Source organism: Saccopteryx bilineata, chromosome 2 (assembly GCF_036850765.1).
Source record: "Saccopteryx bilineata isolate mSacBil1 chromosome 2, mSacBil1_pri_phased_curated, whole genome shotgun sequence".
NCBI classification, from domain to species: domain Eukaryota; kingdom Metazoa; phylum Chordata; class Mammalia; order Chiroptera; family Emballonuridae; genus Saccopteryx; species Saccopteryx bilineata.
The window spans coordinates 218,505,102-218,751,053 of record NC_089491.1 but is presented as its reverse complement, the minus strand read 5'-3'; the positions used below and the strand labels follow the sequence as shown (position 1 = coordinate 218,751,053).

At 46.4% G+C, this 245,952-nt stretch overlaps 5 protein-coding genes, 1 non-coding gene and 1 pseudogene across 19 annotated transcripts; 3 read left to right on the top strand and 4 right to left on the bottom strand.

Moving 5' to 3' along the window:
* Positions 1 to 5,753: 5,753 nt before the first annotated feature.
* Positions 5,754 to 31,044, bottom strand: LSS (lanosterol synthase). 3 transcript variants are annotated; one of them, XM_066259144.1, is made up of 22 exons: positions 30,955 to 31,044; positions 30,452 to 30,620; positions 29,610 to 29,748; positions 27,761 to 27,869; positions 25,652 to 25,773; positions 23,552 to 23,648; positions 21,660 to 21,795; positions 21,278 to 21,386; positions 20,551 to 20,669; positions 19,339 to 19,436; positions 18,805 to 18,832; positions 17,276 to 17,332; positions 16,572 to 16,643; positions 16,270 to 16,320; positions 15,641 to 15,790; positions 14,474 to 14,570; positions 13,874 to 13,979; positions 10,268 to 10,333; positions 9,761 to 9,841; positions 9,197 to 9,367; positions 8,115 to 8,193; positions 5,754 to 7,573 (listed from the first exon to the last, which is right to left on the bottom strand). In XM_066259144.1, exons 1-22 carry the CDS (start codon positions 30,966 to 30,968, stop codon positions 7,442 to 7,444), a joined length of 2,202 nt encoding a protein of 733 aa, XP_066115241.1. In that variant the 5' UTR covers positions 30,969 to 31,044; the 3' UTR covers positions 5,754 to 7,441. The 3 variants fall into 3 exon arrangements, with proteins under 3 accessions (XP_066115241.1, XP_066115243.1, XP_066115242.1); XM_066259146.1 differs by having other exon boundaries at positions 30,885 to 30,981; XM_066259145.1 differs by lacking the exon at positions 9,761 to 9,841.
* Positions 31,045 to 35,099: 4,055 nt separating this feature from the next.
* MCM3AP (minichromosome maintenance complex component 3 associated protein) lies at positions 35,100 to 101,547 on the bottom strand. 2 transcript variants are annotated; one of them, XM_066259137.1, is made up of 29 exons: positions 101,409 to 101,547; positions 99,583 to 100,890; positions 99,117 to 99,340; positions 94,044 to 94,122; positions 93,646 to 93,790; positions 92,272 to 92,462; positions 88,173 to 88,312; positions 85,229 to 85,426; positions 84,599 to 84,867; positions 83,322 to 83,484; positions 80,945 to 81,105; positions 79,903 to 80,144; positions 79,413 to 79,627; positions 78,244 to 78,344; positions 70,817 to 70,948; positions 70,301 to 70,414; positions 68,866 to 69,018; positions 66,882 to 67,079; positions 64,517 to 64,585; positions 64,297 to 64,434; positions 60,782 to 60,932; positions 47,931 to 48,189; positions 47,620 to 47,717; positions 44,923 to 45,313; positions 43,170 to 43,427; positions 42,573 to 42,702; positions 39,721 to 39,924; positions 36,879 to 37,029; positions 35,100 to 35,389 (listed from the first exon to the last, which is right to left on the bottom strand). In XM_066259137.1, the coding sequence occupies exons 2-29, from the start codon at positions 100,787 to 100,789 to the stop codon at positions 35,231 to 35,233; spliced, it is 5,940 nt and encodes a 1,979-aa protein (XP_066115234.1). In that variant the 5' UTR covers positions 100,790 to 100,890; positions 101,409 to 101,547; the 3' UTR covers positions 35,100 to 35,230. The 2 variants fall into 2 exon arrangements, with proteins under 2 accessions (XP_066115234.1, XP_066115235.1); XM_066259138.1 differs by having other exon boundaries at positions 79,413 to 79,516.
* Positions 38,915 to 38,990, top strand: TRNAS-GGA (transfer RNA serine (anticodon GGA)). Its single transcript has one exon. It is a non-coding gene; the product is annotated as a tRNA-Ser (tRNA).
* On the bottom strand, positions 96,388 to 97,550 carry LOC136323124 (ligand-dependent nuclear receptor-interacting factor 1-like; annotated as a pseudogene).
* A 186-nt stretch (positions 101,548 to 101,733) lies between the features above and the next one.
* Positions 101,734 to 107,348, top strand: YBEY (ybeY metalloendoribonuclease). 4 transcript variants are annotated; one of them, XM_066259142.1, is made up of 6 exons: positions 101,734 to 101,868; positions 102,925 to 103,187; positions 104,118 to 104,246; positions 105,473 to 105,541; positions 106,723 to 106,829; positions 106,996 to 107,348. In XM_066259142.1, exons 2-5 carry the CDS (start codon positions 102,978 to 102,980, stop codon positions 106,798 to 106,800), a joined length of 486 nt encoding a protein of 161 aa, XP_066115239.1. In that variant the 5' UTR covers positions 101,734 to 101,868; positions 102,925 to 102,977; the 3' UTR covers positions 106,801 to 106,829; positions 106,996 to 107,348. The 4 variants fall into 4 exon arrangements, with proteins under 4 accessions (XP_066115239.1, XP_066115240.1, XP_066115238.1 ...); XM_066259139.1 differs by having other exon boundaries at positions 101,758 to 101,868; positions 106,671 to 106,829; XM_066259141.1 differs by lacking the exon at positions 106,723 to 106,829 and having other exon boundaries at positions 101,735 to 101,868.
* A 3,095-nt stretch (positions 107,349 to 110,443) lies between these two features.
* Positions 110,444 to 123,158, bottom strand: C2H21orf58 (chromosome 2 C21orf58 homolog). 2 transcript variants are annotated; one of them, XM_066254933.1, is made up of 9 exons: positions 122,979 to 123,158; positions 122,048 to 122,108; positions 121,543 to 121,616; positions 120,100 to 120,267; positions 117,533 to 117,644; positions 112,683 to 112,822; positions 112,046 to 112,269; positions 111,617 to 111,658; positions 110,444 to 110,635 (listed from the first exon to the last, which is right to left on the bottom strand). In XM_066254933.1, the coding sequence occupies exons 1-9, from the start codon at positions 123,036 to 123,038 to the stop codon at positions 110,614 to 110,616; spliced, it is 903 nt and encodes a 300-aa protein (XP_066111030.1). In that variant the 5' UTR covers positions 123,039 to 123,158; the 3' UTR covers positions 110,444 to 110,613. The 2 variants fall into 2 exon arrangements, with proteins under 2 accessions (XP_066111030.1, XP_066111031.1); XM_066254934.1 differs by lacking the exon at positions 121,543 to 121,616.
* Positions 123,159 to 125,193: 2,035 nt separating this feature from the next.
* Positions 125,194 to 237,888, top strand: PCNT (pericentrin). 7 transcript variants are annotated; one of them, XM_066259130.1, is made up of 46 exons: positions 125,196 to 126,738; positions 129,510 to 129,695; positions 144,531 to 144,620; positions 145,728 to 145,811; positions 146,308 to 146,563; positions 149,460 to 149,515; positions 151,201 to 151,375; positions 152,235 to 152,371; positions 153,721 to 153,832; positions 155,707 to 155,950; positions 156,756 to 156,843; positions 164,468 to 164,602; positions 166,717 to 166,868; positions 169,165 to 169,325; positions 169,540 to 169,778; positions 170,197 to 170,359; positions 172,032 to 172,244; positions 175,435 to 175,467; positions 176,945 to 177,174; positions 177,674 to 177,790; positions 177,899 to 177,919; positions 179,222 to 179,428; positions 181,627 to 181,797; positions 182,383 to 182,535; positions 183,989 to 184,081; positions 187,478 to 188,383; positions 189,651 to 189,842; positions 198,142 to 198,867; positions 199,696 to 199,798; positions 200,907 to 201,049; positions 201,934 to 202,128; positions 202,886 to 203,059; positions 204,013 to 204,208; positions 205,665 to 205,887; positions 206,245 to 206,395; positions 207,329 to 208,021; positions 210,002 to 210,210; positions 211,029 to 211,131; positions 212,486 to 212,659; positions 219,860 to 219,979; positions 221,646 to 221,878; positions 223,015 to 223,091; positions 224,472 to 224,637; positions 226,870 to 226,917; positions 227,535 to 227,662; positions 233,505 to 237,888. In XM_066259130.1, the coding sequence occupies exons 1-46, from the start codon at positions 126,682 to 126,684 to the stop codon at positions 233,537 to 233,539; spliced, it is 8,568 nt and encodes a 2,855-aa protein (XP_066115227.1). In that variant the 5' UTR covers positions 125,196 to 126,681; the 3' UTR covers positions 233,540 to 237,888. The 7 variants fall into 7 exon arrangements, 6 of the variants coding, with proteins under 6 accessions (XP_066115231.1, XP_066115227.1, XP_066115229.1 ...); XR_010729218.1 differs by lacking the exon at positions 233,505 to 237,888 and having other exon boundaries at positions 226,743 to 226,917; positions 227,535 to 227,635; XM_066259132.1 differs by lacking the exons at positions 175,435 to 175,467; positions 233,505 to 237,888 and adding an exon at positions 228,293 to 228,764.
* Positions 237,889 to 245,952: the final 8,064 nt, after the last annotated feature.

Here is a 245,952-nt window from a genome sequence, read left to right as displayed (position 1 = left end):
GTAGAGAAACAGCACTGGCATGTCTTTGCACAGCAAGCAGGGCAAGTAGGAACAGTGTGAAATAGAGAAGGGGGCAGGCTCAGTGGAACAGACTGGACAGTCAGATCAGAGGGTGACCAGACTGAAGCAGGCCCGGGGAATGACCATTCCAAGTCAGCAGACCTGGGGGTGACTAGACCAAGTCAGCAGACTTGGAGGGTGGGGTGACCAGGCCAGAGCAGCAGGCTTAGCAGAACAGCTGCTTGATTATCTGCAGGGTCTGTAGTGATGTATCTTTCTTACTCCTGATATAGGTTGTTTTCTTTCTTAATCAGACTAGAGGCTTGTGAAGTTTTTTAAAGTATCAACTTTCTGTTTCATTGGTCTTCTCTACTATGATTTATATATAATTTGACTTCCACTGTTTTATCTAGTATTTCCTTCCTTCTAATACTATAGTAAGATCTCTAAGATGGACCCTTAAATCATTGATTTTAACCTTTATTTACAACACTAATATGTAAGCCTTTAAGCATTCCTCTCAGCCAGGGGTCGGGAACCTTTTTGGCTGAGAGAGCCATGAACGCCACATATTTTAAAATGTAATTCTGTGAGAGCCATACAACGACCCGTGTACGTTACACATTATCCAATAAAAATTTGGTGTTGTCCCGGAGGACAGCTGTGATGGGCTTCAGCCACCTGCAACCATGAACATGAGCGGTAGGAAATGAATGGATTGTAATACATGAGAATATTTTTATTTTTAACATTATTTTTTTATTAAAGATTTGTCTGCGAGCCAGATGCAGCCATCAAAAGAGCCACATCTGGCTCGCGAGCCAGAGGTTCCCGACCCCTGCTCTAAGCATTGCTTTAACTACGTCCCACGAACTTTGATGTCGTTTCTCATTCAGCTCAAAATATTTCCTAATTTTCCTTGTGCTTTCATTATTGACCAGTTATTTAGAATATTGTTTGATTTCCAAATATTTAGAATTTTTCTAAATCTCTTTTTGTAGTTTAATATCACTGTGGTCACAGAATACACTTGGTATGGTTTGGTCCATTTGAATTCCTTGAGACTCATAACCCAGCACCTAGCCAATCTTAGTGAATGGTCCATGAGCACTCGAAAAGTGTTCAGTGAAGTGTTCTGCAAATGCTAATTATTTCAAGTTGAAGATTTTGCATCTACAATTCCTGAGACAAGTGATAAAATCTCCAACATTGTGTATTTGTCTAATTCTTTCTTCAGTTTCACCAGTTTTTGCCTCGTGTATTCTGAAGCTGTTATTAGGTGCATATACATTCAGCATTGCTGTATCTTCACGATGAATTGATGCTCTTATCACTATTAAATGTCATTTCTCAGACTGTTCATTTTCCTGAAATCTTACTTTGGCATTAATATGGCATGTTTGCTTTCTTATTGGTTTTTGTTGTATATTTTCCTGAACTTTTATTTATACCCTGTATTTTATACCTAAAATTTCTCATGCACAAGATAGATGGGTCATGTTTTTCATTGTCAACGTGACTATCTCTTCCTTTTAAGTGGAGTGCTTAGCCCTTTACAGTAAATAACATTATTTAAATAGTATATTAATCTTCTAGTCCTGTCATAACAAAACCCCACAGACTGTGGGGCTTATACAACTTAAGTTTTCTCACGGTTTTGAGGGCTCCAAGAACTACACACCCAAGATTAAGATGTAGATAGGTAGGGTTTCTCCTGCAGCCTCTGTCCTTGACTTGCAGACAGCTAGCTGCCTTCACCCTGTCTTCACATGGTCTTTCCTGTGTGCCTCTCTATCTATAGACACCTGTCCTATCAGATTAGGACCTCTCCCTTACAGCATCATTTAATCTTAATTATCTCCTTAAAAGCCCTGGTTCTTAACTTAGTCACATACGAATTTGGGTGGGTGGGGGGGCATTATTCAGTCCATAAGAGTTGGGTTTAAGTCTTATGTCTTATTCATTTTCTATTTTGCCCCATGTACCTTTGTTCTTTTCCCTGCCTGCTTTTGGATTACTTTACTTCCTCTTTCTTGTTTTAGTGGTTTCCTCTAGAACTTACAATAGATGTCTTTTACTTATTGCAGTCTACCTTTAAATAACATGCCATTTGGTAAGAAGCCCACAGCAGTACACTTCCATCCTCCTCTAAAACCCTTCCTGACACCCTTGGTGTCATATCTTTTATTTCTCTACATCTGAAACATGCCATTATTACTTTCGCTTTTAGAAGTTAATTATAAAAGAAAAAAATTTAAATGACAGGGCAGAGGAAGCCTTCTATATTTAACCAGACTTACCATTTCTGGTGCTTTCTTTCTTTGGTGAGGACCTGTTACCACTTTTCTTCAGCCTGAACAACTTAACATCACTTACAGGGCAAGGCTGCTGGAGAAGTCCTTCAGCTCTGGCTTTTGTGTTCTCTGACTGCAATTTTAAGATGACCGGTTGTTGTTTTTTTTTCCTTCCAACATTTAATTTATTTTATTTAGTGAGAGGAGGGGAGGCAGAGACAGACTCCCACATGTGCCCTGACCAGGATCCATCTGGCAAGCCCACTAGGGGGTGATACTCTGCTCATCTTGGGCCTTTGCTCAGTTGCAACCAGAGCCATTTTTTTAGCACCTGAGGTGGAGGCCATGGAGCAATCCTCAGCACCAGGGGCCAACTTGCTCCATCGAGCCACGGCTGTGGTAGGGGAGGAGAAGAAAGATATTCAATAGTAAGAGAGAGAGAGAGAGAGAGAGAGAGAGAGAGAGAGAAGAGAGAGGAGGTGTGGAGAAACAGATGGGCACTTCTGTTTGATTCTCTGGCAGAGAATCAAACCCGGGACATCCACATGCCAGGTTGACACTTTACCACTGAGCCAACAGGCCAGGGTCTTCCTCCTAACACTTTTCAGATGTCAGTTCATTCTAGCTAGCATAGTTCCTAATGAGAAGCTGGCTACCACCCTTATCTCTTTGTTCACCTACATGCAATGTGTCTGTTTTTGTTTAAGACTTTTATTCATCATTGCCTTTTATTAATTTGGTTATGAAGTGCCTTCATAGTTTTATTTTAGGGGGCTATTCTGCTAAGTGTATTCTAAGCTTTATGGATCTCTGGGTTTATACATTTTACCACATTTGTAAAAATTTCAGCCATGATTACTTCAAAAGTTTTTCTGCTTCCCTCCTTCCCGTTTCCTAAGATTCCAAGTATACATGATAGACCATTCAATTGGGGGGGGGGGGCAAATGTCGGTTTACAGTTGTTTATATGAAAAATAGTACATTAATAAATAATAATACATGAATAAACTGTTTTGCATACTCACAACTGTAAACCTACCTTTGGCCCTACCTTGTATATCCAATAGGTCTCTGAGGTTGTTTTGTTTTTAAGTCTTCTGGCCATCACATGCCTTTCAGTGCTCACCTATTCCTGAATGGCCAGGGGCCTGCCCTGCTCTTCTACCTTCCCAAGAACTAGAGGGTACATCAGGAAACATGGGGTCTCACGATCACTGCATCTCACACACGTACAGGCCTGGCTGTGGGGTAAGCACCTGAGGCTGCCAGAAACCAAGCAAACTGGCTGTTCTCCACTGGTCGGCATGGGTCTCAGACATCCTCTAAGGCAGGGGTCGGAAACCTTTTTGGCTGAGAGCCATGAAAGCCACATATTTTTAAATGTAATTCTGTGAGAGCCATACAACGACCCGTGTATGTTACACATTATCCAATAAAAATTTGGTTTGTCCCAGAGGACAGCTGTGATTGGCTCCAGCCACCTACAACCATGAACATGAGCGGTAAGAAATGAATGAATTGTAATACATGAGAATGTTTTATATTTTTAACATTACTTTTCTTATTAAAGATTTGTCTGCGAGCCAGATGCAGCCATCAAAAGAGCCACATCTGGCTCGTGAGCCATAGGTTCCCGACCCCTGCTCTAAGGCATAACTGTCCTTTCATCATATGGAAATTAATGATTGATATATTGAATTATTTTCATTAAAAAAAAAAACCAGCCTGACCAGGCGGTGGCGCAGTGGATAGAGCGTCAAACTGGGATGCAGAGGACCCAGGTTCGAGACCCCGAGGTCGCCAGCTTGAGCAAGGGCTCATCTGGCTTGAGCAAAAAGCTCACCAGCTTGGACTCAAGGTCGCTGGCATGAGCAAGGGGTTACTCAGTCTGCTGAAGGCCCAGGGTCAAGGCACATATTTGAAAGCAATCAATGAACAACTAAGGAGTCGCAACGAAAAACTGATGATTGATGCTTCTCATCTCTCTCCGTTCTTGTCTGTCTGTCCCTATTTATCCCTCTCTCTGACTCACTATCTCTGTAAAAAAAAATAATAATAAAATAAAAATAATTTTAAAAAAACCAACAAACCCCAAGTGGATGTAACTCTGAAGTTATCCATATCATTAGCCTCCTGAGTAAAGGGCATCTTTGAATGGCATCAGAGATTCCAAATGAAAATGCCAAGCACGGCACCAAGATCCCATATCACTGAGAAGCCTAAATCAAGAACCTCTGCCCAGTGTGCCTAGTAAATCCCCCGGCTGTTCAGAGCTGCCCTTCTGGACACTGTGCTGGTGGGTTCTGTGTGACCAGGGGCACTGTGCTATGGTGCTGAAGAATGGCACAACCAGTGACGTGCACCTTCTCAGCCACAGAGGTTCTGTCTTAACACTGATCTTCCTCTCCGCTGCTTCCTAGAAAGTTAGCACTGAGTGGAGGCCGACGATAGCAAATTAATCCAATCCCTCGGCATGAATCTTGTGTGCTAATGTCCCTCCCCACCCAGCAGACTCTCTTGCCTTTATTTCCTTTTGCCTTGTGTTTCTAACCTTAATTTGTTTTTGAAACAAAGTGAATTACAAATAAGAATTTATACTGCAGGTGGAGATGAAAAATAAATGAAGCTGACCAGTTAACCTATGAATTTTTTTTATAAGCAAGAGAGATGGATAGGGACAGACAGGAAGGGAGAGAGGTGAGAAGCATCAATTCTTTGTGCAGCTCCTTAGTTGTTCACTGACTGCCTTCTCATGTGCCTTGACCAGGGAGCTCCAGCTGAGTCAGTGACCCCTTGCTCAAGCCAGCGACCTTGGGCTCATGCCAGTGACCATGGGATCAAGTCTATGATTCTACGCTTAAGCCGGTGACCCCGTACTCAAGCTGGTGAGTCCATGCTCAAGCCCGATAAGCCCATGCTCAAGCCGGTGACCTCGGGGTTTCAAATCTGGGTCCTCAGCATCCCAGGCCAATGCTCTATCCACTGCACCACTGTCTGGTCAGGCTATAATTCTTTTTTTTTTTTTTTTTTTTTCCACTTTTTTCTGAAACTGGAAACAGGGAGAGACAGTCAGACAGACTCCCGCATGCGCCCGACCGGGATCCACCCAGCTCGCCCACCAGGGGCGACGCTCTGCCCATCCTGGGCGTCGCCATGTTGCGACCAGAGCCACTCTAGCGCCTGAGGAAGAGGCCACAGAGCCATCCCCAGCGCCCGGGCCATCTTTGCTCCAATGAAGCCTTGGCTGCGGGAGGGGAAGAGAGAGACAGAGAGGAAAGCGCGGCGGAGGGGTGGAGAAGCAAATGGGCGCTTCTCCTGTGTGCCCTGGCCGGGAATCGAACCCGGGTCCTCCGCACGCTAGGCCGACGCTCTACCGCTGAGCCAACCGGCCAGGGTATAATTCTTATATAGTTGCTGGGAGATGAGAAGAACAAGGGAACAGAGTGACAATAAATAGCATTGAATCTTAACATATTTTATTGCCTAAATAAAATCTATGTAGCAATAGTGATTATGTTCAGTAAGGAAAAGTATTTTCCTAGAAGTTAAGTTTCCACTGTGAGTTCAACATTTCCTCAAAGGGTGTGACCTTTACATCATGGTGAACACAGGAAACCTAATATAATCCTAGAGAAAATTTTCCAGCATTGTATTCAAAATCCAATAAAGTAAAAATAAGCTAATTTGAATTCAAGATTCTTCAACGATTTACCTAGGATAGAGAACTAGATTGCTAACCAGCTTGAGGCAAAATTTCCCCCTGAAATAACTGGAGACACACCTGTTTATCTTTAAGTACCTACTCTTATCCCTGAAACCAAGAAGCTAGTGAGCCCTGACAGTCTGGGACAGGGCCCAGGGACCACAAAAGCTGCAGGAGGAAGGCCATGTATGCAAAGCCTCAGTGAGTGGGAAGGGCCCTGGTTGGTTCTAGGCAGGTACTGATGAGGGCACAGGGGTATCCAGATGTCTGTCTGCCATCTGAGGGAGAACAAGTGGCCAGGGGAGTGCAGCACAGGGCTGCCATCAGTCCAGGACATAGCACCGAGATACGTCAGGTGGAGGTAGCACTGCGGTGGGGCCTCTGGGGTGACCCAAGGCCTGGGTTTTATTCTCATCAAAGCTCTTGGTGACTCCTCACAGCTACACCCCTGAGGAGGCCATAAGCACATAAGCCACTCATCCTCACAGGCTAAAAGCAAACCGAGGTCCCAGAGTTTCCATCCTGAGCCTGAAGTACATGCACACTGAACCAGACAGGTTTAGGCTAGCCAGAGGGAACTGAGAGGTCTACCACCCAAGAATCATCACAGAGAAATCTGGCTACCACTTCAGCTCAGAGCAAACTAAGGAGGGCATGAGGGTCACAGCAGCCACAAAAGTGCCCTGGGTGTCACACCTGCCCAACCAACTTTGGTGGGTGGTGAATGACAGGTGGGGATGCTCTGCTGTCCCTGGCACGCAGTGGTGCCCCACGGTGGTAACCACCGAGCCACTAACATCCTTTCACCCTTTATTACACTTGCCCACTTATGCATTTCTGTCATTATGAGATGACTGTAATCTCTGGAGGTGGGACACTGGCACTCCACAAACTGGCTGCACAACAATGCAGCATGGACGAGTAAAATCTGGGGCAGGGTTGACATGTTTGGTCCCTGTCCTCACCGAGCCCTGAGTGGCCATGGTGAACAGGTAGGCCTAGCCTCTCTGCCCAAGGCTGTTCAGGGAAGCTGTCACCTCCCTCAGTCCAAAAGGCAGAAAACGCAGGAAGAGCCATCCTGGAGGTGAACCTAGCACCAGGCAGGAGGCAGATAAGGCACAACTGCTAAGAACTATTATTGGTCAAGAAAACCCTCCCAGCCCCATGCCCACTCAAGGTCAGGCACCACGCCTGGGTGCTGCAGACAGGCCACAATTTCTCTAGCATTGCAGGTCATCTTGTTCCTTTCCTCATCCAAGGAAAAGTGTGTAAACCACCAGCCCTGCCCCTGTGCAGGGCGGTCCCAGGATTTATTCCAGAAGTGAGGAGTGAAGGGCAGGGCTACAGGGGCTCCCGTGTCCAGTGAGGTGCCGCAACCTCGCTTAGCAGCCCCACTGGATGCCTGTGCCCACCACCCACCAGCCAGGTGCCCACAGGCCCCCTCTCAAGGATGGCCAGCAAGAGCACTTGCGGGATACAGGCGGGAGAAGCGGCCAAGGGTCCAGATGGGGAAGACGTTCCTGTAGCTTGTGTAGCTGATAGCACAGGACTTGTTGAAGACCCCAGCAATGTTTTCCTGAAAGAACACATGAACTCAAACTCAAAGGCCCTACCAGGTAGCCAAGGGGCTCCCTGAACCAAGACCCCCAGGTGGAAGGCTAGCCAGCTCATAGGGAGTCAGCACGCAGAGCCTCAGCCAGCAGTCCTCCCACCACATCCAGCTCTCAGACCCTTTCGTCTGCAGCCTCCTCCAGCCTGGTCACCAGCCCCACAGAGGCGTGTTGAGCTCAGATTCATCCAGGGGAGGGGCGTTAGCCCCATGCAACCTCATGAGCCAATGCCCGGTCCATAGAGAGAAGCCATCAGGCAGAGCTCAAGGGTTTCCTCCATCCAACATCTTCTGGCACCACCAGCCCCACACACCAAGCCTGCTCTTCATTTGTAAACAGCAAGATTCTTGACTATTGTCACAGATCTGCTTCATTACAGGCCTCTCATGTATGGTATTTCTGAATCTCAAATCCCCAAAGCTAAGTCCTGCCCATGAGCACCTTGTGAGGCACACTGGGCTGAAGGGGGTGTGAAGTTGGGGCCAGTGCTGAGCCCCCACAGCATACCTGGGGCCAGTCACCATTGGGGAGCTGTTTTCCAAGCAGACACCTGACTCCTCTCTCTAGGGCCTCTACGCCAGGATACCTGTGGAAAGAGGAGAAAATGAACACACCGTCACTACTCCATGGTGGGACCGCCATAGGCTGCAGCCACCACCTAGCTCTCACCCTCCAAAGCCCAGCACAAGACAAAGATGTGAAAAACCTTTGTGTCAGGTTACACAAAGATGTGTGTAGCCTGACACACATGAGGTGCACACTAGTGAGCACACCTCAGCCCACCGCTGCACAACGCCACCCTGAGAAGGGGAGGAGGCAGCGAGTGTGGGGGGGAGCAGACCAGGTGGGTAGCCCCAGGAATGCGGGCAATGAGGGGCCCTGTCTGCTCCAGATCCACTGTCTGGCCCCTGCCATGAGGTGCTGCTCTTCTACCCCTCTCCAGAGGGGAGGAGGAGGAGCCTGGTGCCCACCCTGCCCAGGGTGCTCAGGGCCCTCTGAGAGCCACAGAAGCCACATGAGCTAATCCTCGCAGGTTCAGGATCAAGCTCAGCAGTGGGAGGCAGACTGGGGGCCGGTCCCTGACCCTCTGTCACCAAGGTCCCACAGACTACGTCCTGGCTGCTCAAACTAGTCTGGTCTAGCTTGTATAGGGTTTTAGGAAGAGTCCTCAAATGGCCCCAAACCCAACAGGGCAGCACAGACTGGGATAATGTGCACATCATGTGTGCATCATGTGTTGCATGTGCATGCATTTGCATTTCTGCACACATCTGTATGTCTATATATGCACATCTCTGTGTGTACACCTGCCTGTGCACATATGTGGCTGAGCACTGCTGTCGACAGACAGGACCACAGAGTACAGTGCAGCTGTAGATGCTCCAAAACTCATGCTGTTTCCATGGGACTTCTCGCATCCCTTGTTGCCACTGTGGGTAGTGAGCTTCTGCAGAAACCCACTGGTTCAGACAGACCTAAAACTGCCCCAGGAACCATGCAACCTCACCTCCTCCCATCCCTGCACACAGCTCAGCTGCCCTCAATCGCCCAAGTTACCAGGTTCAGTGTCCTTCCTTCCCCTGCCCCACCTGACAGCCATCAGCCCCATGAGGGCCCAGCATGTGTTGTGGATCTGGGAGTGGGCGCTCTGCACATAACGCCGTTGCTCACAGGACTCAAAGTCCTCCCCCCAGCCTCCGTCCGCCATCTGCCAGGACAGCAGGAAGTCGCAAGCCTGGGAGACCTCTGCACAGGCAGCCCTGCAGGACACCAGACACAAGACACCGTCACAAAGTGGAGGTCTCAGGCCCCTGGGTTCTCACCCTGACCAGACCTCCTTAGGACTGTGGGAGGGGGACTGTATTTTGAGGCCAGTCCACCATGAATACAATAAAATGCTTTGTAGCTGCAGGCAGCCTCCTGACCAACCCACGAGCACCCACCCAGAAAAGCAGAACTGGGTAAAGCCACATGACAGTTTGGACTGAGGCCTCCATCCTTCCCTCCACCCAACCCAGTGAGTGTCCTGGCTCCCACTGTTTAAAAAATGTAAAAACACCCGAAAATCAAACATCAAAGACAATCCCAACCCCCTAGCAAAGCATTATGCTGAGAAGACCCCATCCCACCTGGGGGCAAATGATCACACTCACCCATTGTGGTAAATCTGTCCCATGCAGGCAAAAGCTTCCAGCCCAAACCAGGTGCCGTAAGTAAAGCAAACCCCCCAGGAGCTAAAGGGAGACAGGGGAAATGGAGCCTCAGCCACCCAGGCCTCATTCACAGCAGGTGTAAAAGGATGGTAACACCTTCCAGCACAGGAGGCTGTGGTTATTTAAAAAAAAACAAAAACATTCGCATGGCCTTCACAAGCCACATGAACCACAGGGCTTTAAGGCCAGTGACACAGACCTGCCTCTGGCCCTCAGGGCATGGCTCCATCTGCTGGACCCGTGAACAAGATAAGAGCTGAGCCAGGGGGAAGATGTGAATAATCAGATCCAACAAACAAGGCACAGGCCATCAAACATGTCCCAACTCGCCAAACACCACCAAGGTAAGGGCCAGGCATTTTTAAGGGACAAGGTCCACCAGAAATCTGTCGCTGGCAGCTTCCTGCCAGAGTCCTCTAGTGTCCGGGGCCCATACATCTCACTCACCCCTCCCAGGAGCCATCTGCCTTCTGCGTCCGCCGGCAGAACCGTAGGCCCTGCTCAAGGGTCTCCCTGAAACACAGGAGGACGGTCCAGTGACATCCCAGCAAAACAGCAATTTACTCAGTTCTCCCCATTCCACGGGGTCAAAAAGAAAGAGCATTGTCTCCCTTTAAAGAATATGTATAAATAAACGTTCCTTAGAGGAGATACGAGGTCAAAGCAGAAGCAACTATAGAACACAGGAGGGAGTGAAAGAAAGGCAAAAAAGAAAAGCAAACACCCAGGGAGCAACAAACATTAGAAGCAGCCGCAACAGAATAGCTATCCTTGAAAACAATGTCAATGGCACGGGCTTCACACAAGATGAATCTTCAAAAATAAATAAAAAATCAAAGAGAAAACAAAAGATTTAGAGGACAGAGAAGCTCCACTGCAAGTCTAAATGATACTTCTGAAGAAAATCCAGATCTCTGAGGTCAGAGAGGAGGTACAAGTATAGACTGAGGTGCCCGTGACCCTCACCTCTGGGGTTTACTCTGTGACACCGTCCCGAGTGTGGGTGGCACCTGAAACTTGTTTCTAACCAGTCAAACCCTGCAGAGTTGATGGGACATCACTCCTATGACTGCATTGCATGACACTCTGGCTTCCCCCTTGCCAGCAGAGTCCTCCACTGGCTTTCACAAAGCTGCACAGAGGCCCATGGAGCTGGAAATGGAGGGTGGCCTCCAACCAGTGGTCAGCAAGGAAATGGGCCCCGAAGCTGACACTGCAGAAGTAACAGACACCTGCCAACAACCACATGAGCTCAGAGCAGATCCTCCTCAGTCACTGCTCAGACGAGATCACAGTCAGCCGGTGACAGGACCTAGATAAGCCTGAACTCCCGACCCAGGAGCTGGGGGAGGGGGGGTGATCACTGCACATTGTTTTAAGCCAAGTCTATGGTGATACTACTGATCAGCAATAGGAAACTAATACACAGGGAGAGGTACAAATACATAATATCGGTAATAAGAAGAGGAATATGAAAACAGGTAGAGAGGAAATCAAGATAAAATAAGAAAAGGTGGCCCTGGCCGGTTGGCTCAGCGGTAGAGCGTCGGCCTGGCGTGCGGGGGACCCGGGTTCGATTCCCAGCCAGGGCACATAGGAGAAGCACCCATTTGCTTCTCCACCACCCCCCCTCCTTCCTCTCTGTCTCTCTCTTCCCCTCCCGCAGCCGAGGCTCCATTGGAGCAAAGATGGCCGGGGCGCTGGGGATGGCTCCTTGGCCTCTGCCCCAAGTGCTAGAGTGGCTCTGGTCGCGGTAGAGCGACGCCCCGGAGGGGCAGAGAATCGCCCCCTGGTGGGCGTGCCGGGTGGATCCCGGTCGGGCGCATGCGGGAGTCTGTCTGACTGTCTCTCCCCGTTTCCAGCTTCAGAAAAATACAAAAAAAAAAAAAAAAAGAAAAGAAAAGGTGGGCCCTGGCCAGTTGGCTCAGCAGTAGAGCGTCGGCCTGGCGTGCAGGAGTCCCGGGTTTGATTCCCGGCCAGGGCACACAGGAGAGGGCCTCTCCGCCCCTCCTCTTCTCCTTCCTCTCTGTCTCTCTCTTCCCCTCCCGCAGCCAAGGCTCCATTGGAGCAAAGATGGCCCGGGCACTGGGGATGGCTCTGTGGCCTCTGCCTCAGGCGCTAGAATGGCTCTGGATGCAACAGAGCGATGCCCCAGAGGGGCAGAGCATCGCCCCCTGGTGGGCATGCCGGGTGGATCCCGGTCGGGCACATGCGGGAGTCTGTCTGACTGCTGCTTCCCTGTTTCCAGCTTCAGAAAAATGAAAATAAAATAAAAATAAAAAATAAAAAATAAAAAAATAAAGAAAAGGTGGCCCTGGCTGGTTGGCTCAGCAGTAGAGTATTGGCCCAATGTGTAGAAGTCTCGGGTTAGATTCCTGGTAAGGGCACACAGGAGAAGCGCCCATCTGCTTCTCCACCCTTCCCCCTCTCCTTCTTCCCTGTCTCTCTCTTCCCCTCCCACAGCCAAGGCTTCATGGGAGCAAAGTTGGCCTGGGCGCTGAGGATGGCTCCATGGCCTCCACATCAGGCACTAGAATGGCTCTGACTGCAGTGGAGCAACGCCCCAGATTGGCCGAGCATCGCCCCCTGGTGGGTTTGCCAGGTGGATCCCTGTCGGGCACATGTGAGAGTCTGTCTGTCTGCCCCATCCGTCCACGCTTCTCACTTCGGAAAAATACAAAAGAAAAAAGGAAAGTTTAGGGAACATATTTGAAATTTAGGCAAAATATACAAATAACTAGGGAAATAAACTTTTCACAATGACTTTAAAAAACAGAGATCCTGAATAGTCCTATAACTACTAAACATGAGTCAAAAATGTAAAAATCATAAATAAAACGCTTCCCAAATTTAATCCAACAAATATAAGGACCAAGCTAAGGTTCCACCAGGTTCACCATGAAACACGCAACAAGAGAATCGTCCCAGTAAGGAACCTCTATGAAACCTGCAGCCTATATGACACAGTGCACAGTGTGTCACTCCTGAACATCCTCTGTGTTCAAAAGAAAAGCACGTGTTTACAACAGGATGATTCATAGCAAGTACGAACGGCCCCTATGAACCCATGACAAGCACATGGACACAGTGTGGCACTGGCACCCAGCAGACTTGCCAATGGCCAAAACAGTGTGAACTACTGATCCACTGGCTCAGCCCCGAGCACGAGGCTGAGTGAAGGAAGCCAGGCCTGCAAGTCCCCACCTTGGGTCCCCTGGGGTAGGAGTGCAGCAGCCACAGAACCAGGAGAGGACCTTCTGGTACACGTGTTCCCCTGAGATTACACACTCTGTCTACTTCACAACAGTTCCTTAGGCACCACACAGAGGGTCTGTGTGCTGCTGGCTGCATGCATCAGACTTCAACGGGAAATGTTTAAAAACGACCATCTATTTGGACACAGGTGGAACTGGGGGTATGGGTCACTTAAGAATATGGGAAAAAGCCTGAACAGGCGGTGATGCAGTGGATAGAGCGTTGGACTGGGATGTTCAGGACCCAAGTTTGAAACTCCAAAGTTGATGGCTTGAGCACAGGATGGGCTTGTGCTTGAGCACAGGGTCACAGGCTTGAGTGTGGGATCACAGACATAACCCCATGGTCGCTGGCTTGAGCCCAAAGGTCACTGGCTTGAGCAAGGGGTCACTCACTCTGCTGCAGCCCCCCAGTCAAGACACATATGAGAAAGCAATCAATGAACAACTATGGTACTGCAATGAAGAAGTGATGCTTCTCATCTCTCTCCCTTCCTGTCTGTCTGTCCCTCTCTCTGTCCCTGTAACAAAAAAAGAACAAAGATGTGAAAAACAACTTGTTTCTGTGTTATAATTATGCTCCTTGGAGTCTCCAGTACATTTATCTGATGCACTTCAGGGCAAAAAAACAGGTTTGGGAACATCAGAAACCCATCCATATCTAAATGAGCTACATTTCAGGGTCCCCTTATGTGAGGGGCTCTAGTTAGAGGACAATGGCTCTCAATGTCACATTGGTAACGTCTGAGCTCTTGGCTGAGCTGGTTGCAGCCATGCTGACTGGCCAGACCACCCTTACCTTATTTCCCCTGGCCTGTGCTGTGGGAACTGCTTGTGGAAATGTTTCAGCGCCTGCATCACAGCTGAGGTGCATTCCACATACAAGTAGTCGATCATGATGTCCCCTGAGAAAGTGAAAGATTGAGGCCAGTGAACTTCACCTTGGCAACTCATGCAAATTGTGAAAAACACAGTACTGTAAGGTGCTAGGCCTGCACAGCACATCAAGAGCCTAACCATCCCCTAAAGGAAACAGGGAAGGTGTTACCCCCGACTAGCCCAGAGGACACAAGCACCAGGTGGCAAGTGGTACCTACACAGGTGACCTGGAGGCCCATTTGCTGTGGGACAGCCAGGCCAGCAGGAGGGTGGAGGGAACACACAGCACAGAACTGAACCCCACCCTGAAAACCCTTCAATGGACCATGTTTCATAATTATGGAAGGGGTACAGGGGCACACAGAGGTGGACTAGAGTAAGGAACCAGCCCTCATTGACCAGAACCATGATGCGCAGCATAAGGACACAGGGAAAGGGTGTCCCACCAACACCTCCCCCGCAAGGAGCATTCAAGAGACAGGGCAGTCTCCATGGAGGACAGAGCAAGCCAGCCACTCACCAAAGACCTCCGAGGGGTTGAGCAGCTCTAGCAGGTACCCCCCACGCTTGGTCTCGTACGTGGCAAACCCCCCTTCAGGGTTCCTCATGTTCAACAACTAAAACCAGAGATCACACATCCTGAGAGCTGAGCGTGTGCAGGTGCCCCACTGGGTAGGCTTTCTGGAAGCACCCAGGGCTAAGCACCAACAGGCAGGGGTTGGAAGCAGGGAGCTAATTTTCACATCAGACCAAGACCCTTAGGTGCCCTGACAGTGGACTGGAATCTTCTATCGATCAGCTACATGGTAAGTACACCCTGACACACGCATGTATAGGTAAGTCACATGACCTCTAATATAAGACATGCACTGAAATGGACATGCTGAAGGGCTACTCCTCTTTCATCAAGAACCTGGAGGAGGCCCTGGCCAGTTGGCTCAGCGGTAGAGTGTCGGCCTGGCGTGCGGGGGACCCGGGTTCGATTCCCGGCCAGGGCACATAGGAGAAGTGCCCATTTGCTTCTCCACCCCCCACCCTTCCTCTCTGTCTCTCTCATCCCCTCCCGCAGCCAAGGCTCCATTGGAGCAAAGATGGCCCAGGCGCTGGGGATGGTTCCTTGGCCTCTGCCCCAGGCGCTAGAGTGGCTCTGGTCACAGCAGAGCGACACCCCAGAGGGGCAGAACATCGCCCCCTGGTGGGCGTGCCAGGTGGATCCCGGTCGGGCGCATGCGGGAGTCTGTCTGTCTCTCCCCGTTTCCAGCTTCAGAAAAATACAAAAAAAAAAAGCTTTCAAGAACCTGGAAGAGACAGCCAGCTCCCCCCAAGGAGCCTTGTACCTGGGGGCAGCAAGATCTGTGAGCCTCCTGAACCAGAGAGGAAACAGCTGCAGCAGCCAGCCTGCTCCCCCCCACTCTTGGTGCTGGGCCTGAGACACTGGCTCACACACCCATTGGGGAAGCACAGGATTCTGCACACACCCAGCCAGGGTCTCAGGCTGGCCCAGCACAGATGCCGTCAGAGGACATACCCCTCTGGCTCATGGTCTTGACCCTGAGTGTTGGGACAAACCCCTGGGAAGTACAGGCGAATGCACAGCTCATCTGTAACACTAACTGGACCCAAGGACCCCTGCGTGCACAGTGCCCTCAGTGCCTGGTGCCCAAAGTCCCATGCCCAGCAGCCTCACCACAGCAACTGCATCAAAGAGCTGCTCTCGTGGTGTGTGCGTGGTGACAAAAAGACACTTCTCCTGCACAAGAAGGATAGACTTCAAGGCCTCGGCTGTGCAGTCGGCAACGATCCAGCCACAGTCCAGAGTACTGAAAGGGAAGCCACCCTGAAAAGCACGGTGACTGTGAATGGGAGTGAAAGGCCAAGCCCATACCCTGTCTTTGGGACCCAAGGTTACCGCACCCTCCTGACCTGTGAGGACACAGCCACTGTCCTCACATGGCTGTGTTCACACTCTGACACACATTGAAAAAACTACCCTTTCCACCCTGTCCTCCCCACCCCCACCTCATGTCACTCTAATTCATATCCTGACAGTGTATTTCATGTCTGCACATGTGTCTATCTGGAAGAATCTCAGGACATAGATGTGCGTACAGCACGTGAAGAGGATTCCATGGCTCAGCTGCCCCAGCTGTGCACAATGCCTCAGTTAGGGTGTCTCAGAAGCATCACTGGAACTCACACATGAGTCCATTAAAGCAAGAAGCCCCAGGACGCCAAAGGAGGAGCCCTCCTCAACAGCTAGTCCAGCTAACAGGCAGCCTGTCCCAGGGCTTGAGGTAGCAGGCAGGACCACGGTACCTTGCTCATCTGGCGGTAGTACTTCTGGTAGTCAGGCGGGTTGTCTGGGACCTGGGCAGTATCCAAAGGGCACAAGTGGAAACACGTCACTGCCACACCAAAGCAGAGCTGGCATGGCAGGATATGAGGGCCCATGCTGCGGCCTCTCAACCCTCAGTGTGTGAGGAAACCCTCGAGGCATCACCCCCACAGCCCACAGCCCCAACCACTGCTGGGAAACACTCAGGCAGCCCTTGAGCTGGAGAGGGAAGGGTAGAAGGAGACCTCTGCAATGGAAGACCCCTCTAGCCCACAGTGTTCACCTGTGAGATCCTCAAGAACTCATGCGCCTTCTGCAGGCAGGATGAAAACTCAGGCCTTTGGTGTGCACCTGCCTGGAAGAGAGAAGAGGCTGAGCTGCTGGTTGCAGGAGCCCGTGAGGTAGGCTGGTCTCCAGCGACTGTGGTGATATCTTATCACCCTGGGAACTACGGACAAACCTACCCAGAGTCTTGGGTGTCTGCCAACAAGTCAGAAAGACATGATGGAGAAACGGAGTTAAGGAGGGAGGCACCCATACCACACCTGCTCACTGGCACCCACGGGGTCCTCACCCGTCTAAGGCAGGCTTCACACAGCCAGACCCACCCTTAGGGCTCCCCAGGATTCCGTGATGTCATTCTGTCAGAATAAAAACACGCTCCTGTTTCTCTCTAGTACATGCTCAGAAGCTCTTTTAAAAGTGTCCACGCAGAACAGTTTGAGTTTGAAAAGAGCCTGGAGCAGTGCCCACTGCCCTGTCTCCTGGGACAACCTCTCTAGCCTCCCTGCTCCAGACATTTCCAAGCCAGACCACCTCCCAGAGCTGCCACGCAAGACCCAGCCTCAGCCGGACCATTGCCAGAGGCCTCAGAGGCCAGAAAAGCCAGAGTTAGGGTCAGCAGGTGTCAGGTCCACACTGGGCCCAGGGGCCAAGACACAGGAATGTCAGCTGGAGGCTGGGAAACAAGGAGACAAAGCCACATACCTCCAGCAGAGCCTGGATGGCGAAAGCAGTATCCCAGACCTGCGAGCCGTTGGTTCCCTGTGCACACAAAGGACGAGCCATTGCAGGAGTCCTCTCATCTGCCCAGTGCCTCCAGGCATCCCACAGTCCCCGGAGGCTCCCACCAGCTCCCGCAAAGAGGAGGAAACCCAGCGTCTCCTGACCCTTGGTTCTGAGTTCTATGTACCCCTCAGAGTCTATGTGGGCCTGAGGAGGCTGGGACTGCAGGCAGCTTCACCTGACTTCATTTGGCCATCAGCCAGGACAGGACTGTATTAGGGCACTTTAGGATTTGGATAGCCACCCACCTCTGGCCTTCAGTGAACCCAATGACAGCCTCTGGCTCCATTCACACTGATGACCAGAAATAAGCCCCACTTCTGAGGTGGTGGGGCCTGGCTGAGGCCTCCAAGGGGTTCAGAATGGGAAAGCCACCCTCAAACCCAAGCTTGGGACCCCGGTTCACCGGTTACCACCAGAAAACCGATGATCAAACCCCGGTAAGACATGCAGATAACAGGGATGAGAGTGGAAACACCTGAGCCAGACACTTGAGCTTAGATCAATTGGCGGCACTAATAGGGGAGCAGGTTTTGAGGCCCAACGGGGTGTGTGTGGGAAGAACACACACCACCAGGAAAGCCACCTAGCTAAAAGAAACTGAATGAGATCAAGCCTTTTACAAGACTAGAGTCAAGAGCTGGGAGAGGGGCTCAGGGCATATCTGGCAAGGGCACCGAGGTGAGCTCTGCACAGCAGGTGCTGGCCCCATGCCCTATCTAAAAGGCCCAGTGGCCTGTGTGTCCCAAGAACCCTGCTGGAACCTCCGCATTCCCAGACTGAGCCAGACGAGTGCAGCGGACAGAACTCCTTCCGGGAGCCAACCTCCTTCCGGGAGCCAACGGTTCCCAGGTTTGCCTCTGCCTGGACTGCTGCAGCCAGAGGTCAGCCCAGGAAGCCCTATAAAGAAGCATCCCTCCCCAGAGCTACAAACAGAAAATATGCTAGGGGAAAAGGAAGCAGAGATGATCCCAGATCACCTACAACATCCAAATAGCACAAACAATGGGGAAAAAGTCCGTGGGAATGCATCTCAGGGCTGGGGAATGAGGCCACAAACTCTGAGCAGCGGGGGCAGCACAGCAGGAACTAGGCTGGGGGTATCAAGGGCAGGGCTCTCCTCCTATCTGACGCCTGAATTTCATTATTCAGGCCAGTATGTGGGCTCTGAGGTCACTGTCTCTTCCTGACCAGCATGGTGCCTGCAGACCCTCTGCACTCCCATGACCTTTGGGGGCTCTAATCTCAGTATTCCCACAACCCTAGGGCCACAGGCTCCTCTGCAGATGGCCCAGCCCAGGAGGCACCCCATATCCACTCAGAGACAGGACGGAGGGCCTACAGCCACTCAACACACTGCCAGGCCTTGTGAGGAGTGATTTTGAATCTCAACAAACCCACAGACAGAAATGGTTGCAAAGGAAGCCGGAAGCCGGCCCTGTAGCCCTCACCTGCATCTTCATGCCATCGAGGCCCAGCCTGTGAGGAGGAGAAAGCCAGGTCAGGGAGCAGAGGGTAAAGAGTTGGAAGTCAGGCAGCACCCAGAGCCCGCACTGTGCAGGAGACATGAGAACAGCTCCCCTCCCCCCAGCCATGTGAAGGGGCAGCAGAAGGCCTCCTCCAAGGTACAATTCATAACTGACCAGCTCTCCTTGTCACCAAAACCTTCCTGACATTCTCTTGAAGCTGCCCTCTCCACCCACATGCTTCCTGGTTCTACTTTCTGGAAGCACCCAGAGTTTGTGCTATGAGGTAGACCTTTTCACTCAAAGACAGTCCTCCCCAGCTTCCACTGACCCTGAAATGATTGGTTCTAGCATTATACCAGATGCCACTGCACCCTTGCTGGGACACAGAGATGGAGATATGGACAATGCTTGCCTCTGCAGCAACAGGGCCCATGGATATCTACACTGGGCTCTCAGCCACGTCAGTCAGAGACTAAGCATGACACAAACCAACCAGGCCCTTCCCACTGCACTCACCAGAGGTAATCGGGAATCCTGGAGACGTGCTCCTGGAAAACGGAGGAGGCTGGTCCATCCACATACCAGCGCACCAGCATGTTGATCGTTTTTGAGATCTGCAGGGGACAGGCCTGTCAGGGTTCTGCGCTGGACCTGCTGGGCATGAGGACACAGCCCAGCCCCACTGAGGCCCCAGCACAGTGCCCCACCAGGGTTGGGGTGGGCCTCTTGCTCTAACCCACATTTCCTGAGCATATGCTGCTTCCAGTCCCTGAGAGACAGAGATGCCATGGGGCCCCAGGAAACCAGGTTCTAAGGAAGCAGAAAGGGGCCTAAGGTATACAGAGAAGGGAGAGCAACCTGTAAGGGGTGTTGGCCCAGCCAGCTGGCAAGCAAGCAGAATCACCATGAGGATGCCAGAGACCAGACCTATAAATGGGGGCTGCCTGCTCAGAGTGGCATGTTCGAGGCCCAAACCTTCCACTTTGGCATTTCCTAGCCTACATCTAATTTAAGTCAGACATGCTTTACATGGCACTAAGTCAAAGCCTGAGAATCCCATTACTTCTAGAAGGAACACAACTGACTACTCTGTTGGGCATCATCATTTTCAATCCACTGGGATTCCATGAGGACCAGAAAATGCCTGGGAGCAGGGCTGGGAGTAGGGCTGAGGAACCGCATTTACTGGGTGTACTCTGAGAACCTGCAGTCATGGCCACCCAGGGGCTCAAAACCACGCTGCCTCCTACACCCACCGCCCATGGCCATGAGCTGGCCTCCCCCACCCCGCACTGGCTACTTGGTCCCACAGGTGTCCATACCTGGCCTCACAAGGCAAAGCTAGAACAGGACCCAGAGGCTCAGAACAGTAAGAATTTCACATCATGGAGCTCAACAGGATCTCTAAATGGAACCCAAGCACCTCTGGCACTCTAAAGCCCGTAAAGGCAGATAGGAGGGTTATCAGAGGTGGGGCTGGCCAGAAAGATCCTGAGACGGCCTCAAAGAGCAGCATTCAAACACACAAGATGGTAGGGTTACAAAGAGGGTGAAGCACACAGGTGGGGACAGAGTCCTATGGGATCAGAGGGCCATCTGCAGGGAAACCTCTACTCCCAGTTCCGCAAAAAGTGGCCTCTGGGCCTTCCACCCTGGGTTCTACCCACCCTGAGGTTGTACAGTCAGGTGCATACCCAAGGCCAACACCCAGTAGGTGGGGGCACTGACCGGGCCAATGCTGATGCACTTGGTGAAGCTGTCATCGGCTGCGATGTGTTCATACAGCTTCTGGATGGCCCGCTGCCGCAGGCTGGAGCTGTGGTGGCGCTCGTATAGGTTGAGGATTGCTGTGGGGATGAGGGCATCAGTGAGCACAGTAGAGAGGAGCTTCTGGCCACAGCCCGCAGGCACAGGGTGACACCTAGCTCTCCCAGCCCACCCTGCTCTGCCTTCCTTTCCTCCTGTCCACCATACACCTCCCTATCACAGCCTGCCCACCCCCACAGACCATGGTATGCTACCCTGCTGTGTTAGGAGGGCTCCCACGAGTAGAAATCAGCTGCTTCTCAGCATTAACAGGGCAGGGATCCAGCTACCACCAGAGCCCAGCACAGAGGGAGCAGGACTGCTTCCCCACTTAGCACCCTGTGCCTGCCTCCGAGGGTGGGTCCCACAGAAAGGAGAGCCTGGATCGGGCCTCGTGGGAAACTGCCCTTCTCTCCCTCAGGGAAGGAATGACTGCACCCTCCAAGGCCCTCAGCTCCCAGTTCCCTTGTCTAGAAGCCCAAGCCCCAGGCTTGCTCAAAGGGCAAGGACAGGGCAGGTCTGCTGGACACAAGGTACACACAGCCGGCCCATTACACAGGACCCAAACAATAGGAGAGAACAAACTCACTGTCACCCCAGGTGTGAGTTGACCCCAGGGAAGCCCAACAGCCCCAGGGGACGCACGCACCATACACCACGCGGAGCAGCCAGCTGTGTGGTGTGTACAGATCATCAGGGGCCACGTTGTACCTCTGTGCTGGCCAGTCGATGCTGGAGTAGTCCTCCACGTAGAGCTCCTGGGATGGCAGTGCCTCAGCACAGGGGTGCCACAGCTATCTCCTCCCTCTGCCCCTCAGGTCATGCCCTGATGAACATTCTGTACCCCAACTCTGCCTCAAGGCCTGCTTCCCAGGAATAGATGCCTGTATCCCACCCTACTGCAAGAGCCCCTCTGGGCAGTCTGAGGGGACAAGTGGGGGAGGCCTTACCCTAACCTTAGGGGCTCAGCTCTGCAGGACTAGGCATGCACAGCAGCTGGACTTGGGGATGACCCTGGCCCACGGCCTCACCTGGCGCAGGCTCTGGACCAGCAGATCTTCCTTGGCGCTCAGCCGGGTGGCATAGCAATAGCTCATGGGCAGGTAGACCTGCCGGCAGTGGCACCAGAGAGCGGAGGGGTGTGCAGGCACCCAAGCGGGAAACAGCCTGAGAGACAGTGCATCAGCAGGAGGCTGGGCCTTGCCATCCCCACCACCACAGGCCCAGGACTCCCAAGTATGGACTCAGGGTAAACAGAGGTCCAAGCCCAAGTTAGCAAGGCCAACCCTTGCAGCCATGCTCCGATGGGAAGCAGTCAAACCCCCTGGATGCCCCGGGGCACAGGCCACTTCTGGGTCAGCCAGCTGCATTCTAAAACCAGGAGACTCAGCTGTGACTGACAAACCACAGTAATGTGGAACATTACTAGTAAGAACTGGGTGAGGAGTCTGTAGGACGGCTCTGGACTATCTTTGCAACTTTTCTGGAAATTGAAAGAATTTAAATTTCTTTAAAACACAACTGAGCCTTTGATTGTGAACTCCTGTGTCTTCTAACATCAGCACAGCCAGACCAGCCTCTGGGGTATTTTCTCCACCTTCCTTTCAAGACCTATCCTCATCCACAGGGCATGGGAGGTGCAGAGCTGAATGCACCCTCCCTGCTTCCATGGGAGTTGTGCAGGTGCCCCCCAGTCTGGGGCTACTTCCCTCACTCTCCTCCTTAAAGGATGTTTTTTTACATTTGAGTTCAGGGTTTCTGGTCTCCCATCCTGCATACCTACCCTTTACTCTCTAACCCACACCCCTCTAAAACCTCCAGCAAAGACCAGCAGCAACTGCCGGGGCCCCACCTTGTGGAGGGCATGACCAACACAGATCCCCAACAGCAGCCTTGGACAACCACAGTTTCCTCATGCCTGCTTGGTAACCTTCCCTGCCCAATCCTTACACACTAGGGAGGTTCACAGTCCAGCTGGCAAGCAAGTCCGTGAGGAACACTGAACAGCCCTGGGACACCTCCTCGCCTCTTCCAGAGTGGCCAGCCTTGGGTAACAGTGCCCTGGCCCCACCAAAGGAGGCTTTGCTCCTCTCCCCACTTCACCTTGTTGTCCCTCTGCCACCTCCACACGCCTCATGGCCATGGAGGCTGGTTCTTGGCCCTTTCATCAGGACTCCACTGTCAGTCATCTCCCCAGTGGCCCCTTCATCTCACCCCCTTCTCTACCAAAGTCATCTATCACAATGGCCCCCATCCAACCTCCCTGAGGGTCCCTGGGGGACCCCAACCCTGCTGACAGGGCTCCTCCAGAGGGTGGCAGGGTTCCATGGGTGTCACAAGGCACAGTACAGTACTTATGGGTATATGACTGTTTTCTGGGGAGGTGTCACAGCTTTCATTAGATAATTTACAATATGTTACAAGACACTTCTTGTGTCAATCAATAGAGTTGATTCTGCTGAGTATATAAACAAACAATATTGTTGTTCTGTTTAAAAGAAAATTCTTATCTTTTAAAGACACATACTGACGTGTTCATGGATAAAGTCTGATGTCTGGGATTAGCTTTAACATTTACAATCAAACAAGTTAAGGGGACAGATAAAACAGTACAGCATACTCCAATGCTGGGGCTGGTGAGGAGTGCTGGGCTTTTACCTTCTTTCTCCACCTCTGCAGATGCTTACACTGTCTGTAACAACAAGATGCTATCATGCTTGTCTAGGCAACAAAGCCATAGCTCCCCTTTCCACACTGGGGCTCTGTAACAGCCCTGCAGAATGACACCTCCTGCCACATGGCCCTACCAAGGGCATATCCCTCTTTCTTTCCATCTGTCTGTAACAAGAGACCCAGGGCCCTGTTTTCCACTCAGTAAGGCAGCAGGAACCCAGCTGCCATGTCCCCACAGAGGCAAGCGTACCACATCTCTGGGAAGAGGGTGTTGACGCCTTCCCAGCTATAAACGTTCAGGACAGCCAGCCAGAACTTCCCCCAGGAGGGGATGGCCACAGCTCCACCTGGGGAGAGAATGGGCCCACATCATCTCCCTGTAACTGGACCCTCGGGAGTCATGCATGCCCTGCCTGCATGAACTGAAGGTAGGGGCCTGCAAGGGATCATCCAAGCCTCTTGAGAAGCAGGTCCAGAACTGCTCAGGACTACCCAATACCACAGCTGCAGGGTAGAACCAGCAGCTTCCCCAAAATGAGTGTGTCCAACCCTAGGGGAGGCATTCATAACCCAGCGTTCAGGAAGGAGATACTTAGGAAGGTGAGGGGCCCAGATGTAGAGAAACCTATACCATATGGGTCTAGACGAGAACGTGATTAGGGGCAGTGAGCTTGCACTCTCAGCCTTCTCCTCTTAGGGCAACTGCCCCTGACCTTGTGTCCCTACTTGGCAGGCAGATTGGGACTCCAACCTGGCTGTCAGTGACACTCTGGCCCAAGTTGGAGCCACCCCACAGCATGGGTCCTAGGCACAGAAATACCATCCTGGCTGTGCTTCACAAGGAGGCTCCGTCCAGACCACATGTTCAGAAGTCAAAAACCCAGGCCAGCCTGACCAGGCGGTGGCGCAGTGGATAGAGCGTCGGACTGGGATGCGGAAGTACCCAGGTTCGAGACTCCGAGGTCGCCCGCGGGCTCATCTGGCTTGAGCAAAGAGCTCGCCAGCTTGGACCCAAGGTCGCTGGCTCCAGCAAGGGGTTACTCGGTCTGCTGAAGGCCCACGGTCAAGGCACATGTGAGAAAGCAATCAATGAACAACTAAGAAGTCGCAATGCGCAACGAGAAACTGATGATTGATGCTTCTCATCTCTCTCTGTTCCTGTCTGTCTGTCCCTGTCTATCTCTGCCTCTGTAAAAAAAAAAGAAAAGAGAAAAACCCAGGCCACCAGGGAAGGAAGCATGGCCCAAACACATTCCCTCCCCAGGCAAGGAACCCGAAAGCAGTCAGTGAGACTAGAGGCCAATAAGGAACTCACTGCAAGAGCAACACATGAAAAGAATGTGGCATTTTGTTAGAATGCACAGGAAGCTTAATCTAGCTGGGCAGGTCAGAGGTGCCAGGTAAAGGATGAGGAGGAGCTCCCACAGGAGTGGGGTGGGGTGGGAGGCAGGATACCAGGCAAAGCAAGCAGCATGCAGAGCCCTGAGGTACAAAGGGACTTTGTGGAGCTGACAGGAGCACCAGAGCAGGAGGGCAGGTAGACAGAGAAATGGCTACAAGAAGCAGGTGGGTGAGATCTACCAGGCTCTGCAGAGCAGCAGGGAAGCTCTCAGAGTGGCAGGAGCCATGGAGCCTCCTTAGGGATGAAATGAACAGCCCACAGAGCACACAAGCAGGGAAGGGTGCCACCGACTAGAAGACCCACCGGCACACAGGAGGGTATACAGTTATATCAATTTACTTTTTAAAAAAATATGGTAAGGGGCCCTGGCCGGTTGGCTCAGCGGTAGAGCGTCGGCCTGGCATGCGGGGGACCCGGTTCGATTCCCAGCCAGGGCACATAGGAGAAGTGCCCATCTGCTTCTCCACCCCCCCCCTTCCTCTCTGTCTCTCTCTTCCCCTCTCGCAGCCAAGGCTCCATTGGAGCAAAGATGGCCCGGGCGCTGGGGATGGCTCCTTGGCCTCTGCCCCAGGCGCTAGAGTGGCTCTGGTCGCAGCAGAGCGAGGCCCTGGAGGGGCAGAGCATCGCCCCCTGGTGGGCAGAGCTTCGCCCCTGGTGGGCGTGCCAGGTGGATCCCGGTCGGGTGCATACGAGAGTCTGTCTGACTGTCTCTCCCCGTTTCCAGCTTCAGAAAAATACAAAAAAAAAAAAAAAAAAAAAAAAAAAAAAAAAAAATATATATATAGTAAGGTTAGATGGTTTCCACTTTTCTGCTTTGATGAATTCTTGGTTCATATGTTTCACCCAGTGATTCAGGTGAAGGTGCATCTTTCTATTTCTCATTTGTAAGAACTCATTAAGCCAAGGCAGCATGGATCCTTTACTTAGCATATGCTGTGCAGGGTGTACCTTTCTTATGAAGAATGTTCCGGGCTCGTACCAGGTCAGGATCTTCGGGCCCAACACCCAGGATTCTCAGGGATACATAGCTAAGCGCAGTCCCAAACACTGTAGACTTATCCTCAATGTGCCTGCAGGAGCAGGAGACAGGTTTACAAACTGACATCTTTTATGACTTCTAAGAAATTAAGCAATGCTTTCAGTTAAATTTCCTTAGAAAATCAGGGATGCTAAAACATCCCACACTGACATAACATAACATAAGAAATACCCTGAACAGCCCACTCCAGTGGTTCTCAAAGTGTGCGCCACGTGCCCTTTTTGGGGGACAGAGGTATGGGGAATTGGCTGTAAACTGACAGTCTGCCCAACCCCCCACCTCACTTGCCTGATTAGGTTGCAAAAGGCTGTTAAGCTGTGGTGCTGGATTGTTTACACTACCCCCTATGTTCCCCAGAAAGACTGGAGGCAAGTTTCTTCTACCCTTTGTTTGGTGTAAAGTTAGATGATATGTATGGTGGGGGTTTTCTGCACTCAACACAAGAGTAAAAAGAGAGAAATTCTTCAATGTATTGATGAGGAAATGAGAGTTTGCCTTTCAAATATATGCCCAAACATTGAAGAAATTGCTAGGACACATCAGGCTCATGTTTCTCATAAACACAAGAATAAAAAAACTTAACACATTTGCGTCGGGACCTGCTGAATTTACTAAATCTTACTAAGAATGTATCTATATATATAAAAAGATAACTGGCCCTGGCCGGTTGGCTCAGTAGTAGAGTGTCAGTCTGGCATGTGGGAGTCCCGGGTTCAATTCCCGACCAGGGCACACAGGAGAAGCGCCCATCTGCTTCTCCACCCCTCTCCCTCTCCTTCCTCTCTGTCTCTCTCTTCCCCTCCTGCAGCCAAGGCTCCATTGGAGCAAAGTTGGCCCAGGCGCTGAGGATGGCTCTGTGGCCTCTGCTTCAGGCGCTAGAATGGCTCTGGTTGCGACAGAGCAACGCCCCGGATGGGCAGAACATCGCCCCCTGGTGGGCGTGCCGGGTGGATCCCAGTCGGGCGCATGCGGGAGTCTGTCTGACTGCCTCCCCATTTCCAGCTTCAGAAAAATACCAAGAAAAAAAAAAGTAACTTTTTGGTTGTTTTTTTCTTTTTTAACCCCTTGTTTTTACAAATTCTAAAAAGCATAACTCAAAAATTATAACATAAAAGTTTTTTTTAATGTCAGAATAAATTTAATTTTGTCATATTTATTTTGTTTAATTACCATAAAAGCACGCTTGGACTTTATATTTTTTTCTTTAATATTTGACTTAATTATTATAATGTATTTCTCAGAAATTTGTATATAGTGCACTTACAATTACCTGTAGGATTTTAAATATGCCCTGACTTCAAAAAGTTTGAGAACCACTGGCCCACTCTCATGACAACCAAGCAGTTCCCAAACTGGCCCTATGGATCCTTACTTTCCACTCCTCAATCAACATGACCCAACTAAAGCCCATTCACCACTATGGCACACAGAACACACTGCAGGGCAGCGTGTTAGACCATGCTAACACCCTGTGCTGCAATAAGGTACTGATGAGATCTTGACTTCCGTCATGACATGCTGGGACCCACAAGGCAGAGCCAGGGCCTCACATTCAAGCAGCCCCTGACCCTATTTGGAGGAAAGCAGAGACTGAGCCACCCCCTACAGTTCTGTAACAGACGCTGCTGGTGTAGATTTGGCCCACCAGAGCCCAAACACGGTGGGCAGGCAGTTGACTACCTTGGGGGAGGGCCTTGATCCCTGAGCAGGCCCCACTACAGAAAGGCAGGCTGAGACCAGGGAGAGCTGACCAGCCCCAGCTGCACCTGTTGCTACCTTGGAGTCAGACACTTTCTTTCTGCCTTAATGATAACTGCCAGATGGTTTTCACTGTGGTGAGAGGGTCTTGAGTCTTTCAGCCAGTCACAAAACCAATTTACAACACAAGTTCTGACACTGAACTCTGCCCCTACCCAACCCCAGGGCCACAGTTACATCACTCCACCCCTTGACAGGTGCATGTCCTACACAAGTACATGCATGCACATATGGGCAGTAACAGGGCTGGGCAGACTCACAGGCCCCAACCACCATCCGGGAGCTGCACCGACCGCAGGAATCGCACCATTTCTTCTCTGTATCCAGCAGGCAGAGGGATGTGCGCCACATGGCATGTGATCAGGAGGCCTATGTGGCAGAAACAATGTCCATCACTGAAAGCAGGAACTCAGCACAAAGCCTGGCCCCTTTCCTTCTGAGGACCCTTCCCGACTACGAGCTATTCCTACAGTTCTCCTTCCCACAGAAACAAGCCTGGGAAGACTGTTCCTCCTAGCATAGTCAGGAACTCTGGGAACAGGCCCCAGGCACAGCAGCAACAGCATGCATGACACTCCCCACACAGGGTATATGAAGCTCATCCAGCCACTCCAGGACCTCATGATGTTGTGACACCTGCTGAGGCACCACTGAATAGAATAACATTTACTTGCTTATATGTTTCTGTTTTATAAGTTATTAAGTAGCATATGTCACTTTGCAAATGGGGAAAATAGACAACAATAAACAGCCACAAAGAACCTACCCTTCCCTGCCTGGCTTCCCTGAGCATTGTACTCACAGGTTGTCCCCCAACTCCGCCCCACCCACCCACCCCTGGCAGCCACATGCCTGTGACATTATATGGGGTCTCAGGGTGAACCTGGCCACAATGTGCCGTGGAACAGTGCCTGACTTTGGCTCAGAGGCCTGGTAGCTATACTGGCCCTGACAAGCCCCGGAAAGATAGCTAGATGTTGAGACACCACAGAGGCTCATAGAAAACAAGCCCATCTACTTTCAGAACAGTCATGATGTTGTCAAGACAAGAAACACACATTCAGGCAGGAAACAGAGCCAGTGTCTTCTCCCATTTTACTGGGAAGGAAACTGAGGCATAGCCCTTAAGTGGTGGGGTTGGGGCTGGAGCTCCAGGAGTTGGACCCCAGAACCAGTGCTAATTGGTATACATATACCAATTACATATGTGTACATATGTTCAAACCAGAGATATACATATGTGCACATATGTTCAAACCAGATTCTCTCATCATCCCCATGTTACAGGTGAGGTGGTCAAGGCACCTGAAGTCCTATGCCTTGCCCAAGGTCAAAGCAGACCATGGGAAGAGTCTCAGCAAGCTCCAGGTGGGTTGAAGGAAAGAGCCCTTGACTTGACCCCAAGGACAGGTCTGTGGGCCCCTAGACAGAAAGATACAAAGCTACGAAGTCCACGAGTCAGTGGGGCTTAGAGGCAAAGTGGAGATGGGAACCCAAGGGACCTGCAGTGCTCCTCCCAGCAGGAAAAAGGGTCCTTCTGCATACATTTATAGAAGAGAATTTCCCATACTATAAAACTATTTCTTCAGAGAAACACTCACAGGATGCAATAATCTTGTCTAGCCAAATTAATTCTGTACCAGGAGGGCCCAGCAGCAATCCTCCTGGCACTCACCAACCTGAACCTATAGCTCACTATGCTGAGCTTCTCAGCCACCCCTTCAAGGTGAGTTCACATGCCAGAGGTGCCCACAGAGGACTTAAAGATCGCCACCCCAGCCCCTGCCTGCCTTCAGCACCTTTGCACACATTCAGCCCTCTACCTGGAGTGCCCCACCCCCTCTGCACAGGGACTCAAGAGCTACCCTTCCACCAGCCCCAGAGCACCCATTTTTGCCTTGTCAGAACACTGGGTTTGTTGTGCCTTCACTGCCATCTCCCAGCACCAACAAGAAAATAACTGGGGTGCACATTAACTCCCCCCAGCTCTTTCCCATGTGAGCTACTTGTGCACCTGCTCGCACATGCACACCACAGACGTACACCAAGGGCTTGAACCAGGTCAAGCCAGTACCCCAATGCCCCAGGGTGGCCTTGCCCATATCCTACCTGGCAGGAGGAAGAGTGGGCCGCCATAATCACCTGCCCAGTGTCCATCCTCAGCCTGCAGTCCCATGTAAAATGTCATTCCATTCAGAGCCCCCTCATGGGCTGTATGAGCTCTGGGCAAGTCTTTAAAATAACTCCCCTGCAAAGGAGAAGAGATGAGACCTGAGGGGTATCTGTGGGCAGACTAAAGGAGTCCTCACCACTTACAGAATGAATCTGAATGATTTTAAACATTTCAGCTATTTCAATCAAAAAATCTGAAACCCTTAAATAATGGTATTACCATCTATGCAAAGTAGAGTTCCTCAATTCTCATGATTTTGCTTTCCAGTCAAACCTATTTACAAATTTCTGCGCAACTTCTCCAACATATCCTAAATAAATAAACCAATGATGCCCACCCAAACCTGGGACTCAGGCCTCTCACAGGAAGAAGCCAAGGAAGCACATAGCAACTAAGGCCAGGGCTCAACAGAGAGACCCCACTTACACTACATACTCTTGACTCACTGAATTTCTTATATGAAATTCATTGGATCAAAAACATTCTTTTCTGAATAAAAAAAAAAATTTCGAGCAAGCACGTGCTTACTCATGACTTAGTAATAGGGGAAATGAAGCAAAGAGGTCCACTCAACTCATGCCTTATCCCTAACTCAACTGATTCCTATAGGAACCAGCTTTAATGACATGTGGACCAGGCCCCACATTACACGTTCCTTCTTCTTTCACAAGGAAGAAAATTCACGTCACAGGCAGCTTTTGAAAGCTCCCTGTTGGTTCTTGGTGCTCCTGGCTAAGGAAAAGGGATGCACTGTGTGAGGAGCAGACTGAGCACCTACTGTGTCCAAACCCAAGGAGTGAGCTTCCAGCGCAGTCTGCCCTCGGGTGGGGTTGTCCTCTTCTGGAAAATATGTCCACACCTGCCTTCCCCTCTCATTGCTGAGTCGCCAGCGGCTGAGGTCAGTGGCGGGCTCTGTCTTATAGGGTCCCCCTCTACGACGCAGACACCTGAAAACGATCTCGAGTGGCCATCCTACTTCTTTAGGTCAGAGCCTAGAGGTTTCACTTCCAACAATCCACAAACGGGCCGTTACCCTCACCTCCCAAAATGGAAACACTCTCCGCACCACTTTTGCCTCTAGCTACCGCCCCATTATTTGTCGTGGCAAGTGGACGCCGGCCACCCGTATCCCCAGGACCCCCATCCCACCAGGCTCTCCTCAGCCCCGCTCCCCCTAGCACTCGCAGAACCTTGGCTGGAAGCCCCCTTACTGCCGCGACCCCTCCTCAGCGCCCCGACCGCGCTCTCCTTTCTAGTGGGGTCCGGAATTCTAGGACTCACGTGCCCTCTGTCATGACTGCAGCAGCGATCTCCGCGACCAACGAGCGCACAGATCAAGGATCCGCGACTGGCCCTCGTGCTACTCGGCAGACACGCTGAGCGCAGTGGGAAGATGCCCGAGCAGCCAATCAGAACGCCGCGAGGGTGGGCCCGAGGCTGGATTTAGCCACCGCAGTGGCGGAGCGCGAGACACCCCACCGCAGTGGAGGCGGGGCGGGGGCGGGATTAGGGCGGGGCAAGGAGGGTCCTGGTCTGGGTGGGTTAGGTCTGGGTGGATCGAATCCGACCCGACCAGGGAGGGACGAGGCCAGCCCTGTGGGCGGGGACGGGGCGAGGTGGGCGGGGTGAAAAGGCGAGTCGGCCCTGTGGGCCAGGTCTGCACCTGGGGGCGGGGCCGAGCGAGGCACCAGTCTCGCTGGGATGCGGCGTGCGCCTCCGAGCGAAGTGCGGGTCGAAGCTCCGCGAAGAAGGCTGAGGAGAGCTGACAAGGGCTGTGGCTCGGTGAGATGAGGAATGTTCTGCCTCGCAGGAGGCCGCAGGGCAGGCGGATGTGTGGGGCGAGGCCCAGGCTGAGGGAACAGCGTGGACCGATACCGGAGGCAGAGCTCATGCCCTCGAGGAAGAGCTGAGGCCACGACTGGAGGTGCGCGAGTGCGAGAGGGAATTTGTGAGGGAGGCTGGTGGGCGGCAGGTTTCCGGGCCGCGACGAGGTGGAAAGGCCTCCGGAAGAGAGGGGCTGTGAGAGAGGGCAGCCCGTTTTTCCCGAAGCTGCGCCCCAGGGTTCCCGTGGGGCGGGGCTGGTGAGGCCGAGGCCCCTGGAGCCTCCACGGCCCGCGGGAGGGCGAGGCCAAGCAAGGGCGTCAGCATGGAGCGGTCCCTGGAGTGTTGGGGTTCCTAGGGTGAGTGCCAGGGTAAATATATACAAGGCCTTAACAGTAGAGGGGAGAGAAGGATGAAAACAGTGGCCAAGCCTGACAGGGACAGCGGGACGGCGAGGGGCACTGGGTGGGCAGGGTGGCTGCAGGCCGCACAGAAGAAACCTGGGACTGAGAGGAGACTTGAGAACATCTATGACTGGAGGAAACAGTGCTGACGTGGAAAGGACTACAGCCAAAGGGCCCCAGAGAGCCCCAGCACTTCATCTGCCCCACTGAAGCACTGACATCAGATTATAACTACCCAGCTAGTGAGAGCTGTACCCATTCCTGAGTCTTACCCCCATGCCCAACAACAGCAGCAAGCTAGAGGGGAAAGTGGGGGGGGGGGATATAAATACACTGCTCCCCCCTAGTAGAATATGGGGATAGGGTTTAGATGACCAGTAAAGGACACTTGCCTCTTTCTATCCCAGATCACAAATAAGTGCAGACATAGTAATAAGAAGAATGGATATCAAAATACCGGCCTTGTCACAGATAAAAAACCATGTGGCCTGACCTGTGGTGGCGCAGTGGATAACGCCTCGACCTGGAAATGCTGAGGTCGCCGGTTCAAAACCCCGGGCTTGCCTGGTCAAGGCGCATATGGGAGTTGATGCTTCCTACTCCTCCCCCCTTCTCTCTCTCTGTCTCTCTCTCTCTCCCTCTCTCTCTCCTCTCTAAAAATGAATAAAGAAAAAAAGAAAAAAAAAAAACAGAATCACAAGATTGGAAGGGACCATGGAAATCTTTAAAAAAAAAAAAAACCATGTGACTTAGATCTGAAGTCAAGAGGCCTGGATACTGATCCATCTCTAAATTGAAGAAACACACCTCCCAGCCTCACGTGGAGCTGGACAACTACAGCTTCTGGGCCACAGAGCTGCCCACCAAGTACCACAGAGCCATGAGAGTAAGCTGTCTTGGACATCCAGCCTAGTCAAGCTTTTAGATGACTGCATGCCCGGATCAATACACAACTGTAACTGCATGAGAAATCCCAAGAGAGCTACCCAGCTGAACCTTTCTAAATTTAAGCTGCTATGTTTGGGGCAGTTTGTAATTACCAGGAGAAGGTACTACTAAGTGTTCAGCATAGTAAATTGGACAGGAAGTAGCGAAGATCAACACATCAAGCATGTGGTTGAGAAACTCATGAACAGATATAGAAATTATCTTAAAAACTTCCAACAATAGAAAACAAATACGGAGAAATGATTTGCCATCTAAAATTCTATTTCCATTCAAATGATAAATCTAAGAAACAAAGACACGGGGTATGTCTCTCATGTGATACAGCTAATTGCCTTTCATGCTTGGGAAGGGGCTTAGTTATGCTAATATGTATTGGGGGAGGGTTTTTGCACAGAAAGGTTTTAAAAGGAGAAGCTAGGGGGCCATTTTAGAGAGAGAGAGAGAGACATTTTAAATGTGCAAGGTCCAAAGTCTGCTAGCAGATGGTTCCATGAAAATGAGAAAGTGAACCAAAGATGAAGGTAAACTCGGAATTTAGGAAATGTCCACGTTGTGGCAGAAAGACAAGGTTCACTCAGAGGGTCATCTCCAAAAGAAAGAGGAGCTAGCATGTTACCTAGCTAGCATATGACAGTGATGAGAAGAGCTTTACACTTAGGGCAGAGAGTTATTTAAGGTGAGGGAGAGATAGGAACACAGAAAAACAAGCAAACGAAAAAAGGCAATTCACTCGAAGAAAAACTGAAAGTTGGACCTTAAGGAAATATAAACCAATACAGGGGTCAATAGCAAACAGCATTAATATAGTCATACCGAACTCAATACAAATTTCAGCCAACATATTGAACTTTTGGAAAATTAGTAGAAAAGGAAATGTAGGTTGCAGACAGGATAGTGTAAGAGAGGTAACTCCTTTTCCATTGTAGGAAATCAACAGATAATATCTAAAATCAAGATTAAGAAGTAGCATTATTTAAGTCATAAATGATAAAAACAAAGTTGATCACTGAAGAAATCCCTAAAAGAGCTGAATAGTGTTTGTTCTGGGGAAGTGGGTACTGGCTGGTGGATTTGGTGGTAGTGGGATGCGGAAGTTCTGTCCTTCTGTTTTCTCATTGAAATAAGCAGACTATATTTAAGATTGTTGGAGGTTTGAAGAGAATGAAAAGATATGAAATAGTTTTCTTGGAGAGTTAGGAGATGAAGGAGTATAATAGGGAGATGCTGAGTGCCAATTTAAGATTGGTAGCCATACCCAGCATCATTAAGTCTATTAATACCTCTTTCTGTATATGGCTCTAATTTATCCCTTCTCTCCACACCAACTGCGAGCAAACTCAGGCTTATACCCTTACTCTTTCACTTGGATGCCTGCATCACCCGTTTTAAGATTCCTGCCTTGTGTTGCTGACTTTCCCCATGTGCCTTTTTTTATTTTTATTTTTGTGACAGAGACAGAGAGGGGGACAGATAGGGACAGGCAGGCAGGGAGAGAGATAAGAAGCATCAATTCTTCGTTGTGGCACCTTAGTTGTTCATTGCTTTCTCTTATGTGCCTTGAGGGGGGAGGGCTACAGCAGAGCAAATGACACCTTGCTTAAGCTGGTGAGCTTTGCTCAAACTAGATGAGCCCACACTCAAGCTGGCAACCTCAGGGTCCTTTGCATCCCAGTCCAATGCCCTATCCACTGTGCCACCACCTGGTCAGGCCCCATGTGCCATTTTAAAAAGAAAATGTGACAAGTCACTTCTCTGCCAAATACCCTCCAACAGCTGATTCCCAAAGCATTCAGAATAAGGTAGTTAGGGTCTCTGTGGTCTGGACTATCCCCTCAGTTGGCAGCACTACCAAAATGGCATCTCCAGGTTTTCATCACATCCTTGGGTACTCTTCCCCAACTATGCCCATACAGTCCTCTCCAGGAATTCTGCCCTGGCCTCCAGCCAATTCCCTTGTCTCCCTGCTTCCAGTTCAGGCACATACCCCATGCATATCCTCCAAGTTATGTACATGAACTGTTGGTTCTTTCAGATATGATCTAAGTGGGCCTGCATTACTGATGTCTAGCACATCTGGGACTGCAACTTTGCTGAGACAATGAATGATGGTTTATTACACACGGAAATGTCAGCTGCAGACTCCCTCAGACCATGCTGGTGGGTGGCAGCCTGAGGAGATCATGAAAATAGGTAATATCAAAGATGTTACATAGGGGGAAATAGCCTATCATTTCAAAACGAGGGGAAACCTCCTTAGACTTTCAGTGTTTTATTTGCATGATTAATAATTACACTTCCAGCAGTACATCAAGCATCGAGACTAAGATTCTTTTAAGTAAAAGCAGAAAATTTTCTGGAGACCCTCCCACTCTCAAGTCTGCAGCTCAAATGTCCACCATGTCCACCACTGCAGAGAGATGGAGCTCAGAGGCAACTTCCTCTTCCCTTGAACTTCGGATCAGTCTTTCCAGGTGCTTCAGCCGTTCAGTCAGAGATGTGCCTGTTGCCTCTGACAACTGCAGTTGCTCGCGTATCTTTTCATTCTATATAAATAAAAGAGAAACTAAAAATAGTTTTGGGATATTCATAAACCAAGATAAATTCTCTTTAAAGGCACTAGATTTGGCTCATGTTAATGCATGCTGGGCTCAACAAACTGCTTTCTTGGCATCTATCATATCCTTCCAGCCTCTTCTAGCACATATATGTACAGCTGGTATCATCTGTATATGGAATGTTTCTCTGCTTATACTATCATGAACAACTTCCAGTGTCAGTCATTTTTATAAAATATCATATACAGGGCTATAAACTGTTCCATCTTGGCCCTGGCCAATTGGCTCAGTAGTAGAGCGTCGGCCTGGCGTGCAGAAGTCCCAGGTTCGATTCCCGGCCAGGGCACAGGAGAAGCGCCCATCTGCTTCTCTACCCCTCCCCCTCTCCTTCCTCTCTGTCTCTCTCTTCCCCTCCCGCAGCGAGAGCGAGGCTCCATTGGAGCAGAGATGGCCCGGGCGCTGGGGATGGCTCCTTGGCCTCTGCCCCAGGTGCTGGAGTGGCTCTGGTCGCAACAGAGCAAGGCCCCGGAGGGGCAGAGCATCACCCCCTGGTGGGCATGCCGGGTGGATCCTAGTCGGATCCCAGTCGGGCGCATGCGGGAATCTGTCTGTCTCTCCCAGTTTCCAGCTTCGGAAAAATACAAAAAAACAACAACAACAAAAAAAATTGTTCCATCTGAACTACTATAATTGCTTAACCAAATCCCCATCTTTGGATATTCAGTTTGCTTCCATTTTTATGCAGTATAATTAATGCTACAGTGAATAAAAATACATTAATTTTGTCATATATAGTCATTTCTTTAGGACAGAATTGTTAAGTCAAAGTTTACAAATATTTTTGTCTGCAAAATGGATAAATAGATGCCGTATGTCATCTTAATTTGCTTTTCTCCCCTATTGAAGGACTTCCTAAAAGCTCCTAACCCAGGAGCTTATTTTTACCTGTCCAGCATTAACTATGACTAAAACTCTGGTTTTGTTTCCTTTACCACTGATGGAAGGATGGTGAGGTAGAAAGAAGATGAGCTTTGAAGCAAGTCAGGTCTGGCCTTAAAAAGCAGCATTGCCACTGACCAGCTGAATAAACATGGATGAGATCCTTGACTTTTGTGACCTTAACCACCTCAGGGAAAGGTAATCCCAGAAAGGGAGGTCTGGGGGATGCCACAGCTTAAACAGTATGTGCTCCATAAACAGAAGACACCACCTATTACTCTCCTCAAGCCCTTACTGCAGGTCAGCACACAGTGATGCATTTTGTTCAGTTCTTAAGCATGTTTTAATTCCATTCTTTGTTTCATAAGCAGAAACTAAGAATTAGTTGGGCCTCTATAACTGACAGATTAAGAAAAGATCTAATTTAAACTAATAGTTTACTGGTCATCATAACATTGTACAGTGAATCAAGTATTACTTTTTTCCCAGCCATTTCATTTCTTTAATTCTAATATAAATGCCAAATGTCTCTTCTCACCTGTGGGCTAGTAGTTGTGGATGTTTTCATCATAGGTTCAACTATCTGAGGAAAAGACACCAGGGTCTGAGGAAGGTAGAGGGGAAGGGAAGTTGAATCTGTAAATGCTTCGGAGTCTTCAGACAACCACTGCTGAAGCTGATCTTCAAACCTGAAACATTTGAGCGTCCAGAAACAAAAATTTAACTACCACTCACTTTCTCTTTCTCTCTCTCTCTATAGACTTAAATTGTTTAAAGCTCTTCTTTTTACTAAGGATAGAGCTGTTATGACATTAATTGAGAAGCAGAAATGTACTTTTTTATATATATATTTTTTAGTGAGAGAGAGAGAGAGAGAGAGAGAGAGAGAGAGACACGGACAGACAGGAAGGGAGAGAGATAAGCATCAATTCTTCATTGCATCATCTTAGTTCATTGATTGCTTTCTCATATGTGCCTTGACTGGGGGGCTCCAGAAGAACGAGTGACCCCCTGCTCAAGCCAGCGACCTTTGGGCTGAAGCCAGAGACCATGGGGTCATGTCTGTGATCCCACACTCAAGCCAGTGACCCTGCGCTCAAGCCAGAGGGCCCACATTTAAGCTGGCAACCTTGGGGTTCAAACCTGGATCCTCAACGTCCCAGGTCAGTGTTCTATCTACTGCATCACCACCTGGTCAGGCCGGAAATGTACTTCTAAAAGATTAATACCTTCTCTTTAATTTATAAACCCAACTTATGCTTAATGAGAAAGGTAGCATTTACCTCCCCCCCAAAAAAAATTGTTTTATGTTATTTAACATGTAATTTCTCTCATTTGCTATATTTTCTCTGGCTTATTTTGGATTTTTGTGTCTATAATTCTTATCTCTTGCTGGATTATCCAAATATATGGATTGCTGCTTACAGTTTAAAATTAACTCAAGCGCTGGTCAGAAAGCTTGGTTGATTAGAGCATCATCTCAAAGCACAGAGGTTGCTGGTTCGATCCCAGTCGGCACATTCAGGAACATATCGATGTACCTGTCTCTCGTTTTCTCCCCCCTCTTCATAAATACATTTAAAAAAATAATAATAAAGTTAACCTAAAATATCCTACTGCCACCTAGCATTTTAGAGCTGTCCACGCCATACAATTGTCTTTTTAAAAAAAAAACCAATCTACTCCAACTGCTTAAATGATTCAGACCTAGGAAAATCTACATTTAGAAATCAAGATACATTCATTCACTCTTCCAGCACATATTTATCAAGCTTCTACCAAACACCAGGCACCAGAATACAGCACTGAAGCAAAACAGACAAGGCCCAGGTCTAAGCAGCGTATACTTTTAGTGAGGGGAAATAAGAGAAGGGACACATGGCAAGGAAAATGTGGTCTGAAGAGGTGAAAGACAAGGCAATATCATGGAGATGGAAAGCTGAGAGGATGGGCAAGGCGGATCTTGCTGAGAAGTAGATATTTAAGCAGAAGCTGGAAGTGGGTGCAAGCTGAGCTGTGGGGATCGGGTTGGCTGTGGAGTCTCGGGCAAAAGGAACACTGAACACAAAGTTATGGTTCAGCACTGCCTTGCACGTTGAAGGAAGGAGTAGAGGTCAGAAAGGAAATGGGAGGCAGAGCACAAAAAGCCTTGTCCACCTCATAAGGATTCTACCTTTAACTCAAGGTGAGAAAAGAAGCCCCTGGAAGGTTGTGAGCAAAGGAGTAAACATGACCTCTGCCTCACACTTGAAAGGTTCATGCTGGATTGGCCAAGACTAGGCTAAGGTCTACTACAAAAATGGTCTGATTCTGATATTTTGCATAAAGCCAATAGGATATGCAGATGAACTAGGTATGGAGGAATGATTCCAAGGCATTTGGACTGGGCAGCTGGAAGTATGGAGCTGCCTGTAACTGAGACCACTGTAGGAAGGGCTGGTAGGGGGGGAAATTGGATTTGGGAGGTTAGCCTTGAGATGGCTATCAAGGAAGCAGTAGGATATTAATCTGGAGTTCAGAAAAGAAAAACCAGGAGTGTCAGAATATTAGTGTTATTTAAAAATCTTGAAACTGGCCCTGGCCGGTTGGCTCAGTGGTAGAGCGTCAGCCTGGAGTGCAGGAGTCCTGGGTTCGATTCCCAGCCAGGGCACACAGGAGAAGCGCCCATCTGCTTCTCCACCCCTACCCCTCTCCTTCCTCTCTGTCTCTTCCCCTCCTGCAGCCGAGGCTCCACTGGAGCAAAGTTGGCCCAGGCACTGAGGATGGCTCCATGGCCTCTGCCTCAGGCACTAGAATGGCTCTGGTCGCAACAGAGCGAAGCCCTGGATGGGCAGAGCATCGCCCCCTGGTGGGAGTGCCGAGTGGATCCCGGTCGGGCGCATGTGGGAGTCTGACTGCCTCCCCATTTCCAACATCAGAAAAATACAAAAAAATAAATCTTGAAACTGGTTGAAATCACTGGGGATTAAGTATAGATGTCACAGATGCAAGGTCCAGAGAGTGAGTGAGGGGCAAATGGGGGGAGAAAAACCAGTAGGGTGGCCTAGAGAGTGCGGCCAGCATGACAGGAGAGGAACCGAGGGTGTTCTGGGAGCCAGGAAGGTGGGAACCAAGGTGTGGAAGGATACTGGGGACTGGGGTTGTCAGTTCAGTTTTGTGGGGAATGCAGTGATCCTAACGAAAGCAGACATGGGGGGCAGAAAGGGGATACAAGAAAGGCTAGAAAAGTGAGAATCACTATTTTTGAAGAGTTTACTGTAAAGGGAACAGAAACAGGAGAGTGATGAGAGGGAAATGGGGCCAAGATAAGGAGAAATGCCAGAAGACTGACTTGCAAGCATGAATGGCTTAAGGATACAATGAGAAGGGGCAGGCTTCACCTCTTGCTCTCCTCTTTCTCCAGTAGCAGACTGTTGGACAGACACTGGGCCAGGAGCTCCTGGGCAGAGGCTCCACGCATCAGATCCTCCGTGCTGGGAATCTTCCCCTCTGGGCCACACTCTGCATTCCTCTTTCCTTTTTGGTGCATGTGAAGTAACGGAGTGGGAAACTTGTTTGCAGAATATGAAGGCTTCATTCCCAAACTGTAAGTACACGTTTTGAAATGTTTATGGTCAGGAAAGGGAGAAAGGGTTCCTCAGGCAATAAGTAGATGTGGGTGTGGACAGAGCCTCAGATCTACCCCTTCCTCTCCTAGCTTCCCTAATGGTTAGGGATTCCCTTGGGTCAGGTGTAGGGCTCAGAGGGAGGGCAGCCTCTGCCTATGGGCAGCTGGGCTCTTGGAGCATCCCTACTCTGAGTTTTGCCTCCCATCCCTGAATTATTAACAGGTATCTACTGCCCTCTATTATTAGAAAAGTTATTATTTTTATATAGAGCTGTTAAATCCATCTGGAACTAATATCTACAAGCAATGGGAGATAGTGGAGCTAACAGTTTTTCTAAACAGATGCCAATCTGTGCTCTCCCCACTAATTTGGCATGGTAGTTTTGTCACATATGGTTCTACATCTGGACTTCCTATTCTGATTCATTCATTCACTTACTGTAATTTTACTATTATATTTTGATATCAGGCAGAGCAGGCTTTCCTTGTAATTCTTTTTTTTTTTTTAACAGAAACAGAGTCAGAGGGAGGGATAGACAGACAGGAATGGAGAGATGAGAAGCATCAATCATGTTTTTCGTTGTGCTTCACGACATCTTAGTTGTTCATTGATTGCTTTCTCATATGTGCCTTGACCGTGGGCCGTCAGCAGACCAAGTAACCCCTTCCTTGAGCCAGCAACCTTGGGTCCAAGCTGGTGAGCTTTTGCTCAAACCAGATGAGCCCGCGTTCAAGCTGGTGACCTCGGGGTCTCGAACCTGGGTCCTTCCGCATCCCAGTCCGACGCTCTCTTCACTGCGCCACTGCCTGGTCAGGCTTCCTTGTAATTCTTATTCAACATGTTCTCAGCAGTTGTGACACATTTTCTTTTTATTTTTTCTTATAATTTTTATTTATTTATTCATTTTGGGGGGGAGGGAGAGAGAAAGAAGGGGAGGAGCAGGAAGCATCAACTCCCATATGTGCCTTGACCAGGCAAGCCAGGGTTTTGAACCAGCAACCTCAGTGTTTCCAGGCTGACGCTTTATCCACTGCGCCACCACAGGTCAGGCCCAACATTTTCTCATCCTGATGAATTTTAGAATTAACTTGTCAAGATCAAGGGGAAAAACCTTTTTTTCTTTTCTTTTTTTAGAAATGCCCTGACTTTATAGTTTGAGAACTGACAACTTTATAGCAGTGCATCTTCCCATCAGCACAGAGAGCCTGTCCAATTTATTCAAGTTTTCTTTGCACCTTCAGGGCCCTCAGAGTTCCCTTGATTGGGGTTTAGTGCCTCTCCTGGTCAGTCTAGGTTCATGTTATTTATTTATTTATTTTGTATTTTTTTTCTGAAGCTGGAAACGGGGAGAGACAGTCAGACAGACTCCCGCATGCGCCCGACCGGGATCCACCCGGCACGCCCACCAGGGGCGTCGCTCTGCCGACCAGAGCCACTCTAGCGCCTGGGGCAGAGGCCAAGGAGCCATCCCTAGTGCCCGGGCCATCTTTGCTCCAATGGAGCCTTGGCTGTGAGAGGGGAAGAGAGAGACAGAGAGGAAGGAGAGGGGGAGGGGTGGAGAAGCAGATGGGCGCTTCTCCTATGTGCCCTGGCCGGGAATCGAACCCGGGTCCCCCGCACGCCAGGCTGACGCTCTACCGCTGAGCCAACCGGCCAGGGCCTAGGTTCATGTTATAGGTCTGTTGCTGCTGTGAATTATGCTTTTTGTACCTTTGTATGTCAATCTATATAATCACCTTCCTGAACTCTGAATGATTCTAAAGGTGTGACTGTTCATCATCTTGAACTGACAGTTTTACTGTCTGGAAATAGAAATGACAGTTTTTCTTTCCTTTTGATATTTATGCCATCTATAACCCTGCACTGGGCAGAATGCAACAGCAGTGACATCTAACCCAAGTTAGATAAGAAATTTTTATCAGGGGCCTGACCTGTGGTGGCACAGTGGATAAAGTGTCGACCTGGAAATACTGAGGTCGCCGGTTTGAAACCCTGGGCTTGCCTGGTCAAGGCACATATGGGAGTTGACGCTTCCAGCTCCTCCCCCCTACCTCTCTCTCCTCTCTCTCTCTCCCTCTCTCTCTCTCCCCCTCTCTCCTCTCTAAAATGAATAAATAAAAAATAAAATAAAATAAGAAATTTTTATCAGGGATAGGTATAAATTTTAGAGGCAGGAATGGATCAAAATTTTAGTAAAAGCATTTTAACAACTATTAAAATGACCACTTATTTTTCTGTTATGGCACCACATTACTTGAATAGATTTCTCCTGTTGATACTGTTTATCTTGGAATAAAGACTGCATATACTGACATTTTATTTAGTGTGTTTGAACCAGGTCTGTGAGATGTCAACTTTCTTTTATCTGCACTCTTTTGGTTATGTTAAGATTTCAGGGTCAGGTTCATCTGATAAATGACATGAGATGATTGCTCTTTTCTGCTCAAGAACAGTTTCTACTACATGGGAGTGAACCGTTCCTCACACATGTCAGAATCTAACACAGTGGGCTAGATTTTGTGTACAGGAAATGAATTTTTGTCTGTGTACTCAGAAGAGAACAACATAGTTTGCTCCACTGGGTGGAAAGACAATGGAAACACACACACTGAACATAGACTCACCACCCCTGACTCAGCTGGAGTTCCTTTTGTGTCTGCATTCTGGCTTGTTCCCATGACACAGGAACCTCATATGCTTTCAAATGGTTTTTAAAAATATATACACATATCTGACCATCTTCACTCAGTGCCTCTGAGAAAATAATATTAAAAAAAATAAGAATATCAGAAAAGCAATAGGTGACCACTTGACATTTGTCTAAATTAACTAATATAAAGACAAGTCCCTCTTATTAAAGTCACGTAATTATATGATTCCCACTTGAGCCAAACATGCTTCAAGTGTCCGTGGGTCATTCAAGGTTCAGACAGGCTTATGCCCAGACCATGGTATGGCCAGTATGACTACTCAGATCTACAAAATTGTCTTAAACTTAGAGCCAGCCTGGGGGGGGGGGGGGGTTCAGGAAGGTGAGTCCTGGCTGTCCTGGAACTGTCTTAGCTCCTCCCAATGTTTATAAGTCACCTGGAAGTCACTGGCTTAAAGGAGAAAATCCTAAGGAAAGAAGGTAGTGACCCACAGGAAAAGAAACAAACATCAAGTAAACTTTCTTTGCTGAAATTGGACCAGCTGGCCCCATAGCGCCAAGCACGAACTACCTGATGTGATAGGAAGCCTGGGGGGGATCCAGTCCCTCAGCCTGTGGTTGATGCACAAGGCAATGACATCATCCCATGGGATCTCGGCAACTGAGGGTCCTGTCCCCCAGCCAGGGGGCAGGCTCTTGCTCTTCCACCTGCAGTATGTTTTTCGTAGCAGATTCTCCACCTGGGACTGAAGGACGGGCTGTGTCTGGTGAGAGCTGGAGATCTGGGAGGCATACTGGATGACCATGGAGCACACGGGAAGCCAAGGAGCTGAAGAAAAATCACCTCATGAGTCACAAGGTTTGGCCAAAGTACAGGTGGAAATCTGTTAAATGTTCTTCACTCTGTATTAGCTTAGGAGAAGACAACTATGTAGTTGAGAACCCTGTTCCAGAATCTGAATGTAATAAACCATATAGCTGTTCAGTCTCCCTAGATAAAACTCACAACTAAGAGTATACCCTAGGGGCTCTTATTGTACATGCCCAGGAATCTGTTCTTTAACAAGGATCCGGGTGAGGCTGGTACATGAGGTCTTGACTTCTCTTAGGAAACCCTCAACTAGCTCAGAACACAGAAGCTCGCACTATGCACTTTGCTCCCCTATGGGTTCTGTCAGTAATGAGCATCTGTTAGGCCTTCTGAAGACCACAACCTGAAGTTCAGAAGGGTACCTGAGGCCTTTGTGCCATGCAGCCCAAAGGAAAGTGACCTTGGCCCTGGCCGGTTGGCTCAGCGGTAGAGCGTTGGCCTAGCGTGCGGAGGACCCGGGTTCGATTCCCGGCCAGGGCACACAGGAGAAGCGCCCATTTGCTTCTCCACCCCTCCGCCGCGCTTTCCTCTCTGTCTCTCTCTTCCCCTCCCGCAGCCAAGGCTCCATTGGAGCAAAAATGGCCCGGGCGCTGGGGATGGCTCTGTGGCCTCCGCCTCAGGCGCTAGAGTGGCTCTGGTCGCAACATGGCGACGCCCAGGATGGGCAGAGCATCGCCCCCTGGTGGGCAGAGTGTCGCCCCTGGTGGGCGTGCCAGGTGGATCCCGGTCGGGCGCATGCGGGAGTCTGTCTGACTGTCTCTCCCTGTTTCCAGCTTCAGAAAAAAAAAAAAATGGAAAGAAAAAAAAAAAAAAAAAAGGAAAGTGACCTTGCCAGGGCTGCATGCTGTGCCACATAAGCAGCAAACAGTCTCATTCCCACCTAACAGCATCAACAAGGGAAGGGGCAGCCTTGATGCCCAACCCAGGGGACTTGAAAAATGCATCAGAAAAGCCCACAGGCTTTAACTGGCACAGCCAGAGCCAGGGAACAGAGGCTTCTTTGACAAAGAAGGAACACTGGCTTTAAGTCAGTACTGAGCTAGCAGTGTGGGGACAGGACTACATGGTCCCTACATTCTTTGTCCTCATACTGCATGGTACAGGCAAGACAGGACCTGCTATCCATTCAGAAACTCCAGGCCTTGGGGTCAGTGCTCCCCCAGCTCCACAGGCCACCTTCCTCCCAGAGGTAAGCAGACACCACTGATTTCTGTTGGTGGTAAAGGGCCAACTGTTACTTCACAAAAACTCTGGATCATCCTGACTCCTAAACCCAAAGGCAGGTGCAAGCAGGTGCAAAATGGGGACAGGGAGCACAGAGTGGAAGACATAAGACTCTCACACCAGTGCCCAATACCGGCCAGATTGTCACTATTGTAAGAAAGAAAATGGGTGATCTCAGCTGCCCCTATACTCCATCCCCAGCAAGTACCCCCTCAGCATGAGCACATACCCCCCGGGGGTGGAAGGTCCATCTGCGGAAGCTGAAAGCCTAGCACAGCTTGTTTCAGCCAGGCCAGGTGCTCTGCGGAATTCCAGTCAAGGTGAGGAAGCAGCCAGCTGCCCCCTGCCTCAGCAAACTCAGTGACAGGCCAGGACAGGTCGCAGAGCTCCTTGGAGGATACCACAGAGGCCAGGAAGTGCAGCACGCTGTTGAACAACTCAATGATGGCACCAGGCTCCTGTGAGGCCAGGCCCCCCAGCCGCCTCTCTTTTCTGTCATGGAAAAACCGACTGCTAAACTCACGATCAACCCCATCTTCAATATATTGAATGAGGGTCTGGCAGCAAAGATCAAGGGCACAGGGGCAATGGGAGACCAGCCACTGCACGGCCTGTGAAACCTGAGAAGCAAAGACAGTTGGAAGAGACTTGGTTAAACAAGTTATGCTATTTTTCCAAAGGAGCTTCCTGAAGGTACCCCTCCCACAGCCTCCACAGCAGGTGCTGCCTGAGCACTGTCTTCTCAACCACACTGGAAAGGAGAGCAGAAGCTTCTAATGCAGTGGAGTTTGGCCTCCTACGGCCTTGGAGACCTACACGGCAGGGATCCTAGGAGAGGGGTTCTGAGTCCCACCCTGCCCGGGTGGCTCAGTAGTAGAGCATCGGCCTGGTGTGCAGGAATCCGGGTTCGATTCCTGGCCACAGCACACAGGAGAAGCGCCTATTTGCTTCTCCACCCCTCCCCTTCTCCTTCCTCTCTGTCTCTCTCTTCCCCTCCTGCAGCCGAGGCTCCATTGGAGCAAAGTTGGCCTGGGTGCTAAGGATGGCTCTGTGGCCTCTGCCTCAGGTGCTAGAATGGCTCTGGTTGCAACAGAGCAACACCCCAGATGGGCAGAGCATCGCCCCCTGGTGGGCGTGCCGGGTGGATCCCGGTTGGGCGCATGCAGGAGTCTGTCTGACTGCTTCCCCGGTTCCAACTTCAGGGAAAAAAAAAAAAAAAAAAAAGGTGGGGTGGCAGAACCACACACTGGAAGGGCTCAGGCCTGAAAGAAGCCAGCCCTGCACATCCTCTTCACTACACAGACAGGAAAACTATGTCTTCCAGTTCTTAGAAGGACTAAGAGCTTCATTACTTGCCCGGGTGCTTTCACATCCTGCAGTTATCTTTCTTCCTATAATTACTTTTATTTAGTTCCTGGCACTTCTTTCCCTAAACGTAATTGTCAGCACAGACTTCCTTTTTAAAAATATTTTCATTTATTGATTTGAGAGCTAGAGGAAGGAAAAGAGATAGAAACATCCATTTGTTATCCCACTTATTTATGCACTCATTGATTGATTCTATATATGCCTGACCAGTGATCAAACCTAAATATAACCTTGGCGTATTGGGACAATGCTATATCCAACTGAGCTACCCCTGGACTTCCTTTTTTTAAGGAAACTTCTCATAACATCATTTTTTCATATATTCCAAGAACAACTGTCCTACAAAAATAATTTATACATCTAACCTTCAGATAAAAGACATGAATTGTTGTATTTTAAATCTGTAGTTATAAGACCTCTAAAAATAATACATAAATTTTATATCTTGCAGATAGTAGGACTAAGGACACATTTTATTATTTTCATTTCTGCTTATGTTTTTACAGGATTACCTCTCAAAAATTAAATAAAAAATGCAAGCAGCAGGCCCTGGCTGGTTGGCTCAGCGGTAGAGCGTCGGCCTGGCGTGCAGGGCACCCGGGTTCGATTCCCGGCCAGGGCACATAGGAGAAGCGCCCATTTGCTTCTCCACCCCCACCCCCTCCTTCCTCTCTGTCTCTCTCTTCCCCTCCCGCAGCTGAGGCTCCATTGGAGCAAAGATGGCCCGGGCGCTGGGGATGGCTCCTTGGCCTCTGCCCCAGGCGCTAGAGTGGCTCTGGTCGCGGCAGAGCGACGCCCCAGAGGGGCAGAGCATCGCCCCCTGGTGGGCAGAGCGTCGCCCCTGGTGGGCGTGCCGGGTGGATCCCGGTCGGGCGCATGCGGAAGTCTGTCTGACTGTCTCTCCCCGTTTCCAGCTTCAGAAAAATACAAAACAAAACAAAACAAAACAAAACAAAAAAATGTAAGCAGCAATATATACTAAATCCAAGATAAGGCAAAAAGGGAAAAATTGAAATATATAGTTGGACCTTTAAAAATGATGGAACCTTTAGCTGGGCCTGTGGGGACGCAGTAGATAAAGTATCAACCTAGAATGCTGAGATTGCCAGTTCAAAACCTTAGGCTTGCCTAGTCAAGGCACATATGAGATACAATCAGTGAACAACTAAAATGAAGCAACTATGAGTTGATGCTTCCCTCCCTCTCTCTAAAAATCAAATAAAATCTTAAAAACAAAAAACAATGAGCCTGAGCAGGTGCAGTGGATAGAGCGTAGGACTGAGATGCGGATGACCCAGGTTCGAAACCCTGAGGTCGCCGCCTTGAGCACAGGCTCACCAGCTTGAGCCCAAGGTCACTGGCTTGAGCAAGGGGTTACTCAGTCTGCTGTAGTCCCCCAGTTAAGGCACATATGAGAAAGCAATCGATGAACAACTAAGGTGCCACAACAAAGAATTGACACTTCTCATCTCTCTCCTTTTCTGTCTCTCCCTTCCTGTCTGTCCCTATCTGTCCCTCTGTCACCAAAAAAAAAAAAAAAAAAGAAAAGAAACCTTACCTTATTTGTGCCTTGTAAATCATTAATGGAATCAGGAATCTCAATAACAGTATAATCTGAAATCAGCTTAGCTGAAACCAAATCCTGTAGCATCAGACCTTGGAAAGAAACAAAATGTCACTTGTCTTTCGCTCAGTCTGCATATGAGTGATCACATCTCACTGCACTGACCCCAGCTAGCCCTACTCCCAGTCACCACAGTGGATGCTATCCCCTGACTCCTGACATCCCAACTCCAGCACTTCCTCAGACCCGGGGCTCGACCCATTTATTGAACATGCTGGTTCCTAAACAATATTGTCTTTACAAACCATCTTCCACTTCCTTTTCCACGGTGTCCTCCCCCAGGCTGGGCATAAGAACCACCAGCGGCAGTGCAGGCTCGAAGGGCTTGGCCAGCAGGAGCTGCTTGAGCTGCAGCAATGCAGACACCCAGTACACCTCCTCCTCTGCCATGTCCTCGCTCTTCACTTTGGGAGCAAGCAGCAGCATGAGTCCACTGGCTCCCAGGAGCTCCTTCTGTGTCTCCACTGCATCAAGGGCACCATCACTGAGAGTACCATGGGCTACCTGGAACAGCACTCAGATCATTAGGATGGACGCACCAGGGGACGACTCTGCAGTGAATATCAGCCCCAGAGCGAGCACAGCCAAACTACACTGCGCTTTGGACCAGCCTCCCTCCATGAGGCCATGAATTAGTGCTAGACACATCAGATTAACAGTAATTCAGCCTCCAGCTAGAATTGTATTTGAGCATGTTACTTTCAATTTAATAGTTACCCTTAAACAGTTATAAAAACAGGTAAGTCCATAATGACACAAAAAGGGGAAGGGAAGCCTGCAGCAAACAAGGGGTTTCAACCCATTTCTAGAAAACAGTGTGGAGATGGGAACAATAACTAGGTGGGGAAGCAGAGGAAGCTACATTTGAGAAGCTACAGATATGCTGTGGAAAAACCCAGGCCAGCTGAGCCTGCACAAGCCCAGAGCACCAAGGACTTGTGGCACCAAGAGTCAGAGACCAGGTTCAGAACCTAGAGGGGTGAATCACATGCAGAGCAGTGGCCCTATATGTCATAGAAATTTCTGATAACACCTACCTGCAGGTGGCCTGAAAGCATAACCTGTATCCTAGGCAGGAGTCTGTCCTGAGAGGATCCAGACACAGGCATCCCTGGACAGAGTGGAGGGTACTTGGCACGGGTCACCTCCCACTTACTCTGAGAGCACCAATAGAGTAAGGAGACAGGATGAGTCCTGTCCAGAAAATCCAAACAACCCAGGGAATAGATGCCCAGATTCTGAAATTTGGATGTCCCCTAAAGAGGATGGCTTGCCATTCAGTTTCCCTCCATCCCACCCCAAACACAGAGCTTATGGCCATCCTTTTAGGGCTTCACTCAGGTATGGCAGACAGCCTCAAATAAGGTATCTGAGGAGAGCCTCCAACACAAGAGAGTAGAATTAGAGAAAAAGAAACCCAAAGGAAACAAATAATGCATAGAACATAAGAAAACTTAGAAAAATTTCCTAATTTCTTCAGAGACGTAAGATCATGCATCCAAAAATAGAAACAAAATGATATGTCAGATAAGGATAAGAAAAAGGAAACGAAATATATATGTAACAAAAGTTCAATAGAACATTTGGAATATAAAGTCAAGGAAATTTCCCAGAACACACTACAGAAAAGCAAGATAGAAAACAGAATAGAAATTTGCTCCGGCCAGATGGCTTAGTTGGTTGGAGTATCGTTCCAAAGCACAGAGGTTACTGGTTTGATCCCCAGTCAGAGCACGTACAGGAACAGATCAATGTCCCTGTTTCTGTTTCTCCCTTCCTCTTGCACTAAAAATCAATAAATGTTAAAAAAAAAAAAGGGCAAGAAAATAAGATAGAAAGGATAAGAAGCTCAGGATCATCTGATGAGATCCAGCATATGTCTAATGGGTTCAAGAGAACACAAAAAAAGAGAACGAAAGCATTTATCGTAAAGATGCAAAACATCCCAAAAGCAAAACAAGAATCTTCAGCTTGGAAGGACCCACAAGACCAGCACAATGAGTGCAGGAAATTGGCACCAGGTACACCCAAGTAGATTTTCAGAACCATGGGACAGAGAGCAGGCTTCCAAAAATAAGACGAGGCAATTGAGAAAGGAACATGAATAATCTCGGACATCACAATAGCAACACATGATGCTAGGTGACAGTGAAGCAAAACTGTAAGAAAAATAACTTTCAACCCATAATTCTACAAACCTAGCCACACTATAAAACAAATGTGAAGGTAAACACATTTCAGACAAGCAAAAACTCAAAACATTCTCCTGTGCATCCTTTCTTTGGCAGAAACTGGAAGATATGTTCTATCAAACAAGAGACTAAACCAAGAAAAAACATTGCTGCTATTGTCAAAAGCAGCACTGAATAAGTATCATACTTGGTATGTTTCAAGCCCTGTTCCAAGTACTCTATATATAAAACTCACTTCATTCTTAAGCTATATGGCCTGGGACAATTTATTTTAAGTTCTCTGAGCCTCAGTTTTCCATTACTAAAATAAGAATAATCAGTAAGAGTATCCATCCACAGGTGGCAAAAAGACACAAGGAATTTATCTAATTTAACTGGGACCCTATCGATATGCAGGCCCCAGCAGCATCCACACCCTGGGACATGCTATCAGCCCAGAGAAGAGCAAGAGGATGGCACTTTCTTAGAGGAAAGGATAAGGTGAAGTGACAGAGCATTTGAAAAACTATACAAGGTTATATACTAGGATATATACAGCCCACCTGGTGGTACATTTGAGTAAAAACTGAGAGATACAGAGAAGACTGCATTAGAAAGAAAATGAAGCAACTATTATCTGCAGAAGAAAAAAGAAATGTAGTCACAGAACACCTGCTGGTTGTGGGCAAGTAGCCATCACATAGTCATCAAAATGTGACCCCAGTAACTGAGGTAATATAAAGTGATGATGAAGCCACCCCAGGAAAGTGGGGAAGGCTGAATGGAACTGAGATTTACAAGTTCTCTCAACTAGCACAGTGGGCAGCTACCAAAATAGCACCAAAATCCCACCTCCTAGTACTCGTGCCTTTGCACAGTCCCGCCGTAAGTATGGGTTGGGCCTAGTAACTCACTTCTAAAAGACATAATCAGGCCCTGGCCAGGTAGTTCAGTTGGTTGGAGCATTGTCAGGATACACCAAGGTAATGGTTTGATCCTCCATCAGGGCACATACAGGAATCAACTAATGAATGTATAAATAAGTGGAACAACAAATGAATGTTTCTTTTTAAAGTTAATAAATGACAAAAAAAAGTAAAGATAAAGTAAAGGACACAATCAGATGTCACTTTTAAGATTAGGTTACAAATGGAAGCCACTGTCATGTTGTGAGCTGCCTGATGGAGAGGCCCATATGGCAGGGAACTGAGGAGGCTTTTGGCCACAGCCTATAAGAAACTAAGTTCTTAACTAACCAGGCGGGGGTGCAATGGATAGAGCACCAGAGTGAGACGCGGAGGACCCAGGTTGGAAACCCCGAAGTCGCTGGCTTGAGCATAGGCTCATCCAGCTTGCGCACGGGCTCACCAGCCTGAGTACAGGGTCGCCGGCTTGAGTGGGATTATAGACATGACCCCATGCTTGCTAGCTTGAGCCCCAGGTCACCAGCTTGAGCAAGGGGTCACTCGCTCTGCTGTAGCCCCATGGTCAAGGCACATATGAGAAAGCAATCAATGAACAAGTAAGGTTCCACAACAAAGAATTGATGCTTCTCACTCTCTCCCTTCCTGTCTGTCTGTCCTTATCTGTCCCTCTCTCTATCTTAATAAAAAAAAAAAAAACAGAAAAAAAGTAAATTCTTGCAACAACCACAAATGACCTTAGAAGAGGACCTTCCCTCAGTTAAAGCCTTGGCAGACATCTTGATTTCCACCTTGTGAGAAACCCTGAGCCAGAAGATCCAGCTAAGCCAGTGTTCCCCAACCATTTTTGGGCCACGGACCAGTTTAATGTCAGAAAATATTTTCACAGACTGGCCTTTAGGGTGGGACAAATAAATGTATCACGTGACCGAGACAAGCGTCAAGAGTGAGTCTGAGGTGGATGTAACAGAGGGAATCTGGTCATTTGTTAAAAATAAAATATCGTTCAGACTTAAATATAAATAAAACGGAAATAATGTAAGTTATTTATTCTTTCTCTGCAGACTGGTACCAAATGGCCCACGGACTGGTACCAGTCCACAGCCTGGGGGTTGGGGACCACTGAGCTAAGCCACATCTGTTTCTTTTCTTTTCTTTTTTTTTTTTTTGGTGACAGAGGGACAGATAGGGACAGACAGGAAGGGAGAGTGCTGCTCTTGACAACCATTAGATAACATGTGTTATTTTAAGCGGGTAAGTTTGGGGGTAATCTGGTATGTAGCAATAAATAAGTAATACACCTGCTTTAATGGGAAGTCAGTGGAGAATATCTAATGTGGATCAATTGAAAAACAGCAGTGTAAACAAATGATATGGAAACACAAAGGAAATCAAGTCCTGGGGAAAGGGACAAGAAATGGATAAAGGCCACCGATTCTCATTATAAATCATGTGGTATGGTACTATCTGACTTTTAAACTACATACAAGTATTATTTTAATTAAGAATCTTAAGAATACACAGAAGACAAGATGGCGCTGGAGTAGGCGGACGTACCAACTCCCACTTCCCAGAACCAAAGTGGATTACAAACAAATTTTAAGAACTATCATCTGGAAAAACCAACTTTGGACTAAACTAAGAGGACTCTTCAACCAAGGAACACTGAAGAAGCCACACCGAGACTGGTAGGAAAAGTGGAAACACAAAGAGGGCTGCCCAGCTACCCAAAGCGAACAGCAGCCGGGAGAGACTCACGTGGTGGGAAGTGAGTTTAGCAGAGGGGAGGGTCCTGAATCCCAGGAACAAAGCCCCAGCCTGCAGCCCCAGAGCCCAGAAGAGGCGTATGGACAGTATTTAACTGGAAACAAGACAGAATACTGTTTGTGAGAAAGAGACTGATTTTTCAGACCCAGGATTCTTCTTAAAGGCACCGCGCAGAATGCCTCTCTCACAACCACTCAACTCGGGGGGACGGGGAGAGAGGAGAGGACCGGAGTAGCAGGAAGAGAGTGTAATCTAGGAGGCACAGGGAGAAATATTTTGGGAGACAGCCACCCTAACCCCTGGGATGAGTCACTCCCCAAATCTGAAGTGAATATTTCCCCCAGAAACAGCAATACCAGCAAAGGGAAGCAGGACACCAGCCAAACAACCTCTCCCACAGCACTCAAAGCAGAGTCGCTTAGAAGGAGGGAGCTTTCGGGTCTACAGTAGTGAGTGTTAGGGGCTGAGCTACAGCACCTGCACCCACACAGCTGAGGGCTTGCCGGAGGGCGGGCGGCAGCAGGAGACAGAAGCGCGGTTTTGTTGGCAGGGGCGGAAGCCGGTTGACCACCACTGGGCCCAGGTGTGAGCTCAGTCTTGCCTGGCTGGGGAGGAGGGGGCATACAAAAGTGGTCAAGCCCAGCTGCGGGCCGCCTATAATCCAACCTGTGGGAGAAGGGCGGGAGCCCCGGAAGGGGTGGAGACTAGCCCTTGAGCAGGAGCTCAGGAGCACAGCCTTGCTCCGCCCATGGAACCAATGCTTGTGGACTGACTTGGGAGCCGGCTCCTCCTGCAGGGGTGGAGCCAAAAGCCCAGGACAGGCCAAGACCTGCTACTGAGCATGGGCATGCAGTCCTGCCTGGCTTGTGGAGCCAAGGTTTGCAGCCATCCCACGAGCGGGCTTCTCCTGCAAGGGCGAGTCGGAAACCCGGAAGCAGGCAGAGACCCGCAGCTGAGCAAAGGTGCTGCCACTGACCTCAGGGCCGAGCATAAAGCCACCCACGGGGGCGGGGCAAAGGCCAAGGCCACCAAGGCTTGTACACCCGAGCACATGATCACAGCCACCCCTGAAGGAAAGGCGGAAACCACAGCAACAGCCCCAGTGGGAAGGCACAGGCAACGCCCATACCCAAACGCCCTATGCAGAAACAGTAGAGGGGGTGGCGGGCCTACAGACAGACCATACCTAGGGAACAGAGGCCACACCCAGTGGACACCAGTGGCCAAGACCTTCTTTTACACAGAGAAGATGAGAAGGCAGAGAAATGCAACACAAATGAATCAAGAGAAATCCCCTGAAAAGGACCTGAATGAAACAGAAATAACCAAATTACCAGATGCAGAGTTTAAAATAATGATTATTAGGATGCTCAAAGATATTAGAACAACAATAGATGGTCATTACGGACATCTAAATAAAGAGATAGCAGATATAAAAACAGACATTGAAATAATAAAAAAGAATCAGAAATGAGAATACAATATCAGAAATGAAGAACACAATGGAAGAAATTAAAAGCAGGATGGATCTGGAAACAGCCCAAGTGTCCGTCAGAGGATGAGTGGATTAAAAAGCTTTGGTACATATATACTATGGAATAATAGCCATAAGAAATGATGACATCGGATCATTTACAACAACATGGATGAACCTTGATAACATTATACTACGCAAAATAAGTAAATCAGAAAAAACTAAGAACTATATGATTCCATACATAGGTGGGACATAAAAATGAGACTCAGAGACATGGACAAGAGTGTGGGGGTTATGGGGTGGGGGGAGGAGGGGGAGGGGGATGGGGGAAGCAAGGGTCACAAAGAAAACCAGTTAGAAGGTGACGAAAGACAATTGGACTTTGGGTAATGGGAATGCAGCATAAGCAAATGGCAAAATAACCTATAGCTGTTTTCTCTAATCATATGTACCCTGATTTATCAGTCACCCCATTAAAATTAATAAAAAAAAAATTTGTCTCAGGGCTAATTCAGGCAGTTAGAAGAATAGTATAAGGATGCTAATTCTGCTTCTCAGGACACATCCTGCAAAAGGGGCCCCAAGAAAATTGGCGATTTGGCTCTTCTGACTTTGCCAATTGGATTTAAAAAAAGTAGGTCAGGAACGCCCTGAAATGGAACTAACAATACAAGGGCATAAATTTAAAGGACTTTTAGATACTGGAGCTGATGTATCTGTTATTGCTAAGCTACATTGGTCTCCTTCCTGGCCCATTCATGCAGCAGCCACAGAATTACAAGGTATAGGGCAGAGTAAATCCCCTCAACAAAGTTCTAGTATTTTACGTTGGGAAGATTAAGGTCATTCTGGATTTTTTTAGCCTTATGTGCTCCCTGGATGGCCAGTTAATTTGTGGGTAGAGATGTTTTGAAAAACACAGGAGCGTTGCTTGTCAGTCCTAATGGTTTAGTCAGTACTCAGATGCTTGATCGGGCATTTTTGCCCACTAAGGGACTAGGGAAAGAACAGCGAGGAATTCTCACTCCCATAGAAATGGCACCCAATACCAGAAGGTGTGGATTAGGATATCAAAATTTAGCATAGGGGCCTTGGTAGCTCCTGCTACTCCAATAATGCATTGTGCAAACCCAATTACTTGGAAATCAGATAATCCTGTATGGGTAGACCAATGGCCCCTTTCTCGGGAGAAACTTAGGGCAGCTGCTCGATTGGTACAAGAGCAGCTACAGCTTGAGCACACTGAACCATCTAACAGCCCATAGAATACACTTCCATATTTTGATCTTGTTGCCTCCTGGATTATCAAGGGGCATAGGCGACCCTTACAGCTTATAGGTTTTGAGCCTCAAAATTATTGTTGTTCCTTTTTTCAAAGGATCAACAACAATGGCTCTGGGAAACTTCCACTAAATAGCAAATCGCTTTTGCAAATCAATGGACAACTTTATACTAAAACAGTCAACTTAAAATCAGCTCAAAGACTAGAAATATATGCCATTATCATGGCTTTTCAGCATTTGCCATATTCGCCCTTTAATCTATAGAGACAGCAAATATTTACTTATCGTTTCCACTATAAAGACTGATGTCTTAGGGACAACTGCTGATGAACTATTTCAGCAGTTCCTCCTTTGAAGACTTGTGTGTCAACATAGAGCTCCATGTTTTATAGGACATACTCGAGCTCACCCCGCGCTCCCTGGAGCTTTAGCACAAGGGAATGCCCTTGTTGATTAAGCTACCCAAAAGAAAATTATTTGGAACAACCATGACAGATCGAGCAATTCAATCTCATACTATTCATCACCAGAACGCTACAGCCCTGTGTAAATGGCTTCAACTTTCTCGGGAAGCAGCATGGCAGTTTGGTAAATCCTGTCCAAGGGGTCCTATACTACAATCTGTCCCTTCATTTGGAGTTAACCCTCAAGGACTCCTGCCAGGACAACTTTGGCAAATGGATGTTACTCATATACCTTCATTTGGCAAACAGTCCTATTGTCCACGTTACAGTGGATACCTATTTTGGATTTATAGTAACCTCTGTCAGAATAGGACAGTCTGCTAAGCATGTTATAGCTCATTGTCTGTATGCATTTTTCTATTATTGGATTTCCTAAACTGGTTAAACTGACAATTCTCCTGCATATGGAGCAAAAGCATGTACTGTATTTTGTCAAACCTTTCAAATTATGGGTGTCTCTTACAATCGTTAAAGTCAAGGTATTCTTCAAGTGTACCCAGCAAATATTTTAAGGTCAATTTTAAAGGGGGGAGTCATCCTGGAACTCCTATGGGTCTATCATATTGTGCTTTTTACTTAAAAATTTTAAATTTCTTTTGAATGCTGATGAACAGGAGATGCCAAATCTTCTCCTGCAAACTTCTACCTTCTTTTATTTGATCCAGCTAATAACACTGTTTTGTCTTTTTCTAAATAGCTCCAGATATACAGAAAAGGTTTATATAGGCAGATGGGAATCCTCAAACGCCTCAGAGAGATCTTCTGAGCATGGTCTTTAAGGTACCAAGAGGCAGAAAAAATCCCAAAAGAGATCAGGTGAATTACCAGCTTTTAGGATATGCCCTTAAAGGCTCCAACGCCCCAAAGAAGTCTCATAGGAGTCCATCTGGGTCCTGCTTCAACAGTGAAAAGGAAGGTCATTGAGCTAAAGCCTGCCAGGCTTACATGCCTTTGCTGTGAGGAAAAGGGACACTGGAAGGTAGGCTTCCCCCTTGCTCCTCTAAGGGAGATTCAGTCTCTTCCAGCCCTGCTCCAGCCACCTATGACCTAACCTTGCCGAGAATGCTGTGGTTTGCCACTGAAGGCTGAAGGTGCCCAGGGCCGACGGCCTCATCTATGACACTGTGGACGAGCCTAGGGTATTTATTCCAAGAAGTAGGTAAACTGATCTCATTTGCACAAGGGCCACTTAACTATGTCTTGCCTGAATAGTCAGGTTTTTTATTCTTCCCTCAAAGATCTCTGTTGTGGGTGTTGATAGTCCTATTTTCTGCTGCTTTGTTCAATATATAGTGTTTCCTTTATTCCTCCTACCTCAATGCCCCACTCATATTTCAGGCTGGGACCTACTCCTAATTTAGAGCTCTCTTTCCCCCTTTTGCCAACTTCTATTGTGAATTTACCTTTGTCACCCAGCTTAGTGTATCCCAAGGTTCTCTTTACCAAGCCACAGTCGCAGAGCTCCAGGGAAAAGCACCCTGATCTCATCTCTTCAGGCAGAGGAGAACAGAGGCTCCATCTCTACACATGCTGCAGATGGCTTTTCCAGTCTACCTGAATCATTACCAGCTAGAAGCAGCGGTCATTGGGACTTGGACATGAGCTGCAAAGTATAGAATTGTGACAACAATTCCAGTGCCATGCGGACTTTTCCTGGACTCCTGCTCCTTGTGATAGCTCCTAACGGACTGAACTGGGGTTGTTGCATTCGCAGGGATTTGGAATGGTGTTGGTGCCAACTTGGACTTGGTGAACATGTTAAGGACACTATTCTTTTATGGATTCTTGTTGTATTGGCCAAGAGTTTGCTTAAAGGCTTTAATCACAGTAAAAAATATATATATGACCAGATAAAGAAGATGTGGCACATATACACTATGTTATACTACTCAGCCATAAGAAATGATGACATCGGATCATCTACAACAAAATGGTGGGATCTTGATAACATTATACGGAGTGAAATAAGTAAATCAGAAAAAGCCAAGAACTGCATGATTTCATACATTGGTGGGACATAAAAACGAGACTAAGCCCTGGCCGTTTGGCTCAGTGGTAGAGCGTCGGCCTGGCGTGCAGAAGTCCCGGGTTCGATTTCCGGCCAGGGCACACAGGAGAAGCACCCATCTGCTTCTCCACCCCTCCCCCTCTCCTTCCTCTCTGTCTCTCTCTTCCCCTCCCGCAGCTGAGGCTCCATTGGAGCAATGATGGCCCAGGCACTGGGGATGGCTCCTTGGCCTCTGCCCCAGGCGCTAGAGTGGCTCTGGTCACAACAGAGTGACGCCCCAGAGGGGCAGAGCATCGCCCCTGGTGGGCGTGCCGGGTGGATCCCGGTCGGGTGCATGCGGGAGCCTGTCTGACTGTCTCTCCCCGTTTCCAGCTTCAGGAAAAAAAAAAAAAAAAAAAAACAAGACTAAGAGACATGGACAAGAGTGTGGTGGTTATGGGGGGGGAGGGAAGGAGGGAGAAGGGGAGGAAGAGGGGCATGAAGAAAATGAGATAGAAGGTGACGGAGGACAATCTGACTTTGGGTGATGGGTATGCAACATAATTGAATGACAAGATAACCTGGACATGTTTTCTTTGAATATATGTACCCTGATTTATTGATGTCACCCCATTAAAATGAATAAAAATTTATGTATAAAAAAAAATTAAAAACCGGGTTCGATTCCCGGCCAGGGCACATAGGAGAAGCGCCCATTTGCTTCTCCACCCCCACCCCCTCCTTCCTCTCTGTCTCTCTCTTCCCCTCCCGCAGCTGAGGCTCCATTGGAGCAAAGATGGCCCGGGCGCTGGGGATGGCTCCTTGGCCTCTGCCCCAGGCGCTAGAGTGGCTCTGGTCGCGGCAGAGCGACGCCCCAGAGGGGCAGAGCATCGCCCCCTGGTGGGCAGAGCATCGCCCCTGGTGGGCGTGCCGGGTGGATCACGGTCGGGCGCATGCGGGAGTCTGTCTGACTGTCTCTCCCTGTTTCCAGCTTCAGAAAAATGCAAAAAAAAATTAAAAAATAATAAAAAAATAAAAAATAAAACATTAAAAAAAAGAATCTTAAGAATAAAGAGAGACGCAACAAACTAATCATCCAGTAGGTGAAATTTAACATTGTAATCATAGGCAAAAAGGGAAGAACATGTACCAAGATATTACTGTTACCTCTAAATGGTGATGGTATGGATGGCTCTTACCATCTTTATAGTTTCTTTATATTTCTTTGTATTTAAAAAGTTTTATACTTGTATTTCTTTTACACTTGGAAAATATAATAGATTCTATTAAAATGGAAAAACAAAAGAAACAAAACCCCTATAATCAAACTACAATTTGAAGAAGTTTCAAGAACAGAGGGTCCATGGACTGGAGTGTCACAGCAGATGACCAGGTATCATAAAGGCGACTTGGTTAGGAAGAGGAGAGACCTGGGCAGTGCAGGCTTTAACGTACATGGGGAAGAGAGCTAACTTTCACTTAGCCCTCTGGGCATGCAGCACAGCTAGGCCTCAAAAGACTCTGGTCACCACATCATAAAAGATACCATATCCAGGCCCAGAGAGCTGGCCAGAGCAGCAGCTATCAACACCAAGTCTGCTCAACACTGAATTCCACACTTTCTTCCCTGCACTACTGTTTTCCAAGTAAACAAGATACGCATCTGTTTTATTAATGTACACATACACTGAAATCTAAAATTCATTTATGCAGGTTTGAATCTAATGAGGAAACAGGTTCTCATGAAATAAGACTTTGTCAGAGAACAAGTTAAAGTATTTTACAAATATTTACAAAGAACAAAAATTCGAACTTGTAACAGAAAACTGAAGACAACCCGAATGTAAAGCAAAAACAACTAATCTGAAATGTCCAATACTGAATATATGCATATAATAGCTGGGATCAAGTTTAGTAAAAACTAAGATTAAAAATTAAACTTTTGGCCTGATCTGTGGTGGCACAGTGGATAAAGCATTGACCTGGAAATGCTGAGGTTGCTGGTTCGAAACCCTGGGCTTGCCTGGTCAAGGCACATATGGGAGTTGATGCTTCCTGCTCCTCCCCCCTTCTCTCTCTATCTCTCTCTCCTTTCTAAAATGAATAAATAAAATTAAAATAAAATTTAAAAAAAAAGAGGGTAGAGAAAAGGTATTCTCACCTGCCTTTAAAAAAAAAAATCTTTTGCTAAAACCTGATGTTATCAGGAAACTATTCTAACAAAGATGTCAGTAGTTAACAAACCATGTGAAATGTAATAGTTACTGCATTTTGTGAAATGCTCTGTTTCTTATCTCTCTTGGGTTAATTATTAGACACAAATATAGAATTCAGGGCTTCAGAATAATATGCAGAAGAGCATAAGTGCATTTATGCATTTGTCAGGATGGTTCTGAGATTTCACCAAGTTTTCAAAGTAGTCTATGACCAGAGATAGTTCATTGTGCTGCTGGACTGTAGCCTGGTATCACACCAAATAGGGGTCCATGGGATGTCATCAAGATACAGGAAGAAGATACTGGCCGGTTGGCTCAGTGGTAGAGTGTTGGCCCAGAGTACGAATGTCCCGGTTTTGATTTCCAGTCAGAGCACACAGGAGAAGCGCCCATCTGCTTCTCTACCCCTCCCCCCGCTTCTTGCCCTCCCCCTCTCTTTTCCCCTCCTTCAGTCATGGCTCAGTTGGAGTGAGTTGGCCCCAGGCACTGAGGATGGCTCCATGGCCTCACCTCGGGCACTAAGAAGAGCTAGGCTGAGCAAGGGAGCAACTCCCTCCCTTGGGTAGAGCATCACCTTCTAGTGAGCTTGCCAGGTGGGTCGCAGTCCCCATACATGCAGGAGTCTATCTCTACCTTCCCTCCATTCACTTGGGGAAAAAAAGACACAGGGAGATACAGACATGATACTTGTTTCTGAGCTTACCATTCTTTCAAAATCACTGCAGGCATTTATGATTCCAGTGATGTCTGGGATTGCGTGAAAATAAGAAAATCATAGAAGTAAATATATGAAGTGATTGTAACTCACCTTTATACACACGTTGACAAAAACTGTCTGATTCCCTTTGTTGCTCAGGCCATTAAACAGCGTGAGTGTCTGAATCCCACCAGAATCACTGCATGTGTCATCCAAGCGATCACCTCCCATGAACTTGACTTTTAACCAATTTGCTAGAATTCTGCGAATAAAAGAAAACAGCACATGAAAAAGAATCCTATTCTAAATCTAAACTATTCAGATTTTCAGGAAAAGATGTTAGAAAGAAATACCACACAGATGTAGGTCCACAAAAATTTTATTGTGAGGTTGGTCTGAACAAAACTCTACTGGGTTATTTATTTGGGTAAAAGGCGAGGGCACTCATGGAATTGGTTCATTCTAATGTGATTTATGAATCTAAAGCACTAAGAAAAGATAATGAGCAATAGAAAAGATCCTTAGAACCCAACCTATGGTGGCACAGTAGATAAAGCATTGACCTGGAATGCTGAGGTCACCAGTTCGAAACCCCAGGCTTGTCCAGTCAAGGCACATATTAGAACCAACTACTACGAGTTGATGCTCCTTCTCCCACCCACTTTTCTCTTTCTCTCTCTCTTTCCCTTCCCCCTCTCTCTAGAATCAGTAAAAAAAAAAAAAAAAAAAAAAATCCTTCAAGTTTAAAATATACATGTGTTACAGAATCAAATTTCTCAAGCCTGAGACCTTAAGAATTCTTGGGACATATATTTCCTAATAAATTAGCAAATCAGAAGACAGCTATTTTAAAAAATGAATCATTTAAATACTTTTAAAACACCACAACTCTCATCTATGCTTAGCTGTCTGAGATAAGCTTTTTGACTTTCTTTTTCCTTAGTCCACATGTGTTCCTACTTAAAAAGTAATGTGTTCACAGAACTTATCCTCAAACATTGCTGACTGAAACTGAAAATGGTACAGCCACTATAGAAAACAGTTCACCAAATCTTCAAAGACTTAAAAGTTATCACACAAGCTAGCAATTGCACTCCTAGATAATAACCAAGAGAGCTGCTAACATATGCCCACTTATACACAAATATTCATAGCAGCATTACCATATAACCAAAAAGTGGAAACAACCCAAATATGATACATGCATTACAACCTAGGAAACATGTATGCTAAGTGAAAGATGCCAGTCATAAATATATCACGTATGGCCTGACCAGGTGGTGGCGCAGTGGATAGAGCATGGGACTAGGATGCAGAAGGACCCAGGTTCGAGACCCCGAGGTCGCCAGCTTGAGCGCGGGCTCATCTGGCTTGAGCAAAGAGCTCACCAGCTTGGACCCAAGGTCGCTGGCTCCTGCAAGGGGTTACTCAGTCTGCTGAAGGCCCACGGTCAAGGCACATGTGAGAAAGCAATCAATGAAACAACTAAGAAGTCGCAACGCGCAACAAGAAACTGATGATTGATGCTTCTCATCTCTCTCCATTCCTGTCTGTCTGTCCCTGTCTATCTCTACCTCTGTAAAAAAACAAACAAACAAACAAACAAAAAATATATCACGTATGATTCCAGAACAGGCAAATGTATAAAGAAAGGAAACAGACTGGTAGATGCCAGGCGCTGAAGGTAGGGAGGAATGGAGAATGCTAATAGATATAGGGTTTCTTTTCAAATTTAAAAAAAAAAAGTTCTGGAATTAAAGCATGGTAATGGTTGTACACCTCTGTGAATATACTAAAAACCAGTGAAATGGACACTTTAAATGTGTGAGATGTATATGTGAATTACAGCTCAATAAAGCTGTTTAAAAAGAAAAGTAGTATGTTTTTTTTTGTTTTGTTTGTTTTGTTTTTTTATCTAGAAAGACAGCTTTTATTTATTCAACTAAAAATTATTTTTCTCAAGGTCTTATAACAGAATTACAGCGTTTCCAAAGGAAGAAAAGGTTAAAACATTCCTAACAGAGCTATGTATTTGCAACTACTTTTAAAACTATAGGAAATTTATCTAAATTCCAGTGATTACACTTAAGGCCAGCATTAATGGAGGAACCTTCCTCATGCCAAGAGTGGTGATGGACACTGCAAACGTCTTACTTAATGTTCAAAAAACCAACCAGAGGCCGGTGGTGTTACCTGATCTTACTGAGAAAATTAAGATTCAGAAATCTCAAAATTATGCTGCTAATCTGTGACTAACTTAGACGTGGAAACTCAGTGTCAAACCCAAATTAGCATTCTTTCCGTCAGTCTACGTAACATTAAGTAAATTACCTCTATCTTCGCCCTCCTAAAACATAAGTGAGTAGGATTCCACGTCCTATTTGGGATGTTGTGAGGCCAGGGCGGTCAACTGTGGCAGGCACTGGCCACACGTGCGTACTGAGCACAGAAAATGCCTTATAGAATTTAAAGAAGCCTGACCTGTGGTGGCGCAGTGGATAAAGCGTCGACCTGGAAATGCTGAGGTCGCCGGTTCGAAACCCTGGGCCTGCTTGGTCAAGGCACATATGGGAGTTGATGCTTCCAGCTCCTCCCCCCTTCTCTGTCTGTCTGTCTGTCTGTCTCTCTCTCCCCCCCCCTCCTTTCTAAAATGAATAAATAAAAAAATTAAAAGAATATTCTTTAAAAAAAAAAAAAAAAGAATTTAAAGAAATAATAGGAAATAGAACATCACTTCTTTATTCTTTCTGGGCTTCAATTGCGATTCAATTTTAACTTCGGAAACTGAGCAACGTAGGTAAATTACAAAATATTTCCTAATCCAACAAATTTGCTCTTCTATTGCTACAAATGAGTCTGCCTCGGAAATCCAGAACGCCGTGGCTCTGGGGGCGCGATCCGCTCTCGCGCATGTCGTGGTGAAGAAAAGTAGTATGTTTTATAGTTGCTTTAAAGGCATGGAAGCAATCTGGTCGCCCTGGCCAAACAACAGATGACTTCACTAGTTAGAGCATCATCCTGAAGCGCAGAGGTTGCTGGTTCGATCCCCAGTCAAGGCACATAGAGGAACAGATAATGTTCTCCTCTCTCTCTAAATATCAACAAATTTTTGAAAATTATTTAAAAATAAATAATAAATTAATAAATAAAAGTATGGAAGCAATCTGGTTATAGAAAATAATGCCATGTCAATTTTTTGGACTTCTTTTTTTTAAATGACAAATTTTTTTCCTAAGGAAAAAATAATGCAGCTAAAGCATAAAAATTGTAAACTGTCTTCTCCAAGATTCTAAAATGAAATGGGCTCTAAAAATTACTTCTTAGTATAACTTTAAATAACAATCAACTCTGAAATGCTTTTGGACAAAGGCTACTGTTAAATTTACAGAATAAATATTTAAATAATCTACTGTCAACTTCAAATCACAAACAAAAGAGACTGCAAGTCTAAGCACCAAAACAAACCTACACATCAGTGTTCCCACCATGCACAAGAGGAACACACCCCTCTGACACCCTAGCCACCCCTTGTGCTGCTCCACTGCCCAGACACTCTCCGGAATGGTCACTTCACCTCCCTACACTGCTTTCTCAGCATCAAACCCCCAAGGAAACACCTCCCTGACCTGCCAGGACTCCCTGGGAACTGTTCTTCTCCACAGTCAGGCAACATCAGCAATAGCTTCCAAAAAAAATGCTCCCTCCTACCAGGGAGGTGCTCAGCCACTAGAGATGACAGGTCCAGGGGCGCCCAAGCTGCATCACTGGAAGGGACAGAAGATGGCAGGTGAGCTGGTGTCTGAGCCCCAGGGTAGGAGCAGTGCACATGGCAGGGGCATGACAGACCTCAGCAGCTGCTGGTGGAAGTGCTGGACTTTCAACTGGTGCGCAGTCTTGTTCCTGAGCCACCTTAGCCTATGAAGAAAGGGAGAACAGCACTATTATCAGTGCCCATGGAAGGAATCTGGTAAGTACTTACTGACGTTTTCAGTAAAAGTGGTTAGTATGTGCAGGTGTGAAATATTTAGGAGATGAAGAAAACTTCTTCTGATAAATGGATCAGCCAGAGACCTGTTCATTCCACAGATTTCAAGTAATTATCTACCATTTGCCAGTCATAGGAGATAGCAGTAAACAGACAAAATTCCTGCCCTTTTGGGTACCCAGTCATGGGGGAAAACACACCTCTCCAAGTGGATGGCATGGTAGGCATGTGGGCATGCAGTGGTCTCAAACAGGGTGGTCAGAGAAGTGACATGTGAGCAAAGGCCTAAAGGAAATAGGGGAAACAGCATGACTATTTCTGAGGGAGAGGCAGAGGGAATAGTTATGCCACGGCAGGAGTGAGCATGTGTGTAGAAAATGAGTCCAGGGCCTGACCAGGTGGTGGCACAGTAGATAGTGAGACTGGGATGCAGAAGGCCCAGGTTCAAAAATGCAAACTTGCCAGCTTGAGTGCAGGCTCACCAGCTTGAGCACAGGGTTGCTGGCTTGAGTGTGGGAACATAGACATGACCCCATGGTCTCTGGCCTGAGCCCAAAAGTCGCTGGTTTGAACCCAAGGTCACTGGCTGGAGCAAGGGGTCACTCACTCTGCTGTAGCTCCCCAGTCAAGGCGCATATGAGAGAGCAATCAATGAACAAACTAAGGAGATGCAACAAAGAATTGATGCTTCTCATCTCTCTCCCTTCCTGTCTGTCCTTGTCTGTCCCTTTCTCTGTCACAAAAAAAAAAAAAAAAAAAAAAAAAAGAAAGAAAGAAAATGAGTATAGGGAGAGCAGTGGGGGACAACAGAGGTGGGAGGTGAGGGCAGCCATGCCAAGGACTCAGGGAGCAGCAGAGAGGTCAAATAGAGACATGAGGTGACCTGATTCAACTGTGGTGGTGAGGACAACAGGATGTAGGGGTCAAAGGTGGAAGCCGGCAGACAGAGGTGGTGAAGGCAGTGCCCCAGATGATAGGTCTGAGTCCAGATGCATGACTTAAGCCCAGGGAGGACAGGCTGCATCCTGTGAGCCAGGGAAGGACCTTGGATGAAGATTAGGTTCTTAAGTTGGGTGGGAAATTGGATACAGGAGTTTGGCACACAGGAGCCTTAGCACAAGGGGAGTTATGAGTGTGAAGGACAGAGATTACCAGGAGAAGGGACAGAAGGGAAGAACAGAGAGCAGGGGGCTGTGTTGAAAGTGGAGAGCTGGGCAGAGACAGATGAAGCAACCACAATTCCAAGAGGAGGCCGGGCCAGTGCTAAAGCTGCCATGGGTCAAAGAGGAGCCTGAGCACCCTGACTACAGAGTGTGTCTGAGACAGGTCACCGCTATTGTCCACCCCACTTACAGATGCAGGAACAGGACACCTCAGGAATCTAGGCAACTGCACAGTTTGTTGGAGCCAAATAAAATCCTGGAGATGGTTTTCAGAGAAAATGTCCTGTGACAGCCCAAGGGAAGGTGAGGCACGCCATGAGACCCAGACAGTAAATTGCTGCAGCCTCTCCATGTCTCCTTCTCCAGGGCTCCCCACTGGGAGGCCCTACTCAAGAGGTGACATCGGCATGGCCTGAAGAGAAAGGCCAAGCCTGGCATGGCTAGCTCAAGCAAAGACCTGGGCAGGGCCCCAAGGAACCACACATGCTTATGGTGACTGGGAGGAACAGCAGGGGGTGCCATGCTAAAGGGGCATAGGAGGGAGCCCTGAGTGGAGAGACTGGAGGCTGGAAGGTGGAGTCTCTAAAATACTCCTGTGGAAGACGGAGGAAGCAGTATGGGTGGTAGGGGTGATGTGCGCGAGGAGGCAGCAGAAATGACAGACGCAGAAGAATTCGGACATCCAGGAAACAGGAGGTAGGAGTGAAAATGAAACCATGTGGATCTCAGGATACACCAATGAGAATGGACAAGACATGTCCATATTGGGGGGGGGGGGTGAGGGGGGCATGGTGTAGTCTTAGACCGGGAAAACCAGGAGTAAAATAGGTAGTTCCAACTAAAATTCAATTACCAGGAACCTGTGTTTTAAGGATAAAAGACATATAAATCAGAGCAGGCAAAGCAACCTCACATCCAGAACTGGAGGGAAAGAACACCTGAAAAACCGCAGTCCTGCATCTGTCTTCACGCTCTCTGACTCTACCCATTGTCCCTCCAAACAACAAGTGGGTTGGGGGTCGGGGAGGCATGTAGCAGGCACTGCAGTAAGCTGAGCGCTGACCTGGTGCAGGAGATGCCCACTTTTCCTGCGTGGCCCAGATCCAGAAGGCCCTTGGCCAGGCTCTCCTCAGCAATGGGACACTCTGCACTGGGCACCAGTGCCCTCAGCCGATCGTTCACATCCACACAGCAGGGCGCGGCCGGGAAGGCCCGCATCTGGCGCCTTAGCTTCTTCCGGGCTGCAACAGCTTCCCTCCACCTGGAGGACACATCAACGAATCATCGCTGGGTATGTTAAACACTCACCACAGGGACAAATGCAAAAACACACTCCAGCACCATTAACACAGGAACCCATTTTTTGACAATATGTTCAGTCTTTTTCAGCAACAGTCCTCAAACTAAGAAACTAGAATAAAACTTGACAAAAAAAAGAAAGTTTAAAAACAAACAACAATCCCAGGCATGGGGAAGCCTGACAGTAAATAAGTGGTGGTGAGCAAAAAAAAATTACTGAACTTAACAGCTAACCCTGACTGCTATCTGGAATCCAGTTTGGCAATATGAATACAATGCAAGGTACGTAAACCTTCTGACCCAACAACACCACTGATGGGAACTTATCTCCAGACACGTGTGCACTGTGTACACAAGGATGGTTACTACGTACTCTTTGTCATAGCTAAAGAGAGAAATCCAAGTGAAAGCTCATCCACAGGGTCAGGTAGGTCATTTACGCTGCCACTGACAACGGGAAAGCTGACTTGCTGCTGTGATCAGGTCTCCACCTCCAAGTAAATGGAGGAAAGAATGGCTGAGCACAGAGCTGGGAACAAAAAAGAACAGAAGGTGTCTGGTGTGTACACAAGCAGCTGCTGCTTCTGAGGAGGAAGATGGAGTCTCTCGTGGAATGGAGACTCACAGCTTACCATGTTCCCTTTCATATCGCTGTAACTGCCAAGACCAGTATTACTTAAATTTTACATGAACTGAATTACCATACAAAACATGTAACAGGCCCTGGCCGGTTGGCTCAGCGGTAGAGCGTCGGCCTGGCGTACAGGGGACCCGGGTTCAATTCCCGGCCAGGTCACATAGGAGAAGCACCCATTTGCTTCTCCACCCCCCCACCCTCCTTCCTCTCTGTTTCTCTCTTCCCCTCCCGCAGCCAAGGCTCCATTGGGGCAAAGATGGCCCGGGCGCTGGGGATGGCTCCTTGGCCTCTGCCCCAGGCGCTAGAGTGGCTCTGGTTGCGGTAGAGTGACGCCCCGGAGGGGCAGAGCATCGCCCCCTGGTGGACAGAGCGTTGCCCCTGGTGGGCGTGCCAGGTGGATCCCGGTCGGGCACATGCAGGAGTCTGTCTGACTGTCTCTCCCCGTTTCCAGCTTCAGAAAAATACAAAAAAAACCCAAAAAACAAACAAACATGTAACACATATACACCCACTTTAAAGATTAACGATGAATCAAACACCCATGTTCTTCCACCCAGTAGAGAAGCAGCACCCATGACACCTGTGGACCCTGCTCAGTCACACCCCTTTTTGTTCCCCAAAGTAACCACTGTGCTGAGTGTTGTTACGTTCCTTTTTTTTAGTGTTATCTCCAAAACAACCTATTTGACTATACACTGCTCCTATGTTATATACATTTCTCTAAGAATTCCTTTTTTATTATAAATTATGTTAGCACACAGCTATTTGTTTCACCTGTTCATAACCATCTCCCTGTATCTAGTACAATGGGTAAATAACAGAAAACAACCTATAATATACTGTTCACAATAACTAGGGGATATTTTATAGCTTCATATTCATTTTGAAATATCCCAATTTTTGTGAGCAGTATATTTGCCAAATACAGAACAATCCCACCCCAATCTAATTCCTTACTTATCCTCTTATTTTATCCTTACATTATACCCTTTAGGAAGGAATGTGATGTGTGTGTCTACATCTCTGCATGTACATAACTGATCATATCTGAAAGTATAATCATTGTAAAAGACTCCTGCATGGATTTTATCTGTAAGAGCATGTGACTCACCTCTGAAGATACTTGCAGTAGCACTGAAGTTCCTGGAGGGTCTCCCTTGCAGTCTGGAAAATCTCCTCTCCAAGAAACAAGTCCACTAGATGGGCACAAACGTCCTCACAGCAGCGGGCCATTCGGACCCTCTGGTCTGTCTCCACTGCACTCCTAGGGAACAGGGCCATCAGCATGTGAGAACACTACACCCAGGGCCCACACACAGTAAAAGCTCGCCTTAAAAGTACAAGAGTCCACATCCTTTGGATTGAAACATAATTATGTCTTTGCTACAAGAGAAGCTTAAGATTTTCATTTTACGTAATGTATAGCCATCTGGAAAGAATCACCAAACAACAAACATAACAGAAAAAAAATAACAAGAATGGTACAGGGTACTAGATTACAGGTCCAATGGGGCCCTTGGAAATAATCCAGAAATAAACCTTACTTAATAAAATGGTTAAAAAGTTTAGTTCTTTAAATGACCATTAAGACATCTTAGCAGTATTTGATGATTGCATTTAGAAGTGTCTCAAGTATACAACTGGCAGCCTGCGGTCATACAGTGGTGGGCCACAGACAAACCAGGATCTATAAGAGAGATTTTTACAAAATTCTATTAACCAAGAGAGCAAGGAACTGTATCAAATAATTTAGTCACAAAATGGAAGTAGCTTAAACAGGCAATAACCCATTTCCAACACCCACCCTCTTGGGTGAGGTTCAGTCTCCTGGAAGCAAGGAGAACATCATGTTCCCTGCCCATCAATGAATCTTGGGTTTATCTATCTCCTAATATCCCTTTCCTGGGATTAAGAAAAGACATATATCCATAATTTGTGAGGTCTATTACTTATAGTAAATGAGGAAATAGATTTCCAATGAATAGAGATGGAAAGAAATAGTAATGAAACAACACACTTCTGCCTTCGGGCTCTGTTCCCCATTTACACTGGGAGCTGTGGTCAGTTCAGTACTAAGAAATCCATCTCCTTAAAGGCTATCTCGAAGACCTTAAGCATGAGGACAGATTTACCTGAACAACTGAACCTCTGTCTTCCCTGAAGCTTGGCATGGAAATCAATAAAGCTCTTAAGTGAGATAGCACCAAGAAGTATTTTAACATATGAAACAAGAGAAGGATCTCCTACTTGAGAAAAACTAATGATAAGTAACTTGAAGACTGCTGGTAAATTCTCTTGCATACACATCCCCACACCCAGGGCAGGGTCCACAATGAAGATAAAAGTGAAAATGAGGCCCTCTCTGGAGGCAACAAACATACAGGGATGATGTGCTAGTGTTTGGCCATCCAAAGATGTGTGTGCTCCTTGTCAAAGTGAAACCTAGCTAGCCTGCGCTGCACCAGCCTGACCACAGGGCCAGAATGACCCTCCTCCCTCCTGCTGGACCATTTCTCTCACACTGCAGGACACAGCACTTCACTTACTTCAACTCCTGGGAGCACGTTTCCCTCACACATTCCATCACCACCAGTTCTGTCAACTCTGCAGCCAGAGCCCGACTCATCTGAGTTAACATTAGTTCTCTTTCTTGTTTCAACCTAAATGTTTAAAAAAAGAATTAAGCACAAGAGTGATGTTTAAGAATAAAACTTAGTGACATCACACTGCATAACCTTGCAAATGGGGATTTGAGTTGTGCTGCCTGAGTTGGCAGGCCTAACCCTCTGATCCCACCAGACACAGATCACATGGCTGACCCCACCCCAGCACCCATGACCACCACCCTCTCCCAGCCTCAGCAGAGAAGGGCTGCTGCTCACAAGGTGGGTGTAGCCTCAACCCCCATCCACTCCCTGGGTCGAAGTGGATGAGGGTGCGGGGCGAGCCTCAGGTCTGATGCAGTGGACATCAGCAGCAAGAGCATCGTAGGCCTGCTTGAGTTCTCTCCTCTGTCCACACACTCTGACCCCCATGTACATACATGGATGAGACACACTAACCTCTCCTCTTCAGCCTGCCTCCTCTCCTCCTCCTTTCGCTCCCTTTCCTTAGTCATTTCTTCAGCTGCGATGTGTCTCAAAATGCCTGTGGTTGCAGCTGTTAACAATTCCTCCATAGCAGCATTGGAAACACTAGACAGAACAAAGCAGATATCATTCTAAATTAATAAATGAAAGCCAAGCAAACCACATAACTAAACTTCTAACACTGGCAAGGAAAAAATGACTTATTTGGCTTTTAGCATAAAAATTAAACCCATGGTTAGAAACATATAATAATCAAAAATGACTCATGAGTAAATAGGAAAACCAAATACACCTACAACTAGTAAAGAGATTGAAACAATTTTCAAAAACCACTCCTGCCTGACCAGGCGGTGGCGCAGTGGATAGTGTCCCACTATGACGCAGAGGACCCAGGTTCGAGACCCCGAGGTCACCAGCTTAAGCACAGGCTCATCTGGTTTGAGCACAGCTCACCAGCTTGAACCCAAGGTCACTGGCTTGAGAAAGGGGTCACTTGCTCTGCTGTAGCCCTGCAGTCAAGGTACATATGAGAAAGCAATCACTGAACAACTAAGGTGCCGCAATGAAGAATTGATGCTTATCTCTCTCCCTTCCTGTCTGTCTGTCCCTCTCTTCTGTCTCTGTCACAAAAAAACAAAAACAAAAAAACAAAACAAAACACTCCTGCCTGACCTGTGGTGGTGCAGGAGATCAAGTCTCCAACTATAATGCTGAGGTCGCCAGTTCAAAACCCCAGGCTTGCCCAGTCAAGACACATACAAGAAGCAACTATGAGTTGATGCTTCTTGCTGCTCACCTCGTCTCTCTCTAAAAATCAATAAATAAAATCTTAAAAAAAAAAACACATACAGCAAAGAAAAGCCAATGACCAGATGACTTCACTGATAAATTATACTAATTCCTTAAAGAAGCACTAGTACCAACTCTTTTCAAACTCTTCAAAAAAAGCTTCAGAAGCAATACTTCCTAACATTTCTATGAAGCCAGCATTGCCCTCACATGATATACTAAAGTCAAAGACCCTACAATAAAACTGCAAACCAATAAATCTTATGGATAGTGATGTAAAAATCCTGAACAAAATACTAGCAAACCAATTAAGCAATACAGTTGACAACACAAGTTTAAACTACACAGATCCACTTACATACAGACTTTTATTTCCAGTAAATAATCGTTTGTATCCACAGGTTTTACATCTGATTGAAAATGTAAACAGTATTTTTACAATCCTGTCCAGGAATCAAAACTACTCTTTTTGATCTGAGTTTGGTTGAATCTGCAGATGCAAAAGGCCAACTAAAGGTTTTGGGGAATCAAAAGTTATATGCAGGGCCCTGGCCGGTTGGCTCAGTGGTAGAGCGTCAGCCTGGCGTGCAGGAGTCCTGAGTTCAATTCCCGGTCAGGGCACACAGGAGAAGCGCCCATCTGCTTTTCCACCCCTCTCCCCTCTCCTTCCTCTCGGTCCCTCTCTTCCCCTTCCGCAGCCAAGGCTCCATTGGAGCAAAGTTGGCCTGGGCGCTGAGGATGGCTCCATGGCCTCTGCCTCAGGCGCTAGAATGGCTCTGGTCGCAATGGAGCGATGCCCCAAATGGGCAGAGCATTGCCCCCTGGTGGGCGTGCCAGGTGAATCCCGGTCGGGCGCATGCGGGAGTCTGTCTGACTGCCTCCCCATTTCCAACTTCAGAAAAATACAAATTTTGGATTATGTGGGGATTGGCACCTCAACCCCAGCGTTGTTCAAGGGTCAACAGTATATTAAAGGATTATACAACATTACCAAGTGAGATTTATTCCTAGAATACAAGGATGATTCAACAAATAAAAATAATACAACCACAGTAATGGGGAAAAAAAAATGATCATCTCAACTGATGCAGAAGGAACATCTGACAAAATTCAACAGCATTTCATGACAAAAATACTCAATAAATTAGGAATAGAAGCAAACCCCCTCAACATAACACCCACAGCTAACATATTTAGTGGTAAAAGACTGAATGAAAGCTTCTCCTCTAAGATCAAGACCAAGACAAGAATGCCCACCTTTGCCTTTTTACTTCACCATACTGGAAGTTATAGCCAAGACAATTAAACAAGAAAAGTAAAAACATCCAAATTGGAAAAAAGAAAACTATATCTATTCACAGATGACATGATCTTATATATAGAAAATCCTAAGGAATCACTCAAAACGTATTAGAACTTGTAAGTAAAAGTTCAGCAAGTATGAAATATAAGGATCAATACTTAAAAAATTAATGACATTGCCTGACCAGGCGGTGGCGCAGTGGATAGAGCGTTGGACTGGGATGTGGAGGAACCAGGTTCGAGACCCCAAGGTCGCCAGCTTGAGCACGGGCTCATCTGGTTTGTGCAGAGCTCACCAGCTTGGACCCAAGTTTGCTGGCTCAAGCAAGGGGTTCTTGGTCTGCTGAGGGCCCACGGTCAAGGCACATGTGAGAGAGCAATCAATGAACAACTAAGGTGTCGCAACAAAAAAACTAATGATTGATGCTTCTCATCTCTCTCTGTTCCTGTCTGTCTGTCCCTATCTCTCTCTCTGTCTCTGTAAAAAAAAAAAAAAAATTAATGACATTACTAGATACTAGCATTGAACATACTGAAAATGAAATTAAGAAAATAATTTCATTTGCAATAACAACAAAAAGAATAATTAAATTTAACCAAGAAGATGAAAGACTTGTAAAATAAAAACTATAAAACACTGCTGAAAGAAATTAAGGCTGCCTACACAAATGGAAAGATATCCTATGTTCATGAATTGGAAGACTTAATATTGTTAAGATGTTAATACTACTCAACTTAATGTATAGATTTAATGTAATCACTATAAAAATCCTAAGAGCATTTTTTTACAGAAATAGACAAATCCATCCTAAAACTCATATAGAATTACAAAGGACATCAAATAGCAAAAAAATCTTGAAAAGAAGAAACAAAGTTGAAGGACTCACACTCTGTGAATTCAAAACTTACTACAACTTACTACAATGCTACAGTAACCAAAACTGTTAGTGTGATACACAAAAACAGGCGGCCAATGGAAAGAAATAAGGAGCCCAGAAGTAAACCCTCACATATATGATGAACTGATTTTCACCAAGTTTCAAAAACCACTCAGTGAAAATTAACAGTCTTTTTAACAATTGGTACTGGGAAACCTAGATACCCATATACGAAAGAACATTGGATCCCTATCTTTACTATATATAATATAAAAATGAAATAAAAATGGATCAAAGACCTAAACTTAAAAGCTAAAGCTACAAAACTCTTAGAAAAAAACATAAGGGAAATATTTCAAAACATTGGATTTGGCAAAGATTTCTTATATATGACACCAAAAGCTGAACAAAAGGAAAAGTAATTTAGACTATTTGTGATAAATTTTATTGTGTAATAAAAATTTTAAACTTTTGTGAATCAAAGGATACTATCAAGAGAGTGAAAAGATAATCCACAAAAGAGAAAAAATATTTGTAAGTCATTCATCTGATAAGGAATCAATAACCGCAACATAAAGGAATTACAACTCAAAAACAAAACAAAACACAATACAAAAATGAACAAAGGACTTGAATACACAGTTTTCTTAACAAGATACACAGATGGCCAATAAGCACATTAAAAAAGATGTTCAATGACATCATTAGTCATTAGGGAAATACAAACCAGAACTACGAGATACCACTTCACATCCGTTATGACGGTTATTATTTAAAAAAAAACAACAACCAGAAGCATCAATCGAGCCACTGGCTATGTTTTTGCGTGGGCAAAAACACAGAGAAACCAGACCCTTTGCACACTGCTGATGAGAATGTAAAATGGTGCAGCTACTGTGGAAAATAGTTTGGTGGTTTCTCAAAATATTAAGAAGAGATAATATGACCCAGCAATTTCACTCCTAGGCATTTACTGGTAAGAACTGAAAGCAGAGACTCCATTATTTGCATATCCATGTTCATAGAATCATTATTTGCAAAAGCCAAAAGGTAGAAATAACCCAAGGGTCCATCAACAGATGAATTTTTTAAAAATGTGATGTATATATATGTGTATGTGTGTGTGTGTGTGTGTGTGTATATATATATATATATATATGTTTAATGGAGTACTACTCAGCCATAAAAAAGAGTGAAATGTTAACACAAGCTACAACATAGACGAACCTTGAAGGCATTTTTGTATCAGGAAAAAAACAGACACAAAAAGACAAATAGTTATAATTGTACTTATACGAGGTACCTAACAGAGGCAAATTCATAAAGAAATTAGAACAGAGGTTACCAGATCCTGGGGAAAGAAAGAGAAGAATGGCAAATTATTGTTTAGTGGCATAGTTTCTGTTCGGGATGATGAAAAAGTTCTGGAAACAGTGATGATGGATACACAACATTATTAATGTATTTAGCACCATTAGATAGTACATTTAAAATTTGTTAAATGATAAATTTTATTATGTATATTTTACCACACACACACACACACACACACACAAAGTAAGCCCATGTAAACCATTTATGTTTAGTTCCATCAAGAAAGTATGTATACATAATTTCAGTATAAAAAAATGAATCAGCGTTGGCCAGTGGCTCAGTGGATAGAGCGTCAGCCTAGTGTATGGATGTCCTGGACTCAATTCCTGGTCAGGATACACATGAGAAATGACCATCTACTTCTCTTCCCCTCCCCCTCCCCCTCTCTACCTCTTCCCCTCCCACAGCCAGTGGCTGGACTGGTTTGAGCGTGGCACTGGGCACTGAGGATAGCTGATTGGTCTGACCATCAGCCTCAGGTGCTAAAAATAACTCGGTTGATTCGAGCATCAGCCCCAGAGTTGCTGGGTGGATCTCAGTCAGGGTACATGTGGAAATATGTCTATCTGCTCTTCTCTCACTTAAAAAAAATAAATAAAATCTATTGAAAAGATTGATCCTTTTGTATAATCTACATTACACATTTATACAGGTGAAATAATACTTTATCCTTGTGTCACTTTATGTATATACTAGGACTTTTGAAATCTTAAAGCCCGATTTGGCCCTAGCCGGTTGGCTCAGTGGTAGAGCGTCGGCCCGGCGTGCAGGGGTCCCGGGTTCGATTCCCAGCCAGGGCACACAGGAGAAGCGCCCATCTGCTTCTCCACCCCTCCCCCTCTCCTTCTTCTCTGTCTCTCTCTTCCCCTCCAGCAGCCAAAGGCTCCATTGGAGCAAAGATGACCCGGGCGCTGGGGATGGCTCCTTGGCCTCTGCCCCAGGCGCTAGAGTGGCTCTGGTCTCGACAGAGCGATGCCCCGGAGGGGCAGAGCATCGCCCCTGGTGGGCGTGCCGGGTGGATCCCGGTCGGGCGCATGTGGAAGTCTGTCTGACTGCCTCTCCCCGTTTACAGCTTCGGAAAAATACAAAAAAAAGGAAAAAAAAAAAAAAGCCCAATTTACTAAATTAGATTTTAACCAACTTTCCAAAAGTTGCTTAGATTTTAATTAAATTTATTAAGACTATGTTTGAAGTATTAGAACCAAATATATACATAAAATTTATAACTGTAGTTTGAAATGTTTAAAGAGATTTAATCTGCAAAATTTATAAACTGAAATTTAATCTATGATCAAAGTGATTATTTTTAATTTGGGGGGGCTTTAAATATTTATTTTTATTAAACTTATTGAGATGACAGTTAATAAAATTATATAGGTTTTAGGTACAGAATTCTGTAATACATCATTTGTATATTGTATTAACCCTTGGAGTAGTGAGTTTTTTTCATGCCCGCTGACCCCTAAAAATGGGTTTTTTTCAAAAAATGAAATTAGGCCTGACCTGTGGTGGTGCAGTGGATAAAGCGTCGACCTAGAAATGCTGAGGTGGCTGGTTCGAAACCCTGGGCTTGCCTGGTCAAGGCACATATGGGAGTTGATGCTTCCAGCTCCTCCCCCCTTCTCTCTCTCTGTTTCTCCTCTCTCTCTCTGTCTCTCCCTCTCCTCTCTAAAATGAATAAATAAATAAAAAAAAAATGAAATTAGTTTCAGTTAATTTTATTAACTTAAAATCATGTTTGATAACCAACTTATGGAAACAAGAACTTACATTTGCCTTTTTTTTTTTTTTTTTTTTTTCATCTTTTCTGAAGCTGGAAACAGGGAGAGACAGTCAGACAGACTCCCGCATGCGCCCGACCGGGATCCACCCGGCACGCCCACCAGGGGGGGGCGCTTTGCCCACCAGGGGGCGATGCTCTGCCCATCCTGGGCGTCGCCATGTTGCGACCCTCCTGGGTGTCGCCATATTGCGACCAGAGCCACTCTAGCGCCTGGGGCAGAGGCCACAGAGCCATCCCCAGCGCCCGGGCCATTTTTGCTCCAATGGAGCCTTGGCTGCGGGAGGGGAAGAGAGAGACAGAGAGGAAAGCGCGGCGGAGGGGTGGAGAAGCAAATGGGCGCTTCTCCTATGTGCCCTGGCCGGGAATCGAACCCGGGTCCTCCGCACGCTAGGCCGACGCTCTACCGTTGAGCCAACCGGCCAGGGCTACATTTGCCTTTTTTTAATGTTGCTTTACACATTTTTAAAATAAAAATTTTTGTACAATCATACTCTGGATGGTCAGGAGGCACGAGGACGTACATGACTGTTCATACTACTCAAAGGGTTAAGTGCTCACCACCCCAAGTCAAGTCTTCAAGAGTTTTTTGGGGTTTTTTTGCACATGAGAGTGACAGAGACAGGAAGGGAAAGAGATGACGTATGAACTCGTAGTTGTGGCATCTTAGTTGTTCACTGATAGCTTCTCATATATGCCTTGACCACAGGACTCTATCCAACCCAATGACCCCTTGCTCAAGTCAGCGACCTTGGGCTCAAGCCAGTGACCTTGCTTAAGCCAACAACCATGAGATTATGTTGATGATCCCACATTCAAGCTGGTGACCCTGCACTCAAGTTGGTGAGCCTGTGCTCAAGCTGGCAACTGAGGGTTTCAAACCTGGGACCTCAGAATCCCATGTCAACACTCTATCCACTATGCTACCACGGGTCAGGCTGGGTGTTTTTAATTTTTAATAGAGAATGAACTAAAATTAACTTTACTAGAATTTTAAGCCATGTTTAAAAATTTTTTTTTAATTTACACCTTTAATAAACCTAATGTTGCTCAAACAGCAAACACAAATGGAAACTACTATGCCAATGACAAACTGGTCAGAAACATGAAGAATTATACCCAGAGAACAGACCAATAGTCGAGCCTATATAAATGGGAAGCTGCAATTTCTTGGTGAAGACCAAGAGCAGCTTTATGAGGGGAAACGTCTGGAGGAAGGACCGAGTATGCCCTAGGGAGTACAGACAGCTTCAGAGCGGAAGCGGTGCCCCACTTACCCCAGAGCTGTGGCTGCGAAGGCCGCCCCAGCAGCACCAACCTCCTCACAATCCCTCTGAAGAACCTCCTGAATGAGCTCATCTACGACCTGCACCAGGTCCTAAAGAGAGGTCAGATAGGAAGGTCAGGCATGCTGGCAGTAACACTGCCTCAATCCAGATGGAATTTATCAGCAAACAATCTGACTCCACACTGAAGTCTTCACAGCCTAAGTGCACTGAAACCCTTCACAGAACCATCAAGTTCTCATGTAACATCCTGTCCAGGGCAGAAATCCCATCAAGACGTTATCTATGGACACTGTTTGAAGATGTTTTAATGACTTTCATACGGGGTTAATTACGCTGTTTCTGGAAAGACTTCCTGCTAATGAACAGAAGAGATGCTTTTGGAGAGGATGGCAACCCTGTTACCTGCTCAAGTATGACTGTTCAAAGGACCCCAGTGCCACTCCCCCACATCAAACATGCTCAGTGTCTGTGGCCATTTTTCGTGTTCCCCCTCAGCTCTCCCTGATCCCCTGGCTAGGGTAGTGCCCAGCACCTGTCCAAGCAACAGGTGGCAAGACAGTCCCAAAACCTATGTGGTGAACAGATTCTATTCAACCCCAGGGACATGTCTGTCAGTTGATACACTGACCACAGGGGCACACCTGTCAGTAGGCATTTGGTGTTACCCATGGTCCCATGTCCACTAGCTTTCAAATGTGTGTTGTGTTGAACACCATTTGGAGCAGACCCGTGGGGGCATAGGATGGCGTTGGGACAATACGACCATGGACATTACATGTCTGTAGAGCCCTAGGCACAGGAAGCACTTGATGCAGGGCAACACTTATTTTAGCATCAGCATTAGGTTCATAAAAACCCTTTAGCTCATTCTCCAGTTTCACCTGTGACCTTTCAAAGAGAGACAGGGGCAACAAGCTAGAAACCTGCACATCATCCCTGCTCTCAGAAACTCAGGCTCCTTGTCTGAGACACAGACTCAAGTCTTATGGGCCAGGTCCCAAAGTGAGACATGTCATGGCTGGATCAGAACATTCTAAGGTCATGTGTGTAACCAACTTAGGTTTGGTCTACAGACAATGGTCAGATTGGACATCAGGTGCTGCTGGACAGTTTGTGCACAACAGACTCCTTGGAGCCTGATCTGGAAGACTCCTTACCGTGTCAGAGTACACAGCCTCAGGCTTTGCAGGAAGAACCTCTGGCTGCACAGGGGGCTGCACAAGGGGTGGGAAGAGGCTGGATGCCTCACTCGGCGTGGGTGCTAGGTGGTGAGACAGAGAGGCCAGGGTAGATGCTGGGACAGGAAGAGACTGGAGGAGGGCCGGTGGGAATGCATCTGCCTCAGTACCAGGCTCCTCTCCTCTCCCCCTACCTGGAAGAGAACAGGAACCATGGGCACAGAGGACAAACTCCAGGCCACCCAGAGTGACTTGGAAAACTAGTCATCCTCCCTGAGCTTTAGCGTGAGAACCAAGCATCATGATGCAAAGTAGCCTTTCAGGCTGATCTCAGGGTAAAACTCCTGAGCAGAGCTGACATCTATACCTGCACACTGGACCTCAAAATGAGACAGATGCTTTTGGCTCCCAAGAGGTATCCTAGAGGGGCAAGTAGCCAGTTCCATCACCCAACTGCAGTTCCACTTACCTGTGGCATCCAAGCCGGGTCTTTGAGTGCCCACAGGCAGCTCTGCAGCCAGGCTTTCCCCGACGTACTTGTTCTGGGAGTTGAAGCTGCACACGGGGATATGACGAGGGACGGGGGGTAATGGCCCTCCATTCACAATTTCCCCAACTGACTCCGTCAGCTTCCTGGTAATAAACACCGACTTCCTGGCCTTCAATAATCCCTCTGGCTCCAAGAATGAGGACCGGTTCAGCTCGACACAGCTACCCAGACCACAAAGAATCCACAGAGAGGCATCACAGGTGAGAGGCCAGCCTTGACTTCTCAGTACCCGGCAATAACCCTAGAAGTCCCATCCCCGTCACTGAGTCACCACACAGCCACGTGGAAATCAGGAGGGAGGCAGCACCCACTGCTGTGCTGCCAGCCTACACAGGAGCCACCTGGCCTGTTAACAGCCACACGTGGAGCAGCACACACCTACATGCTACTGGTTCCCTTCAAAGCTGCCACATCCCCATGAGGACAGGACTACAGGCCACACCCAGGCAGTAAAGTTGGAGCAGGGACAGGTTGGAAAACTTAGCTCAGGGAGTGCCTGACATGTTTTGTATCATGATGCCATTTTCTGGGAAAGGGCTGACAAACCTCGTCAGGTTCTCAAAACACTCAGAATTCAAGCAGAGAGGCCTCTGGCCTGGCCCACTGGCACTTGTCTGGACCATCAGAGATGGACGGTGGCCTGTCACAGGTCAGCAGAGGCCATCCTCAAGGCACAGAACAAGGAGGCCCTACCCTTTACCTTTAATTCTCCATAACTTGTAAAAAAGCAGTGATTTTAGAGTCACAAAGAACTAGGTCTGAACCCAATCTGCTGACAAGCACCATGTGACCTGGGGACGTTCTTCAGTCCCTCTGACCCTTACTATGTACACCAAGGAAGCAGCACACAAAATGTGCTCTCTCCAGGGCCTAGAATGTTGACAGCACTTCCCAGCCCTTTATCAGAATTAAGATAAAAAGGGAACAAGAAAAGCCCTGCAGTTCCACCCCCAGATCTCACCCATCAGAAACAGTGAGGCCATGGTAGTTGAGGAAGTCACTGGCCTCTTCGCCATCCCTGAAGAGCAGCATGCGCACCACACTATCCAGAGGAAAGACGGTGGATCGCTGTGTGCTCACCGTGTATGCAATATTGAGTGCCCGAAGAGCATCCCTGCGGATCTGAAAGAAGAAGCCAGTTATTGCCATCTCAAAGGGTCAGTCGCCCCAGGACCATAGAAAGGCTGGCATAGAGGACAGGGTTCCTGCTGTAGCTCAGTCCTTCTGGAAAGCAATCTGGCGCTATGGTATGAGTCCCAGGCTTGGTGATCTAAGGCCATCTGCTCAAGGGAAGATGCCCAGGAATGCATGCAAAGGAACCAATTTCATATGCAGAAAAGGTTCAGCCTGAACGCCTTATTTGTAAGGGAAACTAGAAAACAAAACTGCCCCACAGTGGGGCAACAAAAGGAAACTGTGCAGCATACATTCAATGAAAAACTGTGTAGCTGCTAAAAATTATCACAATGACAATGGAATAGCACTGAAAAATAGATAATACAAAATTGAGTCAGAGACAAAATTGTTTCATAGAACTGTAACAAGTGCTTTAAAAAAAGAAGACAAAGGAAAACCAGGAAAATGATAACAAAACCTGTACGGGGTGGTAAGACTCTGGGTGGCTTTTCTCAGTGTTCTTTAATTCAACCACTATTTATCAAGTGTTTACCTTACCCTGGCATTGTTAATGCTGAGACTACAACAATGAAAACAAAATCCCTGCCTGACCAGGCAGTGGAGCAGTGGATAGAGCATTGGACTGGGATGCAGAGGACCCAGGTCAAGACCCTGAGCTTGTCAGCTCATCCAGCTTGAGCACGGGCTCAGCAGCTTGAGTGTGAGATCATAGACATGACCCATGGTCACTGGCTTGAGTCCAAAGGTCACTGGCTTGAAGCCCAAGGTTGCTGGCTTGAGCAAGGAGTCCCTTGCTCTGCTGTAGCCCCCCAGTCAAAGCACATAGGAGAAAGCAATCAATAAACAACTGAAGTGCCACAATGAAGACTTGATGCTTCTCATCTCTCTCTCTTCCTGTGTAAGTCTGTCTCTATCTGTCCCTCTGTGTCTCTGTGCAAAAAAAAAAAAAGAAAAAAATCCCTGTCCCCCATGTAGCTAATGTGTTAGGGAGAGACCAGCACTGAATAAATTGAACATGTAAAATATATAGTATATTTAATGATGACACTGCAATAAAGAGAAAGGCAGAGGAGGGCAGGGTAGGCCCAGCCAAGAAGGTGGCAGCCATACCAAGACTTAGAGGTGGCGGCCCTATGTGATTCTATGAAAAGAAAGAGCAGTGAGAACAGGAAGTACAGAAACCCTGAGGCAGGAGGGTATGGGGCTTGGAGAATAGGAGGCACCACTACAGCAGGAGCTAATCAAGGAGGAACCAGGGATGATGGTCCTGGGGACAAGGGACAGTGTGTATATCCTTAGTTTTCTTTATCAAAAGCACAAAGTTCCCCAAGTGAGGGACATCATTAGAAATCTTCATTTGTGCCAGAATTTCAGTTGTTGGCAATTATCAGATCTGACGATGTACACACTTATACAAGATTCTCTGCCTGGGATGTGACTGTGTAGTCACTGTTTACAGGAGAACTTGGTGTGTGACCAAAGAAGAAAAATGACCTGGAGTTACAAGAACCAGCCAGCAGGTCCCTGTGATGTCCTGAGCAGCCTCCTCCGCATCCAGTTGGCCCCAAGGGCTCTCAGCAAGGACTCCTGTTGGTGGCATCCTCCACCCCTGCGGCTGGGGGAGCAGCATAGCATGTACACTGTGAGGTACATGTGAGCTGCTCTGTAATCATTCCCAAGTGCCCTCGGTCTGGGGCTGAAAACCTCACTAGAGAGTCTGAGGCCAGGGGCTCACACTCTAAGCAAAGCCCCAGGCCTGCCTTTGTAACTCCAGAGCACAGCATAATACCAACAAAGAGCAATGACCTGAGATATTTATTGAAATGCATTTAGCTTCATCAGGATCACTCTAGAAATGTAAATTAATAACACTGAGAATTTCTTAGAGGCTTAGTGTGTGCAGATTTTTATTTTTTTATTTTTTTTCTTCCAGTGAAGATCAAGTGCTAGAAACTAGTTACATGGTTCTAAAGAGAGTTCTCTTATCTGAACCATAAGAACAGTATTTTTCATTGCCTTCAATGATCAAAGATGCCAACCCCTATAAAATGGGATAACATCAGTGATCCTGGGAGGCCGCCAGAGGGCTGTGTGCAAATTATAGCCCAGGACCTGCCTGAAATGTTCATGGAATACAAAAACACTTAAAACAGAAGCAGCCTGCTTTGTTCTAATTCTGAAAGTACAGTGACATTACTTACCTGATTAAAGTAACAATGTAAAAGACAAGCGTTCAGGTAAGACGCTGACTGGACCAGTTTGAAAAACCTCACAAAATTATTACTGTTCAGTGCAGCAAAAGCCTGAACAGCAAATTTCACCTCAGGGGAGTTTCTAACAGCTGGATGAAACTGCTGTACTTCTCTGTTAACAAATGGAGATAAAAGAGATTAAATTTTATTTTTAATTAGTTCTACAAACTATCCACAAAACCAGATGTGATAAGAAACTAGATTTCAACCATACTGATAAAGGGAGTCCTAATGGTGACATGTGCCATTACACTCACTGTTTCCTAATTTCAAAACTGCCAATCTTAGGCCAGATTGGTAAAAACATTTTAAGATGATGAATAAAGGAAGTAAATTCAAACAACAATTTAAGAATGGACTACCTAAGAGATACTTTAATTTCAACTAGCAGCCAGCTGTTTGATGACAATGCATAAGAAACAAAATTTAACTTTGTTTTGTTTAAAATAAACTGATTTGACTAATTATTCAACATGGAGGACACATGGCCAACACAAATGCAAAGACTACACAGCCACTTTCCAGGACAAGTTTTCCTCCAAGGCTTAATTTTAAAACGTATAATCAATCACACCTCTAAACATTCTCTGACAAGGTTCTTGGAAAAAAATACTAAGTTAAAAAAGAGTTTCAGCTTTATTAAGGGGACCTTGGAGATACCAGTTGTCATCAAATCCAGTTTACCAATGACAGGGGACTCTGCCATATTTCTCACATCTATATTTGTATTGAATAGACCCAGATTTAAAATTCATTCTTTCTTAGTATCAAACCCTTAGTATTTGTTTCACACATTTTTCCTCTCCTACTACTGAGATCTTGGTAGAGATGTGTGTGCACATACATACAAGGAAACACGCCTAGATACAGCAAATTGCTAACAGCTCTGACAGGGCACCCTGGGCATCGCTGTCCGACTCCCTCACCTATTCTGCTCACCAGGCCAATTCCTTCCTCGTTTTCTCTTGCTGACAAGGAGATTATTCTCAGGAAGGATTTTGGGCCAAATAAAGATGTGCCGTTGTCAGCGCTCATCCCCATCCTACTCCCAGTGGCTCAGTTCAACAGAATGCAGAGACCAGACCAGCCCTGGTTTCTTACTGTAATCCCAGCATTAAGGACCAGAGACAATTTAGCACTATCAGCAACTGCTAATCCCAACAGCTCTTCTCTTGTTTACACTTTGCTTTCTAGACAGCTTACTAGTTCAGAATTTGAAAATTCACCTTAGGATGTCCCCCTTATTGAGATTGAGCAGCACGTTGTAACCCTGGAACTCAGCTTCGCTGACACAGAACACGCCCTTGTTTCTCAGGTCCTGGTACATCTCCTTCAGACTCTGAAGGCACTTGGTCATGTTCTCATTGTTGATCTTGGCATCAAAGGAGGACATGGGCTCCTCACACATGAAGTGGGCACAGTGGATATGAAGCCGAGCACATTTCTCAATCAGGGACACTGTCACAGGATCACACAGGTGCTGCTGCGTGATGTCCTGGCCACGAGCAAGAGGGGAATATTATACATGCACACACGTATGACACACTTCACATATGCACAGGTGGACTTGTATGCACACAAACACCTTACGTGCATACATGTCTCACATACACAGATCCCATGCACACATTCCCATGCAGAGAATCGATCAACTACTAGAAAAATCATGTTTATTACCTGAATTTCCCATAGTTCAATTTGAAACAAAGCCCACAAAGAACATTTTAATAGGACTTTGTAATGATTTTAAGTAATAATATACTTTCTGTTACGGATAAAATGTAACTAAAACGACAAAAACTCTTTCACCTTAGAATTCACAGTTCTTTCTTTTCCTAATCAAAAGAGGTTGATACCTTCCGTATGCCCCGTGTGCGGTTCCACAGGAAGTCGTACCAGTCCCGTAGGTTGCCCTCCTTCTGGTCCATAATCTGGGTCACCAGGTAGTCCATGGTCCTGCTAAGCACTGCTGAGGGCCGCAGCTCATGTGGCAGGGGCTCCTCCTGATCAGCTGAGGAGCGGCTGTATTCCTTGACGGCTGCTGCGTGGTCCACCTAAAGACATGGAATGGAGACAAGCATCTGGGTGGCAGGTGGTGGATCAACCTCCCAGCAGCTGTGTCTTAAAATAAGGGGGGAAATCACACACACAATCATACAAGATCAATACTACAAAATATAATTTTATATGTAAAATTTCTGTTTGAAGGTGGCAATCAAAATTAAGAGACAAAATATATTGACCCTGGGCAGATAGTTGTTGGTTAGAGCATCATCCCAATACACCAAGGTTGTAGGTTCAGTCCCTGGTAAGGGCACATGCAAGAATCAACCAACGAATGCATGAGTAAGTGAAACAACAAACCAATGTCTCTCGCTCTCTAAAAGCAATATATTTAAAAAAATTAAATTACAAAAAATAAATTGAAAGGCCCTGGCCGGTTGGCTCAGTGGTAGAGCATCGGCCTGGCGTGCAGGAATCCCGGGTTTGATTCCCGGCCAGGGCACACAGGAGAAGCGTCCGTCTGCTTCTCCACCCTTCCCCCTCTCCTTCCTCTCTGTCTCTCTCTTCCCCTCCCACAGCCAAGGCTCCATTGGAGCAAAGTTTGCCCGGGCGCTGAGAATGGCTCTGTGGCCTCAGCCTCGGGCGCTAGAATGCTCTGGTTGCAACAGAGCGACGCCCCGGATAGGCAGAGCATCGCCCCCTGGTGGGCGTGCCGGGTGGATCCCGGTCGGGCACATGCAGGAGTCTGTCTGACTGCCTCCCCGTTTCTGGCTTTGGAAAAATACAAAAAATAATAATAATAAAATAAAATAAATAAACTGAGAAACATATTTTTAAGATAAGTGGCCAAGACATCAAGAAAGAAAGGAATATAAGTGAAGACACAACTGCTTGGCTCCTAGAACAGGGGTGTGACACATTAAGGACTTTATCATATTTTTAATATTTTTATTTATTCATTTTAGAGAAGAGAGAAAGACAAACAGAGAAGGGAGAAAAGGGGGGAGGAGAAGGAAGCATCAAATCCCTTATGTGCCTTGACCAGGCAAGCCTAGGGTTTTGAACGGGCGACCTTAGTGTTCCAGGTTGACGCTTTATCCACAGCGCCACCACAGGTCAGGCAGGTAAAGGACTTTAAAGCACTTTCAAAGGTCTTAGCCATGTTCAAATACCAGATTGTATCTACACAGACCAGGAATGGAATGGAAACAAGGGGGGAGGGGGACAGTAGGGTCCTGATGGGGCCATGGCCAGTTACCCACCAAAAGCTTGGAGATGCATCTTCTACTTGCAAGGAGGCTGAAGACATGTGGCCTAGGGCCACAGGCCCACTACAAACTCTGTCACTGTCCCTGGGGCAAGAGCCCATGGCCCTTGCCACAACAGTTGAGGCCTGACTGAGGACTCTGCGTTGGGTAAAGACAGCTATATAACCACCAGCCAGGAATGGAGAAAAAGCCCAAAAGCAAAATTAACAAAGACTAAAAGGACCTAAAATGGGGATTTTTAGGGAAACAATTTGAGAACTCGCTCAGGCACATATTCAGGAACCTGAAAAAAGGTCATACCCTCTGGGTTAACTAACTTAATTCTTAGAATTGATCTTAAGGAAATAATATAAACACTTTAGAAGTAATACACATATAGCATGCCCAAATGAATTACTAATACAATTAAAAAATCAAAAAGTCTATCAAATGATTGCAAAGTGGGGAGTTTTGACAGAACTGTGTAATTAAAAAACATGTCATCAGGCCCTGGCCTGTTGGCTCAGTGGTAGAGCGTCGGCCTGGCGTGCGGGGGACCCGGGTTCGATTCCCGGCCAGGGCACATAGGAGAAGCGCACATTTGCTTCTCCACCCCCCCCCCTCCTTCCTCTCTGTCTCTCTCTTCCCCTCCCGCAGCCAAGGCTCCATTGGAGCAAAGATGGCCCAGGTGCTGGGGATGGTTCCTTGGCCTCTGCCCCAGGCGCTAGAGTGGCTCTGGTCGCGGCAGAGCGGACCCCCCCCCCCAGGGGCAGAGCATCGCCCCCTGGTGGGCAGAGCGTTGCCCCTGGTGGGCATGCCGGGTGGATCCCTGTTGGGCGCATGCGGGAGTCTGTCTGTCTCTCCCCGTTTCTAGCTTCAGAAAAAAAAAAAAAAAACCTGCCATCATTTAAAAATGCTTTTAAAAAGTTCATCTAACAAAAGAAAATCATGATATAATTTTTTTTAATATCTTTTTTTTTAAATTCATTTTAGAGAGGAGAGGGAGAGACAGAGAGAGAGAGAGAGAGAGAGAGGAGAGACAGAGAGAGAGAAGGAGGGGAGGAGCTGGAAGCATCAACTCCCATATGTGCCTTGACCAGGCAAGCCCAGGGTTTCGAACCAGCGACCTCAGCATTCCAGGTCGACGCTTTATCCACTGCGCCACCACAGGTCAGGCTCATGATATAATTTTAGTAAAAAAAAAGTCATACAAAATTATATTTACAACATAATCCCAAATGTGAAAAACATAAACATAGAAAAGGACAGGAATAAAATTGTGAAAAGAAATGCAAAAATGTTTTTTAATCTATACCTTAAGGTCCCTTGTGTCCTAGCACTTTACACAAGACTCTTTAGTACACACTCACAATATTAACAATGTAACATGATTGTTACATACTTTAAAAAAAGTAAACATCCAGATCAGGTATCAATATAAACAGAAATTATGAAAGAATAAGCCTCCCTCCCTGCAAGTTCCACCTCCAGCTCAACAGTGAGTTATAGACAAGTGCCTACAGGGACCCCAAGGGGCATGGGGCTCCACCTGGTCAGTCCCTGGGATCACTTCAAATACACTCAGCTGGCTCCTCGTTTCCCGCATGTACCGTTCCTTCTCGGGACACATGTCAGGGCACGTCCCAACAAAAGTGCTCGCTTTGTCCAGGTCAGTTCTTTTCACCCGAGCTAAATGATGTCAAGAAAACAGTAAGAACATACCACATAGTTACTAAGAATTCAGAAAAGTTCATTTTCATAATGATAAAAGAAAAAATAAAAGTAAAAATAAATATTATACAAACCACAAAAGAAAATATTTTAAGACATTGGGCCTCTGGGCCTGACCAGGCAGTGGCGCAGTGGATAGAGCGTCAGACTGGGATGTGGAGGACCCAGGTTTGAGACCCCGAGGTCGCCAGCTTGAGCACAAGCTCATCTGGTTTGAGCAAGGTTCACCAGTTTAAGCCCAAGGTCGCTGGCTCGAGCAAGGCGGTCACTCAGTCTGCTATAGCCCCCGGTCAAGGCACATATGAGAAATCAATCAATGAACAACTAAGGAACCGCAACAAAGAATTGATGTTTCTCATCTCTCTCCCTTCCTTTCTGTCTGTCCCTATCTGTACCTCTCTCTGACTCTCTCTGTCTCTCCCACAAGAGAAAAAAAACAAAAAACAAAAAACATTGGGCCTCCGGAAAGAAAAGCATGGCCTATCACACTGTAGGGCAGGGTGTCAAGGCCAGTAAAGACCCCCAAGGTGCCTGACCTGTGGTGGCGCAGTGGATAAAGCGTTGACCTGGAAATGCTGAGGTCGCCGGTTCGAGACCCTGGGCTTGCCTGGTCAAGGCACATATGGGAGTTGATGCTTCCTGCTCCTCCTCCTTCTCTCTCTCTCCTCTCTCCTCTCTCTCTCTCTCTCTCTCCCCCTCTCTCTCCTTTCTAAAATGAATAAATAAATAAAAGACTTTAAAAAAAAAAAGGACCCCCAAGGTCTGCTTGCCTCTCCTGATGGGTGTCTCCACTGCACACCACAGACCAAGGGCACACACATTTCGGACTCCTATAGTAACATCAACAATAAATACTCATGCTGCATGCAGTATGTTTGTTAAAAGAATCAATCTGACCTGACCAGGCGGTGGCGCAGTGGATAAAGCATCGGACTGGGACGCAGAGGACCCAGGTTTGAGATCACGAGGTCACCAGCTTGAGCGCGGACTCATCTGGTTTGAGCAAAGCTCACCAGCTTGGACCCAAGGTCGCTGGCTTGAGCAAGGGGTTACTCAGTCTGCTGTAGCCCCACGGTCAAGACACATATGAGAAAGCAATCAATGAACAACTAAGGTGTCGCAATGAAAAAAAACAACAAAAACAACTAATGATTGATGCTTTCCATCTCTCTCCATTCCTGTCTGTCTGTCCCTATCTATCCCTCTCTCACTCTGTCTCTGGAAAAAAAAAAAAAAAAAAGAATCAATCTGTTAAATGTAAATATTCAAAATACTTCATTGTTCTAAAACTCAGTATTTCATCATATTTTTTCTTTTTTTCATATTTTTAATAAAACAAATTACATAATAGAAATTACCTGGTCCTAACATGAATAAACCATTATTATTACCCACAGAATTAAAAGTTACAAAAGTACCTTTATTTTATTTTTTGTGACAGAGACAGACAGAGAGAGGAACAGATTGGGACAGAAAGGAAGGGAGAGAGATGAGAAGCGTCAGTTCTTTGTTGCGACACCTTAGTTGTTCATTGATTGCTTTCTCACATGTGCCTTGACTGGGGGGCCAGAGCAGACAGAGTGACCCTGTCCTCAAGCCAGTGACCTTGGGCTCAAGCTGGTGAGCCTTGCTCAAACCAGATGAGCCGGCGCTCAAGCTGGTGACCTCAGGGTTTTGAAACTGGGTCCTCTGCGTCATGGTCTGATGATCTATCCACTGCACCACCACCTAGTCAGGTATTTTTGTGTGTGTGTGACAGAGACAGAGAGAGGGAAAGAAAAAGACAGACAGGGAGAAAAGTTAAAAAAGTATCTTTAAATTAAATGGCATGAAGAACTTCACAACTCAAAATATATATATACCTTATATTTATTTTGGAAAATTCCAATACCTAGTAATAATTTTGTTTGGAATATAAAAACCACCATGTCAGTGATATTATTTACAATGGCAGCTTTTTATTAGTGTTAAGGAGGCACTGAGATTATTCCACTGATTCACAGCTTTTGAAAAGAGGAAAATCTTACAGCTAAAATTTAATTTAAAGTTTGCAACGAGGTTTTTCCTTTTATTTTTCACTGCACATAGTTTTTAATGTTAATAGAATATTAATTTTTGTAATCGATAACACATTCACATGGTTCAATAATCCAAAGGAGCCTGACCAGGTGGTGGTGCAGTGGATAGAGTTTCCGACTGGGACACGGAGGACCCAGGTTCGAAACCCCGAGGTCACTGGCTTGAGCATGGACTCACCAGCTTGAGCATGGGACTGCTGGCTTGGGCATGGGATCATGGACATGACCCCATGGTTGCTGGCTTGAAACCCAAGGTTGCTGGCTTGAGTAGGGGTCACTCACTCTGCTGTGGCCTCTCACTCCATCAAGGCACATGTGAGAAAGCAATCGATGAACAACTAGGGTGCCACAGCAAAGAATTGATGCTTCTTATCTCTCTCCCTTCCTGTCTGTCTGTCCCTATCTGTGCCTTTCTCTGACTTTCTGTCAAAAAAAAACAAAAAAAACAAAAAAAAACAAAGGAATAACAACATCCAAAATAGAACACACCCTCACACCTTGCTACCCTCTACTGACAATCAGAGTGAGCTGATCCTTTCCCATCTCCCATGACTATTTTATGCACACACAAATGCTGTGTACGGACATACACACTTTTCTCCCTTGTTTATACATAAATGGTAAAACAGCACAGACCTGCTTTTCTCACTTCACAACAAATCTTGATGAAAATCCATAAAGAAGTCCCAGTCTTGCCCGATCAGGTAGTGGCACAGTGGATAGAGTGTCGGACTGGGATGTGGAAGACCCAGGTTCGAGACCCCAAGGTCACAAGCTTGAGCACGGGCTCAATCTGGTTTGAGCAAAAGCCCACCAGCTTGAACCCAAGGTCGCTGGCTCCAGCAAGAGGTTACTCGGTCTGCTGAAGGCCCACGGTCAAGGCACATATGAGAAAGCAATCAATGAACAACTAAGGTGTTGCAATGCACAATGAAAAACTAATGATTGATGCTTCTCATCTCTCTCCGTTCCTGTCTGTCTGTCCCTGTCTGTCTCTCTCTCTGACTCACTCTCTGTCTCTGTAAAAAATAAATAAATAAAATTAAAAAAAAAAAAAAGATTAGAGCTCTAAAAAAAAAAAAAAGAAGTCCCAGTCTTCTATTAAACCGTTTACAGTCTGTCTCACTAAGTGGACTAGTTTCCAATCTCTGCTGTCAAAAACAACCTTTATATATGACTCTCACAAACACAGTGTTTGTGGCATACACTCCCTGAACATGGAATACTGTGCCAAAGGCGTGAGCTCTCCTATGTCTCAAAGATTCCATCCTCTTGCCCTCCTCTGCAGGAGTGGGAGTTCCCACACTGCCCCAGGATGCATTTCCACACAGTGTCATCTTCATCTCTCACTGGGTGATGGGGTGAGAATATTTCCACATATTTAAAAGTCAATTCATAATACTTCCTTTGCCCCTCCTCATGTTTCCAGTGTGTTTGGTCTTTTTCATACTGACGTGCACAGGCCGTTCTCTTTCAGGAAGTCGGCGCTTTGTGAGAGTTATAGACTTTTCCTGGTTGATATTTCTTAGTTTTACTTGTGATTTCTGTCAAACAAAATACTTACTTTTGTAACATGTGCTTTCTGAATGTCTAAAAATTGCCCTTTAAATTGTTTAATTTAGCATGGATCAATGATTTGTAGACTTTCTTTCAAAAGTAAGATAACCCATCTGCATTATATCCATGTCTACATTCACCCCCTCAGGAGACTAGTAAACAATAAAGACTGTCCGTGGCCTGTAAGAGGCCCTGAGACTCAAACTCCTCCCCCAAGCTCCCGAGACCTTATCATGACCCTCCAAGGGTCTCTGGGCCTCTGCAGAGAGGCAGCCACCATACCTTGCCGCATGACTCTGTCCCTCTGGTCAAGCAGGCGGTACTTCTCCTCAGACGTCTCGGCCACAGTGCCTATCAGTGCACTGAGGGAGGACACATTTGGCCCAGGACCCTCAGAGCCCTCAGAGCCCAAGTCAAAAGCGTCTCCCTCAAATGGGTGAGCCTTTAGAAGACCTGGCTTCTTCACTGGAGAACTGCAAAGAAAGAGCGACACAGTCAAACCTTGTGCTCATCCAGCATCTGCACCATTTCCATTTCTAAACACATCCCTTATCTTTCAAGATTTTCGGCTCCTCTAAAGCTGATCAACTACAAACATGGAAGTGGAACAAGCCTGGATGACTCTGGTGATGACCATAAAGGTGTTACTCATGTTATTCCCTGTGATTTTAAATTTTTGAAATAGTTTATACTTCTTTTAAAATGAAAGGAGCCCATTTAAACAGCTGAAATATTTATAGATTTCTATCTCAAAGAAATGAAACTGCCTGAAAAAAAAGCAACACTTTATCACCATGCCTATATGTTTTCATACATAACTTTTCAATAGAAGGATGTGTTAGAAAAAACTGGGCATTCTCTCTCATCTTCCTCATTTTCAGCTGGCTCCCAGAACTCTGTGAACTTGAATGTCCAAGATACAGGAAGGGGTGAGTGAGAAAGAAAAAAGCAAAAACAAATCAATAACTAAATTGTTAACTGCAAAACAGAATGAGGAAAACAGTATATTGTCCAAAACAGGTGAAAGATTAAACAGAAGAACTGTGGAAGCAGGCCTACTGTGAAAGGGAGGGTGGGAAAACAAAGAAAAGGGAGGAGAGGGAGAGCAAGGGAAAGGGGGAGGGGAGGGAGCATTTGTGAATAAGGATTCCCAAGCGGACAGCCCCCCGCACTCCCGTTGGCCCACATCGTGGCTATTCAGTTATAAATGCAGCTTCACTGTGATAAGCTGAACCTACAAAAGGCCAAGTTGGAAACTACTAAGAGTGGATATTAGGAATACACAGTTATGTGGCCAGTTAGAAGTTCTAAGAGAAAAGGTGACTACTTATATATTTATGTCAGGAAGAACTGCATGACAGCAACTAAATGATGCCAGATGACTGAGGAACCCCAGGGCTTCTTCAGGGCCCTGGTAAGTGGCTCTGATTGTCAACACTCTTATATCCTACCCTACCCCCAATCCTCCCCTCCATGTCCTCTCCTCCTCCTCCCCTTCCTCATTGGCCCTTAGCCCCTTGTCAGTTGTCAGCATACCACCCCACTCCCTTTCGTGCTTTGGCATGACTCCTGTGAAGTACCTCCTGTTTACTAACATCAGAAGTCAAAAGAACCCACATGCCGTGTCACATACAGTCACAGGAAGGACAGCCACACCTTTTATTCAGGAGGCTGCCAGTTGCAGCCCTCCCCATGGGCTTGCCCAGAGGGGAGTGCTGAAAGGGTGTGTCCTCGGTGCCCTGGGCAGCTTCTCCCTCCCCTGGTTTCTTCTCCTTGAGGGAAAAAGGTTTCTTGAGGGGACCTGAGAATGCATGAGTCAGAACAGGGTTTACAATAAATACCACATGTCACTCGACACTAGATGTTTTTACTTTTTGGGGGGACAGTATTATAATTGTTATAGGAATTACAAAACAGCCAAAGAAAACACTATGAGACACAAGGATCCACTCAGAGCCAGACCTCCATTGGTCTTGTTAAAGGGCTTCCACCCAGTGTTTAAAGGGCCTTGGACACAAAGCATTAGACTGAGCAAAGAATAACTGAAAACTCACTTATTTTCTTCTTGTGCCAAAAGATAAGCACATCTTTATGCAAACCTTTCCCCTTCTTCTTGGCCAGGGCTGCAGAAGCCTGGAAAACAGTTCACAACACAAAGTGTGAGGTGTGAGGAGACCACAGGAAATGAGATTCAGTACTCAAACTCAGTCTGCAAGTGTGTGTGATGAGCAGCACTTCCACCTTCTACATGTATGAACACACTGCTGGCCTCCAGCCTTGGGATCCATAGTCCTTGTCTCCCTTATGTGTCTCACATCTGATACTTGCTCTTTTTTTAATTAATGACTTTCCTATGATAGAACCCCTAACCTTGGTCTCATTGGCATTTGTTAAAATGATTTTTACCATCTGTCAACACATACAGCAATCGAAAAACACAGCCAAGTCACACACACAAAATGAAGCTGCACACTGTTCACAGTGGCCAAGACATGGAAACAACCAAAAAGCCCTTCAATAGAAGACTGGATAAAGAAGATGTGGCACATATACACTATGGAATACTACTCAACCATAAGAAATGATGACATCAGATCATTTACAGCAAAATGGTGGGATCTTGATAACATTATAAGGAGTGAAATAAGTAAATCAGAAAAAAACAAGAACTACATGATTCCATACATTGGTGGAACATAAAAATGAGACTAAGAGACATGGACAAGAGTGTGGTGGTTACCAAGGGTGGGGGGGGAGGGAGGACATGGGAGGGAGGGAGGGAGAGAGTTAGGGGGAGGGGGAGGGGCACAGAGAACTAGATAGAGGGTGACGGAGGACAATCTGACTTTGGGCGAGGGGTTTGCAACATAATTTGATGACAAAATAACCTAGACATGTTTTCTTTGAATATATGTACCCTGATTTATTAATGTCATCCCATTACCATTAATAAAAATTTATTAAAAAAAAAAAAATGAAGCTGCAGAACAATATACACAGGATACAATTTATCACAAAACAGCACTAAACCAAGTACATATTAGTATACCTACAGATACAACTATGAAAATGTCTAGAAAAGCACATACCACACTAGTAACTATACTTGCTCCTGGGTAACAGGAAAGATGGGGTGATGGGGAACTCGGCATGGTATGTATCAATGAACTGCTTACAATGACCATATATTGATATATCATGTTACTGTACGTAAGTATTTTTTAGGGTTTAGCTAGGAAAATATGCACATTGCAATAGCCAAAAAATAACTTAAAAAAATGAGGATTAATTACCATCTGACCCAACAATTCCACCCCTAAGTATACACCCTACAGAACTGAAAGCAGAGTCTCAAGAAAGGTTTGCATACCACAGTCATGGCAGCATTATTCAAAATAGCCAAAAGGTAAATCAATCCATGTCTATTAACAGATGAATAAACAAAACATGGTCTACCTATACCACTGAATATTATTCGGCCATAAAAAGAAATGAAGTACAACGACATCAATAATTGATGAAAACATTATGTTAACTGAAAAAAGCCAGACACAAAAGGACAAACTGTTAGATTCTACTTATTTGAAATATCTAGAGAAGGCAAATTCATAGAAACAGAAAGTAGATTAGAGGTCACCAGGGGCTGGGCAGGTGGGAATGGAGAGTTACCACTTAATGGTTTCTTTCTGGGATGATGCAAAGATCTGGAAAGAGACAGTAGTGATAGCTGTACAACACTGTGAATGTAATTAATGCCACTGAATTGGAAAAAATCAATAGGAAATAATAAACAGCAAAAGCCCTAAAACTGCATATATTTTGGCACTAAACTTCTACTCTCAGAAATTTAAACAAAGGATATAAGCAACCAGAAATATATGCACAAATGTCCATAAATAGAATTGGCCAAGGTAAGTAAGCAAGCAGGATAGAATGCCATGAGACATTCACCAACTCCATTCTAATCTATACTGTTTATTGATTTCAGAAGATACTAAAGACTGCTACATGAAAAGCTTTCCAACAGTATATACAGTATGATCCCACTTCTGTAAAAACAATGTGACTATACATTTGCAAAGATATTAATCAAAATATTCAGATGATACCTGAGAGGATAGAATTATAGGTGATTTTGTGCCTCCTCCCTTAGTATAATGTCAGGCAACACTTCTACCACTTAATGAAATTATAAAACATGTTTTCTACTTTATAAATTCCCACAAGAATTTTTTTTCACATTCCTTAAATAAAATTTTATAATCAACTGAAGAAAAAAACAAATTTCACCATGAAAGACACTTTCAGAATACATTTATAGTTAACTTAATGTAAAAAGTAATATATATGGTAAAAAAGAGTTAATTCCTTAAAGTCTTTAAGTATAGCAACATTTTATTATTTTTGGTGCATCTTCTTATGCATTTCTTCAAGGGCTGCTTCTTTCTCTCTCAGTATCTGCTTAAGTCTTCTTATTTTTTCATCACAAATTGTTTCTTGCCCTGGCCGGTTGGCTCAGCGGTAGAGCGTCGGCCTAGCGTGCGGAGGACCCGGGTTCGATTCCCGGCCAGGGCACATAGGAGAAGCGCCCATTTGCTTCTCCACCCCTCCGCCGCGCCTTCCTTTCTGTCTCTCTCTTCCCCTCCCGCAGCCAAGGCTCCATTGGAGCAAAGATGGCCCGGGCGCTGGGGATGGCTCTGTGGCCTCTGCCCCAGGCGCTAGAGTGGCTCTGGTCGCAACATGGCGACACCCAGGAGGGTTGCAACATGGCGACACCCAGGAGGGTCACAACATGGCGACGCCCAGGATGGGCAGAGCATCGCCCCCTGGTGGGCAGAGCGTCGCCCCCTGGTGGGTGTACCGGGTGGATCCCGGTCGGGCGCATGCGGGAGTCTGTCTGACTGTCTCTCCCTGTTTCCAGCTTCAGAAAAATGCAAAAAAAATAAATAAATAAAAAAATAAAATTGTTTCTTCTAACTCTGGTGGTGTCATGGGGAAAATACCTTCAGTATAATTTTTATTAAAGGAATGACTTTGTTCAAAATTTGCACTTGAATTCAATGCATCTTTCTTCTGGTTTTCACCAGTACAGTGTTCTACTTCAGTTCTCTTTTCTTCTCCAGTTTTGTTTTGCTGCTTGTGACAATGTTTTGGTGTGATACATCTGAAGTTCGTAAAACACAGCTAACAAGTTGCGAGCTGGTGACATTGGTTCCTCCATTTACAGCTGTGTTATAAGCACTCTCGGTTTTTCTCTTCTTTGTGTGATACATCTTCTTAATTTTTGCTGTTCTTTTCTTATAGAAACTGTTTTCTCTCTTCCTCCTTCACTATAAATGTTGCCTCTTTCTCACTTTTCACCAAACTTTTAAAGGAATCAAAACCTTCTCCAGTGGCCAAATTGTTAGGAATCCGAGTAAGGCATACTCTCAAATCTTTAGTGAGACCAAATAACTTTTTAAATTCAACATCAGTCTTTGAATATGATGCCTTACTGCTTCCTCCTTGAGAGTTTTCTTGTCTTTTCTTTCTTGAGTAACTTTTTCTAATGTTGATGCCATCTCATTCTGGATCAGTGTGAGGCGTTGCCTGGCTTTTCCTCAGTGGCTTGCAAGAAGACTCTCTGGAGGTTATTGGACATTTTAGAGAGGTGGGAAGAGTCAGCACATCCAAGGAAGTGGGCAGTAGGGGACCAGGGTCCTCCAAGGGGCAGAATGAAAGCGAGAAAATGTTGGGCTGGAGTTGCTCTGGAGCGACTCTGAGGGGTTTCAAAGCTGAAAGGAGGGCAACAACAATCTCCCCAGGGGGCGTGGTTTCAAGCTTCCACAAGAATATTTTTTTAAATAATAAAGATATGAGGCTATATAATATGAGTAGTCCATGTTTGTGAGAATACTCTATAACAACTGTGTTAGGCAAAGGTATACTTACATACAGGGCAGGGTGAAAGTAGGTTTACAGTTGTTTGTATGGAAAATAATACAATAACTTATAAATAATAATACAAGAATAAACTGTGTTCTGTGCACTCAGAACTGTTAACCTACTTCTTTTTTAATTCATTTTTAGAGAGGGGGTGGGCGGAGGGAGAGAAGAGAGGGGGAGAAGAACCAGGGGCAGGGGCAGGGGGGCAGGAAGCATCAACTCCTACATGTGCCTTGACCAGGCAAGCCCAGGGTTTCAAACTGGCTACCTCAGTGTTCCAGGTGGACGCTTTATCCACTGCACCACCACAGGCCAGGACTGTTAACCTACTTTTGCCCCATCCTGTAATTAAGGTTAGAGTATAATCTAAACATAAGCAGTTATCTCTGGAGAATAAGATTACAAGGGAATTTTACTTTTTCTTTATTGTTTGAATATTTACAGCAATCATGTACTATGGCCAAATAAAACAAAATCAAAACAGAACTCAAGTTTGGAAAAGTACTCTGTGATTACAGAGTCACTTCCACACATTTCAGAGGGATCTGGCTTCATGGGACTCACCACTATATTCAGTAGGGCTGTAGGCTTTTCACTAATGACTGCAGTTATGAAATAAACAGTGCTATTCCAGCTTCTCCAAGGTAAAAATAAAGTATTCTAGTAGTTTCCTAGCAAGCAAAAACTGATAGATAAGAAAAATAGGTTTTAAAATGACAAAGTTCACGGCCCTGGCCAGTTGGCTCAGTGGTAGAGCATCGGCCTGGCGTGCAGAAGTCCCGGGTTCGATTCCCAGCTAGGGCACACAGGAGAAGCGCCCATCTGCTTCTCCACCCCTCCCCCTCTCCTTCCTCTCTGTCTCTCTCTTCCTCTCCCGCAGCGAGGCTCCATTGGAGCAAAGATGGCCCGGGCACTGGGGATGACTCCTTCGCCTCTGCCCCAGGCGCTGGAGTGGCTCTGGTCGCAACAGAGCGACACCCCGGAGGGGCAGAGCATCACCCCCTGGTGGGCAGAGCGTCGCCCCCTGGTGGGCGTGCCGGGTGGATCCCGGTAGGGCGCATGCGGGAGTCTGTCTGACTGTCTCTCCCTGTATTTTCTGCTTCAGAAAAATACCAAAAAAAAAAATTACAAAGTTCACTCCAACTTTACCACTTTAAAGCCCATTTTTTTTCATTCACATGAACTCCGTCGGGAATACTCACATGATCAAAGAAATGCACCACTGCAAGCTTTTTGTTGGGCTTGGTGTAGATGCGCTGCACTTTAGCAATTTTGCCAAAGTGATTCTCCAGAGTGGTCCTGCTGTTGAGATAGTCGGGAATGTTCTTACACTGGATCGCCGTGATTTCAGCAGGAAAGAATCCCCCAAGACTGTCTGTGCTCTCACTTCTCTTACTCTGACGCCCAGGAATCCCTCTTAGAAAATCTAGTGGATCAGAAAATAGGCATAGAACTGTAGTAGATGTAATGTTTTCAGATACCAGGACACACCAACCACGTAAAAGCAAATGAAATTTCCATGGATATGTGACCTGCTCCAAGATCCTTATGGCATATTAATATCCCTAATGTTTACTGGGGACTTATCAGAAAAATCAAACACCCAGGGAAACTTACCAAGAACATGCCAGCAGGATTTACTATATGTTGTACATTTTTAGAGCTCACCTTTTTTATCTCTGCTTTCAGTTCCTTCTTCTTTATTCACACCTTGAAGCCGGGAAGGTGCCAGAACAGACTGACTCCCTCCTGGGATGGTCATTTGGTCATTTTCCCCAGACTCAGCACAGCCAGTTTCCTTTCTAGATTCCTTGTTGCCCAGACGACCAACTTCTTTATTGCTTTTGAAGACATCCTGTATTGTTCGACCAAACAGAGTGCCTCCCCGTGGCCGATGCAGGCGGACGGGCCGTTTATCAGGAGGATGATCACCCCTTGACAGAGGGTCCAAGTCTTCCACTGCATCGTGCCCATGTCTCTTCGGGGAGCAATCCTGATCCTCCTTCCTTTTCAGTCCTTTCATGAGGCTGGGAAGTGGTTCCACTTGGGAAACAGCTTCTTCACATCCTTGCCGGACACCTGTTTTGCTAACTGGGAAGGGATCCCCCAAAGATCCCGAAGAAGATGTGGGGAAGCTAGTGAAGCTACTGTTAAGACTTCCAAATAATGATTTGGGGCCTCTTTTCTCTTCCTCCACATTTTGACTTGACAAAGCAGGGGTAAAGGGTGATGAAGAATTACTACTATCAACTGGTTTTGAAAAGGTAAAACTTGATTTAGTAGAACTTGTCACCTGAGTAAAAGAAAATGAGGTCAGTCCCCCAGGTCCACTACTAACTGGTTGGGAAAATGTGAAAAATCCAGGAGTAATCTGGCTTTGAGTTTTCTCTGGCTCAGATTCAGCCCCAAATATTGGTCTGAACACTGAATTTTCCAGAGGTTTAAAGCCGAATTCTGTTTTCCCAAAACCAGAACTTGCTACTTCTCCAGTTTCTGATCCAAAAGTAGAAGTACTTGGGAAAGCCCCAAGGCTAGGTGATTTAAAAAATCCTGGGTTTCCAGGTACACCCGAACTAGAGGGCCCAGAGGTAGCTGCAAAGGCTGGGGTGTGTTCAAGTTCAGAAAACAGTCCAACATTTGAGGTTTGGGAGAATCCTAATGTTTGCACTGCAGAATGACCTACTCCAGAAGCCGCTGGAAAGCTAGATACCTGTGAAAATCCTGAGCTTTTCCCAGGTAATATATTGTTTTGTCCAAAAAGAGAAGGCTGACCAAATCGAAATGGTGGCTTGGCCTGAAATGCTCCTATGGAACTATTGGAAGATGATGAAAAAGCAGTAGGCTGCTGCCCACAGAAAGGGTTAGTTGGATTCATCTTCTGATCCACTTACTGTAAGTTAATAAATACTCCCTATACAAAGCAGTCCTCTTCCTTAAACTGTTAAAACAGAAAGGTCCCCTTCATATTCACACAAGCTGAAAGACAAAATTCAGATCATCAGAGCTACGTGCTGCTGGAAGACTTAGAAAAAAACTTTTAATCACATGTCACATTCTAAATTATTTAAAAGGCAGGCAAAGCAAAGAGCTAAGTAGTCTTATTTTCTGAGAGCCAGTGGGTTCTTTTATTGGAGTATGGGGTGGCAGATAGTACAAATAAATTACTTTGTTACAGGGGTTTAAAGCGTGACTAAAACTGAAATCATTTTACTAAGTTGGTAAATTCACGAAAAATCTCAAATGCTAATTTAAAAAATGAATGCCGTTACACTTTTTAAGTTAAAGAGAGGAGTTTCTCCTGACTTCTTCCGATCTCCATAGCCAGATTATACATTGTAACACAGTTAAAACATCAGTGTTCCACTGTTTCCCCCCACCTAATTTTTCTCCGAGCAACCAGAGCACTCATTAAACACTCTTTCTAGACAGAAATAAAATGTTTTTATACCGGGCGATTACCCAATATAACTTGCTTAGAGGTCGAGACTACTTACACGGAGAGGACGCCCTAGACCGGGGAGGGGCTGGAGCGGAGGCAGCACGACCCCAACTAGCAGGCAGCGTCGTGGGTCCCCAAACAGGCCGCGCCCAGGGCCGGGCGCCCCGGCGTCACGTCCCGTTAGCAACGCGCGCGCGATGGGGCCGGAGGAAGGGGCTTCCGCCCGGCCCGGACCCTGCACCGCGTTCACGGTCCAGCTCAGGGCCGTCGGTGCTCCAGGATACCTTGGCGCCGGGCTAGAGGTGGAGACAGGGACCACAACCACCCGAACCAGCTTTTCTCTGCGCACCGCGGAGAATAAAAAAGTGGTGGACTGACTTCCGGTCCCACCCGCGCGGCCCGGCCCTTCCCGCGGCCCTCTGCTTTCGGGTTCCGATTTCGGGGCCGGGGGGTGGGAGCTGCCGATGCTCGGGGTGCAGGCCGAGGTCCGCCGGCTCGGCTCCTGTACTTACGAGGTCAGCTTTAATCTCTCCGAACTGGGGACGGGGGCGTCGTACCCACCCGCGTGTTTGCATTTCGGGGCTGGGCCAGCGCCGAGTGGTTCAGGGGGAAACTCCGGGACCCGCCCCGTTTACTTCCCCCATCCCCCACCCTTCCTTCCATCCGCCTTCTTCTACCCTCTACCCAGCTCGCGCGCTTTCTCTATTAACTGCCCTTCACTGCCGCCCTTCTTAAGTTCCTGTGGCTACTGCTGTCCATTCTCGCTTGCTTGAGTCTATGGCTTCGTTTTGTGTATTTTTATTGTTCTGTTTTCCTTATGATAAAATGGACAATCTTGCCTGACCTGTGGTGGCGCAGTGGATAAAGTGTTGACCTGGAAATGCTGAGGTCGCCGGTTCGAAACCCTGGGCTTGCCTGGTCAAGGCACATATGGGAGTTAATGCTTCCAGCTCCTCCACCCCTTCTCTCTCTGTCTCTCTCTCTCCCTCTCCTTTCTTTTTTTTTTTTTTTTTTGTATTTTTTTGAAGCTGGAAACAGGGAGAGACAGTCAGACAGACTCCCGCATGCGCCCAACCGGGATCCACCCGGCACGCCCACCAGGGGCGACGCTCTGCCCACCAGGGGGCGATGCTCTGCCCCTCCGGGGCGTCGCTCTGCCGCGACCAGAGCTACTCTAGCGCCTGGGGCAGAGGCCAAGGAGCCATCCCCAGCGCCGGGGCCATCTTTGCTCCAATGGAGCCTTGGCTGTGGGAGGGGAAGAGAGAGACAGAGAGGAAGGAGAGGGGGAGGGGTGGAGAAGCAAATGGGCGCTTCTCCTATGTGCCCTGGCCGGGAATCGAACCTGGGTCCCCCGCATGCCAGGCCGACGCTCTACCGCTGAGCCAACTGGCCAGGGCTCCCTCTCCTTTCTAAAATGAATAAATAAAAAAAATTTTTTTAATTAAAAAAAATGTACATTCTTGTAAATTTTCAACATATTGCACTAAATAAAATGACTTGATTGTGCGTGTGTGTTCTTACAGAACTTACGATCACTTTCTAGGACTAATTTGTTTTCTCTTGAACTTTAGGCACAACTTCCTTTACAAACGTTTTTAAAGGGCCCTGGTTGACTCTTTCTGCAATGAGTCTGGTGCTCAGAAACCTGCAGCGAGCTGTCCCGCTCAGAAGAGTGCCACTCCGCCAGAGGATGGAGATGATCAGGAGTATTTTAGGGGTCCAAAAATTCGACCTAGGAATCATCTGTGTTGACAACAAGAGTATTCAACACATCAACAGGATGTACAGAGAGAAAAATATCCCAACCGATGTGCTTTCTTTTCCATTTCATGAGGTAAAAAGTACTGTCTGCCTCGCTTTGTCTAGGCTACCAGACATTGTAAATTTCCTGTGTTGATTATACTATAGACATGATTTGTTTGTTTTTTAAACTTTCGAATATATGCAAAGTAGAGATTAACCCTATTGACTGATGCCCGTTACTGGAGGAGAAAAGGGGATTAGGCGCCCATCTCCCCTCCTAACGTGCTCAGTGAATTGGAAGCACAGTGCTTCTGCAGTTTTGAATGAATTGAAAAGGAATATGTATGGTTGAAAATTTAAATAACATTTAATAAAAGAAGAGACTTGTGTAAATATCCTCTAGGAACTAGTGATAGCTATCAGGTTATTCTGTTACGTAAATGACTCATTCATGGTTTCATACTTGATTAGTAGCAGCATAAATAGGAGCCACCCTTTGGAAAGCAACTTGGCAACATATATATTTCAATCCACTAGGGTCACACCTACAGAAAAAAAGAAAGAAATCAAAAGGAGGAAGATGACAAAATGTTAAATGTGTAGTATAATAATGCATTAAAATGTTCACTTGTATTCTCTGACAAGAAAAATCATTAACAACACTAAAATATGCAACTCAACTGAATAGACTGGTCATTATAGTCTTTATGTAGGAAAATGTGAAAGGCTGTTAAGGACAAAATACCAGGAGAAAAGAACAGAAATATAAAATTATCTTTGTGATTTAACTCCTAAAAGGTGTAATCTGTGTGACTGTGCATTGGGAACGATGAAACAAATGGAAAGTACCTTATTTGACAAGGTGGAAACATCTTAAGTAGTGTGTGTAACGGCTTTGTAGCCCCCCCACCCCACTTAGAACTAGTGAGAGGACAGTGCCTTCCAAAGTGAAATCTAGTTCTATGGTGGGGTTTGTGTTCTTGAAGTCCTGTTCTAACAATCTGTGTTTCCTCATTTGCAGAATCTGAAAGCAGGGGAAATTCCTCAGCCTGGTTGTCCAGATGACTATAACCTGGGGGACATTTTCCTAGGAGTGGAGTATATCTTCCAGCAGTGCAAAGAAAATGAAGATTACTATGACATCCTGACTGTAAGTAGGAATGCTGACATGACAGGTTCTACCCTGCAAATAAATACTGTGTCCTTCATCCAGGCCATGAAGAGTGTGGTGATGCACCACCTGTGTCCACACTATTGCCCACTCTATCACCCATGTGAAGAACAAGGGTAATTGAGGGAGCCCTACAGAGAGAGAGATGGCCTAGTGGGGTCTGCATACCTTGTGGCAATGCTAGGGGCAAGGAGAGGAGAGGGAGCTGCTCCATATTGAGATACAAGATAAGGGAAGCTCTAATTAGTGACCTTGTTTTAGCTCAGCAGGCTGTGTAGCTAATGTAAACTTGCTGAATAAGTTTCTTAGGAGACTGCCAAAGTGGACAGGATTCTAGCATCCTAGACCTTCCACGTCTATCCTCAGCTTAATGTAAAAAGGAGGGTAGAAGTGTTCTGAAAATACTGAGTGTGATTGAGTTGTGTTTTAACTTCCCCAAGGATTCAATTGAGCCCTTCTTCAGCCAAATTCAGGCCACGCCCTGAATTATGTTGGGGGCCGAGTGTTCTAATGCTTCCATGTGAGACCCAATGTGAGCAGGTGTGGGGAGAGGACCTTTTTCCTTACTTCCTGAGTGACAGGAAACCCAGTGTAATAAGACTAGTCAGCATGGTCCAGCTCTGGAATCTCTGTGGCTGGCAGCTGTGCACCCTGGGGTGGGGGGCGTGGTCAGTGGTATGTCTAGCCAGCAGTTGTGGATATCCGCTTTTACTTCTGCACCTCGTGAAGGAATTCTGAACAAAGTAGGGGGCCAGCCCACCACTCCTAGGACCCTCATCCCCCAGCATAGGGCCAGACCAGGCCACTTTCTGCTTTGATGGCTCCTAGCTGTATGTAGGCACCTTCTAAAAGCCCCAGATACCCTCCAGCTACCCCCTTTGACCTCCATATCTTATCACCCTTCCAACCCTTCCCCTGCCCTAAAGAGCAGTTGTCTCCTCAGAAAATAACCACTGCCCCCGACCCCAGAGCCTGGTCTTCACACCCCTGACAAGGTCCTGGGCTACCTGCTGTTCTCTGAGCCCCACCCATGTTCTCACTGCTCACCACACCCCCTGGTGCTGCTGCTGCTGACTCCCAAAACCCTGCCTGGGCCCAGATGAGAGTTCCTAACCTCCCACCAGGTATGGGCTAAGCTATCGCTGCCTTCCTCTTCCCCTGGCTCATGGCTTGGTCATGAGGCAGCTTTTTAATTGTTCCAACAGGTGACAGCCACCCATGGGCTTTGTCATCTACTGGGCTTCACACACAGCACAGAGGCCACGTGGCAGAAGGTATGCACTGTCTTCCAAAAGCCAGGGCTCCCCAACCTGTCCCTTGCAGTTGATGAAAACTAAACTTGTAAAATAAAAAAAAACAGTAAAATAAGAAATTTTATAAATGCTTACTTTACTAAAAAGACTTACAATGTTTGTTTTAAATATTGGGCTCCCCAAATGCTGTTATCTGTATTATTAAATATTGTTGAAAGTCTGAGCAGAGAGACTAAATTCTAAAAATTCTATGAAATTTAATGGTCTAAAGCAGCGGTTCTCAACCTGTGGGTCGCGACCCCAGCGGGGGTCGAACGACCAAAACACAGGGGTCGCCTAAAGCCATCGGAAAATACATATTTATAAATAAAATTTTATAAGAGAAATTGTAATGGTATTTATCAGTTGGGAACAGGATTTAAAATGTGCAGACAGCCAGACCTGTGGTGGCGCAGTGGATAAAGCGTTGACCTGGAATACTGAGGTTGCCAGTTCAAAACCCTGGGCTTGCCCGGTCAAGGCACATATGGGAGTTGAAGCTTCCTGCTCCTCCCCTCTTCTCTCTCTCTTTCTCTCTCTCTCAATCTCTCTCTCTCTCCTCTAAAATGAATAAATAAATAAAAATAAAAAAATAAATAAATAAAATGTGCAGACATCTGATAGAGACCTATTATGTAAAGTAATGGAGCAGCTGATTTCCTCAAAGGGTGCTAGTGTTTACCCAATTATAAAGATCCATGTTGGTATATATACTATATTGTGTATAATAAACTCAAACTATATTTGTAATCAAATAGATTCTTTGAAAGGCATAAAATTTTTTTTTCATTAACAAAAGAAATCCTTGATGCACTTGTTCTCTCCCCTGGCCATCCTAGGCTGGGTCCACACCAGCCATGCCTTGGCTCAGCCTTACTTCCTGGTAAGCTGCTGACCCTACTGTGGCCCCTTTGCCCCTTCCTCCTCAGCCCCCTCCCTATACAACCCACAGACTGAGGTCTCAGCATCTCAGGGAAAGCCCAAGATGTCACCACCAGTGTGCAGTCCACCAGGGACCCCAGCCCTCTAAGTCCTGACCTCCCTTCCCCTATGAGGAGTCATCTGCACTCCCTCCCTATCATGTCCTGCATCTGTTCTCCTGTGACCCTAGGCAGGCTCTAAGCTTTTGTACTCAAGATCAACACTTCTGCCCTGGCCCACAGCCTCTCCTGCTGACTGTGCCATTCACCCTGAGGACAGCATGTTGGCACTCACTCTGCACAAGTGCTGGGCACCCATGAGCAGAACCAGGACCTGCCCTTCAACCTGTGTGAGAGACCCCATGGCCAAGGGTCCTCGTGCCATAGTCATGGACAGCCCTCGGAGATAGATTTCCCAAGGCGGGGATCCCTGAGCCAAGCTAGGAACTCCCCGGGGCCCAAGGAGGCCAGGTCAGCTGGGCAGATCCACAGTCAGTTTTCGTTCCTTTCTTTCAGATGTACCAGAAGGAAAAGCAGGTCCTTGAGGAGTTGGGCCGGCGCACTGGGGCCAGGCTCCAGCCCTTGAGCAGAGATCCCTTTTGATGATCACAGCCCATGATGCAGGTAGTACCTTAGGGATCCTCCAGCACACAAGAACACCATATGGATGGGAGTTGACTCCTCCCTTTGGGCCCCGAGGATCAAAGGCTCTGCCAAACTGAGGGCCCTGGTGGTCAATGCCCTAGCTGGGGCTAAATTCCAGGAGTGGAACTATTAAAGTATAAGAGAAATTTCCATTCACTTCTTTACTTAGAACACAGCAGATATGTTATTTTCAGTATTATAAATAAAACAGTTCTAAACTCTTAGAGGATCTGAATTCCCCCTTCTGGGGGTCCTGCCTTTGAGCATGAGGCCTTTCTCGCACCTCTGCACTCATGCAGGAGGATGAAACAAGTGGCCTGGGGCCATACGGCAGGAGCAAATGGTAGAAGGGACAGGCATTGAGCCAGCTGGAGCCTCTATCACTAGAACCTGTCAGGTACAGGTGCTGACTACAGGGAGCTCTGAAGACATCATGGCAGTAACACAGTCTCTCAGATACCCTTTTTGGCCCTAAAACCAGGGATGCTACAATTCTGAGAATGAGTAGATTTTAGAAACATGAGAACACATTTCCCACCAGGTGTGTATCTTCTCTCATTCTGTACTTTCCTGGCTCTCAGGGACAGGAACTTGAGCCTGTGGTATTTCTGAGTCAATGTTGGCTATCATAGCCTGCTTGTAGTCAATCAAGTTTGTTCTCAGTTTAAAGTCAACCCAGAGACCCACAAACATTTTGGCTCCAAATCCTCTTTAAGAGCCCAAGAAGGTCCTGAGACCTGTTAGTACTGTTACGTCTGCGGCACATGTGGGTGCTGGGACGGGGTGTGAAGTCCAGCTTGACCAGGCGACATCCAGTACTTTTGAACAGCCAGATCTCGTGTCCCCATCAGCCCATGGAATGACTCCAGGCCCCAGACCCTGACCTGGGGCACCCTGACCCCCACTTGGATGGGTGTCATGCATGCATTGCGCTGCCCTGCGTTTCTCCCAGCGATTCTTCGTTGGCGTCCACTTTACTTTGAGATGACTGCTCATGTCTATGCCTGCGTTCCTATTGGTTTTTCTTTTTCCTAATTGATTCAGAAGTTTATATATATATATATATATGTATATGTATATATATGTATATGTATATGTATATATATATCACTGAATATAGAGAATGTGGTCAAGTGTCTTTACCTAAACCTGAGAAGAGGCTTCCCCCCCTCACTGTCCAGTCAACAGCTGTGTCATCTGCCACCTGGCTGTGGAGCTGTCTTAGCTCTCTCTGTCATTCTATTGGTCACTTTTGTCCTTGTTGTCCTGGTTCTGGAGTTCTGCAGACCCAGTATCTGCCCGGGCAGGTCCCTCCCCCTGCTCTAGGAGGTGCTTGGGTCCCTCAGCCCCTTACTGTCCTGTGTGTATGAACACCCAGCTCCTGGGTACCATGGAGACCTGGAGTCTCAATTAGGTTATAGTAGATTCACAGACAGCTGACGGTCCTGAGGCTCCAGCCACCTATGCAGTTTCTAGCTTCATTCATGGGTCCTCACTGACTTCGAATGACTGTCATCTCAGCACAGGTGGGCACAATGTAGAGGTCTCAACAGCATTCCCTCACCAGGGGTCAAGGGTACTCGGCCATTCAAAGAAAATTCTACTCACAACAGGAATTAGTGCAGGACCCACAAGGGCTCATCCCACAAGGCTACCCCCCACTTCATACCAGAATACCCACACTTCTGTCCAACTTCGTTCAAATTGGGGGTTCCCACAACCCTCTCGTCCAGTTCAAAACTTTGTTAGAATGGCTTCCAGAACTCAGGCAAACACCGATGATGAGAAAGGCTAGAGCTGAACAGCAGATGAATGGTCCATTGGGTGAGGTCTGGGAGGGCCCTGAGCACAGTAGCTACTGTGCTCCTAGAGTTTGGGGGGTGCCAACCTCTCCGGTGCTTCACCATCCCCATCTTTAGAGGTTTTGTGGAGGTTCCATTATATAGGCACAATTGATTAAATCACTGGCCAATGGTGATTAACTCACCTCTGATGTTGGGGGTAGGACTGAGAGGTCTAACACTGTCATCACATAGTTGGTTTCCCTGGTAACCAGACCCCATCTCTAGGGAACCATAGAGTCACCTTATTAATATAATCCCAGGTTTGATTTAATAGGGTTCACTGGGAATGACAGAAGACCCATCGCCCAGGGAATTACAGGGTTTTAGCAGCTCTGTGCCAGGAATCAGTATGAAGAGCAAATATTGTATATAATTATACACAATACCACACCATGCAAATCCCCCAACCACCATACTCCAGGCACCTGGACCCAGGACCTGTGTTCTAGGAAGCCCGACCACACTACCAGGGTCTCTTCAGACCTCTTCAGCTTTTAGAGGCTGGCCTGAGAGGAACCAAGGGGGCCTCATCTAGGGGTGCCCTCTCTCTGCTCAGTGGCACATCCAGTTGCCGGCTCTAGGCCTTGGTCCTGAGTGATCAGTCCTGGAGAGGTGGTGGCCCCAGGAAGTGCCCATCTCAGCTTCATGCCTCTAGGGGGTCGTTGCGCTGCCGGGATCCCTGCAGCTGGCCTCCGAGGACCAGACCTGATCCCTCCCTGCCTCACTTTCGACTCATCCCCAAGTCCTACCTCTGCGCTGTGCTCTGGTCTCTCTGCCCTGGCCCACAGGTCACTCCGCCTCTGCTCCCTCAGCAATCCCCTCAGGCCCTCAGTCCTCTCTGTGGAAACTTGGCCCTGTTGTGGAGCCTCCACACTCTCCTTAGACACTCGCCACCACTTGGCTCTCTTCCTTAACACAGGGCCATTCTCTGCCCTTTCTGTTGCTGTCTGGTTCTCTTCTGTTCAGCTCTCTCTATAAACAGACCTTGGAATTAACCCCACCACATTCAGAAAATATGATCAATTGCATCTGTTCTGTAATTGATCCTCAGTCATTACCAAGGAGGACTATAGCTCCAGCTGTCCGCAGCACATTCTCAGTTACTGGGTCAGGGTCAATGTTATAAAGTCAGGATTGGAGTTACGGGGACCCTCACGTTACTCCTGCTTGCCCTCCATGTGACCTCTACGTGGCTTCAGGTGCCCTTCAAGTGACTCATGTGAACCCCACATGATCCCAGTGCCTTCCACATGACTCCCACTTGATCCCCAGGTGTCCCCACGAGGCTTTCCATGTGACTCCCAGATGACCCCACGTGGTCCCCTCTATTCAGGAGATGCTGTGAACTGAGTTTTTCCAATTTACCAGGCCATCCAAAGACAATCAACTTGTCAAATTTCTTCCCTCTATTAATAATGTTGAGAAACAAAACCAAAGCCGTATTAGAAAAAGTTAATGTGGAAATAGGAATTAGAGTTAGACCTTTAATTGGTGTATTTAACAAGAGACAGGGCTGTGGAGCAGCCCTCCCAGGTGACAGCCCAGAGAGAACCTGTGTGCAGCGAGGCAGGCGTCTATCACGTTTCCTCCGACGTCCTCCTGAGAACCCAGGGGTACAGAGGCAGTGTTCCTGTGTGTGTGGAACTTAGGGGGCCTGAGAATGTATCCTAAAAGGGGCCATGAAAATAGGCATACTATTCAAACATGATATTTACATGAAAAGAATATTGAAAAGCAAAAGAACATAATTCCACCAAAGGAAAAAAGTTAAAAAAAAAATGCAGAAAAAGTAAAGGTAAGGGATTGCTCAGATGAGAAACCCAACAGAACCAGGAGAACCATGGCCCCTAGCCCCTCAGGAGAACCTTGGCCCCCAGCCCCCCAGGAGAACCTTGGCCCCCACCCCCCCAGGAGAACCTTGGCCGCCAGCCCCCCAGGAGAACCTTGGCCCCCAGCCCCCCAGGAGAACCTTGGCCGCCAGCCCCCCAGGGGAACCTTGGCCCCCAGCCCCCCAGGAGAACCTTGGCCCCCAGCCCCCCAGGAGAACCTTGGCCGCTAGCCCCCCAGGAGAACCTTGGCCTCCAGCCCCCCAGGAGAACCTTGGCCCCTAGCCCCCCAGGAGAACCTTGGCCCCCAGCCCCCCAGGAGAACCTTGGCCGCTAGCCCCCCAGGAGAACCTTGGCCCCTAGCCCCCCAGGAGAACCTTGGCCGTTAGCCCCGCTCTTCAGAAGGAGTGTGCAGCTCCTAGGGCTGTATTCACAGGAGAAAGGCCAGGCTAGCAGGTGGCTCTCCCCTTTACAGTTCTGCCCCCAGGACAGCACATCAGTCTCCAGGGGCTGCTTTCCTCCCTGCCCTCTGAGCCCTGAGGCAAACATCTCCCAGGTCTCATTTGACCTAACTTTGTGGTATTTTTGCCATAGGATGGTTTATATTTTTATGTGGCTAAATCTGTGAATTTTCTTCCTGTGTCTCCTGGGCATCTTTTCTGATGAAATTCCTGTATCTCCTTGTGATCCTCAGAGCCCAGGGATGGGTGTTAGGCTTTCGCCCTTCCTTTTTTTTTTCTTTTCTTTTTTTTTGCTGACCACACCCTTGGAGGAAGCAAGACGACCCTGGGCCTCATCAGGTGGGCTTCTGGGGCTCCTTACTGGCCTGGAAGTGGTGCAGGCAGGAAACTGTCAGGTGCAGTCCTAGAGGAAAGACAAGGGTCTGGGTGTCCTTACTGCCTTGTAGGGCTTGAAGACACCACATGACAGCTGAGTCCTTTTCCGGGATCTAGTGGGGGCCCTCTCAGCAGTGTTTGGATTGGACACACTTAGGGTCTTATGAGCTGAACAAATGATGCAAACTGTAAGCAGCTTCCCACGTAGGTTGCTGTGGGGCTCACACAGAGCTGCAGTGATGGGGAGGGGCGGTGAGCTGCCATGGTCCCACCTGTGTCCCTTTGGGAGATCGCAGGGCCTGTCCAGTCTCCTTTCCCAATTCTCTGCCACAGCCTAGGGACCTGACAAAGATCTGTGTACCCTGGGCTTCCCCATAGGGGTGGGAAAGGGTGACAGGGCCTCCTGAGTCCTTACGTGCTAAGGGCAGCGGCAGATGGGGCAACCATGTGGCGCATGGTAGGCAGGAAGCCAGCGGCAGGTGGGAGGGCGGTGGCAGAGACTACTGCAGGCCACATGGAGTAGGCCACAGGTGAGCCAGGTGTTGGGACAGCTTGCAGAGGGGCTGGGGGCGCATAGTGATGGTGGTGGTGCACAGACAGCGGCTTCTGCCTCTCAGCTCGCAGAACGATGGGGTAAGTCTGCGCGGTTCCTCAGCACAGCACACATAGCAGCCCATTTCAGCTGGATGGACTGCTCCGTGCCCCTCTCTCCCCCCACCCCCAGGCCTCACTCCAGTTCCTGACTTAGGGTAGGCTCAGAGCCCAGTGAGGGGAGGGGAGAGGAGGGGAGAAGTGGTAGGGAGGCAGAACTCATCCAGCTCAAGAGGCAGCTTTTTGGGCCCCGAAGTGCACAACCCATTCCTCATGGAGGAGGGGACAGGGGATACCGGGGGGGGGGGGGGGGAGTCACAGCCTGAACACAGACCCCAGAGCCAAAATATGCTTTTCAGAGTTACACAGATGCACAATTTCCAGAAGAAAAGCTGCCCAGGCCCTCTGGCCTTGACTTGAGTGGCCTCCTCTGCCTGGTGTCTGCTCTGGGCTGAGCCTACCTGGGGGTTAGGATGCCGGAGTGTGGCCTGTGGTCCCCTGGAGGACAGAGGGGCTGTTGGGGGCAGGGCTTGGAGCATCATGTTCTGCATGATGACCTGGTGCATCTGTGCATTCTGCAGCAGCAGCATCTCCACTATGTCTGAAAGGTCACACACAGACCACTCACCCATCAGGGGGTCTCACCTGAGAACAGAGCTTTAGAGCAGCCTATTTGTTGAAACAGTTGTAGCATATTACAGGTGTCCTGGTCCTCCTAGGAGGGGGAGGCACATTCCTAGAAGTGAACCTTTTGGTCAAAGGGTGTATATGCTATAAAGTATGTGGACGGTGTTCAGTTGGGCTCCCAACAGGTGGTTCTACTTGCCTTCCTGCTAGCAGATTCCTCAACCAACCTGGGCTGTACGGTGGCCCCCCAAAATGTGTGTTCACATCATAACCCCAAGACCTCAGAACATGGCCTTGTTTGGAGAAAGTCTTTGTAGAGGTAATGAAGGACCTTAAGATGAGATCATCCTGGCTTATCCAGGTAGGCCCCAGGTCCAAGGACAAGGGTCTTTATAAGAGACAGGCAGAGGGAGATGGAGACAGAAGAGGAGACAGACATGGACAAAGAGATGAACGATGCAGCCACAGCCCAGGACACTCAGAGCTACCACTGGAAGAGGCAACAAGGACCCTCCCTGGAGGGAGCATGGCCCTGCGACACCTGTATTTTGGACTTTTGGCCTCCAGACTGACAGAGTAGATTTCTGGGGTTTTAAGCCACCTGGCTTGTGATGCTTTGTTATGGCAGCTCCAGGGTATATTCACTAGTTCTGGATACTATAAAACATGTAAATTTTTTTCTAGTGGGAGGCAAACATGGGTTCTTAACATAGTAACTAAGTTCTTAACATAGTAACTAAGTCCTGGAAATTGGGCATTTCCTCCACATTCTGTCAGCCTCACCAAAAAAAGGCGGGTCTCCTAGGACCATTCATACTCCCAGGCTAGAGAACAGGAGCCTGGAGGCTGGGGGCAAGGTGCTTCAACAAGGCACAGGATGCCAGCCAAGAGCCTGCACTCAAACTGAAACTTCCCTGGGTCCCCAGCAGATCAGCCCACCCTGCAGATTTTGAACTAACAAGGCCTCCATAATGACATGGTCCAACTCCTTAAAACACATCTTTCTCTCTGTATACACATCCCAGTGGCTTCTCTGGAGAGCCCTGACTAACACAGATTTTTCTACAGGGCTGCGGCACTATGGGGAGTGGGGCACCCAGAGTCAGATACCTGCAGCAATATAGCTATGAGAACTCTGACCCTGCGAGATAAGCAGTTGGAGAGACTGAGTCTGGCAGCCCCATCTGGGAAAGGCCCTTGAGAGCATCATATGGGCCTGGGCCGGGGCAGCCCCTCCCACCAGTAGCAGGACGGGGCCACCCCCCCCCCCACCAGCAGCAGGAAGAGCCCACTGAAGGGATGCTTCTCCAGTCAGGCCCACATGGCTCCCACTGATAGAGTCAGGATTAAAAAGATTAGATTAGGCAGGAGGGCACTGAAATGGACACCTCCTGTTTGCTAAAGAGATGCTTCACAACAAAGAAACATGTCAGTGAAACAGGGACAGAGTTTGGAGTAAAGGGCACAGAATCAAACTGATGTACATGGCCAAAAAAAAAAATAACATTGATCCCTAATTCACAGCACACACACATCTACTCCAGATGAATAGTAAATCTGAATGTGAAAAGTAAACAAAGGCCCTGGCCAGGTAGCTCAATAGGTTAAGAGTGTCATTCCATATACCAAAGTTATAGGTTTGATCCCCAGTCAGGGCACATACAAGGATGTATAAATAAGTGGAACAACAAATCTCTCTCTCTTCCTCTATCTCTAAAAATAAATTTTAAAAAATTTAAAAAGAAAACAAAGCCAGACAAGACAATATGACCTTGCCTGATCAAGCAGTGGTGCAGTGGATAGAGCGTCGGATTGGGTTGCAGAAAACCCAGGTTTGAAACCATGAGGTCAAAAAAAAAAAAGAAACCATGAGGTCACCAGCTTGAGTGCAGGCTCATCTGGTTTGAGCACGAGGTCACTGGCTTGAGCGTGGGATCACAGACATGACCCCATGGTCACTGGCTTGAGCCCAAAGTCACTGGCTTGAAGTCCAAGGTTGCTGGCTTGAACAAGGGGTCACTCGCTCTTCTCTAGCCCCCTAGTCAAAGCATGTATGAAAAAGCAATCAATGAACAACTAAGGAGCTGCAACAAAGAATTGATGCTTCTCATCTCTCTCCCTTCCTGTCTGTCTGTCTGTCCCTATCTGTCCCTCTCTCTGTTTCTCTCTGTGTCTGTGTCACACACACAAAAAAAAGACTGCCCTGGCCGGTTGGCTCAGCGGTAGAGCATCAGCCTGGCATGCAGGAGTCCCGGGTTCGATTCCCAGCCAGGGCACACAGGAGAAGCACTCATCTGCTTCTCCACCGCTCCCCCCTCCTTCCTCTTTGTCTCTCTCTTCCCCTCCCACAGCCAAGGCTTCACTGGAGCAAAGTTGGCCCGGGCACTGAGGATGGCTCTGTGGCCTCTGCCTCAGGTGCTAGAATGGCTCTGGTTGCAGCAGAGCGACGCCCCAGATGGACAGAGCATCGTCACCTGGTGGGCGTGCTAGGTGGATCCCGGTTGGGCGCATGTGGGAGTCTGTCTGATTGCCTCCCCGTTTCCAACTTCAGAAAAATAAAAAAATAAAAAAATACAAAAAAAAAAAAAAAAAAAAGACTATGACCTTGAGCTGGTGAAGTCTTCTTAAACAGGATACACAAGGCACTAACCATAAAAGAAAAAGCCTGAAAAACTGAACTTTATTAAAATTAAGACCTTCTCTTCACCCAAAGACAAGAAGAGTGAAAGGGCAGGCCACAGAAGGGACTAAATATTTGTAATACAGGTATCAAAAAAGGGTCCATTGTAGAATATAAAGAACTCCTACAAATCAATGAGAGGCAGGCAACCTAAAAGAAAAATGGAATTTGCTTTTATATAAGGAATGGGGTAAGGAATTTGACTTTACTTTTCCTAAATAACTAGCTACGTATTGAATATTTCATTATTTATTTATTTATTTTTGAGAGAGAGGGAGGAGAAGGAGGACAGGGACAGACAGGAATGGAGAGATGCCATAGTTGTGGCACCTTAGTTATTCATTGATTGCTTACTCATATGTGCCTTGACCAGGGGGCTCCAGTCGAATCAGTGACCCCTTGCTCAAACATGCGACCTTGGGCTTGAGCCAGCAACCTTTGGGCTCAAGCCAGTGACCCTGCACTCAAGCTGGTGAGCCCATGCTCAAGCTGGCAATCTCAGGGTTTCAAATCTGGATCTTCTGCGTCCTAGGTTGACATTCTATCCACTGCTTTATTTTCTGGTCAGGAAATATTTCATTTAAAAAAAATTAGCAAGAGGGTGGGAGAGGAAGACAGAGACAGGAAGGAAGAGAGATGACAAGCATCAATTTGTAGTTGTAGCACTTCAGTTGTTTATTGATTGCTTCTCACATGTGCTTTGATGGGTGAGTGGGAGGGAGTGGTGCTCCAGCAGACCCAGTGATCCCTTACTCAAGCTTATGAGCCTGCGCTCAAGCCAGCAACCTTGGGGTGGGGGTTGTTGTTTTTTTTCCTTTTTGTATTTTTCTGAAGTTGGAAACAGGGAGGCAGTCAGACAGACTCCCGCATGTGCCGGATCGGGATCCACCCGGCATGCCCACCAGAGGGCGATGCTCTGCCCATCCGAGGAGTCGCTCTGCTGCAACCAGAGCCATTCTAGCGCCTGAGGCAGAGGCCATAGAGCCATCCTCAGCACCTGGGCCAACTCTGCTCCAATGGAGCCTTGGCTGCGGGAGGGGAAGAGAGAGACAGAGAGGAAGGAGAGGGGGAGGGGTGGAGAAGCAGATGGGCGCTTCTCCTGTGTGCCCTGGCTGGGAATCGAACTCGGGACTCCCACACGCCAGGCTGACGCTCTACCACTAAGCCAACCGGCCAGGGCCAACCTTGGGTTTTTGAACCTTGGACCTCAGCATCTCAAGTCAACACTCTATCCACTGTGCCACCACCAGTCAAGCTGAATATTTAATTTTTTTAAGACTTTATTCCTTTTAGAGGAGAGAGAGAGAGAAGTGGGAGGAGCAAGAAGCATTCACTCCCATATGTGCTTTGACCAGGCAAGCCCAGGGTTTCGAACTGGCAACCTCAGCATTCCAGGTCAACACTTGATCCACGGCACCACCACAGGTCAGGCTGAATATTTAATTTTTTTACCACTGATTTTAAATGCCACTTTTTCTCTTTTAAGGTATACAAGCATTTGTACACTTACATAAGCACACATACATAGTTTGCTCACTGTGCCCCTAGAATCCAACAGTCTTTCACTCAAGTTCATTTGGAAAAACCAACAATAGGTAGTGAGGAAAGGCCAGGCCCTCTGCACCTCCAATGCACCTTCATGTGCACCACGGTATACATGGCTCCCCTGGGAGCCACTGTGGCAGCTGTGGACCAGGTCTGGCACATACTACAATATACAATGTGCTACAAAAATAATACAAGTTGGTTTTAGCCACTGGGACAGAACTGAGGACACTAGTCAGATGATCCTATACACAGGTCCTCTCTCTTTTACCTCTTTTCTTCCCTTAGCGATATCTGTCATGGAAGCATTTCTCAAAGTTAAAGCCATTTTCATGTTGGTAACAGGTAACTTCAGTTGAGTAGCCAAAAGATGACTCTAAATGACTATACTGCTTGCAAAATATTTTTCCTTTCAGAGTATTTCATAAGCCCATAACAATATTAATGTCGAATACTTACCTTCCTTAATACTTCCTGACCTCTGTGCTGCGAAGGCCTGGGGAGGGGGGATCTGTGTGATGAGTGGCTGCTGAGGTAGCTGCTGAATGATGGTGGCAGGAGGCTGGGGGACCTAGGAAGAGCCAGGTCACTACCTGAATGTGTCCTTGGAGAGAGTGTCCTACAGCACCCACCTATCCACTCAGCCATCCACCCACCCACCAACCCATGTACCTACCTAGTAATCCAACCATTCATCCACCTGTCTGTCCACTCACCCAGTTACACACCCATCCATTCACATATCCACCCACCCATCTACCCATTCACTCACCTACCCATCGATCCACCTATCCACCCCACCACCCAAGTATCTACCTAGTCATCCAACCATTCACCAACCTGTCCATCTACTGATCTATCCATCCATCCAAGGGGAACTTTAAATTAGTGGTTTCCAACTGTCAGACTGCAGACTTGCAAGAAATTTCTGGCAGACAAGTGGTTGAAAAACACTGCTTTAAATGACTAACCTCAGCGATTCAATTGATGGCTGAATAGATAAATATGTGTCTGGGCATTACTTAGGACATAGAATGTTTGTGTAACACCCCAGCCCCCGATTCATATGTTGCAGCCCTAACCTCCAATGTGACTGACTGTATTTGGAGATGGCTTATGAAGAGGTAACAAAGCTTAAATGTCATAAGAGTGGGGCCCTGATCCAATGGGACTGGCACACCTAGCTTCCTCTCTCTGTCATGTGAGGACAGTGAAATGTGGTCGTCTGCAAGCGAGAAAGAGAGCCCTCTCTAGGAACCAGCTGGGCTGGCACCTTGATCTTGGATTTCCAGCCTCCAGAACTGTGAAAAGTACATTTTCGTTGTTTAAGATGCCTGTCTGCAGTACTTTGTTGTGGCAGCCTCAGCTAACACAAGGTCTTTTTAATGTTTCCCACATTTCCTGGCTTAAGCAGGCTAAGCTAATCCTCAGTTTCATTAATTCTGCTTTAATAGAGGCACCCAAGGAGCTTGTCATAAAAATAACCTCTGGCTTCTCTCCTTTGTTAAAATAGACGTACTACAATTTCGAGCATGCACGGGGCATTGGTCATGCACCAGTAAGACTTTCTATTTTAATCCTGTGTACAGGCCCTGACCTTGTTGTACCTTCTTTCTCTGTTCACAGAAGGCACAGTATAAGCCATGGGTGGCAGACGTTTTCTGTGAACGTCTTGTCGGCCAACTACTCAGCACAGACACTAAACTAACAAGGCTAGTCCAGTGAGACTATTTGTGAGCCTCAGGGTTTGCATTACATATCATTTTCATGTGTTCCAAACTATTCTTTCGATTCTTTTTTTAATGAAATATTTAAAAGTGCACAAGCATTCTTAGCTTGCAGGTTAGCATACAGATGGCAGGCCAGCTTTAGCCACAGCCATAGTTGCTACCCCTAGCATCGACTGAGGAGGCCTTCTCAGAGTGCTGTGCCTATCCTGGCTGAGGGGCCTCCTGGGTCTCTAGGTTCTCTGAGTCCAGTTTCTAGAAATTCGGTGACTAGGGGCCCTGCCTTCTCTCTTGGTGTCACTGGAGCTGTGACTGAAACACAGGAGCGTGGCCCGGCCCTGGTCATGTGTAGGAAATGTGGCCATACTTGGGACTGGGGGGAGCCTCCTACCAGTACCCTCCCTTGGTACCTGGAAGGAGGTTCCAGGGGTCAGAATACTGGAGGGCACAGGCTGGGGATAACTGGAACCTGGACACAGACAGTCCAGGGGCAGAAAGGGCTCGGAGGTCTCCATAAGCATGGGTCCCTCGGAGGTGCCCCTCCGCACTCTGTTCCCTCCACCATGTGCTGCCAGGGCTCTCCCAAAGAACAAGTGCCTTCCATGTCCTAACCTAGCCTGCTGGCACTAGCACCCTGGCCAGCTAGTGCAGAACCTTCTCAACTAGGCCTGCCCACCTCCTTGGCCATCTCTTCTCCCCAGTCACACTGATCTCGCTGAGGCCTCAACATTGCAGTCCAGCTCCTGTCCTTCCTGGGAGCATCCAGCTGGCCTCCAATACAATGTTTGGCTTAAGAAAGTCGGGGCTGCTTTACACTGTTTGTAACCCAGAATGCTGAATAAAGGTACAAGGCTCTCCACATTGGAATGCTTTCCCCTTTTCCATTTTGCCCTTGAAATTAAAGTCTTGAACTTCTTGTCATTATGAAATTTTGAAAAAGAGTTAACATGTTTCTTCCCCAAATTCAGGGTCCTGATACTGAATTTCCCTAATACTTCTACTACTAGAGCAAAAGTTAGGACCTGGGACTGGGACCCCAGCATCTCATCTGTAATGAGGAAACAAGACTGCCCCCTCCCCAAAGCCCTGTCTCAGGGCTCCTGTGAAGATGACTGGGATGAGTCGCTGATGTCCTTGTGAGTGCCTGGGTACGCTAAGTGCACCACTGTTGACTCTTAGCCAAACAACCCTCTTCAGAGCACTCTCATCATGTTGCTGAGCTTGCCCGAGGTGGGAGGTCTCTGCACAGAGCCTTCCCGCAGTGGTTCCACCCTGAGGTTCACTAGGAGAAAGACCTACCAAGTGTTGGATGACCCGAGGCAGCTGCGGGGCCGGTAGGGAGGCTGTAGGGTAGTTGCCAGGGGGCATCTCTGTGGGCAGCACTGACCCATGGGCCCCTCTGCTGGGCTCTCTCCAGGCATGGACATGGGTGTGAGCATGAGAGAGCTCTTCCGGTAGGTGTTGTTCCTGTAGAACCAACCAGAGACTGCTGCATCAAAGGACAGCCACCAAGCCTGGTGGGGGAGAGTGGGTGGCCCCTGAGAGGCACCTTGGGTCTCCACTGCTCCCCACAGGGCCTCCCTAGAACTGAAGCCAGGCCTGAGGGCAAAGCTCTAGGGCTCTTTGAGGGGGCACACATGAGAATACCACTTCTTTAAAAATTTACCAAATCAGTCTGACCAGACAGTGGCACAGTAGATAAAGTGTCGACTTAGGATGCTGATGACCAGGTCTGAAAACCAAAGGTAACCGCTTGAGCATGGGCTCATTTGGTTTGAGCGTGGGATCATAGACATGACCCCATGGTTGCTGGCTTGAGTCTAAGGCACATTGGCTTGAAGCCTGAGGTTGCTGGTTTGAAGCCCAAGTTCACTGGCTTGAGCAAAGGGGCCACTTGCTTTTCTGTAGTCTCCCATGCAAGGCACAAATGAGAAAGCAATCAATGAACAACTAAAGTGCCGCAACAAAGAACTGATGCTTCTCATTCTGACCTGTGGTGGCACAGTGGATAAAGGGTTGACCTGGAACGCTGAGGTCACTGGTTGGAAACCCTGGGTTTGCCTGGTCAAGGCACATATGGGAGTTGATGCTTCCTGCTTCCCGCCCCCAAATGAATAAATAAAATCTTAAAAAAAAAAGAATTGATGCTTCTCATTTCTCTCCCTTCCTGACACACACACACATATATAAAATAAAATTTACAAAATCATATGACCCAGTTTCTGGTGTGGCTGCCTCAGCATCCCCTTCACAACAAAGCGCTACGTTTATCATAATTATTTGTGTGGACTTTGTATGCTCCTTCCTGCTGGTGGAAGGAGTTGGGACCAGGCCCCTGGACTTCCTAGAATTCTACTTCCTGTGGGAATTGAGTCCTTTGCTCAGCACTTCCACCTTGAATAATGTGCCACCAGAGCAGGTGTCATAGTCACATGCCTATCAGAGTGCAGACTATAGACAGTGTGAGCAAGCTCCTTTCTTCATTCAATCCATTCTACACCCCAGTTGTGACGTCTCTCAGCTGCTTGCAGTTCACCAGCTACCTGTTCTTAAGTCACAAACCTCAAAGAATCCACGCTGAGTCCAGAAAGACATGACACTCCCATCCTCACCCCATACCTCCCACTCCTACTCCCCAGCCCCCACCCCACCTGCACCCCACTCCCCACCCTAGTCTGAGCATGGTGACGAGTAGTTTCAGGACAGACAACACCGGCCAAGGCTGCTGTGACGCCAGCCTACCCAGAGTCTCTGCAGAAGGTCCTTCCTCCTCCTCAGAGCATTCTTCAGGGCTGCATTCACACTGTTCTCATGTCCTGGAGAGAAGCCCACACTGAGGAAGGGGTAGACCCATCAGAATGGCCCAACCTCACCAAGCAAGACTGGGGGTGACCTGGGCCTCCATTTTCTCATCTGGAAAGTGTGTATGAAGGAAGTTCCTGTCTTGGGTTTTGCAGATCAAAGTGACAGGACAGGCTGTGAGGGTGCATTCAGCAGCACCTGGTACATGCATGTGTGTGTAAGTGCATGTAAGCATGGTGTGTGAGTATGTGTACCTGTGTGTGTACGTGTGCATGCATGTGTATGTGTATATGAATGAGCGCTGTAAAGATGAAGACAAAAGCCTTCAACCTGGATGTAAGGAAAAGTATTAAGCATAGTCTTGCCAGTAACAAGAGGGGGAGGGATCTGAGCAAAAGGTGGGTCTCTTGCCTGCCCGCAGGGCTCCAAGCAGCTCAGCTCTTACCTGGCACCAGGTGGGGTTCCTTCGAATCTCCTTCCACATCCTCATGCTCCTGCTCCAGTTTCTGTGAGGAAGAGTCCATGATAGGGACCTACTCAGTGTGAGTGGGGCACGGGCTTACGTGGGGCAACTGCCTGTGCTCCTGCCCGTGCCCCAGACAGAAGGAACTGGGCAGGAAGTGCTGAGTGATGGAGGTGTGGGACAGGAGCAGGGGTCATCAACCTCTCTCAAGGACTTGCATACACATATTCCTCCTTGAACTCTGGGAAGGTGCTCTGATATGTGAGGTCCCCTTCAGACAGCTTTCTGAAAAGCCAGACTCAGGCTAGCTCTGTGTCCCTGACCACACTGACTGTCCTACCTGGGCTGTGGCCTGGGTCTGTCTTGGGGTGACCCCTACTGGCCTTGCAAGGTGGCCCATGGGCCACCAGACAAGGGTAGGGTGGGGGTGCAGGGCTGCAAGGACAGCAGAATAAAGCATGTGGGGGATGTTGAAGAGCTGTTGTACTGGGCAGCCTGTGCAGGCCACACATGGAACATGCAGACCTGAGAGGATAAGACTGGTGTGAGAATGGGTCTACTAGGCCACGCCCCTAGGCCCAGCCCAGTCTGTGGGTCCTGCACCAGGTGGGTCTCTATCTTCTCTTAAACAATGAAGCCCAGAGGCTCCCTGGTGAACCTAAACAGGACCCTGGAAGTGCCCAGCCAGTAGGTGTGTGCCTGTGTCCTGGCTGCAAAAAATGTCAGAAGAACCTACTTGGTTCTGTATGAATGAAAAAAAGAAAAACCAAGAAACCACAGTTCTCCATTACAAAGCTAAAAACCTCTGGAGAGGGTTTTGCTGGGAAGCAGTAGCTCTCACAAAAATATCTTACCTTTTAAAGCTGTGCTCCACTAATCAGGTATTAAAAACACAAGTACCTGGCTGTCTTACCTTCTCCAAGAGTTTCAGGGTCAGATGGGCCATTTGATCTGCCATAGAGGAGTCCACCATCCTGGGACAATAGGAGACAGGACTCCAGAGGCCCCCTCCCTACCTGGTTGTCAGTTATCTCCAGGAAAGCACTGCTCAGCTAGCTAGAGAGAGGCAGCCTCAGCCCGTGTCACCGAAGGATTGTGGCGCTGGGCTCAGTTTATCTCCTTTCCCACATCCCCCTGGACTGCAGTGTCTGAACCCAACATTGGTATTGCCAACTCAGTTGCTAGGTGCTGCACACAGGGAAGCCCCAGGTTGCCAGGTTTTTGCTGAGTGTCCTTCCCAGGCCACACCCTGTCCCCATGCACTGGTGACCTGGAAATACTGCCATTCCCGGGTGTTGCCAGGCTGGGCTCTTTAGGACAAAAATAGACAGCAGCTGTGACCAGCAGGTAGGGCAGAGCAGAGTCCTTGGGGGGAGGACTGCCCCATCCTCAGGACAGAGCCCTGAAAGGGGTGAGGCTGTGGGGAGGGGCAGCCATATCCATCCCCCCTGTATGCAGGGGCAAGTGCCCTTCATCTGTTACTGCCTCCAGGAAGCCAGCAGGTCCCTGCCCGCTCCTACACACCCTGCCAGCAAGATGGGGTTGGAGCAATAGCTCCCTGGGGATTTCAGGAAATTCTAGGCTGCAGAGGGGGTGGCACCAGGGAGCTGGCCAAAGACCCACCCAGGGGCTCTGTGGTGGAGCTTGAGGCCCGCCACAAGCACCCCACACCCAGCTAGCCTTTCGAGGGACATGGGCCAGCCTCCTACCCTGCCAGGTAGAACATGAGTCCAGCTCTGGGATCTCCGTGTGGAGATTCTGTCAAGGCAGGGAATCTCGCCAAGGCAAGGGTGGGCATCCTGGTGGCTGTGCAGAGGGAGCACCTAGGGCAAGTGTGAGGTGGTCGGTGTATACAGCAAGGGAGGTCCTGCTCCTACCCCAGCCCTAGACTGCAATCACTGCTCCAATTTCAAATGTTATACTCCTTCTTCATCAGTCCAGTTGACCCATTTGTAAACCTGAAAAGTTATATGAACAGAGAACCACTTCCTTGGCTCTGTGCCCTGCCCTCCATGTGACTGCACTGGCTACAAAGGCCTCCCCTACTGGGCACAACCCTCACCTCACACCTGACCTAGGTGTCTTTTCTGAACAGCCACCAGAACATACACCTGATTGACATGACTCCCGCCAGGCGATCAAGGTCAATATCAACAATGATGGGTCTTGTTTTTTAAGCCACCTCTCTAGTTGCAGGCCACTTGCATCCTACCCAGCTATACAATGGCCCAGATCTGCAAGTGGATGAGTTTGATAGGTGTTTATACTTCTCATAGAGGGAAATCAAGGCACACCTGTTTGGTGGTCTCCTCGTGTCTCTCTGGGAGTTGGTAATTCCCACTATGTCCTCGTAATCTGCCTGGACTCTGTGGTGTCCTAATCCTGCAAGTGAAATATAGTGTGTTCTATTGACAAAATCTAACCTTGGGGCTTTGCTTTCATTTTCCCTTTAATGGTAAATGCAATGTTATTGATAGTGATGAGAAAAGGTAAAATGAGACTGAGAATGTTAAGCCCACTTAGGTAAATAAGATGGCCATTTAGTGAGAACATTGCTGCTCCCCTGAGTGCCCACACTGGTTGGGAACACTTACCAGGATCATTAGAGGTGCAGGCCAGATGCTTTGGGTTGTCAATCACAGCCTATCAATTCCAATGAGCTTGATTACACTATCAGCATTTGATTGTTAATCAAAACCATAAGCAGGAATAAAAACCTTACATTGCCGGCCTGACCTGTGGTGGCGCAGAAGGATAAAGCGTCAACCTAGAACACTGAGGTCGCCGGTTTGAAACCTTGGGCTTGCCTGGTCAAGGCACATATGGGAGTTGATGCTTCCTGCTCCTCCCCCTTCTCTCTCTCTCTCCCTCACTCCTCTCTCTCTCTGAAAAAAAAAAAAAAAAAAAAAAAAAAAAATATATATATATATATATATATATATATGAAAAAAAAACACCTTACATTGTTTCCTTATCTGGACAAACAGGTTCAAGTGAGGTCTGAAGCTAGGGAACAATGCTTTCATGAGACTTCAGGTTCCCACCCAAACCATGAATTATAAACCAAAGTCACATTCCTCTTCTTTCAAAAAACTTAATACTTTTTAAGAGCTCATTTAGATTCACAGCATAATTGAACAGGTAAGTAGAGCACATTTCTTTTTAATAACCATTTACAATAAATATGGAATGATTTACCCAAACGTTTCAAAGCCTTAATCTTTTTCCACTTGAGATTGGTTTTGCTTTTCACTGAATCAGTGCTCACCTTCTAGTGATCTAGAATTGGGAATAATTACTGTAGCATTATAAATTGAATGATCACCAAATTTTTCTCAAAATCACAGGCCACTTAGCAAGTCAGCTTATGGAGCACCGTCCGTCCTGGGGTTCCAGAGACTGTCCTAACAGCAACAGATGCGGATTCCAGGCATGTGTTTTCCTTTCCTGCCTGCCCCTTTCCGAATAACTCCCCACCAGCATGGGGTCCTTCCTAACACTGGGCCTGCTTCATGGCAGAGATGCTGCAGTGGACCCATGGTTGTGGGACCCTCTGGTCAAATCCTATGCTGCAACACCCAGAAGCTGTAAGCTGGGGATAGACACATTAACTCAGAGACCTCAATCTGGCACTGTCTCCAGCAGAAAGAATTCACGTGTCCAGTAGCACCAGACCCAGTGGCTTCCTGTCCCTGCAATGCTGGGCTCTGTGATTGGAGGTCCTGACCCAGAATCCCACCGAACTCATAAATGAGTCCCCTGACCCTTGGGCTCCTTCGGCGCCCACAGGCAAGGAAGTACACGTAAAGTCATATTAACAGGGGCAAGAAGTTATAGTAAAGGTTCCAAGTGATCTCGCTGGCAGTCTGGACTGTGAAATGAACACAGAGCATCCCAACGTTGAAGGGTTCAGTGACCAGAGCTCAGCCCCGAGGAACGAGGATGAGGGGATCTGGGACTGCAGGGGAGAGACGTGAGGTGTCCACCGCAGTTCTGAGGCCTGTCGCTGTTTCTCAGGCAAAGGGGCCCGGCTCCAGGAGCTGCTACCTGAGAGCTCGCGGGTTAGATAAGGGTGGAGACCAGAGAGGGCGGCCTGGCAGCCCTTCCTTGAAGAAAAAGGTGGGGTGCGCTCTGCAAGCGCCCCGGCTTCTTCGGGGTCGATCTCAATTCCTCAAGGGCCACACCTAACAACCGAGTAACGAATCAGGGAATAAGGCTGACAGCAACACCTGCTCCAGTAGCCTTGGTGTCGGTGGGGACAGCTTTGGATTCCGGGAAACAACGCTCAACGTCCGCGTCCTGCGCAAACTGGGCGGTACCTCAGAACCTTTAAAACTGGCCAATCACAACGCGTTCCGAAGCCACCGCGCTCCGCAGATTGGAGCGTTACGTCAGACACTCTGAGCGCGCGTGCGCAGAGGCAGGAGCGTGATACCTGATTGGCGGCGGAGCCAGCGACAGCCCAGAGGCGGGGCCGGGCTCACGTCTGCGTGACAGTTCTCGCGGGGGAGGGCGAGCCCAGGCGAGGGGGGGGGGGAGAAATATAAATAGAGCGAAGGCGGCGCAGTGTCGGTCCCGTCCCCTCCAGAGTGGCCCACGAGGAACCTTGGAAAGAGATGGAAGAAGCTGAGCAAGAGCAGCGGCGCAGAAAGGTGGAGGCTGGGAGAGCGAAGGTAAACGGTTATGCCGCCTCCTCCCGTTGCCCCGGTGTGGACTTCTTAGGGCGGGCTACAGTGTCCGCAACCACCCCCTCCCAGGAGCGGACAGGGTCAGGTGGAGACCGCCGCCGCACTCTTGCCCTTTCCATCGACTCAACTAGAAGCAGCAGCCTGGCCGCCGCCATCTTGAATCCGCCGCCCTTTACCCGAACCCGCCCCCGCCGTGGTCGCCGCCAATCAGCGGCGGGGTACGTGCGGCGTCCTTTTTGGAAAGTCGGGTGTGGGACTTGAGGGGCTGCGCCTGCGCGCGGAACGGGGGCCGTAGTTGGCTCGGGAGGGGCGGTGCCAGTGGCGGGGGTTGCTGCCGGTACTCCGCCCTCCCTCGTTTCTAGGGAGGCTGGCGTGGCGTCCTTTCTTAGAGTCTAGAGACCACGAGTCTTCGGCCATGGTCTGAGACGCCCTAACGAACAGTAGTGCCTTAGGAACGCGCCGCGTCCCTGACCATCCCCACGCACATCCGGACTCCAGTAGAAAGTGGATGGTAGTGATGGGCACAGTCATCACACCACGCGTCCTCGTTCTCTTGACAGCATCTGCTGTGCCTCCCCCTTGTCAGAGTTCAGACTTCCTAGAGGACTTCTAGGGCCTGTGACTTTCTCGCAGTCCTGAGCAACACAGGCGCACTCCCTAGGGCTCATCGCTGCTTCCATCCGTTTAAAACTACGTGCATATTTTTATTTTACTTGGGATTTTGCGGTGTATTTCTTTTTAAAATATAAAGAGGTTTCCGAGTGGTGTTCCAGAAGACTTGTTTACATTACATTATTCGTTTACCTTCTCACTGACCTGTTTAACATTCCAGGGTCCAGAAGCTCCTGTTCTTGCCTCCTTGGTTTGGGACCCAGGTGGAAGGTCTTGAGCAGAGGAGGGTGGAGGAGCTGCCAAGAGCCTGTCCCCAATGCTGGCTTTTTGGAGGAGCTGCATACCCCCATTCAGGAACCACCTGGGAGGGTGCTACATCCTAGGGTTGTCGATAATGCCCTAGTGAAAGTGAACTTGGTCCTGCAGAAGCGTGTCTCTAGGCATGCTTTTTTTCACCTCCCTTTCTTTCCAGGTTTTCACAGAAGCGTGGCTCTGGTACTCACTGTTTTGGGGACATGCTGTGGGGATTACAACACATGCTGAATAGCTCTGGGCTCTAGAAGCAGAGTGGAGCAGGCATGAACATGTCTGTGACTTCTGACCAACCCCATTCTGATTGTGGAAAGTGACCTGCTCTGTCAGTAATGAATGAATGAAAGGCTCTACAGTGCCAGCTAGTAGTAAAGAGAGCCACATGAAATTGCTATGTTCAAAGTCAGATATGGCCAAACTTTTGGGATTTCATATGAATTAGCTAGTAGTGCTAGTTTGCATTGAAGAAACCACAGGGCCACTGCATTAAAGAAACCATTTAGAACACAGTGACTGGTGTGAGGCAGTGACAGGGGACCACAGTGTCTAATGATAGGGTGGCAGGCAGAGGACAGAGTGACCTCATTCAAGTTTCCTGTGAAGGTGAAACTTCTGACGGGGATTTGAATAGGGAGGCTCTGGCCTGTTTTTTGCTCCCTTAGCTTGTGCCTGGCACACATAGATGAAAGTGAGCCTGAGTTTAACTGAACTTGCCTTGGTTTGTACACGTGAGTAATTATGCTTGGAGGAGCAGTGAGAGTGGTGATTAACCTCATCTGGAGGAGAAACAAGATGCCTCCTGTTGGGGCAACCACAGGCCAGAAGCAGGAACTGGGGTGCAGGAAGGGAACTCACAGGTGGCTCGATTTGATAGACTGTGGCATAAAACAAACTAAAATGAAATAAACTAAATACATGAGACTGGATTTGGAGGCACTGTCTGTCCTTGACAGACAGCTTTTCTCATGTGAATGGCTTGTGTAATTTCCTGTGTTTGTGGAATTGTGTACAAATATTTGTTACATGTATTTGCTTTTATGGCCACAGTTGTCATTTGAAGGAACAGTGTCCCCCTGTGAAAAGCCAATGTTAGATCACATACTTTTTGAATAAGGTGTTAGTGGGAGAGAGAGTATAAACAGAGTCTGAAATCCCCAGATTTGAGGGACAGAGTGAGCTGGGTTGTGCCTTGTGATGGGTGACATTCTGTGAAGTCCTTGGTGCTTTGTGAGCTGTGTCGTGAAAACTAGAACATCTGATTCCATAAAGGAGGATGTTAGATTGACCTAGCTTAATTAATTTTTGACTATTTCTGTACCTTGTCTCAGAATCTATGGCTAGGAAATTTTGGCTATGTATTTCCTTGATTGGGGGAAAATGGGGGCAAAAGGGAGAGATTTAGCTTTTATATGATTTTAAACCTTAAACACAGCTTGATTAAGCTATCAGTGTTTTAAATAGATGTACTTTTAAAAATACTATTTTTCTGTAAATTTCCATTGGCTGGAAAAGCTCTTCTGCCACTTAGCTGTCTTGCTTTCTTTTGTCTGTATACAGGCATAATCAACAGTTCTCAACTCAATCTAGGCTCTTTGAATGTAATTTTGAGCTTAGATCCTGTCATCATAGATATTAATGAGGGGAGTGTGTGGGGGACAGGTATCTGCTGGTTGACATGAATCTGGCCAGGTGTGGCCGAGTGGACTGAGCTAGCCCCACAGCCTTATGTTCCCCACGAGCCTGCTGACTTTGTGGTTCTGTTACATTTTTCTCACCTACCTTTGCCTTTATTACTTCTCCACATTTTTGCGCAACTTGCTCATTTCCGACAGAGAAAAACAAAAGGTGACTGTGCGCATTCGAAGAAAAAGACGGCGAAGAGGAAGGGCTCGGCTGTCGATGCGCCTGTCCAGGAGGAGAGTCCGGTAGCCACTGAGGACCCTGAATTGCTAGGAGGAGGGGACGTTTGCAAAACCACATTGTGTAGTGACACCCCTTCTGGGGCGGCAGCGGCTCAGGTAAATTTACTTGGTATCATGTGCTTACATTTTGCTCATCTCGCTCATCATCTAGTGTTGTTAGCATAATTTACAAAAACTGGCCTTTGGTCTGTTTTTGTCTCTCAAAAGTGGGGGAGGAGGGGTTTATTTTAGTTTACAAACGGGGAGTATATTTTTTGTTGTTTTATTCCTAATGTTTTATCTTTGTATGATTTTGAGAAATTTTCGATTGACTGTTTGAAAGCATTGCCAGCATTGGCACTACTTGTTATGGTAATGGAATTCTTGCAAGTATGAGTTCATCAGGTGTGTGTATCAGCCCCTCTGGCAGTTGGATTCACCTGGCATGCCCACCAGGGGGCGATGCTCTGCTGCAACCGGAGCCATCTTCAGCACCTGAGGCAGAGGCCATGGAGCCATCCTCAGCGCCCGGGCCAACTTTGCTCCAATGGAGCCTTGGCTGTGGGAGGGGAAGAGAGAGACAGAGAGAAAGGAGAAGGGGAAAGGGTAGAGAAGCAGATGGGCACTTCTCCTATGTGCCCTGACCAGGAATTGAACCCAGGACTTCCACACGCCGGGCTGATGCTCAATCACTGAGCCAAACGGCCAGGTCCTCTGTGTGTTTTATATATAAGGGGTCTTGAATTGTGAGTGTCCCCTACTGTGTGCAACAGGGCAGGTACAGGTTTAAGTGTTTGCTAGAATGAGCTGGAAAATTGACATCTGAGAGCAGACTAACTCAAAAAAAATTATGATGTGTCTGGTCTGCCTTATTGAAAAAAAACAAAATGATTCTCAGTATGTAAAGTTGCTGATATGTTATCTACAAATCTGGAATTTTGCTTCTTTTGAGAAATTGTAAGACCTAGCCATGGTGTTCTCACATTACCTGGGGAACAGCAGACCAGAATTGTGGTGGCTGTGCCTGTGGATCAGCTTATGCCCAGTTCATTCTCCCTCCATTCCTTGTCTTCTCCAGACCTGAGGTCAGATGTTGGTTGCTGTTCATCAGTGTCCTCTTGTTATTTCTCTTGGGGGAGAGTATTAGTGTTCAGCAGCCATGTCTTGGTCAGAGCTGAGAAAATGAAAGCCACATTGAGAAAGCCAGGTATTGACTTCCAGTGGCTTTTCTCTATGTATTCCAGCTGAGGCTCTTTGAAGAGAAAAGCTCAATGTATAATTAACAATTTTATTTTGTTTTTACTTTCAAACCAGAGAAGTCTTTTATTTTAACTGAAAAGTTTATATTTTTTAGTTTATATTTTTATACTTTTCATTTTGAAATAATGCCATATCCACAAGAATTTTGCAAAAAATAGAAGAGTTCTTGGATACCCTTCACTTAGCTTCCTGACATGTTAACTAACCTGCTCAATAATCATAGGATAATGATTGTAGTCAGTTTCAGGTGACATTGAAGCAGTGGGTAGAGCTTCTTCAGATTTTTTTCCATTGTCTCACCAGTGCCCTTTTGCTGGCTTAGGATTCTGTATTGCTTATCAATGCCGTGTCACTGCCTGGGACAGTTTCTCAGTCTTTTCTTGTCTTTTATAAGTTGGACACTTTTGAAGAGTACTCACTAGTTATTTTGTACAATACATATAGTTGGGATTTGTTTGATGTTTCCTTCTGATGAAAATGAGGTCCAGTGTTTTGGCCAGAACACTGGAAGTGGTGATGTTTCCTGCTCAGTGCCCCACATGAAGAGGCACATGGTGTTGCTACTTGATACCCCAGCCAGTGATGCTAACTTTAGTCAGTTAGTTATGTTGGCCTGCCAGATTTCTCTTGATAGAAAAGTTACTATTTTTTCCTTGAATAGTTAAGTGTATTGTATGGAGATACTACTTAGTCTGCAAATATTCTATTTTTCATTATGCCTTCTTACATAAAATTTAGCTTCCATTGATGATTTCTTGCCCACAACAGTTTATTGTGTCAGTGTTGGCCAAATGATGACTGTTTCTGTCATTATATCTGCATGTGTTAATTGCTGTTCTACTCGAAGGAGGAACTGTTGCTTCTTCCCCAGTTTGTTTATTTATTCAATTATTTATCTTGTGTGGACTCATGGGTATTTATTTAATTCTGTGTGTATTTTAATCCATGATATCCATATGATTGTTTATTTTGTTGTTGGAATACTTAGATTTGGCCACTGGGAGAACCTTTTAATTGGCTTCTGTGTCCTACAACACATCCTCATTATTTCTGGTACCTTCCTTACTTCCTGGCACCAAGATTTTCCAGGCTTACTTTGTCCTTTCCCCGTAATCAGCCATTTCTTTAAGAAGTTCTGGTTCCTTCTTTCTTTTTTTATTTTTTATTTTTTGAGTTACTTATTGGTTTGAGAGAAAGAGAGAGACTGATTTGTTGTTCCACTTATTTATGCATTCATTAGTTGATTCTTGTATGTGCCCCAACTAGGGATTTGAGCCCACAATCTTGATGTATTGGGACTATTTTCTAACCAGTTGATCTACCTTGGTTCTTAGTGGAGAATGATGTTTAGAAATCAAGATCTGGGTATTAAGGTATGCTTTTTGCTAGTGTGGTATCACTTCTAGGCTGTTTCAGAAGCTGGGAAATTAAATGGAAATATATACACATATCTATATCTATTTCTTTGTCTACTTGTACATATAATAAAGACCACTAATACCTTCAATTCCAGTCCAACACCACAATTTATTGTAGCTTTTCCATTTATTTTTAATTGATTGATTTTAGAGAGATAGGAAAGGGGAAGGAGAGAGAGAAAGAGAGAGAGAATGAAACATCGACTTACTGTTCCATTCATCCATGCATTCATTGGTTGTTTCCTGTATGTGCCCTGATCAGGGACACACCTACAACCTTGGAATGTCTGGATGGTGCTCTAACCAACTGAGCTACCTGACCAGGGCCTTTATTTTATTATTATTATTATTATTATTTTTAAAAGCAATCTTTTTTTTTTAATCTTTTTTTTCTTTATTCATTTTTAGAGAGGAGAGAGAGAGAGGGAGAGAGAGAGAGACAGAGAGAGAGAAGGGGGAGGAGCTGGAAGCATCAACTCCCATATGTGCCTTGACCAGGCAAGCCCAGGGTTTCGAACCGGCAACCTCAGCATTTCCAGGTCGACACATTATCCACTGCGCCACCACAGGTCAGGCAGGGCCTTTATTTTAAATGCCTTTTTCTAATAGTGAGAAACCTGGCTTCTTCTTTTTTTTTTTTAATTTATTCATTTTATAGAGGAGAGAGAGAGAAAGGGGGGAGGAGCAGGAAGCATCAACTCCCATATGTGCCTTGACCAGGCAAGTGCAGGTTTCAAACCGGCGACCTCAGCATTCCAGGTCGACGCTTTATCCACTGTGCCACCACAGGTCATGCCCTGGCTTCTTTTTTTTTACAATATATTTACTTATTTGCTCAGTCTTAAAATACACACAAATTAGTTTCAGAATTGCTAACCCTCACTCCTATGAAAAATTTACTAACTAGAATAGAATATTTGTTTGTAGTTCTTTTTGTATTTATCCTGCCAAAGTTTATTGTTTTAGTATTCCAAAGTTATTTAGGTTAGTTCTTTTATTCCTTGCTTCACATTGTGGTTATTTTACTAATTTGTAAAATAGCTAGTTTTATTCATTTTATAGTTTTATTTTATTCTGGTTCTTCTCACACCCAGATTAATTTTATTTAATTATTTCTTCAGTAAGCGAAATATTCATTATCAAGGTTCTAAAATTAGGATTTGTATCCAGAGAACATCATTTCCTCCAACCTTGCCACCCCAGTCCTAATTTCCACTTCTTCCCACCCTGTTCGCACCTACCCCCTGTGAACAGCAATATCTTTAGTGTCTGATTTATCCTTTCTTTGTTTCTTTTTGCACAGAGGAGTAAATTCACATTTGTTTTCTTATATCACCTTTTTATATGAGAGGCAGCATACTATAGATAGATAATCATTTTCATTTGTCTGTTTTCCTGTATACCTTGGAATCACTCCCTATCAGTTCATAGACATCTCCCTCATTCATTTCTTTTTTTCTTTTTCTTTAAGATTATATTTATTCATTTTAGAGAGGAGAGGAAGGGAGGGAGGGAGGGAGAGAGAGAGAGAGAGAGAGAGAGAAGGGGGAGGAGCAGGAAGCATCAATTCTCGTATATGCCTTGACCAGGCAAGCCCGGGGTTTCATATCAGTGACCTTAGTGGTCCAGGTCGATGCTTTATCCACTGCGCCACCACAGGCCAGGCGCTCATTCATTTTGTATGGTTGCATAACACATCCACTGAGTAGACAGAGTTTATTTGAGCTCTGCCGTGTGAATATGCATTTACATTTTTTCCTTTACAAATGGTGCTGTGGTAAAAACCTTGCTTATATGTATTTTTATATCATAGGAGGTATATTTTCAGGGTAAATTCCTAGAATTAATCAAAAGGTGAGTGCACTTGTAATTTTGCTGAATATTGTTAAGTTCCCTTTATAGGGGATGTACCAATTTCAATTTCTATCAGCAAAGAATGATCTTGCCGGTTTCCTCACAGCCTTGCCAACACAGTCTTGTCACACTTTGAAATTTTTGGCATTCTGACCTGTGGTTTCATTTCTCTTAGGTCAGTACCTAAGTGTGATATTGGGTATATCCTATGGTAGGTGTGTTTAACCTTTTAAAAATCTGACAAAAACTGGTTTCCAAAGTGGATGTACCATTTGTGTTCTCTTTAGCATTACAAATTTAGCAATAAAAAAGAATTCAAAAAGCATTTGAGATATACAGACATCTAGATGAACCTTAACTGTGTCTTGCTAAGTTGGAAATTGCTGGTCTGAAATATTACATACTGTATGATTTCGTGTATGTACGAAAAAACTAGATTCAGTGAACAGGACAGTGGCTGCCAGGAGTTGGTGATGTGGAGGATTAAATAGTAGAAGCATAGGATATTTTGGGGTAGAGAAACTTTCTGTATGATAAAATAATTTTTTTTTTCTCAAGTGAGAAGCGGGGAGGCAGAAAGACAGACTCCCGCATACACCCCGACTGGGATCCACCAGGCAAGTCCGCTGTGGGGCTGTGCTCTGCTCATCTGGGGCTGTTGCTCCATTGCTCTGCAACTGAGCTATTTTAGTGCCTGAGACAAGGCCATGGAGCCATCCTCAGTGCCCAGGGTCACAACTTGCTCCAGCCTAGCCATGGCTACAGGAGAAGAGAGAGACAGAGAGAGAGAGAGAGAGAGAGAGAAAGAGAAAGGGTGGGGGAGGGGTGGAGAAGCAGATGGTCGCTTCTCCTGTGTGCCCTGACTGGGAATCGAACCTGGGATATCCATACGCCAGCTGATGCTTTACCACTGAGCCAGTTGGCCAGGGCCAATTAAATAAATTTTAAAAAATTAAATTATTTGTATGCAAATTTGAAAAGATAATTTAGGAGATTGGAGGACTCCAGGGTGGAATGCAGACTATAACAGAAGACCTTGACTATATTGCAAATGTACAAAACACCCACAATGAAGGGGCTAAGAAGAAAGGCACTTACCTAAGTCACTTTAAATGAGTGGAGTTTGTAAGACTGAAGGCAGTGGGAACTGTACAGATGTACCTCACTTTATTGTGCTCTTTTTGTGTGTGTGACAGAGAGAGGGACAGACAGGAAGGAAAGAGATGAGAAGCATCAGTTCTTTGTTGTGGCACTTTAATTGTTCATTGATTGCTTGCTCATATGTGCCTTGATGGGGGTGGGGGGCTACAGCAGACTGAATGACCCATTGCTCAAGCCAGTGACCTTGGGCTTAAGCTGGTGAGCTTTGCTCAAACCAGATGAGCTCGCACTCAAGCTGGCGACCTCGGGGTTTTGAACCTGAGTCTTCCGTGTCCCAGTCCGACGCTCTAGCCTCTGCGACACCGCCTGGTCAGGCTGTTATGCTCCTCTTTATTGTGCTTCACAGACATTGTGTTTTTTATCGTTAGACGGGAAGACACTCCTTCCACCATCAGCAAAAAAATTATAACTAGCTTTATTGTAGTGCTTGCTTTATTGCAGTGGTCTGGGATCGAACCTGCAGTATCTTTGATGTGCATCTGTATGTAAATGCTATGCTACCCATGGGGGTTAGGGTTAACAACTGTGATACTGCTGTGCATGGGCACTGGAACTGAATAAGAAATGGATGGCAGATGGTGGGAGCCAGGTGTTTCCCTGTCTCACAACATGCTCATGCAGCTCTGCCTTGGTTGGCCTTTGGGTTGGAATGAAGTTGAAGGTGAAGTGAGGATGCTTGGGAACCTGGACTGTACGGGGAAAGCAGTAGAAAAGTCAACTTGAAGGAACAGAGTGACAGAATCTGGGGAGATTGAAAGGCAGTGCCTTAGCCTGCTCAGTCATAACGAAATAGCACAGACAGAGTGGCTTAAAACAACATTTATTTTCTCACAGTTCTGGAGACTGGAAGTCTGAAAACCAGGGTGCCATCAGGTTTGGTTTTTGGTGAGGCCTGTCTTATTGTCTTGCAGATGGCCTCCTCAGTTGTCTTCACAGAACATAGAAAGAGAGATCTCTGGTGTCTCTTCTTTTTTTTTTTTTTTTTGTATTTTTCTGAAGTTGGAAACGGGGAGACAGTCAGACAGACTTCCGCATGCGCCCGACTGGGATCCACCCTGCATGCCCACCAGGGGGTGATGCTCTGCCCATCTGAGGCATTGCTCTGTTGCAACCAGAGCCATTCTAGCGCCTGAGGCAGAGGCCATAGAGCCATCCTCAGCGCTCGGGCCAACCTTGCTCCAATGGAGCCCTGGCTGCGGGAGGGGAAGAGAGAGACAGGGAAGAAGGAGAGGGGGGGGGTGGAGAAGCTTCTCCTGTGTGCCCTGGCCGGGAATTGAACCCGGGACTCCTGCATGCCAGACCGATGCTCTACCACTGAGCCAACCGGCCAAGGCCTGGTGTCTCTTCTTAGAGGTACACTAGTCATAATGGAGTAGAGCCCTATCCTCATTTAATCTTAATCATCATATATGAGTGGTAGGAATTGAATACAGGAGTTTTAGGGACACAATTCAGTCTATAACAGGTCATTATGATGGGAAGGAACATGTGATTAATATGAAGGTTTTATTTGGAGAAAGGCTATTGAATTTGATTTGAGAGGTGGCAAAAATGGATGGAATTCTGAATTCTGAGAGTATAAATGAAATAATTACCTTTGTATTTTTAAAGGATGGAATATATTTGCCTGTGGATCACAGTCAGCTTGACATTCAGAAGGCTCAGGCTAGAGTAACTGAACTGGAGGAAAAGCTACTACACAAGCAAGATGTCATAGACAGGCTTGGCCTGGAGTTGGAGGAGCTTAAGGCACAGCTGGCTCGGCATCCTGGCGTCCCCTGCCAGCAGGTTCACTCTGTACTTGCCAACATCTTGTCTGTTTCAAAGGAAACATCATTTTTAATGTAAAGTTCCAAGGCAAGGGGTTTCTTTCTAAATCATAAATTTATTTATTTTTATTTTTTTATTTTTTCTGTATTTTTCTGAAGCCGGAAACGGGGAGAGACAGTCAGACAGACTCCCGCATGTGCCCAACCGGGATCCACCCGGCACGCCCACCAGGGGGCGACGCTCTGCCCAGCAGGGGGCGATGCTCTGCCCCCCCCCCCCCCCGGGGCGTCGCTCTGCCGCGGCCAGAGCCACTCTAGTGCCTGGGGCAGAGGCCGAGGAGCCATCCCCAGCGCCTGGGCCATCTTTGCTCCAGTGGAGCCTCGGCTGCGGGAGGGAAGAGAGAGACAGAGAGGAAGGAGAGGGGGAGGGGTGGAGAAGCAGATGGGCGCTTCTCCTGTGTGCCCTGGCTGGGAATTGAACCCGGGACTTCTGCACGCCAGGCCGACGCTCTACCACTGAGCCAGCCGGCCAGGGCCCCATAAATTTATTTTGATGTGTCTGAGCTGGTGCTCTTGCTGGCTGGGGAGTGATTTCCTTTCCTGTTTTAAGACTGGGGTGAGATAAGGGTGTCTGTCTGCTGGGGCAGGTGGGTTTAGAAAAGAAAGACTTGAGGTGAAGAGACAGGACCCCACAGCCCCACTGATGTCCTCATGTCCTGGCCATTGTCCTGTGCTGAGGCAGTTCAGTCAGGGCAGACTGGGCTGACTGTGGGCTTTGGTAGTCCTTTCCAGTGCCAGCATGCTCCCATGGGGTCAGTGACACCTGGTGAGGGCCTGCTATCCAGAGTCTTATGTGTATGGCTTTATTCCATTTCTACTAGAGACAGTGATTGCTGGGATGCACTTTTCTCAAATTAGGGAAGGTCAGTTAATTCCGAGTTATGTAAATCAGTGTTTTTCAACTGCCAGTCCGCAGACCGGTGTCAGTCTGCCAGAAATTTTGTGCCGGTCTGTGAAAAAGTTAACCACCTGGATGTTGTATGAAGATCTTTATACAACATCAGGTAGTTAACTCTTTCATGGACCAGCATGAGATTTCTGCTGAAAACTACTTATCTAAACCATCCAAGAGGAAGCTGTGGTGCAGAGTTCTTTTCTTCTGGATTTTGGAGTTAGACTTTCAGCAGATTGAACGTTCTGGTTAAGCTCAGCTCAGTCTAATACTGAAATAAAATTGCGTCTTATGTCCATCAGCTGATGGGGACATGGATGCTGGATTGCTTTTTCATGTGAGCAGTAATTGTTCAGACCATTGATACTGACAGTGACATTTAGAATGCCAAGTTCTTTAAAAGGAAGCTTTGTAAGAGGTCTGTTCACAAAGATTCATGTATTTTAATTCTATTTACATGTCTTTTACTTTAGGATACTGGACAGAGACATGTATGATTAGGTGCTGGTATTTTTGACAATGAAAAGAAATGGGAGCAATTACATTTTATGTAGTATGTATTCCATGTAGTCTTTGTAGCTATGCTATGAGGTAGGGATTTTGATTATCCCTGTGCCTTATGCACCACAACACTCGCTGCTCTCCTCTTGGGCTCGTGGACACTTGGGTTTCTGCTTTAGCTTTGTGTGCATTACATCTGACTTCAGTCTCTGTTCTGCTCAGTTGCATATAATCTTTAAAGGAAAATGCTGTTTGCATTAATTTTTGTAAAAGGAATTAGAGTTGACGATACTTGAACGGAACTCTGTAATAGTCCAGCTGGCTAGCAGCCTTCAGCAGGGAAGACAGAGCAGTGATGGGGCCTGGTGGGAGCCTTAGACACACCAGTTACAGCAGCATCTTTAAGAGGTAACACCTTGACTCAACCAGTGCATCCAGTGTGAGCACAATTAATGGACATACAGACAACTCTTCACCTTTTCTCTGTACCCTACCCCTATTTATTATTATTATTATTATTTGTATTTTTCTGAAGTGAGAAGCAGGGAGACAGAGAGACAGATCCCCGCATGCACCTGACCGGGATCCACCCGGCATGCCCACTAGGGGGTGATGCTCTGCCCATCTGGGGCATTGCTCCATTGCAACTGGAGCCATTCTAGAGTCTGAGGTGGAGGCCATGGAGCCATCCTCAGTGCCCCAGGTCAACTTTGCTCCAGTGGAGCCTTGGCTGCAGGAAGGGAAGAGAGATAGAGAAGAAGGAGAGGGGGAAGGGTGGAGAAGCAGATGAGCGCTTCTCCTGTATGCCCTGGCTGGGAATTGAATCCAGGACTTCCACACACTGGGCTGATGCTCTCCTGCTGAGCCAACCGGCCAGGGCCTTCATCCCTATTTTTTAGGTCAGGTTTGGTGTTTAATAAGAATACATTTTCACCTTATGAAAGTTGCTTTTGATATGTTTAATTCTGGTTGCATATACTTTTTTTTTTTTTTTTCCTTTCTGAAGCTGGAAATGGGGAGAGACAGTCAGACAGATTCCCGCATGCGCCCAACCGGGATCCACCCGGCACGCCCACCAGGGGCAAGGCTCTGCCCACCAGGGGGCGATGCTCTGCCCCTCTGGGGCGTCGCTCTGCCGTGACCAGAGCCACTCTAGTGCCTGGGGCAGAGGCCAAGGAGCCATCCCCAGCGCCCGGGCCATCTTTGCTCCAGTGGAGCCTTGGCTGCGGGAGGGGAAGAGAGAGACAGAGAGGAAGGGGTGGGGTGGAGAAGCAAATGGGCGCTTCTCCTATGTGCCCTGGCCGGGAATCGAACCCGGGTCCCCCGCACACCAGGCCGACGCTCGACCGCTGAGCCAACCGGCCAGGGTCTCTTTTTCATTTTCTAATGATGAGTCTTTGTGCCTTTTATTTGTTGTCCTGACATAAGTTAATCATCTTTATTATTCTTATAAAAGAATTAACTGTAATTTTTGTTCTTTTATGTTTCTTTAATTTTTGTTCTTACTATATGTTTTCTTATTTTCAGTTGTCTTTGGTTTTAATTTTTTTAATTATTGATTTAGAGAGGGGGGATGTGGGGGAGAGAGAGAGAAAGAGAGAGAGAAACATCAGTTTGTTGTTCCACTTAGTTGTGTATTCAGGGTTGCTTCTTACATGTGCCCTGACTGGAGATGGAACCCACAACCTTGGTGTATGGGGATGACACTAACCAACTGAGCTGCCTGGGTCAGGGCCATGTTTGATGGTTTTAATTTGCTGCTGTTTTTATAATTTTTTGAGATAGATATGTAGATGACCGATTCCCAGGCTTTTTTTTTTTTTTTTGTATTTTTTTTTTCTTAAGTTGGAAATGGGGAGGCAGTCAGACTCCTGCATGCGCCCGACCCCCAGCATGCCCACCAGGGGTCAATGCTCTGCCCATCTGGGGCGTTGTTCTGCCTCAATCAGAGCCATTCTAGTGCCTGAGGCAGAGGCCTCAGAGCCATCCTCAGCGCCCTGGCAAACTGCTCCAATGGAGCCCCTGCTGCGGGAGGGGAAGAGAGAGACAGAGAGGAAGGAGAGGGGGAGGGGTGGAGAAGCAGTTGGGCGCTTCTCCTGTGTGCCCTGGCCGGGAATTGAACCCGGGACTCCCGCACGCCAGGCCGACGCTCTACCACTGAGCCGACCGGCCAGGGCCCCGATTCCCAGGCTTTAAAAACATATACAGTCAAGTCTTTTCCTTTAACTATGACTTTAGCTACATTCTCAGTTTTTCAAGTTTTTATTATCAGCAGTACTTACTCGTACATTTACATTCTCAATTTACATGCTTATTTTAAAATTCTCTTATGCACAGGTAAAATAAGTAGCTTATGTAAGATGGAGCTGTTATCTTCATCCTATGTATTGAGTTTTGAGAATTCTTTTTTTTTTTTTTGAGTTTTGAGAATTCTTGATGAGGCTGTTGTATGTTATAATTATGCATATGCCATCAGTGCTACCAAGGAAGATGTTTTATTTTATAGTTATGAATATGCCATTGGCGCTGAAAAGAGCAAATATTTTACTGACCTCTCTGATCATAAACAATTGTATATCTTAAGTTCAATCAAAAAAGGAAAGTTTTTGCCTGACCAGGCGGTGGTGCAGTGGATAGAGCGTCGGACTGGGATGTAGAGGACCCAGGTTCGAAGCCTCGAGGTTGCTGGCTTGAGCACAGGTTCACCAGCTTGAGTGCAGGGTCGCTGGGTTGAGCATCGGATCCTAGACATGACCCCATGGTTGCTGGCTTGAGCAAGGGGTTACTCACTGTACTGTAGCCCCCAGTCAAGGAACATAGAAGAAAGCAATCAATGAACAACTAAGGTGCCACAACAAAGAACTGATGCTTCTCATCTCTCTCCCTTCCTGTCTGTCTGTCCTTATTTGTCTCTCTCTCTCTCTGTCCCCCCCAAAAAAAAAGTTTTTTGGAAATTTTTTTATTTGTGTTATAAAATAATTAACAGTTCCTGAAGACTTAGTATGCCATTAATCTATGTGTAGGTGCTAAGATAGGAATTATTTTGTGTTTAGAATAATGAACCTTTGAAGAGTAAACTTCCAGGAAAGTGTACATTGTTAGACACCCAGCAGCAGAATGCCGTGTGGACGAGTAGTTCACAGGTTCCTAGTATGTCCCTGGGGTTGGAGCTGGACACATGGGACCTGAAAGCCAAGTTAGCCTTCTCTCAGATGGTAGGTCATTCTGAGTCAGCAGAGTGAGTCCTTGAAGAGCCTTTATGTTGTCACAATGCTTTGAACATAATTCAAGGCGTCTTTGTTATTTTTTATTCATGTCTGGAAATTTTGATAAGTTTAGTTTTAATGTGGAGTTTAATGAGTGTATCAAGTAGCATAAGATAGCATAAATGTGTGTCTGATATAAAATTCTCTCTAGCATATAATGTTTGTTTTGGTTTCAAGGGTATACTTTATTTGATACTTGTTACTTTAATGTTTATTAACTGTTAGGTAAATAAAGTTAATTTCTATAAAGATTATTTCTAGCATAAGTTTATTCCTAGATAATCTTACTAGAGCGCTTTTGTTTACATGTACAGGTTTGAACCCTTTTTAGAGATAGGAAAATAACCAGAAAAGATACCCTAGGAAAAATAGTCCCTGAAGTGGAAAATGTCCTGTTGGTACTTGGTTATGGTACCCACGGCTGAGAGTGTGCCCTGGATGGTGGTCTGGGGTGGGGCTGGATGGGTGGGTTTGTTATGTAATGAAACCTGTTGAGCTGGGTAAAATAGTAGTTCTTTAGTTTAACTTAATATGTAAGATCTTTTTTGTGTTCAGTATTTTAAAGCAGAAAGACAAAAAATTAGAGATAGTAGACAGCCTGAAAATACAACATAACTACATGACAATTCTATAGCAAAAATTAACTTGTATAAGTTACTGTATAATTTTGATATGCCCTTTCAGTTAAAGACTCTAAAGTCTTAGCGTAAAGGGAGTAATTGTTCACCTATGCAGAAAACACAAGCATATATTAAATTCAAAGACTATAATATAAACAAGGGCATGTTTGTGAGCAACCTGAAGATCTGAGTTTTTTTCAGGAAGTTAGCGAAGATAGAATTGCAGTGACTGTAGGATAAATGTTCAGGATCCAGTCATCGTCCCTCAGTGTAAGTGAAGTGCATGATGATAAAGCTTTTATTTCAATCGGTGTGATAGTCATCTTAACTCAGGCAGTTCACCCAGAAATGGCAGAGAGCAGCGTTTGACCTTCCAGTTACGCATCAGGTACACAAGTAAGAAGAGACCCTTTCTTGTAAAAGAACCATCCAAAAATTGTACAGTGGTGAAGAATTTTGGAAGAACATCACCTTTATCAAATCTTGGACTGAAGATTTTACTAGTGCCGAGGAAAGTTTAGGAAGTGTGATTCCAGAACTTTCCCATCTATTTGTCTAACTACCAGGAAAAATAGTTGTCACCATTTATCATCTGGGTTTTCTGTACCCTTTTTTTGTCATTTTAAGTTGTTTTACAAATTTTCAGAAGACTGAGCAACAATTTAAAAACAACTTCATTAGAAATTTTGATACAAATCTTTGGATATTAAGTAAATTTTGACTTACAAACATAAAGAAAAAAAAAGAATATTGACACATGCTTTTAGCAAAATGGGATGCTGGAGGCTCTTGATGCAGATGTGAGATGGAGTCTTTCTTGTGCATGACCATTGGTATGAGACCAACAGGTTTTCTCTGTCCTTAAAGATACTGTTCATTGGGTCCTGATTTTGAGAAAATTGATCAAGTGGTGTCCTGTGAAGACCTGTGGTCTGAAATTTCATTGTTCCATCAGTTGCTGCTGTTCATGTCCTCAAGTGTGGCTCTATTTACATTCATCTTTTCATTCCTCTAATGATTATGATAAGTCTTTAATGTCAACTCTCTCCTCTTTGCCATTTTGGGAGAAACATGGAAAGTTCTTAAGGAATTCTAATTTGAAAGCTGGCTATAAAGATGGTTTCTCCAGTCAGTAAGAAAACTGAAGAATGGTATTGGTTTTCACTGTTGCCTTGTCCTTCTAGGCAATTCCCTCATCCTTCTGTTTTCTCATTATTTTAGTTGCTGTAATTGGGAATAACAGAAGTATGATAGAATAATTCTTAGGGTGATGTAATAGTGTCCTAATGCTGGAAAACACGACTGCTCATATCCATCTTATGTCTTAGGTACACACAGGGGTCTTGTGGACTCTTGTAGTAATTGCAAAATAAAATATAGTTTACTCTATTGAAAAAATAACTTTTTTCATTGTCCTTTTGACTATCAAAGAGAAAATACAGTGAAATTTCAGTTCTCTTAAGCAGTTGAAAGTTGACAACTGCCACTGGGTCCTGCAGACTCTGGCCCATATGCAGAGTTAAGTGGTTACAGCCAGCCGTGAAGGCATGAGATACTTAGGAGTTGGAAGTGCCTTTGACTCCACGTGTCAAATGCAGATCCTCTTTGGGCACAACTGAGAATCTTTGTTGATAGAGTCGTCATCAGCTCAGTTTACACAGCAGATTGAAAGTCCAAAATTATTGTGAATTTACAGGTTAAACTATTGGAGGGACATTTTATTGGAAAACTTTAAAGTTGAGATAATTTAGGGTAAGAAACTAAAGATAACTATTTCTACAAGTTTTTAAGGAAAATTTTATGTAAAGATCTTGAAAATATTTTTACTTATACAAAATTAAGAGGTTGGAAATTAAAATTAAGTACATGAGTCTGAAAGACTAGAATTTGTTGAGAAACTAAAATTTAGTAATTTAAGTGTCAAGTATACAGTAAAATAAAGAAGCAGAATTCATTAAAAAGAGGGGCAGCAGCAGCATTCAGTAAATGAGTTGCATAAAATGTTTAGACCTTAGTGGTTCAGGAGGAGAGGCAGGTTCTGAACAGGTGGAGTTGAGTTGGTAGGGTGAGCACGTGGAGGGGACAAGAGGGCCTGAGGCTGAGGCCTTGGGTGTTGCTGTAACTGCCCTTCTCTGGCCCTTTTCCTCTTAGCTGGAGAACCCTGATGCAGCAAGGACAGAGGAGCAGCCATGGCAGAAGCTGGATGGTGACGGTTTGGAACAGCCTGGGGTCCTCACAAAGGTAATTGTTTTCAGGGTTCTCTTAAGGTGTGTTTCTTGTCAGAGAACTTCTCCCTATTGTAGAAACCAAAACCAGGGAGAGGACTCAGTCTTTGAAGGGGCCTCCATCAAAATGGAAACTGGGGGCACAGAGGCTCGAGGCAGAGGCGTCCCTGTGAGCCTCAAGTCCTTAATGTGGCCCCTGCATAGAAGGTCTTCCCAGACCCTCTGATTGAGCCCAGTTTGGCTCTCCTTGTGACCTTTGGCCTTTTGTCCTGGATGTTGAAGAGAGAAGTTTGCTTTTTATGCATGGATGATAGCTGTCATATTCTGACTTTTTCCCCATGAAGTGCTGTCTTGTTTTACATAGCTTTGTGCATCGGTCTCCAGAGTGGACCTGTGAGGCAGTCTTGTACTCAGCGTATCCGGAGGGGGGGCTTGCAGTCTGTCTTAATGTCCCAGTTTCTGCCACGTGACCAAGGGGCAAAACAGGCTCTGTTCACCTAGTAACAATACCTGCGGCCTCTGTTTTGGGGTTTTGACTTTATACTAAGGTGCTCAAACAGGCTGCATAGTCTTTCATTGTTAATTTTATTGAGGTATAATTCATATAACATAAAACTTACCCTTTTTAAATATACTTCAGTGGCTTTTATTACATTTGGTAGCTTTTGCATTCATAACAGCTAATCCCAGAATATTTTCATTACTCTGAAAGAAAGCCTGTCCCCATTATCAGTCACTCCCTAACCCCTCTTTCCCCCAGTCCCCCGGCAGCTGCTAGTGTACTCTGTGAATTTGCCTGTTCTGGATGTTTCCTGCAAATGGACTGTTGAGTGTGTCTGGCTTCTTTGACTGAATGTGTTTCGTGGTTCATCAGTGTTGTATTATGTCCCATATCACTACTTTTTGTGGCTGATGACATCCTGTTGTGTGGGTACACAACATTTGTTTACCTGGTCACCCGTCAGTGGACACTGATTGTTCCCACCTTTTGGTGGCTATGAATCATGCTGCTCCTAACACGTGGACATGTTTCACAAGGATGTATGTTTTCCGATCTCTTGGGCATATCGTCATTATTGGTTGTGACTGAATTCTTTGGGTCATGTCTCTTGCTCTTCCCCAGGAGTGTGAGCAGGAATGGAAACCTGAAATTGCTGAACTGATGAGCCGACACAAAGACGAGCACAGCGGGGAGCAGTGGGCAATGGTGGGTTGCTGGCAGAGATGCAGCAGGTGCAGTTGCAGACCCAGGTGACCTGGATGCTGTCATTCTCACCAGGACCAGTGGGTTTGGGATCTGGGAGGGTGGCAGGTAGGACAGGTTTGTCACAGTGGATGGGTATGCATTGCAGGCTTGCTGTGTCTGCTTTCCTGGCTTGTTTTGTTTTCACATCTTATGTGGGGCCATTGAAAGCGGAGGGACACACAGGGACATCTGGTGGCAGCAGTTCAGGCCAGGTGCCAGAGATACACTGCATGGCCCACACTTCCCTATCAGTGGCCAATCACATTCCTTGTATACTACGGTACGGTGCTGTGGCAGTGAGGGGTCATTGAGGGACGAGAAGCACTGGTCGGGGCCGTCCTGGGAGCATTCAACTCCTCTGGGTGGCTGCTGCGCACCAGGCTTTGAGGTCAAGGCCGCATCTTAACCTGGCTGCTACTTCCCCCATGCCACTCCAGTACCACCTTTCTCCTTGCAGCCAGTGCCACCCCTGGAGCTGGAGGCGCTGCGCTTGAGTCTGAACAACATGCACACGGCGCAGCTGGAGCTGATGCAGGCCAACCTGCAGAGGGAGAAGGAGACAGCGCTGATGGAGCTGCGGGACATGCTTAATGGCCGCCACGCCCAGGAGCTGGCCCTGCTGCAGAGCCGCCACAGGCTGGATCTGGAGCTTGTTAGGGAGCGGCATGTGCATGAGCGGGAGGAGGCCGCACTTCAGTGCAGCCGGGAGACAGGTGTGTGTGGGCAGGCATGGGCTTCCAGTGACTGCCTGGGAAGCATAAATCCCATTTCTGGTGTTTGGGGAAGCAGGTGGCCTCATCAGAGATGCTTCCATAGTGAGAGCTTCGCACACTGATCTCTGCCCGTGCTGAAGCTGTGTGATGTGTTCCATATGTGGACACCTGACCCCAGCCATCCCTGGGTCCTTGTTCGCCTCCTGGCTGGTGGCACTGCATCCTGCCCTCTGGCTCTGTGTGTCATCTTGCTGTTGTGTCTTCTTGCCTCTTTCCACTTCTCCAGTGGGCTGTGTTAACTTTTGAAATGCTATCTTTGGAGGTGATTTGCTTACGTGCTGGAGGTTTCTGCATTTGCATCAACAGGACTGTGTCTTTGGCCAAGCTTTGTCCAGCCCGACCCAGGTGTTCCTGGACACAGACTCCTACATTCCACAGGGTCCTCTCTGCTCCTGGTGGGCTGCCTAGGAGTCTTATCTCCTGATTCTCTCGCCTAGACTTAGCTTTTTGTGTCTAAAATATATTTTCATGTTTTCCATTTTAAAGATTTTTTTGTACATTTTTTGTTAAAGTAGTGCTACTTTTTGTAAACATTTTTTGTTTGTTTTTTCAGAGAGAGAGAGGGATAGATAGGGACAGACAGACAGGAACGGAGAGAGATGAAAAGCATCAATCATTAGTTTTTCATTGCACGTTGCAACACCTTAGTTGTTCGTTGATTGCTTTCTCATATGTGCCTTGACCGCGGGCCTTCAGTAGACTGAGTAACCCCTTGCTGGAGCCAGCAACCTTGGGTTCAAGCTGGTGGGCTTTTTGCTCAAACCAAATGAGCCCGCGCTCAATCTGGCGACCTCGGGGTCTTGAACCTGTGTCCTCTGCATCCCAGTCCAATGCTCTATCCACTGCACCACCGCCTGGTCAGGCTAAACATGTTTTTAAATAGCTTTACTGAATAGTAATTTTCATACTAGACAATTCACCCATTTAAAGTGTCGTGTCAGTGGCTTTGAGTGTATCCGTAGTCATATATACATCACAATCTGTGTTTGGAACATTTATTGCCCCAAAAGGAAGCCGCACTCCCTGATAGTCATCCTCTTTTCCTGCTGGCATGAGCACCTGATTATCTGCCCTATGGCTGATTTTTTTCCTTTAAAAAAAATAAGCAGCGTGCCAGCTGCAGATGTGTAAAGGCGGCCTCCTTCTGGATCTCCCCTCAGGTTCCTGTGTGCTGTCCTGTATGTCTTCATTTATATTCAAGCAAATGCAAATACATCGTTTTCCATCCATTTTTATGTTGTTGTTTTTTTTATTTTTTATTTTTATTTTTTCCTTTTTTTTTTTTTAAATTTTTTTATTTATTTTTAAATATTTTATTTATTGATTTTTAGAGAGAGAGGAGGGAGAGAGAGAGAGAGAGAAGGGGGAGGAGCAGGAAGCATCAACTCCCATATGTGCCTTGACCAGGCAAGCCCAAGGTTTCGAACCGGCAACCTCAGTGTTCCAGGTCGACGCTTTATCCCACTGCGCCACCACAGGTCAGGCCAAGTTTTTTTTTTTTTTTAAATAAGAAACATGCAGCCTGACCAGGCGGTGGCGCAGTGGATAGAGCTTCGGACTGGGATGCAGAGGACCCAGGTTTGAGACCCTGAGGTCACCACCTTGAGCGCAGGCTCATCTGGTTTGAGCAAAGCTCACCAGCTTGGACCCAAGGTCGCTGGCTCGAGCAAGGAGTTACTCGGTCTGCTGCAGCCCCACGGTCAAGGCACCTATGAGAAAGCAATCAACGAACAACTAAGGTGTCGCAACAAAAAACTAATAATTGATGCTTCTCATCTCTCTCCGTTCCTGTCTGTCTGTCCCTATCTATTCCTCTCTCTGACTCTCTCTTTGTCTCTGTAAAAAAACAAAAACAAGCCTGGCCTGTGGTGGCACAGTGGATAAAACGTTGACCTGGAACGCTGAGGTCGCTGGTTCAAAATCCTGGGCTTGTTTGGTCAAGGCACATATGAGAGTTGATGCTTCCTGCTCCTCCCCCTTGCTCTCTCTCTCTCTCTCTCTGCTCTCTACAATGAATAAAGAAAATCTTTATAAAAACAAAAACAAACCAAAACATGCTCTGCTGCCTTAGGCCACTCCCAAAGCTGTCTTCTCTTTTCTATGGCACCCAGGAGCAGGTTTGTAGAGAGGCCCATGCCTGCCCTCCGCTCTGAGAAGCTCTGCCGTGGCCTGGCCTCTGTGGACAGCATGGTACCAGTCCTCAGGCTGGCACCTGACCCTTTGCCTTAATTCTGGATTAGCTCAGGCTGCCCTCACTGTTCACATGTGGCACCACCTCTCCCCAGCTCCACCTTGGCCTCTGCCTGAGGCTCTTGCCATCTCTACCTGGTGCTCTGATCTCCAGTTGTACACCCACATCTCAGTCCTCAGTTGGCCATGCCCATGGGTCCCTTCACGTTTCTCTCCTCTTTCCAGCGTCTACTCCTTTTTAATTGTGTTGCTTCCCTCTCAGGGTTTGGAGTTGTTGGCTCCTAGAATGCCTTTACCTGTCTTTCAACACCTAGCCTGGAGTCTGGGCCAAGGTCCCTGTTACCAGAGAGCAGGCAGGTGAAGGCTCTCAATGACTGTGCAGTCTGGAGCTAGCCTTGCCCACTTGTCTCAGATTATCCTGCTGGCTGTACATCTTGCAGTCCTTGGTTTGGGCACAAATATAATTTATTTACATCAGACATCATCATACTTCTGCTGCCTTGTAGATGCATCTTATCCTGTTAATGATGGCGGGTGGCCGTGGAGCAGCGTGCAGGAGCCAGGAGACCCTCGTCTCCTGGTTGATCAGATTGTGGAAGAGCCTGACACTCAGTTATCTGAGTGACTTTTTATGTTTTTCTTGCAGCTGAGCTGAAGGAGAAGTTACAATTAGAAATGGAGAGAAACATCCAGATAATACAGGTATCTGACTATAAAATGCCATTCTGTGTGTACAGGATTTTTCCTTTTCTACCCATCCCACCAGCATGCCCCCTCCACTAAGAAGTCCCACAGAAAGCCCCTCATCTTGGTCCAACCCAAACCCAGTCACCTTAGTTGGCTGTGTTGGTAGGAGTTTGTTGTGTTTTCTTTCAAAGATAAAAATTCTCTTTTTTTAATTTAAATTTGTCAGAATGACTTGTGTAACATGAAGCTCTTCCATCTCAAGTTTGGTTTTCTGCATGGCTTCTGTGACTTGGCCCTCACTGTTCTTGGGACACAGACCTATGTCCTCACACAGGGGGGTGTGGGCTGTAGTGATTAAGGGAGAGGAGGGATGCATGTGCTGGGACACTGTGGGGAGCCTCAGGAAAGAGCTGTGCCTCAAGGATGAAGCAGCCAGGTGAGGGTGTCCGTCCCAGTGTGCACCATGGTCGGCTCTTCACAGTGCTGACCACACCGATGTGGCCTGTAATTGTCCTGCTGTTCCACTTTACACTCCTCTTTTAGGGAAAGAATTATGTTTTTGGGTACGACTTTCTCTTTTCTGAGGAAGCCTTTTCACTGGAACTTCTGATTCTTGTGACCTGGCCCTTTCTGAAAGCTACATTTGTGGAGTGGCCATTGGCACTGGTGGTGATAGAGGAAACAGGTGACATCAGGAAACATGGGCGGTGTTAGGAGACGTGTGATGGTGGGGCTTGTGAGCATTTCTGTCCTGGCTGCTCTGGTCAGGCACTTGGTGGGAGACAGAGACCCTAGGTTGGATGCCTGTGCTCTACCCCCTACACCTTTGAGCTGGATAGTTGGAACGGAACTCATTTCTTAGGGCATCTAGGTCAGTGACATCATGGTCTCTGTGGGGGCAGGTGCCTGAATCTCTGAGAGTGACCATGCTTCTGTGCTGTGCGTTTAGAGACAGACTGTTTCCAGGCAGCTGGTCCTTCTTTTCATTTGCTGTTTGCTTTGCAGGTACTTCCAGTCCTATCCCTTTCAGCTGTAGGGGAGGGTCTAGCTGGACATTTAGAGCCAGTTTCCTATGGTGACAGTCTGGTCTGGGCAGGGAATGACTGCCTAGTTTTTTCTGTGTGGTTTTTGTGTGTGTGTGTTTTTCTGAAGTTAGAAGCAGGGAGGCAGTCAGATAGACTCCTGCATGCGCCCGACCGAAATCCACCCAGCATGCCCACCGGGGGGCAGTGCTCTGCCCATCTGGGGTGTTGCTTCGTTGCAACCGGAGCCATTTTTCTTTTCTTTTTTTTTAATTTTTATTTATTGATTTTAGTGAGAGAAACATTGATTTGTTATTCCAGTTGTGCATTCATTGGTTGATTCCTGTATGTGCCCTGACTGGGGGTCAAACCCATAACCTTGGCATATTAGGATGATGTTCTACCAGTGGTTGGCCAACTGCAGCTTGCGAGCCACATGCAGCTCTTTGGCCCCTTGAGTGTGGCTCTTCTACAAAATACCACATGCGGGTGCTACCTTGATAAGGAATGTACCTACCTATATAGTTTAAGTTTAAAAAATTTGGCTCTCAAAAGAAATTTCAATCATTGTACTGTTGATATTTGGCTCTGTTGACTAATGAGTTTGCCAACCACTGTTCTAACCAACTGAGCTACTGGGCCAGGGTCATACTCTCCTTTTTTTATTATTTAAATTAGACCTTGAAGCAGGACTGGGAGTCCGAGAGGAATTTATGCCTAGAAAGCCTGTGCAAAGAGTTAACTGCGAAACATCAGTCAGAATTGGAGAATTTACAAAGCCAGTTTAAGAAAGAATTGGCAGAACAGAAAGCTGAGCTGGAGAAGATTTTTCAAGCCAAAAGTCAGGCAGAATGTGAGTATGTAATTCAGATGAGCAGTTCTGAAAGGGGGACCAAACGTTCCTATGTAATTCTGGACTTTCCCTGTGACTTGCCAGATTTGTGGTGGGTTGAACACCAATTGCCTATGTGCTCAAATACCAGATAAAAACAGTACTTGTGACACCCCTATAGTACAGAGGTATGAGGCTGCTGTGACACAGTCAGCCACAGACTATATCTCTTTGTCCACAGGTCTCTCAGGTTTTCTAAACTTTCCTGAAGCTTCTCCTCAGAGACAGTTTTTGTATATTCCATCATTAAATTGCTACCAAAACAGTACTTTTGGGATTGCCTATTACCTAAGACCCCTCTGTTAGAGCAGTTCTCTGCTCATCGGCTGGCCTGTACCCTCTACCCCCAGGGGTTCCCAAACTTTTTACACAGGGGGCCAGTTCACTGCCCCTCAGACCGTTGGAGGGCCGGACTATAAAAAAAAAACATGAACAAATCCCTATGCACACTGCACATATCTTATTTTAAAGTAAAAAAACCAAAATGGGAACAAATACAGTATTTAAAATAAAGAACAAGTAAATTTAAATCAACAAACTGACCAGTATATCAATGGGAACTATGCTCCTCTCACTGACCACCAATGAAAAACGTGCCCCTTCCGGAAGTGCGGCGGGGGCCAGATAAACGGCCTCAGGGGGCTGCATGTGGCCCGCAGGCCGTAGTTTGGGGACCCCTGCTCTACCCCTGTCCCGAGAAGAGTAGGGATGCTGAGAATGGGACCAAAAGGAGTCTGGGGGCTTGAGTGGGAGGTCCTGCTCTCAGTGCTTTCATGCCACTGACACGTGCTGTAAGCTGAGCACAGTCTGTGCTTTTCAGTGTCCCTCCAGGCTCTGCAGGTTCAACATGATGCCGCTGTGAAGAAGCTCCAGGAAGACCTGCAGTCTGAGCGCTGCCAGCACGCAGAGGACCTGGGCCTGAGACTCGGAGAGAAGGAAAGAGAAAAGCAGCTGGAGGTGGGCAAGTAACTATTTACTTTAGGAGAGTTTTAGATCGAGGGCATTTTACATTCTGTTATTTACTTAAAGCGACTGTCAGTATTTGCTGGAGTTGGTAGGTGAAGTGAGGGTACAGAGTCTATAATAAGGTTGATGAAATTATGTTCAGTCTTAGATACAGAGAATTCTAAGTGCCCCTGAAACATTTACAGACTCCAGGTATTAGGGTGGGAGGGCACAAGTTCTGACCATAATTCATTAAAGAAATTCCTAAGAAACGTTAAGCAGAAACAGTTCTGTTGCTTATGTGTTCAGAACTCTTTTTCCAATGAAATGCTTCATATCAGAATGGGGGCGATGTGGCCAGATCTGCTAAGACCTGAAGTGCTTCTGTCATCAAACTCAAGAACCAGGCAGTGCATCGGTTTAAGAAATTAAAAAGAAAGTAACTAGGGATGAAGTCAACTGTGGCCTGTAGGTTGGTAGATGAGGAGGGTGGAGTTGAGCCCAGGCGGGGTCGGTTATCTCTGGCTCCTGTAGCTCTTGCACTCACTCCCTCAGCCTTATTAGGCCAAGGCCATGCACACATCACCTCCCTGATGAGAAAAGGACGACAGGAGGGTGCCTTGTGTCCTGGATAAGAAAAGGCTACAGGGACCTCAGGGCTAGCGCTGTCCTCTCTCAGGCCAGTTGACTCTGCTTACCTCGAGCCCCCATGCGAGTAGGTGGGTTGGAGCTGCTCTCAGCTCTCGGTTCTCTCTCCCAGGGTGGCTGGCATGCAACTTGGACTTGGTATGCCAGCTCTGTTTACCCCTGAAAGAAGCCACTTCACAGGAAGTTTGACCAAGAAATGCAGAGACATCCTAAACATACCTATCAAGGGATGAGGGAGGGCTGTGATCATAGTTGAGAAGGAAAGGCCCATGGGGCAGAACATATTAAATTTGACAAGTGGGGGAACTCTTGGGAAACAGCCTTGTGGTCAGTGCCAATTGGCTGCCTGGGAGGGGAGCCAACGTACCCACCTTGTGGGGCCTGGTCCCCCACCCCAGTCAGCGCTCCCCTGACTATTTAGAAGGACAATAGAGAAAGTTCTTGTCCTTGGTCAGTGAGAAGTGGTTTTTGCAGGAGACAAGGCTAAGGGCCTGAGCTGGCAATCTGTGAGAGAAGTACCAGGTGCTGCAAAGGTGACAGGGAAATGGTGCCTTCCAACACGATCAGTCCTAGTCTTTCTCTGGTGCTGCCGTTGCTGGTGTTCCCTAGGCTGGACGTTTGGGATTTGAGCTTTTACTCCACATGCTTTCTTGTGCATCTCAGTCTCAGGGCTCAGTCTCAGTTGGTTTCTTACGGTTGCCTTTCTTTTCTAGTTGGAGAACCTCCAAGCATCTTACGAAGAGCTGAAAACTCAGTCACAAGAGGAAGTCAGACTCCTGTGGTCCCAGCTTGAATCCTCAAGGACCGACAGACAGGAGCTGAGTGGTGAGGAGTTCCGTGTTGAGGATTCAGGGCCTCAAAACCTGAGGTTGTGTGTTTTTAATTGTTGGAACCCCAAGTGAGGATGTAGCAGTTGTAGTGAACGCAAAGAGTGATTTATAATGTTCCTAAAGATTGGGTGCATGTGGTTTGAGGTGGGGTTTGCTTGTGGGTAGGAGCCTTGGTTTCATGCTAAGCAAGCTGAGTAATAGTTTGCTCTTGTTGATGTCAGGCACCTGTGGAGTGTGTGTGCTTCTGCCAAGAGCTGCAGCTGAGTGTTCTATAAGCTCAGTTCTCAGCTGGCACTTGGGGTCACAGGTGAGCCTTCCATGTGGAGCCTTTGGGCTCATCTGGGGCAGATTCCTGTTGCCCCAAGCTCTGGTGTTGGAGTGTGAATCCTGAGTCTCTAGGCCCTGTGACTGTGGCCACCTTTACTGAGGGCAGCTTATCTGTGTCCCCTTACAGGACTGTGTCATAGTGGTCTCTGGTCCCTAGTGGTACCTTCACCTGGGGGAAGTCAGGAGATGAGGCTAGGGGGACAGAGGCATGTGCTTATGCTGCTAATCTCCAGACAGTGTTTTAAATCTGGTGGTTGCGCTTACTGGGTAAGGGTTATGGGGAACAAAAACCAGAGTTAGGAAAAAGGATCAGAAACTGTCTGCTACGTGGTGGTGAATAAGGCCACGCCTTTGCCGCCGTGTGCCCTATCAGCCTCTCGCTCAGCCTTCCCTTCAAGTCTTTATGTCACTGCTGGAGGCCACAGGTGACGCTGATGGACTAACCTGTATATGACTTCATGCATGTGTTCTATTGAATAGCTGTAGTGTGTTTGCTGCAAATCTTAACACTTGTATGTAGGGACCCTGTAATGCCGGTGGCCAAGGCCAGGCAGGTTCACACTGGATTTGGGCAGACTGTAGAGGAACTGCGGAGCTGGAAAGCTTTGGGCCATTCTCATTTATTAAGATTCTCACAATGGCTGACAAGCAAATAGGCTGGGGAAAACCACTTCTTACAGCAGCAGGCGAATGAACAGCAAAATGGCCCCTCATAACGGTGGGCGAGCAGTCTGCAATCCACTCTGAGGGAAAGTACCATTAGGCTTATGTAGGCTACACACACATGTCTCTGCCACGTGCTCACACACTAATCATGGAAAGTGCAGTGAGCAAGCCTAACACAGTTGTTCTTCCAACAGACCCTCACAGGGAACTCTGATTTGAAATCTCTGGGATAACGAACTATTTATGTCATGTTATGTGAAGGCTAATTATTATTGACTAGCTGGCAACCTTCACTTGATTAAAACAACAATGGTGACACACTCATCTGGTCTGTGTTACTGTTGCCATTAACAAAGTATTACAGACTTGGTGGCTTCTAAACAACATGTGGCTTTCAGATTTGTGGGTCAGAGGTTTCAGGCGGCATGGTGGCACTTTCTGCCCAGGGTTACCCAAATCCGAAATTGAATTGCCGGGTTGTCCCTTGCCTTGGCTCACCCAGGTATGGCAGAATCCAGTTCCTGTGTGTGTAGGACAGGTCTCTGGTCCTTGCTGGTGGACTTTCGACTGCTCTCAGATCCTAGAGGCCACCCATTTTACTTTCCTGCATGACCCCACCATCTTTAGAGCCTACAGCACATGGGATGCTTCTCACACGTTGTCTCTTGGGCTTCTCTCTGCAGCCTGAGAGTGCTGAGGTGGTCGTTATCTCCCTGTGGAGGTCCCCATGTCACATAGCATTAGCTGTAGTCACAGGTTCTGGAGTTGGGGGCCTTCAGAATCCAGCCCGTTGCACCACGCTCCAGGACCTTCAATATCTCCTAGTGTTTCCTAACTGTTCTGTTTAATGTGGTGGTTTAATTCCATCCTATAAAGCCTTACGGGAGCAGCTCCTGGCTCGAGAGTCTCAGGTGGAAGATTTAGAACACCTGCAGCGAGACTTTGAGCAGCAGCAGCAACGGGCAAAAACTGAGCATGAGTCTGAGCTGGAGCAGCTGAGACTTTACTTTGAAAAGAAATTGAGGGATGCTGAAAAAAATTACCAGGAAGACCTGACTCTGTTACAGCAGCGGCTGCAGGAGGTGAAGGAGGACTCTCCTCTGGAGTTCCTGGAAATCAGGTAAATAGAGTGGTTGTTATCTTGACTATGTATTTGTAATATAAGAACCTTCAGCTGAACTAAAATCTGTTTTTTTGTTTGTTTTTTGGGTTTTTTTTAGAGCTTACTCTCAGAATTCAAAATGTTATATCTGTGTAATGAAGGTTGATTGCAGCTGCCCTGATCTTTATACACTTCAGAGGCATTGCCTATTCCAATGAAAAGGCACAAGAATTTGTCTCTCTGGCAATCTAGTTTTAATACTTCAACAGTTTTACCTTTCTCTATTCTCCCATATCGTCCTTATATGTTTAGGCTAATTTTTTTTTTAATTTTTGAAATTGAATTTATTGGGGTGACATTGGTTAATAAGATTATATAGGTATCAGTTCTATAATACATCATCTGTAAATTGTATATTCACCACCGCTGAAATCTAGTTTTGCTTGTTATTTCACACCAATAGAGATGAATAACCTGGTATTCTAGAAACATTTTTCTGTTTGAGACTCAAAACAAGAAGACATTAGAGATAGGAGCTGAGTCTGACTGACTCACACGACAGGTTGCAAATGATGTGTGGCTGGTGGCAGTGCGTGCAGGCAGGTGGGATCCTGTGCTGCCCCAGGGTCCCCACTGCCATGATATTGGCTGTGGTCACCATCACATAGTCAGCTGCAGTGTCCTGCCTTTGATGCAAATTGGATTGCAGTGGAAGGAGCAAGAAGGGTTTTCTTCTTCCATGTGGTCAGATCCCAGGGACAGCAAAGAATTCAGATGTAAAAGTGCCATGTGTAAGGTTTTCAGGGTGTATTTTCTCTCTTAGTTCGTCCAGTGCAGTCTTAGAAGAGATGCCTGAAAAAGAAAGAAGAGACCACCTTGATCAGCTCAGCTTCCAACTGGAGCAGCATGAGGTGACACAGCAGTTTTGTTTTATTGACATGTAATTGACACTTAAAATTGTATTAGTCCAAGGTGGACATTGTAATGGTTTGATATTCATATTACAAAGTGATCACCATAGTAAGTCTAGTTGGCATCACCACACATAGTTAACAAAATTTTTTTCTTGTGATGAGAACTTTTAAGATTTATTCTCAGCAGCATTGCCCACAAGTTACTATGCTGTATGTGATGTCCCTGGACTTACTAATAACTGTGGAAATTTGTACCTTTTGACCCACAGCATCTGTTTCTTTCACTCATCCCCTCTGGCAACCACCATCTGTTCTCTGCATCCATGAGCTCAGTTGGTTTTGATTTTGTTTTTTTTTTTCAGATTTCATGTATAAGTGAGATCATACCTTATTTGTCTTTCCCTATCTGACTTATTTTATTAAGCATATATAGCCTCCACATCCATTGAGGCTGTTACAGATGGTAAGATTTGATTATTTTTCACTGCTGAATAATATATCGCTCACAGAAATTAGGGGATATATTTTTTTTCTTTTTTTCTGAAGCTGGAAACGGGGAGAGACAATCAGACAGACTCCCGCATGCGCCCGACCAGGATCCACCCGGCACGCCCACCAGGGGGTAACGCTCTGCCCACCAGGGGGCGATGCTCTGCCCCTCCGGGGTGTCGCTCTGTTGCGACCAGAGCCACTCTAGAGCCTGGGGCAGAGGCCAAGGAGCCATCCCCAGCGCTCAGGCCATCTTTGCTCCAATGGAGCCTCAGCTGCGGGAGGGGAAGAGAGAGAGAGGAAGGAGAGGGGGAGGGGTGGAGAAGCAGATGGGCGCTTCTCCTGTGTGCCCTGGCTGGGAATTGAACCCAGGACTTCTGCATGCCAGGCCGATGCTCTACCACTGAGCCAACCGGCCAGGGCAAAATTAGGGGATATTTTATTGCTTCATACTAATTTTGAAAATATTTTCTAATTTTTGTGAGTGGTATATTTACATATATACATGCACACAATGCATATATATATATATAATATATATATACACACATATATCATGTGTTTTTAATTTTTTTATCTTTTTTTTTGAGAAATCTCTATATTCTTTTTTTTTTTAATAAATTTTTATTAATGGTAATGGGATGACATTAATAAATCAGGGTACATATATTCAAAGAAAACATGTCTAGGTTATTTTGTCATTAAATTATGTTGCATACCCCTCGCCCAAAGTCAGATTGTCCTCCGCCACCCTCTATCTAGTTCTCTGTGAATTTTTTTATCTATTGATAACAATTTAGGTTGCTTCCATATCTTGGCTGTAGTAAGAAAGTGACGTAATGAACACAAGGGTGCATATATCTTTTCAAATTAATGTTTTTATTTTCTTTTGGATAAATACCCAGAAGTAGAATTGCTGTGTTCATAAGGCAGTTCCATTTTTATTTTTTTATTTTTTTTTAGTGTGAGGAGGCTAGGCTGAGACAGACTCCCGCATGTGCCCTGACCGGAATCCACCTGACACGCCCACTACTGGGTGATGCTCTGCCCATCTGGGGCCACTACTCTGTTGCTCAGCAACTGGAGCCAATTTTTAGCACCTGAGGTGGAGGCCATGGAGCCATCCTCAGTACTTGGAGCCAACTTGCTCTAATCAAGCCATGACTGCAGGAGGGGAGGAGAAGAGAGAGAAAGAGAGAAACGAGAGGGGTAATGGTGGATGGAGAAGCTGATGGGTGCTTCTTTGTGCCCTGACCAGGAATTGAACCTGGGACATCTGCACACTGGGCTGACGCTCTACCACTGAGCAAACCAGCCAGGGCCTAGCCCCCTGCCTCTTAGCCAGAGCATTTAATGGGTGGCAGTGAGCACACGTTTGCCATTAGGACCTGCTTGCTCAAGGTGCTGAGGGAAGCACCCCGGTGTCTGTGTTGGGGCCCTGAGGCCCAGAGAGCTGACCTGCTGTGGCTCGGTTTCCAGCTTGACTGCATTCTGACCTAGAATGTTCTGGGGAGATTTACCTTCTCTTGGGAATTGATGTTATCCTATTTTTCCCACTGTCCTTCATTGTGGGTGGAAATATTGCATGTGGGGTATCTTTGGGGAAAGGGACAAAGGCTCCTGTCCTCTGGCTAGGGCCCTGCAATCTGTGGTGCCCGCTGGTGCTGGGGTTTGTTCTCATACTCACCAGTATCCCTGGTCAGATGCGGTTATTCTCAGCACTGCAGTGCCCTTCCTAGCTGTTTATAATCTGGATCACCTGTTTTTCCGGTGAGGTGGTCTTCTGGTATAAATGAGACAATTTAAGTACTCTGTAGACTTTGCAGTGTCATAATTCGGAAATTGCATTTGAATACTTCCTTTTAAAGGATTGGAATTAAATTTATTTCAGGAGAGAAAGTTTATAAAAACAATCTGTGCTGATTCACAAATGGTGTGATTTTAGTGTTTTGCTAGGGAGGCTCTGATTTGTGATCATTATTGTTGAGGTGGGAACTCAGAGCTAACGAACAGTGGCTCAGTTTTCTGTGAGTAGTAGTTTGACCCCTGTGTGTGAGCCCTCACTGTGAAAATAATGTGGAATAAGGGTGATCTGCAGAATCAACACATGCCCATGTAAGATTGGAGCTTGATGTTGACCTCCTTCCTCAACCACGTGGGGTGCCTTGGTGTCATGGGGTTTGAGGCCCTGCAATCAGCTCTCCTAGCCAACCTGGAAGAGAAGGAGGGGCAGGGGCTTGGTGGTTAGGAAGCATAGCCACTGACCTGCCAGTCTGAGGCAGCGTGAGTGCCACAAGTTGCACTGCTGAAGGTGACCTGTTTTATTGCTGTGCTTTCTCATCTGCAAAGTGAATAAAATTTTGTTCTAAATTTTATATGCAAAATTAAACTATTTTTATTATTTTAGAAACATTTTTCTGGCAACTTCTAAAACTTATTTTTAATATAAATTGGCTTGCTGGGATACCTTTTCTGCTAAGAAATTGTGAAATATTTTAATTTGGAGAACATTTGTCTTATTGCCATGCTTTGCTGACTCAGCAGGCACAGCAAGGCTCTTGTTTTAATGAGCTGTTTTCACAATGGATGTCTGTATTAGACTCATTTTTCATGATGATTTTTATTGTAGGTTTGTTTTGTTTTTTTAATGATAGTTCTATTGAGATAGAATCACATACCATGCCATAAAAATCACTCTTTAATTATACATTTCAGAGGCTTTCATTATATTCATCAAGTTGTATAATTGTCATTGCTGTCTAATTCAGGAACATTTGTGTCACTCACACCCATGAGCAGTCTCTACCCTCTTACAGCCCTGGCAACAACTAATCTACTTTCTGTAGATTTGCCTTTTCTGGACATTTTGTAGAAAATGAATCATACAATATGTATGCCCTTTTGTGTTTGGTTTCTTTCACTTTGCAGAACGTCTTTTAGGTTCACATTTGTTGTAGCATGTCAGTACTTGCATTTTGCTTTCTGTATATCTGAATATCTTTTCCCCCCCTCTAATCTTTAATTGCTGCTTTCTTTTAAAATTTTCTTTGTTTATTTTTCTTATATATTTTTGAGTTATTTTCTTACTGCTCTCCCTAGGGAGTATAATGCATACCTTATAGAATCTAGCTCATGTTAGTACCAACTTAACATTAATAGTTTAAAAATTATTCTATGTATATAGCTTCCTTCTTTCTTCCTCTTTTGTGCTAATGTTGTCATACAAAGTACATCTGTATGCATTTTATGTTCATTGCTTTATGCAGTTGGCTTTTAAATCTGATAGGAGAGGCCTGACCTGTGGTGGCGCAGTGGATAAAGCGTCGACCTGGAAATGCTGAGGTCGCCAGTTCGAAACCCTGGGCTTGCCTGGTCAAGGCACATATGGGAGTTGATGCTTCCTGCTCCTCCCCCATCTCTCTCTCTCTCTCTCTCCTCTCTCTCCCTCTCTGTCTCTCTCTCCTCTTTAAAAAAAAAAAAAATAAATAAATAAAATTAATTAATTAAATCTGATAGGAGAAAAAATTGCCAACAAAAACTACATTTATTTGTGTTTTATATTTATCTGTATAGTTACTTTTACTAGTGTTCTTTATTTCTTCACATGGATTCAAGTTATTGTTCAATAGTCCTTTCATTTTAGCCTGAAGAACTCCCTTTAGTGTTTCTTCAAGGTAGGTCCATTAATGATGAATTCTCTTAGTTCTTATTTATCTGGGAATATCTTAATTTCTCTCTCATTTTGGAAAGATAGTTGCCTGGGTATAGAATTCTAGGCTGACAGTCTTTTTCTTTCAGCAGTTTGAATATGTCATCTCACTGCCTCTTTTATTTTTTAATTTATTTTTTAATTAATTAACTAATTATTTTGGCAGAGATAGAGTCAGAGAGAGGGACAGACAGGAAGGGAGAGAGATGAGAAACATCAATTCTTCGTTGTGGTTCCTTAGTTGTTCATTGATTGATTTCTCATATGTGCCTTGACTGGGGGACTACAGCAGACCAAGTGACCCCTTGCTCAAGCCAGTGACCGTGGGCTCAAGCTGGCGACCTTGGGGTCTTGAACCTGAGTCCTCCGTGTCCCAGTCCGATGCTCTTATCCACTGCACCACTGCCTGGTCAGGCCTCTTTTATTTTTTTTAAAGATTTTATTAATTGATTTTACAGAGAAAGGGTAGAGGGGAATAAGAAGTATCAACTCTTAGTTGCTTCACTTTAGTTGTTCATTGATTTCTTGTCATATGTGCCTTGACCAGGCAAACCCAGGGTTTTGAACCAGAGTTCCAGGTCGATGCTCTCACCACTGTGCCACCACAGTTGAGGCACTTCCTTTTGGCCTCTGGTTTATGTTGAGAAGTCAGCTGTTAATCTGCTGAGAGTCCATTGTGTTGACTTGCTTTCCTTTTGATGTTTCAAGATTCTTTCTTAGTCTTTCAAGAGTTTGCTTATGATGTGTCAAGGTATGGATCTCTTTTGAGATGATTCTGCTTGGAATTTATTGAGCTTCTTGTGTGTGTAGATTCCCTTTTTTTGTGTGTGTATTTTTCTGAAGCTGGAAATGGGGAGAGACAGTCAGACAGACTCCCGCATGCGCCCAACCGGGATCCACCCGTCACGCCCACCAGGGGCGATGCTCTGCCCACCAGGGGGCGATGCTCTGCCCCTCCGGGGCGTCGCTTTGCTGCGACCAGAGCCACTCTAGAGCCTGGGGCTGAGGCCAAGGAGCCATCCCCAGCGCCCGGGCTATCTTTGCTCCATTGGAGCCTTGGCTGCGGGAGGGGAAGAGAGAGACAGAGAGGAAGGGGGGGCCTGGAGAAGCAAATGGGCGCGTCTCCTATGTGCCCTAGCCAGGAATCGAACCCGGGTCCCCCGCATGCCAGGCTGACGTTCTACCACTGAGCCAACCGGCCAGGGCCTAGATTCCCTTTTTTAAAAATTATTAAGTTAGAGGTGAGGAGGCAGAGACAGACTCCAGCATGTGCCCCAACTGGGATCCACCTGGCATGCCCCCTACCAGGTGATACTCTGCCTATCTGGTGCTGCTGCTCTGTTGCTCAGCAACTGAGCTATTTTAGTGCCTGAGGTGAGGCCACGGAGCCATCCTCAGCACCTGGGGCCAACTTGCTCAAACCATTTGAGCCATGACTGGGGGGGGGGGGGTGGAGAAGCAGGTGGTTGCTTCTCCTGTGTGCCTTGACCGGGAATTGAACCAGAAACTTCCACCTGCCAGGCTGATGCTCTACTGCTGAGCCAACTGACCAGGGCCATTTTTTTTAAATCAAATTTGCAGAGATTTTTGGGCCTTTTATTTTCAAATATTCTTTCTGTCCTGTTGGATTTCTTAGTCCCATTGTGTGTATGTTGGTGTTTGAGGGTATCCCACAGCCCTTTGAAGCTCTACTTTTATTTCTTCTTTTTTTCTTCTCCCCAGACTGAATAATCTCATATGACCTGTCTTCATGTTTGCTGATTCTTCTGCCCACTCATATCTGCTGTTGAGCTCTTCTAATGAAGTTTTCATTTCAGTAATTGTACTTTTCAGTTCCAGAATATCTGTTTGGTTCCTTTTATTTTTTTTATTTTTATTTTATTTTTATTTTTTATTTTTTTTCATTTTTCTGAAGCTGGAAACAGGGAGAGACAGTCAGACAGACTCCCGCATGCGCCCGACCGGGATCCACCCGGCACGCCCACCAGGGGCGACGCTCTGCCCACCAGGGGGCGATGCTCTGCCCATCCTGGGCGTCGCCATGTTGCGACCAGAGCCACTCTAGCGCCTGGGGCAGAGGCCACAGAGCCATCCCCAGCGCCCGGGCCATCTTTGCTCCAATGGAGCCTTGGCTGCGGGAGGGGAAGAGAGAGACAGAGAGGAAAGCGCGGCGGAGGGGTGGAGAAGCAAATGGGCGCTTCTCCTGTGTGCCCTGGCCGGGAATCGAACCCGGGTCCTCCGCACGCTAGGCCGATGCTCTACCGCTGAGCCACCGGCCAGGGCTGTTTGGTTCCTTTTATAATTCTCTAAGCTGTGAGGGCTGTAGTTGGGTCATGCTGTTGCTGTCAGTGCTCTGGCTGACAGTTAAGAGCTCTGCCTCAGCTTTCACTCCTGCTTTTACAGAGGTGCAAGGAAAGGGAGAGGTGAGGGCCCAGTGCCATCTCAGGTCTCTTTGACTGTGTGCACAGGCCTGCATTTGCTCATGCCTTCAAAATTCCAGGAGTGTGTTGGGGCTTTTTAAAGCTCCCTGTTGACATCCAGGTTCTATTGTTTTCTTTTAAGATTTTTGGTCAGCTTCTTTTAGCACCATTATCAAAGTCTCAGGCCATGTGATGTTAAGCTGTTGGTGCTTGCTTTGCCTCACATCAAATAAAGACCAGCTCTGAGAATGGAGCTTTTCAGTGAGCTGCTAGATAGGTCAATTACTGACAGATGTTGGTGTGGCACTTTGGGGGTGCTCTAGACACCCCCTAGTGGCTGCTGGGCTGCAGTTTTTAAGGCTGTTTGAGATTGGAGTGATGTGACTAGGTTGGGTTCAAATATCCCCGAAGTTTGCTGCTCTGATAGAGACCCAGCTTTTGTTTTCAGTACTGTACACACTCTGGATTCTTGCAAGCCTTTCTTAATATCCAGAGCTCTGAAAAAGTTGATTATGACTGATGATGACAAATTTGTCAATGTTCCCCAGAGTGTTTTTGGAAGTCCTTATTTTGTCATTCTGGAAGTGCTACCTCTGTAGTTTTAGAATAAGCTTATTTCATTAATACAGTCTTAATTTGTTAGGTGAACTTTATTAAAACATTTTTTATTTAAGAAGAAATCGTTTATTTTTTAAAACCAAAGGAACTTAGATTTCTAAATATTTTGGATTTTGGTGGTCTTGATGCTCTATTGGAGAATTTCTTAATGTGACCATTGGAAAAGGCAATATGCTGTTTCTCTGATATCCTGTATTATAAGTGCATTTGGATGCATATTCACTATGGATAGTGGCCTTGGCACTTTGATCACAATTTTTTGGCACAGAGTATAGATCAATATATATTTGTTGAATTAATTAAATTCTAGTGAACAGCAGAGAAATGGAACAAGCATAATTTTATGCCTTAATGACTTTTTGTTCTTAATCATGTTTTTGTACAGGGTGAATTTGAACGAGCTGCTTTGCATAAAAAAGAGATACACAGACTGGAATGTGAGCAGGCACAGTGTCTTCACCAAAAAGAGGAGGAGTCTTTGTCTCTGCAGCTTCAGGAGAAGAACAACCAAATTTTGCAGGTGTGTGGATGTCTTTGCTTCTCATCACTTTTTGTATGTGTGGTAAAATATGCATAACATGAAATTTTCCATTTTAACCATATTTTTAAGTGTACAGTTCAGGGTAATAACAACATTCACACCGTATGCAACCATCACCACCATCCATTTCTAAATCTTTTTCATCTTCCCAAACTGAAACTCTGTCCCCATTAAGCAGTAACTCCCACCACCCTCCCCTGCCCCTGGCCCTTACCATCTGTTTTCTGCTTATGTGAATCTAAAGAAGTGAAATCATATAGTATTTGTCATTTTGTCACCTGTTCTAGCACTGAGCATAATGTCCTTAGGGTCCATCCTTGTAGCATGTGTCAGAATGTCCTTCCTTTTTAAGGCTGAATATTCCTATGTATATATGTTGAGGTAAGAATAGATAAAACCTGTAGAGAATTTTTATCAGTTTATTTGAACCAAACTGATGTCATGCCAGAAGCAAGATCTCAGATGCTCTGAACAGTAACAGTTTGCAGTTCCCCTGTGCATTTGGAATTAAGGAGGGACTGTGGGGGAAAGTACATGAAAATGGAAGAAGACAAGGTGGGGATGAGATTACAGGGTAGTTAACAAGAGCATGTCTCCCTGGAGAGTGGGGACATGTTTAAAGTAACAATCTAAATTAAAAATTTTAATAGAACTATTTCTCCCATTTTTTAGTCAGTTTTATTAAGATGTTTATTTGCCTTTCTCTTCTTTTTGATCATGTATTAGGATTTCCCGCTACCTACTATGTGCTTATGGCAGAGGAGGTGTGGGACAGACCGAGGAGAGTCTGCTGTCCCATAGGCTTTCTGTGTGGAACCGGCCATCTTGGTGGCTTGTGTGTCCTGGCCTCCAGTCATGGGCATGGCTGACCCAAAGGTCACAGCTATGGGGCTAATCACAGCAAGGCCCTAGGCATCAGCCTTCCACTGACCACCATCCACCATCCACTATCCACACTCCAATAGCTGGAGCCACAGTTGGCCTTGAGTAGTGTGGACATGCAGGTCCATCTACTGGCAGCATTTGGTGTCATCTTCTGGATGTTGTTTGTTCATTTTTGGGACATTTTTTTGCCATCTTGAAACTTGTAATTCTGTTTTGTTCTCTTTAAATTTTTTCAGCTGCTGTATGTTAGTCTGAAAAAATCAGTGGTTTATAGAATACCTGTTCTTTTCTAATTTTCCTCCAAGCGCAATATTGAAACTGTTTAGTTTGCTCTTATTCCCTACAGTAAATCAGTTTCAAAATCACAGTCTTCTTTTTCCGATAACTGTTTTCTTTTTGTATTTTCTAACATTTATGGATCCCATGCTGGTGTTCCTTTGTTTGTTTTTTCCACTTCGCAAACCTGCTCATGATGAAGAGACATCCATGGCAGTGTGGCACCATCCTGCACTGCTTCTCCACCTGCTTGTGGCTCCTTCTGGCTCCTCCTGGCCAAGGCCATGGGCATATTAGCTTGTAGGTCCCTTTCAGCTATGGGTTGTCCATCTCTCCAGAGCGGTGGGACTAGGGTGCTGGTTGCCCCATGTGTGTATTCTGTTGTATTCTCTGTTCTTTTGTCCTTCATGAGGAAGATGCCCATGTTCTTGTCAGTAAACTGGGCTGAAACTGAGAAGTAGCTGCTGTTGGTGATGTGCTCAGGGGCTGACTTGTTACTTCTCTAAGCCGCTTGGCAGCCCAGGAGCCGATGAGAGCCAGTGCTGCCCATCTGCCCAGCCCCCTGAGACAGTGTGATCATTGATCTTTGTTTTTAGAGAGAAATTTGTAAGAGGAGTCTTCACTTGCCTAGGAATTGATTTTTATTCTGAATGACCAGAAAAGGGATTTTGTTTTGAGTTATTGTGAGAATAACCTCGGGTGAATTGGCTCCTTTTCCCCTCAGGGCTGACAAGCTGGAAGGGTTATGTGTTCTGTTTCTGTAGGTAGACAGTAATGGATCAAAGACTGTATTAGTTATTTTCACCTTTAATCACCGTCTTGATTGATTTTGCCATATTTTTAAGTGGGATGATGAAAATTATGGTGGAAATTCCTTATAGAAATTTACCGTGATTATTTTAACTAAAGCTTTAATAATTTTTCCTCAACAGCTGAAAGATCAAATTTTATCCTTAAGTCGTGAGATAGAAGAGCGCCATTCAGAACTGGAGACACTGCAGCAAAGGCGAGACAGGGAGAACCAGGAAGGCACGAACCTCATCTCAATGCTGAAGTCAGATGTGGACCTGTCTCACAGTGAAAGGTCAGTGCCCTGCTCTGTTGCTGCCATCGCATGCATGTTGATGTCTGGTGGGAGGGGACCTTGTGCTGCATGATTCTTATTTCAGAAGGTTAAAGTAACAATCTAAATTTATTTATTTATTTATTGTATTTTTCCGAAATTAGAAACAAGGAGGCAGGCAGACAGACTCCCGCATGCGCCCAACCGGGATCTACCTGGCACGCCCACCAGGAGGCAATGCTCTGCCCATCTGTGGTGTTGCTCTATTGCAACCAGGGCCATTCTAGCGCCCGAGGCAGAGACCACAGAGCCATCCTCAGTGCCTGGGCCAACTTTACTCCAATGGAGCCTTGGCTGCGGGAGGGGAAGAGAGAGACAGAGAGGAAGGAGAGGGGGAGGGATGGAGAAGCAGATGGGTGCTTCTCCTTTGTGCCCTGGCCGGGGATTGAACCCGGGACTCCTGTACACCAGGCGATGCTCCACCACTGAGCCAACCGGCCAGGGCCTAAATTTAAAATTTAAAATTTTCAAACATTGAGGAAAGTACTGAGTAATGTCCAGATACCTGCATATACCTACCATCTCACTTTGCCATGGCCTCACGTTTTGCTGGATTACAGAATTTGATGCTGTTGTACAAATGTAGTTAGCGGTCTGCCCCTTTGTCTTGTTTATTCTCATGCCACACAGGTTTTTTCTTCCAGGTTTAGTCTTAGTTTAATTTTGCTTTTCCTATATACAGATCTGGAGCACGGCTGGAACTGTTCAGTTATTTGTATCTGATGTCAGGAAATTCACTTTTGTATCTCTCAGCAGTTGCTCCGCATCCTGCTTGTGGCAGGTCTTTCTCTGGGCCCCGCCACCTGTGCTGTGCCACCAGCTTGTCTCCACGCAGGTCCTGTCTGGTTGTCCTGTACTGACCTTGGGGTCATGTGAGACCAGAAGGGACAGGCAGGCCTGGCTTATTCCTGAGCTTGAAGTGCAGGGTCCAGGCCTTCCAACTGTGCGGCGTTCCTTCCGGGTCTCTTTCTTTTGAAAGCTTTGTAATTATTTGAGAAGATGTTCATGCTTTTCTAGCACATGTCTGTAGCTGCTTAGTAGTTTGATATATATGCGCTCCTCACTTGCCGTGAGGCACTAGGGTGAATGTAGGACAGAGTGTGACAGGCTCCTTGGTCACCAGCTCTGCATGTGGGAGGGCACAGCAGAGGGCAAACAAACCCAGGTGTTTGGAGGTTTGTCCTGCTAGGCGAGCAACAGCTGCAGATGCCTAGACATCTGCAAACATCTGGCAGCTTGAGGGATCATCACAAGGACAGGAGCCAGCACGGCCCAGGCAGGGTGCAAGGAGGAGGTGGGGGCTGGTTATGAGGGAGCCTTTTGACATTTTCTCTCAGAGCAGAGCTGACACCTGCCCTCCCTGACCTACTGTCTTCGTGGTTGTTTTCTCATCTTTTTCTGTACACTAACCCAAGGGCCCCTGCATGTGCTGTGCCTATCCTCTCTGTATCCTTGGTAGCCACCGGCAGGGGTCTGGGCAGCAGTCAGGGAGCTGTCAAGCCACTTGTCCCTAGGATTTCCATTCTTCATGATGTCTGACCACTGTCTGCCAGTCTCCATGCACTTCCTGCTTGTGTCTCTCACTAGGAATATTAGCTCTGCTTTGTTTTACTCAGTGGTGCCTCCTCGTGCTGGGAGCAGGGCCTGTGCAGTTCCCTTGGTAGGCAGTGTACATGTGAATGGGTTGGGGTGGGCAGGCTTGTGTCCTGCCCAGTTTGGCCCCACTTGGCCCGTCTTGTGTGCACACCATCTGTAGCAGTTTGCCCATAGCTACATCCTAGGTAGGGTCCCTGTGACAGACAGAAGAGTCCCAGTTGGAAGGACTGGTCTGGAAAGGTACAGCTTGGAGAGAGGGAGGGCTGAGTCCTGGTCCTGTGAAGAACAAGCCTTACCCACCTTCACATGGCCCCAGGGAGAGGCCTGGGAGAGCCTCTGTGCAGCTGGGCTGTGGGTCTGGTGTGAACAAACGTCTTGTGAAGGGCAGGGCCCTGAGGGTGAGGGCAGCTGTGCCAGGGAGATGGGAAGGGTTTGTGCATCCCTATCTGAGCAGAGAGTAGCCGTGGGGATGCTTCTTTGTGAAGCCCTTGCCTTGTGCTGGTTGGCTGGTGGTTGACTCTAGAGAAACATGGTTCAGTGAACAATAACAGCATTTTTAAAAAATGAGAGGCATCAGTGACAAGTTCTGCTTTGCTCCTGTCACAGAGCCACCCAGCTGGGGGCCAGGCTGAAGACTGCTGCCCACTGTTTCCCTTCCCAGGATTGCTCTCCAGGACACCCTGCAGAGGCTTCTGGGCCTGTTTGGAGAGATGCTGAAGGCTGCCATTGCCCTGAAGATCCGGATCAGTGAGCATGTGGGGCTGTGCCTGGAGGATAAGAGCCCGCCCGACATGAGGCTGGGGGGCCAGGCCCCTTCTGCAGGTGAGCAATGGACAGGCCATGTGCAGCCTCCAGACCCATGGTACCAATTGTTCCCTGGGCTGCAGCCCTTCTCCTGCCAGCACCAGTGGGCCCACATCTTGTTCAGAATGGGTGCTCTCCCTAGTATATGGGCATGCTTGTCTCTGACGTCTAGGTCTGGGTCAGTGTGTGTGTCTGTCTGTGGTGCAGACGTTTGTGTTTGTTCACTTTGTAGCACCAGCACGGGATGAAACATGGCCTGGGCCTGATATATCCGTGCCAGGGCTGGATAGAACTTTGCCTGAATGCACTGAAGTGTCTTATATGGCTGAGATCAGTAGCCATATCTGTGAAAGCTTTTTCATGAGCCCAGAAAGCACACTGGAGTATGAGCAGCCCATCAGGAATATATACCGGAGCCTTGGCCTGGCAGTGGACAGCCTCCTAGAGATGGTTCTGGACTCTTCCAGGCAGGTGAGACATGGCCTACTTGGCACCAGCCTTGCCACTCATTCTCTGCTCTGTGGCCACACTCTGGCCCGTGTCCTGATGCTCTGTCTCAGAGAAGGCTAGGGGCGGATGAGTCGGTAGGTTGGATAGATTGACGGACCATCTTCATTGGGCATTTCTGATTCTCACCAGGGTGGGGATTCTTACCTGCAGGGTGGGGATGTATGTTTTGATTCTCCAGGTGGACGCAGCCTCTCTCTGTTCTTTCCTGGTGTTTGGGGGTGGGAACTATTGATTCAGGTACTTGCAACAGATCACTACCGGTGATGCTTCTTATGGAGTATTGATAATTTCACCAGAATTTTAGGCAAGAAGAATTCCATTGGGATTAATGTAAGTTTTGATTATTTTTGATATGCAATTCTGATTTTCAAATTTTCAGCTGGAGGAAGCACGTCAGATTCATGCTTGTTTTGAGAAGGAATTTAGCTGTAAGAAAGAGGAGACAGCCCAGGTTGTTAAAAAACACCAGGAGTTACTGAAACACCTGGAAGAGGAGAACGCAGCCAAGACACGGCTGACACTGGAGCTGCACAAGGCGGAAGGTGAGTGGCTGGTGGGCTTTCCGGGGCAGGCTAGAGCACAGGCACTGCCTTGCTCAAGGGAAGTATTAGCACGGAATTTTTCAAAGGAAGTGTAAAAATGAAATAAAGTAAATGGTGTGAGGCATCAATGACTTTCCTCAATGGAATCAGTTGCCTTTGGGAGTTACTGTGGGAGCTTTGGGGATAGTCAGGGTTGCAGTAGACCAGTGGTTCTCAACCTGTGGGTCGCGATCCCGGCGGGGGTCTAACGACCAAAACACAGGGGTTGCCTAAAGCCATTGGAAAATACATATTTATTATACAATACATTTTTAAATAAAATATGTATTTCTGACCCGGGTTCGATTCCGGCCAGGGCACACAGGAGAAGCGCCCATTTGCTTCTCCACCCCTCCGCCGCGCTTTCCCTCTCTGTCTCTCTCTTCCCCTCCCGCAGCCAAGGCTCCATTGGAGCAAAGATGGCCCGGGCGCTGGGGATGGCTCTGTGGCCTCTGCCCCAGGCGCTAGAGTGGCTCTGGTCGCAACATGGCGACGCCCAGGATGGGCAGAGCATCGCCCCCTGGTGGGCAGAGCATCGCCCCTGGTGGGCGTGCCGGGTGGATCCCGGTCGGGTGCATGCGGGGAGTCTGTCTGGCTGTCTCTCCCTGTTTCCAGCTTCAGAAAAATGAAAAAAAAAAAAAAAAATGTATTTCTGATGGCTTTAGGCGACCAAAGCCATTGGAAAATACATATTTATTATACAATACATTTTTAAATAAAATATGTATTTCTTTTTTTTTTTTTTTTATTTTATTTTTTTATTTTTTTTTTATTATTTTTATTTATTTATTTATTTTTACAGAGGCAGAGATAGACAGGGACAGACAGACAGGAACGGAGAGAGATGAGAAGCATCAATCATCAGTTTCTCGTTGCGCGTTGTGACTTCTTAGTTGTTCATTGATTGCTTTCTCACATGTGCCTTGACCGCGGGCCTTCAGCAGACCGAGTAACCCCCTGCTGGAGCCAGCGACCTTGGGTCCAAGCTGGTGAGCTCTTTGCTCAAGCCATATGAGCCCGCGCTCAAGCTGGCCACCTCGGGGTCTCGAACCTGGGTCCTTCCGCATCCCAGTCCGACGCTCTATCCACTGCGCCACCACCTGGTCAGGCAAAAATATGTATTTCTGATGGCTTTAGGCGACCCCTGTGTTTTGGTCGTTCGACCCCTGCCGGGGTCGCGACCCACAGGTTGAGAACCACTGCAGTAGAGGCTCATAAGGCAGTCCTGTCCTGCTGCTTTTGGGGTGGGTTTTCTTGTTCATGAAACCTCAGAGTGTTTCATGGCATGGCGAGGTGGGAACTTGTGTCTTCTCATCATTGGTGATGGAAAGTGAATGACCCCAGCAGTCATTCCCATGATTGCTACCCACCCCTGAAACCCTGGTGTCTGGTGCTCATGGTGGCCTTGTGTGCTAGACACTGGCATAAGGGGCTTTGTGTAGGTTGGTGCTCACAGGTGTGTCACTTTGGCTCCCATACCAACTTGGGAGGGCAGCCCTGTGCCGTCCAGTTGAGAACCAGACACAGGTGAGACCACTCAGCTGTCGTGCTGGTGCCAGGGCTGCCCTTGTTCACTTGGCTGCTCCATTTGCCCACCCATGGGGTCTCAGCAGCTGTTCTCATGTCTCCCCAGGCATCATCGAGGGATTCAAGGTGGAGAAGGCTAGCCTGCAGGAGGCCCTGGGCAGGAAGGAGACATCCGAGCAGGGCCTCGTAGCTGAGCTGGAGACCCTGAAGCAGCAGCTTCAGCAGGTGACAAGGCAGCAGGCAGACCTGAAGGAGGAGAACTCTGTCTTGTGGCACCAAAAGGAGGCGGCAGCTGCAGAAGCAGGAGTAAGAGAAGCTGGTAAGAAAGGCGTCTCCGGGGCCAGAGGGAGAGCATGGGCAGGAGCCCAGGTGGCTTTGTGGAAGCCAAGCTTGGTGTTCCTGGAGGGTGCAGAGGGAAGATGCAGCACTCCTCAGAAGGAACCCTAGTGTGGTGGCTTTGAGAGAGTGTGAGGCTAGGTTAGTGTCCACATATCACCTTGGTTCTCATGTTTCTGTGAGGTCAGAGTAACCTTGAGATAAACAGCCAGGACCCTGAAAAAACGAGGGTGGCAAAAACTTTATTTATAATAACAAAAAAGTTCCTAATGTTAACCTTAACTAGGAACACATAGTTTTAAGGAAAGTTATTTCAGATTTTAAAATATTTAAAAACAGTCAAAACAGTAAAAGAATAAAACATTGAGTTTGCAGATAGCAGTGTCCTTAGTAGCAGATCTGTAACAATCCTATGTGAGCTCGAGCTTTCCCAGAGCTGTTCCCATCCCTGTCCCCCATCCCTGTCCTGGCCTGCTGCTCACTGCGTCCTGGTGGGCAGAGCTCCCTGGCTCTCCATGTCCTTGAGGCCTCTGCCCTCACCAGGATTGTAGCCTCATGCCTGTGCTCTGAGCCTTGGTCATTTGTGGGCCACTCTCCATTTAGAAACTCATTTTTCTTCCCCCAAATAGCTTCTTTTTAAAAACATTTTTCTCAATAAATAACCAGCCTTTGGCTTTGCTCATCATTTCCATTTTTCTTGTTTTCTGTGTAGCCTTTACCCTTCTCTACTTTTTGTTGCCTTCTTGGTTCTGAGAGCCCTGTTGGTGGGTGCTCGGTTCATGCTGACCTATGGCTCTTGGTGGACATTTAGGTCCAACAGGCCTGCCATTTCCTTAAGCAGATAGTGATATTTTAGGCAGTTTTTGGTTTCCATTCACAAGCAATTCTTAGAACTAGTATTTTTCAACCAGTGGTCCATGAACAGGTCTACCAGAAATTTGTGCCAGTCTGTGAAAGAGTTAACTACCCTGATGTTGTATGAAGGTTATAGACCCAATAATCTTAGGCAAATTGCTAATACTCAGGGTGATTACTGTCTTAGTAGTCCCCGAAATAATTCTTCTATTTTCACCAGACCCCAAGTGTAAAAATGTTGAAAATTGCTTTAAACTGTATTTGTAATCATTTCCAGACTTCAACTTCTTGCTCAGCTTTTTTTTAGGTCTTATATAGAGAGAACATGTCCTTTTGTCTCTTTTTTTCATTTTTTGATGTAAATTTTGGTATTAAAAAAAAATTAACCTGTTTTTTTCCCCCTTTGTATTTTTCCTCTTGTATTCCCCCTCTTGTTTTACCTCTTTTTTTCAGTTTTCCTTTTCTGTCCCTCTGGAACTCCTTATAGGCTTCACTTCACAGTGGGACCGGACCTTCCTCATGTGGGGGGCCCCTTATGCCCCAACTTGCAGGTCCATGTGACAGCCCAGCTTCCTCCAAGGGGTTGTTTGTCCCACACCCTGTCCATCCAGACCTGTGCTTACATAGTGAGCACTGATAATTCTAGCCAGTTCTCATCTTGCCATTTGGGACCTAAGAGTCGTGACCTTAGGTGTGGGTCACAGAGGTGTGGGACCAACTGAGTGGCTGCACAGCCCTGGGCTGTAGAACAGCCTCTTCTTAGCTGTGTAAGACCTGGGCGGCTCTGCCTCAGCTGGGCCTGGCCCCAGCAGCCCCTGGCCAGCCCTTGGCATTATTTATGTCCACACATGGCTGGGCTTCTTTCTGGCTCTTCCCAAGACTGTGACCCACTCTGCAGGGAGGCCTGGCCCACCTGTGTGCCTGCAGTGCCTCAGCAGAAGCAGAACCTGGGCCAGGGACGGACATCATGGAACTCTTTCTGGGCCCAGACCAGTATCTCCTTCACTTGGTTTTGTCACTGGCAAATTCTTTTGTGTGTGTGTGTGAGACAGAGAGGAGGACAGATAGGGACAGACAGACAGAAAGGGAGAGAGTTGAGAAGCATCAAGTCTTCATTGCAGCACCTTACTTGCTCGTTGATTGCTTTCTCATATGTGCCTTGACTGGGATGGGGAGGGGCTACAGCAGACTGAGTGACCCCTTAATCCAGCCAGCAACTTTGGGCTCAGGCTGGTGAGCCTTGCTCAAACCAGATGAACCTGCGCTCAAGGTGATGACCTCGGGATCTCGAACCTAGGTCCTCGCGTCCTAGTCCAATGCTCTATCCACTGCGCCACCACCTGGTCAGGCACCAGCAAATTCTTGTGCTTTTTCTGGAGTCCTCTAGGTTTGTTTTCATTTTCACATTGTTAACCCTGCCTTAATGCTTCACCTGATCTTTGTCCCTTCCACTCACCCTGCCACACAGTTGTGTGTTTCTAGCTAGGGACTTGGCATGAAGGTGCCAGTCACCTTTCCTAAGCTCTTTGATGTGCTGACCGCCAGCATAGCACCTGCCCTGTGCTCACCACCAACTCCCCCAGGTGTGGTCTGGGGGCCCTTGGTCCTGGCTTTGCTCTGAGGCCTCATGAACAAGCTGGGGGCCAGCTTTTCAAGAGTTTGGGAGGTCCTGACATCTCATGGGGGAATTCATCCCTGCCTTGTCTGTTTCTGTGGCGTGTGGTGTGTTTCAGGGCAGTGCCAGCTGTCCTGTGTGTTTTTGTCTCCTTTAAAAGTCTTTGGGAGCCAAGATTTGCTATGACACCTGGACAAACAGTCCTGTGTCAGTCTGTCTGGATGCTGTGACAAAAAAAGACTGGGTGGCTCATAAATAACAGACATTTATTATCACAGTTCTGGAGGCTGGAAGTCTGATGTTACGGTGCTGGCACAGTTGTCTTCTGGTGAGGGGCCTCTTCCTGAGTCACAGCATCTTCCCACTGTCCTTATGTGCAGAAGGGCCAGGGCACTCTTGGGGTCTCTTAGAAAAGCACTAGCCCCAGCATGAGGCTCCATCTTCATCAACTATTCACCTCCCAAAGGCCCTGAGTCCTGATACCATGACATTGGGGGGGGGAGGGAGGCAGGGTTCAACATGATGATTTTTTGGAAATAGACCCCTAGCAGTGATGGTTTGGAAATGCACATGTTTTAAAGATTGTCCAGGGCCAAAGACATTCCTTGCTACTGTCACTGTCCCCTTTCTTGTTTCTAATTGTCAATTCTAGGTTGCACGTTCTCCTGTTTCATCTCTGAAAGTGCTATGTGTTCATTTGTAGGTGTTCCTCTTACTATAGCCCACAAGGACTCAGGTTTGTAAAAATAAATGAGTGATTTCTGTGTGTTTGCACCAGACTTTGAAAATGTTTACTGAAGAGGAAAAGTATTCCAGAGCTTTTGCAGCAAATTATTAAATAAAATGTTACCTTTGATATTCAATATCCATATGTAGAAATGGGCATGCCTTTTTCCTGTGATGCCTAAAGCAGTTACTGAGCTGCACTGTGTGCTGTTATACAGGGCTGGGGCCAGGGAAGGTCTGGGAGCCTAGGCTGGGGGAGGGGTGGGCCCAGTGGAGCTCCTGTGCTCTGACTCTAGTCTGTGCGCGGTGTGGCCTAGGCAGCTACACAGGTGCCTTCCCCTGGGTCTTACTCGCGTGTAGGCCACAAGTGTGCTGTAAGCCTGTGTCTTTTCTGAAGCACCTAGCCCTGCAGGGGTTGTCTGGATGGTTGAGTGGGCATCTCTGACTAACAGTGACATGCGAGCCTCATTTTGTGTCTCCAAGGGCTATGAATGACATGACCTAACTGCATGTTTAAGGCTGATTGCTGACTTAGTAGCATGAAAATTTGTTGAGAATGTTACATTAGTGGTGATGGTAGTTTGTCATAAAAGATTGACAGACTGTTATAAATAGAATTAAACTTCGAAGGTGGTAAAATGTAACTAAAAAATTAAGAATGTACTATTTCAGTTTTTGGGTAGTTTAAACACTTAGGCTTCCACAGAGGTAAGTTTCTATAACTCAAGATACTATGTGATTTACTGTTTCCACTTGGACTCTGGCCTCTGCTGTCATGCCTTGAATTTCACATTCTCGTTTGACGAGAGCTTTACCTGTTTCCTCCAAGACCCCCCTCTCCCCTGAGTGCATGGTGGGTGCTTCACTGCCAGGGGCCCAGCAGGGCCTGTGTTCCTTTGGGCAGAGGTTTTAAGTTACATTTTATTTTTCTCTGTTGGGGATTATATGTGAAGGTATAATTTCTAGAAAGTTATCTGATACAGTCATTTGGGAATGCCAAGACGAGTTCTTCTCAGGCTTGCAATTTTTTTATTTTAGCCAGTTTTCATTTAAAAGTTGCAATTTAAACTATTTTTGCAAAAGTGTTTGAGTTTATTTTCAGTGGGTTTTTGACTACATTGCAGCTGTTAGGACATGGGCTTGGTGTCCAGTAGGGCACAGACCCACTATGGTTTGCAGGGGTATATGTACCCTCATCTTGAAGTGGTTGTGCAGCCTGGGTTGTGTCCTGGTTCTTTGGGAGGAGAGGGAATGAAGGGCAGAACTGTGCTGCTTCTGTGAGGGAATTATGGAAACCTTGGGGAACCCTGTGCTCCGGTTCAAGCTAGTAATGGGTCCCAGGCTGCCAGAGAGGCTGGTATGGTGTGTCATGTGGAGCATGTGGTATGTGGGCATCACTTAATAAGCTCATGCTTGGTGTTTCTGGTACAGCACAAGGGCTGTGCCGCGTACTGGGGGGCTTCTCTTCTGTCTCTTTGCATGTGTAGCTCTTAGGAGGGAAGTGGAAGCTGCCACCACAGAGCGTTTGGAGACCAGACAGCAGTGTGAGAAGGACCATGCGGCTCTGCTCGCCCAAGTTAAGCTCCTGGAGGCTGAGCTAGAAGAGCAGGTCTTGCGCCATCAAGCGTGCGCCTTGCAGGCTGAGGAGCTGTGCGCCCTGCGACAACAGATGGTGTCCCTGGACAAGCACTTGCACAGCCAGCGGCAGTTCATGGACGTAAGTGCTCTGTGTAAGTTCCATTTTCTTCCCTGGAAGTGATCTTTACAACCTGGGCCTTTCCCAGGTCACTGAATAAGCTGTGACCTGATGGGAAGATTAACGTATAGTAGATCTTCATGTGACCATGTCACCTGGTGGACAGTTCCAATGTCAATGTTTGTGATGTGTGATTCTGAGGGAACACCCCATCTCATGACCACTCCTTTCTGATCTGGAGTCTCCCATGGTCTAGTGGTAAGCCTTTGTACCCGGAGTCGGCTTGGACCTATGCTGTTCACCCCTTTTGTATTTTCTTTCTTTTGACATTCCAGAAGCCTGGCCTGCATCCCACAGGAAGGCCCTCCTCCCTCTTTAGCTCTGCTTCACACAGTGAGGGGTCCATGGTACTGGGCAATGGCCATGTGTATGAAGTGGAAGCCCTGGCTGTAGTGTCAGACCAGGTGGGCGACTGGGAAGTGACATTATAGTATGTGACCCATAGTCTCTCCTGTGACAGGAGCAGGCCATCGAGAGGGAACATGAGCGGGAAGAGTTCCAGCAGGAGATCCAGAGGTTGGAGGAGCAGCTCCGCCAGGTGACTCAGCTGCAGCTTCGGGGGCCCCGTGACAGTGATGTGAGTTAGCCTACTTTGTGTCATACTCATTGGATAGCAGTCTTTACAGGGATTTTTAATTTTTATCTTTAAAATTACTTTTGCCTTTCATGTACACGGAAATGACAGCGGGCACAGCTGGATGAGGAGGTATGTGTCCTCTGTCTGTGCCCTGTCTGTCTGCATGGCTGGTGCGCATGAACAATGGGGCGGGTGGTGTACCTGCTCCTGTGTCTTGCCTCTTTTTCTTGCATCCTTCTGCTTGGGCTAAAACTGCCTGCTTCTTTCTCTCCGAGGTAACTGTAGTTAATTTTTTTTTTTTTTTGTATTTTTCTGAAGTTGGAAACGGGGAGGCAGTCAGACTCCCGCATGCGCCCGACTGGGATCCACGTGGCACGCCCACCAGGGGGCAATGCTCTGCCCATCCGGGGCGTTGCTCTGTTGCAACTAGAGCCATTCTAGCGCCTGAGGCAGAGGCCACGGAGCCGTCCCCAGCGCCCGGGCCAACTTTGCTCCAATGGAGCCTCAGCTTCAGGAAGGGAAGAGAGAGACAGAGAGGAAGGAGAGGGGGAGGGATGGAGAAGCAGATGGGCGATTCTCCTGTGTGCCCTGGCCGGGAATCGAACCTGGGACTCCTGCATGCCAGGCCGACGCTCTACCACTGAGCCAACCAGCCGGGACCTACTTATTCTTTTTTGAAATTGAACTTATCTTGAGATAACTGGTTTCCATTGCACTTGTGAGAAATAATACACACAGAGATTCTGTGTACCCTTCTCCCAGTTTCCCCAGTGGTGACATCCTGTGGAAGCCAGCCCAAGGTCACTGCCAGGATGTTGAGTTTCAGGAGAAGGGCCCAGTACTCGTAATATATGGTTGTCCAAATGGACCGTAGTGGGCAGCCTTTGGGGCTGCTTTTCACTTGGCCTAGAAAGGCTCTGGAGACTCACCCAGGTCATTGCTGTGTTAGTGCTTTGTTCTTCTATATAGCTGAGTGGCTGTCTATTCACTATGAAAATATATTTTAATAACAAGGTTTGTGTTTTTATTTTTTATTGAGAGAATATCCTTTTTGTTACAGTTTCGTCGTATTCTTCCCCAGGCTTTGTTGTGCAGACTAGGTCTATCTACAAAGCTACACAGAGGACTAATTTTCTCTAAATTGTCTTGGGCACATTTTTATTTGGAATACGGCTTTCTTTTTAAAAACTATTGTGTTTCTTTTTTTTTTTTTTTCTTTTCATTTTAGAGAGGAGAGAGAGAGACAGAGAGAGAGAGAGAGACAGGGGGGAGGAGCTGGAAGCATCAACTCCCATATGTACCTTGACCAGGCAAGCCCAGGGTTTCGAACTGGCGGCGACCTCAGCATTTTTAGGTCAACGCTTTATGCACTGTGCCACCACAGGTCAGGCCAAAACTATTGTGTTTCTGAAGCAGTTTCTGTTGTTTTAGGTTGAATTATTACAAGAAAAATTGAGAGAAAAATCAGATGAACTTAATGAATTGGTTATGAAGAAAGAATTAGCAGATAGGCAAGTGTTGATCCAGGAAGAGGAAATTAAACATCTGGAGGAGACAAATGCTGATAGCAAGAGGAAAGTGACCCAGCTCCAGGAAGAGGTGGAAAAGCAGAGGAAAGCTGTGAAAGAGCTGCAGCAGGTAAATACCTGTGTCCTGTGGGGTCTGTCTGGGTCCCCACTGTTGCTGCACTGCCCTGAGGATGCTGAGCTGCTTGGAGCGGGCAGACAAGGTGGGCTCTCCTTTTCACCATAGAGACAGTGTGTTAGCGAGGACCTCAGACCAGCTGCTGACAGAGTTCCCTCTGACCTCTTGGCTTTTATTTGCTCTAAAGGAAGAAGGTTTCACGTGTCTCCTGCACAGTCAGTCCTCTGCTACATCACTTGACAGCTGACACTTCCAGTCACCAAACATGGGGGTTTCCCACACACCAAGCAGGTGTTCAGTTCCCAACAGATCCCAGTGGGCTGTTCTAGAACTTAGTTCTGACAGTGTCCACCTGTTAATGTCAGACTCCACAGGTTAAAGGCTGAGTCCCACCCACAGGACTGTCCTCGCCTCTCATCATGCCAGATGCTCATTGCACTTCTAGGTAGTATAGATCAGAGGTGCTCACAACTATCCTCAGGTTCTATTAATTTGCTAAAGCGACTCTCAGAGGAACATGTTACTGAATGGGTCACCGTTTGTCACATAGGATGTAACTCAGGAACAGATGGAAGGAGGAGACTCTCTGGTGAGGTGTGGAGGAAGGGAGACAGGGCTTCTGTGCCCTGTCCAGGTTCCTCACTCTGCTCTTGTCCTCACCTGTTCACACACTCTGCTCTTGTCCTCACCTGTTCACACACTCTGCTCTTGTCCTCACCTGTTCACACACTCTGCTCTTGTCCTCACCTGTTCACACACTCTGCTCTTGTCCTCACCTGTTCACACACTCTGCTCTTGTCCTCACCAGTTCACACACTCTGCTCTTGTCCTCACCTGTTCACACACTCTGCTCTTGTCCTCACCTGTTCACACACTCTGCTCTTGTCCTCACCTGTTCACACACTCTGCTCTTGTCCTCACCAGTTCACACACTCTGCTCTTGTCCTCACCTGTTCACACACACTGCTCTTATCCTCACCTGTTCACACACTCTGCTCTTGTCCTCACCTGTTCACACACACTGCTCTTGTCCTCACCTGTTCACACACTCTGCTCTTGTCCTCACCTGTTCACACACTCTGCTCTTGTCCTCACCTGTTCACACACTCTGCTCTTGTCCTCACCTGTTCACACACTCTGCTCTTGTCCTCACCTGTTCACACACTCTGCTCTTGTCCTCACCTGTTCACACACTCTGCTCTTGTCCTCACCTGTTCACACACTCTGCTCTTGTCCTCACCTGTTCACACACTCTGCTCTTGTCCTCACCTGTTCACACACTCTGCTCTTGTTCTCACCAGTTCACACACTCTGCTCTTGTCCTCACCAGTTCACACACTCTGCTCTTGTCCTCACCTGTTCACACACACTGCTCTTATCTTCACCTGTTCACACACTCTGCTCTTTTCCTCACCAGTTCACACACTCTGCTCTTGTCCTCACCTGTTCACACACTCTGCTCTTGTCCTCACCTGTTCACACACTCTGCTCTTGTCCTCACCTGTTCATACACACTGCTCTTGTCCTCACCTGTTCACACACACTGCTCTTATCCTCATCTGTTCACAAACCTGGATGCCTCTCTGAAGACCCATTCTTTGGGTAGTCACTGGAGGTCTTATCACCTAGGCACAACTGATTAAGTCATTGGTTGTTGGTGATTGATTCAACCTCCAGCCCCTCTCCACTCTCAAGCCGAGGACCCTGTGCTCAAGCTGATGAACCCGTGCTCTAGCAGGCGACCTCAGGGTATCTAACTGGGGCCGTCAGAGTCCCAGGTGGATGCACTGTCCACTGTGCCACCACCAGTCAGGCCAAACCAATGATTCTAAAATGAAATCTCTCATGGAGCATCACTTTTCATGTAACCGTTCAACCTCCAGCAATGTAAATAAATGAAACGTTGGAAATTCGGTTGCTTTTGAGGAAATGCTGTAGGCCCCCCACCCCTGATTCTTTATTTCCCCCACTTTTTTTTTGAAATTATTGGGTTACACTGGTTAACAAAATTATACAGGTTTCAAGTGCACAATTCTATGACCCAGCATCTGTATACTGTATTGTGTATTTACCACCCCAAATTAAGTCTCTGTCCATCACCAATTATCCCTATATACTCACCTTCATCTCTTCCTGAGACCCCTGATTCTTGAAATACTTGCTTAAAATAAATCTCCTTTTTTCTTAACTAGGATAAGGAGTCATTACAAGAACAGCAGATGAGTAACTTGCTTCTGGTGTCCACATTGCAGTCTAAATTAGATGAGGGCAGGGGCCCTGTGCCTCCTGTGGACAGCTGTCCTGAGGGCCCAGAAATCCAGTTAGAGGCCCTGCAGAGGGTGCTCCTGCAGCGGGAAGACGAGGTAAGGGCTGGGAGGGAGACTGCGCTGGCCATATCCTCTTGTTTAGGGCAGGGGTCGGGAACCTTTTTGGCTGAGAGAGCCATGACTGCCACATATTTTAAAATGTAATTTTGTGAGAGCCATACAACGACCCATGTGCCTTATGCATTATCCAATAAAAATTTGGTGTTGTCCTGGAGGACAGCTGTGATTGGCTCCAGCCACCTGCAGTAGGAAATGAATTGATTGTAATACATGAGAATGTTTTATATTTTTAACGTTCTTATTTTTTTATTAAAGATTTGTCTGCGAGCCAGATGCAGCCATCAAAAGAGCCACATCTGGCTTGCGAGCCATAGGTTTTTGACCCCTGGTTTAGGGTCTGCCAAGTGCGTCCACTGCACTGCTGTGTAAAGGACGAGACATGAGAATGAGACATCGGTGCATTTGTAACTACTGCATATTCTTTGTAATTTTAACATTCTTTTGTGGCTGTAGGATAGTAATGATGTTTTTAGGCACGTACTTTGAAATCTTTTAGCATTATTTTAATAAGTAAAATATTAGGTAGTTTTTAATATTTACCTTTATGTGTTTCAATGAGAGGTTTTGGACTTAAAAGAACAATTAGAAAAGATTAAAGATGACTTAGTTCATAAAAATGAAGAAGTACTGCATCTGAACTTAAAATTAGACCTGCAGAACAACCATGCTGCCATCAGTGTCAGAGGACTGCCAGAAGAGAATGCCAGTTTGAAGGTAAAGTGAGCAGACCCACCTTGATTTCTAAGTTTGTGTTGATTCTGTAAGTACTGTGGCCCAGTGTGGAAACTATCATTGACAGTGAGTGGGGATCTCAGGCCTTCCCAGGAAGCATGAGGCTTCTTTCTGAAGACAGATGACCCTATGCTGGTAAGTGATTTCAGGAAGTGCCTGGCTTGTGTCTGCACTGAGAGTGGCAGCTGGGGGAGCTGCTTGGAATCATGAGCCAAAAACCAGAGTCACCTTGACGGGTGAAGTTCAGCTGCTTTCACCGCCACACCAAACTGTTGCTTCCAGTTTGCAGTACTGATGACAGTCAAGGCTTTTGAAAGATGCTTGTTGGAGTAAGTCTGCAAGACAGACACTTCTCTAAGTGCTGAGGAAGCGGTGGCCCTGCTCTGACCACTCCTAAGGTGCCCCTCTAGAGGTGGTGATGTTTAGTAAATGGTTGCTCCTCCTCATCCTTCCCAGCTCAGAATGGAAAAAAGTCTGCTTTTAAATCTTCTCTGTTATCTTAATGTAACTGTGCTTTTGAAGCAGAGGAGAAAAATAACTCATATAGTGGACACAAATAGTCAAAGTTGTAAATAAAACAATCTTAAAAGAAGGCCTTGAAATACTGAATTTAGAATCATGGCCTGTGGTGCCAACCTGGCAGTTGTTGGATGAGTGAATGGATAGCATTGAAGGAAATTCTGGGGACTGTGTCATCTGTGCCTGAGCCTCCCAAAGGTTGCATCTGCAAGATTTAACATATCTTCAGTGGCCTGACCAGGCGGTGGCGCAGTGGATAGAGCGTTGGACTGGGATGCAGAAGGACCCAGGTTCGAGACCCCTAGGTCTCCAGCTTGAGCACGGGCTCATCTGGTTTGAGCAAGGCTCATCAGCTTGAGCCCAAGGTCGCTGGCTGGAGCAAGGGGTCACTTGATCTGCTGTAGCCCCGGTGGTCAAGGCACATATGAGAAATCAATCAATGAACAACTAAGGAACCACAACGAAGAATTGATGTTTCTCATCTCTCTCCCTTCCTGTCTGTCCCTATCTGTCCCTCTCTCTGTCTCTGCCAAAAAAAACAACAAAAAAAACATATCTTCGGTGAAAATGGAGTTTTAGGCCAATCCTAGAATCACTGCTCATCTTTTCAGTGGGACTCCATCCTTAATTACTAGATGAGAATCCTGTAAGGAATAGGCTTTACTTGTTCTACATATGATGGTTGCTTTAAACAAATTTCCTGAAGAAATGCACTAACTGATTTTAGAAAACCAAACTAATTTGTCATTGTATACAGAAAGTGCTTTAATAGTGAAACATTTTCAAATTGAGTGTTAGTATTTGAAACTACCAGCTTATTTAATTAGGATCGTTCATGTCTATAAGGCCGGGGAACTGTTCTCATAGAAATGCTTTGTTGGCTTCATTATTTTTATTATTACTATTCTTTCCATAGGCATTTCTGCAAAACAAAGAAAAGGAGGTCCTGTGTAAGGTTGAGCTGCTTGAGGCACAGCTGGCTGGGATGGGAAGTGGCACCCTCAGTGAGGTAGGTGGTCCTTGGCTGTGAAGGCTTCTTAGGTGTTATGTTCTTGGTAGTTTGTAGGTGTGATCTTGTATCAACAGAGACCTCTGGGATGACACTAGGTGGAGTTTAAAATGGCTTTTTCCATTAATTTTGATAGAGGGTATAAGGACATTGGCAGCTGTTAGGGTAAAAAGTTTTGGCTGTAGTTTTTTTCATGTCTTCTCCAAATTTCACAGTGACAGAGGCTATTGGAATATTAATGATCTGTGTTGGTAACATATATTTGGCAAAATTTAAGAATGTCATTTTGTGTGTGTTTGAGGAATGCCTTTAAAACCAGCAATTAATTTTTAGAATTTTTTTTCAATTTCAGTTGACATACAATATTATATTAGTTTCAGGTGTACAGTGTGGTGAGTAGGCATTTATACACCTTACTAAGTGATATCTTGATACATGTTACCCACTTGGTACTATACAGTTGTTACAGTATTACTGACTGTACTTCCAATGCTGTTCTTTACATCCCCAGGACTGTTCTGTAAACTGCCAATTTGTACTTCTTACTCCCTTCACCTTTATCACTCGGCTTCCTGCAACCCGCCCTCACCTGGCAACCATTAGTTCTCTGTATGAATTTCTGCTTGTTCATTTATTTTGTTTATTAGATTCCACGTATAAGTGAAATCATAAGGTATTTGTCTTTTCCTGACTTATTTCACTCAGCATGATACCCTCTAGGTCCATCCATGTTGTCACAAGTGGTAAGATTTTATTGTTTCTATTGCTGAGTGATACATTTTTTTCTAGTGCAAAAGGAAAGATGCTTATTCAGTTGCCATGACATTTCCTTATTAACTCATTGAATATCTCTCAATTAATCACTGATGATTCTTTCTGTCTACCTAAAGTTTATCAGTTTTGTCTTTTGTTTTTTATGTTTTTACTAGCTTTTTTTTTTTTGTTTGTTTGTTTGTTTGTATTTTTCTGAAGTTGGAAACGGGGAGGCAATCAGACTCCCGCATGCGCCCAACCGGGATCCACCCGGCATGCCCAGGGGGTGATGATCTGCCCATCTGGGGCGTTGCTCTGTTGCAGCCAGAGCCATTCTAGCGCCTGCGGCAGAGGCCATAGAGCCATCCTCAGCACCCGGGCCAACTTTGCTCCAATGGAGTCTTGGCTGCGGGAGGGGAAGAGAGAGACAGAGAGGAAGGAGAGGGGGAAGGGTGTAGAAGCAGATGGGCGCTTCTCCTGTGTGCCCTGGCCGGGAATCGAACCCGGGACTCCTGCATGCCAGGCCAACGCTCTACCACTGAACCAAAAGGCCAGGGCTGTTTTTACTAGCTTTTAGTTTTACTAGTTTTATCAGTTTTATTTTCTAGTGTGATTTCTCTCTTTTTTAATTGGATTCCTTCTACTTACCTTGGGTTTATTTTGTTCTACTTTAGGTGGAACCTTAGGTCATTGATTTTGGACAGTTCTTATTTTTTAACATAACCTTTTCTTATCTGTGCATATTTCAAAGTTTTAAAAATACACTGTAAAATTTAGTTTTGGTGTACAGTTCTATGAATTTTTAAAAAATACTTTTAGTCCTGTAATCAGACCAGCCCCTACTCAGAAAATCTTCCTGTGCTGCCTCCCCATTTTTCTCTTATGGATAATATCTGTGCCTCTTCAAACTTGTGGAATTATGTCCAGAATTTTTTTTTTCAATTACAGTTTACATTCAGTAGTATTTTGCATTAGTTTTCAGGTAAACAGCGTATTGATTAGGTAATCATATACTTTACAAAGTGTTCCTCCCAATATTTCCATTACCCACCTGGCAACATACATGGTTATAGAAAGGCAGAAACCGCAGGATGAACCAGAAACACGAGGCTAGTGTGTTCCAAAAGGAAAATTTATTTTAAAAGTTCCTGGGTGCAGGCGGGCTGAGACCAGCAAAGGATGTCAGTCCGAAGGGAGGGATCTGGCAGGGATTATACCATTAAAGTGCCTTGGGCAAACACAGCAGCAAGATAGCTTCTTCTGCTTGATGCTAAAACATTAAATAAAATCAGACAATAACAGGAAAAGCTATAACTTTAATAGCTGAGTCTCCCAGCCATTCTCAAATTCCATAGTTGCTATAACTGGCAGCTCAGGTTGACCATGACAACACTTCTCCTCTACCTCAATTTTAGCTGAATGGCAGACTAAGCAGCCAAAGAGAACTAGGAGCAGCCACACTGTCCCAACTCAGAGAGAAAAAGGATGGGATCGGAAGGCCTCTGCAAGCTGATGGCAATCCAGAGCAAAAGCAAAGCCATCTCTTTATTATATAGTGTAGAGCAGGGGTAGTCAACCTTTTTATGCCTACTGCCCACTTCTGTTAGTAGTAAAATTTTCTAACTTCCCACCAGTCCACAGTAATGGTGATTTATAAAATAGGGAAGTAACTTTACTTAATAAAATTTATAAAGCAGAGTTACAGCAAGTTAAAGTAGATAATAATTACTTATCAAGTACTTTATATCTGATTTTTGCAAAGTTTGACAGAGTCTTTATAAAACAACTTATTATAGTTAAATCTATCTCTTTTTTTTATACTTTGGTTGCTCCGCTACCACCTACCATGAAACTAGAATGCCCACTAGTGGGCTGTAGGGACCAGGTTGACTACCAGGTGTACAGCCATATGCAAATAAGTAAGACTCTGATACAAAGTCACACATCTGAGGCATAAACGGGAATCCTCATAAGAGTGCACCACCCCCACCATGCAACAGTCACGGGTGTAGGGAAAAGCTTAGTCTTAGAAGGTTGGGGAAGAACTTATTCTTAAACTATAAGGACTTACAGCCTGTCTCCCCCAGAGTAGTAACATGTGGTGTGCCTGGCTCAGTCATGTTCTTCATTACGTAAATTCCCTGTCCTAACTTTTTCAGCAAGTAAGTTTTCTTCTTACTGTTTTAGAGATAACACGTAAAATCTAAACTCTCCCTTTAGTAAGCCAAACAAATCAAAGTTGTTTAAATGTTAACTAAATACACGTTTAAAAGGTGCTGACAGTAGTATGAAGGTGTCAGGGACTGGGAAAGTACCACCTTAGGGCTTCCTCTGAATTGTGATGGCTGGCTGGGTCTGTGGCAGCACAGGGCAGCCTCAGATGGAGTGTCTGAATGAGGTGCATACAGCAACAGTATTTTCCTTTTCTTACCACTTTGAGATGCTTAAAGTAGTTGGGGTACAGCATTTTGGGGTTATTTCAAATATTAACTTATTTGGTGATGTTAGTTTGTTTACACAGTTTTGTGTTTTAGGCTGGGAAGTCTCCACTTCGGACATTGAATTCTGAGCTCAAAGTTGAGAAGTAGGTTCTGAAGTCGATTATGTTATGTAGTTTGCCTCTGAAATGTGCTCTCTCCCCAGGTTTTATACAGCAGAAGCTCTGAAGTTGAGGAGCTGAAGTCTATTATTGTGACTTTGCAGGAGAACCAGGAGAGGCTACAGAACGATAAATCACAGGAAATTGAACAGCTGCACGAGGTCATTGAGAAGCTGCAGCAGGAGTTGTCTCTTGGGGGGCCTGCCAAGTATGATCTTGGTGACAGCCAAGCCGAGGACCTACAGAGTGAACTGGAGCGTGGGCTGTGCTGCCTGCAGGCCGAGGGAGCTGAGGCTCAGGCTACACTGCAGGCCGAGCTTCAGGCTGCGCTTGTGGCCAAGGAGGCCCTGAACCAGCTGCTGGTTGAGCAGGAGCACAAGCATGGCAAGGCCCTGGAGGCCCTGCAGCAGCGCCTGCGGGATGCGGAGGAAGCTGCTGCGAGTCAGCTGGCCCATATGGGGCCCAGTGCAGCCCTTCGGGAAGCTGAGGTCCAGGGCTTGGCCTCCCAGATTCAAGAGTTTGAGGCTGCCCTTAAAGCAAAGGATGCAGAGATTGCCCACAGGGATTTGGAAATCGAGGCTATGAACAGAAGGCGCTCAGCCATCTCCACTGAACTGGAGGCTATCCTGTTGGCCTTTGCCCAGCTCTGCCGCAGCCTGGAACAGCAGCCGCTGGGTGCCATGTGTGAGGCCCCCGAGCTGCAGCAGCTCCCAGTACAGTGTGCCTGTCTCAGCCGCCAACTGCAGGCACTGAACCAGCAGTTTCTGAGGTGCCAGACGGAGCTAGACGAGCAGCAGGCACCCAGGACCCTGGTGCCCCATTGTGTGAAGGGCAGCTTCCAGGGGCAGGTGGCCGGGGATGACAAGGCCTTATGTGATGAAGACTCGGAACAGATTGTGGGCAGCAGGCAGCTAACTGTGGCCTCCTATGGCCAAGGCGGTGATCCACAGGTGGGCCTGGTTCCCTGGGAGTCTCACAGGTGCAGCCTGTGTGCAGAGAGCTGGGATGCACTGCTGGAGCTAGGGTGTTCTTGGTGCCTGCAGGAGGCCGTGACCCAGGCAGCTGGTGGCTGAGTATTGGGGCTGGGCAAGACGGAGTTAGGGGTTCTCTTAAGGAAACAATTCTTTGCTTAGCCTCCTACTCTGTTTCTGTTTGAATTAATGACTCCTCTCTGTGCTGGGCATAGGGGATGCAGTTTCCTTGGCCTAGGGTAGAGAGATGAATCTGCGGCTCATGCTGGCCTGGGGCCTTGGCTTATTTAGAATTCATGGGACTTCAAGTCAGAATACATGTACACAGTGAGCTTAGGCTGGGTTTCGCTGTTCTGTGCAATTTTAAACTTACTGCTCCAAGTTATTTAAGGTTTTTAAATCACTTTGTAAATAGGGAACATTCAGTGACATAGAGCTCAGCCTGTGTTAGCTGTCTAATCATATGGTTTATCTTTTATCAACATTTCCAGTGTAAAATGTTTCAAGTTCATTTTGTTTTGGAACTTGCTCCAGTTTGTGTTTGAGTATTACTCTGAAGATGCACCACCTGCCGCCCCCCATCCGCTTGGGGTTCTGTGGTGAGCAGACCCCATTCTACCACAGTGACACCGTGCCTGCAGAGCCTCAGCCCCCAGCACATCTCCAGCTGTGTGGTTTGTGAGCAGGCAGCAGGACTTCAGAGCGCGGCTTTGGTTCAGACTCCTAGAGCCTGAGGCCACCTTGCAGCTGGCCTCCCTGCACTTCTGGCATTCCATGTGTTTAGCAGCATCTTTATAGCATTGTCATTTTTTCCTCTTATTTTTTTTTAATTTTTATTTATTTATTTTTTTGTATTTTTCTGAAGCTGGAAATGGGGAGAGACAGTCAGACTCCCGCATGCGCCCGACCGGGATCCACCCGGCACGCCCACCAGGGGCAACGCTCTGCCCACCAGGGGGCGATGCTCTGCCCCTCCGGGCATCGCTCTGCCGCGACCAGAGCCACTCTAACTCCTGGGGCAGAGGCCAAGGAGCCATCCCCAGCACCCGGGCCATCTTTGCTCCAATGGAGCCTTGGCTGCGGGAGGGGAAGAGAGAGACAGAGGGGAAGGAGGGGGGGTGGAGAAGCAAGTGGGCGCTTCTCCTATGTACCCTGGCTGGGAATCGAACCCGGGTCCCCCAAACGCCAGGCCGACGCTCTACCGCTGAGCCAACCGGCCAGGGCCCATTTTTTCCTCTTATTATAGAGTCCAGTGAAGGATGATCTGCAGCCTACCAAAGCCCTGGTGACAGCAAACCACATGGGTCTCCACAAACAAGATAGTGTGATGTCGGTGCTCCCAGTCTGCCAGAAGCAGCTGGAGTCGGAGCTGCTCCTGGTGAAAAAAGAAATGCACTGGAGTGCTAAGGACCATGGCAAAGCTTCAGGGACAGTGAAGGTACTTAGACCTGTTTCAGGAGGGACCGGGCACAGCAGGCATGGAGCCAGTTGTGTGCAGTCTTCTCTCTGGGATGTTAATGAGGTGACACACACTGCATAGCGTATAGACGGGTTCTCTGAATCCATCATGTTTTCATAGCTGTTCAGTTTGCTTTAACATTTTCTAAATGTTTCATTTAAGCACTTCTAGTAGGAGCTAATTTTGATTTGCATTTCCCTAATGAAGAGTGATAGTGGGTATCTTCCCATGTGCTTAGTGGCCCTTTGTATGACTTCTTTGGAGAAATGTGGAAGTCTTTTGCTCATTTTAAAAATGAGGTTGTTTTGGGTCCTGGCCAGTTGCTCAATGTGTAGAGCATCGACCCAGTGTATGGACGTCCTGGGTTTGATTTTCAGTCAGGGCACGTAGGAGAAGTAATTATCTGCTTCTCCCTGACATTTTCTTCCCCCTCCCCCTTCCCGCTTCTCCCCTTTCTCTCCTCCTTCCACTGTCTCCCCCCATCCTCCTTCTCTCCCTCCTCTCCTTTCTCTTCTCTCCCTTTCCCTCCTTTCCCTCCTCTCCCTCTTTCGCTCTTGCAGCCAGTAGCTTGATTGGTTCAAGTGTGGCCCCGGGCACTGAGGATGGCTCAGTTGGTCTGAGCATGTCAGCCTCAGGTGCCAAAAATGGCTTGGTACGTGAGAATTGGCCCCAGATGGGGCTGCTGGGTGGGTCCCAGTCAGGGTGCATGCAGGAGTCTACTCAGTATCTCCCTTCCTCTCTCCTAAAAAAAAAAAAGAGAGAGAAAAAATCAGGTTGTTTTGTTTTTCTGTTGAGTTTCAGGAATCCAGTGTATATTTTGGATATTAATCTCTTTTCAGATGTATGATATGCAGATATTTTCTCCTGTTATGTGGGGTGACTGGTTATTCTAGGGATAGTATCTTTTGATGCATTAATTTTTAAAAGTTAATAAAGTCCACTTTGTCTTTCTTTTTGTTACCTGTATCTTTGGTGTCATGTTCAAGAAATTACTGCTAAATCCAATGTTATAAAGCTTTAGCCCTATGCTTTCTTCTCAGTTTTATAGTTTTAGGCCTGACATAGAAATATTTGGTCCATTTAAAGTTACTTTTTTGTGTGTGGTGTTTTGTAAAGGTCCATCTTTTTATTCCTTTCCATGTGGTTATCCCGTTTTCCCAGCAGCATTGTGGAAAAGACTATCTTTTCCCCAAGGTCTTGGTGACCTTGTTAGAAATCATTTCACAATATATGTGAGGATTTACTTCTGGGCTCTATGTTCTATTTCATTGGTATATATATATATCTGTCTTTAAGCCAGTATCCCACTATTTTGATTTCTGTATCTTTGTTGTAAGTTTAGAAATTGGGAAGTGTGAGTCCTCCAGCTTTGTTCTTTTTTTCCATGATTGTTTTGGCTATTCTCTGGTCCTGTTAAGTTCTCACATGAATTTCATGGTGGGCTTTTCTATTTCTCCAAAAAATGTTATTGACATTTTGATCTGTAGGTCACTGGATTTATTGATATCTTAACAATTAATTCTTTCAATTCATAAACATCATAAGCATTTTCATTTATGTCTTCCTTAATTTCAGTAATGTTTTTAGTTTTTTGTATAAGTCTTTTATCTCCTTGGTTAATTTAGTTCTTTTATGGTTGTTTCTATTATAAATAGAATTGTTTTTTTTTTTAATTTCTTTTCAGATTGCTAATTGTTCATATATAGAAATGCAACTGATTTTTGTATATTGACTTCGTATCCTATGACTGCTGAATTTATTTATTTTAACCATTTTTTTGTGGAATCTTTAGTGTTTTCTACATATAAGATTTTATCTGTGAACATAGATAGTTTTACATTCTCCTTTCCAATTTGGGTGTCTTTTATTTCTTGTTTAATTGCCCTGGCTGGCACTTCTAGTACTATGTTTAAGAGAAGTGGTGAAAATAGACATGCTTCCTTTGTTTTTAGAAGAAAAGCTTTCAGCCTGTCAACATTGAGTATGATTCTACTGTGTTTTTCATGTATGTCTTTTATTATGTGAAGGTTATTTCTTTATAAAATATGTTGAATGTTTTTTATAATGACATGGTGTTGAATTTTGTCAAATTTTTTCTGGTTTTTTTTTTTTTTTTTTTTTTTTTTTTTTTTTTTACAGAGGCAGAGATAGACAGGGACAGACAGACAGGAACGGAGAGAGATGAGAAGCATCAATCATTAGTTTCTTGTTGCGCGTTGCGACTTCTTAGTTGTTCATTGATTGCTTTCTCACATGTGCCTTGACCGTGGGCCTTCAGCAGACCGAGTAACCCCCTGCTGGAGCCAGCGACCTTGGGTCCAAGCTGGTGAGCTGTTTGCTCAAGCCAGATGAGCCTGCGCTCAAGCTGGCGACCTCGGGGTCTCGAACCTGGGTCTTTCTGCATCCCAGTCCGACGCTCTATCCACTGCGCCACCACCTGGTCAGGCTGGGTTTTTTTTTTTAAAGAGAGAGAGGGGCCTTGGCCGGTTGGTTCAGTGGTAGAGCGTCGGCCCGGGTTTGATTCCCGGCCAGGGCACACAGGAGAAGCGCCCATCTGCTTCTCCACCCCTCCTCCTCTCCTTCCTCTCTGTCTCTCTCTTCCCCTCCCGCAGCCGAGGCTCCATTGGAGCAAAGTTGGCCCGGGCACTGAGGATGGCTCTGTGGCCTCTGCCTTGGGTGCTAGAATGGCTCTGGTTGCAACAGAGCAGCGCCCCAGATGGGCAGAGCATCGCCCCCTGGTGGGCATGCCGAGTGGATCCCGGTCGGGCGCATGCGGGAGTCTGTCTGACTGCCTTCCTGTTTCCAACTTCAGAAAAGAAAATAGGAAAAGAAAAAAAAGGAAGGGACAGACATGGACAGACAGGAAAAGAGAGATTAGAAGCATCAGCTCGTTGTGGCACTTCAGTTGTTCATTGATTGTTTTCTCATAGGTACCTTGACCAGGGGCTCCAGCTGAGCCACTGACTCCTTGCTCAAGCCAGCAAACTTGGGCTTCAAGCCAGCGACTGTGGGGTCGTGTCTATGATTCCACATCCAGCCAGCGACCTATAGGTTTTGAACCTCGGTCCCCAGTGTCCCAGGTTGACACTCTATCCACTGTGCCACCTTCTGGTCAGGCATCAAATGCTTTTTGTGCATCAAGTGATCATGTAATTTTTAGAATTCTTTTTGTTAATGTGGTATATTATGTTGATTTTCCTTTGTTCAGCTACCTTTATACTTCAGGAATAAATACCACTTCATCATGGTATATAATTCTTTTAATGTGCTGTTCAATTTGATTTTCTAGTATTTTGTTGAGGATTTTACATACTTGCAAATGTTCACAAGGAATACTGGTTTATAGTTTTCATTTCTTGTACTGTGTTTCTCTTTAGTATCAAGGTAATGCTGTCTCATAGAATGAGCTAAGAGGCATTCCCTCTGCTTCTGTCCTATCAAAGAGACTGTAGAGAATTAGTATAATTTCTTCCTTAAATGTTTGGTGTAGAGTTCAGCAGTGTAGCCCTCTCAGCCTGGTGCTCTCCTTTCTCCAGTTTATTGGAAAAGTTAGGGAAAGAGTAATATTAGTTCTTTAAATGTTTGATAGAATTCACCCATGGAGCCATCAGGTCCAGGGCTTTGTTTTGTTGGAAGATTTTTGAATACTGAATGTCTCCTTCTTTGTCTCTTGTAAACCTCCTTCTTGGTTTAAATATATTTTGTTTGATATTAACATAGCCACTCCTGTTCTTTTTTTGTTGTTTTTTTCCCATTGTTTCACTTTCAGCCTATTTATGTCTTTGGGTCTGAAGTGAACTTTGTGTAAACAACATAGTTTGGTCATATGTGTTTAACCATTTTGCTATTCTCTGTCTTTGATTGGAGAGCTTTAATTCATTTACATTTAAAGTAATTACTGATACTGATAAGGAGGGATGTACTTTTTTAAAATTTTTTATTTATTTATTTTTTACAGAGACAGAGAGTGAGTCAGAGAGAGGGATAGACAGAGACAGACAGACAGGAATGGAGAGAGATGAGAAGCATCAATCATTACTTTTCCATTGCGTGTTGAAACACCTTAGTTGTTCATTGATTGCCTTCTCAAACGTGCCTTGACTGCGGGCCTTCAGCAGACTGAGTAACCCCTTGCTGGAGCCAGTGATCTTGGGTTCAGGCTGGTGGGATTTTGCTCAAACCAGATGAGCCCACGCTCAAGCTGGCGAGCTCGGGGTCTCGAACCTGGGTCCTCTGCATCCCAGTCTGACGCTCTATCCACTGCGCAACCGCCTGGTCAGGCGGGATGTACTTTTGTTCATTGCAATTTGTTCCCCCCCCCTTTTCTTGGTCCCTCATTTCCAGCTTTACTTACTGTCTTCCCTCTTCAGTTGTTTTTTTATAGTGAAATATTCAAATTCCTTTATCATTTCTCCTTGTGTGTATTGAATAGCTATATTCTTTGTGGTTACCATGGTTACACTTAGCATTATAACACTGATCTGAATTTATACCAGCTTAACTTCAATAATTTAAAAACTCTGTTCCTTTATGTTATAAAAGCTTCTTGCCCATGTTTTTTAGGTTTTTTTAAAAAAAATATTTTATTTATTGATTTTTAGAGAGAGGAGACAGAATGTAAGAGAGGGAGAGAGAGAAAGAGCGGGGAGAAACAGGATACTTCAACATACAGTAGTTGCTCCCTGTATGTGCCTTGACTGTGCAAGCCCTGGGTTTTGAACTGGTGACCTTAGCATTCTACGTCAGTGCATTACCTATTGCGCCACCACAGGTCAGGCCCTTTTCAGTTTTTGATGTCACAAAATAACTTTTTTTTTTTTCTGTATTTTTCTGAAGCCGGAAACGGGGAGAGACAGTCAAACAGACTCCCGCATGCACCCGACCGGGATCCACCCGGCACGCCCACCAGGGAGGACGCTCTGCCCACCAGGGAGGACGCTCTGCCCACCAGGGGGCGATGCTCTGCCCCTTCGGGGCATCGCTCTGTTGCGACCAGAGCCACTCTAGAGCCTGGGGCAGAGGCCAAGGAGCCATCCCCAGCGCCCGGGCCATCTTTGCTCCAATGGAGCCTCGGTTGCGGGAGGGGAAGAGACAGAGAGGAAGGAGAGGGGGAGGGGTGGAGAAGCAGATGGGTGCTTCTCCTGTGTGCCCTGGCCGGGAATCGAACCCAGGACTTCTGCACGCCAGGCCAACGCTCTACCACTGAGCCAACCGGCCAGGGCCACAAAATAACATTTTTATACTGGGGTGCCCCACAACAAACTAATAATTCTTTTAAATGTGTTAAACTCTTGCCTGACCCGTGGTGGCGCAGTGGGATAAAGCGTCGACCTGGAACACTGAGGTTGCCGGTTCGAAACCTTGGGCTTGCCTGGTCAAGGCACATATGGGAGTTGATGCTTCCTGCTCCTACCCCCTTCTCTCTCTCTCTCTCTCTCTTTCTTTCTCTTTCACTCCTCTCTCTCTAAAAAAAAAAAATCAATAAATAAAATAAAAAATAAATGTGTTAAACTCTTAAATTAATAGGAAGCAAATGGGAAATTACAAACTAAAATTATAGTAATACTCTAAGACAGGCGTCCCCAAACTACGGCCCGCTGGCCACATGCGGCCCCCTCAGGCCATTTATCTGGCCCCTGCTGCACTTCCAGAAGGGGTACCTCTTTCATTGGTGGTCATTGAGAGGAGCACTGTATGTGGTGGCCCTCCAACGGTCTGAGGGACAGTGAACTGGGCCCCTGTGTAAAAAGTTTAGGGACCCCTGCTCTAAGACAATATTTTTTTAAGAAAATGTTTAAGATACGATGAAAACAAAATGTGGAATTACAAACCACTGTTATAGAACATTAGCTTTTATAATTGCCTTCGTGTTTAGCTTTTTAAATATCTTTATTTCTCCATATAGTTTGAGTTAGTGTCTAATATTCTTTGATTTCACCATTCAGGACTCCCTTGAGTATTTCTTGATGGAGAGGCCTAGTGGTAACAAACTCCATCAGCTTTTGTTTACCTTTTGTTATACCATACTCCTGAAATACAAGTTTGGTGGATATTGGATTCCTACTTGACAGGTTTCTTTATTTAAATCTTTTAGCACTTTGAATATATTACCCACTGTTCTCTGACTTCCAATGTGTCTGATGAGAAATCTGCAGATAAATTTACTGATAATCCCTTATATATGACAAGTCATTTCTCTGTTGCTGCTTTTAAAATTCTTTGTTTTTGGAAGGTTTTATTACGATGTGTCTTGGTGTGGATCTCTTTGAGATCATCTTACTTGGAGTTTGTTGAGTTTCTTGGATATTTCTTATTTTCCATGAAATTTGGGAAGTTTTCAGTCATTATGTCGTCCAATATTATACCTTCTTCTCTCTCTCTCTTTCTCTCTCTCTACCTATCTCTTCTAGGACTCCCACAGTGAGCATGTTGATCCACTTGGTGGTGCCCCATTAGGTCCCTTAGGCTCCCTTAGCTTTTGTCAAATTTTTTTCTTTATTTTTCTCAGACTCAGTATTTTCCATGATTCTATTTTCAAGTTCACCAGTTCTTTCCTTTGCTTCTGCAAATCTGCCATTAAATCCCACTAGTGAGTTTTTTAAAATTTGTTACAATGCTTTTCAGCTCCAGAATTTCTTTTGGGGTTTTTCTCTTTATTCATGGTTCAATTTTGTTTATACAACAGTATTTTTACTTTCTCCACATCTTCCCCTAGTTCTTTGAGTGTCTTTGAGACAGCTGTTTCAAAGTCTTTGTCTACAGGATCTGCTATCAGGTGTTTTCAGGGATAGTTTCTGTTGATTTTCTTTTTTTTTTTTAACTTCAGAGGGAGAGACAGAGATAGGAAGGAAGAGAGATAGGAGAGAGATGATCAACTTGTAGTTACTTTTTTTTTTGTTTGAGAGATGGAGAGGGAAGAAGGAAGATAGACAGTATGGAAAGAGATGAGAAGCATCAACTCGTAGTTGCATTACTTTTAGTTTTTCATTAACTTCTTCTCATACGTGCCTTAACTGGAGGGCTCCAGCTGAGCCAGCAACCCTTTGCTCAAGCTAGCAACCTTGTGTTCAAGCCAGTGACCTTGGGCTTCAAGCTAATGGCCTTGAGGTCATGTAAATGATCCCGCACTCAAGCCAGTGATCTCAGGGTTTCAAACGTGGGATCTCAGTGTCCCTGGTCAAGGCTCTATCCACTGTGCCACTACTAGTCAGTCTCTTCTAATTTATATGTCTTCTCTGAATGGGCCATACTTTCCTGTTTCTGTGTATGCCTTGTGCATTTTTTGTTGTAGTTATTGTTGAACATTGAACATTTGAATTTAATAATGTGGCAAACCTGAAAATCAAACTCTCCCTCTTCCTCAGGATTTACTGTTTTGTTTTGTTCTTTGTTTTTAAATTGTGTTTATTTTCTGTAGGCTGTCTCTTTCCTGAGGATCATCTTGAGGTGATTACTTAAGCTCTTCTCAGATCATTTTCTAGCCTCTGTACCCTGGACACACACAGTCACTTTCTGATTGCCTCTGTACATGTAGTTGATTTTGAGTGTCCCAGATTTTAATTTCTTCCCAAAAATAAAAAGGAGGAAAATGCAGGCATAGAAAAAAAAGGCATTAGCCCCTTAAATCTTTTGGAAGTCATTTCAGCCAGAGGGGTGGCGACTGAAACAATGGCCTTCCACCTCTGTCTGCACCTCTGTGATTGGAAGCAGCAGTAGGAGCATAGATCCCCAATATTTGGAAGGCAGTGTCCTTTTTGCCTACCCTGGCCTCCATAGTCTGTGTACAAGCTGCTTCAGGAACACATACATAGTTGTTTGCTCGATGTTTGAGGGTGGGAGGACTGGTAGCTGCTATTCTTCTAAGTGGTGCAGTTGACCCAATTGACTACAATTTACCATCCAAGCCTTCTTCTGGAAGTTTTAAACCTTCAGCAGGCTCTAGAGTTCCAAAATAGTTATATTAGACAAGCTTCTGCCAATGCAGTTGATGTCCGGGTGGGGAGATAGACTCTTGGCATTTCCTGCTGCACCATCTTCCTAGAATCCTCCTCAACAGTTGCCTTTTAGGCACAGAGTTTTAAGCCTTGATTCTGTCTTTTAAGAAATTTTTAAAACTTGAAATCTTACGAGTTTAGAGGGATCAAAAGGCTAGGCTCATCATGGAATCTCATTCTTATTCAGCCTCTGAAATTGGCTCATAAAAAGATGCTTAGACAGACAAATGTTACAACATTAATGCAGTTATTTTTGCTGTATGCATGTTTTGCCTTACCTACAGGATAATAAGGAAAAACTACAGGAAGATTGTAAGCTGCAGAGAGTTGATCTCATAACTCAGGTGAAACAGCTTCAAGAAAAACTGAACTGTCTGGTATATTCTATGAACTTCCAGAACATCAAGACAAAGGATTTCAACCCTCAACAGCCATTGGCATTTTCTCATGTTTTAAAAAACAATCCGAGTGGTAGTTCCAGTAACAATGAAGAAACTGGCAAACCACCTCCTGTTGATGCATTTCATATCAATAAAATCACACAGGATTTAATTGATGGTATTAGAAATCAGGATTTATTGATAAGAAATGAAATGCCAAATGTTCCCATGGAAGACAAAGTAGATTTGCAGGATGGGTCACTTTGTTTACAGGTGAGCTTGCCTAGTAGCTCCCATGACTTAACCTACACCAAGGAGGCCAAGCCCTTGAAGAATGCACTCAGCACGATGGACCTGTCCTGGAGCTCCCCCGAGGTCGTCAGGAAGGACTCAGTGCTTGAGCCATCACTCAGCCTGCCCCTGACACCCTGCTTGGACGCCTTGAGCCAGTGCAGCCTGGACACTTCTCTGAGGGACAGGACGAGTGCCTCTCTGCTCCAGGCTGACCCGTCAGGACTGCTTTGTTCTCTCAATGGGTCATCAGCAGTCAAGGCCTCTTGTTCGGCAGAGTCTTCATTGGCTTTAGACAGGGCTCCCTCCACTGACCCTCACATGCATCATATGACTGTGGTAGGTTGGTTTCCCTGGGTGCTGTCCTTGTTCAGTGTCTGTAGGGTGCTTAGGGCCCCAATTTATCCCCATAGGATTCTGTGCATTGCCTGCAGTGTCACAGTGGCAGCCATTGTTGGTTCACCTCCTGTAGGCCTGTGGGCCAGGTGTAGGTAAGCACCGCACAGTCCCCTTGTTATCTTTCTGCAGGACTAACCCTACCTAATCCACTGTAATATAAACATTTAGACACTTAAATGTTTTTTGAAAATATGTGACTTACCTTTGTCCCACTCAGAAATTCACCCCAGAAGTTTCTTAACTAATGCTGACTTTGAGAAGCAAAGTCACCAATTCATCTTTGTGTGTAGTTTGCATATAGGTTCTTTGTTTAGAATGTTTTTTAGATTCATTTTTAGTTGTTTTGCATATTTAACAAGTTCCACATGTAACGCTAAGTAATTTCAAGAACACTTTAGTTTATTATTTTTGATTGTGTCCTTCCTAACATAATTTTGATATCTTGAGCTAGATAAAAATAAAAAATAAATTAGTGGGATATGTTTCATTTGAAGTATACACATTCCATCATTTCATGCAAAAATATTTTACCTGAAATATTTGCTAGTAACTTCTTTAAAATATTCCTAGAGAATTGTGGGGGAATTTGATTAAATTATTAGAATCATGTGACCTCAATGTATCCATATGCTTTGAACATTTTTGTTTTTTTTTTTTGTGGGAAGATGATAAATTCAGTCCATAGAAAATTTCCATCTGGCAAGTTTAACTCCATGGTGTAATAAGTTGTTATTTTATGACCACTTAAAATTCTACCTATTTGAATAGGAGAAAGATGTTGAAGATTTCATCATAACGTCTCTTGATTCTCAAGAAAAGTCAAGATCACCTCCTCTTGGGTTAGAAGGAAAAAATAATGGAAGTGAAAACAGTAAGTTCATCATCTTTTTTTGAAATTATTTGTTTATAGTTTCAGAGTCCAGAGAGCACCAAGAATTCCTGCATATTCTTCACAGATTCCTCAGAGCTAGCATTGACCTTGTTTGCTTTGTGTACTGCTTGTCTCTCTCTGTCTCTATTTCTGTCTTTTGTGTTTGAACATTCCGTGGTCTGTTGGAGAGCTTGGATTACTCGGCAGGACAGCCTGAGGCTCTTGGAAGCTCAGTGCTGAGGGATCCTGCCAACCACTCCTCGAAGTTCTCCTTGCCCTAAGCTGGGAGCTGGTGGGAAGGAGCAGCCAGAAGAACTGAGGCTGCTTTTCCATTGGGCATCCCCTCCATTTCCCAGAGCTCGTGCTTCCAGCCTTCCTGGACTGGCTGTGAGCAGCAGGGTTCAGGAATGGAACAGGGGCTTATGCTATTCTGAGAGGTTTTGAATTCTGATGTGAGGCCCCCTTCCCATTAGACAGAGGTTCCCAGACCCTCTAATTCTAGACCTGGTTTGCGGTTCCCTAGCCTGTAAGGTGATTTTAGGAGCTTTCTACCCCCTTCTGACACCCCAGTCAAGCCAGGCATGTTCACCTTCTCCTGACCAGATGTCTACTGCTTGTCCAGTTGCTCCCAAATTGTCCTTGCTATTGACATCTTCCACCTCTTGTCCCTCCACCCACTCTGTCCTCAAGGGTCACTTTCTTTATCCATCCCTTGGGTTTGTGCGTGTCTGTTGGCTATGGTGCTTGCTCTGCGCAGTCCTGCGGGTCTGTTCTGTCTTTCGGTGATGAAGAAACACACATCCACATCTATGTAAAAATGACAAATGTCCATAAGGTTTATGTTCAGATCATGAACATTAACATTTTAAATGTGCAAAAACCACTTTTTCTTACTCACTGTATGTAGTTCTCATTTGATGCTTTTATTAAAATATTTTTATTTTTTATTTTTTAGGGAGAGGCTCAGAGCCATAGCTCTCTGGGTGTTTTGGGGGTCCAGCCTTGTATGGCAGTGGGGATCTTATCCCCTCTGCACTCTGCAGAGAATCCCCAGACATACACCCCAAGAATTGCAGTTTTAAACCCTGGCTTGGTGGTTTGTTTCTAGGTAATGGCTCTGGGTGTGGAGAGATACTAAACCAGGGTTTGGGAGGAATTGAAGCTCCTGCAGTGCCGACCCACACCTCAGGAAGCTTCCGGCAGCCACTGGAGGCCATGAGGGAGAAGGAAGTCCACCCGAAGCAAGTTAAGGTAACAGTGCTAGGAGCAGAGTGAGCTGTGGTGGTGGGCTTCATTGCTGGACCACTCTATAATGCGCCTTTGGCTTGAGAGTGTTGCACAAGGTTGTGCTCTGCTCAGACAGCTCAGCTGTCTTCTACCTTTATGCCTCATGTAAGTGAGCAGAGTGCTGAGCGTAACACCAGCTTCTCCATGAGGACAGCGCTGGGAAGCCGCCTTCATCCTCTCAGCCTCTTTGGGCATGACACAGCTGGTCAGCATGTGTCCCGGTTTCCCATCACTCTATAATAAAGGACTCTCTCCTGTGCTCACAGACCCTGCTGGCAAGGACTCACACAGGGCAGCTTGGGGACTATTTCTCTGCACTGAGTATCTGAGGGCACTGAAAGGCTGGAATGGTCAGTAGCTGGCCTGGTGCCACCACCTGTAGGTGCATTGTACCTTGAGGCATTCATCAGCTGGGCATGTGCACACACCTCTGTGGGGCTTCCGCATACTATAGCAGCTGTGGTCCCAGGAAAGCCAGGAAAGTGCACGTAGTCTTCATGACCTGATGTGGAAGTCGGCCTGAGGCCTTGCCCCAAGCCTCTTTCAGGCTGAGGGGAGGGACGGTGTCCAATGTGCAGGAACAGACGGGATGACTGAGCCATGGAGGGTGTCCTTGGAGTGGCTTCCACAGAAATTCCCTCTTTCAAAACTAGTTTCCTATGGTCTCTGACAGTTATGGGGAGGAAGGTTTGAAAACTTAATGGAACAATAGGCTCTGCTTTTCGGTACAGAAGCCATGAGAGCGCTCTGTAGGCGGCCTCAGAGAGCATCCACTGCGAGAACAGGATAGAGCGAGGAGTGCCTTCAAGCTGCTTTCCCTGCTTTCTGAAACGCTTGTCCTCTCGTAGGCTTTGCTGCAGATGGTGTATGATGAGAGCCACCACATCCTGGCCCTGTCCGAATACCATGGGTACCCCAGCACACTGAGCAAGGGCGAGCCAAGCACCCCCATTGAGCACTTCCTGAGGGGGAGCCAGGGCCTGTTGGAGGCAATGCCAGCTCTGAGGGGGCACCTGAACCCAGGACCCCAACATGGAAAAAAGGTACAGAGGCGTTTATATAAGAGAAGAGAAACAGTGGACTTGGACCAATTTGAGGGATTTTTTTGCCAAATAAGCAGGAATCGGGAACAAGTGGTCAGTGGTGGCAGGGAGACTGTTCTCTTGACCACCTTCTCACTTGCATTTCTGAGCACCACCCACATGCCAGCCTGTTCTAGGCCTTGTTAGGTCAGCAGAAGTCTCAAGAATGTGGGTATGTGGGCCAGGGCTGAGGCCACAAGGTCTCAGTGTCCACCCTGCAGCCAGGGTGGCCAAGAGAGGAAGCAGCGCAGAGGCAAGGGCCAAATGTGAACCGTGTCCAAGGGGAGATTACCTGCCGCAGGCTTTGGGGGGAGTAGTGGGCATAACCCTGGACTGGACCTGCAGGGGAGCTGGGGCCAGAGCAGTTGGCCTGAGGTCAGCCACCTGTGCATACCTGCACCCTGTGCTTACACACATATGCCCCTACCCTGTGCCTTCATGTGCTCTGGCACGCACACATCTGGCATCACTTCTGGCCTCTGGCCTATCCTATACTCAGGGCCTTGTGTTGGAAAAATAGCTTTACCTACCAACTTTGCTTGACCTTGTTTCACCATCACCCTCAGTAGTTTCTGCTCTGCTCTTAACAGACAGCACCAGCCTGGTACCCTGGAAGGTCCTGTGTGCTCTTGTATCTCCTCTCCTGTTGGAGTGACTCCTGTTCTAAGCTGCAGATGCATCTGTGCAAATACTGAGCTAGTTCTTGTTTCAATTTCAGGATCTTTCTGACACCTGCCTCGACTGGAGAGGAGAATTTCTGCAGGTTGTCCAGGAGGCATTTGAAAAAGAGCGCCAGATGCTGACGGTAGAGCTGCAGACGCGACTCTGTGGCCCTGGCACCAGGGCCCCCAGCACACTGGTGGAAAGGCTGCAGAAGGTGGTCCAGGAGCAGGTGAGCTTAAGCTCTGGGTTACCTCAGAGCCTAGCCCTGCTTCAGACCAAGTATTAACACTCCATGTTTCTGCATGAATTCTCCAATACAGAAGGAAAGTCATATACCTCTACCCTTTTACTCCCCACTCTATTCTAGAAAATAACTGGCTTTTTTTTTTACAGAGAGAGGGATAGACAGGGACAGACAGACAGTAATGGAGAGATGAGAAGCATCAATCATTAGTTTTTCGTTGCGCGTTGCAACACCTTAATTGTTCATTGATTGCTTTCTCATATGTGCCTTGACTGCGGGCCTTCAGTAGACCAACTAACCCCTTGCTCGAGCCAGCGACCTTGGGCTCAAGCTGGTGAGCTTTTACTCAAACCAAATGAGCCTTGCCCAAGCTGGCGACCTCGGGGTCTCGAACCTGGGTCTTCCGCATCCCAGTCCGATGCTGTATCTATCCACTGTGCCACTGCCCGGTCAGGCTACTGGCCTTTTCTTGAAAGCAAAAGCATTTACAGGCTGCCCAGTCCCAGGTTGTGTGAGCGCTAAGCCCAGTGTTGGAGGTCAGTGGGTGTTGGTACTTTGAGACCCTTGGAGTCCTGTTGCCACCAGTTCCCTAGTAAGAGAGGACCTGAGTCCAGATACAGGGTGCGCAGCAAGTCAGAATGGCTCCCAGGCACAGACTAGGCCCAGAGAACGAGACCAAGGTGCTAGGGGCAGAGGGCCACTCATGTCTTTGGCAAGTATGGTCTTACTCCCAGTCAGGGACTCAGAGTCGGCAGCTAATATACCAGCAGGACTGGAGGCTGGAGTTGGAGTGTGCAAAGGGTGGGTTGCTCCTGCTTGGAGCTGCCAGCACTTGGGACATGCTCCCTTCTCATCATATTTTCCCATGGGGTGGGCTCCCCCTCCCTACAGAGCCTTCATGTCTTCTGACTGCTGTCCCTCCTTTGCCTTATGTCCAGGGGGACCTGCAGGAGAAGTCCTTGGAGCACCTACGTCAGTCTGACAGGAGTAGTTTGCTGTCTGAGATCCAGGCGCTACGAGCCCAATTGCGGTTGACGCACTTGCAGAACCAGGAGAAGGTGCAGCAGCTGTGCGCAGCTCTGACCAGTGCAGAGGCCCGCGGGAGCCAGCAGGAGCACCAGCTGCGCAGGCAGGGTGAGTGTGGCCCCTGGATCCCAGTCCTGAGAAATGTGCTAACCCGAGGTTCACCTGGTGGGCAAGGTGGTACACAGGTTAGTGAAGACCCTTTGGACTGCCCAGAGGTGGATCTGGTGGCAGCAGTGACATCTGGTTTCTTTAGGTCCCTGAGTGTAGGGACTGTCAGCTTCATCATCAGAACACTGTGGCTACAATATTTCTTGGTAAAAATGACTCTGAGAGGCCAGTCAGGGCAGAGGCTTCCCAGCAGATAGTGGCCAAGGTCCCTAGCAGGTGGTCAGGGGCTGGCATTTGAGCAGGTATGCTGGGAGCCAGGAGGCCCACCTCTTGGAGAGTCCCTGGCACTTGTGCTGGGCTCAAGTTCCTGTTGTAGTTTGTACATTTAATTAGGTTTTCTGGGTTTTTAAAAAATATAGAGATGGTTATGTCACCTGTGAAAGAAAATATGTTTTATTTTTCTACCTACCCCCTTCTATTGCTGACCACTGGTTGGGCCCTTGACCGCATGGTAAATGGCATGCCTGGCCCTGTTCCCAGCCACAGGGGAAGCACTCTGTGTCTTACCTTTAAGTGGGACGTTAACTGTGATCCTGATAGAGGCTCTCTGTCAGCTCTGGCAAGTCTTTTCTTGGTTTTGGAAGCTGAATGATGGCCAAGTCATTGACCATCAATGACTTGGAGCAGTCTTGCATTTTAGCCATGACCCTTCATCATGATGCTTTATCCTTTGTACATTTCTGGGGATGACTTGCTAATATTTTACATCTGCATTCATGAAGGATTAGTAGCCTATAGTTTTCTTTCTTGTGGTTTTGGTATTATAGTAATGGCAGCCTCATGGAGGACTGACATGTGTATACTCCACTTCTGTTATCCAGAACTGTGTTTATCTCTTCCTTATTTTCCAGTGAAACCATCTGGGGTGGGCTTGTCTGCTAGGAGGCATTTAGCATAGGAGTGGTAGGTGGGACAGTATTTTAGAACGACTACAGGGATGGTCATAACTGGCCTTGCTATGCCAGGCAGGGTGGGCTCTGAGCAGCTTCCCATATGCAGGTCCATCTTGGCTTAGTTCCAAACTCTGCCTACAGGGAGACCCCAGATCTGAACTGCTACAGGGGCTGAGGGGACATGTGGCCCACCCTAGGGAGAGCCATGCTGTTTGCATGGCCTACGTTGCCCATTTGGATCATGTTTGCTCACTGCCCACAAGTCTTTGGATGCTTCCTGGCCAATAGGACAAGGCCTGGTGCCATGTGTGCTGGAGGAGCCAACGACAGGCAGAAGGATTGTGTCCCTGAGTGTCCTGTCCCCATCAGAAGCAATGGCTTTTAGGTTACAAAAACTTCATTCTCCCTATCCCCTTACTGGCTTATCTGTAATTAACTCATCTGTAGAATTCTCTTTGGACTCAAGTGTAATGCTATTTTATGTTCTTTGATCTCTTTCTTAGTGGAGTTACTAGCATATAAAGTTGAACAAGAAAAATGCATAGCAAGTGAGCTACAGAAAACTCTCAGTGAAGAGCAAGAGAAAGCAAATAACGTCCGAAAGCTGCTGGTGATGGAGCAGAACACAGTCAAAGCTTTGAAGTCTGAGCTTTGTGAGTGTAAGCAGGACAATGAGAGGCTGCTGAAGTCCCTCAGTGACGTGGAGAAGGAGGTTCTCCAGCTGAGGTATGGCACTGCCCTCATGATACTTAGCCCACTAGCCCCCAGGCTGCCATCAGACCTTTTGTTGAAGGTTTAATGAAAGTTACAGAGTTACAGAGTTCTCACCACATCTATCTTGAAAATGAGGTAACAGAGCATGTGGTGCCATGACTTAGGCTGCGTGCTTGGCAGGTGTTGGAAAAAGGTACCCTGCTCCTGTAGGCTTACAGCAGGAAGGCAGGACTGAGCATGTGTGCAGATAGCGAGGAAGTGACAGGGCCCGTCTGCCTTATCCTGGGAGCTCCTGGCCCCCAAGAGCTGGCCTACGTCCTTTCTGAGCATTCTGCAGTGTGAGATATGACAGCCTCTCTCCCTGCACAGGTCTGTGTTGGACAGCAAGGAGAACAACCTGCAGGCCGTGCTCCAGAAGCTGGAGAGTGAGCGGGGGAAGGAGCACACCCTGCGGAGCCAGCTGGAGCAGGAGCAGCTGCAGCACCTGCAGAGAGAGGGCCAGAGCTCCAAGGCCCTGGAGGTGAGGGCTCCAGGAATAACCTAGTCACCAGCGAGGGATGGCCTCTAGGATGTCATTCTCTTTGACACTGCTTATTCTTCTTGAGGACAGTGAGCCTGGGTGATAGTGTATTGAGACAGTGAGGTAGGGCTGTGTTTTCAGGTAAAACCCTCAGCAGCTTTGCAGAAACAGACTGTGTGGTGACTGAGATGCCGGTGCTGTGCCACTCATGGTACCCAGGGTCTTGAGAGCTTGGTTCTGCAGGGTAGGAGCAGCCTCAGATGCCTGTGTCATCTAGATAAGTGGTGGTGACCCAGCTCTTGTATGCAATGCATGATATGTGTGTGCATTGGTGTTTTGTTTGGCAACCTGATGACTATGTGTCCAGCCTGTGTTCTGTAGTCTTGGGCAAGCTGACCATCAGTTCCCTGGTTAGAGCACTTTCAAAAACACAGACTGCTTCAGCGCAAACTGCACGTGTGTGTCTTTTAATGTCCTGGGTGTTGTGGATCTAAGGAAGGGAGAACAAACCCAGAATGTATGTGTGCATTTACTAAAAAAAAACCCCACAAAAATTATTATGCAGTTGACCCTTGTAAAACATGGGTTTGGACTGCGTGGGTTCACTTATATGTGGATTCTTTCAGTTGATCACTGTTCATTTTACTGGGGCACTTCAAACATGCAGTGTTCCAAGGGCCAACTTTGCAATTGGGAGTCGGCATACACCAAGGGCCGAATGTAGTTACACAACTATTTCCAGCTGCAAGAGAAGCCAGTGCCTCTTAACACCCACGTGATTTAAAGGTCAGCTTTGCGTACTTCTCTCATCCGTGGTAAATTTCTAAAGCTGTGATTGCTGGTCAAAGGCTAGAAACAGAATCTTTAGCAAAAAAACTGTTTCGATACTTTCCCCCTGATTTAATTTTTCCATCTGATATTTCCTTGATCCAGGAGTTAAGAATATCTTTGGAGAAGCAATATGCCCAGAATAATCGTCTCTGTGTAGCACTAAAACATGAGCAGGCAGCAAAGGACAATCTTCAGAAGGAACTGCAGATTGAGTCCTCGCGCTGTGAGGCGCTGTTGGCACAGGAGCGAAGCCGGCTCTCCAGGCTACACTGGGACCTGGAGGCTGCGCAGAGCCACTCGCAGGAACTGTCTGAGGCCTTGCAGCATGAGCGAGTGCTGACGGAGCAGCTGAGCCGTCGGGCACAGGATGACTGTGCTCACCAGGAGACACAGGAACACCATGTTCTGCTGCGGAAGCTAAAGGATGAAACGAGCCGGGTGGCGGAGTTGCAGGCAGCGCTGGAGAAGGTGCAGCAGCATGCTGTGCAAGCCCAGCAGCAGCTGGAGGCAGAGGTGCAGAGGCGCTGTGCAGAGCTTGAGAGGGAGAAGGAGGTGAGTGCCAGGCTGAGGTCCACCCTGCAGGCCCTGCAGACCCCCAATCCAGAGCTGAGCTGTGATTGTGATCGGGACAGGGAGTGGGAGAAGCCCACATGGCCTCAGGCAGAGTTAGAGCAGTTAAATGCGAGGCTGGCAGAGCAAGAAGGACTCCAGGACACGAGGAGAAGAGTGGAGACGAGGCAGAGCCGGGCAGACACGGACAAGTGGAAGAAGTGGCAGAGAGACAAGGAGAAACTGGTGAGATCCGCCCTGGGCCAATGTCAGCACTTAGCAGTCAAGTTGTTAGGGTTAGGACGACCCACAGGATGGGGGGTTTGTCCTGGTCCCTTCTGCTCTGCTGGCCTGTACTGAAGTACTGACGACTCCAGTTCTGGGGCTGGGTTGGAAGTCAGAAAGTGCACATCCTTTTACTGTGCTCTTTTCCACGGTTATTTGGATGGAAGGGACCTGGCAGTTCCACACGCATTGGAAGATTGGCTTCTTTGTTTCTATAGAAAAAGCTGCTGGGATTTTAACGGGATTGCACTGACACTATAGATCGCTTTGAGGAGTGTTGTCACCTTAACCTTGTTTAGTTTTCCCACTTGTGAAATTGAAAGGTCTTCATTTATTTAAGAAGTCCTTAATTTATGTTTTGTAATTTTCAGATGATAAGCTTTGTACTTTTTTGTTTAATTTATTTTTGAGTTATCTTTTTTCTTAGTTGTACTTCAGACTGTTCATTACTGGTATACAGCAGTCCAGTTGAGTGTTGCATGTTGATCTTGGGTACCTCCACCTACCCATACTTTTTCATTAGTTCCAGTATTTTCTAATGGAGTCTTTGGGATTTTCTACGTACAAGATCGTGTCATCTGCATATAGGGATAGTTTTGTTTCCTGCTTTTCCATCTGGTGTCTTTATTTCCTCTTCCTGCCTCACTGCCCTGGCCAGAACTTACAGTGCAGTGAGAGGACATTGTGCCTTGTTCCTGAGTGTAGAGCAAGCAGTCAGTCTTTCACCTTTAAGTACGATGGGAGCTGTGGGATTTTTTGAAATGCCCTTTGTCCAAGGAAATTCTGTTAATTTTTTTAATCTTTATTATTTTAATCATGAGAGTATTGGATTTGCTTTTTCAGTGTCTTAGATCTGTTTTTGTACTTTATTGCTATATGGTGTGTTACATTGATTTTCACACGTCAAGCTGTGCATTTCTTGGGACGAATCTCACTTGATTTTAGTGTGTAATTTTTGTGTGTGTGTGACGGAGACACAGAGAGGGACAGACAGGAAGGGAGAGAGATGAGAAGCATCCATTCTTCTTTGCGGTTCCTTAGTTGTTCATTGATTGCTTTCTCATATGTGCCTTGACCAGGGGGCTACAGCAGAGCAAGTGACCCCTTGCTCAAGCCAGCAACTATGGGTCATGTCTATGATCCCATGCTTAAGCCAGCAACCCCGCACTCAAGCTGGTGAGCCCATGCTTAAGCCGGCAACCTCGGAATTTTGAACCTGGGTCCTCCATGTCCCAGTATGATGCTCTATCCACTGCACCACTGCCTAGTCAGACTATAATTCTTTTTATATGGTTCTGGATTCAGTGTTCTTGTATTTTGCTAAGGATTTTGCATCTATGTTCATAAGGGACGTTGGTTTGCAATTTTATTTCCCTGTGGTATTTTTGGTTTGGATATCAGGATGATTGGGCCTCACAGAATGGGCTGGGAAATGTTCCCTCTTATTTTGGGTGGGCCTTGATTTCAGATACATTTAATGTCAACCAAAAGCCTTCATTTCTGAGGAAATTCTGGGTTTCCTAATGGATTAACATTTACTTTGACTTCTTTAAAAATATTTTTTAAAACACTTATAAAAAATACCTTCACAATATCTACTTTTGCATTTTGTGAAATTAATAAGTTTTTTAAAATGCACAATGGAAATGACTGGCTTGATCTTTTAGGTATTAGTCCACCATGAAATAGTTGGGACTATGAAAGCCTAGCTATTCTCAGAAATAACCACAATACATCTGCCCTGAGACTCTGGTAGGATTGTTCTGTCTCTGAGGCAGGGGCTCTCCTGACCCTGTGTCATGTTGAGAAAGCATGGGGTCCTGTTGGGAGTGGTGTGCAGGGCAGCCCACCCCCTAGATCCAACGCTGACAGAGCCCCGTGGTGCAGGGCTAGGCTTCTGGTATGTGTGTGATGGATTTTTCTGCTTTGCATTGACAATAGAGAGAGTTAGAACTGCAGCGCCAGCGCCATGAGCACAAAATCAAGCAGCTTCAGCGGAAGACAAGGGAGCTGGAGGCCAGGGAGGTGACGCACCTGTCCCAAACGTCAGAGCATCTCCAGGAGCAGCAGCAGGGCCTGGAGACAGTTCGACAGCAGCTGCTCTGTGTAGCAGGGCTGCTGACCAGCTTCATCAACCAGACTGTAGACAGGTCAGTCATGGAGAACCAGTGAGTTCTATGTGACGGTCTCACATGAGGAACAGTTCTGAAACCATGGGCATGTCTATGATTTGAAGCCCATGTTTTAATGGAGCTTACTCTGTTTCTTGTCCCACATAGTTGGATGAGTTAGGGGCCACACTCCTGCATTCTAATATGACAGAAAAATCCAAATTTTTTTTAGATTGGTTCTCCCCACATACCTTTGTAATTGTTCACCATCCGGAGGGTCTGGGCCTGAGACCAGCCCCCATCAAGCTGCCAAGCTGTCTGCCTCACCCATGGCTCTGGGGCTGCTACTCACATGGCCAGAGTGTGCCTCATGGTTGAGGAGTCAAGACTGAGGAGTTTTGTTTGAACAGAACAATTAATGTTGACATTTGCCATTTTTTATGTGCACGGAAACTAAGCTGTCTATAGTTGGGTTTAATTTTTAGAGCAGCAAAAATTTGTGTATGATACTATGCTAATAACCAACACGATCCCAGCAGAAAGCTGCACCAGGATGCAGATGCAGTGACGGAGCCTCTGGTTAGTGGCCGGAGGTTTCTGAGCTGCAGACTGGCCACCCCTGGGCAGGGCTGTTCTGCCTCACAGCTGCCACCACCACTAGAGGGGCTCCTGGTGGCCACCTTTGTGGACAGAACACAACTTGAGGAAGTACTTGACAAGCATGTTGACAGTAGTCAGCATGAGGTCCTTCCTGACCTCTGTCTCTCATATGCTCATCTTCAGTGCAGTGTTCTGTGTGGCACTGGCTAATGTTCAGTTGGGATCTGTATGAACCTTTTAAATGTTTCTTTTTGAAGGACAATTAATGATTGGACATCATCAAATGAGAAAGCAGTGACCTCTTTACTGCAGATGTTAGAGGAACTCAAGTCAAAGCTGAGCACATCTAGCTTCTCCCAGGTGAGAACCCATCTCCTCCAGGTGAGAGACAAGTGGCTCCTCTGGCATCCAGGGCCTGGTTTATTTTATTATTATTATTATTATATAGAGAGAGGTTTTTTGGGTTTTTTTGGAATTTTTTTAAGTGAGAAGTGGGGAGGCAGAGAGACAGAATTTCTCATGCGCCTGACTGAGATCTGGGGCCATTCTCCATTGCAGCCAGAGCCATTTTAGTGCCTGAGGTGGAAGCCATGGAGCCTTGACTGCGGGAGGGGAAGAGAGAGATAGAAGTGGAGAGGGGGAAGGGTGGAGAAGCAGATGGGTGCTTCTCCTGTGTGCCGTGACTGGAAATCGAACCCGGGACTTCCACACACTGAGCTGACACTCTTACCACTGAGCTAACTGGCCAGAGCTCTGGTTTCTTTTTTATTGTGACTGGCTATTCTTCCTTTATTGCCTCCTTCTCTGGTTTGAAGTTTGCAGTCTGGGTGAATAGGCAAGTGTCTCCTTTATGCTTTTGGGAGGGGTCAGGCACTCACACACGTTTTTTCTGGTGCCTCCTGGCCTGGTTGTCCTCTAGTGAGCATGGATTTTTTGTTGTGCTCCAGCCCAGCCTGCTCCTTGTGTACTTGTGTTGAGAGCCTGGACAATTTGGATCCTGGGGGCCACTGGGGGAACACTGCACTCTTCATCTGAAGGCATTTGAAGGCATTTGAAGTCACTGATAGGAATTTCTGATACATATTCTCTGATAATTATGAAATCATGATGTTAATCTGAAAGCAGCATGCATGTTGTGAGCACTGTTGACCCTCTAACGTTCTGATCCACTCACTCTCTGATCTACTCATCTTCTGACCCATCCTCCCTCTGTCCTACTCATTGAGCATAGTCAGCAGTGGTTGCGGTGCATCCTTGCTCTCTCTGCTATTGGACCCCATCCCATGCCTTCCTCACTGCCCCTCGCCCTCCACAGGCTGAAAGGTTTCTCTGGTTATGGGAATAATGAGTCTGTTTTAAGGGACTTACTCATCGACCTCGGGGATGGACACATACTGTCCCGTGGTTACCCTGGGTGCTATTGGTGTAACCAGTAGCCAAGAGCATTGTATCTGTGATGAGCCTGCTTTGTTCTTCCAGCCTGGTTTGTGCCAAGTCTGTTTCATAGAGGATTGGAAAGGAATGTGATTTGGAAACTTTCATTGTTTTCTGTCTTGTAGGTGGACAACTCTCCCAGCCACACAAACTTCTTACGGAACCCCAAAAGCGTTAAAAATGATAATATCTGAAAATAACCAACAATAGAAATTATAACAGTGTGCATACCTTTTCACAAAAAACCCTGTACATTTATTTTTGCTTTCTTCTTCTCAAGAAAAAAATGACAGCAGAGGTACAGGTCCAGCTGATGGATGTGCTGCTGAGAGAAAATGCCTCTCTTACCAAAGCCCTCAGCTCTGTGACCCAGGAGAAGGCGGAGCTGTGCAGGGCCACTTCCCGGCTGGAGAAGACTCTCCGGCACCACCTGCTGAAGGGCTGCACAGTCGGTGTAAGTTCTCTGTGCTCCTGGCGGCTGGGCGGGGTGAAGTGAGCTGTGCTTCTCTCCTGACTGGCTGGCAGGGCACCATGTCATTTCTTCCCAGTTAGCTGCTCTGGGCTCCTTTCTGACGGCCAGAGTCTCTTATGTTAGTGAATCATCTGCTTTGTGTACAGAGACACAGGCACACACATTGTCACACACACATGGCCTTTGCCACAAGATGGTGTTTGACACATGTTCATGAAAGTAAATTTTGACTAAAATTATAGTAAATAATGTGATGAAATTAGAACTTTATTTTTACCTAATTAAAATAATGTATGATTTTTCTGATTTGTGTAGATACTTTTTTTGAATGCATAATTTTTTTGTTTTTTTCCTTTTATATTTTAGGCTGTTTTTTTGTTTGTGATTTGCTTTACTGTTTTTTTTTTCTTTTTTTTTATTAATTTTTAGAGAGAGAAAGAGAGAGAGAGAGAAGGGGGAGGGAGGAGCAGGAAGCATCAACTCCCATATGTGCCTTGACCAGGCAAGCCCAGGGTTTTGAACCGGCGACCTCAGAGTTCCAGGTTGACACTTTATCCACTGCGCCACCACAGGTCGCTTTACTGTTTTTACAATAAAAAGTTTTTGCAAATTGTTTTTTAATTTACATATGGGAGAATCTGCCCCTTGTTGGTGTGATGTCGCTTGAGCTTTCACGTGTGTATAGACCCAGGTTCTGACTGCCCCCTGCCCTGTGGTTTTATTTCTCTAGCTGTTGTGTAAGCTGGAACTAGAGCGTGTAACCTTTGAAGGCTCTTCACTTACTTCATGGCACATATGATGGGTGTCGTCTCAATAGCTTGTTCCTCCTTGTTGCCAAGCTGCTTTCAGGGCATGGACACCTCCTAGGTGATATGTGGGTTGTTTCCAGTTTCTGTTACGAATGATGTTCCCATAAACAGGGCTGTGTGTGGACAGAAGTTTCATTTCTCTGTGTAAATGCCTAAGGATGGTATTGCTGCATCTTACAATGAGTTTATGTTTAACTTCTGTATTAACGATACAGCAGTGTTGTACAGATGGCTGCACAATATGAGCATTGCAGTTACTCGCTAATTTTTTCCCCATCTGTGTTGTTTCCTTCTCTGTATAATATTCTTTGCAAAACAAAACTTTTTTAACTTAAAAAGTTTCTTCTTGGCAACTTCCCTAGCCTCCATCTTTCTTGCCGGGCGGGATGTGCGCTCTGTACTCAATAAAGCCGTTTATTATTCCACACTTTGCGGCTCTGGCCCGTTCCTTCCTTCTCGGCGGGGAAAAATACCTTACATTTGGTGCTGAAAACTCGGAAGGAGTTAGAAGTCCACAAGGACCGCTCCTTTCTCCTCCCCTCCGAGAAAGAACCAGGAGAAAGTACCAGGATCTCTGACTTCCACCCACTTCGAAGCACGGTGCAGTAAGTCCCCTGCCTCCAGCTTTCCTCTCAGTTCTTTCCTCTGAAACCGTAGCTACGTCAGGGAACTCTTTTCCGTCCGAGTGAGCATGTGCTTGTGGAGACCTCCCCAAGCACATCCACTTTCATCGTGGCTGGACATTGAGTTTTTAGGACGCTAATGCTCAGGTCTGACCACTCCGAGAACTGAGTGCGGCTGTTGGGGCGCGGGAGTCTCCCTCCCTAAGGAAGAAGAAACTGTTCTTCTTCTCCGCTGTGGCCAGGCCACAGAACCCACTCAATTAGCCTCCTGAAGGGACTTTCGGTGTTAACACCCTCACCAATTTAACTATAGCCAAAAAAGCTGGGAACTGATTGGAGATCTCTTACATTCACGGTCTCTAATTATTTGTGCACCTGTCCTTAATCTCTGTGCTGCCTGTTCCACCGCGCAGGCCTTTTTCTGGCCAGAGAAACCTCACCTAAAACCTCCACTCCTAATCTTTCCTTCTCCGTGGACTCCCAACTCTCTTTCCCTCCTGCCTGACCCCCGGGGGCGCCTCTCTCCCTCACTCTTTCTCTCTCTTTCTCCCTCTCTTGGGACTTTTCTCTGGTCCCTCTGCGGACCTCTCTTTCCTCTGAGGGCCTCCTCCTCTCCCTTCGCAAAAACCTGTTTCTTATTTGCCATCTACTACCTTCTCTTTCTCCTCCCCTGCTGGCCAGGGGCCCCTCCCTTCACTGTGTTCTCTAGTCCCTCCTCCGTCAGGCCTTTCTCAGCTGGCATTGGCTCTTACACCGGTTTTCAGGAAGTCCAACCCCAATTTTCTTGCAGGAAGTTCCTGCCCTGTCCTGCCTTGGCTTCAGCGTTTCCTGCAGGGTCTGGGTGCCAGGCTCTGCACAAGCCCCCCTCCTCTTATTCCCAACCCCCCAAACCCCTATCTGGAACCTGTGAAAGAGAACATAGGAAAAAAAAAAAAGTTTCTTCTTGTGGTTTTGGTATTTTTATTGAAGTGAGAAGCGGGGAGGCAGAAAGACTCACACATGCACCCGACCGGGATCCACCTGCCATGCCCACCAGGGGGCGATGCTCTGCTCATCTGGGCCATTGCTCTGTTGCAACTGGAGCCATTCTAGAGCCTGAGGTGGAAGCCGGGAGAGGGAGCCGTTCTCAGCACCCAGGCCAACTTTGCTCCATGGAGCCTTGGCAGGAGGGGAAGAGAGAGACAGAAAAGAAGGGGGGAAGGGTGGAGAAGCAGATGGGTGCTTCTCCTATGTGGCCTGGCCGGGAATTGAACCTGGTACTTCCACATTTCACATTCCAGGCCGACACTCTACCATAGAGCCAACTGGCCAGGGCCTGAAAAGATTTTTTTTTTTTAATTTAAATGAAGTCCTGTTTATCAATTTGTTCTTTTATGGATCATACTAAGAGTTTTATAGTTTTACTTTCTATTTTGAATTTAATTTGCTTTGAGTTCATTTTTGTTTATGGCCTGAGAAATAGGTGGATGGTTATTTTTATGCGTGTTGATATCCCGTTATTCTGCCACATTGCCACACTTGTTGAAAAGATTGCTCTTTCTTCTTGAATTGTCTTTGTGCCTGTGACAAAAACCAGTAAACAGTATTTGTGTATATGTGTCTGGACTCTCCCTTCTCTTCTGCTGGTCTATATTTCTGTCCTTTACCAGCTATCTTTAGCTATCATGTCTTCATATCAGGTAGTGTGAATGCTCTAATTTTTTCTTCTTTTTCAAATTATTTGGCTACTCTAGTTTCTCTGTCTTTCAATATAAACTTTAGAATCTTGTTGGCTATTTTGATTGGGATTGTTTTAAATCTATAGATCAATAGGAAGAAAACTAGGAAGATAAAGAGGCATAGCCACTTTGGGAACCTGTGTGTCTGTTCCTCAGAATAGAGTTGCTATCTTATCTAGCAATTCTACTTCTAGGAAATTACCTGGAAAAAGTGAAAATATATGTCCACATAAAAACTTGTACACAGATTTTTCCCATCATCATTAGCCATCATAGCTCAAAAGTAGAAATAAGCCAAATGTCCACTAATGGATGAACGGATAAATAATATATGGTCTACCCATAAATGGAATATTATTCAGCAGTAAAAAGGAGTAAAGGACTGTTGTTGTATCCACGGTTTCATGAAGAGGAGCAGTAAAGGAATGAGGCAGCAACAATACTGCAAGTGGAGGACCCCAATCTCTCCAGGATTGAGGTGCCTTAGAGATCAGTTATCCAATTTATTAAGCAGAAACATGACATCATGCATGAGAAACTAACAAACAATACAGTGTATAATTTTATTATTTAGTTTTGCAAAACTGATTAGATTGCTCTTGCCCTTTCTGAGACATAACACCACACCATCTGCTGTCTGATTCCTGACCTGCAGACAGCTCCAGCAGGGCCAAGCATTGCGACCTTGAGCCTTTTGTGGGCGCGACTGCCTTCAGTCATGTATGGTTGGTCTTGACCTTCACTTCCTTGGGATGGGAACAGAAAGTCACTTGGTGCTTTGGCTTTCCTCCAACAAAGGACTGATACACATTGTACAGTGTGGGGAAGCCTTTGAAATGTTGTTAGAGGTGTAAGAAGCCGGGCACAAAAGACCACATATTGTATGATTCCATTTCTGTAAAATGTTCAGGGGAAGCAAAACTATTGCAATAGAAAATAGATTAGTGGTTGTTGGGCATGGGGAGGGGGTTGGAGAGTGCTAATGGAACAGGGTTTTTTGGGGGAAGGTGATAAAAGTGTTCTCAAATTAGATAGTATAATTGTTATATAAGCTTGTAAGTACACGACCCTTCCCATCCCTGATTTTGGCCTGTTTCTCCATGTATTTAGATTTTTAAAAATTTCTTTCCTAAATGTAGCTGTCAGCATGCATATCCTATAAACATTTTGTTAGGTTTCACTTTTTAGGAGGCTGTTGTGGAGGGTGCTTTACAAGCACTTTGTTTCCTTGTTGTTCATGGCTTGTGTATGGAAACATGATTGATGTTTGTAGGTTGACCAGTGACTCGCAACCTCAGTAGCCTCGCTTCAGCCCTATGAGCCTTTTTCTGGGGTTTTCTACAGAACAGGAAGTTTTATTCCTTCTTTCTGATTTGAGTACTTTGATTTCTTTTTCTTGTCTCTTGGCCAAAACTCCCAGGACACTGTTGGGCAGTGTGGTGAGGAGCACAGCCTCACCTGGTTCCATCGAGTGAAGCCTCAGTCTCCCCATGAGGGACAGTGCACATACTTTTGTGGATGCCGTTGTCAGTTTGAAGAAGTTTCCTTCTGTCCCTAGTTTGCTTAGACTGTTTGTTGTGAATGGATGTTGAAATTTGTTGTGCTTTCCTGCATCTGTTGATATGATGATGTGATTTTCTTGTTAGTCTGTTAGTATGGTGCATCACATTGATTTTGAATGCTGACCCTACCTTGTCCCAGGGAAAACACCACTTCATGACATATTATTTTTTATATGTTGCCTGATTTGATTTGCTAATATTTTGTTGAGCATTTTTGTATCTGGGATCATGAGGGATAGTAATGTGGAATTTTTTATACTTTGTCTTTTGGGTTTTGACCTCATAAAATGAGTTGGAATGTGCTCTTTTTCTATTTTATTTTCTGAAAGAGATTATATAGAGCTGGTATTTATTTCTTCCTTTAAGTGTTTGTTAAAATTCATTAGTGAGGGCTGGTCTGTGGTGGTGCGGTGGATGAACTGTTGACCTGGAACACTGAGGTCACGGGTTCAAAGCCCTGGGCTTTCCTGGTCAAGGCACATATGGGAGTTGATATTTCCTGCTCTTTCCCTCTTTCTTTCTTCTCTCTCAATCTTTCTCTCTCTCTTCCTTATCTAAAATGAATAAAGTCTGTCTGAAAAAATAAATTTTTTTAAAATTCAAAAGTGAAACCATCTAAGCCTAGTGTTTCCTTTTTTGGAAGGTTTTTAGTGACTGGCTTGAGGTTTCTGGTGTTGGGTGGGGTGTCCTGTAGATCCAGTTGGTTGGTGAGGTTCAAGTCTTCTGTGACCCAAGTGAGCTCCTTCCTGCTTGTGAGTTGCTGATGGGAGTGTTGACATCTCTAATGAGGACTGTGGATTTTTCAGTTTGGAAGCTCTGTTAGGTAAAGATGGAAGGGACTTTGATACCTGTGGAGTTGGGGTCACTGATTTGAGCACAGGCTCATCAAGCAGACCCACAACTTACATTCTCTGATGGGAGAAGCTATAAAGCCTCCATGTTTTAACTTTGACAAGAGCTGCCATTTGTGTCACTGCACTGCCCTGTCTGCTTCTCTGGTACTTGCTCAGTACATGTTTCAAGGTTTAGGGCACCCCATTGGGTCTGTGTGGACTAAAACGCAGTCACCAGCAGAATGCTGGTCTCCTTTATGAAAGTTAACAAAGAAACTAGGAACTGAATATTCACTTTTCCCGCCCTGGTGTTTCTGAATTTAAAGACCAAATTGCAACAGTTTGCTATTGGAACCTCAAGCATTATATGTTCCATCATTTTTACATTTTACTATATTCATGCTTATTCTGGAGGAACTGAGTATTCTTGATGAGAAAATCAAGGGTAGACTGAGAGCAAATGGTGAACTATTCTCCTTTATGTCCAGTGTTCCTAGAGCATTTTTTTCTAGGAACAGCCTAGCTGTGTTTTAGAACCAGGAAACCCACCAGTCTTTCCTGCCTCATCGGGCATGTGGGAGCCCCTCTCGGGGTCACCCTCTCACAGGCCCGTCCTCAGCCCTGCCCTGCAGTGGTCAGGCGAGATGACAGGCTGCATTTGGTTCCTCTTCCAGATTGCTGGATGGAAGCCACTTACTACATGGCTCTGGGAGTGGTTCAAGATCTTTTTTGACCTGACCAGTGGTGGTGCAGTGACCTAGAGCATTGACCTGGGACACCGAGGTTGCCAGCTTGAGCTTGGGGTCACTGATTTGAGCACAGGGTCATCAACCTGGTCCCAAGGTCACTGGTTTGAGCCCAAAGGTCGCTGGCTTGAGCAAGGGGGTCACTGGCTTGGCTTGAGCCCCCTGGTCATGGCACATATGAGAAGCAGTCAATGAACAACTAAAGTGAAACAATTATGAGTTGATGTTTCTCATCTCTCTCCTTCCTCTCTCTTTCTCTTTTCTCCTGTTCTATCTCTAATAAATTAAAAAAAAATCTCTTCCCTCAGTGACAGGTGGGTACTGGTTGTTGTGGGTGCCCCTTTGTTCCCTTCACTGTGGAATCCTTCTTCATCTGTTAGCATATTCCCTGTTGGAACTTCTGGGGGTGCTCGTCCCTCTGTGTGAATGGCTCCTGGAGGCCCTGCTCAGGTTTCCAGTGTGATTTGATATTGCTAGAGTGGAACTAGATATTTTCATCTTCCTGCAGTTAGCATTTTTAACACCAGAGAATATGAGGGTTTTTAATAGGTTTAAAGCTTTGAATTTGGAATTACTTCACAAATATTTAGTTTATTTTTTTAAATAAAAATGTACCTTTAATGAAAGCGTACTTCAGATAAAGGCATGTAATAATCTTCCTGTAAGTGTTAATTATCTGGATAATAATGTCCCATAATAACTTGAGCACCACCAAAAATATACTGAAGGGAGACACAGGTGTAGCCCTTGTTTCCTGGGGAACAGCCAGGGAAGGAATGAGGTATTTGGACATGACCTTCTCCCTAGAATTAAGGTCAGGAGGGGTCATTTTTCTCAAGGTGTTTTTACATGAGAACAGCTCTGTAGATGCACTGTCTGCGGTTGTTGCAGAGGTCGGACGGGTCAGCCTGGAGGCGGGATAGAACGGTGCTGCAGAGCTCACCAGGACTTCCAGACCCAGAACTGCCAGTGCCAACTTCCAGGGAGGAAGCAAACACTGGCAGTGTCAAGGTGAGACCATACCTGTGGTGGCATGGGGGTGCTGGTTTGTTTTGTTTTTAAAACTTGATAAGCCTGATCTGTGGTGGCGCAGTGGATAAAGCGTCAACCTGGAAATGCTGAGATTGCCGGTTCAAAACCCTGGGCTTGCCTGGTCAAGGCACATATGAGAGTTGATGCTTTCTGCTCTTTCCCCCTTCTCTCTCTCTCTCTCTCTCTCTCTCTCTCTAATGAATAAATAAAATCTTAAAACAAAACAAAACAAAAACTTTATATGTTTAGAGCAGTTTACCTTCACAGGAAAGTTGAGGGGAAGGTGCAGAGAGTTCTCATACACCCCTGCCCCCATGCTCAGCCTCCCCCACTGTCAACATCTCCATTGGATAGCACATCTGTTAGAGTCGGTGAACCTGCATTGATAACATCATCACCCACAGTCCACAGTTTACAGCAGGCTAACTCCTGGAGGTGTACATTCTGTGGGTTTGGACAAATGTGTAATGACATGTTCATCATTACAGTATGATACAGTTCAGTTTCACTGCCTTAAACATCCTCCATGCTCTGCCTATTCATCCCCCACCTTCCCAAAGGGTGCTTTTAAAAAATCCTGGTTTGTTACCTAGTAAAAGCAGTTCATGGCTGCGAGGTCCTCCTCTGGCTGGGCATCATTGCCAGCAAATGTGCCTGTTCACAGTAAGAAGACCACATGCTGGTTCTAGTGGTCTAGCTTTGTACAGACATCACATTTCTGTGCTCATGAGTAGGGGAGAAACGTGAGATGCTTTGAGTCATTAGTCTCTGTGGCCTGAAAAAAAGTCCTAGACCAGCAGTTCACTTGTCACCGTTTTTGACCACATACCAGCAGTTCACATACTTGTCACCACTGACCAGCAGTTCAGCAGTTCACCATTTTTGACCACAAAAACTGATGGGCCCTCTCCGGAAGGAATAATAAGTATTAGGATATGGGCACCAACCTCTGTGTATACTTTCAGGGTTTCCCATGGCCCTCCCCACCCCAAAATGTCCTTGAACCCATGATGAAATGCCCTACCCTGCCCAGTTTGGTCTAACTTAGTGGTCAGATTCACGGTGCCTTTTTGCAGGGACTGCATTGATGCTGTAAAAGAGGACATGTGGCCTACGTTTTGTCTAATAAACAAGACTAAACTTTCAACAACAAGTTGCTTCCTGTTACAGGTGTGCAGGGCTGACTTTTGTGATAATTTACTGAGGAGAAGGTGGTCTGGTTCTTTTTAAAGCACAATAGTGCGCCTGACCAGGCGGTGGCACAGTGGATAGAGCGTCGGACTGTGATGTGGAGGACGCAGGTTCAGAACCCCGAGGTCGCCAGCTTGAGCGCAGGCTCACCTAGTTTGAGCAAGGCTCACCAGCTTGGACCCAAGGTCGCTGGCTTGAGCAAGGGGTTACTCGGTCTGCTGCAGCCCCACGGTCAAGGCACATATGAGAAAGCAATCAATGAACAATTAAGGTGTCGCAATGAAAAACTGATGATTGATGTTTCTCATCTCTTTCTGTTCCTGTCTGTTCCTATCTGTCCCTCTCTCTGACTCTCTGTCAAATAAAATAAATAAAGCACAATAGTGCAAATGTGTTTTACAGATTTGTCAGCAAGATGTTTTTGTTTCTGATTAAGTTTTACAATTTTTTTTAGATTGAAAAACTGTACCTGCGTTATTTGAGAGCAGAGAGCTTTAGAAAAGCTCTGATTTATCAAAAGAAGTATCTTTTACTGTTGATTGGTGGATTTCAGGACTCTGAACAAGAAACACTCTCCATGATCGCTCATTTAGGAGTGTTTCCTTCCAAAGTAGATAAGAAAATCACCACATCCCGGCCTTTCACCAGGTTCCGAACCGCTGTTAGGGTGGTGGTTGCAATTTCAAGGTAACGGGAGGCATGTGTCACCGCTGTCTTCACAGGTGGGAAGCGTGTTGCAGTGGCTTTCGGTGATTTTTGTTTCTGACACTGTACAATTATATTTTTTAAGATGAATGACACTTGAGGCCTTAAAATATAGATGGCACTTGTCTTTAGAAAATCATGATGTTCAAAATTGTCAACTTCTAAAAGGAAAAGATCTAAGAGTGCCTTTTTATCCCAAAACAACACCTTGCCCCTTATGGGCAGAATGGGTCTCTTGCCAGAATTGCTTCTGATGACAGAATTGTCTGATGAAATTTGAAACTACATTTTACTTCTTCAAATTTCCTATATTTTAGTTGAATTTATGTTACATAAGAGGGGCCAGGTGCATAGGAATACATTCGCGATCCACCCAGGGTTGTGGCCATTGATGGCGCCGGCACTTCCAGTCTTTGCCTGTGGGTGGGGGAGGGGAGGAAGAGCCCACTGCTGGATGCATGCAGGGTTGCCTCCACCCCCACCCTTCCCTGTTTATCCACCTGGCCTAGCCCTGCCTGCCTTCCAGCTACAGACATTGCTCACTCTCTAGCCACTATGTACACAGGATGTCATTGCTGGAGCAGGGATGTGACTCCCTGGTATTGGGAATTTTGATCATTTCAAACATTTAAAATTTTGCTGAATTTCTAAAAATGTTTGTCCCACTGCTATGGGACTGGGCCTAGGAGACCCTGCACTGCTTAACTCTTGTCACCCCAACACCCACTCACTGGTTTGTGACCTTAGTAGCAAAAGGGAGCAGGGTGTTGCAGACTGCTTTTCAACTGGAGTCTGGGAGACCCCAAGCTTGGTGTCTAGGAGTGGGCATGCTCGGGGTGGGGTAGTGACTAGAAGTGGGTGGCGCCGGGGTGGGGCAATGGCAGGGCCTCTGCTGAGGGTGGACTGGGATGGGCAGTGCTGGGAGTGGGTGGGAAAGGGGATCTGTGGGCAGGCGTGGAGGTAGCTACCCTGTGGGCTGTGCAGGACCTACACCTACCTACTGCCCTGGGGAGGTTGGTAGCCAAAGCCCTTCCAGCGTTGGTCACTTTTAAATTCTCACTGCTTTTTTCACTGCTGTTTTGCTCTAGTTTTTAATGTTTGATGTCTTTTTTTTTTAGATTACGTTTTTTGGTTAAGAAATGGCAAGAAGAAAATCGGAAAGGAGCTTTGGTGCGAGGCCGAGTGCCCCGTCCAGGTGGGCCTGCAGGGACCCCTTAACTGTGCCTTTGCAAACTTGTTTTCCACTTGCTGTAGCATTTCCTAATTTAATCCAGTTGTTTTCAGGCCTTGGTGGGAATGTAATGAAGCTCAGTAAGAAAGGGGTAAATTCAAGGCCCTGGCTGGGTAGCTCAGTTGATTAGAGCATGGTCCCGACACGCCACAGTTGCGGGTTTGATCCCCAGTCAGGGCTCATACAAGAATCAACCAATGAATGTATGGGTGGGTGGAACAACAAATCAATATTTCTTTCTTCCCCTCCCTCTATTAAAAAAAATAAATTAAGAAAGTCAAAAGAAGTAGGTAAATTCAGTCAGTGCAGTTGGCAGAAGCAAAATGACTTTTTTTTTTTAATTTTTACTTATTTATTCATTTTAGGGGTGGAGAGAGAGAGAAAGAGAGAGAGAGAGAAGTGGGAGGAGCAGGAAGCACCAACTCCCATATGTGCCTTGACCAGGCAAGCCAGGGTTTTGAACTGGCAACCTCAGTGTTTCCAGGTTGACGCTTTATCCACTGCGCCACCACAGGTCAGGCGCAAAATGACTTTTGAAGAAAAATGGTTTTTATGTTGGGAACAAGCACAAATAGAACTGCGCTTCATATAGTTGATGTTAATGAGTAAAAGTGGTTCAGAGGAGCATAATGATTGAAAATATAAAAGTGATTAAATATATTAACTAATAACGTTTTTAATAAAAATATAGTTTTTAATCTCCATAATAAGGTAGATTTCTTCAGACTGCTGAAGCTTTGCACTGAGAGAGTATTGCTTACTTTCTCAGTCATGGTTTTTGTCTGGGGTTCTCTGCTGCTACCCCCACTCTCGGGACAAGTGCAGGCCTTTGACAGCCCACTGCCCTGGAGAAACATTGGTAGAGAACCTCTTCCCTCTCAGGGATGCAGGGCCTGGAGGATGGTGGAAATTGGTACCAGTCAGCCAGCTTTAATTTTCATGTGCTGATTGTTACTTCTTGAAATCAAAATGCCTGGTCAGCCTTCAGAAAAGTCTGCCTTCTTCCAGGCACATCTGGTCCCTGCCTCCTGAGCCCACTCAGCTGGGTGGAGGAGACCCACACCCCGGGCTATATCCTAGTGCTTTGCTGGCTCCATCAGGTACAAACGCTTCTCCAGGGCTGTTTCCCATACAGATGCCAGAGGTCATGTTATAAGGCGATTAAACTCAGCTTTCTTCCAGAGCTTTTTGAAATATAACTTTTATAACTTGGGTACTTTAAAAATGTTTTGAAATTGCTATGCAGACTCTTAAAAGCTTTAAATTTTGGTAGATTGGCCTTCCTACTAAAATGTATTTGTCATTTTTTCTTATCTCTTTGTTGTTGAATAATTCTGGGGGAAGGATTCCCAGTGCCACGGCAACAGCTGACTCCACCAGTAACCATTGAGTTCTTACCCGAAACCAGTGAATCCCCCCCTGAAACCAGCAAATCCTCACCAACCAGGGATGTGTCTCCCAGCCACACCAGGGACCCTGTGCCAAAAGCCTCCCCACGCAGGAAGGAAAGGTGAGAAGTGGTGCTTTCAGACTGCTTTCACTGTAAGTAAGGGTTAGATAGGACCTGGGTTGTAGTCATCAGTAGAGGCTCAGACTGCAGAGACAAGGGGCCATGTGTGGCAGTGTCCTTAAGCAGGTTTCTATGGATGTGTGTGTGTGTGTGTGGGGGGAGGTTATGTGTGCCTCGGAATCCCCCTGCACACAGACCACATATGCAAATATGCAAGGCTCAATCTTTTTTCTGTGGGATTTCATCTTTATACTTCTCACATTGCAATCGAGATGTTACAGTGACAATATTAAAGAAATTATTTAGGAAAAAACCTTTTAATTAAGTGGATTTGTAGTTAGATTATAGAATGTATAATTTAGTTTAAAAATTAAAGTGAAAAAAGTTTCCCTAATGACTGATGGTTTGAGCCATGATTGAGTGAATATACTTGTTACATTCTGAAGCCCTGTGTTTAAATATCATCATATGGTTGTACCTATCATAAGAGGATGTGGTGAATCTTAGTTACCTTTGTCACAATTTACACCCCACTTTTCTGACCATGAGGTTTCCCACTCAGGTGTTACTTATGAAGAATGGGATCCCCATTTCCATTTCTTCAGATTGAACCATGTAAACCCTATTCAAATGATGGAATGAGGGATTCTAGATTATGAGTCATTTGTTTCAGCTGTTACCTTTCCAATATTTGGAACATACTCTTAAAGTATATAGAATAATTCAGTTTGTATCTTAGTGGGTATTTGCACATATACACATTAAGAATCAGCCTGACCAGGCAGTGGTGCAGTGGCTAGAGCATCGAACTGGGATACAGAGGACCCAGGTTTGAAACCCTGAGGTCACTGGCTTGAGCGCAGGCTCATCTGGCTGAGCGCAGGCTTGCAATATTGAGTGTGGGTTGCTGGCTTGAGTGTGGGATCCTAGACATGACCCCATGGTCACTGGCTTCAGCCCAAAGGTCACTTGAAATCCAAGGTCACTGGCTTGAACCCAAGGTTACTGGTTTGAGCAAGGGGTCACTGGCTTGGCTGCAGCTCCCACCATCCCCATTAAGGCACGTGTGAGAAAGCAATCAGTGAACAACTAAAGTGCTGCAACGAAGAATTGCTGCTTCTCATTTCTCTCCCTTTCTGTCTGTCTCTATCTCACTTTAAAAAATAAATCATGTATGTGTGTCCTCTCTTCTATGGGTGTGCTTTCCCCTGTTCTAAATGAACATGCTCGCCCTGACCCATTGGTTCAGTTAGAGCATTGTCCCAATATACCAGGGTTGCAGGTTCAATCCCCATTTGAGGCACATGTAAGAGTCAACCAATGAATGCATAGATATTTGGAACAGCAAATCGATGTTTCTTTCTCTCTCCTTTTCTCTCTCCCCCCTCCTTCTGCCTTCTTCTTGCTCTTAAAAAAAAGAAAAATCAAATGAGCATGCTCGACTCTTATCAAAGCAAAACATCATGCCCTGTGCTGTCAGGCTACCAGGGGATGAAACACTGTCATTTTCTTCTTGGTTCTGTTCCTCGTATTGATGATGACATCTCTCTACAAGCTGCATTTTATGATTAATGAACTCTAGTATAACCATGCTGACAGGAGAAACAATACACACAGCATCAGGCACATCTAGCTCTGATCACCTCTGCTAACTATGTCCCACCAGTGTACGTATGTGGTTCTGAAAAGAGATGTATTTTGAAAGTTTGGTTTTAGCTGGGTCCCAGAGCAAGGCAGGGAGCACATCAGTGTGAGTTCTTGAGGTCCTGGGAGCCTGTTCTGTTTGGCAATGGCAGAGATTCTGCTCGGTGGCAGTGGCACCCCAGTGCCCAGGTTGTTAATACTTACTGAGAGAATAAATGGTGACCAAAGGCCTCTGGTCTGTGGAAATGAGTAAATAAGACATGTGCCTGCCCTGAAGAGAACATGAGGGATGACACAGTAGAGCTCCCTCGTCCCAATGGGAGACCAGGAAGAAGGTGTGCTGACATACTACTTCAATAGGGCACAGAGGTGTGAGTCTGAGGGGTGCAGATACATAAACCACAAATTTAGTGAATAAAATATAATAGTTTTACTCATTGTAACTCTGAGACATTATATAGAGAGAAGGATTCCCAGTGCCACGGCAACAGCTGACTCCACCAATAACCATTGAGTTCTTACCTGAAACCAGTGAATCCCTCCCCCTGAAACCAGCAAATCCTCACCAACCAGGGATGTGTCTTCCAGCCACACCAGGGACCCTGTGCCAAAAGCCTCCCCACGCAGGAAGGAAAGGTGAGAAGTGGTGCTTTCAGACTGCTTTCACTGTAAGTAAGGGTTAGATAGGACCTTTAGATAAGTAAGGTGTTTTGTTTTAAGTGAGCAAGAGAGGGACAAACAGGGACGGATAGGAAGGGAGAGAGATGAGAAACATGAACTAGTAGTTCTTCATTTTAGTTGTTCATTGATTGCTTCTCATATGTGCCTTGACCAGGAGGCTCCAGCTGAGCCAGTGACCCTTTGCTTAAGACAGCGATCTTGGGCTTCAAGCCAGCGACCTTTGGGCTCAAGCCAGCGACCATGGGGTCATGTTTATGATCCCACGCTCAAGCTGGTGACCCTGTGCTAAAGTTGGTGATCTCTCAGGGTCTCAAACCTGGGTCCTCAGAGTCCCAAGCCAATGCTCCGTCCACTGCACCACCACCTGGTCAGGCAGAGGTTAGTTTTTAAAGCTTATGTACTACTTTTTTAAAAAACCTTTTTTCTTTTGTGGTAAAGATACAAAGGAAAAGGCCATCTGGTTTACCTCATTTCCCATAGAATGTTCAGTCAGAAGACCCAGCACCACTTGTCTATGTACTCACTGCATTTACCATCTGTTGCATTCAACTCTTTTTTTTGTTTGTATGAAGATCCAGTCAGTCCCTAAATTCAAGACCAGAAGGATTCCTGATTGCTTCTCAAGATCCAGAACATTCCTTGACAGAATATATTCACCATTTAGAAATGATCCAGCAAAGACTAGAGGGTGCAACACCAGGTAAAAGTCCTTCTCTAACTATAGTTTTAAATAATGTAAATGTACCCTAGGAATGTAAAAAATGTACAAAAGATCGCTAGCATTCAGCTTAGTGATTGTTGTTAATTTGTCCTAATAGTTACTATTATTATTTTTAATTTTATTTATTTATTCATTTTAGAGAGGAGAGGGAGAGACAGAGAGAGGAGAGACAGAGAGAGAGAAGGGGGGAGGAGCTGGAAGCATCAACTCCCATATGTGCCTTGACCAGGCAAGCCCAGGGTTTCGAACCGGCGACCTCAGCATTTCCAGGTCGACGCTTTATCCACTGTGCCACCACAGGTCAGGCCTAATAGTTACTATTAACAATATCAGATGAACAGTGTACTTAAGAAGTGTTGGGATCAGATTGACTTAATCACTAGCTGAGCCTTTTGGTCCTTTCTCTTAAACTCATACAAAGATTATTTCAGCCAGCATACAATTTTTCCAGTTTTTTTTGTCATAATTTAAACCTCTGCATATTTTAATTATTCATATTTTTACATAAAAAATATTAATTTAGTGGTAGTGTTTCAAAATTGTGGAATTCTTCTTAAAGACATGTGAAACCTCCTAACAAATTGCTACATCATTTTTATTTATATTTAGATTCCACTTCAAAGAAATCCTGCTGCCAGAAGAAGAAACAGTAAATAAAATCCTTGGTTTTTTTTTTACCTCTGGCAGTTGTACTTGAGGAAAAGATTTTTTCCTTCTTCTATGGAAAGCTGTGGTATGGCATGGCATACTGAGCGGTGCCTCGCCTCACATGCCGGAGATGCCAGCCCCAGAGCCATTAGCTACGTGTTCTCACCTTTGTGCATTGCTACAAAGCCAAATGGAATACTTTCTATGTCACTTCAGTATGTTTTAGCGCCTTACCTTCAAGAGGTAATGTGTGCACTCATGAGTGACGGGCACCTACCTGGTTCTTTGCATGTTGGCCACCCTGCTTGCCTCCGAGAGGGTAAGCAGAGAATGGTTCCCTGTTTGTTTTCTTAAAGTGTACAGATGGAAATTTGGTTTAAAAAGAAAAACAAAAAGAGAGAATATAATTAAAGCACTATTATATTTGTGAATAGTCCTTGTGTTGTTTTTTAGTCTTATCCAGTTTGCTTTTATCCGTTGGAGGGGGTAGAGAGTTAGAATTTATGTTAAATCCTGTAAATCAGAGATTTTCATTGGAACTAACAGTATTCTTCCTCTAGTAAGACATTTGCCTATTGCTTCATCTTGGTTTCTCATTTTACTTCTCTATGAGGCTACTCTATATTAACTCATGACTGCTCTTTTTACTGATACTCAGTTGTACCATGTGATACCTAGCCAAGTATCCTATACCCAGAAATCTCTAAAGGTATATGTATTTACAAGCATCTTACTGTGTTTTAAGACCTTTGAATATGACATTCTGCTGGGCTGGGGTTTTAATATAGAAAAAGTTTTTCTAAGTCACTGATTGTGGTGATAGACTTTTTTTCAACATGCAACACTGGTCCTGTCTGCGTTTTTCTTCATATTAGCTGATGCTTCTATAAGATCACTGTTTAGAACCTTCCCACCTTTTCCCCTGGGTTCTGTGCTCTTTCACCTGATTTGCTGAAGCTGAAATCCATGTGGAAGTCAGCAGCTTGTGCAGAACAGACAGGCTTAGTCGAACTGGAAGCACATGGGCAGGTGGCCAGTACAGCCCACCCCTTGCCTACTAAGTTTTTCTTCTCACCCTCCTACCCAAATTTAATTACTAGGATGCAATTTAATGCACCTACCCAATGCAAGGCAAATACTCTTTACCTCTTTCCATGGCCCCCATGGTGTCATCTCTCAATGGTGCCGCCTACTCTTTCAGGACTGATTTGTACAGTTCATGCACCCCAGTCTGCCAAACAAAAGGTAAGCTGAAAGGAGGTACCCAAGGCAAGCATTAAAGTAAAAAGTGCATCATCCCTGCTTTTGTAAGTAGTCACAAGGCTTCATTTGACGTTTACCACCACCTCCTTCTATCACCTGCTTCTTCTGAACCTAAGTAGGCACCTTGGCCGGGTAGGTGACCTAAACTTTTCCTATCTAAAAGATTTGAGACATTAATACACTGCTCACAAAAATTAGAGGATATTTTATTGCTTCATATTCATTTTGAAATATCTACAATTCTCACAAAAATTAGGGGATTTTTTTATAGCTTCATATTCGTTTTGAAATATCCTCTAATTCTGCTCACAAAAGTAGAAGATATTTTATCACTTCATATTCATTTTGAAATATCCCCTAATTTTTGTGAGCAGTATAGTATTGTCTTTAGAGAACTTCCTTTTACAACCAAACTTGGAAGTATTAAGTGCCAAGAGGGGAGGGGCCCAGTAAAACAGTAGATCACAGGTACAGATTTTTCTGTCCTCATTTTGTGCCAGCTACCCAATTTCTTCTCTATAATTGGGGTCATTTGCACCAACCAGTACAGTAACCCTGTCTTTACTTGCTGATTCAGATGTGTCTCATTCTGTCAAATAGACATTGCTATATCTGGTGGAAGCTATCTTCCAATGGGACAGCAGAGCCCAAACAAAGTCATAGGATGGGAAGCAAAAATTCCCTGAAGAGGGGATATTTTTGTCTTAACCCTTTGGATTCCCAGGCCAATATACTCTGGCTGTGGGAGAAATGGTACCACGAGTGAGTCTTCAGCAGGTAGGCTTTCCACCATCCATTAGGTGCGCTCCTGTTGACAACCATAATGCATGGCCATAAGCCTAATGCCATACTTTTGCTGTCAGAATTTTCTGATCAGAAGCAGTCATGATGAAAAAGTAACTTGGGGAGTTCACAATTGAGTTTTGGACAGAAAAAGTCCATATCCTGTAGGAGTGGGCAGAGTATTGGGGGCAAGTCAGCAGAAATTTAGTGGGAACCTGAGCCACCTGATCATGCCATTTACTATTGCCTCCTCGACCTACATGAGTCCTGTCTTGTGTTATTCTTCAACACCAGTTCTCCGAGTGTCATATAATTCAGTTCAATTCTCACACTACCAGACTTAGCATAGACCACAAGTAATAGCATAGGTTAAGGACTATCAGTCCCACAGACTACCTCCACTTTAGACACCAGCCAAACACCATTCCCCAGGCTACACACACTTCTGCTTGGCCAAATGCAAATTTGGGGGTTTTCACAACCTCCCCCCTCAGTTTGGTAATTGGCTAGAATGACTCAGAACTCAGTACAGTGCTACATTTAAGATTACCAGCTTAGCCTGACCAGGCGGTGGCACAGTGGATAGAGCGTCGGACTGGGATGCGGAGGACCCAGGTTCAAGACCCCGAGGTTGCCAGCTTGAGCGCTAGCTCATCTGGTTTGAGCAAGGCTTACCAGCTTGGACCCAAGGTCGCTGGCTCGAGCAAGGGGTTACTCGGTCTGCTGAAGGCCCACGGTCAAGGCACATATGAGAAAGAAATCAATGAACAACTAAGGTGTCGCAACAAAAAACTGATGACTGATGCTTCTCATCTCTCTCCATTCCTGTCTGTCCCTCTCTCTGACTCTCTTTCTGTCTCTGTAAAAAAAAAGAAAAAAAAAGATTACCAGCTTATTATAAAGGATATAACTTAGGAACCAACCACAAGGAAAAGATGTGGGGGACAGTTATGGGGGCAGGGGCACAGAGCTTCTGAGCCCTCAGCAAGTGTGCCATCCTGTTAGCACATCAATGTGTTCACCGACCTCAAGCTCCCTAAACCTTATCCAATGATTTTTGTCACAGCTTCATGACAGAGTCATGATTATTTGCCATGTGTAATTGGTGTTGAGTAAAACATGTTAAGAGAGCCTGAATATAAACCTCTATGATTGCACCTAGGATGGAGACTTGCCTCTGGACCCATTTCAATTACGAGGAGATAGCCCATACAATTCATATTTATTTTTCTCAATTTGGAGGCTGGAGGGGTTCTTCTTTTCTGGGTTGCAAACTATGTTCATATGGAGGAGAGCATAGAGGATAAACAAGCTCTCTCATGACTTACATGGGCACAAATCTCATTCATGAGGCCTCCACCTTCATGACATCATCTAATCCCAGTTAACTCATGAAGCTCCCACCTTCTAACACCATCACACTAGGGCAGTGGTTCTCAAACTTTTTGAAGTCAGGGTACATTTAAAATCCTACAAATAGCCTGACCTGTGGTGACGCAATGGATAAAGTGTCGACCTGGAAATGCTGAGGTCGCCGGTTCGAATCCCTGGGCTTGTCTGGTCAAGGCACATATGGGAGTTGATGCTTCCAGCTCCTCCCCACCTTCTCTCTCTGTCTCTCTCTCCTCTCTCCCTCTCTGTCTCTCTCCCTTTCTCTCTCCTCTCTAAAATGAATAAAAAAAAAATCTTACAAATAATTGTAAGTGCACTATATACAAATTTCTGAGAAATATGTTATAATAAGTCACATATTAAAGAAAAAAATATAAAGTCCAAGCGTGCTTTTATGGTAATTAAATGAAATAATATGACAAAATTAAATTCTTACATTAAAAACATTTTTTATGTTACATTTCTTGAGTTATGCTTTTTAGAATTCGTAAAAAAGAGGGGTTAAAAAAGACAAAGTTATCTTTTTATATAAGGTCTACCGGAAAGTTCTGTCCGTTTCTATCACAACAAGTTTCAACATGTAAGCACGTTTATTTGGCGCATGTGTGCCTCTATTTTTATCACTTAATGTATACATACTGACGTAGCAAATTAACTAAAACAGAGTTGATTCACGTTAGTCTTATGTGTGAAGCGATAGTGTACCCATGGCTACTGATAAAGTTCATTTACACCACTGTAATTTTTACGAATTTCAACAAGGAAGAAATGCTACAGAAGCATGTAGAAATTTATTGAAAGTGTTTGGTGAAGGTACAGTTTCTGATAGGACATGCAGAAGATGGTTTGAAAAATTCGAAACAGGTGATTTCGACCTTTCTGATAAGCCACGTTCTGGGCGACCATCTTCGATTGATGATGATGTTGTTAGACCATGTTGGAGCAAGATCCTTTTCTGACAACGTCGGAGATCGCAGAAAGGCTTAATTCAGCTCAGCAAACCATTTCGGACCATATTAGGAAGATAGGATTGGTGTGGAAATATATTATTTAATAAAGTTTATTGACGGTAAGAAAAATTTGTATTTTGTTTTATTCCAAAAACGGACAGAACTTTCCGGTAGACCTTATATATATATAGATACATTCTTAGTAAGATTTAGTAAATTCGGCAGGTTCCTAGCGATTTCGTCAATGTTTGGGCATATATTTGAAAGGCAAACTCTCATTTCTTGTCAATACATTGAAGAATTCCTCTCTCTTTACTCTTAATTGTGTTGAGTGCAGAAAATCCCCACCATACATATCATCTTAACTTGACACCAAACAAAGGATAGAAGAAACTTACCTCCAGTCTTACTGGGGAACATGGGGGGAAAGGCAACCTAATCAGGCAAGTGAGGTGGGGGGTTGGGCAGACTGTCAGTTTACAGCCAATTCCCCTCACCTCTGTCCCGCAAAAATCTAAACTCCAAAAACCCTGTTGGTTTTTTGGTCCCCAACAGGCACATATTTCTCTGGAATACCATCGGGTGCACCTGGAAATCTTCTAGGGAGCACACTTTGAGAACCACTGCACTAGGGGATAAGATTTCAACATATGAATTGGGGCAGGTAATCAGTCCATAACAAGTATATACAAAACAGCCTGAACAGATCCAGAAGGTATAAGTAAATGACCAGAGTGAGTAGTCTTCATGGTGCTGAATGTTCTACTTCACTGTCTCCCTTTCAGTCCACATCTGTGGTCTTATGGGAAGTTCTCTGTGACCAGTTGACAAGAGAAGGAAGATAGGTTTGTTCTGCAGAGGGATCTGCACCATATGCTGGCATCACCCAGTATAGTTGCTGCACTACAGTCCAGCTTTCAGGTGGATTTTGGAGGATTTCCAGTTGGCGAACTTTGGATAGTACTTCTGGTGGTCCATTTCACATGGAAAGAGTTGATCTGAGTTACTGATCTAAATACTCATGTGCAGTAGGTAATCAGTTGTCCAGCTGTTTGATGACAGAGGGAAGATCGAAAGATTGGTATCAAGGAGTCTACAGGAAAGGTATGTAAACAGACCTCGCCTACCAGAGGACATGCACAGTGGAAATGGAATTTGATGGACAAGATAATGTTCTTTCTTTAGCCAACATGGTACTTTCTGAATGGTGTCATAAAACGTGGCTACAGTAGCAGAAAGGTATCTTAACATTGGTTCAACAATATAGTTCCTTTCCAACAGTAGAGGCCAGTGCTGAGACTTTGATGTGGTGACCTGGTTCCTTCTGTTTATCAAGGAGCAGTGATTTGTCCTCCAGGAATAGTCCCATATTCCAGGTGTGAATTTGGCTTTCCTGTCTACAGTACATCAGCCAACACCAACCATCCATGGACTTAAAATGTCTTCGCCATTGCTGTAATTCTCCACAACACTGCCTCTTAACGGTGGGCATATATTAAAGCAATGAACATGCAGGAATGAGCTCACACTCGTGGAATTCACTGGCCTTAGCATATGTTAGAGGAGGTCCTTGAGAGAATGTGACTTCCGATTGACCTGTGAGCTGGACCTGGGCAATTGTGGACACCTGCTACCCACTCCCATCCTTGGAATGTGTGTTCTGCTTGCCTTCCCTGAGGTAGAAGCCACCCCAAGGATGCAGCCTTGAGAGAGGAAGGTGTTGAAACCATCTGAATGGTACATATGACTGAAACCAGTTAAGGCTTTTATATAAACTCAAGGTTCTGGTGGGTGGGTGTGGAGATCTATTGATCTTGTGTCACCCAAAACAAGCCTTAAGTTCCCTTATTTATTAAACCTGCCACTTTTCAGTCTGGAGTGGTCTGCCTTTATTTGGTCTCTCCTTGCCCTCCTTATAAGGAGCCAATTTATAAATCTATCACCTATTCCATCAGCTAGAAGAAATTTTTTTTTTTTTTAATAAAAGATTTTATTTATTTATTTTAGAGAGGGGAGAGAAAGAGAGAGAGACAGAGAGAAAGGAAGGGGAGGAGCAGAAAGCATCAACTCCCATATGTGCCTTGACCAGGTAGGCTCAGGGTTTGAACCAGCAACCTCAACATTCCAGGTCGGTGCTTTATCCACTGCACCACCACAGGTCAGGCTAGAAGAAATTGTTTTGACTAAAGTATAGTGGCCAGCTGAAGGCTCTCTTTAGCACCAGCTTGGAAATCACATCTTACAAGTTTGAGGTAATGTCAAACTACTATTTGAGACAGTAGCACCTGTGCCATGCTATCTCCCTTACAGCCGGATGGCAGTGGTCAGAGGATCCAGAAGCCGGCTCCCAATCCCCTCCAACACCTGCAACCATGACAAGGACAATGAGAGCAAGAATCAAAAGAAGTATCGGGGCTGTCTGCCAAGAAACTCTCCCAACCCACTCAACCTCACCAATTAAAGATAGTGGGTGCCATGGTCAAGAACAGGGACAGGGGTGGTGGACTTCAGCTCAGCAAGGTGTTTATCTGTCCAGTTTCCCTGGTACTGCAAGCTCATCCACAGCCACAAGTACTGCAGCCTCAATAGCCTGTGCCAGAACATAGACCTTCAACCTGGAGGCTCCCCGACCATTGAAGACTCCACTATACTGCATCGGTCTTCACCAGCGTGCAGCAGAAAAAGATGACAGTGAAGGCAAGGAAAGCTAAGAGGAAGGCTTGGAACTGAGTCTTGCTCAGTCAAATAAAAACCAAGCTCAGCCAGAGAAGGCACAGGATCAGCTAAAGGGGACCAGTGGCAGCTGAGCTGCGGGTCCTGGGCCAAGCTGGTGGTGAGTGACGATAACAGGAACAAGAGGAGGACCACTCAGGAAGTGTCAATGAGGAAGACAGCCATCCAGAGCTGAGACAGCATCGCCCTTAGCAGTCACAAATAGCAGATGTCACTTCAGACTTGGGGTGAAACTGTATAAATGAAGGTCTTCCATATTTATATAGCAAAGAGCATGTCTGGCCCTGTCCTGGCACCAGCAGTGTCTGTAAAAGCATTAACTTTTTTTTTGTTTAGTTTTGTTTATGTATTTTTCTGAAGCTGGAAACGGGGAGAGATAGACAGACTCCCGCATGCGCCCAACCGGGATCCACCCAGCACGCCCACCAGGGGGCGACACTCTACCCACCAGGGAGCGATGCTCTGCCCCTCCGGGGTGTCGCTCTGTTGCGACCAGAGCCACTGTAGTGCCTGGGGCAGAGGCCAAGGAGCCATCCCCAGCGCCCGGGCCATCTTTGCTCCCATGGAGCCTCGCTGCGGGAGGGGAAGAGAAAGACAGAGAGGAAGGAGAGGGGGAGGGGTGGAGAAGCAGATGGGCGCCTCTCCTGTGTGCCCTGGCCGGGAATCAAACCCGGGACTTCTGCACGCCAGGCTGACACTCTACCACTGAGCCAACCGGCCAGGGCCAAAGCATTAACTGTTTAAAACGAAGAAAAACTGAGTTAGGGAACATGTGACACCTGTTTTTCCATTCTTTTCCTGGCAGCACTGTGGCTGCAGTTTGGAATTACCATAGTTAAAGCTGTGGATGCATGTCTGTAGCCATCCATTCCTCATACTGTATTTTATCGGGCAGGTCAAAATTGTGTGGGCATGGGGCCCACTGCTCTGATGGGGTATGTCAAGTGTCACTGATATCAAACAGTAATAAATTAAACTACCACCACCAACAAAAACAACAGCAAAAAGAAGTGGCAGACTCTCTCACTACCTGTGCAAGTTGGATTCTCTAGTTCTTATTTATTTTTTTATTTTTTACAGAGACAGAGTGAGTCAGAGAGAGGGATAGACAGGGACAGACAGACAGGAATGGAGAGAGATGAGAAGAATCAATCATTGGTTTTTCATTGCGCGTTGCAACACCTTAGTTCATTGATTGCTTTCTCATATGTGCCTTGACCGCGGGCTTTCAGCAGACTGAGTAACCCCTTGTTGGAGCCAACGACCTTGGGTTCAAGCTGGGGGGCTTTTGCTCAAACCAGACGAGCTCGTGCTCAAGCTGGCGACCTCGGGGTCTCGAACCTGGGTCTTCCACATCCCAGTCCAACGCTCTATCCACTGCGCCACCGCCTGGTCAGGCGGATTCTCTAGTTTTTTAATTACAGTTAAGCAAAGGAGGACCAAAATGCTCCCTCATGGATCATCTGGGTCCCATACATACTCTTCCCCGTGTGTAATGCATGTGATAGCAGCCCTGCCTTCTCCACTGCCAAGAGAGTAACTCTTCCTATGTCCCACACATACTCTTCCCCATGTGTAATGCATGTGATCGCAGCCCTGCCTTCTCCACTGCCGAGAGAGTGATTTCCTGTGTCCCACACATACTCTTCCCCATGTGTAATGAATGCATGTGATCGCAGCCCTGCCTTCTCCACTGCCGAAAGAGTGACTCTTCCTGTGTCTGCTGGTTCCTAGATGCAAGGACTGCAAGGTTCCCAGACATCACCCATGCTTTATAATCTAATGGAATACCTGTTGTGTTCCCTGGCAAGTGTCCCTTTTGGGGACCAGGATCTCAAACCTTGCAGAGTAAACCTTGGAGGATAGGAAGCACAATGTTCCCAGGGAATTCTTGCAAGTGATGGTGAGGTCACTACTATTTCTACCCTTTGGGTTTCAGACTCATGTGTCCTTCCTTTTAGGAGCACAGTGCCATATAAAATAAAGCTTTTGAATGGCATCCCATTGTCACAGAATGTTACCTCCAACTTGGTACTTCAGCTTTGCCTTTAGCTGTCTGTCCCAATGCTCTGTCATGCAGTGGATCTCATGGTTCCTGCAATTCCTTTGCTGTACAGTGAATCCATTTGATGTGATGCCATATGGGATCCTGTGTTGGAGCAAGCACACCTGAAGCCCTTGCTAGGGACACTTGTGAAAAGGAAAGGAAAACCTAGATAAAGAATATAAACCTATTCCTATGAAAATGAACTGCTGGCTCATCCAGGATGAAAGGGTTATAATAAACTTGGTTGGTTGGGCTTCTTGATGAAAAGGGCCATATGGGAAGCTCAGCATTGGTCTCTTTTGCTGGCAGGTTAGACATTTAGTGGCTAGATCAGCTTTGGTCAAAGAATCCACAGTTTGCCTGACCAGGCGGTGGCACAGTGGATAGAGCATCGGACTGGGATGCCGAGGACCCAGGTTTGAGACCCCGAGGTCGCCAACTTGAGCACGGGCTCATCTGCTTTGAGCAAAGCTCACCAGCTTAGACCCAAGGTCGCTGGTTCGAGCAGGGGTTACTCGGTCTGCTGAAGGCCTGCGGTCAAGGCACATATGAGAAAGCAATCAATGAACAACTAAGGTCTCACAACGAAAAACTGATTGATGCTTCTCACTCTCTCTTCCTGTCTGTCTGTCCCTGTCTATCCCTCTGTCTGACTCTGTCTCTGTAAAAAAAAAAAAAAAAACCCAAAGAATCCACAGTTTGACCCATGAATGGCATCTAACCCCACTACCTTGGCCATTTTGTTCTTATAACTCGTACTGGGCTTGCCAATGAGCTGCTGTCCAATGTCCTCTAGGCGAGTCAGTCCACTTGGTTGTTAAATACTTTCATGGATGCTCTGTGGGGCTCATTAGCATTTATACAAAGATCATCCTACTTGATATCTATGTCAGTACATTTACCTACATACTTCTACCACAGAACTCCTTGTCCCAACTACCAACTGTTTTCCTCCAGGCCCTTAACCAGTCACCCGGGACACCCAGCACTGCCCATGAGTCCACATAGTCTCTCCTTGGGCCACTTCTTACACAAAAAAAGTAAATGACTAGATCTGTTGGCTGCATATGCCCTTATCAGTATCTTTCAAGGCCGCCTGAGTGAGCCTGTAATGTAGTTACTGTCCACTTTCCTTCTGAACTCACATATCGTCAATCCATCTATGAACCAAGCTCAAGCTTTTCTCCTCTTTCAACTGGTCGTAAGTCTCCCCCATGTGGTCACAAGTGTGAAGTGACAGGCTCTAATTTATAACAGCAGTGGATGCCTTGTGAGTCTGGGATACCTATTCATTCACTTGTGACCTCTGTACATTTTCATGCTCAATCTTAAATACAGTGTGTCCATAAAGACACATGTGCACTTTTGACCGGTCACAGGAAAGCAACAAAAGACGATAGAAATGTGAAATCTGCACCAAATACAAGGAAAACTCAGTTTCATACCTATTCAGTGCAGTTCGATGTGGGCTCATGCACAGATTTTTTAGGGCTCCTTAGGTAGCTATCCCGTAGAGCCTCTACAGACTCGTCACTGACTGATGGCCTACCAGAATGGGGTTTCTGCACCAAACTGCTGGTTTCCTTCAACTGCTTATCCCACTGAGTAGTGTTATTCCTATGTGGTGGCACTTCGTTATAAATGTGCCAATATTCACGTCGCGCTTTGGTCACGGATTCGAATTTAGCAAGCCATAGAACACACTGAACTTTCCTCTGTACCGTCCACATCTCGACTGGTATGGCCGTGGGCTGCTCCGCTGTATACACGATGTTACATCATCATCTGCGCATGCACACATGCTGCCACATCATCCTACAGAAACTGGGAGGGTTTTCCTTTTATTTGGTGCAGATTTCACATTTCTATCGTATTTTGTTGCTTTCCTGGGACCGGTCAAAAGTGCACCATGACTTTACGGACACACTGTATACTACTTCCATCTTATGATGGATTGTTGCTGGGCCCAACCAACCTTATGACTTGTGAGTCTGACAAAACCTATATCATCATGGGTGGTTTTAGCTGCATGGTCACTTGATGTTCCAAGATGAGGTGTTCATGTTCCATCTCCATTGGAGCACAGTTGCACACAAGGATATTTTTCCCTCCAAAGGCACATAATTCTGTGTTCTGAGTGGCATGGCAGAACTTCAGGATCCTGCATTGTGAATCTCCTACAGGAACATGCCAGAAACTCCGCATTGTATTGTTCCCTACCACCAATAACCAATAGCACCTGCTAGACCATATGACCCAGGCTGCAGAGGGACGAAATAGAATGGTGCATACCCTTCCCCACTACCCCCTGCTTGCCTGCTTGCTTGCATGGAGACAAAAAGTTTTGCTTGAGTAACCACCCAGGGCTTAGCTATTTAAACTGCAACCCCATCCAGCCAGTGTGGAACTTGAACTTACCAGCTGCCTTTGTTTCTGCCCCTGTATGTACATAATAAAGGCTATGTCTGCTCCACCTGGTCCTCCTTGTGGTTCCTTTGAGATCCTGCAATGACACCAGATCCATTTTCTGGGTCTGGACCTCCTGTGTTACACGGCCTATTACAGAAACTTCCTATTCTGGGCTCTTATCGAAGCTGCAGTCTTCCACATCACCCAATATTTGGGTCAGAGCAGTATTCCTACATGTGGAGTATGCTGCTTCCAGAACCTAAAGTCCCAACAATGTCCTGCTTTCTTAATGGTTGAAGATGCAAGATGCAGTAATTGTCTAATTTTTAGAAGGGTTGCCCTTGGGCACCACTGACCACTGGACCCCTAAAAATGTTATGGATGTAGCAGGTTCCTGAATCTTGATAATTTATCTACATAATGTTATTGATGTAATGAGACAATGTAATTCTCCAGGATATCTAGATGGTCCTGATGATTTTGGATTATGATAGGTAACAGATTTTGAGCAAAACTGTATCTTTGTTATACCTGAATGTAAATATTTCTGGTCTTCTGAGAGGGACAGAAAAGAACACACCAAATCAAAAGTCACCTACCACATCGGCAAAAAGGCTATTATAAACCAGCATCCTTCCAATTTCTGCAGGGGTCATGCTAGCGAATTAAAGATTTGAAAACCACCACTCTGCACCCTTTGAATCTTTAAAAGTGTCACCAATCTCTGCCATTTTCACCTCTGGATGTGATATTGTTTTATGATCTTGATAGGGATGGGGCTGTTTCAGAGGGTTCTGCGTGGCTTTTCCTATTATGATTGCTCCAAACCTACAGGTCAGGGACCCAATGTGAGAGTAATGTTAACTGCCAAGAATGTCAATGCCAATATTCAGTTGGGGACTGGGGAAAGTTGGACCTTGGGCAAGACTTCATTATCCTCTCCCACTCTGTGCAGCCACACTAATGGGGCCATGATGATAAGGTATCTGCACATCAAAGTCAATTCAGACCCTGTATCCACCAGTCTTCAAAAGGTTTGGCCACCCATTTTTCCTATGGGTATAGTCATCAAAGGAAATGGCTATTGGACCCTTTGAAAACAAACTTGGAATTTATTTGTGTATACATGTGGCATACTGTGGGGTCTTTGATATTTGGCCAATTCAGTAAATGGGTTCTATGCCTGAAAACTGGCTCAGGTCCAGAAACGGTGTGGGATCATGATTTTTTTATTGTGCAATCATTTTGATTTTCCTAGTCAATCATCCCAGACATTTCTGCTAGTAGTATCCTTAGCTGCCCATCAATTTTGCCTATAGAGATGGTATATATATTGTGTGTGTTTGTGTGTGTGACAGAGACAGAGAGAGAGAGAGACAGAGAAAGGGACAGATAGGGACAGACAGGAAGGGAGAGAGATGAGAAGTATCAATTCTTCATTGCAGCACCTTATATATGTTGTTCATTGACTGCTTTCTCATATGTGCGTTGACCGGGGGCTACAGCCAAGCCAGTGACCCCTTGCTCAAGCCAGCGACTTTGGGCTTTAAGCCAGTGACCATGGGGTCATGTCCATTATTCCATGCTCAAGCCAGTGACCCCACACTCAAGCTGGTGAGCCCGTGCTCAAGTTGGTGACCTCAGGGTTTTTAACCTGGGTCCTCTGCAGCCCAGTCTGATGCTCTAGCCACTGTGCCACCACCTGGTCAGGTGAGATGGTATGTTTTATCAGCCAGTTCTCTAACTCTCTACAGGTCAGGCTGTCTTGGCTGCCACTCAAGACTTTCTTGGCCATTATAATTGCAATACTCTGACTTCTGTAAATTCAGTGCTACCTCCTGGCCTCTTTTGTTTTAGGACCCTATCATCCCTATTGCTGTCACCCAGACAAGTTCTGGAGCAGTTTTTCATATTGTCAGCTTTTGCCTACGGAGATGAGCTGCCACTGAACATTTTGGTGATAACAGTGCCCCTTTCATCAGCCTGTTTCTTACTACTTTTGTAAATGTGTTACTTGTGCCTGTGTGTGGAATATAATCTGGTGGGTCTTAAGGAAGTACGGAGTATATAAATTTCAGCACATCCACATTCTCAGGCATTTCACTACTCCCCCCCCCCCCCACAGTCCACTGTAGCAATTCTGTCACTTAAACTTTACTTACTGGGGATATAGCTTTATCTACATGTGGTGTTTTACAAATATATCTGCAAATTCTTTGCTACTCTTCCCTTCAGAAGATGAAGTCTAAGTCTCCTCTCTTTTAATATAGGTGAGATTTAGTGACTCATTACTAATAGGCAGGTAGTGGCAGAATGATGTATATGGCTTCTGAGGCTAGTTCACAAAAAGGCTATGGCCTTCCTTTGTCTTTGGACAGTTGCCCTTGGAACCCAGCCATAATATTGTGAGGAAGCCAAGGCCATAGGGAATGACCGTGTGTGGGTGTGCTGGCTAATATCCCCAGTCTGGGTTCCAGCATCAACTGTTAGCCATGTGAGTAAATGAACTTTCAGGTTATTCCAACTTCCAGCCTTCAAGCTGTTCCAGCTGAGGCCTCAGATGCTGTGAACAGAGATTAGCCATCCCCACTATGCCCTGCAGTAACTAGAGATGATACAGGCATACCTTGGAGATATTGCAGGTAGACAGATGTTGCACAATAAAACAAGTATCATAATAAAGTGAGTCATAATACTTTTGCTGGTGGAGGGTCTTGCTTTCAATTTGTGAAAAACGCAACATTCTTGAAGTGCAATAAAACAAAATGCCTGCAGCCTGACCAGGTGGTGGTGCAGTGGATAGAGCGTTGGACTGGGATGCGAAGGACTCAGGTTCGAAACCCTGAGGCTACCAGCTTGAGTGTGGGTTCACCAGCTTGAGCGAGGAGTTGCTGACTTGAGTGTGGGATCACAGATGTGACTCCAAGGTAGCTGGCTTGAGCAAGGGGTCACTCGCTCTGCTGTAGCCCCCCAGTGAAGGCATATATGAGAAAGCAATCAACGAACAACTAAAATGCCGCAACGAAGAATTGATACTTTTTATCTCTCTCCCTTCCTGTCTGTCCCTATCTGTCCCTCTCTCTGACTCTGTCTCTGTAAAAAAACCAAAAACCAAAGTGCCTGCAAATGGTTGTTTTGAGTGACTAAATGTGTAGTAATTTGTTATATAGCAATGCCACAACCAGCTCAGTAATAGGTGTGCACAAAACAAAGGCACTGCAGGACTTAAGAAAAAATATAAGATACAACAGAGAAAAGATGGGTACAGGGGACTCCCAGCCTCTAGGACTGAGAACCCAGATCTCTGCAGCCTTATCATATTTATTGGTCTCTTTGCTCATCAAGCAAATTAGTAGAGCCTGGGTCAAATAATTCTACAATGGATTCAGGTGCAGAGAAAGAGGACCAACCAATGCCCCCCAGGCATGTAGAAAAATGGGCTATAAGGATTAGCTGCTTCCTATAAATCAGGGGTCCCCAAACTTTTTACACAGGGGGCCAGTTCACTGTCCCTCAGACCGTTGGAGGGCCGGACTATAAAAAAATTATGAACAAATCCCTATGCACACTGCACATATCTTATTTTAAATTTAAAAAATAAAACGGGGACAAATACAATATTTAAAATAAAGAACAAGTAAATTTAAATCAACAAACTGACCAGTATTTCAATGGGAACTATGGGCCTGCTTTTGGCTAATGAGATGGTCAATGTCCGGTTCCATATTTGTCACTGCTAGTCGTAACAAGTGATATGACGCGCTTCCGGAGCCATGACGCGTGCATCCTGTGTCACCAGAAGTAGTACTGTACGTGAGCGACTCAGCGCTTTGCGGCACCGCCACATACAGTACTCCAGGAGCACAGGATGCAGATGCTCCTCTCACTGACCACCAATGAAAGAGGTGCTCCTTCCGGAAGTGCGGAGGGGGCCGGATAAATGGCCTCAGGGGGCTGCATGTGGCCCGCGGGGCCGTAGTTTGGGGACCCCTGCTATAAACCATCATAGTAGTGCTTGCCGGGACAGCATTCTGCCTCCACAGGACTTGGCGTTCTGAGGTCCACACCAAAGATTTACCTCAAGGCTGCAGTTTAATCTCTTGGCCAATTCCCCACATAGTAATAGATACACTATCATTCTCAAAGCTATCCTTTGAGCAAGTTTGCACTTAGTCTTTGCTGTGGTGTTAGATCCCGTATCTTAAAAGATTGTTCATAAGTTAATAAATTCTTCTACCCAATTTTACATTCCAGCTCCCTTTTGACTTCTGAAGGGGTCATCTGCTCAATTAAAGATGTTGGTGACCACCACTCATCAAGCATGCTCACCATCCCTTGCTCAAGCCAGAGACCATGGGATCATGTCTATGATTCCACACTTATGCCAGCGACCCCACGCTCAAGTTGGTGACCTCAGGATTTCAAGCCTGGGACCTCAGGGTCCCAGGTTTATTATCTATTGAGCCACTACTGGTCAGGATGGATCTTACAGCTTGTTGTGGGTTGAATTGTGCCCACACCCCCACCATGATGCCTCCAAAAGATGATGAAATTCTAACCATGCCAGTACCTGTGAATGTGACCTTATTTGAAAATAGGGTCTTTGTAGAATAACCAAGTTAATTCATTAGGATGGGCCCTAATGCAATGACTGGTGTCCTTATAAATGGGAAATTTGGACACAGAAACGAGCACTCCTTCCTCTTACTTTTTTTTTCTACATAAAGGAAAAACACCATGTGAATATGAAGGTAGAGATTGCTGTGATGAATCCACAAAACAAGGAACACCAAAGACTGCCAGTAAACCACCAAAGGCTAGCAGAGAAGAACAAAACAGATCTTTCCCTCACAACCCTTAGAAGGAACCAACCATACTGTCAGCTTGTTCTGATGTCTAGCCTCCAGCATTGAGACAGTAAGTTTCTGTTAAGGTACCCAGTTTGTGGTACTTTGTTACTGCAGCTCTAGAAATGAATAGTTATTTTAAGGGGCAGAGAGCTATAGCCCCTTTTCTATCTCATCATAGTTCCAGCTGAATTATGCAAAGAAATAACCATAATTATATGCTAGTGTGCAGAAGGTGGGGGAAGGTGTGCATGGCTAGGAGGGAGAGGTGAGCCACGTGGGTAGTCTCCAAAGGATCAAGGCAGTCTGGGGAGTCAAAAGCTTTGAAAGCGTCTACCAAGACTTCCCCAACCAATGTGTCATAGGCCACCTTTTCCCAACTAGGGCCCCAAATTTGACAAAACTTCCTTGACTGGGTGTTTACCATCTTTGATATACTAATTCCTGGGCCTGACCCTTGTCTTTATTGTCTCAATGTAGAAGATGAGGGTGTCTTTACTTACATCCAGAGATTCCATGGCTTTCAATTGTCTGTTGCTAATCACCAGCTATCCATTATTATTATTATTATTATTATTATTATTATTATTTACAGAGCATCAATAGTACTAAGGAATAGGTATTCAATGCCATTACCCTTCCTTACAGTTACTATTTCCATATATGTAAAGGCCTAATACATTATCCACTAATGTATTCCATTTCACTTTAGTAGTGTGCCTGCTACTTCAATCATGGTTAAAAATTAATCTGATCACCACCTTGTGCCAGCGACTGAGTGCTACACCCACAAGTGATGAGTGAGCATCCTGGAACCCCATTTTATCACCTTTCACACCACCCCTAGTACCTGTTGCAGGATGGCTTCTCTGGAAGCAGATGCTGACAAAGCTTGGGGTACAAGATGTTTGATATCAATAAATATGAAAGGAAGGAGAAGGAAGCAGGACTGGGCAGAGAAAGAGTGTACACAGGCTCAGCAAAGCTCTGGCAGGTCTGGTGTGCTGCACATCAAAGGTGTCCTGTGTTGGGCCCAAACGGCCAGACTGTATAGTGGTGCTTCACTTATTCACCAGATGTGGACTTTGGCAAGTTGGCCCTCCACCATGGACGTGCATGTTTACTAGTCCACCCTTGCATATGCAGATACACGTCCTGTGTGTATGTGGGGATCAGCTCCTTCAGGATTCTAGGGGC

What these genes read in the sequence shown, in the direction of transcription:
- LSS (XM_066259144.1), bottom strand. An exon ending in TCGATGGCATGAAGATGCAG is followed by an intron (nt 17,333 to 18,804) that starts GTGAGGGCTACA and finishes TTGTGTGCACAG; the next exon opens with GGAACCAACGGCTCGCAGGT. An exon ending in GCAGATGGCTCCTGGGAGGG is followed by an intron (nt 9,842 to 10,267) that starts GTGAGTGAGATG and finishes GTCTCCCTTTAG; the next exon opens with CTCCTGGGGGGTTTGCTTTA.
- MCM3AP (XM_066259137.1), bottom strand. Translation starts at nt 100,789, where the DNA reads ATGAATCCAACTAACCCTTTCTGTGGGCAGCAGCCTACTGCTTTTTCA. An exon ending in GGCCTCACTGTTTCTGATGG is followed by an intron (nt 80,145 to 80,944) that starts GTGAGATCTGGG and finishes TGGTCTGGGTAG; the next exon opens with CTGTGTCGAGCTGAACCGGT. An exon ending in TTGTCAACGTGTGTATAAAG is followed by an intron (nt 48,190 to 60,781) that starts GTGAGTTACAAT and finishes GTGCTGTTCCAG; the next exon opens with GTAGCCCATGGTACTCTCAG.
- YBEY (XM_066259139.1), top strand. Translation starts at nt 102,978, where the DNA reads ATGAGTCTGGTGCTCAGAAACCTGCAGCGAGCTGTCCCGCTCAGAAGA. An exon ending in ATTACTATGACATCCTGACT is followed by an intron (nt 104,247 to 105,472) that starts GTAAGTAGGAAT and finishes TTGTTCCAACAG; the next exon opens with GTGACAGCCACCCATGGGCT. An exon ending in CAGAGGCCACGTGGCAGAAG is followed by an intron (nt 105,542 to 106,670) that starts GTATGCACTGTC and finishes CTGTGACCCTAG; the next exon opens with GCAGGCTCTAAGCTTTTGTA.
- C2H21orf58 (XM_066254933.1), bottom strand. Translation starts at nt 123,038, where the DNA reads ATGGTGGACTCCTCTATGGCAGATCAAATGGCCCATCTGACCCTGAAA. An exon ending in TCCGGCATCCTAACCCCCAG is followed by an intron (nt 112,270 to 112,682) that starts GTAGGCTCAGCC and finishes GGAACCGCGCAG; the next exon opens with ACTTACCCCATCGTTCTGCG. An exon ending in CCTGCACCACTTCCAGGCCA is followed by an intron (nt 110,636 to 111,616) that starts GTAAGGAGCCCC and finishes GGCCCCTTTTAG; the next exon opens with GATACATTCTCAGGCCCCCT.
- PCNT (XM_066259130.1), top strand. Translation starts at nt 126,682, where the DNA reads ATGGAAGAAGCTGAGCAAGAGCAGCGGCGCAGAAAGGTGGAGGCTGGG. An exon ending in AGCAGGAGTAAGAGAAGCTG is followed by an intron (nt 172,245 to 175,434) that starts GTAAGAAAGGCG and finishes GTTCATTTGTAG; the next exon opens with GTGTTCCTCTTACTATAGCC. An exon ending in ATCAACCAGACTGTAGACAG is followed by an intron (nt 210,211 to 211,028) that starts GTCAGTCATGGA and finishes TTCTTTTTGAAG; the next exon opens with GACAATTAATGATTGGACAT.